Source organism: Mirounga angustirostris, unplaced genomic scaffold (assembly GCF_029215605.1).
Source record: "Mirounga angustirostris isolate CCGP_5_RB_7025 unplaced genomic scaffold, mMirAng1.0.hap1 SCAF_4, whole genome shotgun sequence".
NCBI lineage: Eukaryota > Metazoa > Chordata > Mammalia > Carnivora > Phocidae > Mirounga > Mirounga angustirostris.
In genome coordinates, this window is record NW_026991712.1 from 1,852,048 (window position 1) to 2,131,868 (window position 279,821).

Below are 279,821 nucleotides of genomic sequence, written 5' to 3' on the forward strand. Positions count from 1 at the left end.
CCAACACCATCACTGGTCACTGTCAGCACCCCCACCACAAGCACCAGCCCCGGGGGGTTGGGGGGACAACTTAAGTCAGCCTAGCACCCGGCTCACTGCTCATCTCAGCAGATGAAGCTCTGTCCAAACCAGACCCTCTTGCAAGGCCGGACTGGGGCTTAAAGCTCTAAGGGCGTCCTGAGACAGCCCGGCCAGTGGAGACAAAGACCATGAGACGGGGAGGGCCTTCCCCAGGACAACCTCCAGGCACCCTGAATGTTCCCTTCCCTCCTGAGGGACAGAGCCTTCTCCCCCAAGTCTCTGAACTGACAGAAGAGATGGAGGTGGTGCTGGGGTGGGGCTGCCTCCGAGGCCCCCCAGCTGCACCTGCCCACCCATCCCACCGCGGAGTCCACCACCGGGTCCTTCCCGCAGCTGCCTGGCCTTGCTGTTCTCCCGCACCAGCAGCCTGTGGCCACCAGGGGGCCTCTGATATTCGGCGGTGAGGCAGCGCCAGGGTGCGGGCTGCTCTGAGTCAGGATTTCAGCTGCTGCTTTCCCACCAGCCCTTCTCCCTGCTGCTGGGGGAGGGGGCAGCCACCCCCACTCCTCCGCTCTGGGTCGGGGTTGGGGTTCCCAGGGTGAGGCAGTGTCCCCTCGGATTGGGGCTTCTCAGCAGGGCCAGGCCTTCCCCCTCTATGTGGGGACTCCTTGCTTCCTTCCCCAACCTGCCCCTTTTAGAAAATTGACTCCTTGTCCCAGTTCCTGATCCAGAACCCAGATAGTTCCCCCACGTGGAGGCAGAGAGGACCCAGGCCCCCTCATGCTCCTCCCCAAGGAGGAAGAAGAGTCAGCTTGGCGCCTGAAGATCAGATGTGGGTAATTTCGCCTGTTGTCCCCCCTTCCACCCCCAGCTCTCAGCTGAATGGCCTGAAATAAAGAGACTCGCCTTTACCGGGCTGCAGCCTCAGTTTCCCTGTTAGTGCATGAGTATCTTGACTGAATGGTTTTGAAGGTTTCTTATGGCCCAAACACTCCCAGATTCTAGACCTCTGAACCCATGGCCACTTTTCCAGAGATTTGCTACCGATTTATATCCAGCAACGTCTCTACCTTGACCTTTGACCCTTACCACTCACACCCAAAACTGGAGGCCTGGCCACAGCTTGAAAAAACCCAGGATGGGCTCAGTATGGCAGGCTGAAATTGATGGTCCTCTGCTGGGCCAACCTTATCCAGTGGGAAACCAGGTTCTAGAACCTCCTCATACAGCCCTAGAGGGAGAATGACACTTGGCGCCTTAAGGCCCTATTCACGGTCATTAACCATCTCTGATCTCAGTCATTGAATCAGCTGTAACTTCTAAATGACTTTGAACTCATTGATCACTGACCCTGGTCACACACTGAACACTGACCAAAATCACATACTGAGCCCTGACCCTGTTCACACCTGAGCCCTGATCCTGGTCACACACTAAGCCCTGAACCTCCTCACACTCTGAGCCCTGACCCTGGTCACACCTGACCCCTGACCCTGGTCACACACTGAGCACTGATCCTGGTCACACACTGAACCCTGACCTTGATCACAAAGTGAGCCCTTCCTTGGTCACAAAGTGAGCCTTGATCTTGGTCACACTCTGAGCCCTGACCCTGATTATACTCTGGACCTTGACCCCAGTCACACTCTGAGCCCTGATCCTGGTCACACACTGAGCCCTGACCCCGGTCACACTGGACCCTGACCCTGGTGACACGCTGAGCCTGTTTCTGTGGCAAGCTCTTTGGTTGCTCGGCTGAGCATAAACTCTAAGGCATCCCTGAGGGACGGCAAACAGGAACGTTCCAGGTGCCAGGGAGACCCCAGGGCAGAGCAGCAGAAACACACCTTAAAGTCCTGTCTATTTCCAAGCATTTTCACACAGGACCGTCCCATTCTCAGAGTGAGAAGTGAGGGCTTGGTTAAGGGGGGTATTTGAGGTCATGTTGGGAGTTGGGGTGGTCTAGAACCAATGGTCTCCCCGCCCTGCCTTCAGGGACAGAGGTGCAGTGAGGGCACTTAGCATCAGGGAACCTTTCCCAGGGTCTTCAGAGGTCACTGGGTGCAGGGGAGGAGGGGACAGCGCAGGATTTCCAGCCCAGGGCATCCCGGGGTCCTCTCCAACTCTTCAGTGAACTTTGCAAGCCCGAGGCAGAAGGGTGAGGGGTGGGGGCTGAGTGTGGGGAGTAATTAGCTGATTCACACGCACGATAATTAATTGTGGATGCAACAAGCCGCAATTAGCCTCCTAGTCAGGACAGAGGGAGTCTGCAGAGCCATTCAGCAGAGATGAGGCCCCGCCCGGTGCCCTCGGGCACCCCCACCCCTTCCCACCTGCAGCTCAGCCCTCCATCCTTCCCGGAACAGCTGGGGGGAGAGGATGGTGAGGGAAGAGGCTCCCGGTTCCTCTGGGAAGCTCTCACCTCCCTGTCAGCAGGCAAGGCCCAGTCCAGGCACATGACAGGCACTGCTGGAGGCCCTCACTGGTCCCTCTGCCCCCAGGCCCCTCCTCCAGCCTGGGCCCGGAGGAGGACAGTGGGCAGACCCTCCACTAGGGAAAGACTCTGCATCGGGGCCAGCGCAGAGCTGGGGTGATGGGCAATCATCCCGCGGGGCCCGGGCCGATGTGCAGCCAGCTCAGATTCTGTGACGTTCCACGGTCTTCTGCACCCGCCCAGGCCAGGTCTGGACGCACAAGTGATTCGGGCTGGAGGCTCCCCCCAGGCAGGGCTCCCGGGCCTGAAGGTGCAGAGAGACCTGTCATACTCGGCGCAAGCAAACAGCCCCCCCACCGCCAACCGTGGTTCCAGGCCCTGCCACAGAGCGCGGGGCTGCTCAGCACCTCTCCCTTCCCCGCACTGGGGGCTCCGGGTGAGAGCGGGGCGTCCTCCAGGCCGGTTGACGCAGTCGCTGCGGCCAGACTCAACAGGGTTGTGTCCTGACTGCTCCGCTTTCTAGCTGTATGACCTCAGGCGAGTCACCTACCCCTCTGTGCCTGCTCCATCTGTGAACTGGGGATGATGATAGTGCCCACTCATGTGGTCTTTGTCAGGATTAAACCAGGAAATGGCTTCACCCAGCCTGATGCAGATGCATGTGCAGGGGAAGTGTGCAGGCCCCATTCTCATTTTCTTTGGTGCTGAACTTCCGGCCCCCCTCCTCCTCCCCTGCACTGACTCAGCCCAGCCCACAGGACGGAACCCCCTTCTTCCAGCCCCTCTGGGTCAGCAGGCATGACTGCTGCCCCCGGCATCATCCCGCTTCAGGCCACAGTGCCCTGCCTCGCCCTACTCCAGTCCCACAGAAGGAGTTTCCAGGGACCCATGTGTACACCCTCAGCAGAGCCCATGGCCCTGCGGGCCCGCGGACGTGCGTGCAGGCTGGCTGCGTGCTGGAACCCAGGCCGGCAGGGCGGGAACACAGGAGGGGGCGCTCCTCACAATCCTGGGGGCTGAGAGCCGCTGCCCCTTGGGAGTTCCTCATACACCTGACCTGAAGCCCTTGTCCGGGCCCTGTGTCTGACCATGTGTGTGAGGCCCCAGAGAAGGCCAGGCCTGCCTGACACAGCAGTCTTCACCTCACAGATTTGAGGGCTCACTTGGGCCTGCAAAGACTAAGGTCCCTTCAACCAGGCACCGTGCTTGCTCCCATGGATGGTGTCAAAGCCCTGGGGCCACCGGGGTATGGGCACTCACAGGGGAGACATGCTTCCTGAGAGTTGGCCCCACAGGCTGGGAGAGAGGCAACACACCGGGCAGAGGTGAGGAGAGAAGGGCTAGGGGCAATGGGGAAGTGGCCAGTCCACTTTGCTGAGCTCACCCGTGTGGCCACAGTTGCCCTTGTCTGGGCTGGGCAGCCTTATTTCTCTGTGTTCCACAGGAAAGGCTCAGAGAGGTGAAGGCTCCGGCCAAGGCCACACAGTGAGTCCCCATCAGCCTGGACCCAGGGCAGGCTGCAGGGGACTGAGGACACTCAGGACCAAGTGCTTTGCAGTGTGTCCGCACCCAGCCCCAGGGAAGCCTGTCCGGGCCGCAGACAAGGGGCCTGGCTGCGGGGACCCCGGCCTCTCCCCACACAAGGCCGGACGCCAGGTGCCCCCCTGGCCATGGTGCTGACGCTGAGTCCTCAGCCTTCTCCCGGAGCGGAGCGGGGCAGGGGGCCGTGGGCGTACCTCAGCCAGCCCAGTGGCCCTGCGCACTCCTTGCGCGCCCCTTGCCTGCCCCTGTCCTCCCTGGGGAGGAGGCAGCTGGGGAGTTTTAGGCTATTTTCAACCACTAGTTCTCACAACTCTCAGTGAGAGCCAGGCGCAAATGGCGGGTTTTCCTAACACCTCGGCGGGGGGCAAAGGAAATGCGGGTCAGGGAGAGGCGGGAGCACCAGCCACACGACCAGCCCCTGCGGCTGCCGCCTGCTGCACTGTGGGTCCCCTGGGGCAGGAGGCCAGCCGGGGAAGCCCTGGGACCCCTGAGGCCCCTGCGCATCGGGAAGCCTTGGCGTACATGCTGCTGCACCTGCTCGGAAGCTGTGCTCGAGGAAGGGACTGTCCCCTGCCCCCATCGGCCCTCGGGGCAGCGACCAGAGGCCACGAGGCATGGTGCCACTCCAAAGCTGGAAAAACTGCAGCTCAGAGAGCAGATGTGACTTGCCCGAGGTCACATGGCCAGGGGCGAGGACTGGCCCTACAGCCTTCACTCCGACCAACGTGGGCCTGGAGTCAAAGACTTGTTCTTTAAAGGGGGTCTTCGAGACTGACAGGTGGAAAGGGAAGGAGAGGGAGTGGCTCCGGGCCAGGAACCGCCCTGGACCCTTCCTGAGCACTGTTTCCAGTCCTCACGGCGTCCTGCCTGAGCCCTGGCCTGGTCCCGAGATGGCCCAGATCCCTCATCACAGACTGAGTCCTGGCCGTGGTCCTGTGCTGGCCCTGATTCCTGATCACAGACTGGGCCCTGACTCTGAGCACATACTGATCTCTTATCACTGGCTGAGCCCTGATCCTGGGCATACACTCTATACCGATCCATAATCACAGACTGAGTTCTGACCCTCTAACGTCCTGGTCACTTCCTGAGGATTAGCATCACCCACAGTCATGGGACCCATTTTCCTCAAGCCCCTCTTGTGCGACTGGGGCCCTGCCCACACCAGGCCCAACCCTTCCCCCCAGCCTTGGTTTCCCAAGCAGAGGCTGGGTGGACTTTAGGGCCTGAGCACACAGCTGTCCCTCCAGGCCTTCTCTCTGGGCTTAGCCAGCCCAGGGAATGCAGGATACCAAGCGAGCTCTGGGAAACATTCAGTGGTGGGAGATTAAGCATTTAATAAATAGTGCAGTGAAAATCAGAACAATCAGAGGGATCAGGGAGACAACAGGAGCAGAGGTTAAAGGTGGCCATGGAGGCTCTGCACTCCATCGGCCACACTCAGCATGCAGCAGGCTCTGAGCGGTGCGGACAGTGAGTGGGCCCCCTTGCTCCTCTTGGGGGCTGGCCAAGGTTTCCCTCACCTGCCCTTGGTGCCCCCCCAGCCTCCCCACTAAGATGGCATACTCCCACATATTCACAGCTCACAAGGACCCCAGACATGACCTGGGCCTCTGCGTGTATCCTCCCCATGCCTCAGCCCCAATGTCCCTTACCCATGGCCCTACTGGGCGGTCTCACTGTCTCCAGCTATCACTGGTGGTGCGTCTGATCTGAGCACCCCAGGACACAGTCCGGGCCAGGAGATGGGTGCACAGACATAATGATCCTAATTCCTGATTGCAAACTGAGCCCTGACTCTGAGCGCAAAGAACAGTAGATACATAACTCCACAGCAGGGTTTTTCAAAGGGTGGCCTTGGACACCTGGGGGTCCGTGGGGTTGACACCCTGGGGATGGGTCTTGAGTCCTCAGAGCCCAGAAGTCTGAAATCCACCTGGGGGATAATGGGGGCTGGGCCTAGTTCAGAAGCCTGACTCCCACTGTGTGCCCTGAGTCTCCCAGGCCATCTCCACCAGGCTGGAGGTCATCTCTCCCTGTCTGCCTTGTCCCAGCAGGGCCTCAGCCCAGGCAGTCCTGTGTGGCGGACGGGCCCTCTTGGGGTACTCACGACGCTGACGCTGACATGCCCCACTGTACGCAGGCAACACCCCCATAAGGTGCCCTCACTTTCCAGCGCCCCTCCCTGAGCTGTGGCACGTGACTGGCTCCAGCCAATGGAGTCCCGTCCATGGGGCTGGGCCCTTGGAGGCCCCCAACTTCTCCATACTTCCCCCTGCTTGATAAAGATGATGACCGGCAAGATCTGGGGCTGGCGGGCCACAGATGGAGGGGCCTGGGTGACTGCGTGATGGTGACTTTCCTGCCACCAATCTGTGGTGCCACTTGTCACAGCAGCCTGGGGCCACTCAGTGGACACAGAAGCCCGAGGAGGGGAAGGAGGCCCGGGGCAGGCGCACTGGGGAGCAGGCAGGAGGAGGAGCAAGGGTGCATGTGTGTGTGTGTGTGTGTGTGTGTGTGTGTACGTGAGCATGGGCCACAGGACTCGCAGGAGCCTCAGGGAGGGGACGGAGCCGATCCCCCCACCCCCCGCCATCCCCCCTCACCCGCACAGAGCAGACACTCGTCCCTAATGTCGGGTTCCAGCAAGGACACAGGCCCCGCTGGCTGCCTCAGGACAGTGGGCTCCTCCCAAGCAGATGAACATTGTTCAGAAGGAGAGTGAGGCAGGATCTGATGCAGATCCCACCACAGGTGCCTGTGGGATGGTTTCGCTCGCCCCCACACGGGACACTAGGGTTTCCAAGTCATTAGGATCTCTCTTGGCAGCCCAGCACATGGACAGCCCTGGCCCAGGGCTGCTGAGAGCCGCCTCCATGGGCCTCCCTCCCCCACAGGCAGAGTCCGGGCTCCTCCGTCTGGCTTGGGTTATCACCACGGGGACCAGGGGAGCCCTACCTGGGGCTCAGGCAACGGCGTGGGGCCAGCTTTGTCTTCTTTCCTCCCGTGCCAGTCACAGCGGGCAGGGCGCCGGAGTGGAGGTCAGGGCCTGGGCAGCAGGACTCGGGCATGGGGCCCCTGGCATCCATCTGTCTGCAGGATGAGCTCCCGGGGTACAGTCCACCCGCCCACCTGCAGGAGGCGCCCTCTGCCTTGGGGAGGGGCAAAGAACAATCGTGGGACCTGACCACGAGGGCCAGGCCCCTCCTCTCCTGGGCCTCAGTATTTCCGCAGGTTCAAGGAGAGTCGGATCAAGTATCAGGGCTGTTAAGGTGGACTCTGGCCCTCCCACCGCCTGCCCTCCACTGGCTGAGATCCTTCTGAAGGCAAGCATGACCCCCCAACTGTCATGGGCTTCAAAGCCTTAAGTGGCTCTCCATTTCCTGCCAAAGAAGCCCCAAACCAAGCCAGGTCCGAGGCCTAGCCTGGTCCCCCCAGCTGTCCCTCCTGCCTCATCCTGAGCATATCCCTGTCCACCCCTCCTGCCCTGCCCCTCCCTGTCTGAGCCAGGCTCTTCCTTGCTCTCCTAAGTCTCTTCCTGATATGTCCTCTATCTGGGACACCCTCTACCTTTGGACCATGTCACCCTCGGGGAGAACTCCCGCCTTTCCCAGAGTAAGGATGACTCGCTGCCTCAGCGTCCCCATGTCCCTCTGCATACTGAATCACTGTCATGGGGTGGGGGGACTGTGGGGCGGAACGCGGGGGTCACCTCTTGTTTGTCTCTGTCCCCGAAGCCCAGCTGCCCTTGAGGGAGACCGAATCCAGGGCCTGTGCACGTGCCCAGGGAGAGCTGGAGGAAGGGAGGAGAGGAGGGAGTGGCCTGGACACACAGGGGACAGATGCTGGCATGGGAGACAATGGGGGGAAGCCTGCGTCTCTGTAACAACACACGTTGCTGCTTTGTGGGGCCGAGACTTTGCAAGAACGGCAGCCAGAGAGTTCTCAGCGCAGTGCTGGTGTCTCTGAGCCTTCCCTCCTCCACCTCCCACAGCCTCGCCCCTCCCCCACATTCTGCACAGAGGCAGGAGGCAGCCCACCCCACACCAGGCTGGGGTCTCCAAAAGGAGCGGAGGCAGTTCTATGTTCATTTGTAAGTTGTTTGCATTCCAGTCAAAGGTGGAGGCAATCTTGCCCCTCCCGGGGTTGGTTTCTGGGACCGTGGCACTCCCAAGACCTGGCAGTGTGTGTTGCTGGGAGGGGGCTGAGGGGGGAGCATGACTGGGACTGGACTCTGCATGGTGATAATAATGCATCACATTTGCTCAGCACTTTGAAATTTACATGACACCGTCGAATATCTCCAATTATTTCACTGTCAAAACAACATTGAAAAGTAGAGAGGTCAGGGAGCATAATTTCCTTCTTAAAAGTGGGGAAACTGAGGCTCAGAGATAGCAAGTCATTGTGCAAGGTCACATGACAAGCGAGTAACCTGGTAAGGACCTGAGACCTGACAATCCTTGCTGCTCTTCTTCGCCACCTCCTGCCCCCACCTGACTTATATAGTCCTCTGCCCAGAACCTAATGAGGGAAGATGGTAGTGATGGAGATGGTTGATAATGGTGGTGGTGGAGCCGGTGGTGGTGGAGATGGTGGTGGTGATGATGATGGTGATTTTTGTGATGTTGAAGAGCATGGGTCTGTCTCATTTAGAAGACTCAAGGAGCCAAGAACAAGAGTTTGTGTGGCCCTCTCCTCAATGCTTCTGGAGCCAGTGGCTGGTTTATTTAATGCTTGTGTCCTTCGGCCTACGGTTAGTCTACTGTCTCCTTTTCAGTCTGCAGCTCTGGGCGAGGGGTCTCCCTCTCATTGCTGTCCCTACATCCTGTCCTCTGAGGCAGCCCCTTTCTGGTGTGCTGTCTGTCTCCCAGTACTCAGGTGTGTGGCCTGGGGCACCCTATTTCTGCATCTATCCCACACCTAGCTGAGGGTTGGGCTGAGGGGCTTCCTTACTTGGTCACTGTCTGATGAATGGAGGCTGAAATGAGTCCAGATGTGGAGATATGGTAAGGCAAGGGGAAGAGGTCCTTAGACTCCAAAGAACCCTCCATTGCTCTGCAGCCCTCTTCTTCCCCACCCCTGCCTACCCCCATGCCCCGGGGCCAGGCAGGCATCTACTGCTGTCCCCCCTATGCCCCCAAGCTAGCGCCTGGATCTGCAGGGCCCTCAGAGCTCTGTCTGTCCCATGTTCACTGCTGGCTTGTGACTCCCACGTGGTCTCGGTTCCAGGGTGTGCCTGCCTGTGTATACACACATGGGCACAGACACATACACATACCAAACCCACCAACATACACATAATCACACACACGCACACATGCACACAACTGGGCCCACAGGACCCAGAGCACACAGCCAGGCAGAGTGGAGCATCTGTTCTCCTGAACCCAGGATCCTGACCCCCCTGCTGTGCCCCACTTGGCCTTTAATGCCACCTAAGCTTCTGCAGGGACCCCAGATGGACATCACCCAACTGGTGCTTGTACGCTCTCAGCAGCCCACTCGCTTCTGTGCGAGGTGGTGCCGTGCCAACTGCGCAGCTCTGTGCATCCTTGTCCTCATTGTGTGCATCCTTACCCTCACTGTGTGCATCCTTACGCTCACTGTGTGCGTCCTTACGCTCACTCTGTGCGTCCTTACCCTCACTCTGTGCGTCCTTACGCTCACTGTGTGCGTCCTTACGCTCACTGTGTGCGTCCTTACCCTCACTCTGTGCGTCCTTACCCTCACTGCATGCATCCTTACCCTCACTCTGTACGTCATTACCCTCGCTCTGTGTGTCCTTATCCTCATGCTTGTGTCTTTGCCCTCACTGTGTGTGTCCTTACCCTCACTCTGTGCATCCTTTCCCTCACTGCTTGCGTCCTTATGCTCACTCTGGGTGTCCTTACGCTCACTGTGTGCATCCTTACGCTCACTGCATGCATCCTTACCCTCACTCTGTGAGTCCTCACCCTCACTGAGTGCGTCCTTATGCTCACTGCGTGCATCCTTACCCTCACTCTGTACGTCATTACCCTCGCTCTGTGTGTCCTTATCCTCATGCGTGTGTCCTTACCGTCACTGCGTGCATCCTTACCCTCACTGCGTGAGTCCTTACCCTCACTGTGTGTAACACCCCATCAGGGACAGGCCATAATTCCTTCATCCATTCTTCTGTCCTGACCCCATTCCCTGAGACCCAGGTGTCACCTACATTAGAGGAGGTGGTATCTCGGCCTAGAGCAATGACCAGCATGTGCAGGCAAGGTTCGCATGCTCTCTCCACATCAAGCCACACAGAACAACCTCCTGTGACCTCTTAGGTTGGTGGGGTGGCCCCTCTAGGGCGTGCACCTGGAAACAGAGGCACACAGGTCAAAGGGCAGGCACAGCTTAGTGTCCAATATGGTTGCTCCTCAGGGGTGTCGGCAGCTGCTATACTTGACCTTGTAGCTGGTCCAGCCTGGGTGGGGGGGCGAGGATGAGCATCCTGTGGTTTCCTGGTGTCCGTCCCCCTTCCTCAGATATTTCCATTGGCCTTGGAGCCTGAGGGGGAAGGGACAGGAGGCAGGTCAGCTGGGACAGGTCAGTGGAAAGAAGCCAGAGACGGGGTGGCAGCCACGCTGCCTAGAGCCACTGGAGTGGCAGAGAGGGCCGGGCCGCGGAGGCCGAGCGGCGGTCTGGGTGCAGCCTGGGTTCAGGTCTCCACCATGTGCACCAGTGGGAGCGGCAGCCAGGCCGTAGGAGACACCTGTAGTTTGGGGGCTTGTCTTCACTCCTGCTGTCTCCAGCCCTGAGCACATTGAGCCTTCCTGATGCCAGAACCCCATCCCCCAGCACACCTCATTTCTCAGTCCGTGGACTCCAAATCTCATCTCTGGCTGCCAGACACACTTGGGTCAGACTGAGTGGGTGGACGGACGGACAAGTGAATGAACAAAGCAGGTGGACTTCATTAAGAGGCAAGGTGCTCAATAACTCAGGGAAGTTCAAGTTGCACACAGTCCACAGGCTACAGGAGATCTTCAGGTGAGCGGAGGCCCAGCCAGGGGATGCAGAGTGGGGCTCTCACTTCTCTGTCCTCGCCAACACCCTTGCCCCCAAGGAGACCCGGTGACAGGCCAGGAGCAGCCCTCACCTCTCGACCCTGGCCTGCCTGCGGAGTGCATGGCCAGGGCCTGGAGCTCAGAGGGCAGGGGAGGAAGCAGATCCCAGTTCAGTTGCAAGGATGGCAATTTGGGGAGGGTCGGTGGTCTCCAAGGAGGTGACCGTGTCCTCTGGGTGGTCTGAGATGAGCCCAGCAGAAGGCATGAAGGGCTGGAAATCGGTACTGTGCAGCCCAGGAAGGGGCAACTGTCAGCTGCCTGGGGGCCCCATCCCTTCACCAGAGGGCAGGCCCTCCCTTCCTACCTGACTGGCCCTTGGAGAGAGGAAGGTGTGTGAGAACCAAGGCTCCGGCCGACTGTGGGGGTCCCAGCGCTCGGGGCCAGGAGCCTCCTGCGGGATTCCAGGGTGGTGTCAAGTGGGCTCTCTCCAGAAAAGGACGCTGCTGGGGCCGCGGCACTGCCCGCCCGCCCAGGCCTGCCTCCCGGGCTCTCCACCGCCTGGTGGCCCGGAGTGTGACTCAGCCGGAGCCGCGTGCCAGTGAGTGGCAGAACTTTGCCTGCCAGATTAAATTAGGCACCTCAAAATTAAAAATACATATTTATTTTAACCAGTCGGGGTGTTCGGAGAGACATGAAAGGGAGGGGAGATGAAATATTACAAATTAGATAATTAAGGCAGCAGAGAGGAGAGCGTGCCGGAATGGGAACCAGGAGGGTGAATCGCGAATTCCCCACGCCGTGCCAATTTAGAGGAGAAAAAAGAGTGAGACGCGGAGACAAAAAATAAATAAACAGGCAACAAAAACCAAAGCCAGCCAGCCGAGAGGGTTCCATTAGTGCTCGTTCAGGGCATTAGCGGAGGGAAGGGTGGCCAATGAGCGGGGCTGGGGGGCAATTGGCGGAACCGCACAGGGCTGGGCACCGTGGTGGGGGGGGGCGCGCAGCACTGGCCGGCCACAGGGTCAGGGTCACCTGGTGCCTGGCGCAGAGGGAGAGCCCACGTTGGTACCCGGAGGGCAAGGGGTGGGTGGCGGCCGGGCCACAGTACTGTCGTGGAGATACCTGGCAAAGGTCGGGCCGGCTGGAGAGACACTGATGGCCACCTGGTGCCCGTCTCCCTCGGGCCCTGATGTGTGATGTGACAGGCCTGAGGATGTCGGTGGTCGTGCTGGGGCCGGCAGGGGTGGAACGCCGGTCAGGACGAGGATGACACGGCATTAAGAAGACAGTGAAGGTGGTATTGGTGGGGAAGGTGGCATTTGGGGGCTGGGAGGATGCTGGTGTCAGGCCAGGGATGGGGGCGCCCGGGGCCTTCTGCCAGGTGGGGCAGGCTCAGACCCCACCTTGGCCCCTAAAAGTTGTGGGGCCTTGGGCCCATCACTTCTCTGCTCTGCTGTCTGTGATCCTTGAGGTCATCTCCTGCCAACAGAATATTCCCTGAGGGCCCAAGGTGGGCGGGAGCATGGCAGGTGGGGCAGTGTTGCTGGTGGGATTGAGGTGCCGGAGTTAATGAAGTGGGGAAGACTTCGGGTTGGGCTGGAGTCCCCACGGGGCCTGGCGTGAGGGGGTGTTCGTCCAGTGCCCACCCCAGCCAGGCCCATGGCCCAGAGTCCCACATCTTGGATGGGGTGCAGGGAGGGAAGGGGCCTGGGCCATGCCCCCCCAAGGGTGTCTATGGAGACATCTCACTGGGGGGGTGCACGTAAGGAGGTGATGGTCTTAGTGCACATCAAGCCCACCCACACCCCTAGATCACACACCATTATGCATTCCCACCCTGCTCAGAGTGGGACGGGCAGGCCATGTGGGTCACAAATGGGGCCATGGCTGTGGGACTTGTCCCTCCTGGGCTGACCTCCTTAGTGCCCATGGCCGCCGGCGCCCTACTGGCCCCATATTTGGATGGCGTGAACAGCTGTTCCCCAAACCCTGGGAAGGTGGGGGAGGCTGTTTCCCAACACATAAAAGGAGGAAAGACACAAGGACTTCTCCCCTCTCCCTCCCCCTCCCTGGCTCTGAACGGGGGTCACATGACAGACAAGGCCCTTGGAGCACATGGCTGAGGGCAAGGTGCTCGTCCTTAGCCACACAGCCCCTTGCAGCTTGCTCCCCCAGGGTCTGGGCCCATTGTGGCCAAGAGCAGAGTCTGGGTTTCCTGCAGGGGGCGGGGGGCTGGCTCGCGGCAACCCCCTACCTGGTTGCTCTTGTTGAGGTCCCCTGGGACTGCTCTCTCCCAGAGCCAAGATGGAGACGGGGCACCCACATCAGAGCATCTCTGGGGCTTTGCCATACCAACCTCTATACCCCCGGAGCCTCATCTTAGAAATCGAGGGGAGCAGGCGGTTCCCCAGCATCAGGCAGGGTGGGGCTGGGGCCCTCCTGATGGAAGGCGTCCTGATGTATCCACTAGCCTGTGTCCCCTCCTGCCTTCCTAAGAGTACTAGGAGGGAAGGGGACGCCCATTTTACAGATGAGCTGCATCTATCTATGGTTCTGGCCTGAGCTCGGACTGCACATGGAGCAGAGGAGTAGGGAGCTGGAGTCCCAGATTGCGGCCATTGGCCAGAGCTGCATCCAAATCGGGTGCGGTGGGGGCCAGCCGGTCAGGGCTGGGGTGCCCCTCAGGTCTGGCTGAGCCCTGGCTCACCCTGGGTCCTCACCCAAGTGCCTCCATCGCTGCTGAATCTGGAGGGAGAACAGATGAAGTAGGCTAGGCCTCTGTGTGCAACCCAGGTGTGCGTGCACATGTGTACCTGGGGACAATACACGTGCACACAGGAAGTGCACACAGACAGGTACATGCCACGTGCGCCACACCCGTGTGCATGTGTGTGCACCCCACACTCATGCTTAGGCATGGACATGTGTGTACGTGCACAGCACAAACATGCCTGGTTTGCACACATGGACATGTGTAAACACACGAGATACACACAAACCTCAGAGGCTGAGTGCACATGCACTTGTGTTTGTTATATGCGTGCAAGCACGCCTGACCCGTGCAGCTGGTGGAGGAGAATGGAGTGGCAAATCCCTCTGGCCTTGAAAAACCTGGGTGGTGTGAGAAACAAACCTCCAGATTGTATGAAGGTCATGCTGTGCTTTTCACAGTTCCAAGGAAGGTGTGAGGTGCTACCTGTGAATTTTAAATTGGGCCAAATGGAGACCGGCAAAGTGTCCTGGACTTGGCAGCCAGGGCTGTCCGGGTTCTTGGTCCTAAGACTGCCATGTCTGGGGGCCATGGCTCCTCCCTGTCTGTACAGGTGGTCAGCACCATGGCCAGCCCCTGTGCCCTAAACCTCACCCCACCATATGGGATGCTCTTCCCCCTCCCCTCCAGTGCTCCTCCTCCTACAGGAAGCCTTCTGTGCATTCCCCAGGCTCCTTTTCCTCCTCAGGACTCTCCTCACGCAGGAAGATTGAGCCATATGCCTCTCTCACAGCACACACCTCCCCCACAGGATCTTTTGGGAAGCTTCATTGGCCTGTGACAGAAAACTCATCTCCAGCTGGCTTGAACCATAAAGGGGCTGGATTGGCTCATGTAAATGAAAAGTCTGAATTTTATGGGTTTCAGGTCAAGTGTGATCAGGGCTCCAGCTTTTCACATATTCTGTTGGTCAGAACTTAGATCAAGCTGCAAGGCAGGCTGGGAAGGGGGTATTTATTTGGGCTACTTCTCACCCAGCAAGACACCCAGGCTTCCATTCCTGAGGAAGAAGGGGCACTAGGTAGTGGAGACTGGGTTACATGGTTAGAGACACCACCTCCTGGGAGTGCTGGGACATTCCGACACAGGGCCTGGCAGTCTGGGCTTCAGCCTGTGTCCAGGACTCCGTGCCTGTGAGCAAGTGGTGTGGCGCCTGGCTCCAGGAGCTGCAGGGGGGTGGTGACTCAGACACTGTGCTCCCCTTGGTCACCCACACGCTGGTGGGGAGACAAGCCTTAGACACAGGCAGGGGTATCAAGGGACACAGGAGATGGTCTGACAGATGCTGAGGAAGGGCTTCCTTGGCTGCTTTGGGCAGGGAGGAGGCAGGGCAGGCCAAGGCAGAGAGGACCCCCCGGGCTGGCGGTGGGACAGCCCACCCAGGGGCCAGACTACAGTGGCACCCCAGAGGTGGGTCATCCAGTGGGCTGCCCTGCTGCCCGGGGAGGGGAGGGGCAACTGCCCATGCCCACCTGGCATCAGTGAGTTGAACGCGGTGTGTGACCAGCAGAGCAGGCCGGGTCTCCCGGCCCCCCTGTCCAGCGAAGCCCTGGGGCCTCACCTGCCACCCCTGTCACCCGCTTCCTGCCCTCTTTGCCTCGTCCAGATCCTCAGAGCTGTGAGGGCCGTGCCCAAGCCAGAGCAGAGGGGCTGCAGGGGGGCAGGGGGGCAGTGGCCGACTCCCAGGCAGCCAGCCAGAAGGGAAGTGCCCGTTGTGGAGCTGGAATTGGTCCGTTCCAGAAATGCAAACCCTTTCGACAGCTGACTTTGAGTAAAGACCTGTTCAAAGAGGCAGGGAGGAGGGAGGGGTGTTTGCAGTCACACCCGCCCCAACCCCCGTCCCTGGCCACTGCCCCTGTGGCCTCTGTCCTAACAGTTGTGTCCTCCCGAGGACGTTCTGTGGGCGGAATCCTGTGCATGCCGTCCTCTGCGGCTGGCTTCTGCGACCTGAAATGTAACTGTGCTGTTGTGTGGACCAAAGCTTGTTCCCTTTTCCTCCTGGGCACCATTCCGGGGTGTGGACCTGTCCCTCGGGCCTCAGCATCATCCATGGAAGGACACTGGCTGGTTTTCAGGTTGGGGCGAGCACAGGCAAAGATGCCATGAATAGCTGCGGACAGGCTTGTTTCCCTCGGGTGAACGCCGAGGGTGGGCCCCCACTTGCCGGCAGGGCAATGGGCCCATGCACGTGGATTTGGACTTGGGCAGCAGCTCGAGCCTCGCTGCAGAGTGGCTGTCCGTGATGTGCTCCCACCAGCACGCGGGCTCCCAGTGCCCACTATCCCGCCCGCTCGGGGGCTGGCAAGTGCTTTCCAGCTCAGCTTTTCTACCGGAGTGAGGTGGGACCTCGTGAAGGTTTGCGTTTGTGGTTCCCAAGGACTAATGATGTTGAGAACCTGCTTACTTACCATCAGGTCCCTACTCGGTGAAGTGTCTGTTCAAGTGTTTCACCCGTTTGCTTAACCTCTTATGTCGGAGTAAAGAAAGGCACAGAAGTTCCCAGCCTGCCTGCCCCTGGGAGGTCTCTGTTCCTCCTCGGGTCCTGGAGGACGCTCCCGCTGGACCCGGGCCGCTGGGCTCTTGCCTTCCAGGGCCTTGAACACGCTGCTCCACAGTGCATGGTCTCCTCTGGGCTCCATGCTTTCCGACGACTGATTTTTCTCCTTATAAACAATGTGTGATGTTTCTCTGTCCACCGTCAAGGGCTAATTCTACACCTTCAGTTTCTAGCAGTTTGAATTTGATGTGCCCGGGAACGAATTTCTTGGTCTGCTGATCTTGACTCGGTAGGTGTATGCGTTTCACTAAGTGTGGGAAACTTACAGCCATTCTTTCTTCAGATAGTTTTCTGCACCATGCTCCTCCCCATCCCCCTCAGAGACCCTCGTCTCTGACCTTTATGTCCATGAAGAGTAGACCTGGTATTATCGCCATGGTCCCTTCACTCTCTCCTCCTGGTCATGTGGGACCCTTTCCAGGGATCTGTGTTCACGCCCGGCCCTTCTGTCCCCTCCGTGCAGCGCTTGGACTCACACATCCCGGAGTTTTATTTTATGTCTTTCGGTTCTTACGTTTCCTTCTGGTCCTGCTTTCTATCTGCTCTCCTGTTTTGCTGAGGCTTTCTGGATTTCTGTTTGTTTCAAGAGTGTTTGCTCTTACCTGTGGAAATCCTTTGTATAATAACTGCCTTCCGGTCTTCACTAGTCCTAACATCTGTGTTGTCTTCTGTTTGCTGTTTTGTGCCGTTCGGAGCGCGAATTGTGATTTTCCTGTTTCCTCGTTTGCCAAGTCGCTTGGATTGTATCCTGGAAATTCCAAATGCTGTTTTAGAAGGCTCTGGATCTGCTCTAAATCCTGGGAAGGTGCAGGTACTTTGATGTGAGGAGGCAGCCGAGTCAGGTGGGTCCAGGCGGCACGTTCCGGCCAGTCTCCGGGGGCCGTGATTCAGGCTCTCTGTGCGATTCCCATCTGTCCTGGGCGAGCCCCCGTGGCCACTCTGGGCTGGCCATGCCTGCCCTGCAGCTGATTTCTCACAGGGGTCATATGTGTTCAGCGTGGGTTTCGTCCTCGGCAATCAGAAACAAGCGTACAAGGTCACTTTCCCAAGCCCCTTCTCTGAGTTCTCCAGATACCTTCTCTTTCCTGGGACCCTCCGTTGGGTCTTCTGGCCAAAAGTGGGGTTTTCATTAGGACACCCTGCTGTGTGCCTCCCCCCGCTGCACCGACATCTGGGGCCACGTTGGCTGAGGACGGAGTGGAAGAGGAAAAGCGCGGGTCCATCTTGCTTTCTTGAGAACACAGTTCCTGATGGTGGAGGGAGTTTTGTCCTCTGGTGTTTGCAGTGGGTGCCTGTAGACCCACTGCTGCCGTGCCAGCCACCTCAAGGGTCACCTGGGGCCAGGGCCGGGGTAGCAGGGAAAAGGAAAATCAAGCGGGAATTTCTCCCACTCTCCGTGTTAGCAGTCCTCTCTGTTGTTTTTTGAGCTGGAACTAGACGGACTTTCTTTGAGCTCTCTGTGGGCACCAACACCCAGTCCAGACCTCAGGACACCAGATGGAAAATGGGGGGGAGCACCAGTGACCTGAGGGTGGCTTCGGATTCCAGCATCTTCCCCGATCATGGGCTGACGCTGAGTTTCCGGAGTCCTGGTGTGGCTGCCTCACGCACTCTGTCTGGGTTTTATCGCCACGCTCAGTGGGCGAGGGCAGTGGAGTCTCGCCTAGAACTCAACTCCCGGTACTTTTAACACAGACCTCCCCTTCCCTTGGTCTCAACCCTTACCTATTTCCAGATGGGAGGAGAAGGCAAAAGGGGGAGGGGGACCCCCAATTCACTGTCTGTCTTTGCAACAGCGAGGAGTCACAGACCCTCTTCTGGGACACTCAGGAGGGTCTAAGCTTGACCTTCAAGCCAAGGCATCACCCCACGTGCAGAAGGTCAGGGTGAAGTTAACCAGGCCCAGTGATAGGGCAGGCGATGGCTGGGCCTTCATACACCAAGGCCATCAGACCATGCAGCCTGAGCACAGCTCCCTGTCTCCTGAATTATTCCTGAATTCAGAGGGGGTAGGTGAGTACAAGCATCCTTGTCTGACCTTCTGAAAATTCTCTTGACTCTCCGATAAAATGAAATTTTCTCTCTCTGCACTGCTAAGACTAAACTTCCCTCCTTGATCCTTCAGAAAAACCTTTATCTTCTCCCTGGATGCCGGCCTGTGGTCCCTTAGATGTTTGTTCCAAAATTTCTCATCCTTTCCCGTCACCAAACGGATGGGAAAGCCAAGCATCTATAGACAAAGCACAGCATCCGCAGGACGGGGAGCGGATGAGATGATGGGGCCCCCGGTGGGGCTGGCTGGGATGGCCATTGCACAGTGATGCGGCAGTAGCAGATGGGACACGGGGTGGCACCACGGCGGGGAGGACAGTGACGATGGAGGTCTCGGTGACCCTGTGTTGGCGGCAGGATCGGCAGCTGGATGGCGAAGTGAAGCCAGTGTGACATGCGGACCCACCCAGCAGCGGGGATCCCCGTGGTCACCACAGGCCTCCTGGTGCACTAGCGCATCCTAACGCCCTGCCACGGCCAAGTCCGGTGTGGGGGAGCCGGCCGGGAGCCGAGCCTAACGCCCGCGGGGCTGCCGGTAACCAGCGGGCCTCCCAGGCCTCTGCACCCTGCGGGTCCTCCTCCCGCCCCTCCCACCCCTGCCAGTCCCCAGGTCACCCGGTGAGGTCCCTCCACAGTCTGCGGGGGGCGGGGGGGGCAGGACAGGAGACGACAGTGGGAGGCCGAGGTCCCAGCACTTGGGACCGTCCTGGGAAGCGGTGCTGTTTCTGACCGGCCTTTCAGAGAAGCCTCATGATTCACGCAGAGCCCAGGCAGGGGCCGCGCTGTGGCGGACAGCCTCAGGCACCCTGGCCCAGGGGTCTCACGGGACAGGGCTTGAACCCTGCAGGTGTCCAGGAGGCAGACAGGAAGGACGTGCCGCGACCCTCCCTGCAGAGGCCAGGGTTCCTCCTCGGCTGGGGACAGTTCTGGGGGGTCTGTGGGTGGTGGGCCTGCGTGTCCTCAGGGGCCTGGGGAGATGGCGTGGGAGGGCACGGCTGGTGCACTGACCTGGGCCCGGTTGCGGGGCAGGGGGAGGGAAGCTGCTGGGCTGGAGCGTCTCCAGGACCCGAAGCAGTGTGAGGAGGGGTCTGGGTACCAGCAAGGCCAGGGCCTCCATCCCCTCTGCCCTGTGAAAGGTGGGAGTGTACCCCTGTGTGGGGGTTTGTGGAGACCCAGCACACTGGAAAGGATAAATGAGGGGCAAGGGCTAAGGCCCCAGAAAGGCCAGGCTGCCCTGGGTCCTCGCAGGGAGTCCGGCAGCTGAGCCGTTTGAGGGGGAGAGGGGGAAGAGAGGTCAAGGAGGGTCACAGAAGGGCGCTAGACAACAGGGAGGGGACACCGGTCTAGGGGGCTGGGGGTGGGGAGGGCAGTTTGGAGGAGCTGCGGAAGCAAGGGCCCGGGTGGGGTGCAGGGTGGGCCCCTGGGTTGTGTTCCAGGAGGGGCACAGGGCTCCTTCCCTGCCTTCCCCTGGGTGCGCTTTGAATTTCAGGATAGAAGATGCAGAGTTTCAGGAGGGCCCCGCTCTTGACATGGAGCATTGCTGGGAAACAAGCTCCAGTCAGGACCCCAAGACTCTCCCAGGAGGTTTGGGGACAGGTCATGGGAGGGGGGCTTGGGAGGGTGGGGAGGCCCAGGACCCCGAGGACTCATCCTGCAGAGCCGTGGGCATTTCAAGAGAGGAAGGCTCCAGGCTGTTTCCCAGGCCCTGGGGAAGAGGGCAGCCCACCCCCAGGAGACCCTTCTGATGGCGTAAGGCGGCACTGAGGGCGGGGCCCAGGGTCCCGGGAATGGGTGGCGGGTGGTCTGCTCAGAACTCCCAGCCCCAAGATGGTGACCCGAAGAGGCCCCATGAAGCTCCGGGAAAGTGGGTGAGACGAGCCCCCTGGAGGAGGGGCAGGGCAGGGAGAGCAGAGGGTGGGTGACGGAGGTGTGCTGGGGAGGGCCAGGTGTGGCCAGCCCGCTACCCCCGGTAAGCACCGCACCGGGAGGGCTGCTGCCCGGTCACCCACTAACTCCCTCGCCTCCTTGACCCCGTTTTGGGTGGCCTGCCCCCTCTCCACCTCGCAGCCCATTCTCACCCCCGATGTGGCCAACACCGCTCAGGGCTGTGGGCACATCTCTGCGCGGCCGGTGGGGGCGGTCTGTGCTATCCTCAGCAGCCCTCCCACCCGGCGCCCGCTGCACCCGACAGTGGGAACGGGGAGGCCGGCAGAGGCTGTCGCCCCTCGGCTGCTCCAGTCCAAGTCCGGAACAATGCGGCAGGGGGACAGATGCGTCCCTCTACCATGGGGCTGTCGGCCACCTACCTTCTTGGAGCCTCAGTCTCCCCGTGTCTCATTCCCGCTTCTTGGACTGCAAGTTCCAGAAGACTCTGCCCAGGGGGCTGGGCCAAGGGACACCCGGAGACCCAAGGCAGAGACAGCAGTTGGCCCACAGGGGGCAGGGGGAGGGGGGCGAGCAGGGCTGAGGGAGGGTAACCAGGCCCAGCTGCAGGATCTGAGGAAGGGGCGTCTCGGGGTCAGCCGCTGGACACCCTGGTTTCTGCCAACAGAGTGATGTCTGTGTGCCAGCCGCTGCTGGGGGTAGATGGCAGGTGCGGTGCTGGGAGGGGCTTGCGTGGGAGTGAAGCGGACGAGAGCCCCCTCCATGGCCAGCTGACTTGCTGGTGGGGCCGGGCGCTCCCCAAATGATGCCCGGGCCTGGACCTGCTCCCCGGCCTCTGCACTCGCCCTCTGCCTGGAGCTGACCTGGCTTCCCCCGGGGTCCTGCTCCCCTTGCTGCTTGTGCAGAGACCCTCATGTGTGGGGCCCAGGTCAGCTGATGAGGGGGCCACCCCTGCCCCTTCCCAGGGACAGGGACCCCAGTACTGCTCCCTGGAGCCAGGGGTGGTGGGCTGTGATAGCTGGAAATGGCCTTCCAAAACACAGCAGCTAATTCCCCAAACTCCTTGTGGCTCGCATGGTCCTGAGCCGCGTCCCTTACTCACAATGCACCCGCAGCCCTGAAGTTCCTCCCCGACCTCCCACCTGCAAGGCGTCTCTTCCTTCACAGAGCACCTCCTAGCCAGGACAGGTGGGGTCCTAACTCAGCCAGTAAACCCCCATCAGTTCCTGGCAGGAGCCTGCTTCAGGCCTAGGGGGATCCAGGAGCTCATGTGGTACTCTATGCACCCCATCTTGCTCCTCAGCTCTCAGACAAGCTCCTGCCTGTGGCACAAAAAGAGGTGCCTTCAAAATGTGCATCTACTATGTAGCGGCCCCAGCAGAAGAGGCAGGAAAGGCTGGGAGGGCCCAAACGGGAGGGGGGAGCCTCCTGGATGGGGTCCTGGCACAATGGGGCCCACAGGAAAGAAGGATTCAGCCCAGACGCAGACCCTGAGACTGAGGCTTGCCTGCTGGAAATTTACTGGGGACAGCTGAAGGGAACGTCTGGTGTCAGGGTTGAGGGCGGCAAGGCTGAGCGGAGGGAGAGCCTGCACTGGGTGCCCTGTCCCGGAGGCCGCAGCCGCCCCACAGGAGCGGGATGGCCCTGAAGAGCTGTGCCAACCAGGGAGAAGGGTGTGGGCTTCTGCAGCACTCGTCAGCCAGTCCTGGGGTGTGGGCAAGCTAGCTGCTTTGAGTCGGATCCATCCCCCAGAGGGGGGCTGACCCTGGCATCTGGCCACACCTCAGCGGCAGGGAGCAGGCTGCACTTGCCTGAAGGGGAATCTGGGGCTGTCCATGGAAACCACTGCAAGCTCCGTGGCTGGGGAAGGGGATGGGCTTGACGGCAAAGCACCTGCTTCAGAGACTCCCCCACGCCCCCTGTGGCAAGGGGCTCACAGGTGAGGAGGCACGGCTCCAGTGGGAGGGTAAGAGGTAGCTGGGGAGGAAGCCGCTTCTTTGGAGGACATGGGTGGGGAGACCTTAGGCAGGGAGGGGCCACAGGGTTCCTGCCTCTGGGAAGCACAGCCTCAGCTGCTGGAGAAGCACTCAGGACAGCCTCCTGATGCAGAAGGATCCAGACCGCTGGACGCCTGATGGGCTAGGCTCCCAGACGGAACCTGAGCACTGGTTCGGCCTGGGATCAGAACTGTAGAAACCTCCTACCTCAGGACCAAGGCTGAAGCCAACCCTGGGCACAGTCTGACCCTGACACTGACCCGGCCACACTGTGAGCCCTGATCCTGGTCACACTCTGAGCCCTGACCCTGGTCACACGCTGAGCCCTGATCCTGGTCACAGACTGAGCCCTGACCCTGGTCACACTCTGAGCCCTGATCCTGGTCACACTCTGAGCCCTGACCCTGGTCACAGACTGAGCCCTGATCCTGGTCACAGACTGAGCCCTGACCCTGGTCACATGCTGAGCCCTGATCCTGGTCATACTCTGAGCCCTGATCCTGGTCACACTCTGAGCCCTGACCCTGGTCACAGACTGAGCCCTGATCCTGGTCACAGACTGAGCCCTGACCCTGGTCACACACTGAACCCCAATCTAGGTCACACACTGAACCCTGACCCTGGTCACACGCTGAGCCCTGACCCTGGTCACACGCTGAGCCCTGACCCTGGTCACACACTGAATCCGACCCTGGTCATATGCTGACCCAGACCCTGGTCCCAGGCTGAGGCCCTACCTCATTGGACATCCACTGATATAGGCTTTGGCCACAGGGAGGCCTGGGTAGGAGAAGCAGAGAGCAGTAGTGGTGGCAATTCTGCTTCCAGGTGGGCATGTGGATCCACTGACATCCACCGATAGGTCCAGATGTATCATCCTGGGCTCATGTGCCCCTGCCCCTGCCTGTCCCCTCCAGGCCCCGTCTCCAGGCAGGAGAGGCAGATTCCTCACTGCACTGCACTCCGCGGTGACTCCCGAGATCGCCCTCGCTTTATTTTTATCCCCATCAAGCCCTATAAATACAACAGTGATCACCATACATGGGCAATGCACCCAACACCACCCAACACCTCCCACCCCAGCACCGGCCCATGGTCACCAGAGGAGCCTGGTGAGCTGTGCACCCACATGGTCAGGGACCAGGGCGGAGGGACAGATGCATGAGGCTCTCGGGGACAGACCCATCTCCCCTCCCATCTTGGACAGCCTGGCACTCTGCTTTCTTGTCAGGTATGGTGCAAAGTACAAATAGCTGTTTGCCAAGCTCTGTATACTTTATGTCCACGTGGTCGGTCTCAGGTACCCATTTCCCCAGGAGGAACTGAGGCCCAGAGAGGTGGAGTGACTTGCTCAGAGTCACACAGCAAAGAAGACCAAGAGCCAGGTCTGAACCAGGACAAAGCTCCCGGTGCCCCTAAAAGCCACATCTCACGTGGAACAGCGTGGGGCCCAGAGGCTGAGGGGAGCTTGGACCCCGCAGCTGTGGTCATCACAGTTGCTGCTGGGTGTCCCTTGGAGCCTTGCCCACTTGGCCCCTCTGCCCGAAGTCCTTCCCACAGCCACCTTCCCTGCCATGGTGAGCCCCGTAAACACTTGTGGAAGGAATCACGGAACACTGGAATCTTCAAATTGGAGAATCACAGGGTCAGAAGGACTTCCTCCCGAGGCCTGCACCCTTGCATACCCAGGGCCCAGAGACCCCCCTGCACTTGCCTTGGGAACACATTCTTCCTTGACTGAGAGCAGGGGAGCCCCCCGCCAAGAGGCTGTGCTCTGCCCCGAATGTGACGCTGCACCCAAGTGAGGATCAGAGCTGAGATCAGAGGCCTCTTTCTCCAGATGGAAAAGGAACTTACAGATCTGGAAATGTCCATGTGGCTCCAGACACGGGGGCTGGACCTCAGGCCTCAGGCTCCTTCTCCCATGGCGCTCCCTGACCTCGCCTCCCTGACCAACACCCCTGCAGGGGCCTGGGGCCAGGCACAGAGGAGTCCCACCAGCCGGGCCCTTGCTGTTTGTTGTGGGAGCTGTGCTGGCCCCCACGCACCTGGTCTTTGTAAGGTTACCTGTGTGTTAGCCTCCTGCCGTGAAGAAAACCGAGGGAGACACTAGGGGGTCTGTCGCATGGTCGACAGCACGGTAACTCCTCCCGCAACTGGGTACTCCAACTCTTTCCTGCCGAGGGGCTCAGGGAGCCGCTCACCTCCGTCCAGCTTAGATCACCTTTTCCTCAGCTCCACGACCTCCAGGGGGCCAGAGACTCTGTCCATCCTGATGCCAGGCGCCTCCGAGCACTTAGGCTCCGTGAGGCTGGGGGGTGAAGGAGCGCGGGCCCGGCAGCCCCAGAGCAGAAGCCCTGCCTCAAGCCCCCTTGCCCACCTGATCTTCAGAGCCTGTAGCTTGGCCAAGGGGCAGGTATCTGAGGCAGAGAAGGGTCGGCTAGGGGCTCTGGCTCAGAGGGCGTTGATGGAGCATGGGGAGCAGGGAGGACCCAGGGGCGGGGGAGAGACACGGTGGCCCCCAGCCCTCAGGACCCGCTCCACCACCACAGCCAAGGAGGGCCAGGGGGCTGCACCCTTCCTCTGGGCCTCAGCTTCCCCTGGAATAGTCTGGACTGTCTCCCAGACCCGCACAGCTCAGCCACTCCCAGCGCATTCACTCAACAAACACAATGAACAGCAACCACGTGCCAGTTGCCGCCAACAAGTAGCTCCCGGTTTGGGGGGCAGATGGTGCCCTCAGTGCTGTGAACGAGGCACGTTGGAGGAGGCCGCACACCCAGGCCCAGGCTTAGGAAGGCTTCCTGGGGGAGGGGCAAGTGTGTGGGAAGGGCAGCCTCGAAGGATGGAGGACTTCACCTTCCAGGCAAAGGAGCCAGGCTGGGTAGAGACCAGGGGTGGAGGCCGAGGAGGGAGGGTGCAGCGGCGGGCATGGGGCAGCGTCTGGAAGGTTCTGGGGTGCCGGGATCCTGGTGGGATGGGTGGCCCAGGAGGGGCATCAGGCAGGCGGCTCCACACCCCCCGGAACAGACCAGGTGCATAAGCCGGGGAGAAGAGGAGCGCTGCTGGGCGGGGCCTGGAGCCAAGTGCTCCCCTCGCTGCCACCTCTGGACCCCATCAACAACCCCGGAGGAGGGGCTGACGGGTGCTTTCCGCCTACACGCAGCACTGTCGTGAGCTTCGGCAGCATGCTTGCAGGGAGGGAGCCCCTGGAAATACAAAGTGTTGTGATTTTGCAAAATGCTGTTCTCTGTGATTTTTACCTTTGCTCATTAGCATCTCATTACCATGGTTCCCTGCAGCCGCAGTGGGGGGAAGGGGGCTTGGGTTCCTGGGTGGGGTGGGGGTAGCATGCTGAAGTCAGTTCTTGCCTCTGTGAGTGTGAGAATGTGAGCGTGTGGGACTGCGTTTGTGCGTATGGGTGTCTGGAAGGGGGAAGGGAGGTGGGGGTTGGGCAAATCCCCGTATGCTATGTTTGACGTAGGAGTTTGGGCAGAAACTGACACAGGAGGTGGATGTGGCAACCTTCTTCAGCATCCATGTCAGGTTCATGCTGTTCCTGCCTGACAAACTCCTACTCATCCTTCAGCACCCAGCCCAAATGTCCCTTCTCTGGGAAACCTTTCTGAAACCCTGGTATTCAGATCATGCACTGTTTTCTCATACCTTCTAACAACAGACTCATGGCTCCGTACCTGATTCTTTGGCCCCGTCCGTCCCCTCTGCTCCTCTGACATCCTCTGCGGGCACTGCCCACATGCTCCTAGCAGCAGTACCAGGTGCCCACTGAGATATCAATGATAAATCAGACGCACCACGAGCTCACATGTGCCACAGGCTCCCAGTGGGCCAGGCCCTGGGCTGAGGGCCCCTAAAGGCGTTCCAGGCATGACCCACTCAAGCCTCTGTTACCTCCACAGAGCCAGACACATTATGGTCTGTGCCGCCCACACGCATGAGGAAGCTGAGGCTCAGGGCAGGTGTGTGACTTGTGGGGCCTCTTGGCAGGCACGTGGTAGAACCAGGGGTCAAGCTGCACACCCTGGGGAAGGTGCTACAGGGCTGACAGGAGGCTGGGGCTGCTGGTTGGCCGTGGCCAGGGGGCTGGCGGCTCAGCTGGAGGGATACGAGGGGCAGGGGAGGGAAGATGGATCCTGCCTGTCCCGACACAGACCCTCGTTATCGAAAGAATGATGTGCCGCATTTGCAGAGCACCTCGGAGGAAATCAGAGTGGGTTGCAGGCTGTAGCTAGGTGGATTTCAGTGTGAGGGTCCCCGGGCCTGTGCCCGCTGGGGGCCCGGGCTCCGCTCCTCACTCATGGGAAGTCTCCAGCCTTGCCTTTCCAGCCCCACCCTGAGACAATGCTCCGTGGGTGCCCCCCACAGGAGCCCAAAGCAGTCTGGGGTGGAGGGGGGCCCGCCTCTGCCCTTCACACCCCTGCCACCTACTTCTCTTGCCCCTGATTTTTAAGCCCTCACCCCCACTCTCCGTGATGAGGCGTCCTGTCCTTCTTGAGCCCCTGGGAAATGGTGCTGGCCTGATGCACTGTCCCCACACCCCCAGGTGCCGCCTGGAGCTCAAGAAGATGGAGGCCTGGGTCCTGCAGAGGGCGGCGCCTTTGCCTCTGTCCACTTCCTGTAACCCAAACTTCGTCCTCCCAAACTCAGTCACTTCCTAAGAAAGCCACCTGCCTGGTCCTCCCTCCTTTGGCCCCAGGGGCATCAGCGGGAGGCCTGGAGAGGCTGAGACCCTCTGCTGCGGGGCGGCTGGAAGGACAGCAGGGCGGGCTCAGGCAGCAGGAAGAGGTGCCTGACTCTGCTCATGGTCCTGTGTCTGGGGCCACCACGGGCCATTGTGGGACACTGCATTGCCAGGCAGGCCGGGCGCTGTGGCGCGTCCAGGGGGACAGAAATCAGCATCAGCGAGCATCGCAGCCACAGCCCTTCTTAGCTTACCTTCCCGCTCACTCGCTCTCACCGCGAGCTATCACTGGCCTCCCATGTGCCCAGCAAGGGTCCCCGGCTCACCACTCCGGGGTCTGCCACACAAACTGAGTGCCATTTGGGCTGGGTGCTGAAGGATGAGTAGGAGTTTGTCAGGCAGGAACAGCATGAACCTGATATGGATGCTGAAGAAGGTTGCCACATCCACCTCCTGTGTCAGTTTCTGCCCAAACTCCTACGTCAAACATAGCATACGGGGATTTGCCTCCTCGGCCCACGACCCCGTCCCGCAGAGAGCGCCTAGCGGCCCTGTGTGTGCCCTTCCGGACTGGCCAGGTTTCCCACCTGCGGGATGAGGAGCAGAACACGTGGTGGAGTGGAAGGGGTTCTGCCATCAGTGGTGGTGCAGAGGTCCAGCTGCTAGGTGAGCCCATTCTAGCTCACCTAGGTGGGCTAGGTGAGCCCGTCAGCGGTGCTGCTGATTAGGCCCAGGGGCCCAGAGGGCAGTTGGGAGCTTAACCTCCAGGAGGAAGACACTTCCTCGCTCCCCGAGCCACCGGCTGCAGGGGCCTGGGGACCCAGCTCTGGCCAAGAGGGTGGGGATCTAGGAGGTGTCCTTCAATGGGCAGGATTGGGGTCGGAGTGTGCCTGTAGCCTCCCCATGGTCCTGTTCTTCCAGCAGTCTGCACAGCAGACCTGATGGCCACACGGCCAAAGACCTAAATGGAGGAACACCTGGAGTAAAGGAATCTGGGGCCCTGGGGACTGTGAGGTCCCGTTTGCAGCCCTGCCACCTATCTGGCCTCAGAGGTGTAGTGTTAGAGGTAAATAAACACTGATCCCGTCTGAGCCAATGTTATTGGGGTTTTCTGTCCTTAGCAACCAAATCTAATTGTATGGTCTCCCCAGGGCTCAGTGTGTTGCCTGACAGTGGAAGCCAAGATTGTTGAATGAGTACATGATGGTGAACAGGGGAAGCTTTGGTGAGACAGGAGGGGGACACTGCCAGGGGGCCTGGGGGCGGGTGTGGAAGCCAGGCAGAACGGGCTCCTCGGGGCGTGGAGATGCCTCCTCCCTCAGGGTTGGGGATGAGCAGGCCCTTTCCCAGGAGGGGCGGCAAACACATCCCTCACTGAGGATGTGATTAGCAAAGACAACACTCAGGGATTTGCTTTTACTTTTTTTTTGCCACTGCTGCTTGGCGTCAAATACCTGGGAGGCTGTTACAAGTCTCACGATGGAGTTGATTCCCAAGGAGGCCCGTGCAGTGACAAGTCCGGTCTCCGAGGGTCGGCGGGACATGGCGCGGGCCGTGTGCGGGCCCATGCCAGCCCTGTCCCAGCAGGTGCCTGGGCACACCCACGCTCCCAGTTCGCCCAGTCCTCTACCCAGCTTGTGCCTGGGCCTGCCTCACCCGTGACACGGGGAGCACCATGTGAAAAGTGAGCCCTGCAGGTACAGCTCATGAGCTCACTCACACACTTGTCGCTGCTCCCTGAGGCCACGTCACGTGCCTCCATGTAAGCACAAATGTCCGGGCCTGCCCTCCAGAAGCCCCTCCTGGGCAGGACACACACTTGAAAGGGTGACGGGTCCATCCCGAGGTGCACAGAGGTGTATCTGCTGGGAATGGTGTCCGTAGTAGCAGGAAGGAGGCAGGGGCCTGTGACGTGACGGTGAGGCTGGGGTGCAGTTGGGGCAGAGGTTCCCCATCCTCAGCTTGGTCCCCAAGTGGCTGCTGTCCTCCAAACACTGCCCACATTCTGGAGAGAGGACAAGGACAAGGAGAGAGGACAGTCCCATCGGCTAGCCGGCCACATCCGTCCCTTCTGAAGGGACCCGAAGACTACGGTGCCTTCCATCCTCAGCTGTGGCCAGCAGTCACCTGCGGGGCCAGACCTGGCTTCCTTTGCCCTCCAGGTGTCCCAGGAGCAGGGTGAGAAGCCCTGTCCAAATCCCGGCTTCTGTGAAATGGGCACATGCCACTGGCCCCAAGGCCATGGTGACGATGAGTATGAACTGGGCACAGGCTGATCTGAGCAAACGCATGGTGGTCTGCTGGTGCTCCCTTTTCCTTCCCACCTGTGCGAGCGAGTGCACACACACACACACACACACTCCTACCACATGCGATCATCCCCATGCTCTCATCCGAGCACACACGCAAACACACCCTTGTGTTCACACACTTGTTCACACTCGTGTTGTGTCCACACCTTCGCCCAGTGTCCATGTGCACAGTGCCCACACATATACAGGACTTGTTCACACTCAGATCTTGTGCACACACATCTGTGCACAAACTTAAGACCTCAGAACGTCCTGAGCATCAGGAACAGGGCCTGTTCCCGAAGTGCACCTGACAGGAGGCTGCCCCTGCCCAGCCCCTCCGTGGAGATGCCCCTCCAGGCGCTGACCATCAGCAGGTGTTGGAAGGCTGCCTTTGACCCGGGGCCAAAGAAGTTGGTAAGGAGGACCCGTCCCTGGCGCAGGCCCCTCTCCTGCCCCCGCCGTGGCTCTTGGCTCACCTGTGGGGAAGCAGGCTCAGAGAGAGGGCATGCCGGCCCGAGGCCCCTCACCAGCGGTTCCCACCCCTGCAGGGGAGGCGGCGGGGAGCCCGACCCCAGCAAGGCCTCTGCAGGGGCAGGTGCTGCTCCCGGGCAGGGGCTCCACGGGGCTGCGGCCCCAGGCAAAGGCCTCGGAGGCCGGGCCCTGGGCACTTCTTGGTCCAGTTCACTCTCACGGTCACCCTCCGCCTCCTCCCCTCCCCCGCCAGCCTCGGATCCACGGATGCGGAGACTGAGGCTCGGGGGTGACAACGGGCCTGTCATCTCACAGGGCTGGGGAAGGGACCGCGCAGCCCCGGGGACCCTCGGGCGGCTCCTGACGACTGCGGCCCTCGACGCCCGTCGGGAAGACCAGCCTGAGAAGCTTTTGTGGCCCAGCCGGCCGCCGTCTCCGGCCGTTTCCGGCCGTCCCCGCGGGGCAGTCTGGGACTTGTAGTCCTCGGGCGCACGCCATGCACGGCACGGTGCGGCTCGGGTGGCCATTGGCTGGCGCGAGGCGCCGGACCGACGGACGGGCGAGGGACGGCCTCTTCGCCCGGCGCGGGAGGGGCCGTCACGTGACGTTTAGGTCTCGGCTCCGCCCCCTGCACCGCCCCTCCCGCCGAGAGCTCTCGGAGCGCGCCCGCGAGCCACCCCGGCCCAGGCAGGTGAGGCGGCGGGGTCGGGCCGGGCCGGGTCGGCGGGGCCAGGCGGGCCTGGCCGGGAGGTCGCGCGGCCCGAGGTCGGGGGGGGCGGGGGCCGGGTGGAGGGTACGGGGCGCGCGGGGGCGGGGCGGGGCAAGGGGTGGGGCCTCTGCGGGCGGGGCCGCCGCGAGGGGGCGGGACCTCCGGAGGGCGTGGCCGCAGTGGAAGGGGCGGGGCGGCCGGGCGGGCCGGGGGCGCCGCGGCTCCGCCCCCAGGGCGCCGGTGCGGGGAGACCCACCTGAGGGCGCATGCGCGCGGTCGCCCGGAGGCCTCGGGTCCCACTTGTGGGGCGCGCGGGGCGGCCGTCAGCCCCACGCCCTCGAGGCCGTCGCGTCCGGCCTTTCCGCCCTCCTCCACGTTCGGCTTCCGAGGCGCCTCCTCCCGGTGCCGAGCGCCGGGGGCCGCCCCGGTTCTGCGCTGGCCCCGTGGGACCCCGGCGGCCTCCTGCCCGGGGCTGGCGTCCCACGGCTCCCGGGCCCGGGGCTCCGGGTGCGCCGTCCGGCGTGGCGGCAGCAGCCACGCGTGGCTCAGGTATGGAACCCTGCCCCATCGCAGAAAGTTCTGGGCGCCGCTGCGCGGGGCGGGCCTGCTTCCGTCCCAGCTCCGCCGGCTCCCTGTCCCGCCCTGCCCGCTTGCAGCCCTTCTCCCAGGTCCTGCTGCAATGGCGGCTCACCTGTTGCGGGCACGTCCCGCCGGCGGGCCTCACGGTCCTCTCCCACCAGGGTTTCCGGCCCCGCCTCTGCTTGCCTCCCTTGCCAGCACCCCATTTTCTGTCACTGCCACGCGTTTGTTTGTTTTCTGGCTTGTGGGGGGGCCCCTGGGAGGCAGGGATGGGGGTTGCGCTTCACCGCACCCCGAGCAGGGACAGAGACTTGGGGCGAAGATACAGATGAAGCTGGTCCGTGTGGGAGTGCTGCAGCCCGTGGAAAGGGCACTCTCCAGGTTCAGCCTGTGGCCTGGTAGGTCCCCAGTAGAAATCTGCAGCAGATACCTGCCCCGGGCGATGCAGGTGCAGGACCCAAGTCGTGGTTGCAGGTGGCTGTGGAAGAGGGGCAAATCCAAGGATGCTTCCTGGAAGAGGTGGAGCTTTAGCTCCTCTGTTGGCCTGGCTGCCCCGACTGCGTCCAGGCAAGGTTCCTGTGCAGGGGAGGTGGGTGCCTCCACACAGGAGCTGCCATCTGGGGCTCACAGGCTCCTGAGCAGGCAGGCACCCTGGAGTCCCTTCCCCAGCTCCCTGCTGCCTTTAGGGTGAAGGTTGGGGTCTGGCTCCCGCATGTTCCTCCAGCCACATCTTCTATGACTTGCCTCACGCACCCCAGCCGTGTCGGAAGCTTTGTCTCCTGCCCATCCCATGTCTCTTTTCACCAGCGTGACAGCTAGCTCTTCTTTTTGGAACGTCCTTGTGTTCCTGATGTCTCCTTTGGAACCTCCCTGTCCCCTGCCTCCCTGGGTGAGGGTCACCCACACGCCCATGGCCCGTAGGCACCTGGTGCTTAGCCTGCCTTCGGTATTACCCTGAGGTGATCTGTGTCTGTGTTTATCCTGCACGTGACTGCACAGGGACCTCCGTCTCGGTCATCCTTGTATGTTGGGTGCCCAGCCCGGAGTCTGTTGTGGGCAGCCCGCAGATTTCGATGAGGGAGTGGACTGGCATTATAAAACAGCACGGAGAACATGGTGAGAAATGCAGTTGCGGCTGGGGGTCTGTTCAAGATGTGGGGAAGCTCGAGGCAGGGAGGTGGAACTTACCTTCCAGCTGGGGGAGGAGACTCCAACTGTGACCAAGCATGTCCCGAGCCTTTAATGACAGGGGCTAGATTCGTGCTACAGGTCCCAGAGAAGGGAGGTCTTCCTAGGATTTGGGATTTGAGCTGAGCCAGGCAGCAGGGCGAGGTTTGGTTGGTCAGAAAGGGTGGGTGGGCATCCTGGCGGTGGTGGCGCTCACCATCCCTGCCACACTCATGGGGCACTCTGGTGCCAGGCTCTGGTCCTCAGCACTTGAGGCTTGGGCTCAGCTCATCCTCACAGTGAGCCCGGGAGCTCAGCAGGTCAAGGCCCCCAGAACAGGTGAAGAACCGGGCAGAGAAAAGGGAACTTGCCCTGAGTCCCTTCACTGAGAAGTCCTGAGACTGCATCCGTTCAGCCCGGGACATGTGGTGGCTTCCGAGGCCTGGGCGTTTTGTTTCTCTGACTCCCGTGTGGACAGCTGGCCATGGCTTAGGTGTGTCTGTGGCTCCTGGGTTTGTTCCGACGGCGTTGTGTGCTCTGAGTGGAATTAGCCTGCAGGCCCAGGCCCGCTGTGATTTACTCTGTGAGAATCCGGTTCGTGGGATTCGTGACAGACCCACTGGTGCTCCGGACATGGGCCTCCTCTTGGATTCAGCATTCTCTGCTGTGGCGCCCCACACTGCCCGCTCCCGAATAGTCCCCGCGTCCGAGCCACGTCCTGTCCTGGGTGACAGGACCCTCTAGGGAGAGGAGCAAACAGACAGAAGGAACGAGGGCCGCAGCCCTGCGCGGTCAGCGTGGATCCTCGCTCGTGCTTCTGTGCCGTGAACACCTGGCTCCCATTTGGGTGCGTGAGGCGGGTGACGGAGCTGCCATTCCTGGTTCTAGGCGAGGAACGTGGGGCTCAGGGGGCTGCTCCCGCACCCGATCGGGGCCTTGGCAGAGGCTCTAGCCTCCGTGCACTGCCCGCCGGCCTGCCGCCTGCACCTGGGAGCTGCACCTCTGCTGCCCGCCTGTGGCCCAGGCCCGGAGCCAGTGGCTGCTGTGTGTTGAAGGAGTGAGGTTGGTGGTGACAGAGCTGAGCTGAACGTTCTTGTTGCGCCACGCTGCCTGTTGGCCCCGCCGTGGTGCCCGGAGAACCTCTCGCAGGAGGGGAGGTAGTTGCCTTGGCCCGCATCCTGGCGGAGAAGACAGGACTCGCCCGTGAGCCGGACCTGGTACCTTGCAGGTGCTTGAGCCCGCAGAGCCAATGGGGACGGTGATGCCCCCCGGGGGCCCTCGGTTCAGTGCACTCTCTGCCATCCGGGGCTGTCCTCAGAAGCCCGTTGCAGCTGCGGGATTGTCCCCGTCAGTCTGAAGCCTGGTGGGGACAGGTGTGAGGTAAAGCTGACTGCGCACTTGGCTTCAAACCCACAGCACGCTCGGGGGAGCCCTGCTCTGCTTAGGTCCGCCGCAGGCTTGGGGGAGCCCCGTGAGGACTCGGGCCGGTTCGTGGGCTGCCCATGTCTCTGTGCTGGGGCAGGTGCCGGACGCAGGGAGGTGGAACTGTGACTGGCAGCCCTGGGCACAGTGACTGGCAGGTGGAACTGTGGCTGGCAGCCCTGGGCACAGTGACTGGCAGGTGGAACTGTGACTGGCAGCCCTGGGCATAGTGACTGGCAGGTGGAACTGTGACTGGCAGCCCTGGGCACAGTGACTGGCAGGTGGAACTGTGACTGGCAGCCCTGGGCACAGTGACTGTGGCAGGGCCCTGCCACGGTCTCTGTGCCCAGGGCTGCCACATGGGATGGGCAACGCTCTGAAGGATTCTTGAAGGCCAGGTCTTGCCCACAGGTCAGGATGTGCGGTGAGCACAGGTGGGCTGCCCTGAAGGCTTTCCTGGCCTCGCCAGGGAGGCTCCTGTGCACACGTTAGGGAGTGAGGTCACAGGGAGGGGTCAGTGAGGGGTGTAGAGAGGGGCCCCCACGGTGCGTGTGACTGTGGGTGGGGCTGGAGGGTCCAGGTCTGTATCGGGGAAGGGGTCTTGGATGCTGGTGAGGCCTGAGCTGAGTCTTGAAAACCGAGCATCAGCCTGGTGGTGGATGTGAAGGAGGACGTTCCAGGCAGCAGGGGGCCCGAGGGAAGGCACGGCAGTGCGGGTCTCCCACAGGCCCGTGTGACTGGGGCCTGAGCTGCGGAGGCCCGGCGGGAGCCCTGCTGAGGATCGCTGGGGGAGATGGGCTGCAGGGGCGGGGCGGGGGTCCGGGGCAGATCACAGCCGGGGCCTGTGGTGGGAGGCTGCCGCGGGCAGTGGGAGGCCTGCACCCTCCCCCAGTCCACGGGGCCCAGGCCTGTCGGTCCCGTGGCTCGGGAGCCTGTGGCTGGGTCCGTGGTGGTGGCGGCACGCCACAGGGCCCCGCAGCAGAGTGATTGCTGGCCGGGGACCGCTGCGACTTTCCTCGCGGGACGGGGGCAGCAGGGTGCTCACTGCCCCGGCAGCACCGAGCTCCCGCTTGGGGAGAGAGCAGCCGTCCCCGAGGTGGACGTGGGAGAGCAGAGCCCGGTGGTCACGCTGACCCCACGAGTCCCCAGCCTGCAGCGCTGGCCCAACAAACCTTTATTGTTTTCTGTAACTGGATCCATGGGAAACGGTCTTATTTTCTGTGTCTGATTTCCCCTGGGAGGGGGACTGGGCCCAGCCCCGACGGAGTTAGCGTCCTGGTGCGGAAGCGGTGACGTCCTGCAGACACGCGGTGTCTTAGCTGTGGCATCCTGACTGATGTCCCTCATTAGCGTGTCGCCGAGCCTGCCCTTTCTGGTCCTGCAGCCACCCGGTGGGGTGGGCACCAGCGCCATCGCAGGGGCGGGCACGCAAGCCCAGGGCAGGAGGGAGGGCTGTGGGGGCCCGGGGGTGCCCGAGAGGCTGCCGTGGCCCCCTTCGGAGTGACCTTCGGGCTGGCTCCTGCTTTGGAGTGCCTGCTCTGCTGGATGGCCAGGGCGAGGTGTGGGCTGCTTTTGAGCAGGAACAGCGGAGAACTGACGTGGTCACCGCGGCAGTCAGCCCTGCTTGTTGACCGCTGGTGTCTGCTGGCCCCTGCTGGGTTCGTTATGTCCTCAGATCAGGAGACTCCCCAGGGCTGGGGGGCTTATTCAGAGGCACAGGCCCGTCAGTGACGGGTCAGGATTTGAACCCAGCCCTCGGGCTGCAGAGCCAGCTCACCCCGAGCTGGCCCGTCTGCCCCGCACTCCTGCCCTGCTGCTTCCCGGTGGAGGGGGGTGCAGGGGGACTGTTCGGGAGGCACTTCTGTCCTGAAGGATGCCCTGTGAGTTACAGGACCCCGTGAACGTTGCCGTGGTTGTATTAAGAAAGACTTAATCCTGGACTTCTCCCCCAGATCGAGCTGCCATCAGGCTCATTCCAGAGGAGAGCTTGGCAAAGGTCTGAGAGGTTTAGGGAATCCAGGTATCAAAGGGCAAAGTAGCACGTGGAGACCAGAGGCTGGGGTGGACCAGTGAGGCTGGATGGAAGGGGGTACAATGAGCTCACTGTTGGGCTGGTGGCTGGCTCTCCCTGACCTGTGACTCAGTCAGCGTTCTCAGGGCTTTGGGGGCCTGGTGCCAAGCTCGGGCATCTGCGTGTTCACATCTGTTCTTTTGTCACCTGAGCCAGACCCTGGGTGTGGGCTGAGGGGTGCACACGGAGCCTGAGCTGGCTAGGAAGCCGGACTTTGGGGGTGAAGAAGGTGAGGGAGGGGGGTGGGATGGCATCTGGGGAAGACAGGAGGGCGGGGGGTCAGGCACCCTGAGGGGCTGGGCAGAGCCAGCCACGAGGAGGGAGGGGTGCAACCCCCACTCTCTCCTGCCCCAGCTACCTTTGGCTGCCCTCCACTGGGATCCATAATCCATTCCAGCCCAGGATTTGGAAAGGGACATGTTTTTAAACCGGCAGCCCAGAATCAGTCTTCCCCCACGTTAAAATCACACGGCACAACAGCCTCCTTCCTGGGCTTGGCTGCCTGCTCCACACAGGCTTTTAGCAGTGGCACTAATGAGGAGCTGGCCTCGTTACTCAGGTCTGACCTCCCCCCCCGCTGCAGCACCCACAGCGAAGGTGCTGATGAGTGTGCCCAGAGTGTGGGTGGGGAGGGGAGAGTCCGGGTTGCACAGGGGAGTCCGGTCTTCTTCTTCCTGGTCCAGGGGCCAGAGAATCTTCGGTTGTAGGGGCGGGCATTCTCGCTGGTCTGCAGCCTCCAGCCGGGGCCTTCTTTATCCACTCTTAACGTCGTGGCTTTCCTTGCTGGGTACAGCGCTGTGTGGCCTCTTCTGCTGAAAACCCCTGAGGGCGCTGGTCCGTGCACGGGCGGGCCGCCTCCCTCCCTTGGCTCTTGCAGCTCCTCGCGGCTTGACCTGATCACCTTCCAGCCTCTGGTCAGCCTGCCAGGCCGACTTCTGGGCCTCCCGAGCCTGCCCTTGGGTGTCCGCTCCGCTGTCCGTCTGCCTGAAATGGCCGGTGCCAGCCCCACCTGGTGACCTCCTCCGCGTGTCGGAGGCTCGGCCGAGTGCTGCTCTGGAAGCCTGCTCCGTCTGTTGGCCTGCCTCTGCCTTGGCTTGAGGTCTTCGGGAGGGCAGGGCACAGGGTGGGTTGCAGACTCTCCAGTCCTGCCTGGCCAGTTCCTCTCTGCCTGTGGTGTTGGGCTCTCTGTGCTCTCCCCCAGGGTTACTGCGTCTTTTCTGTCTCTGTGGCCCCAGGATGGGAAGAGCACGTGATAGGCGCTCAGTGAACACTTGTGCAAGCAGGAGCTAGCGATTGGAAAGAGCTGTTTCTTAGCCAGCAGCACTGGTGGCAGGAAGCTGTGAGGGGCACCGAGAACGTGGGTGGGCCAGCCGTGAGCAGGTGCTTTACCGGAGCGATATCCGCTCCTCAGAGCAAAAGGAGACCCCCACTTGGAGCCGGGGCAGGGGGAAGGGTGACTCACAGCTGCTGGGTGGGGTCTTCCAGATCCTGCAGCTCACTGCTTCCTGGGGCACGGGTAGCCTGGCTGCCGGGAGCAGACGAGCACTTGGCAGGGGGGAGGTGTGTGGAGGCGTGTGGGGGGTACTGCGGTGCCCTGAGACCACATGGTGGTCTTGATGCCATGATCAGAGCAGGGCAGGGGGCGGATCCTTTCTCTTGGACTGCGAGACGTGACTCCATTTTCCCAAGGCCAGAAGTGAGCTCAGCAGGGCTGGGCGTAGAGCCCAGCGTGTCCAACCATGAAGTCCGGGCTCTGTCTTAGCGGTGCTGGCCTGTAGCACCCAGGAGCCTGGGTTGTGGAGAGCTGCTCACTGGGACGGGACGGGGGCTCTAGTCACCCCTGCCGTGTGCAGCCCCTTCCTTTACCCAGAACAGCTCCAATTTCATGTGTCCCCTGTACCTTGTGGAGTACATGTTTGAAGAAGGGATTCTGTAACGAGGCCTAGTTCTGAAACGGGTTCAGCCCTCCTGTTACACGTGGGCAAGCAGAGGCCAGAGCCGTCGGCCGCTGTGGGCTGCAGCCCTGCGTCCTTTGGTCTGACGGTACGTTGGGGCAGAACACCTGCTGCCTTTCCGGACCTCTGCCGTCCTGCCGGAGGGGACTGGAGGCCGTGGTAGGAGAGGGCCCCACAGACAGCATGCAGGGCTCTGTCTTTTGTGCCGGAGGGCCAGGTTGGCAGGAGTGAGGTCAGACGGCCAGATATAGGCACAGATGCGATTGGGTGGCTGGAGGTCCTGTTGGTACAGGCTAGATCTTGCTGTGGTAACAGGCGTCCCCCAAGTGTCAGTCGCCTGAAGCCAGAGAGATACGTGTCCATCAGGGATTGGCGGGACTGGCTCAGTACGGTCAGAGCCCCAGGCTGACGGGAGCATCCGCTGTTGGGAATGTGTGGTCTTCCTGCCAGAGGGAAAGAACTCTGGGTCTTGTCCTGGGAATGAAATGTTTGGCTCAGCAGGGAGCTGGGTTGCTTTTGTTCACAACTCATTGTCCAGAAGGAAGCCCATGGCTCCACCTCCAGGGGCCAGGGAGCTCCGTGTTGCCCTGCTTCCCGAGGGAGGGGACTGGAGATGGTGGCCCCTTTCCTGATGCTCACACCGCTGGGCCAGGCAACCTTGTGCCCCTGGAAGACCACTCTTCATCCCTGGGCTTCCTCCCTTTCCTCCTGGGACTCCCCTGTGCATGGAGAGATTAGCCCTGTGGTGGCCCACCTGCCTTCTGATCTCATGTTCCAGGAGGTAGGTGCTTGGCAGATCAGGTTGAGTATGGCCTCTGCTCTGTCCGCTGAGTGACCTTGGGCATGGAGACGGACAGCCTGATGTCATTTTTGTATTCTTCAATTTTTTATTTCACGACAATGGTACGTTCACAAGCAGTTGTAAGAAATGATTCTGGGCATCCCTGGGACCCTTCCCCAGTTTTCCCCGTGGTGACATGGGTGTCACACCCAGGATACGGGCGTGGGTGCAGTCCAAGTGGATTCCATCACTGAGGGGACCCCTCAACGCCCCCTGCCTGCTGTCCCCGCCCCTTAACTCCTGGGAACTGCTCGTCCGTCCTCCTTGCTCTAATGTCATTTAAAGAACGTTATATAAAAGGAATCCTATAGCGTGTCACGTCTGGGGACTGGTTTTGTCCTTTGGTGTGGTTCCCTGGCGATTTCTCAAGGTTGCTACACGTATCGGTAGCTTGTTGCTTTTTGTGACCGAGTCCTGTTCTGCGGCGTGGATGGACCGCAGTGGAGCTCTCCCGGTGTCCTTGCAGTGTAGTACTTTGAGTGGTCCGTGTAGGTCGACGGTAAAGCCACGTGGGGAGCATGCAGGTGAACGTAACGAGTCTCGCCTCGCAGCCGGCCCGGCCCCACCTCCGCAGGTGACGCTGGTCTCGCGGTCTTACACGCGCTGCCACGTACGCACGAGCGTGTGTCAGCCACACACAGATGCAGACGTTCGTGTTTTTCCTTTGTCTCGCGCAAGGCACGTGATGACAGATTTGTTCACCTTGGTCTTTATTTCTCCCCCTACTGAATAAAATGTCCTGGAAGCCTTTCTGTGTTGGTACGGAGAGCTTCTCTTTTTCTTTTTGACAGCCGCAGAATACTTCCAGCATGGAGGGGCTGGAACGAATTCAGCAGTCCTTTGCTGACGGCACCCGAGGTGATTTTCAGTCTTTGCCTGTTACGTAAGGAACAGCCTCGTTCCTGTGTCACTTTGTACACGTTTAAGTGGACGGTATGTGTGTAGGACGAGTGCTTTGACGTGCAGGTGCTGGCCCAGAGAGCCGCGCACCGCCGGACTGCCCCCCCAGTTGCTGTGCCGAGTGTTTGCGCCCCCACCCCCCAGGGGGGCCCTGCCTGCCGCGCCGGCAGCGATCAAGCTTCGATAGGGACACATCTGGATTCCCTTCAGTAGGAATGAGTTTGGTATCTTTTATATCAAAGAGCCATTTGTATTTTCTTTGTGGACTTTCTGTTCCTTTGCTCATTTTTTACAAACGGTGTTGTTGATCTTTTTCCTATGGATTATGGAAATTAGCTCTTTGAGTGTCAGGTGAATTAGGTCATGTGCCTTCTGCTTTGGTTATTGTTTGTGATTTGCCACGTAGAAGCTTTTATGTGGTTGCATTCATCAACTTTTCGATCATGGCCGTGGATTTTGAGGTAGCGTTAACAAGGGCTGCTTTTCTTCACGTTTAAAAAGGTCCCGCGTTTTCTTCTGGTGTTCACTGCTGTGCTTGCAGAGTTTTCAGTCATTTGTCCTTGATCGTGGTGTGCGGTGTGAGGTAGGGGTCTGGCTGACTCTTTCCCCACGTTTTACCAGTAGTCCCAGCCAAGTGCTGACATGATGAGTTTCTTCCTCATGGTTTTAGGTTCTAGCTGAGTTGTACTCTAAATTCCCATTTGTATTCAGATTTTTTTTAAATGTATTTTTTAACAATAAGACCACTCAGCATGAGGTCTACCGTCTTAAATTCAAGCCACGGCCTTGCTGACTGGAGGGGCGGTGCTGCATAGCACTTGTCTTGACTGTATTCGTCTTGCTTGACTGAAGCTTTGTGCCCGCTGATGAGCAGCTCCCCGTTTCTCCCTGCCTTAGCCTCTGCCAGCACGCCACTCTTGACTCTGGATTTGGCTATTTTGGATGTGCCATGTCAGTGGAATCATGCGGTGTGTGTCCTTCTATGACTGGCTTATTTCACTGAGCATATGTCCACAAGCTCATCCATGTTGGCGCATGTTGTGGGATTTTCTTCCTTTTAGAGGCTGAATAATACTCCAGGCCATGGAGGTGCCCCATTGTGTTCATCCATTTGTCTGATGATAGACATTTACATTGTTTCTGTATCTTGGCTCTCGTGACGGATGCTGCAGTGAACATAGGAATGCTCCTATCTCTTTGAGATCCTGATTTCAGTTCTTTTGGATAAATACTGAGAAGTGGAATTGCTGGATCATATGGTAGCTCTATTTTTAATTTTTTGGGGAACCTCCATACTGTTTTGCATAGTGGCCATGCCATTTTGCATTAACAGTGTGCAAAGGTTCTAATTTCTCTACATCCTTCCTAACACTTGTTAGCTTTCTTTTTTTTTTTTTTTTGATACTTGCCATGCAGACAGATGTGAGGTGATATCTCATATTGATTTTGATATGCATTTCCCTGATGATTAGTGATGTTGAACATTTTTTTCATATACTTATTGGCCGTTTGTATGTCTCTTGGAGAAATGTCTGTTCATGTCCTTAGCCCTTTTTGTAATTGTGTTACTATTTTTTACCCTTGCATTGTAGCAGTTCCTTGTAGGTTTTGGAGGTTGACTCCTTATCAGATCTATGGTTTGCATACATTTTCTCCTATTCCTCATGTGCCTTTTGCTCTAGCGCTTCTTTCCTTGGCTTTGCAGAGGTTTTTTTAGTTTGATGTTGTCCCACTTCTCTGTTTCTGTTTTTGTTGCCTTGTGCTCTAGGGAGTCATTGCCAAGACCGATGTCAGAGGCTTCTCCCTGAGGTTTTCTTCTAGGAGTTTTACAGTTTGGGTCTTGCAAAAGTTTGAATATTTAATTTTGAGGTGATTTTGTGCACAGTGTAAGATAGGCTCCAATTTCATTTTTTTCGTGCGCATCTTCATTTGTAAAAGAGACTTTTCTTTCCCCGTGTGTGTTCATAGCACCCTTGTTGAAGATCAGTTGACCGTAGATGTGTGGGTTTACTCCTGGGTTCTCTGTTCTCTTGTGTTGGTCTTCATGCCAGTACTATACTGTTTTAATTATGGTGGTTTTGTAGTATATTTTACAGTCAAGATATGTGATGCCTCCAACTTTTTTGTTCTTTTTTGAGATTGGCTGTATTTGTTTTCTATAGGTTGTTCCTCTTGTCTCTGTGAGCAGTTGTAGCCATTATTTTAATTATTAACCCCTTATACTATGTTTTAATATCTCAGAGAACTTACTGCTTGTTTTGTCGTAATTTTGGGGGGGGCTGTTCTAGATTGTTTATCTTTTTTTTTTATTTAAAAAAATTTTTTTTTATTATTTTTTAAAGATTTTATTTATTTATTTGACAGAGAGAGACACAGCGAGAGAGGGAACACAAGCAGGGGGAGTGGGAGAGGGAGAAGCAGGCTTCCCGCCGAGCAGGGAGCCCGATGTGGGACTCGATCCCAGGACCCTGGGATCATGACCTGAGCTGAAGGCAGTCACTTAACCAACTGAGCCACCCAGGCGCCCCTAGATTGTTTATCTTTTTATATGGACTTTGAATTAGCTTGTCTGTTCTTTACCCAATCCTTCGACCAAATACATATGCACACACCCAGAGCCCCCAAACCGGATTGGTTTTGGGTTGGAATTGTGTTAAAACTGTACATAACTAGGGATAAGTGACATCTTTGTGATCCAAGACTTCTGTTCATGGCGTGGTTTGTCTTCCCACTCAGTTTGGTCCCTTTTGCATTCTTCTCCAGTATCGGCATGCTTTCTTTGTTTTGCAGGAAGTCTAGGCTTTCTTACTGTTACTGTGAGGAGTCTTTCCTGTGCTCTGTCTCCGTGAGCACGTGTGGATGCTGTTGATTTCCGTGTAAGACTCTGTCCCCCGCTACCTTACTGAATTCTCTCGTTCACTTAGTTACTGTGGGTTCTTCGGTCTCTGGTGTTAGCAAGCAGTGACATTTAACCTTCCCTTCCAGTTTTTTTTTTTTTAAAGGTTTTATTCATTTATTTGAAGATAGAGTGAGTGAGAGAGAGAGCACACGAGCAGAGGGAGAGGGAGAAGCAGGCTTCCTGCTGAGCAGGGAGCCCGATGTGGGGCTTGATCCCAGGACCCTGGGATCATGACCTGAGCCCCAGGCAGATGCTTCACTGACTGAGCCACCCAGTCTCCCCCCCTTCCAGTTTTTATACTCCAGCTTCTGCCTATTACCCAGCTCTGGGGGCTAGGTCCTCCCGTGGAATGGGGACGAACCACGGTGTTAGTGGTGACTGTTGAGTGCTACTCTTGGCATTTTCTCATCAAGCAGGTATATCTTTTGGGCTGAGATAGATGTTTCATGTGCCAAGCAAGAACCTGTCCTTCCCTCTTTTGTTGAGTGTTTTATTTTTTTAAAGCAAAAATCACCGCTGGAATTAGTCAGTGCCCTTTTAAGAAATCATCTTTTGGGGGGCCCTGGGTGGCTCAGTCGGTTAAGTGTCCGACTCTTGATCTCAGCTCAGGTCTTGATCTTGGGGTTGTGAGTTGAAGCCCTGTATTGGGCTCCATATGGGCATGGGTCCTACTTAAAAAAGATCGTCTATGGGATGATCATAGGACTTTCTTCGGACACAAAAATATGCATGATGGAGTTGCTCGTGGTGAGACGTTCTTGGATTCCTTGAATGTACTTCACGTGGTCTGATATTCTCGTAAGGGGCCACTGGCCACTTGTTGCTCATGTTTAATTTAGCGCCTGTGTATTGCTCTTTGTAAGTGAAGTTGATCGGTGATTTTCTTTCTGGTGTCTGCTTTGTCCAGGGTTTGCTGTCAGTGCCGCAGTTGATTCATAAAGGTAACTTAGAAATCTTACGTGTTCTCAGGGGCACCTGGGTGGTGGGCAAGCGTCTGCCTTCAGCTCAGGTCGTGATCCCGGAGTCCCGGGATCGAGCCCCATGTCGGGCTCCCTGCTCAGCGGGGAACCTGCTTCTCCCTCTGACTCTCCCCCTGCTCATGCTCTCTCTCTCTCAAATAAATAAATAAAATCTTAAGAAAAAAAAATCTTATGTGTTCTAAGAACAGTTTCTTTCTTTTTTTTTTTTTTACTTGCAGAAACTCAGCAATGTTCTTTCTGTAGTTACTCAGTTTTGACATTCTTTGCACTGGTGGTTTTTTAAAAAGAACAGTAGAACAGCATTGAATTCCCTAGCCTTTAAAAGGCGGGTAGAGCTCCCCTGTGAAACTGTGGGGGCCTGGTGCTTTTTTGTTAGTTTGTTTTGTTTTTGTTTTGAGGAAGAGAGTTCTTTTTAAATTTTCTTTTTTGGGGTCAGTTTTATAAATTACATCTTCCTAGGAAAATGTCGGTCTTATCCAGGTTGTCACATTTATTCATGTAGACTAGAGTAAAATGGTCTCTTATGACTCTTGTAATTTGCTTGGTTTCTGTGGTTATTTTCTTCTTATTTGCTCGCTTTGTTGCTTGGTTGCATTAGCTAGGACAGTTGACCCTTGAACGAAATGGGGTCCAGGGATGCTGACACTCCGCACAGTTATTATTTTATTGTTTATGTTTGTCTTCAAAGGTTCAGCTTTTGGATGTTTTTATTAAATTAATTTTCCTGTTTTTCTACTTTTTTTTTTAAAAAGATTTTGTTTATTTGACAGAAAGAACACAAGTGGGGGGGAGGGGCAGGAAGAGAGGGAGAAGCAGGCTCCCTGCTGAGCAGGGAGCCTAACGTGGGACTCGAAACCAGGACCTGGAGATCATGACCTGAGCCGATGGTGGACGCCTAACTGACTGAGCCACCCAGGAGCCCCTGTTTTTCTGCTTTTCATTCATCACATTTTGCGTACAGTTAACTTCTTTTGCTTTTTCTCAGTTTATCCTTTTTCTTAGGTGTGTGATTAATTGTATGCTTGATTCATTTGTTCACATTCTTTTCCAAAAAGTGTTTAATTATTTAAGAGCTTTTTCTTACTTTTGGATTGGATATGTTTTCCATAACATTGCGGTCTGGAAGTTCTGTAATTTTGGTTTGTATTTTCATTTTTGGTCCAAGAGTTGTTTAGGAGCAAGTTTTAAAATTTCCAAGTGAAGTGTCTTTCGATGTATTGGTTTTGTTATTTTTCATTGCATTTTGAGCAGAGAATACTGACTCTTCTCTTTCTGGGTTTTATGTGGTTTTCCTTGTGGCCCTGATATGGAGCCAGCTTTCATCACTGTCTCACGGCTGCTTGAAGAGACCTGTTTCCTAACTCGGATGGACAGAGGTTGATGTGGGTATCAGTCTGTTGTACCACCTCAGTGGGGTCATCTGGGTCACGTGAGCCCTTGGTTTTTGTCCTTGTGCTCTGCTGTGGTGTCTGCCATTGGCATGTTTCTGTCTCTTTCTCCTTGCATCTCCTGTGAATGTTGGCTGCTCTGTGACCTGATGCAGAGCTGTTTAAACCTGTTTTATTTTTATTCTGAATCGTACCTGTTAGTATCATCAAGTGCTCTTCTTTGTCTCGTTTCTACGTTGTCTGCTTTAGGGTCATGACCTGTGGTGTTTTCTCTGGTTTGCACTTGCTTGGCATGCCTCTGCCCATCCTTTTATCCCTGACCCTTTTGAATGACCTCAGATGTGTCTCACCTGCCGCATGAAGTCAGATTTAGCTTTGTGATCCAATCTGAGAGTCTTTTTATTTTTAAAATTTCACTAGAGAAGTTAAAGTAATTTACAATAGTTGGCAGGTCAAATGTATTTGATTTTAGTTCTGTCGTGTGTGTGTGTGTGTTTAATATCTTTTAGTATCTGGTGTGTTTTCTTTTTCTCTCTCTTTTTTTAAAGTTTATATAGTTCTGACATTTAGGAGAGTCTGTATCTGTCTTCAGTGTTACCTTTGTCATGCTATCTCATGTAATGCCCTTAGCACTCCTTCTGTGGGGGTCACTTATAAGGACCCTCTGTGATAGGCAGAACATTATCTCCCCCTGCCCTCACCCCTCCCCCAACCCTTTGCCCCCGAGAGCCGCCCTCACCCCTGGAACCTGTGAGCGCGTTCTGGTACACGGCAGAAAGGGAATTTGCAGCTGTAATTAAGGCTGTGGTCCTTAAAAGAGCTTATCTTGGATTATCGGGGTGGAGGGGGCTCAAAGTGATTATTTGAGCCCTTTTTAAAAGCAGAGAACTTTCTCCAGCGAGACGTGAGAGAGATTCCAAGGGTGGGAAGGATTTGAGGTGCAGGGCCAGGTGCGAGGGCCAGAGAGGAGCCTCTGGCCCCGGGCTGACCAGCTGACCGCCAGTGCAGAAAGCATGACCTCAGCCCTCTGGCTGCAAGGACCTGGTTCAGCCGGGCTCCAGGATGACTCCCAGAGCCCCAGGCAGCCCAGCCCAACTCCTGAGTTGCAGAAACTGTGAGATGGCAGATCTGTGTGCTCTCGCTGCCAAATTTGTGGTCATCTGCTCCGCTGCAGGAAGAGACACATGCCCCTTCTGTGGGCTTGATGACCTTTCTGTGCTTTGTGTTCTTCCCCTCACTAGGTTGTAGTCAGTATAGTTCATTCCCTTTCTGCATGTTTCCCTTCGTACTGCTAATACTTGTGTTTTGTTAGGGAAATGCCGGCTGTAAATGACATGATTTGGCTGGGAGTTCTTACTGACCAGGTGATGGGCTGCTTGTTTCTCCTCTCCTCTCCTCTCCCTCCGTGTTTACTCGTCCAGTCGCTTCTCCAGAGTCAGGCATGTTATCTGCGTTCGGTCAGTCCAGCCCCACGTCTGTCTGTCTTGCACCCCCAGGGACATGTGCTAAGTGCTCCCCGCCCTCTAGATCACGTTCCCGTCACCTCGGACGCCTGCAGACGCTGTCTCAGAATGGCTGCTCAGCCGGGGCCTGCGTGTTCTGGGCGTGGGGGGCAAGGTGCCCGTTGAAGGAGTCCTTGACCATCGTTCCTGTGGGTCCTGTAGCGGCCCCTCCACTGTCTCCTGACTCGGGGTGTCGCTTTGCAGCGGCCCCAAGCCTGCTGGTTCGTGTCTCTTCTTCCCTCCGGGTGACATTGCTCCCGTTTCTGTCCTTTGTGATGCTTCTCTTTCCTTTGTTTTCTGAGTTGTGCCCGCTCAAGGTTCTCTCTCTGAGCGAGCTCTTGTAGCTCTGCTTCGACGACTTCCTGTGTAGTTGCTTGTTACTTCTGCGTTTCTGGGCAAACTGCTCTGGCTCTGCTTCATGTTGGGGTGTGGGTGTCCCTCACCTCTTGGAAGGTGTCACTGCTGTGTTCCGTGTCCCTCACCCGCACCCTTAATGTCTCTGGATCAGTGCTAGGCTATTCTTCTCTCAATGTTCTTTTTAAGAAACTTAAATCTTTTTTCTTATTGCAGTAAAATACACATAACATGAAGTTTACCATTATAGCCATTTTTTAAAAGATTTTATTTGTTTATTTGAGAGAGAGTGCATGTGTATGTGCTCGCGTGCTTGTGAGCAGGGGGAGGAGCAGAAGCGGCCGGAGAGGGCCAGGGAAAGAATGTGCCGCAGACTCTGCACTGAGCAAGGAGCCTGACCGGGCCGATCTCACAGCCCTGAGGTCATGACCTGACCTGAAACCAAGAGTCAGACGCTTAACCCTCTGAGCCACCCAGGTGCCCCGGTTTTTGTTTTTTTGTTTTTTTTAGGTAAACGGCACCCAACACGGGGCTCCCAAGTCATGACCCCGAGATCCAGCGTCACACGCTCTGCTGCCTGAGCCAGGCGTCCCCATTATAACCGTTTTTAAGTGTGTGGTTCTGGGCATTAAGCACATTCACATTGGGACACCATCACCATCATCCATCTCCAGAACTTTCTCATCTTCCCAAACTGACACTCTGTCCCCATTACACTCCCGCTCCCCGTGCCCCTCTCCCAGCCCCTGACCCCACCATCTGCTCTCTGTCTCAGACTCTGATGCCTCCAGGGACCTCACATGAGTGCAGTCGTATGGCACTGGTCCTTCTGTCTGGCTGTTTCCATTTCGCATAGTGTCTTCAAGGTTCGTCCGTGCTGTAGCAGGTGTCAGAATGTCCTTCCCGCCAGTGTAGATGGACCACATTTCACTTGTCCGTCCATCCGTCTGTCCGTCCACACTGGAGTCTCTCCCACCCGCTGCCGCCGTGAATGACGCTCTGTGAACATGGTCGTACCGACATCTCTTCCGTCCCCTCCTTCCATTCCTTTGGGTTTTTGCCCCGAAGTGGAGTTGCTGGATCATATGGAAATGCTGTTTTTACTTCTTTTGAGGACCCGCGCACTGTTGTCCACAGCGGCTGCACCCGTTCGCACCCCCCACCGGCAGCGCACGAGGGTTCCGGCTTCTCCACGTCCTCGCCAACACTCGTCGGTTTCTGGGGTTTTTGGCAGTAGCCGTCCTGCTGGGTGCGAGGTGGTGTCTTGGGGCTGTGGTCCGCATTTCCCTGACGACGGGTGATGTGCAGCGTGTGTTGGAGTGTCTGCTGGCCGTCGGAGGGAGTGGGCGAGGCCCTCTGCCCACACAGGATAGGACTGTTTGTTCTTCCTGTTGTCGGGTCTCAGGAGCTTTATGTTCCTGATGTTAATCCCTTATCAGATACACTTTGCAGACATCTGTTCTTGTTCTCTGGGCTGCCTTTTCATTCTGCTAATGGTGTGTCTGACACACAGAACTCTTTAATTTTGATGACGTCCGATCTATCTATGTTTTCTTTTCTTGCCTGTGGTTTTGGTGCCAGACCTGAACAACCACAGCGACATCCGGTGCCACGGAGCTGTTGCTCTGTGTTTGTCTCTGGAGTTTTACAGTTCCATCTCCTTCATTCAGGTCTTTGATCTCTTTTTGCATTGACTTTGTGTATGGTGTTAGGTAAGCGTCCACCTTCGTTTTTCTGCACGTGGATGTCCAGGGTCCCAGCACCATTTGTTGGAGAGACTGTCCTTTACCTGTTGAGTGGTCCTGGGGCCCTGGGTGGAATCATTCGACCGCACATGTGACGGTGTGTTTCTGGGCTCTCTGCTCTGCGCCACCGGTCTGTGTGTCTGTCTTTACACCAACACCACAATGTCTCGATGCTGTAGCTTTATAGCAAGTTTTAAAATCAGGAAGTGTGATACCTCCAGTTTTGTTCTTTTTCAGTATTATTTTGGCTACTGAGAATTTATTGTTCATTTTGGAATGAATTGTTTTTTTTCTGGATCAGCTCTTTGTAAGAGTTCTCCCTGCCCCCTTTTCAGGAGGCGGGGCATGGGGACCTAGAGGTGAACAGCCTTTGGGGGCTCCTTCCTCAGCTGCTGCCACAGAGGCAGATGGACGTCCGCAGGGGAGTCCGTCCCCGCGGGGGAGCCCATCCCGCAGGGGAGCCCATCGCCACGGGGGAGCCCGTCCCTGCGGGGGAGCCTGGCCCCGTGGGAGCCCGTCCCCGTGGGGGAGCCCGTCCCCGCGGGGGAGCCCATCCCGCAGGGGAGCCCATCGCCGTGGGGGAGCCCGTCCCTGCGGGGGAGCCCGTCCCCACGGGGGAGCCCATCCCGTGGGGGAGCCCATCCCGCAGGGGAGCCCATCCCACAGGGGAGCCCATCGCCGCGGGGGAGCCCGTCCCCGGGGGAGCCCATCCCCGCGGGGGAGCCCGTCCCGCGGGGGGGCCCGTCCCCGTGGGGGAGCCCGGCCCCGTGGGAGCCCATCCCTGTGGGAGCCCATCCCCGCGGGGGAGCCTGTCCCCACGGGGGAGCCCGTCCCACAGGGGAGCCCGTCCCGCAGGGGAGCCTGTCTGGGCAGCTCTCTGTCGTCCCAGCTTCTCCTCTGCTGCAGCCTGAGTGACCTCTCTGGGGGCCTCTGACCCCAGCCCTACTTGCCCAGCTCTGTTCTTGGTGATTCCGGGTCAGCCTGTAGTGCTCAGGGAACGTATGTGGCAGGTGCTCTCCAAGACCTCCCACCACAGCCATGAGCGTACCGTGTGTCCTCCTGCAAGGGCCATGCCCAGCTTCAGCTGCTCTCGGCAGCCTGTAGCTATGTTGTGGGGCTTGCAAATTGCATTCGTTTCCTGCTTTCTCTAAATACGATGTCTGAGCTTTTAAATTTTTGTTTGATTACTTTTGGGGGTTCATTCTCCTCATCATCTTAATGTGATTTCTAGAAGGAAGTAGGAAAAACTCGTATTCAGTAATCTAGAACTGTGAGAAGGGCAACAGGACAGTGTGGTCCCCATGCGTCTGGTACTGACACTTGCTGAGGACTCATGCACACCCCTGCTCCCAGGATGGCAGGCTCCCAGCCTTGCAGGGCTGAGCCCAGGCTGGGAGAGAGGATGGCCCAGCGGGCTGGTGTGGGCCTGTTGCATTCAGCACCATGGACAGCTCGAGAGTATCCCTGCAGGAGCCTCTGACCCCAGTGGGGCCTCCATCCTGGGCGGCCCGTCCTGCCCACAGGGATGCCTCCTCCCTGCAGACCCCAGGGGCGAGCGGCCGGAGGTGCAGGGCTGTCCTGGTGTCTGAGCCACTGGCCTGGCACTCATTACCAGCAGGTGGGGTGTGCAGTCAGGGGAGGGCTGTGGGGCGGGTGAGGGAAAGCTCTCCTTTCGCCAGGCGGCCCCTCTTAGGTGGGTCTGCATTTTCAGTGCTGTGGTGAAGAGTGTGGGCTTTGGGGGCCTGGCCCATGCCTGCTGCCTGCCCCTACCCCTCTGTGATTTAACTCTGCCATGGCTCCCCCCACCTTCCCTGAGACCTTGCTCCAGCTCTTGCCCCCTTCCCGTAGCGAGGGTCCTCTCCTCCTTAGTTGTAACCTGCTAAAGTTACTCCTGTTAAAACAACAAACAGGCTGCTCCCAGCCTCCCATCCCTGAGCACCACTGCACCCTGCTGTGAGGGACGAGGGGGTGCTCGTGGTCCGGGTGGTGGCCCTGCGGTGGCTGGCTCATGGAGGACAGGACGCTGCTGCTGGGGGTGATGGCAGGTGGCAGGGCCAGTGCCCGGGGAGGCTTCCTGGTGGTCGGACGCAGCAACCTTGGTAGGGTCATCCTGCTGTTGGTGCTGCTCCCAGCGGGGCAAAGACCCGGGGCAAAGCCGCACTCTGGACACGTACCTTGTTGATGGTGGTGTGATGGTGCCTACCGGGAGAAGCCGCCCAGGCCCATGTCTCCTCTGCTCTCCTGCATGGGGCTGAGTGCCCCCAGTGCCCCGTATCCTCCCTCCCCAAGGAAGAAGGTCCTCCGGGCGTGGGGTCATACAGGGTGTGCCGTCAGGATCACGGTTCAATGTGTGTGCCCTGCGACCAGGGTGGGGACTCAGCAGCGCCATCGGGGAGCCCCTCTGCGCCTGGCCACACACGAGGGGACCTGGGGCTCTGTGGTCTTGTGGAATGTTCTTACTGGTGCCCGTGGCCGTCCTTCCTCGCTGGCCTCCTGTGACTTGGGCTGTCTTCTTGCTCCTTTGCTGCCCCCGTCCTGGGAGAGGGCTCAGCGGATGGAGCAGGCCGCTGGGCAGTGGGCAGAGCCAGGCCTGGAAGCCTGGCCTCCTGTAGCCTTCCTGAAGGAGCGGAGGGAGGGGTGGGGCGGGGGCGGCACGGCAGGTGGAGAGAGAGAGGGGCGTGCGTGGCTGCTGTCCTGAGCGCCCCTTGGTGCTGTCAGCAGTCCTGTTTCTCCGTGGCCCGTTCTGGGCGCTGTTCCGTGAGGTGGCTGGGGTCCTGGCTGGCACCGGTGTGACGCGGAGGCCTGGTTGCCATGATGACATCCCGAGGCGTGCCATTGCAGCTTCCCCAGCTGGCCCTCCTCTGCCTCGGGCTCTGTGGTGCGCACGGGTGCGTGGGGCCGAGCATCTGGCCTGGGTGTGCATGGGGGGCGGAAGAAGTGGGTCGGGGATGGTGGCCTGAGAGTGGGTGTGGGCAGGAACTGGGGCTCTGTGACCCGGGGTCTCTGTGGCCAGATGCACTAAGCTTAGGGAGGTGAGGGTGTGTGCCCAGGTCACCTGTGGGAGGGGACTTGCCCCGGCCTGCAGCCAACTCTCCCCCTGAAGGAAACAAAATCAGCGGTCATGACTGACCCACACCTCTCTTGGTGTGCCCTCCCCCAGGCAGGGGTCTGGGTTCCCGCAGGCCTGAGGCGGGAGCATGCCTTGGGAAGAGGGTGCGCCGGTGTCTGTCTGTCTGTCTCCAACAGCCAGTCTCTGGCCACACGTGGGCGCCGTCTTGGCAGGCGGCTGGCCGGGGGACCCGCTTCTGCCCAGTCGCCTGGTGATCCTGGGCAAGTCTTACCGCCTGGCCTCCACAAACGGTCACATGTGCCCAGGACCTGGGAGACAGCTGTGCCTGTTTGTGGGAATGTCTGGGGAGGTCTTGTCCGGCCTGTCCCGTCCCAGCGGCTGTGTCTGTGGTGTTCCTGTGGGGAAACCACACGGAGGAGACGGAATGAAGCTCCTGCCCTCAGTCTCCCTCCCTGCCTGCCTGCGAGAGCCACCCCTGCCGCTCCAGACACCCTGACCTCCACCTCGGCTCCTCGGAGGGCATTGGGCCTCCAAAACGGAGGCTGCGTTGGGTTGGGAAGGAGAAGGCTCAGGGCCTGGGCACCCGGCTTTGGGAGTTAGTCACTCATCCGCAGACATTTACCGAGTGAGCCAGGGGCTGGTGGTGCGGAGGTGGCTGAGATGGCCCCGGCCTGGGGCCGCCCGTGGCTGCAGGGGCTGCCTGGGAGGGCAGTGCAGCTTGGTGAGCTACCTGGGGACAGAGAGGAGGCTCTTCAGATGCAGGGGAGGAGAGCCTGGAGCCCTCCCCTCATCTGAGCAGCTGGCCCTTGTCAGGTGTTTCGGGGGACTTCCACAGGCGTGGGTGGTCTAGGCTGGGTCTCTAGCCAGGGTCTTCTGGCCCCGGGGAGCCATAGCAGCCTGTAGCCCCAGGGTTGGCGGCGGAGGCCAGTCCGCTCCTGGAGGTGAGGCTGGGTGGGGACCCCGGGGTGGGGCGCCCCGCTGCTGACGCCTGTGGGGACCCCGGGGTGGGGAGCCCCGCTGCTGACGCCTGTGGGGACCCCGGGGTGGGGAGCCCCGCTGCTGACGCCTGTGGGGACCCCGGGGTGGGGAGCCCCGCTGCTGACGCCTGTGGGGACCCCGGGGTGGGGCGCCCTGCTGCTGACCTTGGTGTTGCTTCCCTTTGTCTGTGGCCCCTCTTCCATCTGGCCACAGTGCCCTGGGGGTGTCGAGAGGCCCTTGGGGGACAAGGGCATTCAGGGTTGAACGGGCCTGTGGCGCACTGGTCTATCCCTGAGAACCGAATTAGGAAACGCGGGGTTAGGGCTCACCGTGTGCCCCAGCCAGGCTCAAGTGGTGACTGACTCCGGGGTCAGCCGGGACGCCTCCTGGGCCAGGCTGTGGCTGGCTGGGGTGACGTGTCCCAGTGAGCTGGGTTGGCGCTTTAGTCTTCTCTCCCAAGAAGCAGAGCTGAACAAGGTGGGGTGGGCCCACTTGCAGAGGCTTGTGGGGCAGGAGCAGGGACCGGATGTGTCTGTCACCCGTGCGGACACGGGGCAGCTCCCAGGGCACAAGTGGGGCTGGGTGCAGTGTTGGAGTGCCAAGGGCCCGCCGGCCGCAGATGTCCCTGAGCGCTCGCTGCGTGCCTGCCGCTCCAGCCCGGGGGACACATGGGTGACTGAGGCGGGCAACACGCTGGCCCGGAGAGTGCTGCCTGCCGGCCTGCATGCACTGCCACCCCCACCCCGCGAGTCTGTCCCGTCTTCCCGATCATCGCACCCTCGTGCACAGCCCGTGTTTGCTTGGTGAAGTGAGGTATCCGGTTTATTTCTCTTGATTATTAGAAGTGACATGTCCCTGGCAGAGAACTTGGGAAGCCCGGGGGCTCACACTCCCGGGTGCTGGGTCCTGAGTGCAGTTCACCCGCCCATGGCCTCCTCTGCTCTGCCCGTCAGCCACAGTGCTTGGAGCGGTTTTGTGACCGCTTTGGCGTGTCCTTTATGCACCCTGCAGGCCACCCAGTTACTGTGTACGGGTCAGTGTTGGCGCACTCAGCCTTGTGCAGCTGTCACCTCGCGGTGGCTCCGGGACATCTTCATCACTCGGCTAGAACCCCGGCCCGCAGCAGTCTCCCCCTACTCCTACCTCTTATCCACCTGGCAGCCCCTACTTTGTGCCCTGTCCGCGTAGATACGTCTGTTCTGGACATTTTGTGCAAATGGAATCAGCTGCGCGTGGCCCTCCGTGGTGGCTCATCTGTCTGAGCGGCATTCACGGCCGGTCTCGGGGTGTCTCCCAGGGTGACACTCAGCAGGTTAATCTGTTCCCTCCAGTCTTTTGTCTGCACATGGGCAGAGTTTTGAGTGTGATGGAGCTAAGGTGCCCCGGCATGCACAGACCTCACGGGTTCAGTTTGGTGACTTTTGGTGGCCGTGTTCACCCGGGAAACCGCCACCGCCACCCACATTGAACATCGGGTCCCCCAGGAGGTCCCCGGTGCCCCTTCCAGCCACTGCACCCCCTTCTGAATCCCAGCACCAGATGTGAGTGTAGCCTGTTCTAGGATTTCATCTGTGTGGTGTCATACAATGCGAACTCTTTGTGGTCCGGCTTCCTGTGCATGACACGATGTCCCTGTGTGTGTCGCTGCAGGCCCAGCGGCCCTTCGGGGCATGGACGGGCCGGGGTTTGTCCCTTCTCCTGTTGGGGCGTGTTTGGGCTGTTTTCATGTTGGGAGGTGATGACCGGGTGCGGGGGTGTCTTTACGCAAAGCCGCGCAGTAGGTCTCCCTGGTGGCGGCTCCTGCAGGCGGGACCTGCGCTCTGCCCGCGCCTCGGGGTGACTCTCTGATGGGAGCACTTCCGGCCTCATTGTTCTCTTTAATGTTGTTTCTGAGTATTTCTCCCGCAGCTAAACATATACTTTTAACGCTATTAAAAGTCATGATGTAATATTCTGCCTTAGGTACCTAATGTGATACATGTAATTCTTCATCATCAGTTACTTCGGTTGTTTCTGGCCTTTGTTTTATATTTTGTAATGTTTCTGAGTATTTCCTGTCTGACTGGCTGGAGCACAAGCAGGGTGCGGGGTGCGGTCCTGCTGCCAGCCATCTGCAGTGGGCGTGTGCAGCTTGGTGCTGGGAGCGCTGCCCCGCATCCCCCGCTGCGCACGGGGCGCCCCCTGTGGTTGCTCACGGGGCGTTTCTCGTGCGGGCAGGCTGTGCACATTTCTTCCTTGCAGTATCTGCATCGTCCTTGCTTATTTACGTTACCTTTGAACGTGGTTAGACATCAGTTTGTGGAAGTGCTTTGTATACAGACGATAGCAGTCTTTGTCCTGTTTGTGGTGATTGTTTCTATGGTGTTGGTTGTCTTCTAATTCTGCTGTTGCATTTTCATTTACAGAAGTTTTTTTTTTTTTTAATTTAATATGCTGCCAAATGTATTTCCTTGTGTGTTTATGTGTAACATTGCTTTTGTATTTGGGAGATGTTTTCTTTCGGGTTGCTTTACTGTTTTATTTCTAATTTATTTTTAAAGTCTTCAGCCCTTTAGTCCATCTGGATTGTTTTTGTTTAGATGGTGAGCTGAGGAACTGGCATGGTGTTTTTTCAGCGGCTCATAGGTCTGTCTGAGCACTGGGTCCTGGAAGGCCGCGGGTGGGACAGGGTCAGGTTCTGGGAGGACAGGCTCCTTCCTTGGTGCCTGTGTGAGCTCAGTGAGTCTCCCTCCCCCCTCCATGCACCAGGTCCTTGCTGAGGGCCTGTGGCTTGGGCCAGACCCCTGCAGTGGCTGCGTGGTGAACTCACTGAAGTGCACTTCTCCTTGACCCCCGTCTTCGGCTGCACTCCTGCCCAGCCCAGGTCCTGACAGGGCGACCCAAAGCTGCTGCTTCCCAAAGGGAGGTGGGCTTTCTGCCGTGGTTGTCGGGGGTGGGTTTGTACAGTCTCCGTTTGCACCGGAAGCTCGTTGGCCCCATGGCTGTGGCCCTGGGGGTCCCTGCGTCTGGCAGGCCCCCTAGTCCTTGACTTGTCCCTTCACCCTGTACTTTCTCCAGGGCCAGCCTTGGGGTTCTCAGGGCTCCCTGTGCAGGAGAACAGGAGTTCCTTGTGGCCCCAGCGGTGAGCACGCCCTGATCTCTCTCCCACTCACTCTTGGGCGGCCCTGCTGGAGACCGAGTGTGCCCCACTGGGGGAGGAGTGGCTCTGTGGTGGCTCCAGGGCTGGTCAGAGGCAGACTGGGGACTCTGACTTGGTGGCACCTGCAGTCTCCTAACACCCTGTCCTATAAAGGGGAGCAGGTCACAAGCCTCCCGTTGGGGGGGGGTCCCTTCCTCCTCCCTTCCAGGTCCCTCCAGTTCAGCAGCTGGGAGACCGCCTGTGTCCTCCCGGGGCCCCTGGATGCGGAGTCCACTGTGGGTGCCCAGGAGCCCCAAGAGGTGTATTGCAGCATGTGGAACAGGGCCTGGTGCATGGTGGCCCTGGGCGTGTTGTCCGCTGACAGCGCCACTCTGGTGGGGGCCACACAGTACAGAGCCGTGGAGGCTTGGTGTTCCCGAATCCGGGCCTTGTCTTTCCACCCGGGCTGCTGCCTCCCTGGGGGAAGGGGGCCAGGAGCTCCCGGGTGTTGGGGCACCTGCCTGGTGTCTGTCCTGCATGTTCTGTCTGGCGTGGATTTGTGGGCTACAATCGGGTGGTGGTTGTGAGCAACAGACACCTTCCCAGCCCCCCCGAGGGCAGGGTGCTGAGGCCCTGACTGGTTCCCCTTGCCATCTGGCCTCCCCCTGCCCCACCCGTGCATCTTTCCCATTTCATAGTGTTTTCATTTGAAAGCATTCTTGAGGGACCTGCGGGTCATGGATTTCCCACTTCTGAAGTGATGTGCTTAGAAGCCGCGTCCCAGGTGAATGGGCAGTAGTAGTCTTTTAACATTTCCCTGGATTTGGAGCTAAAACCCCTCCTTTGCTGCACTCAGCGGCGTTCACTGCAGACTAGATTGGCTCTGTCTGGTGTTTCATCTTACCGGGTTTCATTCTGCTGCCTGTGTGCTAACTCCTCCCTTCCTCCCTGTCATCTGTCTCTGCCTGCTGGGGTCACAGCGCCTGCTGGGGTCACAGTGCCCGCTGGGCTCCAAGGGCCCTGGGCTCAGCCTGGGTTGTCCATCTCTGAAGGCCCGGCCGGTGGGGCCCGGGCGGGGTCCTTGGCCCTGCCCACCCCGACTCCGCCCTGGCCCCGCCCCTGCCCCCCTGCCCCGCCCATGCCCCCTCTGCCCCGCCCATGCCCTCCTCAGCCCCGCCCTCCTCAGCCCCACCCTTCTCGGCCCCCCATCTTGACTCTGACCTGGCTCCCCCTCCCAAGCCCCGCCCACCTGACCCCACCCGGGCCCCGCCCTTCTCACCCCAACACATCTGGGGGGCCCCCCACACCCTCCTTGGCCCCGCCCTCCTTGGCCCCCTCCCCCCTCGGCCCCACCCTCCTCGGCCCGCCCACCTCGACCCCGCCCCGCCCTCCCCATCCCCACCCTCTTCGGCCCCGCCTCTGGCCCTGCCCTCCTTGGCCCCCTCCCCCCTCGGCCCCACCCTCCTCGGCCCGCCCACCTCGACCCCGCCCCGCCCTCCCCATCCCCACCCTCTTCGGCCCCGCCTCTGGCCCTGCCCTCCTTGGCCCCCTCCCCCCTCGGCCCCACCCTCCTCGGCCCGCCCACCTCGACCCCGCCCCGCCCTCCTCGGCCCCGCCTCTGGCCCTGCCCTCCTTGGCCCCCTCCCCCCTCGGCCCCACCCTCCTTGGCCCGCCCACCTCGACCCCGCCCCGCCCTCCTCGGCCCCCTCCCCCCTCGGCCCCACCCTCCTCGGCCCGCCCACCTCGACCCCGCCCCGCCCTCCTCGGCCCCGCCTCTGGCCCTGCCCTCCTTGGCCCCCTCCCCCCCTCGGCCCCACCCTCCTCGGCCCGCCCACCTCGAACCCGCCCCGCCCTCCTCGGCCCCGCCTCTGGCCCTGCCCTCCTTGGCCCCCTCCCCCCCTCGGCCCCTCCCCCCTCGGCCCCACCCTCCTCGGCCCGCCCACCTCGACCCCGCCCCGCCCTCCCCATCCCCACCCTCTTCGGCCCCGCCTCTGGCCCTGCCCTCCTTGGTCCCCTCCCCCCTCGGCCCCACCCTCCTTGGCCCGCCCACCTCGACCCCGCCCCACCCTTCTCGGCCCCCTCCCCCCTCGGCCCCACCCTCCTCGGCCCGCCCACCTCGACCCCGCCCCGCCCTCCTCGGCCCCGCCTCTGGCCCTGCCCTCCTTGGCCCCCTCCCCCCCTCGGCCCCACCCTCCTCGGCCCGCCCACCTCGATCCCGCCCCGCCCTCCTCGGCCCCGCCTCTGGCCCTGCCCTCCTTGGCCCCCTCCCCCCCTCGGCCCCACCCTCCTCGGCCCGCCCACCTCGACCCCGCCCCGCCCTCCTCGGCCCCGTCTCTGGCCCTGCCCTCCTTGGCCCCCTCCCCCCCTCGGCCCCACTCTCGGCCGACCACCTCGACCCCGCCCCGCCCTCCTCGGCCCCGCCTCTGGCCCTGCCCTCCTTGGCCCCCTCCCCCCCTCGGCCCCACCCTCCTCGGCCCGCCCACCTCGATCCCGCCCCGCCCTCCTCGGCCCCGCCTCTGGCCCTGCCCTCCTTGGCCCCCTCCCCCCCTCGGCCCCTCCCCCCTCGGCCCCACCCTCCTCGGCCCGCCCACCTCGACCCCGCCCCGCCCTCCTCGGCCCCGTCTCTGGCCCTGCCCTCCTTGGCCCCCTCCCCCCCTCGGCCCCACTCTCGGCCGACCACCTCGACCCCGCCCCGCCCTCCTCGGCCCCGCCTCTGGCCCTGCCCTCCTTGGCCCCCTCCCCCCCTCGGCCCCACCCTCCTCGGCCCGCCCACCTCGATCCCGCCCCGCCCTCCTCGGCCCCGCCTCTGGCCCTGCCCTCCTTGGCCCCCTCCCCCCCTCGGCCCCACTCTCGGCCGACCACCTCGACCCCGCCCCGCCCTCCTCGGCCCCCTCCCCCCTCGGCCCCACCCTCCTCGGCCCGCCCACCTCGACCCCGCCCCGCCCTCCTCGGCCCCCTCCCCCCTCGGCCCCACCCTCCTCGGCCCGCCCACCTCGACCCCGCCCCGCCCTCCTCGGCCCCGCCTCTGGCCCTGCCCTCCTTGGCCCCCTCCCCCCTCGGCCCCACCCTCCTCGGCCCGCCCACCTCGATCCCGCCCCGCCCTCCTCGGCCCCGCCTCTGGCCCTGCCCTCCTTGGCCCCCTCCCCCCCTCGGCCCCTCCCCCCTCGGCCCCACCCTCCTCGGCCCGCCCACCTCGACCCCGCCCTGCCCTCCCCATCCCCACCCTCCTCGGCCCCGCCTCTGGCCCTGCCCTCCTTGGCCCCCTCCCCCCTCGGCCCCACCCTCCTTGGCCCGCCCACCTCGACCCCGCCCCGCCCTCCTCGGCCCCGCCTCTGGCCCTGCCCTCCTTGGCCCCCTCCCCCCCTCGGCCCCACCCTCCTCGGCCCGCCCACCTCGATCCCGCCCCGCCCTCCTCGGCCCCGCCTCTGGCCCTGCCCTCCTTGGCCCCCTCCCCCCCTCGGCCCCACTCTCGGCCGACCACCTCGACCCCGCCCCGCCCTCCTCGGCCCCGCCTCTGGCCCTGCCCTCCTTGGCCCCCTCCCCCCTCGGCCCCTCCCCCCTCGGCCCCACCCTCCTCGGCCCGCCCACCTCGACCCCGCCCCGCCCTCCTCGGCCCCGTCTCTGGCCCTGCCCTCCTTGGCCCCCTCCCCCCTCGGCCCCATCCTCCTCGGCCCGCCCACCTCGACCCCGCCCCGCCCTCCTCGGCCCCGTCTCTGGCCCTGCCCTCCTTGGCCCCCTCCCCCCTCGGCCCCACCCTCCTCGGCCCGCCCACCTCGACCCCGCCCTGCCCTCCTTGGCCCCCTCCCCCCTCGGCCCCACCCTCCTCGGCCGACCACCGCGACCCCGCCCCGCCCTCCTCGGCCCCGCCTCTGGCCCTGCCCTCCTCGGCCTCACCGCACCTTCCCTTGCCTGGCCGGCAGAAGGGGCTGGTGGTGTGGCGACCTCGCAGTGCACCCGGGCCAGCACTCCTCTGCTGCGTGGTGGTCTCGGGGTCTCCTGCTGTCGAAGTTCCCGCCTGTCACCAGCCCGGGCTCCTGCAGCAGGTCCTGGGGGCCCGTGGCTGAAGGACAGCCCTGGCAGGAGCTCTGAAGCCCGCCCTGGTCTCCTCCTGGAGGGCGGCGGTGACTGGCTTGTCTTCACGCTGTCCTGGTGTCTTGGGCCAGTTGGGGGTCGGGTGGGGTTTCGGGGGGAGTCCAGGTTGTCACTGCAATCCCCCTGCCTCCCTCCTGGGTGGGGTGTTTGCCCCACCTCCTATTTGTGTGAAGCCTGGCCGGGCCGGGCGTTGGGCTCCCAGGGCCCTTAAGTCGGGGTGCTGCCCTGTGACGGGGGCTGTGGCGGCCCGAGCAGCCCCCGTGGTCCCGGCTGGGTCTGGGCCTTGCGGCCACTTCAAAGACCAGAACATGCTCCTCCCAGGGAGCCAGTCCTGGGGGCCTGCCCTCCCCTCTCTTTTCTCCCCATGGTGCCGTGGCCAGGGGAAGGAGGGAAATGTCAGGAAGAAGGTGGGAGTCCGAGTGGCCAGGCGGCCTGAAGGAGCAGAGGAGGGGAGAAGAGCAGGGAGAAACCAGATGCAGGGGTGGGGGCTGAGCCCCGACAAGCCCACAAGACAAGCTGACTAGCCTTGGCGAGTGTCCCTGTGACAGCAGAGAGCGGGGAAGTGGCTGGAGTACTTACTCCAGTTAGAGGACGTTCTGAGGCCTTTGCAGGGAGCCCGTGTGGTCCCCGAGCATCCCTGGGGGGCTGGGCCGTGGGCAGCGCCTGCTCTCAGAGGCCCGGATGAGGAGAGGGTCGGGTGTCCGTCACGTGGGTGGTCTTTCCTTTTGCAGCGTTGGGATGTTGCATCCTGCCTAGGAGGCTTCCCTGCACACGGTTACAGGAGCCCAACTTTTAATTTCCTCAGACCCTTTGATCTTGGACCGAGAAGCCATGATCCATTTGGAACATGTTCTTTTATTGTGGTGGGCCTGGACCCCTTTGTCATCCGCCACGGCTGACCAGATGTCCCAGCACCGCTTGTTAGACGAGCCTGCTTTGATTTGAGTTGCCCCATTTATTACATCCTGGGGTCTGTTTTCAGACTTTCTCATTCCACTGGTTTATGTTTTCACGCACAGAGTTTTAGTTATAGAAGTTTTCTGGCGTTTACTGAGGTAGACTTTCCATGCCCTGAAGTTCGCCCTTTGGAAATGGACAGTTCGGCGGTTTTTGGTCTGTTCACAGTTGTGTGTCCACCATCACTCTCTAATTCCAGAAGATTTCTGTCAGCCTGAAAGAAACCGCACACCCCCGAGCGGTCTGTCTCCCCCTGAGCGGTCCGACTGCAGACCCCTCTGCCCCCAGCCTCTGGCAAGCACCTGTGTGCTTTCTGTTCGCATGGATTTGCTTCTTCTGGGCAGTCCTGCAAGGTGGACTCACACACGTGTAGTTTCTGTGTGGGATCCCTTTGGTCAGTGGGCTGTGCTCTGGACCCATGGTGTCGCAGCCCGCACCAGCGCTTCCTTCTCTGGGACATCGCAGGTCTGGGGAGAGGGGTCCTTCCAGGGGGTCTGTTTGCTCTTGTCCAGGATATCGTTTGTCCTGTGGCTTTCCCGTGGGAACTCCCCATCAGGCTGCTGAGCTCTGGAAGGAGGCTTGTTGGTGTTTTGGTCGGGGTGGAGAATGGACGTCTTCATGAGGTTGGGTGGTCCTGTCCGAGAGCCAGGCATGTCTTTCCGTGGGGGCAGATCTGCCTTTCTTCCCTGGAGCATTCTGAAGTTTCCCGTGAGCGATGCTTCCTGTGTCCGTTCACGTGCGTGGAAATGTGTTCCCAGGTGCTCAGACTTCGTTGTTGCCGTCGCAGACGGGGTTTCTCTGCCGGCCCGGCGTCTTGCTGGGCGTGTGCGTGCGCAGAGGCTGCTGCTCTCTGTACGTGAGCTTCTTTGCCCACACTCGAACTCGCGACTCGGGTTTGGCGAGTGTGCCGTTGTGCCCGTGACAAAGAGGGACCGTCGCTTCCAGCTGTCTGTCGTCTCGTGATGACCCCTGCTGTCCAGCTGCCCTGGCCGGTGCCCCCGGAGTGGAGTTGGGTGGTGCCGGGTGTGGAGGTGCCCATGCCCCCCCGGACCTTTTTGCTAACGGGTATTTACTTCGTCATTTCCAGAACGTTCTCCAGTGCTTGCGTCAGGAATGTGGTTGGCGTCTGTGGGGAGCTCGTAAGCCTTTCCCTTTGGTCCGTTAGGTGGTCTGGTCTGTTTGGCTAGTGGATTTCCTCATGTTGAATATGCTTTGCATTCCTGGGAAAATAAGCAACTGGGGTTCTGAATTTTGTTCTTTGGGATTCTATTTGGTGCTTTTGCATCAGGGCAAAAGTGGTTCGCCATTTGTGTTTGGACTGTGTTTATCAGGTTTTGGGACCGATTTTCTACACGCTTCATTAAAAAGCATCAGGAAGCCTCCCCTCATCGTCAGCCCCCTGGAATAATTGACGGAGCATTGGAAATGTGGCGGGATCCCCCGCACAGCCGTCTGGCCCTGGTGTCGTTGTGGGTGGCTTTACGATAACTGCTTCTATTTCTTCTCTCCAAACTCGTCTGTTCAGGCTGCCTCTGATGGGTCACTTTTCGGTAAACTTCACTTCCTAAGATATAGCCCCTTTCAACGGGGTTTTACAACTGATTTGCATAGAGATTTGCAAGTGGGGCCTTAGGCTCCCTCAACCTTTGTTCTGGTTCAGGGATGATTCTTCCCTTTGAATTTTCCATGTTGCACAGGCGTGCTTCCTCCCTCTTTTCCTGAGTGCGTTAGCTACCGGCTGTCTCCTTCGTTGGTATTATTTTAGAAAACGAGATCTTGCTTTATTAGGTCTGCTGTTTTTCTATCTTCCACCTCATTAATACTCTTTTATTTATATTGTTTCTTTTGTTCGGTTATCTTTGGTTTATTATATTGTTTTTCTTAAACGGCTTTTTTAAGCATAGGTGTATTAATTAAAGTATCTTGGGCTGTGAATGACAGGAAATGAAACTGAGCTCGCGGGAGGGGGGATCCGGGGATGAGGCGGGTCTCAGAGATGGCTGTGTTCCCGCACGGTCGCTTTGGCGTGGCCTCCCCAGCGTGAGAGCTGCTTTGGGCTCACAGGGGCTGTGGTCACAGACGGTGCGGCTGCGGCCGCTCCCAACCGAGGGCACGCAGGCGACGGCCACACAAGCAGTCATCGTTCCCGGCGCGCCGCCCTCTGCGCTCGGCGGGCGTTCGGTAAGCAGCTCTCAGAAGATGGGGCTATGTGCCCCTAAACCTTTCAGCTGAGGAATCAGTTTGCTTTCACCTTTTGTCACGAAACGTTTAGTGTTATGAAGTTCCTCTGATCACTGCTTTAAATGTATCTTATTGATGTTCTTATGCAGTGTTTTCACTGTTCGGGTTTTTTTTTAGAAATTTCTTAATTTTAGTTTTTTCTTTTTTCTTTTTTTCTCTAAGAGCGTTTAATAGATTCTGTTTAAAATGGGAGGGACTTCTTGGTTTTAGGAAGCACATAAAACATGTCCGTGCCAACGCCGGAGCCCACATCCCCGCAGTCTCGAGCGCCCGACCACAGACACGGGGCATCTTCGCTCACTTCCGTGCACCTCACTTTCTGTTCGTGATGCTTTCAGTTCTTGGTATACAGATCCTGTACCTTTCGTACAGATTTACTTCTAGGATTTAAAAAAATCTCCAGTGAGTTTTAATTTTATTTTTAACTTAATATTTTTGGACGTGATAATTCTAGATTTAAAGAAGAGTCACCAGATTAACAGACATCCTGCGTGCACCACAGCACCCTTCCCCGCAGTGGCTCTTCCTTCCGTGTGTCCACGTGTGCGTGCACACACACGTTTCCTTCTGGACGGCTTGACCGTGAGCCGCAGCTGCGATCCTCCCTCGTCCTTGGCTACATGGTGTCTTACACGTGCACGGTGTGGCGATCACAGTTGGGAAAGTCCCGCAGATGCGACACTCGTCTAAGGGTCGTGTTCATATTCACGGGGTAGAGCTTGTGAGCGGCTGTGTGGGGGCAAAGCTGGGCAGTCATGAACGTCACACACACACAGCCGTGTGCGCAGTGCTGTGTGCATGCACATGTCCGTGTCTGGACTATGAGAACGGAATTCACACAGGCGACTCCAAGCTCCCGCCGGGCAGAGGTGATGCCGGGGCGGGGGAGGGGCTCGTGGTCCGGCAGGGGGACCCGCGTGAGGTGGACCTGAGACTGGTGCCTGCTGCCGAGATTGCGCCGGGGAAGGGTGGGCGGGAGCAGCTGCCGCGACGGTGGGTTGGCGGGTCTGCTCCTAGATCCTGCCTGTGTCTGTGATTTGGAAGAAGTCACTTTCTCTCTGTGAGTTCAGTTTTCTCATCTTAAAAATCGGGGTTTGATTAGATCCGGGAGTCCCCGGCACAGGTGACTCCACTGCTCCCATGAACCCACGACCGCCGTCTGTCCTCCTCCGAGGCCCCCGCGACCACACACACGTCCCAGACGTCTTCCACGTGACAGTCCCGTCTTGCTGCCAGGTGTGAGCGGACTTGGTGCCGGATCTGTTGGGTAGCCTGGTCTTGCGATGTCGAGGCCTTCATCCAGGGTCTCTGGGCTGGTTTGGCTTTCGAGCACCCATGCGGGCACGTTGGTGTGGCTGAAGCATGTTGGTGGGCCCGTGGGCAGCAGCCCGTGGAGGGAAGAGTGGGTCCAGATGGCGACAGTCCCCCCTGACGGCTCTTGCAGGGGCTGACTCATGGTGTCCGCCTGGCCCTCCGATCATCAGGCAGCCTGGGCGGCTTAGCATCCACCTGGAGCAGTGTGGGTGGGACCGGGCATCTCTGTTGGCTCCAGCCTTGCCCTCCCTGGGGGCAGCGCCGTGGTCTCTAAGCAACACAGCCTGGGCCTCCTGGGCTTGGCAGCTGGGCCCCAGGTGGAGCAGCATGCAGGGTGGTGCGGGCTGCAGGTGTCCTCTCCGCGGGTTTCCTCGGTGGGACCTCGCGTGTGACCAGGTGAGCGGATGGTGGTTCTCAGCGGGGGGATCCGGGTGGTGGTGGTGGGGGGACAGCCAGCTTTCCTTCTGGAGCGCCGTGCTCTTTTCCGAGCCCGCCTCCCCCCGCCGACGCTCCGCACACGGAGGGTGTCGAGGAGCGCCAGGGCCTGTTTGCTGCTCTGTGTGTCACGCACTTTTCTGGGTATGGCCTGCGTCATGTCACACTGCTCCGAGCCTGCTCGGCTTGCTCTGGTTCAGGGGGTGGAGACAGAAAGGACAGAGAGCTGCAGAGCAGCAGAATAACCCCGTGATCGGGGCTGTGGCCTGGCAGCGTGGCCAGAGGAGGACGGGATGGAGGGTGGGTGGGGACCCCGTGAGGTCTTACCTTGAAAGCCGGATTAAGCAGGGTTGTGGCTGTGCAGGGCTGGGGAGGAAGGGCAGGGGAGGGAGAGCAGGGTGAGCCCCGGGGCTGGTGCGGGGCAGAGAGGAGGGGGGACTCGGGTGAAGGACAGCACCCCAGGCCAGAGCACAGGCCTGAGGGCCAGGTCCCCAGGGCTGCCGGCAGGACGAGGTCTGGGTGGGACTGAGGCAGGGTGCTCGGGATGGAGGTCCCCATGATGGTGCGTCATCCCTCCTCGTCTGTCCCCAGCTGGAGCACGAGGCCCCCGAGGGCAGATGGCACAGTGTGATGCTCATTTTGCTGTGTCCCCTTCACAGTGCAGGTCAGGTCCACTGAATGAAGACCCGAGATGAACCGGTTCATTCCTCCCTCTGATCCCCCGAGGGCTGGGCAGTGCCCGTGTTACAGATGTGGAAACGGACCCCATCTGGGAAGGACCTGTTTTCCATCTTTGGGGTCCCCTTCAGCTGGAGGGGAGCAGGGCCTGTTCTAGGGCACCCTAGTCTAGAAAATACTGTTCCATGTCTGCTTCTAGGAAGGTCAGCGTCGTCTCGGGAGTTCACTGCCCCTGAGAGCCCCAGGCTGATGGACGAAAGCTGCAGGCAGGGTTGTGTCCCACTTGGGAGCCCGTCCGGGGCAGAACCTGCCCTGTCTTAGCCCTGGCCCTGGCGCCCAGGTCATTGGACCCCAGCCTGGAGCTGTATCCGGGTGCTCCCTCCTGACCGGGGTCCAGAGGCGTCCCACTGTCAGTCTGTCCCTCCTCCTGGGCCTAGGGCCTTTGTCCTGGGGGCAGGGCTGCGTTGCTGGGGCGTTCCCTGGCACGTCCGCTTCCTCTGCTGCCCTCAGAGCAGGATTTGGGCAGTGCAGGGACGGATGGCTCCCTTTAGGCTGCTGGGGAGTGGGGAAGGGGAGGTGGCCGGGGAAGAGCCCGGCGCCAGCCCCGGGCCACAAGGCCGGAGGAGGCTGGCAGGCCTGGCTCAAGGAAGACGCTTGGTGGGAGGCTGCCTAGGGAGCTGACCTTGTTCCCGTGGCCTCCGTCCCACAGCTCTGAGGGCGTCCCGGGCCGTTCCTGGGCCCTGCAGCCCGTCAGCATCCACCCAGCCCTCCGGCCTGGCCCTGCTGCAGCTTCCGCCCACCCAGGCCACGGGGGGCTGCCACGGCCTTTGTGCAGCTGCGGGTGGGTGAGCAGGAGCAGCGTGGAGGAAGCTGCTGGCATGGCTGGGGCACAGGGCACCTGGGGGGCCTGGCTGTGTGCCCGCAGCCCCTCGCCGTCTGCCTGTGGGGGGGGGGGCGCTGCTGGGTTCCAGGCCCCCAGGGGCTCGGGCGCAGAGCAGCGGGCAGAGGGCAGGTGCTGGGGTTCCGTGTTTCTGGCCCTCAGGCTGGGCCTCTTTGTGGCTCTGGTACTGGGGCAGCCTCCACCTCCCGGTCTGCTGAGCAAACACCGGCAACATGTGCCCTGGGCACAGCAAAATGAGACTGCAAGTCAGACGAGGTGGCAGGCTGCGGGTCTTTTCTCTCTCCTGCCTCGGTAGACCCGCCGTTTGTTGCCCTTTGCTTGCTGGGACACAGCTGAGGGCAGGCCCCCCGGCCTGCTTCTGCCCCGCGGCCCCTCTGCCCCTTTTCTGCTGCCCTGCCTGCACTGGGTGCGTGGAGAGCTCTTGGGCTGGGAGAGTCCCAGCCTCTGTCACTTCCTCTAGTCGGCCCGGGCACTCTGTGTGCTCCCATCTTCCCAGAGCCGCCCCTGCGCCTCTCCCTTCAAGCCCAGTTGGCTTGGATCCCGCTGGGCTGCTTCCTCGGGGGGCTGCCAGGCCCGCCCAGTCTGGGGTCTAGCCGTGCCCCCCGGGTCCCTGCGCCCTCCTGGTGGAGCCCTCGTCACAGGACATTCTGGCTGGCTCCCAACCAACGTTCACGTCCCCGAGGCCGGGACCAGGCCCACCTTGTTCACATTGGATGCAGTGCCCAGTGCGCTGTGGGCCCCCAGGGTGTATCTGCGGAGGTGTGCCTAGGCCTCCCGGGTGCCTGCCTGGGCTCCTGGTAGCCCCCCAGGACAACACGGTGACTCTGGGGCCGCGTCCAGACATCTGAGGAGAGTGCTGGGTCCCTGCCCGGGTCGTCCGCTCAAGGCAGACACCCCCGCAGCCTGTCCACCCTACTCTTGTTTCCAGACTTCTCTTTCTGGATGATGATCTGATTGGAATCTTACAAGTGAAGCTTTGTATCTTAAGATGATACCTGTCTAAAGTTTGGAGAATGAATGAGCCCTACAAGGTTGTTTGAGACAGAAGAGTTGTCCCTTCTTCCTCTCCCCAGAGTTAGCTACTTCTGACCCTACAGATCTCTGGATAGCGGGTCTCTGCTCTCGATAATGTGCTCCGTCATGCTGCTGTGTGGTTTTCAACGGTTAGGCATGACTTATCGACTTGCAAGCTGATGGACGTGTGCTTTCAAGCCTGTGCTTGCACACACACCCGCTCGAGCACACAGGCACGAACATTCATGCAAACACGTGCTCGAGCACACACGAATACACGCACACACATGCTTGAACACGTGCACGCTTGAGCATACGTACATGCTGGAGTACACGTGCATGCTGGAACACGCACGTGCGCACTCTAGCACACATGAACACCCATGCACATACAGGTTTGAGCGTACATGCACGCACATGCACACACATGCACACATGCACACACGCGGTCCCTCCCTTCCCCAGTGCTGCTCTGGGCTGCATCCTACCGTGGGCAGGTAGATGAGGCCTTTCCTAAGCGCAGTTGCTGCTGGGGCTGAACCTCGAGGTGAACCGGGATCGGCCTCATTTCCTGCTCACCGTGTTTCCCTGGAGCCTGGTTGTGTCTAGATGCCACAGTCTTCCCTCTCTCCCCGAGGAAGTCTCTCTGGAACCTTCTGTTGCCCCGTCAGCTGGTTACCTTCCTGGCCCCAGCACAGCATCGGCCCCAGGCCTCCCTCCCTCCCCCTCCCCGCCCCCCGCCCCGGGATCCTTCACCTTGCTTCTGCCACAGGTGGTCGTGCCTGCCTCTTTTCCTACATTATCCCTGCCGGATGGGAAGGACAGGGAAGGGCCCGATCCCTGCCTGGAAGTGCCTTCTGTGCCGCTTGGGGCCACCGTGGTTTCGGGTTTTGTCTTTGTGGCCCGTGTGCCCCGCGTGCCCCACAGGGCAGGCCCCTCTGGCCATACTGCATGGCGCTCTGCTCAGTGGCCTCGAGTTCTGGGTCACTCATCCCCTTCCCTGGATGGCCTCTGTCCCCATGATTGCTGTCCCTCGGATGTGGGGGCACGGTTGGTCCTGGCTTCCGCACCTGTTCGTCTTTCCTTCGGCTTCCTCGGTGGCATCCCCCACGCCACCTGAGCACCCTTCCACTGAGCTCTGCACCTCTTGCCCGCCGTGTGTTCTCTGGGCGCCGACAGTGGCCTGTTGGGTGTTGGGGCAGGGCCTCCTGGCTCTGAGGATGGTGGCGAGGGGCCGGGTGACCTGGATTCACTCTCAGAGAGGCCGTGCAGTGAGATCACGGGCACTGCTCTGCCAGATCCCAAGCTCTTCTCTGCCGGCCGCCAGCTGCATGGCCTTGGGTGCCTTACTGCTCGTGCCTCAGTGTCCTCGTCTGCCACGTGAGGCAACAGTGGGGTCTCCTTCCAGGTCTTCGTGAGGACGGCGTGGAGCCTGTGTAAGGCGTGCAGGGAAGCGTGGGCGCGTGCCGGGGCTCTGGGTGCCCGCTGTGCACTTAACACTTCATGCTGTTCTTCCCGGTGCTGCTTCCTCCACGTTGTGTCCGCATGAGGCCTGGGCTCCGTCTTCCACATCCGACGTGTTCCCAGGTGCTGGTGAGCATGCAGGTGTCCCACTTCTGCGCAGAGACCTGCTCTCCTCCAGGCTGGCGGCACCCCTGCCTCCTCGCTCCTTACCAACTGTTTCTGCCCCTCCCCGGGCTGCCCATCTCCCCCGGGAGCGTCCAGAAAGCAAAGGGAGGTCCAGCGGCGGCCTGGGTGGGTGGTGGGGAATCAAGGCCTGGGACCCGTGGTAAGGAAAACCATGTGCTTTCCCCAGAGTCTGCAGACCCTGGGTCCCTGCCAGGGGTCCCTGGGGCCCCGCAGACAGCTCCCCTGTGTGGGACCCGATTCTGTCGTTCGCTTGGACCAGGGTCGCATCACAGCAGACTCTGGAAGCAGGTGTGGGAACCAGCGTGTCCCTTGAGCCGCCAAGAGTCCGTCGCTATGGCTCTTCTCGCTGAACTGTTTTGTTTGGGAAAACGCAGCTCTGTTTCATAAAGATATTTATTTAATAGGTAGCGGTTTTCCTGTTACTTTCTTAAAAACTTCGTTTTAATTTGTCATGCAGTAAATACTGGCGGATGTAATCCACATAAGCCAAGGCTTGTTGGGGTTCTGGGGAACTCCTAGCGGCAGAGGGGCTGGGCCGGCCCAGGCAGCGCCGGAGTGGAGCGTGGCCGGGCAGCCTGCTCTGCGGGCCCCCGCTGACCCCGGGAACGTGGGCCTGCTTCTCGCCACCCATGAGCTCACCTGGGTCACCATCCTGCCCTCTCACTTAGGCTTCTGCACGGCCGAGTCGAGCCGTGGCTGCGGAGTGCAGGGAGCCCAGCCCGGCCTGTTGGGAGCGCTGCGTGAGCCGTGCTGGCATCCCTAGCATGTGGCCGATCAGGCAGACGCTGGGCAAGTCTCTGCCTGCTCTCAGCGGCTCCTTTGCAGACACCCGAAAACCGATGACCCTGGAGGGCCCCAGGGGGCACTTGTCAGGCTGGCGAGGTCCCCACTGCCATCCTGGAGCCGTGGTTCCCCCGCGGAGCAGATCGGGCGGGCGGGATGCCGAGCTACTCCCGGCCAGTGTCATGCTCGGTGTTGAGACAGGTGGTGGTGTTCTGAGTGCCGCCGTCAGTGTGTGTCACCCGCTCTGCACGGCCTGCCTGGGGGCAGGTCCTCTCATTACCCTGGCTTTGCAGATGAGGCCGGTGAAGGTCAGTATCTCATCCAAGCTCCATTGGGACCAAGTGTCGAGGTGGTTTCAGCCCCGGCAGCCTGCCCCCAGCCCTCCTGCCATCTTGTGTGGCTCAGAAGGACTGAGCTGGAGCTAGAGAGGGGCAGGTGGCTCAAGCCCCTGGGGTTGCAGCTTGGCAGGGGTGGGCTCATGCAGGGGAGAGCACAGGGCACTGGGGCTCTGGTTGGGGCCACTGCAGTGTTTGAGGGGTTATTCCCAGTGCCTGTCCCAGAGGGTACCTTGAAGGGGCTCAGTGGGGCCACTGCCCTGGGGCTGGGAGGAACCCGGCTGAGCTGAGGTGTGGGCATGGGGCCGCCTGGGGTGAGGGTGAAGTGGAGCCAGGCTGGCGGGCGGGGTGGGCAGGGGCCCGAGTGCACCCCGAATCTGAGCACTAACTCCTCTCCTCCCTCCCGACCTGGTTTTTGTCTCCTCCAGCTCTGTGGGAAGGCAGTGGCCCTGGTGTCTGTAAGAAGATGTCCTACGGATCCATCGCTGGCAGTGGTGGCCCGGGGAGCCATGGCCCTTTTGGGGGACCCTCCAGGCAAGGCTATCAGCCCCTAGGTAATGACAGTGGCTCGCAGTGCTGGTGGGGTGGCGGGGCGTGGCCGTAGGTGGGTCTCTGCTGTCGTGATGGTAGCGGGGGTAGGTGGGTTCTGTGTGACCAGTGTTGCCTGCGGCCAGGGGTCAGCGACCCTGGCCTTCGCCGGGGCGGGGTGGTTGATGTTGGACGGGGTCAGCACCAAGGGAGACTTCACTGGGAGAGGCTGCCCTGCCGAGGGGGCTGACCTGATGTGTGCGGTCATTCTGGCGCCACACTGGCCCTCAGCAGGTGCACCGAGCTGGTCTGGAGGTGCCTGGGGGCTTGGCCCGTGGCAGAGCGGATGGATGGTCTGGCCTGGTCTTCCTGATGACAGTGCGGGGTAGGCGTTATTTTTGCAAATACAGAGGAGGAAACTGAGGCAGGGCGGGGTCGGGAATGCTGCGCAGCTGGTACAGGGCAGAGCAGGGATCCCCTTCAAGCACTTCTAAGTCGCCTCCCTTTCCCAGCCCTCGCCCTGAGGGCTGTGTTCCGGGCTTCCTTGCTGTTCGGTCGGGTCTTGCTGACGGGCTGTGTCCCCACACCGGACCTTGCTGGCTGTGCGTGTCTCAGAACTTTGTTTATGGAACCGTAGGATTTATCTTATCTGCCGTTTGCTGGTTTGGTTCCCGAGTCCCTGATGCTGCAGGTCTCTGTTCCCTTCTGTTTCCCTGCTCCGTGGCTGTGTGGCGCCCGTCCTGGTCCATGTGTGAGGGCCAGGGAGTGTGTCTGTCACCCAGCAGCACGGCGGGCTGTTGGCACTGTCTGGGCTGCCCTTGGTGCCCCGGCCTCGTCAGCTGAGTGGGGGCCGGTGGTGGATGGTGAGCGGTTGCAGTCTGAGGGCAGGCCTGGTCTCTGGGTTTTCATTTACATTTCTCTGGTGACCGATGGGATGGACCCATTTCTCCTCCCGCGGACTCTCTTTATTTTTTTCTAGGCTTTGCCATCTTCTTACTTGCAGGGTTTCCTTATGTATTCTGGAAGTGAAACCCTTGTCTTCTTGCCCTGTGCATCTTCGTCCAGTCGGGGCCTGCTTTTCGGTGTGGCACCTGCCTGCTGGGGAGCGCGCGTTCTTGGCGAGCTGAGTTCTCCATCGTGGCTCTCGCTTGAGCGCGCCAGTCCCTCCTGCCTGGTTTGCATTTCTGACTAGTGTGATGAATCCTATCATGAGATGATCCTGGCGCCACGTTTACTCTCCTCTGAAGCTGATATGACTGTTGTCCGTCTGTAAGTCTTCTGTCACCATTACCGGGGTTTGATCTTTGTTTATGGGGCAGGGCGCGGGGAGGGCTGAGAGCTGCCCTGTATTTCTCTCTCTGAACCACACGTTGTCCTGGGACTGTTTATTGAAAGTGCCGTCCCCTTCCTACAGACCCGCAGAACCAGAGTGCTGTGATAAGTGATGTTTCCGTGTAGCTTCTCTTGGTCAGTTTTTCCCTTCCTGTGCAAAATTCCGCCTTAATTTTCAGTTACCATTTTTGATGTTTTTCACGGTAAGTTGCTCTGCTTGCTTTGCCTCAGAAATGTCTTGGGTGTTCTTGGCCCTTTGTTCACAACACACCTTTTAGAATCCCCTTGTCAGGCTTGGAGTTTCGGCTGCAGGTTCATGCATCCGCTGCATGAATGTGGTGAGAACTGGCGTCTTTACCATTGGTGGGCTCCCAACCCGTGAGCACATGTGTCTTTCTGTTTCTCCGATCTTCTTTCATGTTTTTCAGTAAAGTTTTATAAGTTTCATTACCAAGATCTTACACATCTTTTATTAAGGTTGTTTTAACAAAAAAAACCCCACGTTTTTTGCTACTAGAAGAGATACCACTCTGAGTATTACACTTTCCAAATCTTTGTGGTGGGTACACGTAAGCAACAATGGGTTTTTTAAAAAAGGAAGAGTCCAGAGATTTTATTTAATTTTTAAATGCTTTATTTTTAAACTTCCTAAATACGAACAATTTTAAACACAGAAAAGTAGACACAATGACGTACTGAGCCCAGTGCTGCCCAGTCCACCTCCTCAGGAGTCCGCTGTGGCCGGCCCAGCCCCTTGTGACCTCGGGCTGCTGCTGTGTCATTTGGCGGTGAGTCCCAGACACAGCATGCCTCCCGCGTGGACACGTCCCCATACCTCTGCAAGGAGCGAATGTGCGCAACCAGAGAGCCTCTAGAGTGCCGGGTCAGGTGCCCCCTGGCACCTCTGATGCCGTGGGGGCTCCGCGCGCGTGCGTTGCCATTGATTGACAGGCCTTTCAAGTCTCTCTGAAGCTCGGGATTCTCCTCCATTGTTTGGTTTGTTTGTTTTTCTCTCGAAGTTTATTTCTGGAAGGAACCATGTTTTTCCTGGGAAGTGTGATTGATTTTTGTTCACTGACTTTATATTTTGCTAAACTCCTTCTATTGACTGTAATAATTGTGGAATCTTACGTTTTTTTGTTTGGATGGTATCATTTGTAAATAGCGACATTTTTTTTCTCTTTTTCCCTAATGCGTCCATTCTTCTTCTCACCTTCCTGAGCTGGTTGGAGCCTCTATGATGCTGGTTGACATGGTGCTTATATTCCGCGTGAATTTTTGGAAGAATAGGACTACACGTTCCTTAAGTGTGTCTGGGATTTTGCTATAAAACTGGGCTCGTGTTTCCTTCGTGGAGCGCTTTTTGACTAGCAGTTCACTTCTCCAGTTGCAAAAACTATCCAGGTTCTCTATTTCTTCTTGGGTCAGTTTTGCTCAATTGTGTTTTCTGAGACATATGTCTCCTTCACTTAAATGTTCGAATTTGTTGAAATAAAGTGTAGATGGTAGTTGCTGGTTGTCAATGGGGCAGCACTGTGGTGTGTTGGAGGGCCTGGTGGGGTCTGCCTGCCCTGCTCTGCCCCTGCCCAGCCATGGGCTGTCACGAAGGCTGAGGGCTGCTCAAGGTCTACCATTGTGGTGGCTGCTGTTTTATTAATGGTCACCATATCTGCATCACATCCTCTTTTTTATTTCTAATAGGGCTTAATTGTATTTCTCCTATTTTTTTTTTTTATAATCAGTATTGACTGAGGCTTGGCAATTTTGTAAGTCTCCCCGAAGAACTGATTTCTGACTTTCTTGATACCTTCTACTGTATGATTGATCTCCACTCATACTTTTTCATTTCTTCCTTCTCTATTGGAGTTGATGCTGTTTTATTTTTCTAACTCCTAAGTTGGATGTTTACGTCCTTCCTTTTTAGTTTTTATTCTTTTGTAGTAAAAACACTTGAGATTATCAGTGTCCAAATGGTCACTGCATTAGTTGAGTGACAGACATTCAGAAGAGAGCAGTGTTTTTATTTTTTTATTATTTTTATTTTTAATTTTTTTAAAGATCCACTTATTTATTAGAGAGAGCGAGAATGAGCGAGAGAGAGCACATGAGAGGGGGGAGGGTTAGAGGGAGAAGCAGGCTCCTCGGTGAGCTGGGAGCCCGATGCGGGACTCAATCCAGGGACTCCAGGATCATGACCTGAGCCGAAGGCAGTCTGAGCCAACTGAGCCACCCAGGCGCCCGAGAGCAGTGTTTTTAAAGTAAAATTCAGTTGTGTTTTCTTTTTTTATTTTTTTTAAAGATTTTATTTATTTATTTGAGAGAGAGAATGAGAGAGAGAGAGCATGAGAGGGAAGAGGGTCAGAGGGAGAAGCAGACTCCCTGCCGAGCAGGGAGCCTGATGCGGGACTCGATCCAGGGACTCCAGGATCATGACCTGAGCCGAAGGCAGTCACTTAACCAACTGAGCCACCCAGGCGCCCCAATTCAGTTGTGTTTTCTTATTTCCATTTTGATTTCTTATTTGACTCAGGAATTATTTTTATTTTTAATTTTTAATTTTTTAATGATTTTTTCCCTTCAGGATTTATTTAGAACCGTAGTTCATGGTTTCCAAATATATGTATTTTTTTTTAGTTCTCTTAAAACTGATATCTAGTTAATTGCATTTTTGTCGGGAAAGGACCTACATTGTCCTGATTTGCTGACCGTTGTTGAGGCCTGGTGCTGCTGGTTCCTCACTCTTTCCTCTGCGGGGTGATGCGGGAAGGCTCCCGGGGAGGGGCTGCCCCCTGGGCGGGACTTTGGAGCCGGGCGGGGACCCCCATCTGTGCAGGAGAGGCCACCACCACCTGGGACCTGCTGTGCCCCGAGCACTGTGGGGTTCATGCACCCTGTAGGTAATTATGCGGAGCTTAGGGTGATCTCTTTGTGGTAGAATTGCAGCAAAAACACAGCAAAAAGCCAACTGGCAGGTTATTAATACATAAAGAACTCACATAAATCAAAGGAAAACCTAAAAATCTTCTACAAAGGGACCAGCCCTGTGAAGAGGTAGGAAATGCGGCTGAGTCTCACCACCACCCCGAGAGACAGACTTGAAGGGGGCAGAGTGCCCACACTGCTGGGCCACGGCGGAGCTGGCTCGCTCCGGAGGCGAGGGCGCGGCTGCTCCCGGACCCCGCCGCCTTTTCACTCCTGGCCCGGCCCTGCCTCTTCCTGGACTGCTAGGACGGCATCGAGATGCGGGCAGGGGCACTGGCTGTGGCATGGTCGTGGACGGAGAATGCAGGAGTGCCGTCACCACCTCGCTGAGGGAGGCGGCTGAGATGTGGGCATCAGCTTGAGTTGTCGAAGGTCGCTGGGGGGCCTCCGCACGTGTCCGGATGTGGTGACAGGTGTGCTGAATGAAGTAAAGCAAAGTCGTGTCCAGAGTCTTCTAATTGTGCCAGACCCCCAACCCCGTGGTCACAGCGTTCACCTCCAGGTGCTGTAATTGCAAACGATCTTTATCATTTCTTTGTATTTGTCTGCATTTGAACTTTTCCCTGTAACTGTGTATATTTTAAATCAGAAAATTGTCTCAGGCCCCCCTGAAAGTTCAAGGGTCGTGTGATTCTGGAGGGTGAACCAGACCGGCCCCTCCACAGGCGTCTGGACCACGTGGAGTAACCAGGAGGAGGTGGGCAGGGCCTGGACTTCCATGACCAGGTGCCAGCATGGGGAGGGCATCAGGTGGTGATGTGGGCGGTGACATGGGCTGCCAGCTGGGCCCCTGGCCTCCCTGCTCCCATGGGGGGGTTCTGGGGGCTCTGAAGCAGATGGTGACCCCATTCGCCAGGTACCTGGATCGCTGTGCCTCTTCCTTACACTGGTCTGGGCAAGTGGCCGCAGGGGAGCCTGGCGCAGCTGTCTGCGGGAGGACGTGTCCCACGGGCTCCCCACCAGCCCTTCCGGAAGACGGAAGGGGAAAGGATTTGCCCTGTGGGGAGATGGTCCCTGTCCTGGAGGCTCATGGTCAGACCCTCAGACCCACAGAGATGCCTGGACTTGGGGACTCGGCCCTGGCCTCTCTCTCACGTGCTGTGACTGTCCAGGGCCGTGTCTGCCTCCCTGGACACCTAGGAGTGTTCTCGTAGTCTGATTTGGAAACCCACTTTGCTGCAGTTGTCTGCAGCGTGGGAACCTCCATCTCCGAATAAGCCAGCCAGCTGCCCTGCCCTTCCTTCTCCATCCTTCCTGGACGGGGGAGGATCTGGGAGTGAGGGGGATGGAGCCTCCCACCGAGTCCGGCTGGGAGCCCCGTGGGCCGCCTGTGTGCTTCAGGTCCTTGCTGCCTGGAGGCGGAGGATGGCCGAGGGGTCCAAAGGGGATTGCTTGGGCCAGTCCTTCTGTCCAGTCATGCTGGGCTATAGTGTCCCCCCACAGAGGGACGAGAGCATAAGCTGGACAGGTGTCCTTGGCTCTCCCTTCTCTGGGCAGATGCGAGTCCAAGGCCTTTTCCGAGAAGGAGCCACCCTTTCAGGAGCTCGGTGCCGGGACTGGCCCTGGACAGGCCGTGTCCCCTGGGTTTCAGGGCGGCTATGGGCGTGCTCAGACGGGTCAGCCATCGCCTCCTAGAGCTCGCTCCGTGGAAGCTGCCCTTCCAGAGAGCTCCAGAGCGAACAAGGTCACACAGATGGCCCAGGGCCATGGACTGAAAGGCACATCTTTCAGAGATGGCAAGATGTTTTTACGAGATGTGTCTTAGGGTTGACGAATTCTGGCAAAACGTGTCTAGGACGTGTTTTTGAATAAATGAGAATGATGAGAAAATGAAGTGTCCAGAGGTCCAACCCCGTGCGGGGCCAGTTCGGGGCTGGGTATGGGGAGGAGGCCACACGGGTGCCCAGCACCACTGCTCCTCAGCCCTGCAGCCGAGTGTCAGGAAGGGTGGGTTTTACTTATGTTTTCACTCCCAGTATGCCACGGAACGACATTTTTATAAACAGAATGATGCCATGCTGGGGTGCTGTGGTGATTTCGAATTGTCGTCAACATCCCAAAGTCCTTACTCTCCATTTTTGTTCATCATCTGTCGCAGACAGCTAACATCCATCGAAGGCCTGGCCTGGTCTGTGGGCCACACCTGAAGCCCTGCTCTAGGGGATTTCATCTTTGGGGTCACCTTTTAGAATAATCATGGCTTAAAGAAAGGTCTGGAACGTTTAAAGTTCTGAACTCGGTGCTGGTCTTCATCCCAAGCGGCTATTGCACAGGATGTGTCAGTCTGGGAGGGCTTCTTGGACGAGGTGGGCCCGAGTGGAGCTGCTTGGTGTGGATGCTTGGAGGGCTGAGGGCACCTGCTGTCCCGTGTGGGGCCTTGCTCTGCCATCTGCACCCTGCGCTGCTCTGTGGGCAGGCTGGGTGTAACTGTGATGTTCCTTGCTGTCTGTAGAATGCGCTGAATGTCGGACCGAGTACGGAACCCGCCATTTCCCCTGCCTGTCGCCAGAGAGCAGCCCGCAGGACCCCTGTGTGGGCCAGGACGGGGAAGGTGATCTGGGGTCGGCAGGCATGCCCAGAGGCCCGAGGGCCAGGAAGCGAGGTACTTCCGCTTGGGTGCTGGATCTGGGGGGACCTGGGAAAGGCCACCCCGAGATGCCAAGTGCTGAGGAGGGAGGGCCAGCAGGCGGGAGCCCAGGCGTGCTGAGCTGGGGGCAAGCTGCAGCACGGATTCTGGCCTGCACCCTCCCCCCCACTGCCTTCCCCTTCCCTGAGGACGGCAGATGGCAGGGCTGGACCAGTGGCAGGAGGCTGTTGTGTGATGACCAGTGCTTGTCAGGGCCCCGTGGGATCCAGGGAGGAGGCTCAGCCTGTGGGACGAGTTCCCGTGGCCCCTTTGCTCCAGAGCCTGGCTTCTCCTTGTAGCGGGAGCGGGTCCCTGGTGTGTGCATTAGTGTGGGGAGGGCATGTGGGCCTCTGTAGAGGCAGCCTTCCAGTTGACAGGGACCTGGGAGGGCACAGGCGGGGCTGCTGACCTCTGAGTGCTCCCCAGGCTCACACATCCTTCTGCCCTCAGGGGCTCTCAGTGTCGGGGGCTCACTCTCTCCTCGCGTCTGGGAACCCATGGCCTCATGGGGGAGCTGCCTCTTCTGCCCTTACAGGTGGTCCCCCTGCCTCCGGCAGGCACAGGCTGACTGCTGACAAAGCTCCCATGTGGGCAGAGGCCTGAAGACTTGGCACTGTGTGCCTGCCCAGCCCAGGGACCCCTGTGAGCGGAGGAGCAGGAGGCTGTGGGGGCACAGAGGGGCAGAGGATGGAGGCTACGGGCCCGGCCACCTGCCTGCCCTCCTGCTCCTGTCCTCCACGTGCGCTTGGCTGGGCGGGAAGGCTGAGGGCGCCTGTCAGGCAGTCCCAGGGCTAGGACTCGGACCCGGGCCTCTGGATGCCTCGCAGGGAGGGGGCAGTAGCTGGGAGCGGGCAGCGGTGTCCTGAAGCCGAAGCCAGAGACGAGGCCAGCGCCACAGCCACCACCCCCACCGGCCCAGGCCTTCAACACCCACCTTTTGGTGCCTTTCCAGGGCCAGGGGTCACTCCTGAAGGCAGTGGGGCGCCGGGGCCCACCTCGCTGCCCGCTGCTGGCCCGAGGAAGGACTGCGCCCGTGGGGCCCGTGGCCGGCTGGCGGGGCCCAGTGCCACGCGGGCCAAGAAGAGGAAGCCCAACTTCTGCCCACAGGAGACGGAGGTCCTGGTGTCCAAGGTCAGCAAGCACCACCAGCTGCTGTTCGGCCCGGGGCTGCTGAAGGCCGAGCCGGCCCGCAGGTACTGTGTGTGGAGCTGCATCCTGCAGGCCGTGAACGCCCTGGGCTACTGCCGCCGCGACATCGTGGACCTCAAGCACAAGTGGCGGGACCTGCGTGCCGTCGTGCGGCGCAAACTGGGTGACCTGCAGCGTGTGGCCCACGGCCCCGGCGGGCCCCAGGCCCTGGCCCTCACGCCCGTGGAGCAGGCGGTGGCCAAGACCTTCTCCTGCCAGGCCCTGTCCCCCGAGGGCTTCGGCCCGGAGCCGCTCCCAGGTGAGTCCCTTGGCCCAGCTGACGAGCGGGCAGGAAGCAGAGACCCACCGCGGCCGGGCTGCTCCTCAGCCCTCGGCCCCAGGGGCCTCCCGCCATGCCCCCTCCTTGTCCCCGCCGCCAGGGTTGGGGCCGTTTCTGTTCCTTCGCGCACACGCTGGTGTGGCCACGCGGGGACAGCTTTCTAAATATCACAGCCCTGCAGCTGCACTTGCCTCCCCTCTGCTTTGCCCCTGCCCTCTCGCCCCCGGCTGCGGAACGGGGAGCTGGGCGCACACAGACGCGGCTCTCCTCTGAGGGACGTCTGCTTCCTGCCTCTGGACCATGACCTACGGGAAGAAACGCGTTTTCCTGTGCGGTCCCACAGACACACTCACACCTGTTGACACGAGGTTTTCAAGACCATGGTTACTCCATGTTGTCCTCTACGCCCCGACGTTTCTCTCTTTTGCTCTGCCCCATCCCGTACCCCTACCCTGTCCGCTGAGTGAAGCCCACCTGCTGATTTTCTAGTTTTACTACCGGGCCTGCAAAGCTGCGGTTGGGAGCACCGGGCTCTGTGGCTGGCTTAACATCCAGAACAGGCCTCAGTAAGGGCTGGGCTGGCCCTGCGGCGTCCGGTGGACAGCTTGGTGGGACAGCTTGGTGGGGGAGAGGGTCACCCGGAGCCCAAGTGGTCCTTCCGCAGCTGTTTTCCAGGGGAGTGTTGCTCTGCGGGGCGTGACTTCCCCCTCATCCGGTGCAGCGGGTCAGGGGGCTCGATGGAGGTCAGCCCAATGTCTGGGAGCTCTGCTGGGAGCTCAGCGGGGCGGGTCCCAGACAGGTGCCCGTTGTATGGATATGCGCAGCCCCGCTGGGGCACACAGGGTGCAGAGCTGCCTGGGAGCTGGAGGAGGATGGAGGCTGAGCCCAAATACTGGCAGTTAGGACGGGGGAAGGAGGCGTGGGGTGGGGGTGTGCGGATGGGTACTGGAGGTAGGTTCTGGGGACCATTTCTCAGTCCTTACCTAGTCTTCGACTTTGGGCCAGAAAATACAGAGTGTCAGAAACAAAGCAGAGGCAAACACGTGTTTTCCTAGAGACCGGCACAGGTTGGTCTCATCTCTGGTGCCAGCCGCGCGCACGACTTGGTGATGTGGTCTCCCCAGTGATGGGCACCGCTGCCCTGGTGACCTTGTGACCTGGTGCTGGCTGGGGCCCCGAGCAGTGGGATCCCTGAGGCTGAGGGCCTCCTGCTCTGTAAGGGGGGCATGCAAGCCCCTGTGGGTTGCTGTGCGCAGTGGGAGAACTGGCCGTGCCATGCCCAGCGCGTGCTTCGCAAAGCTCTGCCTCCCTTGTTTGGCCCATGTTCTTCCCGGACAGACCCTAACGCACGCTCGCCTCCCTCCTGCACGCCCAGAGTGCCGCCCCACACCCCGACCTCAAGGCCGCCGCCTCCCGCACAGCTGTCTGCCTCCCTGGCCCAGCGCACAACCCTGCTGTGGCCCCGGCCCCAGACCCCGCTCTGCCTCGCGGGTGTCCACTCGTCCCCGCATGGGTGCTGGTGCGTTTGGCGAAGGATGCGCCCTCACCAGCTGGGGACCGGCCGCACACATTCCTCAGCCCTGCCCTCTGGCTTTCCAGCGCTCTCACCTGGGGGCGCTCATTTCCTTGGAGCGGACGTGAAGGGGGATTGTGGCGGCCTCGCAGCTCTGCTCCCTGCAGGCCCAGGCGGCCCCCAGCTCCTGGCTTTCACGGCTTTGTGATTGTTTCCAGACGCTTCCTGTCCCCGAGGCCCTGGAAGGTGAGCCTTCCCTTGCAGAGTGACCTGCCCCAGACTGGAGTTCTGGGGAGTTGTTGAGCACCATGGGACGGTCCGTCGTGTGGCCCAGGCGTGGGTGCTGTCGCTCCTCAGTCGGGGTGCCCCGCAGCCTGCCGGCACTTGGATCTGGTCGCAGAGCCTTTCTTTCCCAGAGCACTTTGCAGGACTGTTGCTGTCGATCACGGGGAAAAGGGGAAGTCCTGCCACGGGGACGCTCCGTGCCTTGTCTGTGCAGACATTACCAGTCCATCGCAGCACGACGAGCCACTCCATGGCCTGAAGCAGCCTCAGCCTCTTCGGGCTGCCACCCTGGGGAGGGTGCCTTCATGGGGCAGGCTCCTGGCTGGCTGCCCTCCCCCCGCCACAGTGAGGTCATCCCACTGGCATGCGGCACTGCCCCGTCTCCCCCTGTACCCAGCCCTCCCTGGCTCCTCCTCTAGTGCCCTAGGCATGGGCCCGGGGCCGGGAGCCTGCATGCAGGCCAGATGCCCCCCCAGCCCCACCCCTCCTCTTGCTCTGTGCTCTGGGCGCCCCCAGTGGCCATGCTGCTCGGGAAGGAGGAGCCCCCGATGCTGCAGGGCCTTTATCCCCTTGCTGTTAGGCTCCTTCCTCTGCCTCATGCTCATGTGGTTCCGGGTCCCCTGACGCCCCTGGGCCTGCCTCCGTGCACTCGGTGTGGGGGCAGAGATCCTACCCGTGTCCCGTGTCACCTGGGTGAGGGCACCTAGGAAGGCCCACAGAGCACATCCGGGGACACCTGAGCTTCATAACTCAGGTCTGCTCTCAGAGTGGCTGAATTCTGAGTGTTCGCTCCAGGCCGCGGAGGTGGCCCGGGGCTGACGGTGGGGACCCCCTGCAATCCTGCTCCTGCCACGCTCCAGGATTTCGGATTTGTCCGTTTCTCCTGGCAGGTGCAGCAAGCGTGGCTCTCTATATTTTGGAGCTCTGGTATGTGTGCGAGGCTTAGAAGGGGGATTGGTTCCCCCAGCCGGAAGGGAGCAGGGCCCTCTGGGGTGGGAGGCAGGCTGTGAGGGGGCCGCGGGGGGGCGGGCCAGGGAGCTTTGTCCTGTCCTTCGCCGCTGGCCCCGTTGGGCATGCTTGGACCTGCCCTTGCTGGGGGTCGCTCAGGGTGGGGGGTGCACACTTCCACGTCCTGTCTGTGGATGTGGCCAGTGTCGTCCAGGGAAGGGGCTGCTGCTGTCATCCCTGGCCTCCTTGGGGCCCTGGGTCTGTGCAGGTGCTGTGCCTGTGGACCCCCAGCAGCCTGTGAGATGGTGCTGTCACCCCCTCCCCCCAGCAATGCGAGCGCACCGGGGCACTGGGTTTTGCCCAGGCCTGTCTGCTTTGCGGCCGAGAGGCCCTCTGACTTCCCTTGCTCGTCCTGCGTCCGGGGCGCCATATCACCACTCGGCCTCCTCCTGCGCTGCGTGAGTCGACACCCCAGTCCTTCCACCAGCCGTCTGTTGCAGCTGGGAGTCATGTGGTGGGGCAGAGCCCGGCAGAGCCCGCTGTCCCCCTGTCTGCCTGGCCCATGTGGCAGGGCAGCTGGGGACGACGTCCGGTTCCATGGGGGTCTCTGTGCTCCTGCCGCATTACTGGTGGGGCTGCTGCCTCTGGGCCGTGGGGAAATGAGGGGCAGGTGGCTGGAGCTGGGCCCCTTGGCGGACGGAAGGCGTTGCCAAGTGTGCGTCGGAAGCCTCGGGTCCCCTTCCTGCAGCGGGCAGATAATGCCGCGCACCTGCACAGAGATGCCGGGGGGGCCAGTAACTGTGATCTGGTGGCTCGAGAGCGTCCCATTGTCTCTGCTCACAGCAGGAGCAGAGGGCGGGGAGGAGGAGTCCCAGAGAAAAGCCCGATGAGTTCTGCCGGTTTTACTTTTTTATTTTATCCACGCCTCGTGTGGTCATGTGGGGCCTGGGAGCGATACAGTGCGTCCATGTGCAGTTTGGTGACGTGTGCCCAGCAGCTTCCCCGTGGCGGAGTTTAGCGAGGGGGCATCACGACTCATGCTGTGCACCGGCCCAGGGCAGCCACTAGCTTGCTTTGTGCCGCTGTAGGGTGGGCTTCTGTGGACTCGCGGGCACGTGGACTCCCGTGTCAGGGGTCTGGTGGCTTGTCCTCCCATTGCTCAGGAGTGGGCATCTCACAGTTTATGTCTCGTCCGCCCTGATGGACGGTTGTGTGGTTGCCAGCTTTTGGCTGAGTGAAGGCACCGCGAACCTTTGTGCATTCTCACTCTCTTGGGGGCTTGGAGAGACATTTAACTTGCTCCGAAACTTTTCCAAACTAGTTTCCAAAGTTGCTGTCCCACTGGGTTCGCACAGCAGCGCGCGGGCTTGAGCATGCTGTGCATGCCGTCACCATGTGCCCCGAGGCTGTGTGGGCGGATGTCGTTGCAGCATGTCCTCTGCTGTGGTCGGCTTTCCCACCGGGCTGGAGGCCGGCCCGCACTGCTCGTGCCCGTCCCGGCGTCTGGGTTCCGGGGCCGTCGGGTAGCCATGGTGCAGACCTTCTGTCAGGTTCTGCACTGTCTTGTTTTTTCTTGATGGGGTCTTTTTGAAGCTTTTTACGTTTTGATGTTATCAGTGTTTTGGGGTTTCTGCTCTTTGTATCCCATCTAAAAAGTTCTTGCCTACTACAAAGTCCCAGAATTATTGTTTTTTAAAGTTTTTTTTAAAAGATTTTATTTATTTATTCAACAGAAAGAGAGGCAGCGAGAGAGGGAACACAAGCAGGGGGAATGGGAGAGGGAGAAGCAGGCTTCCCATGGAGCCGGGTGCCCGATGCGGGGATCGATCCCAGGACCCTGGGATCATGACCTGAGTCGAAGGCAGACGCTTAATGACTGAGCCACCCAGGCGCCCCTTTAAATTTTTTTAAGATTTTATTTTTTCATTGTTTTTTGAAGTTTTTTTTGAGAGAGAGAGCAGGAACAGGGAGAGGGCAGAGGGAGAGGGAGAAGCAGACTCCCCGCAGAGCAGGGAGCCTGATGTGGGACTCTATCTGAGGACACTGAGATCATGACCTGAGCCGAAGGCAGACTCTTTACTAAGCCACCCAGGCGCCCTTGTTTTTTGAAGTTTTATAGTTTTAGCTTTTGCGTTGAAGTGTCTGATACATGGGCAATTGATTTTTGAGTCTTGTGAGTTTGGGGTTGGGGATCAGTGGATATCCGGTTGTTCATCACCGTTGGTTGAAAAGACCGAATCACCTTGATGCTTCTTTGTAAAGCCACCAGGAGGTCGACTTGTTCCTGATGATCTGGGTCTCTGCTTAACGCAACACCAAGCCGCCTTGACTATAAAGTAACTATAGTCTTGAAGCGGGTTGGGAATTGTTTTCTCCTCCTCTGTTTTCTGAGAAAATTTGTGTAGAATTGATACTATTCTTCCCTTAAATATTTGGCAGAATTCACCAGGGAAGCCTCTGAACTGGCATTCATTGTGGAAGGCTTGAAACTATACTTCCTTCCATGTTACAGTGTCACGGGTCACAGTGTTACAACATTATGTGCACGTGTTACAGTGTTGCATGTTACATGTTAACATGTTACAGTGCCACCCAGGCTTCTGCTGCTTCTCATATGACCTCCGATCATTTGTGTTTTCAAGGAACTTACGCATTTCATCAAAATTGTGGCATTTGCTGCTGGGCTGTTGTCTGCAATATTCCCTTAGTATTGTTTGAATGCCAGTGTGGTCGGCAGTGAGCCTGCCTCTCTCGTTTCTGCCATTGCTAATTGTGTTTTCTCTATTTCGTACTTGACTGGTCTGACTGCAAGTCTACCAATTTTATTGATTGTTTCAAAGAACCAGATTTTGATTTCATTAGTCTTCTCTATCCAATGTCAAGTTAATTGATTTTTGCTCATCTTTATTATTTCCTTCCTTTTCCTCACTCTGGGGTTAATTTGCTTCTGTTAGATCATTGATTTGAGACCTTTCTTCTTCCCTAATGTAAGTGTTTATTGCTATAAATTTTCCTCTGTGCATTGCTCTACTTGAACAATTTTGTATATATTGTGTTTTCATTCATTCATTGAAAAATATTTTCTAATTTCCTTTGTCATTTTTTCTTTAATGGTTATTTAGAAATATATTGTTTAAATTTTCAAATAATTCTTTTTGTTTCCAGATATCTTTCTTTTACTAACTTCTAGTTTAATTTTGTTGTGATCATAGAATCTTTTGTATAATTTCAGCTGTTATAAACACATTGGGACTTGCTGTATTCTCTGAAATACATTGTATCCTCGTGTGTGTACCATGTGCGTTTGTTGGGTGGCATGTCCTATAAACGTCACTCAGGTCAAGTTGATCGATGGTGTTGTTCAAGTCTTGGTATCCTCACTGATTTTCTCTGCTGCTCTGTTTACTGCTGGGAGGGGGTGTTGATGACTCTCACTATAACTGGATTTGTTTGTTTCTCCTTTCAGTTCCATCAGTTTCTGCTTCAGACATTTTCAAGCTGTGGTATTAGGAGCATGCACGTTTAGGACTGTTTTGTCATCTTCATTAGTTGACCCCTTTGTTGCTGCAAAAACGTTCCTATTATCTCTACTTACATGCGTGGTTCTGAGTTCTCTAATGTTAGCATAGCCGCTCCAGCTTTCTTAGGATTACTGCCCTAGGCAATGTGTTTTCCAGTCCTTTTACTTCCAAGTTATGTCTGGTTTTACATATAACATGCTTTTCCCGTACTCAGTGTATATGGAGTTTCCTTTTGGCCCTCTCTCACCATCCCTGCCTTGACTGGAACGGCCACAGTGGTGCTGTCCACGGGAGCTTTGGTGATGACAGGTCCCGTCCTCTGCACCGTGGCAGCCGCCAGCTGCACGTGGATCGCGCTGGCGCCTCACTCGGGTTTGGGCCATTTGTCATTGGCACAAATGCCGGTGTGCTCGGGGTTAAATCTCCCATCTTCATGTTCGCAGTCTGTATCTCCCTTTCTTTCTTTTCCTTTCTTTCTTCCTTTGTGTTTTTGGAGGAATTGAATGTTGTTTATTATTCCATTTTGCCCCCACTCGTGGCTCATCAGCGATACCTGCTCATTTTGTGTTTTAGCGGCTGCTTTGGAGTCTCTGGTGTCCACCTGAGCTCCTGATGGCGTGCCCTCGGGTCCTGCTCAGGCACTCGGCGTGTGACGTGGGAGCCTCACACGGCCTACTCCCGCTTCCCTTCGGGACGGTGTGTTATTGCTAGCGGGCCTCTTATGGCTTTCACTTTATTTATTTATTTAAAGATTTTATTTATTTTTGACAGAGAGTGCACAAGGGGGAAGAAGCAGGCAGAGGGAGAGGGAGAAGCAGGCTCCCTGCAGAGCATGGAGCCCGACACAGGACTCGATCCCAGAACCCTGGGATCATGACCTGAGCCGAAGGCAGACGCTTAATGACTGAGCCACCCAGGCGCCCCGTGGCTTTCACTTTAATAATCAGTGTTCTCTGAGATAAATTTAAAATGAGACAAGGTGTCTGTTTTATTTGCCTTGACGCCTGCCCTCCCTCACTCTGGCTTCTCATGCAGATCCACATTTCCTTTTATTGTTTCTTTTGACCTGACCGATTTCTTGTAACGCTTCCTGGGCTGCACATCTGGCTGGGACAGAGTCTCTCAGCTTTTTTGTCTAAAATAAATCCTTACTTTTCTTCTGTTTTTGAAATACATTTCTGCTGGGTATGGAATTCTGGTTGAAAGATTTTTTCCCCTTCTTTTGGCACTTTGCTGCTGTTGCTGCGGCGTCTTTGGGCGAAGCGTCCCCTGTATTGCGTTCTGTGGTGCTGTGGTGCTCCTCTGTCCCCTTCGGAAGTGTCCTCTTCCCCGCAGGCTTCCTGCAGTTTTGACTACTGTGCCTTGGGGTCTGAATTTTTGGTATTTACTCTGTTTGGGACTTTATGAAATTCTCCATGAAACTCTCAGTTTTTAATTGTGTAAAATTTGGATACTTTTGGTCCTTATTTCTTGAACTTCTCCTTGTTTGTGGCCCGTCTGTGGCTCCCCTTCCCCTGCCGGGCTGCTGGGTATCACCCTGAGGTCCCTATGGCTTGGCCACCGTGCTCTCCTCGAATCCACTCCCCTGTGCCCTGCAGCATCACATCTGCTGCTGACCCCAAGCAGGGGGGCCCTTCACAAGGGCCTCTGTGGCTTTTCCACATCTTTGGTCTCTCCTTGCTGGGTAGACGTGCCCCTTCATGTCCCTCAGCGCTGTTGTAACGTTGATGAATGCTCTTCTCCACTAAGTCCTCTCTCTCGTTTCTGGGTCTGATTTTATGTTGGCTGATTTTTCTCATGGTTAGGGGTCACGTACGTGTTCCTGCTTCTTCTTATGTCCGGTAAGTTTTAATTGTGAATTTTGGGTGCTTTTGTGCTGGGTTTGGTTGTTTTACTTGAGGAGGATTAGACTTTGTTCCAGGGGCAGTGAACTTACTTGTGGGTCACTGTGATCTCTTAGGGCTTGTGATAAACATCTTTTAGGGCACTTCTGAAGTAGCTGCCACCATGACACTCCCCGCCCTCCGGAGGCACGGCCTGTGCTGTCACTGCTGGACGCCGCGGGTGCTCAGAGCTCCTCCCCTTCTCCTGCCCCTGACTCACACCGACCCTGCTGGGTGAGGAGGTGCCTGCAGCTCCCTCGTGACCCCTGTGCCCTAAGCCGAGGGGCGTCTTTTTCCGTGCAGGCACAGACATGGGTTTGGCTGGAGACCAGGGGACGGGACAGGCTCCTGGAGCCCCTTCTGCCTCATCGTCTCCCCTCTGTCTCCTGCCCCCAGGGCAGCTGCTGGACCTGCCAGGCCCTGGGGTCCGCCTCCGGACCCAGTGACGCCAGCCCCGCTCCGGCCCGCCCTCGCTGCTCCACGGTCTGGCCTCGCTCCTGGGAAACAGCCGGGGTGATGCTTTCCCAGGGCTGTGACAGTTTGTCCGGGATCAGAACATCATTTTCCATCTTTCATGCAGTTTTAGCCGTTTTCAGGGGACAGTAATCCTGGGCCCTGTTCCCTTACGACAGAAGCTGAAGTACTATCAGGCACCCTGCATTGTGATTCTAGGAGAAGTTGGCTTATTTTTTTTTGGTCTTAATTTCTGTAGTCCATTGGCCAGCACATACCTCTGACCTGAGAGTTGCCCCACATGGCCCATAGCTGACCCGCTGCTGACCACAGTGACCTTCTTGCGTCTTCCCTTGCCTGTTTCTCCTGTGTGTCTCCCGTGCTGGTGGCTGGCCCCCTCCCACCCCAGTCGTGCCCACTGGACATCTGGGCCTAAGGGATATGATGTCCTCCCTCTCCCTCCGCTCCTGCAAGTTCAGCCTCCCACAGCCCTGCCACCTCTTCCCCAAGGCTCTGACCTCATCGTCCTGCCCTGCCCGCCTGGATTCTGGCCCTGAGTGGGTCCCCTGGGCTGCGTGCAGAGGCCCTGCTAATGTTGTGCATGCGGTCACCGTCTCACTGCCTGCCCTGTCTGACAGCGGGCCACTTGGATGTGAGGTCTGGGCGCACAGTCCCAGGGAGCCCGACCCCCCCAGCGGCCCCAGCAGCGTGTTTGTGGACGTGGGCATCTGTCAAGTTTCCGGCCCCTCCTCTGTCCTGCTGCATTCCTGTGGTAGTAAAGAGGGGTTAAGCCTCAGACTCCTCCTGCCGCCACCAGGGCTCCCCCAGCTGTGGCTCCGTCCCCTCGCGGGTGCCCCTGGTCGGAGGTTGCACCCCATGGCATCCCAGCGGGGAAGGGGGTGAGGCCGTCCCGGGCCAGCAGCTTCCTTGTAAGAACACGAGGGGAAACTGCACTTGGACGCCCTAACTCCAGGTGAGAATCGGGTCCCGCGGGCCCTCTGGCTGCAGGGGAGTGTCTGAGCTGCGTGGCCAGGTACGAGGAATGAGGAGACACCGGATCCTAGGGGACAGGCCTCAGCCGGCATTGCTGGGCATCGTCGCCGCTGAGGTGGGAGCCCCCACGGCCTCCCCCAGACTTCCATGGGGGCGGAAGGCTGTGTGGGTGGTGGCCTTGCCGTCCTTGCTGCTGGGCTGGGACATTTGCACCCCCCACGCCCCGTGGGTCTGCAGTATGGCTGACAGCCCCTGCCCCGGGTTCCATGCCCGCCCACAGCATATTGGGGGTGCACCAGACGCCCCGGGGCTGGTGGCGGTGGCGTCGTAGACGGCTGCACCTGCTGCTGTGACCGGGCTGGGGGCCGCTGTGCTGGGGGGCCTCCCAGGCTGCTCTCAGGCACCTGCCCCCCGCACTGCAGCCAGTAAGGGGCCTGCTCCCCGAGGGCCCTGCACGGCCTGGCGCTTGGAGCAGGGGCTGGAGAGCTGCATCTGCGTCTCCCCCGCTGAGACCATCAGCCGCCCTGCCCTGCGGGGTGGAGCTCTCCACCTTTGTAAAGGCTGCCATCCCCGCCCCACCTCTGCCCTTTCCTGGGCCACTTTCTCCACCTCTCTGAGCTCAGCTGCTTCAGCCCTGGATCCGAGACAGAATGTCTCAAAGCCAGTAAGCCGGTGTCCTCTGGAAAGATGCACACCCCACGGGGTCAGGAGTACACAGGGTCCTGGGAGGGGGGGGGGGGACCCAGGAGGGCTGGCCGGCAGGGAGAGCCTGTGGGCGGGCTTCCAGAGATGTCCAGAGAAAGACAGCTTTGAGAAGGGAGGATGGGCGGCAACTTCCCCAATGTAACCGGCTTCTAGAATCATCTACACGTAGACTTGGAGGATAAGATTCCTGGAGCCATGTACTTCCTCTTCTCATTTCATACTGAGGCCAGGGGCCAGGAGTACGTAGAAAACTACCCCCAGCCTCCCCATTGCGTAGGTGAGGCTGTGAGGCTGCACAGCCGGGGGTGGGGGCCCAGAGGCCGTGGCTCCCACTCTGGTCCAGGCCGCTGCCCCCTCCGACCCCGACCCTTGTCATCATGGACAAATCCCTGTCGATTGCCTGGAGACCTGCCCAGCTCTGGCCCATCCAGGCTAGGGCGCCTGCTTTCCCGGAGGCCGGGGTGGGCCGTGTAGACACGCATGTGAGTCCTTCCTCTTTGTGGCTCTGTCACGTGAAGGGTCCTGTGTATTCTGTTGGTGGCCAGTGGCACCCTTTCCGGGTTTTGGTATGAAGCCACTGTGAGCGTCTTGCGCCAGCTTTTTGTGGGCCTCTTTGTGTTTCTCTGCGTGGATACCCAGGGTGGGCAGAGCCATGGGAAGGGCAGGGCCGCGTCCTTTAAGGGAGGCAGACCTTGCTGTTGTGGCCTTCCCGTCCCTCCAGGACTTGGGGGTGTCCACACAATGTTCAGTAGAGTTTTTTAAGTTGAGTTAAAATTCACACAGTGTAAAATTCGCCGTGTTCACCATCTTAAAATGTACACTTCAGTGGTTTTTAATATCTGCAACGGTGTGTGCAGCCGTCACCACGAATGACCCGGAACCTTGTGTTATCCCCAAAGAAACCGCACAGTCCCCTGGCCCAGCCCCTGGCCACCGTGGATCTGCTTTCTATCCCTGTGGATCTGGGCACTTCTTGTCCGTGGAACCACATGGCGCGAGGCCCGTGCCCGCCTCCTTCGCCGGCACGTTTTAGAGGTTTAGCTGTGTGGTGTGTCATTGGGGCACGGACCCTGCTTTAGCACAGGTTGCTGGCTGTTGGGTCCTTCCTGTCCTGTGACTCGTAAGTCTGCAGTGACCACACGTGCATGTGTGCAGGCGCTCACGTGGGACCGGGTTCTTGTTTCTCCCGAGTGCACCGGCGTGGGGGTGCTGGGGCCTTTCTGAGGGGCTGCCCCCTGCTTTCCTCCCTTTCCTATGGCTCTGCGTGCCCCGGGGTGGGCTTGGCGTTCCATCCCTGACGCTCTGGGTGACCCCAGGCTGGGAGGGTGTGACTGCCCAGAGCATGCAGCTCCATGAACGTGTGTGCTCCCCTCTGCTGTCTTCCAGCCACCCAGGTGGACCCAGCTGACCTCCAGGAGCTGTTCCAGCAGACGTCGGCCAGCATCTTCCGAATCAACTCCAATGGTGAGTCTGTGCCAGGCCTGGTCTCACCTCCCCCGACCTGGCCATCTTGGGCCACTGAGCACGTCACAGGAGGTCGAGGTGACATGGGGTGGTGGGCGTGCCCGTGGCCATCCTCTTACTCAGCCACCCTGCAGCCCAGGAGAGCACTGTGGTCTCAGGGCAGGGCGGCGGTGGCCCGTGTGTCCACCGCTCCCTGCAATCTGGACAAGTGCCCCCCCAGGAAGGGGTGCCTCAGAGGCTCCTTCTGACTGGCCGCATGGGCCGCCTCATAGGTCACTGGGATCAGGAGTGAGAGCCCTGTCTCACCCCATCCTTAGCTCCTGTAGATCGGGGGGATGGGGGGTGGCTCGCCATACCCTGTGGGCCAGGGTCGGTGTTTGCCCCTGAGCCCTGAGCTCTGCCAGGTCAGCAGGAGAGTGCTGACCAGGAGAGGAGAAAAAGCCGCCTCTCTAGACCTAGGGTGCCTGTGGGCCTGTGCCTGAAGGGCTGGGGAGAGGGCTGTGCCTGGGACACTCTGCTGGGGGCATGGCTGGCCGATGTGGGGCTGGGGCTGGGCTGTGGCAGCAGCTGTCCTGGCCCTGGCTGCTCACGGTCACTGTGGTCTCCTTGGCCTCAGCCCCCATGTCCTTGGGCTTCTTACCCTGCCTCTGCTGGGGGTGGGGAATGTGCCCTGGAGTCTGGGGATCAGCCGGTGGGGGTCCTTCTGCTCCTGATGCCCGTCCCTTCTCTTGGCAGTGACCTCCTTGGAGCAGAGCCTCCAGGCCCTGGGGACGCCGAATGACATGCAGGAGCTGAGGGAGAGCCTGTGAGTGTGTGATCGTGTACATGCCCGTGGGTGTGCACAGGCGTGCCCTGCACCCACTTGTGTGCCTGCCTGTCACATACCAGCCCCACACCTGCCAGGACCACATGCACGCCCCACACACCTGAGGGCCAGCCGAGCTCGTGCTCGCAGCCTGAGGCTGAGCTCACACCCAGCGTGTCCCTCCATGGGGCACACCCATGCACGCCGGTGTCTGCTCAGGTGGCAGACATGCGTCTGCTTGCGTGCTTTTTGGCCCAAATGTGTGTGTCACGCACCAGAGCTCATTGACAGGGCCTGCGCACGTGTGAACGCACCTGTGGACACACCAGGTGACAAGGTGCACCGTGTGCAGAGGCAGCTTGCAGGTGGTGGACACACAGGCTGGGTTGGAGCGGGGCTTTGTGGTTTTGGTTCTGCCCCTGTGGGGGTCCTGTTGGGCTTTCCTTTTCCTAGGATGAGGCTGTGCTCCTCACAGAAAGGCTTCTCAGGAGCTGGGTCTATGGGGAGCGAGAAAGGCGATTTCTGCAGGGGGGGCTAGCCTGGCTGGCATGGGGCAGGGGGCAGCTCTGTTTACGCCCTGCTACCCAGGGCCTGGTGACACTTCATGAGAAAGCTGGGCGATCCCAGCATGGCCCGGGTGGGGAGCACCGAGGGGGAGCCTGAGACCTGCATTTACACCCTCGTTCCCTTTGCCACCTCCTTTCCAGGGGACCCTGGGTTGTTTGAGCCTGAGCCTCCTGCCTGGGAAGGATGATGGTGTGGGGCGGTAGACCAAATGTGTTCTGAGGGGTGTGGGCTGTGGCCAAGACCACATGTCTCTTCTTGGCATTGATGTCTGTTGGAGAGGCCACAGCCCCTTTCCATCTATTTATCCATCACCCTGTCCATCTGTGTGTCCATCCAGCCACCCACCCGTGCATTCATTCCCTTACCCGTATGCCCACCCACCTGTCCATCTATCCACCTGGACATCCATCTACCCATCCACCCATCTACCCACCCACCTACCTACCCGTCTCCCTGTCCAGCCACCACCTACCCACCCATCTACCCACCTACCTACCTACCCGTCTCCCTGTCCAGCCACCACCTACCCACCCATCTACCCACCCACCTACCTACCCGTCTCCCTGTCCAGCCACCACCTACCCACCCATCTATCCATCCACCCACCCATGCATTGGTTCACCCATCCATCTCACCCACTACCTGTCCATCCATCTTTCCTCCTGTCCATCCGTGCAAGCTAGCTGGGACCACTTCTGCTGAGTTTGGGGGTCCAGAACTTAAGGCAACTGAGGATCCTTTGCAGGTTTTATGTACCATTCTGTTTTTAATTATTTTTATTTATTTTTTTAAAATAACATATTGTTTTCTGATTGTGAAAGTAGCATATGTTCATTATAGGAAATGGGGCCACACAGGATGTCTGAGGAGCCACTGTTAACGTTTCGGTACTTCCTGCCAGCCTCTTGTCAAGTCCTTACGCGTTTTGCAGAATTGGATTTCAGTGAATAATGTTCCGGATCCCGCTTTTTACCGTTAGGAATCTGGGGTGTGTGTGCCCTCATTACACACTAGAAACACGCTCTTCAGAGCTGCGGAGGACACTGTTGAACCTGGGTGATTAGCGGGAACAGTGCTGTGGTGGATCCTTCTATTCGTGCCTGTTTCCAGGTTGGGTCCCTGGAGCGGTGTCCCCCAGGTTGAGTGGCTGGCATTCTCAGGGCCCTGGCCCCTGAGTGTGTTTCCAGGGCTGCCTTGCCCAGCTGGCTGGAGGCTGGGGTCACTGGTGTGGGCCTGGAGAGGAGAGCCAGCTCCTGCACCTTCCTGCCCGACGCCGGGCCTGCCCGTGTGATGGAGTGTGGCTGGGACCACTGCCCCCGTTCCTGCCCCATCGACCTCAGCTTTCAGATCCAGCAGCTCTGGCTTTGGCACCTTCCTGTCCCCCCCCAACCAGAACCCCGTTCCCACCAGAGCCCCTCTGCGGGGTAGCTCCTCATTAGGCTGCAGGCCTCGGGCCTTCCAGGACCCCTTTCATGGTGGAATTTGTGCATATCATGGATTGTTAGCATTTTTAAATGACTGAGGCTAGCATAAGCTGCCAACTCTGGGTTTTCTCCACGTTGACAGTCAGTGGCTTTTTTATTTTGTCAAGGAAGGACTAAAAAAGGTTCACTACAATCCATTATTGCCCTAACTTTGCAGAAGACAAGGCATTTCGGTATGACAGAAGCGGGTGGGCTCTGATTTCGGGAGAGAGGACATTCCTTCAAGGTGAATACATCTAGCGGCCTAAGATCCTCACAGAGTTGAGCCTGATCGTCTCGCCTTGCGCCAGATACGTGTGGGCTTTGTTTGGCATTTGTGTCAGGACTCTGAGGGGACCCCGCCTTGGGCACCGTCATGGGCTCCCCAGTTGGCTGAGGTGGTCAGGTTGGAGAACTCTCTCCCCTGTGGAGTGAAGCTCAGTGGCCGCGGGACCTTGTCTACCTGTCTGTCTCTTGGGGGTGTCACCCTGGCTGCTGTGGAATGGAGGGATGGGTGTTCCAGAAGCCCTGTGTGAGCAGTGTGCCTGTGGCCAGGGGCCTGTCCCCTCAGCCTCATGAACACGCTGTGGGACAGGCCTGGCTCCGGTTTGTAGGGCCCCGGGCACAGCATCAGGGTGGTGGGGCTCGGCCCACACCTGGCTGCTGCTGGGCTGTGCACACAGCGGGCAGAGAGGCTCCTTCTGGGCTGGACGTGGACGGCTCCCCAGCTCTGGTGCTCCGGTGCTCCCAGCTCCTCCGAGCGGGCATGGGGCTGGACCGCGCTGCCTGCCTCTCACAACAGGCTGGAGTCCCGTGGTGGTCGAAGTGCAGACAAGCTCTCCCCTGTCTGTCTGCCACACTGGCATCTGTGAGGGGCCCTGTGGGCTTCGGCCTCACTAAAGCATAGGGAGGGCCTGCACGGGGCCTGGGAGACGCCAGGAGAGTGGTCATGGGGGTCCTGGAGGCTGCAGTGGGCTGGGTGCCCCGAACCAGGACTGGCGGACCTTGGGGGCAGAAAGCAGAGGCGGGCGGGTGGCCCTGCCCGGGTGTGTGGGGTGCATGCCAACCCCTCACCTCTCACTTTTCCACCTTCACACGGGCATCTCTTCCCCAGTGCCACCTCCCTCAGGGGCTGCTCCTCAGCTCCCTCCCCCAGAAACACCTCGACTGCCTGCCGTATCCTGTGCCCGGGGTGATAGCCCCAGGGGCAATGCTTGGGTACATGTCTGGAGGCTCATGAAGCAGGGCACCCCGAGGGATGCATGGGCCATCCTGCTGTCCAGCATGGCCTGCCTTTTCTACTCCAGAGCCCCCCCTTAGTGTGCCCCCCCACGCCCCACGGTGGCCTCCCCCCACCCCCCACCGCACTCCCTGGCACCCCACCGTGTCTGTAGCCTGGTGCCCTGGCCAGCTCAGCCCTGGAACCATGCGCTGACAGGCTGCAGCAGTGGGGCATGGCGGGGGGGCGGGGGGCAGCCTGTCCCCTCCTGGCTGTGTGACATGCAGAGTGACGCGGCTGTCCCTGTCTTTGACGTGAGGACCCAGACCCTCCCAGCGGTGTCCTGTGGGAAGGTGGCAGTGAGGGCGTCTGTGCCTGGTGCTGGGCTCAGCCCCGCAGAGGTCCAGTCAGACCTGACTGCAGTGGGAGGACGGCCAGAGCAGGGGTGCGGGTGGAGGGAGCCGTGGGGGACGGAGAATGGCCTCAGAGGGTAGCATTGCTTCCTGCAGGGTCTGGCGGCTGCCTGGGCCCCCAGCTCAGGAGCTCTGCTGCGGTCCCCAGAGCCCCGAGCCCCCCTGCCCTGTGTTGCTGGAGGGTGGCCTGGCTGGGGCGGGGGGTGGGGAGCGGAGCTCTGCCTGGAGGCCTGTGTGGGGACGCTTGCTGATCACCGGGTGTGTGGGGCGGCTCCTGCCTGGAGGCTGGACTGGACGGGGCAGGTGTGCCTGGGGGAGGGAAGGGGAGGAGGGTGGGTGGTCTGGAGCCCTGACCCATCCTCAGGGGGCCATGGCAGTGCCTCCTCCTCCTAGTGACCGGCCTCACCCACCTGCCTCACAGGGGTGCGGGTCCTCATTTGACGATGGAGGCCAGGTACCTGGCAGGCTGCCCCTGCCCCCATGCGGTGCTGAGGGCCTGGTCCTGTCCCTGGACCTGGTCTGCGGGTTGCTCCTGCTGTCGGCACTCCTGTTCTCCATTCTCACCCAACCCGACGGCACCCCTCCCTCTCCCTGGTTTGCAACGCGGGGGTGAGTCTGTGTTCACGAAGGGGGCTTCCAGCCTGGAGAGGGGAGGTGATCACCTAGTGTCCCACTCCTAGTGTGGGACAGAGGGGACGGTCTCCCTGGGATGTTCTGACCGTTGCAGGTTTGTGGGGGCTGCTGCATGCGTGTCCTCTCACTTGACCCTGTGCAGGTCGAGGTGGCCCCACGTGGGGTCCCACGTGGGGGTGTGTGTGAGAGGTGTCTGCTCAGGGTCTGCCCGATGCCGCCCGGGGGTTAGGGCTGAGGCCCGGGGTGGGGGGGCAGGGTGGAGGCCCCGGTGGGCGGTTGTGGGGGCAGGGCAGAGGCCCTGGTGGCGGGATAGGGCCCTGGGGTGCCCCTGGCTCCGAGTGGGCAGCACCTTCCTCCCCTCAGCAGGATTTGTGTCCGGATCGGCTCCGAGGCGATCAGGGAGGCCTGGATCACACTAATCCAGCACTGCACGGGGCTGGGGTCTTGGAGGGGCTCAGTGCTGACAGCCCAGGGCTGCTGTGGAGGCACCGGGCAGGCTCTGTCTTCCTCCTCCCAGAGCTCAGACCAGCCGGATCTGGTGCCACATGAGCTTCTCATTCCAGCCCGGTCACGCGTGCACGTGGCTGCAGAGACGGAGCCAGGATTTGCTTAAGAACCGGGGTTGGGGGGACACACTTCCAGCCCGCTCTGTCCTCTGCTGTCAGAAGTTGTCCGCGGTGGCATTGGCCCCCATCATCTGGGCTGACCTGAGATCTGCCGCTGACTCCTCGGAGCCGCCTCGGGGCCCGGGGCCTCCCCGACTCCGTCAGAAAGCTGAGGCGGGGGAGGGAGGACTTTGCCGGGCTGCACACAACTGCTCCCGGGAAGTTGGGGTGCCGGCACCTGTCACCTTAACCTGGGGATGCTGTCAGGACTCGGGCGTGATGCTCAGCTCCGTCTCTAGGGGAAGCCTGACAGCAGCCCTGGGGCCAGACGCGAGGCCTGGAGGCCAGTGGGACTGAAACCTCAGAGCTGGTGAGCCAGATTGGCAGGTGCTGTGAGGAGGCTTGTGTTGGCTCCAGGATATCTGGGACTCAGCTGAGAACACTCAGAGCTGGGGTGCCTCCGCAGCTGGGGCTGGAACATCTAGAAGCTTCTTCACCACTCGCGGTCAGCAGGCAGATGCAGAACTGAGCTGGCATGTCCCCCGCAGCATCCGCATGCGGGCTCCCTGTGGCACGGCAGCCTCACGGGGGCTGAACTTCCTCGGCTCAGGGCTCTGGCGCAGATGCTCTAGCGAAGAAGGTGTGATTGAGCCTGTCCCGATTCAAGGAGAAGGGACCCAGCCCCACCTCTCAGTGGGGGCGGTTAGAAGCTTTTGCAGCCAGTCTTCAAACTGCTGCAAACTCCAAAGCAGCAGTGGGCATGTTGGAGGAGCCCCGAAACGGGGGTCTGCCCAGGGGGGTCAGTGAGGTGGGCACAGGCCAGACCACGTGGGCCTTGTAGGCCTGGCACATGGCTTGGGCTTTATATGCACAGCAGTGGGAAGCCAGTGGAAGGTTCTAGAATGCAGTGGCATGATGGATGGACGTGAAGGCAAGTTGGAGGAGGAGGAGGTCACTGTGGGTGGAGGGAACTGCCGGAGAGGCAGGGAGGATTGCTGTGTAGGGCCTGGACAGCCGCCCCCTCGGTCTGGTGGGTCAGGGGCTGAGCTCCTGCCTGACTGGTAACCCCCCCCTCTGACCCCAGGCAGCTGGGACCCTTGAGCATCCCCAGTGGCCACACTGCTGTGCTGGGGGATAGCCTCGCCTGTGGGACTGGATAAGGGCAGGCCCGGGTGCTTGCCTAAGGGGCTTGGGACCGGTGAGCACATGTTGGGCACATGCTGGGCCCACAGAGCATGGGCAGTTTCCTCCTGGTTTCCCAGAACCACCTCAAGGCCTCAATGGCTGAGTAGTATTCCACTGTTGGACGTCCCTCCAAATCCATAGGTCAGAACTAACCCAGGGGGACGGGGCTAGGAGCGGGGCCTCAGGAAGGGGAGTAGGTCCTGCGGGGGCAGCCATCACAAATGGGACGAGCGCCCATGTAAAAGGACCCCAGAGAGCCCCCTGGCCCCTTCCACCCTTTGAGGATGCTGCAAGGAGGTGCCATCTGTGAACCGGAAGGCGGTCCTCGTCGGACACAAAAGCTGCCAGCGTCCCGATCCTGGACTTCCAGACTCCAGCCATGAGGGGACTCGTCCGCTGTCTCTAAGGCGTCCTGTCGTGGTGTTTGTTAGAGCAGCCTGAGCATGCTGACATACCGCTCATCAGCTGACAGGCTGGGGACTGTTTCCTCTGGGTTGTTATGAGGAAAGCTGCTGTGGGCTCGTGTGTGGACGAGCGTTTTCTGTTCGCTCAAGGGGGCACCCAGGCGTGGCATTGCTGGGCTTGGCTGTGTTTAACGCTGGGGCGCTGCCAGACTTTTCCACGGTGGCTGCGCCGTTACCTTCCCACCAGCAGTGCACGAGGCTTCCGACTCCTCCACGTCCTCGCCGACACTTGTTACCCGTCTGTGACTGTGGCCATCTGGTGGGGACGAGGCGCTGTCTCACTAGGATGCTGATTTGTATTTCCTGATAACGACGTTGAGTGAGCATCTTTTCACGGACATGTTGACCGTTTGTATGTCTTTGAAGATGTGTCTGTTCAGGTCCTTTTCCCATTTTTGAATTGGGTTCTTTGGTCTTTTTATTGTTGAGATACTCTCTCCTTCTAGAAGCTTCTAGCCTGTGCATCCCTTGCTCTCCTGGGCTTTTGCCTTCCCTGGTGTGGATCATGCGTCATTCTCCTTTGCTGGCTCCTCCTCCTTGTTCCAGCCTCTTTCCTTCTCTTGCTTCCTTCCCATGTTGGGGGGACACACATCTGTGGCGTTCCCGTGGCACGCTGTCCCCTGAAGAGACGTAGCTGGTGGCCGTGGGCGCCCCTCACCTTCACCCGCCCTGGCTCTCCTGCCCAAACGTGTCTCCTCCCTGCTCTGCTCCTCCAGAGCTCCTGGGCCTGAGCCTCCAGGCCCTCCTTTGACCGCTGATTGCCCGCCCTGGCCACGCTTCGTGTGCGACGCTGCCCCTCACTTAGCCTCCTGACCCCTGCCTCCCTGTGCAGCTCGGCCGGATGGCGCCCCTTCTTCCGCAGACTTGCCTGGGCACCAGAGGCTGGGGGGTGCCTGGGTCTTGCTGGCTGCCTGCCGTGTGTCCCGCCTGAGCCCTTGAGCTCCCCTGAGCCCCTGGGAATGTAGCATGGGGCAGGAGTCCAGGCTAGTTTTTTTGTTTTTATCATGATTATCCAGTTATTCCCCACTATTTGTTGAAAGGATTGTCCTTTCCCTGTTGTGAGTACCTTGGCACCAAGGTAACCAAAAATTACTTTATCATGTATGTGTGGCTGCATTTTGGGTTATTCTGTTTCATTGGTTTGTACGTCTGTCTTTTTGACAGCACCGTGTTGTCTTAATCACTAAGTTTTAGAGTAAGTCCTGACATCCGTCCTGGACGCCTACAGCTTTTTGTGAAATTCTTTTGGATACTTCCAGTGCTTTGTATTTCCATATCAATTTTAGAATAGCTTGTCAATTTCTGCTATTTTCTTATCCTGCTTTAATTTTACTTGAGATTGCATTGACTCTGTAGACCAACTTAAGGAGAATTGACCTCTTAACAATCTTGAGTTTTCCAACCTGTGAAGATGGTCAGGATTTCTCTGATGTAAGTGTTCTTCCATTTTCTCCGGCAGTTCCTTTTAAGGTTAATGTGCAGGTTTTGTGTGTATTTTATTCAATTTATCGTTAATAATTTCGTGTTTTTTAATACTATTCTATAAATTATTATTGTTTAAATTTCACTTTGTGGTTGTTGGTTACAAGTGTACAGAAATACGCCTGATTTTGTGTGTTGCCTTGTGTCCTGGGACTTCAGCCGAACAAGTTCTCTTCTTTGTTCTGGTTGTCCTAGAGTTTTTATAACGAATATGTGTCAAATTTTATCAAATACTTTTTGTAATTTATATAATTTACGGAGATGGTTTTCTCCTTTTAAAATTTATTCTGTTACTATGAGCATTTCATTCATGGTTTTTTGAGTGTTAGGTCAACCCTGTGCTCCTGGGATGGAATCCTCTTGGTCATGATCTATTATTCCTTTCATGGGGGGCCGAGGGGGCGCCCATCGGTCAGGGCCAGGCAGCCAGGGCCACAAGGATGTCTGGAGATCGCCCGTCCCCATGGTGCTCGTTTTAATAAAGAGCCTCATAGAGAGAGGGGCACACACCATAAACAGGAGGAGACTGGCAGAAAATGAAACACGAGGAAGGAGGGCTGCAGCCACGGTGAGGGCAGCTGTGGAAGGAGGAGCGGGGCTCACCTGCTCACAGCAGAGAAGACAGAAAACCAGCATTCACAGGCCACCTAAGAAGCCAGCAAGCCAGTCACGAGGGAAGGAGAGAGCGAGCGTACAGGTAGAATAAAGTTCATTCATTCATAAAGCATGAACCAGTAACAAAGAAATAGGAATAAGAGAGACCAGGACTCCAGATCCAACACGAAAAGGCTGATTAGGAAATACTGTGAATCTCTTATGACAATAAACTGATACTTCATAACTAAGATGAACCAGAAAAATTTCTCAGAAGGTATAAATTCTCAAAACTGACTCAAGAAGAAAGGGAAAACCTAAATAGCTCTCTATCGGAGGATTTACGTGTGTCCTTAAAAACATTCCCACAAACACCCAGGATCGGAGGTCGCAGTGACACCACACCCTCCCCAGAATGCGGAGCGCTCAGAGCACCTGAGCACAGACTAGAAGAAAACGTACTGCACGTCCCTGTACACACAGTAGCAGAGATCCTTAAAGAGACGTTGGAACGCAGGCTCTCCCAGTCGTGGAAGGGACTGTCTCCGCGCCGCTTCTGTGTTCTAGCCGGGGGGCACAGCGGGGCGGGAGTGCGAGCTCTTTGTGACATCAGGGCAGAAGTGGAGGGGGCGGTGGGAGCAGGGACGGGGTGGGGGGCAAGCTTGCCCCCCCAGGGGAGGTGGCCTCCATGAGCCGGAGGCATTTGTCCCGCTGCCCCCCTCCGTCCAGTGTCCTCTTGTCTGGGCGGCTGTTGCTGGTCACAAGCCCTGGGCATGGCTGCCTGTACCCGTTGTCCATCAGGGTGGCTGCAGAGGTGGTAGGGGGTGCAGGCAGCGAGGCAGGGGTCTGTCCAGCACGGTGAGAGCGGGGACGAGGTGACAGGAGCGGGGACTGTGCTTCCACGGATAACATGCGGCCGTGCCTGAGAGCTCTGGGGTTTGGAGGGCGTGGCTGAACTCCCGGGACGGGACGTTCCAGCTGCAGGCTGCTGGTGAGATGCAGTGCTGGGCACGAGGGGGCACGTGGGAGCAGTGGGCGAGAGGTGGCCCGAGTCTGGGTCAGTGCCCGAGGGTCGCCCTGCTCTCAAGAATGAGAGGAGAGAGGCTTTGGGAAGGGCGGCCCTGGGGCTTTGGCTGGAAGGACTAGAGGGATGGAGTTGCCGTGGGTGAGCCTGCGGAGGGGCGGGTGGTTTGGGCACGTGGAGTTTGAGATGCCACTGCACGTCCAGGTGGAGGTGCTTAGCGGGCTGTTGGTGGGGCCAGGCCTGAGTTCAGGCCCAGGTGTAGACGGGTGTGGGGGACGGTGGCACACAGGTGACTGAAGGCCACGAGGCTAAAGGAGAGCACCCAGGAGGTGAGCACGGGGAGCGAAGAGGGTGGTCCAGGGTCTGAGCTCCAGGTGCAGACACGAGGTCAGGGAGGTGAGGAGCCAGCGAAGCCCCTTGAGCAGCATGGCCCCAAGCTGGGGGGGGGGGTGCCAGGAGGGCAAACTGTGGGCCATGGGGTGGGAGGGAGCGTGGGGACCATGGGAGGAGGTGCAGTAAGGAGAGTGGGGGGCTCAGTGGTGCGCAACGGTTGAGTGAATCCGAGGGGAAAACGTGTTCTGCGGTTTCCCGTAATTTGTTGGTGGCCTGGTGGAAAGGGTGCTCATGCTGCGGTCCTCAGATGGCACCCTCCCAGGCTGGCCTGGGGGCTCCTTCCCATCCCCCCCACCCCGCCCCCGGCTCTATGCTGCACCATCTGTGTGGCCTAAGGGCGGGTGTCAGGGACCCGGGCGCAGGTCAGACGGTGCCCCCACCCCTGCCACGCGGGGTCTTGCAGGGAGCAAAGGGGGCGTCATGCTGCAACTCAGAGGGTCAGGAGGGCTCCTCTCTGGTGCATGTGCCCGCAGAAGGCCCGAGGGCAGGGTTTGCCCCCGGTGTCACTCTGTTCAGGGGGGCCGTGATCATCCCGAAGCGGGTGAGGAGCTGGTCTTTTCAGTCCCTTCGCGGTCACACTCAGAGCCACAAACCACAGTCCGGGGCCCGGCCCCCAGTGTTCTCGAGTCTGGAGGTGGGAGAGTCACCCCGGCCCACAGCGACTGTGGTGCCAGGGGTGTCTGCGGCCACGCCGCTCCCCCAGCTTCCCGACCTCGCTGACCCCCGGACTCTGGGCCCAGGCTACTGCCCAGACGCAGCTTGTGTGCGGGGCATGCAGGGGCCGTGCGGGGAGGGGCTCCTGACCGTGGCAGCTCGGGAGTTACGTGCGCTGTGGGCCGTCCGCCCCAGTCCAGACTCACCCCTGTCGCTCTCTCCCTCCTCCCTCACCCCTGTCCCTGCCTTCTCCATCTGTGGGTGTGTCCGTCCGTCCCTCTGGGCCCTCATCCCCTCCCGTGGCTGCTCTCTTGTGCCTCTGGTCTTCCTACTGGTTCTCCCGCTCCTGTTGACTTGTGCCGCTGCGACCCCGACCCCTGCTCCTGCTCTTGTCCGGTTGCCTTTCTGCCACCCTGGCCCCTCCCTCCGTCCCCTCCCCGTCCCCTCTCTCTTCCCTGGCCGCTGCAGGCACACGGTGCAGCAGGAGACCAACAAGACCATCGCGGCCAGCACCAGTGCCCTGAGGCAGATGTCGGCGCTCCTGCGGGGCTGCTCCCGGGTATGTGGCCCTGGCGGCCGGGGGGGCGGAGTGGGGGGAAGGCCTGGGGCTGGGGGGCCCCTGGGGAGATTGGTGGGCCCAGGATGCCTGCGCTGGCCTGGGCTTGGCCGGTGCGCCACCTGGGCCGGAGCTCGATGTGCTCGCTGGGCGCCTGCCGTATGCCCAGCGCTGCTGTGGAGGCCCCGAGTCCTAGCCGGATTGTCTGGACAGAGACGCCTGACACCCCGCCCCCGCCGCCACCTCCCGTCACCCACCCTCCACCCCTCACCACCGCGTCCTCACCCACGCCAGTGCCCATCGTCAGAGCACACACGTAGTCACGGGGTCACAATTGCCACCATCCTTGCAGCCATAGCCCCCTTCACAGCCCTGACCCTCATCACATCACCTGTGCCCTTCCCCATGCAGCCCCTCCCCCGTCCCCTTCACCCCTGGCCGCTTACTTCTCTCCACCCCCTTTTACTAGCTCAGCACATCCCCATCTTTGTTATCCACGCCCTCTCCCATTCCCAAAGGCTGGGGCGTGTGGTCACAAAGCCTTAATTACTCTTAAACCCTTGGCCGTCCTGGGAGAGGGGCCGTGTTCATGAGTAAAGCTCATCACACGCTGCCCAGGGCGCCTGCCCACTACACCGGCAGACCTGGGTGCCTGTCTGGCCCGGGATGTGGCAGTGTGGCCTCTGCAGACAGAGGCTGGACCGTGCTGGGGAGGGTTCCCGTGACAGGCCCGGGGAGCTGACTCTGCCACCACCCGGTGACCGCGGCGGTCCACCGGGCGAGAGCCGGTGCAGACGCCACGTGCCGTGTGGCCCTGTGCATGTGCTCGCGTCGGGTGCGTCTGCCCGTCCTGCCTGTTGCTGTCCTCAGCCCCTTTATCTGGAGGGACGCCGAGGCCTGGAGACTGTCCCGCACAAAGCATCTCAGCCAGGGAGGAGTCTCGGCTAGATTGCCCCTCTGGTTTTTCTGGGCCCACGGTCCATGTGGTCACTGTGTGCACCACGAGGGCCGAGACTCCGAGCTTGAGTTCCTTGGGGGGTGGAGGGATCGCCTTTAGCCTAATGTGTCCTTCCATTTGTCCACCCACCCATGTAGCCACCCGTCTGTCCATCCATCCACCCATCTAAGAACCCAACACACACTGATTGAACACCTACTGTGTGTGAGGTGCTGAGAGAAGGCCACAGATGAGGCTCTCGCCGTTCCGTGGTCAGACAGCCTGGCTGGGAGGTGCTGGAATTGCTCCCTGCTGCCTCGGAGAAAAGGCTGTGCCCGTCACACGGGGCTGATGCTGGATCACCCAGCCCAGAGAGCGCTGAAGAGTCCCTGGGCTCTCGGCTCTGTCCCGGCACACACATAGAGTGCCCCTCACAAGAGCCTCCCCCGGACACTAAAACAGGCTCCTCAGACCCGCAGTCACATGGGGACCACACCGAGTCCCTCTGAAAAGTGCCCATCGGAAAGCTGGGGCCCCTGAACTGTGGCCAGCCTGCTCTTCTGCAGGGGCTCACATGAGCTGCATGGCGGCGGCAGAGGGGCGGGCACCAAGCTCGGGGCTGAGTTCCAGTTGGAGGTGGAGAGAGGCCCCCCGGCAGGGGTGGACACTCTGTGACTTGAGATGTAGGGTCTGCCTCTCCTGGGAGATGATGGGGGCAGGAGGGTCCAGGAGTCCACGTCGTGGTTCTGGTGCAGGGCACAGGGCATCGGTGTGGCTTTGTGCCGGTGTGGCCTGGAGAGACGTGAGCGTCGGGTCCTGGCGGCCGGGCGGTGCTCACGCAAACCTGAGCAGGCAGTGCCGGGTTTCGGGGCTGGCTGGTCTGTCCCCTTGCTCGGCAGTATGTCTTGAGCACCGGCTGTGTGCCAGGCATCATCCGGGGCACTGGGGTGCTGGAGTGTTGGCCCCCCGTCAATGTTGGCAAACAAGACGTGAAGGATGGAGGCCGTGCGCACTGCCGAGCGCCTGGTGGTGGGAGGGAGGTTTGATGAGTGCAGTTCTGACCCTGGGGGTGAGACCCAGCCTGGCGTGTGATTGGCCGCAGGTCCCTGGAGTCAGCGGCCAGGCTTCATGGCCTGCCTCCACCCCTGTGTGGCCATGAACCCACTTAGAACTCAGGCTGAGGCCTCCTGAGCCGTCAGGTAGAAGTCGTAACACTTCTCGTTGTGGGGACCAGACAGGTGCATCGTGGAGCAGCGCCTCGCTCCGTGGCCAGGGCTGAAGATGCGGGATCTGCTGGGGGTGGCGTCTACATGGGTGCTGGCCTGTGATGGCTGGGGCACAGTAGACAGGGATGAGCCCAGTCCAACAGCAGCGCGGTGGTGACAGCGTGAGGCTGCGGATGGGGGGCCGATCGTGGGGAACTGCAGCGCCCAGGGATGGAGGAGGCCGCGGGCGGGACGAGGCCTCAGCCGTCCTTATAGCTCACCTTCTCCCTTTGTAGCAGGAGTGTGTTCAGCTGGACCGCCTGAAAACTCAGCTCTCGGATGCCATTCAGCGCTACGGCGTGGTGCAGAAGGTGAGGCTCCCCAGGGAGGCCTGGCGGGCTGCGTGGGGTGGGCCTCGGGCCCTGCAGCTCCCCTTCTGGCAGTCTTGTCCCTGGGTTGGCCTGGTGGGGTCCCGTGCCCTAGAGCAGACGGAGGGCCAGGCCTGTAGACAGCCGACAATTGCCAGGAGCCGTGACCGCAACATGGGTAGTGAGGGATGTTTACCTGCGGGTGCTGCCTGGGAGGCACCTGGCAGGTGGGAAGAACGGGCATTCCTGTTCTGACAGGTGAGGACACTGAGACCCAGGGCTTACGTGTGGGGGAGGGGGCCATCCACCAGATTGTTGGCAGAGCCCGGCCTGGCACCCAGCCCGGCACCCAGCTTTCCCGAGGCCCAGGATAGCTGCGTCCTGTCACAGAGCTGAAGGTGGGCTCTGCTGTCAGGTCTTGTCCACTACCTTGTGCTTATCTGACCGTTTCTTCTCTCTTCCCCACCTTTTCTGTTCTTCCTGTTTTTCTCCATTCTTTAACAGAAAATTGCAGAGAAGTCCAGAGCCCTGCTTCCCACGGCACAGCGGGGTGGCAAACAGCAGGTGGGTGCCGAGTGATTCCTGTGGTCTGTGAGCGTTAGGTGACGGCCCAGCATCCAGTGCCCTTTGTGCTTGGGGAGAAGTGGGAAGCACTGGGCAGAGGCCCCATCCGAGGGGGCCTGACTTGGCGAAGAACCTTTTAAAAACCAGCATTTTGACCTTAGTTCCCTGGCACAGGCCGGAGACAGTCCTGAGTACAGACAGTTCTGCGTGCTGCGCGGGACTGACTTGGACCCGACCGGCCCTCTGGGGAGCAGAAACTGATAGAAATGGGAGGCGCCAGTGCGCCTGGAGTCGTGGATGAACAGGGGAGAGAGTGGTCAGAAACAGCGCTTGACGGTGTAATGGCTGAGATTTTTCCAAGGCTCTCCAAGTATTTCAAGCCACAGCTTAAAGAACCTCTGTGATAAACAGGATTAACTTACCAGTACTCATATCATAATAAAAATTTGAAAACCAAAGACAAAAAAATCCTAAAAGCAGACTAAAGCCCGAGAAGAGAAGTCACGGCATTTTTCAAGGAGTGACAAGACTTACAGCTGACGCCTGAGGTGGGTCCATGGAAGCCGGACAACAACGCGGAGCCGTCTTTAAAGTGCTGAGAGAAAGTGGTTGCTCACGTGGAATTCCATGCCTGCTGAAAATATTTTTAAGAAATGAGGGTAGAATGAAAACATTTTTGGAGAAGCACAAACAGAGGGAACTTGCCATCGACAGAACTCTGACAGGACCACAGGGAAGTGGTCCTGGGCAGATGGGTGCCAGCGGGAGGGGCCGCGCGTCCTGGAAGCGCTGATGTGTGGACACATCTGAGCTAACGTTGGCTGTTGAACAATGGTCCCTCCTTGGACGCGGAGCAACTCCCAGGAGCCTGACTGGCAGGCAGCACAGGAAGAGGGATGAGCCGTGTGGACGCTGCATGTCTGTAGCCTCCGAGAAGCGACAGGAGCTGTGGCCTACGGCAGCTTGCGGTGAGCCAGTGCGTCCCGCCTTATGCAGGGGACACTGACGGACAACACGAGAATATCAGTTACACGGTAAGTTGTTATAACCAGGAAATAATAAAACATACTTGACTAATTTAAAAGAAAGCCAAAAAAAGAAAAAAGAAAATAGGAAGGAAAACAGGAAACAAGTTGTAAGATGGTAGGTTTATACCAGGTTTGTGTATAACTCCATCAGAATGACCTGACCCCTCCGATGAAAAGGCCCAGATTGTCAGACTTGGTTAACTATAAATCCAGAAACGTGTTGAGAGTTAGAGAATGGACAGAGATATGTGTGAAGCCACCGCGCAAGGAAGACCGGCGCCCCGTGCCCGGGTCAGAGTGAGCGAGTCCGTGCGGAGCGGCGGCCCTGCCTCACAGGACAGCGTGGTGATTCACGTACAAGATGCGGTTCTGCCTCTGTGCCTGATAACATAGCCTCAAAATACGCAGGACAAAACCGACAGTGATAAAAGGAAAAATGGTAAATCCACAGTCACAGGTGGAGATTATAGCACACCTGTCGAGACGACTAATGAAGGAAACAGGAAAGTTTGGGGAGGGTCTGAGAGACTCTGTCAGTGCGATTAATGAACATGGTCTTGCCAAATGGTCGTTCGCGACACGGTAACCAGCTGCCGGAGAGCGAGCGGGAGAGTGTGCGTTCCTGCCGGTGTGCAGCGCGTGCTGGACTCTCCAGCCAGTCTCCGCAGGTTCCAGAGGGATGACGCGACCTGAAGTACGTTCTCGGATCAGCGCAATTAAACTCACATTTGATACCAAAAAGGCAATTTCCAGGCTTGGGAATGAAAATAATACAATTTGAAGGAACCCATAAATCAGAGAAGAAAGCAGAGTAGAAATTGGAAACGGTCGTGAAGTGAACAACGGAGAGAATGCAACAAATCCAAACTTGGGATGCAGCTGAAGCAGTGCTCCGAATGCTTCCCTCAGAAAGAAGAAAGTGTGAAAGTCACAGAGCTCATTCTCAATCTCATGAAGCTGGAAAGCAACACCAAATTAAATTCTAAGAAAATAGATAGGAAAAAGCAGAAATCAATGAAATATAAAGTAGATGCATATTGGACAAGTCCAACAAAGCCAAAACATTTTTTTAGAAAGATTAATAATAAATCCCACATGATTAGTCACGATACATAGAGAACAGATTACTAGTATCGGGAATGACAATGAGCATATTATGGATGCTACATATTAGGAAAAATAGAAGTTTGAAGATACTATGATACAACTTTACATCAATAAATTTGACAGGTGAAATAGAAAATTTTTTTTTTTTAGAAAAAAATGTAAGTTACCAAGACATACAGGAAGTCTGGAAAGCCCAGTATTTATTACAGACATGAAATCAATAATTAAATAATTTCCGTTGTTAAAATCCCACCAAAAAAAACTCTAGACCTAGATGACTTTACTGGTGAATTCTTCCAGATATTTGAGGAATAAGTGTTACTAGTTTATACAGACTCTTAAATAAAACACAAAAAGAGGGAACACATGTCACCTTGCTTTACGAGGCCAGCAAACCGTGATTCCAAGTTCCTATGAGGGTGTCACAAAAAGGAAACTAACATGTTCTCTCGTGAGCATAGGGACAAAAACCCTAACCGCATCACTAAAAGGCTAGATCTAGTAGTACGTAAAAAGGTAATACATCGTTACAAAGTGGGGCTTATTCTGGGGGTACGGAGTTGGTTTACGTTTGGAAATAGCCCATGTAAGCCGCCGTGTTCATAAAGTAAGAGAACCTACTGGGTTGTCCCACTAGGGAGAGGAGAGCACCGCCGAGGCTGGGGACCAGCACCCTCAGCAGGCTGGTGGATACGAGTGCCTTTAACCTGAGGTGGGCGTCTTCAGAAGCCCTACAGTTGGAAGCTTCCTCCTGAGACCCGGGACGAGACGCGGGTCTAGCACCGTTCTCTTCCCCACCGCCCTGGAGGGCGTGTGCAGTGCCCTGAGACACGACACAGAAGTGAGAGGCCTATGGAGGCCTGGGGAGGAAGAAGCCCCATCAGAGACCGCATGACTGCATTACTGGAAGATGTGGATGAGTCTGCAGTGAACTTAGAGCTAACAAGCGGTGGCAACAGGGTCAGTATACAAGGAAGCACTGGGTGCAGAAGACAGTGTGCAACGAAACTTAGAAAGTGACCCCGTTTGGAATGGCATCGGGACTAGGAAGAAGCCTTCGAACAGCTATTCGAGCAAGGGTGCTGCCATTGCACTAGGGAGTGGAGGGTCTGTTCAGGGCTTGATGCCGGGTTGGCCAGGGTTTGAGCTGGGAAAAAGGATCCTGTTGAGCAAATGACAAGTCCAAGGCCAGACACCCCTAGCTTTGCATCTCGGTGTTGGAGTAGCCAGGGAAACCGTGCACTCAGTCCCTGTGAAGAGAAGAGCCAGCAAGATCCGCTCCCGCGGTGGGCATGGTCCCCTGTGGCCAGTGGGTCCCTCCTGGCGGTTGATGCAGGGCCATTGGCTTGCACGCCTCCCCCGTCCTAGAGCAGAAGGACCCTGTCCCCTCCGCGCAGGGGACAGACACAGCAGTGGGCTTGGCCAGGTGCCATGGGATGCACGTGCTTTCGCCGAACAAAGAAGTCTGCATCGAGTCTGAAACAGGGAAAGACGTTGTCTTACGAGCCAGCAAGCCTGGCACGGCTGTGAAGGCTCTGTCTCTTGGTGAGAAAGTGCTCCAGGCCGTGGTCCATTCTTATGTGGCTGAGAGGGGCCAGGAGGGCACATGCACAAGACTGCCATGGCCAGCAGGTCCTTTACCGCAACCCGCCCCCCACGTGCAAGAAGCACTTCGGCTGGAACATGGACCTACAGGTGAAAGATAAGGCAATGAAGCTTCTAGAAGATACCATAGGAGTCTGTCTTCACATCTTTATGGTGAGCAGACATTTCTTACACAGATGAAAACGTACCAAGTATAAAGCAGATCAACTTGACTTCCTTAAATTAACACACCCTTAAGGGAGTGAAAATCAGTGTGAAAGAAGGTGTTCATGTACGCATGTCTGGAAAGGACTGATGTCCGTAATATGTGAAGATCTCTAAGAAATCAATAAGAGGCAGACAACTCATTTCAAAACCATGAAAGGGCAAGAGCCTTAGGCACGTCACAAAAGGGGACGTCCGCATGGCCGGCAAGCGCACGAACGTGTGCTCAGCAGGCGTCATCCGAAGCAGGCCAAAGGAGCCCATGGGGCTCGGTCACTGCCCGCCCCCTCGCACCCACCGGAATACTCCGTGCAGTCAGCCTCCAGGGTGCCGGGAGGCTGTGGGGCAGCCAGAAGTCTATGCCGATGGGAGCTGGCGGACGCCACCCTCTGGGCCCTGAAACACTTCCTGGATTCATGTGTTCTCTTTCCTGCGACCTTGCAGTCCCTCCCCAAGCGCATGGCCGGTGGGGATGCACATGTGCATTCACCTGAAGTCGCCAGCAGGCCCACCGTGTGATCTCAGACAGAGTGTTGAGCCAAAGAAGCCTGAAACCAGAGAGGAGGGAGGGCAAATCCCAGCCAAAGTAATGGGCAGGGTTAGAAGCCAGACAGTATTTCCCTTGGTTGGGGGCAGCATGATGGCTGGGGGGCTGCAGGGGCGCATCTGGGGTCCTGGTGATGTTCCATGTCCTGCCTGAAGTCTTCTCTTGGTAAGAATTCAGACCTGTGCACTTCTGATTTCTGGACCGAAGATGTGTTGTGTTTCAGCCACATTTTTTAAGAAGGAAGAGGATGGTCAGCAGTGTTTCTGAGAATTATGGAAGAGGAGGGTATTTCCAGGAATTCTGCAAACTGTGAACAGTAAGATGACGTGTCATCCTGTTCCACACAGGGGTGGTTGTGACACTGATCTCGCAGACTTCGGAGCTGCTGTCTGCAGGCTGGCGGTCCTGGCGGCGGGTGGGGCGCCCACCGCCCACCTTCTCCCACCGGAGCCGAGTGCCGGCCGTGGCCATGAGCAGGTCAGCCCTCCAGGCCGGTCCATGGTCAGTCTCAGACCCGGTCAGGCCCAGCCAGGGGGCAGCGCCGTGTGTGTCTGGGCTGGCTCCTGCCCCTCAGTGGGGACGGTCTGCGTCATGCGCTGCCATCGGCCGGCTCAGCGTAGGTTTCTGCCAGAGCTCCGTGTGTTTGCGGCCATGGTGGGAAAGACATGCTTCATCTTCCTGTGTTCGCTGGGACTCCTGTCGTACTTCCCCGCCGGGCACAGGGTGGGGTGCCCCTGGCCTCTGGGCCCCAGTGCTGTTATTTCACGTGGGTGTCGGGGGACAGATCACTCTAGTCATGCTACTTCTGATATTCTGGGCTTTGACGAGTCTCCAGAAACTTCCACCAGCCAACAAACAGCGTCATTCATTATTTGGAGAGATTGATGACCAGCCTTGGGCTGCTCCACAGAAGCAGTTTTCCCAAGCCCATGACCGGCTCGCGCCCTGACCCCTGCCCTCCCACCAGGGTCATGGACGTTCCTGCGCGGAGCCCGGGGTCGGAGTGCGCGAGAAAGCGGCCTGTTTCCCAGAGCCCCTGAGAGCCCAGGGGGCCCGCTGCGCACCCTCCCTGCCTCAGCTCTTCTCACGGGAAACTGCTCTCAGCCCCGCGGTCCGGCAGTCGCGCTGGTTGGTGGGTTTCTTCTGTACAGAGTGGGACCCAAACCGCGGCCTTGGAGGGAGGAGAAAGCCGGCTTTGTTGGCCGCCTCTTGTGCTGGAGAGCTGCCACACGGCTGCCCCCCCTCCCCGGCCCAGCGCCTTGCCAGCAAACCTTAATCCCAAACTGGGCCTTTGTGCGGAGAATAAAGGGGCGCTTTCCGATCCTGCCAGGAGACCAGGTGTCCAAGCCGTGTCCTGCTGCCCTAGCTTGTTGCGTGCCCCCCGGGGGGCGGGCTGGCCGTACCTGTGTAGTGTGCAGGCACCTTTTGCTCCCAGCTGTCAGGCTACTGCCACGGGCCCCAGAGTCCAGGGCAGGTAACGTGTAGTGTCCTGGGCATGTCTGTCACCCCGTGTCTGAGCACTTCTGCCTGCTGGTCTGTAGGCGTTGTGGTGGTTTTTCCAGTTCCTTCTCTCAGGGCTCGTGCTTGCGGTGAGCCTTCCTGCATTTCTGTCCCCAGGTGCACAGACAGGGGGCCCTCAGGGATTGTCAGGTGTACCCGGGAAGCTTCCCGAGCGCCATGCCAGGGCAGTGTCCCTGGTGGAGCGGGTGGCTGTGTGGCCTGGCGTGGGACGGGCCCCTGGGGGCGGGCGCCTGCACCAGGGGCAGCACGGCCCCTCACAGCTCCCCCCCTGCTTCCGCCGGCATGTCATCTGGATGTGCACCTGCTGATGCAGCGAGGTGTTTCGTTCTGCTCGCTCCCTTCCCGGACTCTGGGGCGGGGGTCTCAGTGCCATGCCGAGGGTGGACGGGGCTGGGGGAAGCCAGGGAACTTGCCAGGCTGGCAGCCAGTGAGGGTTGGGCCCTGGGCCTTGCGTCTGGGCCCAGGTGTGAGTGCTTAGTGAGGAGACCCCCGCTCGGTCCCTTTTGGTGGGAGCGAGGGTGCCCGGCAGTGCCCGAAAGGGATGCGGGAGAGGTCAGACCAGCGGCGCAGCTGTGTGGTGAGCACCTGGGGATGTGGGGCCCTTGTCCATTCTGCAGATGAGGACACTGAGGCCCAGAGAGTGCGGTGCTGGGCCAGAAGCTGTGCTCGCTCCATGGCAGCCCCTCCCGCTGCCGCCTTCCAGCACCACTCACTTCCTCCCGCCCACGCCGGGAAGGGGAGGTGGTAATTGCCACCTTGGACCAGTAGCGCTCGTCAACACATTTTTTAGGTCTTTTATTTTATGTTCATGTATCCACGTCTTTATTTCTGTAAAGGCCTCTGCTGACTCTGGGGAAATGGGGGAAGAGCTTCCTCCCGTGGTAGCGTGGTGTGGGGGCAGAACGTCGGCTTTGGAGGAGAACTGGGTTAGTGGGGGCCTCACCACTCCCCCTGGTGGGCCCGCACCGTCGACCTCTTTGCCTGAGCATGAGCATACCCACTTTACAGGTCGTGAGCCACGCTGCAGAGAAAGAGCACCTGGCCTCCACCTTGTCTCTGCCGTGGCTCACAATGGTGGCCGTCCCGTGGCCACCAGGGCCTTCTGCAGGCCTTTGTCAAAACTGCTGAAATTGTTGTTTGGGTGATTTGTTGGTTTCTGTGTCCACCAAGTCCATCGGGACATGGGGCTCTTACCGTCTGCCCACTGTACCCCCCGGGCCTGCACGGGGTGGGCCAGCATGGGCCCAGAGAGTGTGCGGGAAAGGTGGTGCTCTCCCCACAGCTGAGGCCCTCTGAAGGCTGCCCGTGGGGGCCATACTGGGCCGTGGCATGGCCGGCACCCTGCCCTGTGGCCCCAAGTGGCACAGGAGGGTGGGAAGGTGGGCTTGTCGTGAAGGGAAAGGAGAGAAGAGGCAGGTGGTAGCCTCTGAAGCCTCCTTCTGGGCTGCCCAGCGGGGAGTGTGCTGGACATGGAGGGAGGTCCCGTGAGAGATGGCCAGCCCTGCATTTCAGTCCCAGCCCGTTGCCCAGACACGCGGAGGGGGTTCGACCAGGGTTCGAGCATTGGGTGATTGGGGGTGGCGGCTGCACCCTGCCGTCTGTTCTCGTACCGGCACGACCTCTGGGCAGGAGGAGGGTGCTGTGGTCAGAGTCAGCACCTGAGGCCGGACTGAGGGCAGGAGAGGAGCCGAGGACGCCCGGGTGCAGCTTGGGGGACGGAGTCAGCTGGGGAGGAAGCTGCTCCAGCCAGGGGCTCAGGCCGGCCCCTCCCTCAGCCCTGGTCTCGGCATGTGGTCCTCTTCGCTTCTCACCCTGGAACTCCTCTGTGTCAGAATTGGAGCCTGGAGTCCCAGCTTCACATCCTGCCTGTTGTGGATTCCTTGGCCTCTTGGCCTCAGTGTCCTCATTGGTAAAATGGGCACAGTGCTCCTTTGCAGGGTGTTCGGGGTTGTTGGAGATAGCTGGCTGGAAGGAGCTTTGACATACTGGGAGGTGAGGAGCATGGGGTCGCCAGGTGGCTCTGCCCATCCTCCAGTGGCCCTTTGAGTCCCTTCTCTTACACACACACTCACCCGTGTACACACGTGTATGTACGCACCCCCACACACCCCAGCCCTGACGTGAAGCGCAGCTCGGCTGACTTGGGGGTGGGAGGGTGGGGAGCGGGCTGTGAGCTGGGGCCTGGCTTTCTGATGGGGGGAGGGGCTGAGGCGGGCACATCGTCGTCTTTGCTGTTGCGTGTTTTCCGTGTGAAGCCAGGACTCCACGGTGGGACCCATTCCCACCTCCTGCACTCCCTCACCCCTGGGGGTGCGCAGAGTGGAGACAGCCCCCCACAGGCACCCCTGCGCGTCTGCTCACTTGTACTCAGAGTCCCATCAGTGAGCAAATCGTTAATTGAAGGGAAAAGCCGCATTTTACTGAATTCCAAAATTTGGTAAATTAAAGCAATCAATACAGAATGAGATGACAAAGAGCTCTCTGGCTCCCCTTTCCTGGGACCCAGTGTCCACGAGGCCATGTGCAGGACCCGCCGCCCCTGGTGGTGTGCGCGCCCTGCTGTGTAGGAGGCCACGCCTCCGTTTCCGCAGCCCCTGCCTGGCGGCTGGACCCTGACTGTGACCTGTGGCTGCCCCCAGAATGGACTTCCAGTGGCTCACAGCCCTGTGAGAAACGGCAGTTTGTGTCCACGTGCGAAGGGCCGTTTCTCGGGTTATCACCAAGAGCTGGGAATGCGAGGAGTCTGTGCTCCAGCAGGGCTGTGGGGTGGGGGGCTGCCGAGTGTGCCCTGAAGCCAGGCCTGGGATGGCCTGAGGTGGGCTCTGGGTGTCTGCCGGACCCTGATCCCTGCAGCAGCTCTGCATGGCCGGCCGGAGGCCTCGTGGCTGCAGCACCCGTCAGGGCTGCAGAACCCAGGCTGTGGGTCCTCTCCCTTCCAAGAGCATGGGCTGGGGGGCCTACAGACCCCTGGAGGCCCCTGGTGCCCAGAGCCGAGCCTTAGCCCGACGGGGAGCTGCCTGCCATGAGCGCGGGGAGCAGCGGTGGCCTGGGCCGGGTGGCAGCTGGGCGCACCTGCACTAAGTGGTCTGTGTCTGTTGTCAGCAGAGTCCCCGGGCGCCTTTTGCTGAGCTGCCTGATGATGAAAAGATCTTTAATGGGGGTGACAGCATGTGGCAGGGCCAGGAGCAGGCGCTGCTTCCGGAGATCACAGAGGAGGACCTGGAGGCCATCCGGCTGCGTGAGGAGGCCATCCTGCAGATTGAGGTGAGGACCTGGCCTGGTGAGTGTGTGTGGGGGGGTGATTGTGCGAGTGACGGCACCGCTGGCCTCTTGTCCCTGGGTACTGGGAGTGTGCTGAGAAAGCAGCGGGATGCTGGCTCTGCCAGCAGTGGGCCCTGAGCCCCCCTGAGCCCCCTGAGCCCCCGCGAGCCGCCGCACGTACCTGTGGGCGCATTCTCTTCCCCCCGGGCCTCCATCTCCTCATCTGCCTGGGAAGTTGGAGCTCCTTCCAGGGGCTGGGTTTCTGGACACATGTCCTCTGAAAGCAGCTTCTTCTAGAAAAACAGGAACCTGGGCAAGTTGGTAAACTGAGTCCCTGGTGCAGGACCTGTTGCCGTGTTTGCTGTCCCTGGAAGGAGGTGGATGCCCTGCCAGGGAGGCGGGTTCAGCCTTACTTCTGGGGCCCCCTCCCCACTTCGGCCACTGCCTCCGTGAAGCCCCCGCCCCTTCACACTGTCCTGCTCCTCGAAGGGGAAGGTGACGGGCTGCTCCCCTCTGCTGGGACATCCAGAGTAGGACGAAACGCACGCACGCACGCCTACGGCCCTCTCTGTTACAGCAAGACCAGCTTTCCACCAGAAGCTGAGAAAGGGATCCAAGCATGGTTGCCCCTGAAGACATGGGGTATTGGGGTCCCGAGAGGCAGGGAGATCTGCCTCTTGGGCTCAAGAACTGAGGTCCCTGTAGGAAGGGCCCCTCTGGCACACCACCCGCGTGTGGGTGGTGGGGAGAAGGGCAGAGGTTGGGAAGCCGGGCGGTGGGGGGTGCTGTGCTCGAGGATGGGGCCTTGTCCTGGCACCAGGTGGGATCCACCTCTGAAGGTGAAGCTGCAGGATGGGGTTCCGAGGAGCCCCTTGTGTGAGTGCGGTTCCTCCCACATCGGGCAGGCCAGGCCTGGGCCCTGCTCTGGTTCTCCGTGTGGTGTCTAGGCAGAGGGTGGGCTTTACCAGGGGTGATTGGCCCCATCAGCCGAGAGGGAGGGGCCTGGGGCCCTGGCCCACCTAGGACCTGGGGTAGTGTGGGACCCGCCTGGATCCAGCCGGTCTGTTCTCGGCCCTCAGAGCCTAGTGGGGGTCAGCCGGGCACCACTGTGGCCAGCCTCACGGGGAGCTGATGTCCTCATGTGCAGCACGAGGGTGATGTGGACCTGCGGTCGGGCTTGCCCGTGGGTCTGTCCCCAGTTGTGCAGCTGGCCCCGGTGACAGAGCTGCTCAGTGTGAATGGGGGGGGTGGGCAGAGGCTGGAGTCCCGGGGACAGGTGGGCTGCCCCAGGCCCCCACAGGGCCGGCCTGCAGCCCAGCTGCTCAGGGGGCTCGGGGGCTGCCCAGAGCTACAGGGGACAGGGGACAGCGGTGTGGGCAGGTGTGGGCAGCAGCCTCAGGACATGCGTGGGCGGCTCTCGCTGCCGCCACCTGCAGTTTCCCTGTGGAACGGAGCTTCTTAGCACCCCCAGTCTGCCCCCCACATTCTCCCCTTTGTCCCTCCCGACCTCTGGCGGCTAGCCTGTTACTGTCTGTCTGTCCACCAGTTCCGGGGCCCCCCATCACGTGTCAGGCCCAATCCCCAGGGCCCTGCGTAGCTGGTCTGACGGAAGTGGTTGAATGCACTGTACGACGGGCTAGTGCCCCCACCACGGCAATAGAGGCCTGGGGCCTGCACCCCTGTCTGCGCTGCCCTCCTTGCGGACACTGAGGACCCCCACGGGCAGCCTCTCATCCTCGCGTGGCTCCCACGGGGGGAGTTGCTCATGGCCAGCAGGGTCGTCAGCTCACTGTCCAGGTGGGTCTCTGCCTGCCCAGCCCTGGGCCCACTTTTTGGCAGCGTGGCTGTCCAGGGGTGGGATGGGGGCCTGAGCCCCACAGATGCTGACCCCCATGCGGGGTGCTGTGCCCAAACCTCTGGCCCTCAGAGCCGCAGGCGCTGTCCTTCCGCCCCTTGCTTCCATCCTGCTGGGCTGCTTCTGCTCCTCCTGCAGACCTGCTTGGCTTTGGGGACGGGTGGCCCCACCCTGCTCGGCCCCACCCAGGCCTGCTCGGCCCACCGCCGCCCCACCCAGCTCCACGTGCCCCGCCCTTCTCAGCCTTGCCCTTCAGCTCTGCCGGGGCCCACACAGCTCCACCTTGTCCAGCTCCACCCCACCAGCTCAGCCCAGCTCCTCCCCACTCAGCCCTGCCCTGCCTGCTCAGTCCTACCCTACCTAGCCCCACTCTGCCCTTCCGCCCTCCTGTGCCCCACCCAGCTCAGCTCCCCTCCGCCCTGCTCCTCCCTGCTCTGCCCTGCAGGCCAGGGCCGCTCACAGATAGCCTTATCAGCACAGCCGCTCCAGGCCTAGACTCTGGGGTCCTCCTCCTGACTTCCGGCCTCCTGCGCCCCGACGATGCTCCACCCTCCCATCACCGAGTACTAGCGGTGGGCCTGGGGCAGTGCTGGCCCGCTCCCATCAGGGCTGCCCACACGTGTGGAGTGTGGGAAGGAGGGCCGCAGGGCCATGCGGTGCGGCTGGCCTGACACCCCTGCCCCAGACAGGCTCCCACATAACCTGCAGGCCGGGCTGGTGGCCTCGCGAAGCACGAGGGCCTCTTCTTTGTTTCCGTGGGAAGACTAGAGAGGGAAAGCACTGTGTGCAGGTGGAGCTCTGGGGACACCCGGCCACGGAGGGCTGTGCCTGGCTGCTTTGGTAGCTGCTCACCGCCCCGGGGAGGGCCATGCTCGGCCTGTGGGCTCTGCACAGCCCCTGCCAGTGGGACGTGCACCTGCGGAGGGGGCCAGGCCAGGCACGCTGGTCCCAGGCACAGGCTGTCAGGACACCGTCACCCCCTTCCTGATGGAGAGGCCACACTGCTGGGGCCCATGTGGCCTGAGCCCTCGCTCTTCCTGGGCAAGGTGCATCCAGAGGGCCCGGCCAGGGTGAACAGCATGCATGCAGGAGCCAGAGGATGGGCCCCTCCGACAGGGAGCGGAGGAAGCGTGAGTTATGGCCCCCTTCCACCAAGCTAGCTCTTGGCCTCTCTGGGCTCCTTCTCCTTGCCTCTGATTTGGAGGCAGCTGACACTGACCACCTGACACTGGTCCTCGGTGGGCCATGACCTGGGTGACCCCACACCTCCCAGGGCCCCCAGGGGCTGGGTGTGGATGGCTGGCAGCCTCCTGGCCTGCAGCCCTGTCTATAAAGCGGGAAGGGCCGTTTCTGTCCTGCTGGGAGCTAGGACTCTAACTGGGCGTGGGCGGGAGGAAGCCCGACGGCTGAGGCACCCGCTTGAGCTGCGTCCAGGTGTGGGCTGGCAGGTGGCCGGGCGGTGGGCAGCTCTGTCCCCAGGCCTGTGTGCTGTCCCTCGGTGGTCTGTCTGTCCACCACAGCTGTGCCTGCACGGCCGACCAGCCTCTCCTTCTCTGTGGCCTCGCCCCTGCCTCCCGGGAGTCTGGCCTGCGGGGCGCAGTCCCCACTTCACATTCCCACCGGTCGTGTACCCTCGTCCTGTGCCCGCCACAGCGGAGCACGCACAGCAAGGCCATGGCCAGTCTGGGCAGAGCCAGCCCTCCGGGCCGCAGCCTCTCACGTCCCTTCCGGCCTCAGATCCCCTCTCTGAGCCCATTTCCTAGTCCTGTGGGGCTGTCAGAAATGGGGACCCTCAGGTAGTGGGCTGTGGGAAGCTGCCCCTGGAGCTCTCAGCTGAGTCCCCTGTCCTGGAGGTGCCCACCTCCCAGAGGAGTGGAAGGTATGTGTCTAGGGCCTCATGCTCCAAGGTGCGGGCAAGGAGACCCCTCACTTCTTTCTCCTGGGAATGAGGCTGCCCCAGGAAGGTGGCTTGTCCGTTGTCCTCACAGCTGCGGCCAAGACCGCCCGTGGTCCAGTGTGGCCTGTCACCACCTGGGCAGCCAGCCGGTTCCAGCAGGAAGGGCAGTTCTCACTGCGGAGTCTGGAGGGGCCGCTGTGGATGCAGCGGGAGCTTCCTTGTCCCTTGTGGGGAGGGGCTAGCTGGCTTCGGGCAGCTCGTGATTGCAGAGGGGAAGTGGAGGTCTGGCCCAGGGTCCCAGCCCCAGCCATGCCACTGCCTGGCCGTGGGAACCCCGAGGGGTTCCTTCTGGAAGCTTCAGTCTGTTTATCTGTAAGGCAGGACCATGTTGAAAGGGTTGAGGGAACACGAAAATCTTTGTCAGCCTGCAGGTGACGGTATGCTGCAGAGATGGACTGCCTGGCAGGGGCCTCACCTGGGCAGAGCCAGACCTGGTGGGTGTGGGTGGGGCAGGGCATAGCTCACAGCAGCCCCCGCAGCCCCTGCCTCACCCCTCCCTGGGGGCTCCTCGAGGCCCATGCCCCAGTTCACAGCCCCAGTTCACACCTTGCCAGGCCCGGTGTGGGCTACTGCTGACTAGGGGTTCACCCCAGCGGGAGACCCTGCTGTCACCAGGGCGCTGAGGTCGGCCGAGAGCCCGGGTGCCAACACAGTAACGGCGAGGGACCCTTCCCAGGGCCGGTCTTCTCTCGGGGAAGGAAGACTCTCCTGTCTCCCGGTGCTAGGCTCTTCCCAGCTTCTTCACGTGGAGGATCCAGCGTGCTTTTGTGACGCAGCCTTGGAAGCCCCGCGGCCTCGCCTCGGCCCCGTTGGTTAAGGCAGTCACGGAGGTGGAGGCGTGCCGGGCTGCCTTGTTAGGAATAGCACAGCCGGTGTGTTGGGGTGGTTCCCAGGCCCCCCGGCACCATTCCGTGGGGCACACGCTTCCCTCGGTCCCTTTCCGCCAGGTGTCCTGGTTCTTTGAACACGCTGGTGCCTTCCTGCCTGGACCCTCTTCCTCCAGACGCTCGAGCAACTGCCTTCCGCTTTGTACCTTCAGGTCTTGACGCAGGTGTTGCCCGTCTAAAATTCCAGTTTCTCCTCTGCGTTGTCGAACATACCGTGTCATGGATGATCTTGTGATTTTTCTTTTCGCGAGAACGGAGCCCACGGAGGCAGGGACTCTTGTCTGTTGTGGTCGTTGCGGTGTTCCTACACCACAGAGGACACACGACACGATCTGGACGATCGATGACTGTCGTTTGCACAAACACATGGCTGGATGGAAGGATGAGGGACGGGTGGTTGGGAGACGGATGGAGGGGAGGACAGATGAGTGGATGGATGGGGGACGGAGGGATGCATGGTGCGTAGGTGGATGCGCGGGGGCCGGCCGGCCAGCCGGATGGGTGGTGGGTGGAGGGATGAATAAGTTTTACGTGCGGGGACTCTATAGCAGATCTGTGACTTAATCAGAGAGCTCTGTTGCCTGTATTTATATGCATCGTTTTATCAGCCCTCACAAAAGCTCTGCGAGAGTGAGCACTCCTGTGTTCCAATTTTATCCGAGACGATGCGGAGGCTCAGAGAAGCCACGCCACTTGGCCCAGCCGTGCAGCTCGTGTGTGGCAGAGCGGGGACGTGAGTCCAGGCTGCCTGACTCAGGAACTGGGCTCTGCCGGCGGGCGACAGTGTCTGACCCCTGCCTCTCCGTCAGCCTCTCCCCCCGGGGGGTGGAGGTGGGGGAAGGGTGCAAGCGGTCACCAGGTATGCAGAGTCCAGGAGCTGGGCGTGGAAGGAGCTGGCCCGCGGGGCCCAGCTCTGCCTACCCTCGGCCCTTTACCGAGTCCTGCTTGAGGCTGGCTCTTCCTGCCTGGAGGGCGGGCCAGTGCCTTGCCTGCCCGGGGCCGGGGAGGTTGAATGAGACGGACACGTGCTTCTAGCCATTGCCAGCAGGTAGCAGGCTTGCCAGGCACTGGTCTGGCTGACAGAGCTGGGGCCCGAGTCGTGTGTCCACTCCCAGCCCGGGCAGCCCACCTCACCTGATCTCCCCTGGGAGGGTGGCGCTCCGTGCTCCGGTCCGGAGTGGGGGTCGCTTGACCCAGCGCATTAGGTGCTTGGCAGGCCCAGGAGGGAGGAGGCTGGGGATGAGGAGGGGCAGGAGGGGCCTCCAGGCCAGGCAGAGCCCCCGGGGCCCAGCTACCCTCCCTGAGGCCGGCGCCGTGCAGCCAGAATGCGGGCGGTGGGGGTTGATGTGGCCGATGACGATAAATAAGTGAATAAATCCGTGAAATTTGGCGTTCCATTAACTGGAACAGTCGTGTTACGGGTGGATGGTTGCCAAGATCCTAATTATAAGAAGAGCTTGTGTAATAGAAAAAGTGCCATGGTGTTTTCTTTCTTTTCGGTCCTGGAAGTGAAGGGAACACACAGGTGCATGCGCGCACACACACGCATACCCATCGGGGTGTTACTGTGTCCCGTGTAAGGTTGTTACTCCGTGGTGCCCGTCGAGGAGAACGAAGATTCTGTGAGAGCTTTTAACGATTGCTAGTTTTAGAAGCCATCAGGAAAATAATTGCATGATTTAAACATTTATTTACTAAGTGAAGGTGTTTTGAGTCTCTCTCTGCCGCCCACTCTCCCGCTTTCCGGTACCACAGCTGGTGCTGCCTGCCATCCCTGGAGGGTGCCGTCTTGGGGCAGCTCTGGGGGGCTTCTGGGCACCCAGTGCAGGCCCACCTTCCTTCAGGCCCGTGACCAGCCTGGCTCCGAGCCCTCCCCTCCAGGACCAAGGACCGGGCTTCTGCCGGAACGTGGCTCCCACCCAGGCTCCTGGTGGGCCCCACGTCTCTGGTGTATCCCCCAGGCGTGCCCGGGAGTTGGGCCCCACCTGCCTTTGGCATCCTCCTCCCGGAGCCGAGGCATGCCCAGGTGTCCAGGCACAGTGACTAGAGGGACACTGTCCCTGCCAGTGGCCTGCACCGAGATGTTCCCGTTTTGCATGCTGCCTGCTGCTGAGGCTGTCCGTCCACACCTCTTCTCTTGGGCCCTCCCTCTCCTGGCAAAATGGCAGCTCTGTCCCCAGAGCCGGCCTAGTCTCGTTGCCCCATCCATTCTGCAGACGGCCATTGGATGCTGGGGTGAATGAGACACAAACCCCTCACCCCCAGGAGGTCCCAGGGCCTGGGAGCTGTCTTGCCCGAGAGCCAGGCACAGCGGGGTGAAGACCTGTCCAAGGAGCACCACCTCCCTGCTCCTCCCTGGCACAGAGGGCCAGGGCTGTGGGCAGGGACTTGCGGGAGGCTACTGCCTGGGGGTCTGGACGGGGTCTGCAGCCCCAAGCTCACCAGCCCCTCCCCGTAGTCTGCTTCCCTCCCGAGGGTGGTCCCTCACGTGTGCCCCCTTGTGGCATCCCTGTCCTCCCGCCCACAGTCTTGCAGCCCTCGGACCTGGCAGAGACCAGCTGAAGCATGCGGGGCCTTGGGACACCCTCTCATCCTTCGTTCCTCCCCAACACGGCTTAACTGTTTAGAGCAAGGAGAGTCTTTATTCAAAATGATGGGGGATGTCTTACAAAACGGAGAATGCTGGGAAGGTAGGGTGTGCAAGCACCCCAAGAGCTGGGAAACAGGGGTCCTCTTGCATAGGGGTGAGGGCTGGGTGACAGCTCTCTGGGTCAGGGGGTGTCCAGGCCTGGGGAGGAGAGGAACTGAGCTCCAAGTGGTTTACCAGGCCTTTCGTCCTGACAGGTCAGGGGGATGAGCATTCTGCTCACCTTGTAGGAGGCACAGAGCGGGAGTGAGGGGCTCTTGTCCTGGGTAAACAACGGGGTGCCCTTGCGTCCATCACACATGGGGGAAGAGTCCCATGGAGAGGGGGTTCTCTGCAGAAAGCATTTTCCAGAACACCAAAGGGGGGGGATGGTTCTTAGTTTTGAAACTGTTTCCAGGGGTCCAGCCTGAGCTTCTGTTGAAGACAAATGGCGTTTATGTGTCGCTGACTGAGAGGGTCATGGGTCATGGATCTTGGGGGTGAAGCAGGGCCTCAGGGCGGTCTGCTGGGGACTCCTGCAGCATCAATCAGCCCGGAGGCTGGCAAAGATCAGGGGTCTGCGCGTCGGGCATTTTGAAAAGAGGGAGGCCTGGAATAAAGAAGGGTGTGTGTGACAGGTGACCTGGACCGCCAGGAGCCCAGGGAGTGGGAAGCTCCCGGTGCGCAGCCCTGAGATGTGGGTGCCCCTGAAGCATGGTCCAGGGTGGGTCACCCTGCGTAAGCCTCCCTTCCTCTGCAGTGCTGCTTCCGGCGCACTGAGGGCTCTGGGAGTCGGAGCCCAAGTGGACGTCTGCGCATCTCCGCTCACGCCAGCCGGCCAGGTGGTTCCCACTCTAGGGGGCCTGCCGGGCCAGCCGGGTGTGGACAGGAAGTCCGGGGCGCGGCCCACCTGGCTCCATCTGTCCCACTCTGGGCAGGGCCCCATGTGTGGGCTGTCACCGGCTCCTGGCGGTGTTTTGAGGACTGCTTCCTGCAGAAACCTCCTGCCGGGGTGGGGGTGGGGGGGTGGGGGGTGGGGGTCAGGCCCTGGCGGGGAATGTTTGTAAAGCCGGCTGGCAGCAATGGCACCATGTATTGGCAGCAAGCTGGAAAACTGCCTTGGCCGCTGCATCTTTCAGGGAGGCCTCCCCAAAGTCCAGAACGTGAGCCAGACTGGGGACACCGTGTTCTGTCCTGGCTGTCCCAGGTCATTGGGGTCAGTGCTATGCCAGACCGGGATGAGCCAGCTCAGCCGCCACGGAGTATGGTGGCTGCCCCTCCGCTGGCAGGTGGCCTGAGAGTCCCAGGCCCCTGGGAGGGTACTGGGCTCGGGTCCCCTGCTCCACAACACCCCTCCTTGCCCGGTCCTTTGCTGAGTGTGGCTGTGCCCCTAGGCCAGCCGTGGCCCCCAGCCGCCCTGCCCGTGGGAAGAGACAGAGTGCATGCCCATGAGTCCTGCCGGTGTGGGCAGCTGTGCCGGGTGACCCCCCATGTACTGACGCCCGGGTGTCGTGACTGCCGGGGTGCCCTGCAGTGGTGAGGCCTGGCTGGGTAGTGACCCGGGGTAGGCCAGCCCAAACTCGGCTGTGATTGCTGGCTCCAGCATTGGTCAGTCACATACCCTTGGGAGAGACCCTTAACCTCTCGGTGACTTGGTTTCCCTGTCTGCAAAGTGGGGGTACTGGTAGGTGTGCTCACATATAGCATGGGGAGACTGAGTCACCTTAGAAAGGCTCCTAAGAGTCCCAGAGTCCAGGTGCACCCAGGACCAGGCTCAGGGCCCCCAGATGAGCCTCCTGTGAGAGGCCTCGGTGACCAAGCTGGAGGTTGGGCATGGCTGTCCCCTGCCCAGCCTCTGACAGGGTTGGAGCAGAAACCTGGAAATCTGGGCAGGGAGGTAGTGTGACTGAGGCTCTGCTGAGCCTGCAGCCTTTATCTCGTGACCTTGACATCTCAACTTTAGGGTGGAGCCTAGGCTTGGCCTCCCCAGCCGGTGGCCTCACCCGGAAGCTGTGGTGACGGGGATCCCAGAAATGGGCCCAGGCCCAGGGCCACCCAGCACCCACCCATCTGCTGCCGTCCTCCAGAAACGAGACCCACAGGCTGGCCTGTGGGCCGCCACCTTCCCAGCCACGGGCCCTGTTTCTGCAGAGTGGCCGTCTGCCCTGCACCGTGGTTAAGCCCATAATTGAATTGCAACTGATAGTACACGTAGGTTTAAGATCATGCTAATTGCTTCGTTTCCCAGAACACTCCTAAAAAGAAAATGAATTTCCGTGTAATATTTTGCAGTGGGTGAAATGACCCTTGTGGAAATCGATCCAGGTTCCAGAATGAGCTGCAGAGCGGGAGGGCCTGGGGTGGGGTTCACACCCCCGCCCCTCCACACCCTCCCTCACTGGCATGAAGGAATCAACCCACGTGCCAGGCACCCAGGGAGGAAGCTTTGGTTTTGCTCATGTGATAGATGAGGAAATCTGTCCCCAAGGTGAATGGTCTTGCCCAGGGTCACCTGGCTGGCCAGTGGAGGAGCTGTCTCCTGCAAAGTGGCATTAAAGAAAAGGGTGGCCTTGGAGCCAGTGGGCACAGGTGTCAGTCCCACCCTCCCTCTCTGGGAGGCCTTGGGGGTCATGGACCCCCTCGAGTGTCCACAACCTTTACTGTCAGGTGGGTGTTGTGACCTGGCCTCAGGGCTGCTGCCAAGTATGACGGTGCTGTGTGACGTGCCCCCAGCATTGCTCCAGGCGTGTGGCCTGTGAAGAATATGGCCACGTCCCTCACAAGCATCACTGCTGCTTTGCTGGCAAATGGAGATAAGACATTTGAACAACATGGAGGATGCAAGATATGCTTAAATGGGATACCCCAAATTCTCTTGGTCCAAATATCTATTCCTTACCCTGTTCACTAGCTTCATGAAGCCACTCAGTCTTTCCATGGCAGTGGGACTGGCATCCATCCACCATCTACCCATCTACCCATCCATCCATCCATCCATCCACCCACCCACCCACCCACCCACCCGTTCACTCATCCATCCACTATTTATCTATCTATCCACCATTCACCACCTATCCATTATCTATCCATCCACCATCCATCCATCCATCCATGTATCTACCCATCTACCCATCCATCCATCCATTCATCCACCCACCCACCCATCCATCCACCCGTCCACCATCCATCCATCCACCATCTATCCACCCATCTATCCATCCATTCATCTTCCTGTCCATCCATCCACCCGACCATCCATCAATTCATCCACCTGTCCACCCATCTACCATCCATCCACCCATCCACCATATATCCACCCATCCATCCATTCACCCATCCACTGTCCTTTCATCTACCTATCCATTCATCCATTCATCTACCTATACATCCACCCCTCATCCCGTCCACCATCTACCCATCCACCCATCCACCCACCCACCATCCGTCCAACCATCTGTCCATCCACCCCACTCCCTCAGGATTTATTGAGCAGCACCTGTGTGCTAGCTTGTGCCAGGAGCTGGGTGTACAGAGAGGGAAAGATACCACCTTTCAGTCAAGGAGCCCCAAAGCAAGTATGGGGAATGAGGTGTCTACAGGACCAACAGGCCTGTGGGAGGTGCAGACAGTGTTGGCAACACTGCCCTGCATTTGATTGTGGCCCTCCAGGGCTAGCCTTGGGTCCCCTGTACCCAGTGAGGATGCTTACAGCCCTGGGCTACCCAGGGAGCTTGGGGTTTGGCCTTGGGATCAGGTAAGAATGTTCAGATCCCAGCCCTGTCTCTGACTTGGTGGGGGCATGACCCAGGCTTGTTCCTGGTTCTTGGCTTTCACTTAGCACTCCCTGATGGCTGTGCCCTTGACCACCGCACCTAATGGCCATCTTCTTGTTTCCACAGAGTGACTTGTTGGATGTCAATCAGATCATCAAGGACTTGGCCTCCATGGTGTCAGAGCAAGGGGATGCCATCGGTGGGTATCTGTGCTACCCTCTGAACCACCTGCCCCACAACCACATGCCCTTTCCCCCAGGTGTAGGCAGGGCTGCCTCCTAGATGAACGAGAGCCAGGGTGGTTCTGGAGGTCTGAGCCTCTGCTGCCCCTCCACTCTATGTCCCCAGGTCTCCCCAGCCCCTCAGGAAGGCCAGAGTTGGGAAAGCTCATGCAAGAGGGTGGCCCACCCATTCTGCTCATTGAAGAGTCTGGGCCTCCATGCCTCCCACCCTGGGCCTTCGTCCCATCAGAGGACTCCCCAGGGTGAGGACAAACTGTCCTGGGTGGGGGAGGGGTCAAGGCTGCAGTGGGTGCCCCAGCAGAGAGGGCTGGACATGTGGAGCCCAGAGCCACCTGGAGCGGTTCCCTGTCCCTGGTTTCTGTGTTCCCTCCACGTGAGACCTCAGCCCCACCCAGCCTGGTCTCTCCACCTCAGGTGGCCACATGGTTCTTCTGCTGCTGTCCCGAGGGCCTGGGAGCCCTGAGTGGGCGGTGTAGGAACCATGGTTCTCTGGTGCAGAAGCGTGGGGCTGACTCCTGGCACCAGAGCCACTGGCCAGCACAGTTAGCTCCCAGCCAGCCTCTGCCCCCCTCCCCGTTCCAAGGTTCTGAGGTCCGTGTGTGTCCTGCTCCCCACGGGGCAGCCTGGCTGTCCCCCTGGCTGTGTTGCACCCCCAGGAGAGGAAGGGACCCCGGGGCTGCTGTCCAGCACACTCGCCTTTCGCCCTCTCTCAGAGCCTGGGCTGCGTGCAGGGCTGTGCTCAGAGGCTGTGCAGTGGGCTGCCCCAGCATGCCTCGCGCTGGTCTCCACAGGCCCCTGCCTGCCTGGGCTGCACGTCCTCCTGCCCCGCGCCCCTGTCGGCCTCAGCATGGCTGCCGCAGCCATTCCCACCTCTGGCTGGCTGTCTCCGGCCGGGGTGTGCAGAGTGTTTTGTCCACTCCAGATGTCACCCAGATGGTCACTCAGTCCCAGTGACAGACTGATGGGGAGGGGCCATCTCCAGGTGCAGGGGGAAGAGGGGCAGGCAAGGGCTGACTCGTGGCCACCGTGGTCAGGGCATGGGGACCCTGGGGCACCCGGAGTGGGACACCTGGGGCCGAGAGCAGCTGAGACCGCAGGGCCCCACGGTGTGCCGCTGTGGGTGATCCAACCGTGATGGATGATGGGCAGGGGCCCGTGTGCCCCTCTGCGGGGACCATGGAGGCTGTGAGCCTGGCGGTGCTCGGCTGGGCCCGGCCCGGCCCAGCCCGTCTGCTCCCCAGCTGGCCGCGGGCCTCTGCCTGCTCCCTCAGCCTCTGGTGCCTTTCCAGGGTCCGGCAGCAGCAACACGTCCCGGCAGAGCTCCAGCCCAGAGCCAGCCGTGGCGGCCCTGCTGCCCGGGCTGGGCTGTGCGCCCCTGCGGCGGGGCCTCCACTCCCGCACCAAGACGCGCAAGCCCAACTTCAGCCCCCAGGAGACGGAGGTGCTGGTGCAGAGGGTGGCACGCCACCACCCGCTGCTGTTCGGGGCGCTGCGGGGCACGCCCTCCCGGAAACACCGCGTGTGGAGCAAGATCCTGCAGGCGGTGAATGCGCTGGGCTACTGCCGGAGGGACCTGGGCGACCTCAAGCACAAGTGGAGGGACCTGCGAGGGGCGGTGCGCAAGAAACTGGCGGAGCGCCCGCGGGCCCCCGGCCTCATCCTTACCCCTGTCGAGCGCATGGTGGCCGAGACCTTCTCAGCCCCAGCCCCCCTAGGCGAGGGCCAGGCCGCCGAGCCCCTGCCAAGTAAGTGAGCCCCCTAGGCCTGCCTCTGTGCTGGGGTTCCAGTGAAGGGCCCCAGGGAGCAGGACCCTCGGGGAGGGCTGGGGGCCTGTGGGTCTGACCAACACCCACGTGTAGATGGGAAACGGAGCCTGGGGTCCGCGAGGGGCCCACCCACCGAGGCAACAGAGGAGCTGGGGCTCAGAGTCAGTCTCATCCTGGCCCCAAGCTGGGAGCCCTTCTGGGGGTCCCCCCACAATGACGTAGCACAGCCAAGGGCCTCCAGAGGCTGAGGGGGCAGAGGACAAGGGGCCATGCTCCCCTCCCTGTCCCCACCTGGTGCCACTCTCCTGGTGTGGGGGAGGGGGACCACCCTGACCCCTTCCTGTGCTCTCGTTATGGGGGCCCTTTTCCCTGGGGTCACTCAGCCCCCAGAGTAGACCAGGGCAGTGTCCAGCGGTTCTCAGCTTCCCAGGGCACACTGACCCCCCACTCTGAGCCCATGCGCCCACCTATAGGCCTCCTTATCTGGAAGTTTCTGTGTCTGGTGAGGAAGGCATGGGGTGCTTGGTGGGGTCTTCCCGCTGCACACAGCCACCTCTGGCCTCCAGGGTGGTGCTGGCCTGGACTCCTGGTGCCACCTCCTTCTGCACCTCCTCCTGCCGCTCCTCTTCCTCAAGACACCTCTGAATGTCCTGGTCAGTCTGCCGCAGCGGCCGCACCCTTCCTCTCGGCCAACATGGACTCTTTGCTTCCTGAGGAGCTGCTGGAAGCCCCTTGGGGATGAAGCCTGGAGCAGGACCAGCTCTCTCTCGAAGGCCACAGCGTGGACCACAGGACCCAGCCTGCACACAGGTGCCCCAGCGGATGGCTACAGCACAGCGTCTAGTGGGCCCAGCGGAAGATGTGTGCAGACGCGCCGTTCCCTGGGGGCTGGCCTTGGTCATGGGCCTGGGAGACGGTGCAGGACAGGGCCAGCCTGGCAGGCCAGGGGAGGCCGCCACAGTCTCCTACAGGCAGGGCCAGACCCCGTTTTGGGGCGCTGCAGGGCTGACACCCCCACCAGGCCCACCCCACGAGTCCCTAGCCCTGGAGCCGGGCAGGAATTTGGTGGCTGTGTTGCTCCTGAAGGTCACTGGTGCTTGGCTTATGGAGGGGTCTAGTCCAGCACAGACGTCCCTGCCTGCCCTGCTGGGCCAGGCACCCTCTTCCCTAGACCCTGCAGCCCCTGGGCTTGCCTCCGTCAAGGCAGCCAACTGACTGGTTCCTTAGTGCTGTGAGCTCCTCCTGGGAGTGTCCGTCCCGGGACTGTGCTGATTGTCACTGAGTGACGAGTGAGAGGGAGTGGCCTGGGGCCGGACCTGCCTGACAGGGCTGAGCTATGGGTCAGGGAGGCGGCTACAAAACCTGATTCGGGGTGGGGAGTGGGGGGTGGGTGGCAGAGACTACTGCCCCAGGTCCCACCAGTTCCTCCGTCCCGGTCAACGCTCGCCTGGCGCCTGGGCAGGGTCAGGCCTGCAGGGGCCTCTCCCGGCCACAGGGGCTGAGGATGGCCAGTTGGTAGAGTTTGGGGCCTCCATGGGGGGCTGAGTAGGCAGTTCTCTGGCTGTGCCTTGAGGTGCACCCCCCTGCTGCCTGTGAGTGTTTGGGGAGTGGTGCTGAAGGGGGTTCTCTTCGGCCCCCCAAGGCCTGGCCCGGAGTCTGGGTGCCCCATAGTCGCTGGAGCAGAGGCCCTGCAGGACAAGCTCCCGCTGAGCAGCCCCTGTGCGGGGCCTGGGGGTGAGTGGAGGGCACCTGCAGATTTGCCCCTGACCAACTCGGGGTCTTCGAGACGAAGCAGAGGTGGTTCAGGGCCTACGAAGCATCGGGGTGTGCAGGCCGGGTGGTGGGTTGCCGCCTGCCCGCCGGGCAGCCCCTCGGGGAGGGAGCTGGGTCTGGGGGGCAGGTCTGCTTGTACCGTGGCCCAAGGCAGAATTGGGTCTGATCTGGGGGGCGCTCTGCAGGCCGAGCATGTTCATTCTTGGTCTGAGGTGGCCTTCGGCTGTGGGATCGCTTGCGTCGCCAGGGCCTGTGCTCGGTGCAGGCCAGACTCGGGCTTTGTCAGAGCCTGAGAGCAGAGTGCCGGCAAAGCCCGGGCTCTGTGCGGTTGCTGGACGGAGGCAGGACCCAGCTAGGAGCGTGGCCCCCAGCGCCCGGCACTGGCCCAGACCCTGCCATCTTCCCACGCGTGGGAGCCGCTGCTCCTGCCCTGTGCGTCCGCTCTTCCCTCCGCGGGAGCAGGGTGGGGCTGCTGCCGCCCACGGCCTGGGGGTGCGACGTGGCTCCCTGGCACCTGAGCAGGGACCTGGGTGGACACTGGGGGGTCAGCGCTGCACATGGGGGAGAAGCAGGGGTGCCCCAGCTTGAGAAGGGGTGAAGCCCTCCTTCCTCTGCTTCCAGTGGGGCTCCGCATGGAGGGGCTGGGCTTTGGGTGCGGGGGAGGGAGCCCCAGAGAAGACAGCCCCTCAGAGCAATCCGCTGGGCAGGGGGCACGCCGTGCGCCGGTGGTGCCTGCGTTCATCTGGGCCTTCTCTGCCGCGGGCCTTGGGCCTGCCGCTCCGCTCCGCTCCGGGGCACCCCGGCGTCTCGTGCTCCAGGGGAGATGAAGGCTTTGAATTGAACTATTTCTGCCTCCGAAGTCCTGTGAGTTTGGGGTCCTGTCTCCTTGCGCTTGAAGCAGGAGCTGTGTGTTCGCAGTAGCTGGCAGTATCGGCCGCTGGCCGTCGGGGAGAGCGCCTCTTGCTGTGGCCACAGGCTTGCTCCATCTAGCGCTACCAGGATCCCTGGCGGTAGAAGAGGACACAGTGTAGACGTGTGCTTCACCTGGATTCAAACCCAGTTCCTACTGCGGGTGAAGGTCACAGTCTTAACTCACCATCGCTCTGTGTGTCCCGCAGCCTAGCCTTGAGTTCTGAGTGGGTCTGGCACGTTTTCACAAGGCGGCCTTTTTACTGCCGGCATCGTGGAGTGGAATGCTCTGGTTTCCTGGGGATGCTCTGGGCCTCATGAGGGTGGCCCAGCTGTGCTGCTGGTGGCACTGGTCAGGGCTCCGTTGACACCCCCACCAGGCCCGTGCCTGAGACCCCACATGGAAGCCTGAGCCGGTCGGCCACTGTCTGGAGACCACGGGCCAGCGTGCGCTGCCGCCCAACCACAGCCCCAGGCAGGATGGTCCTTCTAGTGGCTCCATGGGACCTGCAGAGACGGCCTCTGTCCCTTTCTTCGAGGCAGGGGCCATGGTCAGGAGCAGGAGGACTGCCCAAGGGTGCAGAGAGGTAACAGGGCCAGGCCTCTTTCCGGGCTGGCCTCGGCCCTTTCCTGAGTGGGCTGTCCTTGCCCCCAGGGGCACCTCCTGATGGCTCGGTGACCAGGGCCCACGCCAGCCACGTGGCCCAGCGCCCCATCCCTGCAGCCTCTGCCTCTCTGGAGGCTGGACTCCTCACCTGGCTTCCAGTGAAGCCAGCATGGGGTCTTAGTGACCACTGGGGGGGCAGCGGCCATCTACCCCCACACCTCTGGGCCTGGGCTCCCCGGGGCTCGCCCTTGGGGTATCCTCAGGGTCACACTCTGTAATGCCTTCTGTTGTCTTGATTTGCAGATAGTATTGAAGCCAGCCTTGAGGCTGCGTCCTCGCACACAGAGGCGGCCAGCGAGCTCCTGGCTGGAGCCAGCCGGCACCAAGTAAGTCAGTATGAGGGGACAGCACGGCTGGCCCGCGGCCCCCCCGTCCTGTCTCCCTGGGAGGCCTAGGCCCTGCCCAGTACTTGGGGAGGGGCCCGCCCACAGGATTTTCTCTGAGTCGAGGGGAACTGGTGCAGGGGAGGGGAGAGAGAGGACTGCGGGGTCTGCACCCAGGGTGCTGTGCACCGCCACCTGCTGTCTGCACCCCTGCTGAGGCTGGAGGGCACGGAACGGGTCATGAGTGTGAGCAGGACCACGTGGGGCATCTCACTGCCGTGGTTGCCCGGGAGCGCATTCACCAGCCTGCCTTTCCAGAAAGCTCTGTGGCTTCTCTTTTGCCCGGAAGGGCAAGCTGGGTCTGGTGGTGTTGTCCCCTTCCTCTGACCCTCCTACTCCTGCATCAGCTGCCCAAGCACCTGTGTGGCTCAGGGCTGCCTCTGGCCTGGCTCTGGTCTGGAGGCTGGGGTGGGCCCTTCCTCTTGGAACCATCGGAACTTGGCTTGGGACAAGTTGGCTGGCTCAGGGAGTGAGAGCAGATATCAGGCCTTTATTTGCTTGTGATGGGGCTTAGAGCAGCCCTGGGAACTGACGGCTGGGCCTCCGTGCTAACCCGCCGCCACCGCCGCCACGTGAGCACCTGATCAGGCCAGCTCCAGCTGGGAGGGAGGGCTGGGCAGCCATCCTCCACTCACTCCTCACTCACTCACCAGCCCTCTGCTCCGTGCCGGGCTCTGACACACAGAGATGGACACTGTAGAGCCTGTCTCTCCATGAGTGGGCATCCCAGGGGGAGGGTGGGATGGACGGTCCGGTCCAGTGAGAGGTGGGGCAGGGAGAGTTTCCTGGGAGAGCGCAGGCTCTGTCTTGAAGGCCAGGTAGTAGTTGTCCTGGTGGAAAGGACAGCGTGCTCAGAGGCCGAAGGAGGAACCACCCAGGCAAGGTCAGGAGTGTGAGCACTGTGTGGGGGCTGCGGTGGGCAGGAGCAGGGCAGAGCGTTCCAGGGGATGATGCCCTCATTCCCTGGGGTCCCTGGGAAGTCAAAGCTGTGTTGGCTTTCCCTCTTCTCCATCAACGGCCCTCAGTATGAAAAGTCGGGGTGACGGAGGGTCAGCTGCACATGAGAATGGGCGAATGCTGCACCGGGAGAAGAAACAGGCTGTGCCAAGGTCTCGTCTGCAGGATGGGAGCAGAGGCAGGCTGACGTCTGTTCGGTGCTCACTGCCTGGCCCATGGCCCCTGCCACCTTACAGCACACTGAGGGCAGCTAGGCCCTCCACCTGGGACCTCTCCACCAAGCTTGGTCCTCCCGGAGTGGAAGGTACAGTTTGCAAATGACAAGCAAGACAGACTTGCCCGAAGCTCAGGGCCGGGCCTCTCTGATGGGAACTCTTCCAAGTGGCGGGGCCTGCCGGTCGCCCTCACCAACAGCTGCGTCTTGAGAGGGAAGCAACAAGTCCGCAGGGCGGCTGCCTCCATGAATATCCAGGGCCACCAGGTCGGAAGGATCGGTAGATGCCAGGAGCACAGAAGGAAGATGTGACAGTGAGGAAGAGGAGCAGCAGCAGGAGGAGGTGGAGGCTGCATGGGTGGCCACCTGTGTCCATGGACACCTCATCAGGCTCAGACCCCTTCCCCTGTCCCATTCCCAGGGAGCTCATTGGACCCTGCCCACTATCACTACCCCATTTCCATTGCAAAGCAGTAACTCCTGTGCCATAGGTGAGGTGAGCGAGGCTCAGACCCAGGAGGTAAGCCCACAGTTGCTGCCACATAGGAATGTCCTCCCACTCCTCTCCACTAGCATGTTGGGACGTGTCCAGCAAGACAGGACATGGCACAGCCCCATGTTTCGGGTCCAGTTTTTCCCTGGGAAGTTGGCCAGTGTACCCCCCACACCCTGACAGGAGGAAGGGTTAGACATCCCTACAGCCAGACACTGGGGATTGGAAGTCCAGAGGAGAGAAGGGTTTCCCAAAACTGCATGGCTGTCAAGAGGCAGAGCTGGTTTTGGACCCTAGGCTCTAGGATTTCATGTCCAGGGCTTTTCCTGCTGCCTTGGGGAAACTCTGGTACACTCTCTCAGCCTCCTAGAACATCCACTTGCTGGAGGAGTGGACCCAGAGATCCATGGATAGGTGCCTGGATGGATGGAAGGATGGATGAATGGGTGGGTGGGTAGAGGTGAGGGCAAATGGATGGGTGGATGGAGGATGGACAGATGGGTGGGTGGATGGAGGATGGATGGATGGGTGGACAGAGGCGTAGATAAATGGTTGGGTGGATGGAGGGTGGACGGATGGGTGGATGGGTGGAGGATGGGTGGATGGATGGATGAATGGGTAGATAAGAGTCATAGGTAAATAGATGAGTGGATGGAGGATGGATGGATGGATGGATGGATGGATGGATGGGTGAGTGGACAGAGGTGTGGATGGATGGGTGGACAGAGGCATACGTAAATGGTTGGGTGGATGGAGGGTGGATGGATGGGTGGACAGAAGTGGATGGATGGGTGGACAGAGCCATAGCTAAATGGCTGGGTGGATGGAAGATGGATGATGGATGGATGGGTAGACAGAAGTGTGGGTGAATAGATGGGTGGATGGAGGATGGATGGATGATGGGTGGGTGGATGGAGGATGGACAGATGGATGGGTGGGTGGATGGATAGAAGATAGATGGGTGGATGGAGGACAGATCATGAATGGGTGGGTGGATGGAGGATGGATGGATGATGGATGGATGGGTGGACAGAGGCGTGGGTAAATGGGTAGATGGAGGATGAATGGATGATGGATGGATGGGTTGATAGAGCCATGGATAAAGGGGTAGACAGATGGAGGATGGATGGATGAATGGTTGGGTGGATGGAGGATGGATGGATGGAGGTATGAGTAAATGGATGGATGGATGGATGGGTGGACAGAGGCGTCAGTAAATGGGTGGATGTAGGATGAATGGATGATGGATGGATGGTGGACAGAGCCATGGATAAAGGTGTAGGTGGATGGAGGATGGATAGGTGGATGGAGGATGGATGGATGGATGGATGGATGGATGGAGGTGTGAGTAAATGGATGGTTGGGTGGGTGGACAGAGGCATGGGTAGATGGATGGGTGGATGGATGATGGATGGATGGATGGGTGGACAGAGGCATGGGTAAATGGATGGGTGGCTGGAAGATGGATGGGTGGATGGAGGATGGGTGGATGGAGGTATGAGTAAATGAATGGATGGATGGGTGGACAGAGGCGTGGGTAAATGGGTGGATGAAGGATGGATGGACAGAGCCATGGATAAAGGGGTAGGTGGATGGAAGATGGATGATGGCTGGCTGGATGAATGGATGGGTGGATGGAGGATGGATGGATGGATATGTGAGTAAATGGATGGGTGGGTAGACAGAGGTGTGGGTAAATGGATGGGTGGATGGGTGATGGATGGATGGTGGGTGGACAAAGGCGTGGGTAAATGGATGGGTGGATGGAGGATGGATGGGTGGATGGAGGATAGATGGACAGAGGCATGAGTAAATGGATGGATGGATGGATGATGGATGGGTGGACAGAGACATGGATGGATGGATGGATGGATGGGTAGACAAGAGACATAGGTAAATAGATGGGTGGATGGATGGATGATGGATGGATGGGTAGACAGAGATGTGGGTAAAGGAGTAGGTGGATGATGGCTGGGTGGGTGGGTGGATTAGGGATGGAGGGATGGTGGGTGGCTGGATGGGTGGGCAGAGGTGTGGGTAAATGGATGGGTGGGTGGAGGATGGATGAGGATGTATGGATGGATAGACAAAGGCATAAGTAAATGGGTAGGTGGATAGATGATGGATGGGTGGGTGGATGGATGGATGGAAGATGGGGGATGGATGATGAATGGATGGATGGATGATGGATGGATGGTTGGACAGAGCCATGGGTAAAGGGGTAGGTGGATGATGGCTGGATGGGTGGATGGATGGATGGACGATGGATGGATGGATGGACAGAGGCATGAGTAAATGGACTGATGGATGGGTGGACAGAGTTGTGGGTAAATGGATGGATGATGGATAGATGGGGGGTGGATGGGGGGGTGGATGGATGGGTGGACAGAGGCGTGGGTAAATGGGTGGGTGGATGGGGGATGGATGATGGATGGATGGGTGAATGGATAGATGAGTATAAGGAAGGAGGATGAAAGGAAAAGGATGGAGGATGGATGAAGAAATTGATGGGCAGATGAGTGGGTGGTATTGTGGATGAACAGATAGACAGGATGGTGGATAGACAGGGGCCAGCTGGATGGATGTGTGGACGAATGGCAACATGGAGGCTGGGCACCGAGGCTTTGCAGTTCCCAGGCTGAGGTTTGGACCTCAGTGTTACTGGAGGAAGACTCAACTTGTGAGTCCTCCTATTTTCCTCGTGTGAGTGCTGCTGCCCACCACAGAAGGGCATTGGGAGACCTAAGTAGCTCCGTGTGCAGAGGGCCTCCCCATCCATCACCTCTCTGCCCCTCCAAAGTATTGCCCCAGTCGTGGCTGCTGGAGGCTGACATTTCCTGTCTCCCTCCACCAGCGGACGAGGAGGATGAGACCCCCAGCTGCCTCTGGCTACCCCTGCGGACCCTGGAAGGGCCGAGCCTGCCTGAACCTGACCCCTTGGACCTACGAGGAACTATCCCTGCGCCTACCTCCTCGCCCTCCCCACCGGCCTCCCCAGCCTCCCTAGCCTCGGTGCCTCCTGCGGCTGCGTTCCCAGGGCCTCTTGGGCCCTCCCCACCCTCCACTGCACCACCCCCACCCCCTGGGAGGCCCGCGGGGGAGGCCTCCGAGTTTGAGCAGCGGTTGCTGGACTCCCATCGGCGACAGGGTGCCCTGCTCTCCCACTGGTCCCAGCAGCAGAGCGCACTGATGGCCCAGCAGAACCTGCTGCTGCAGAGGCTGGTGGAGCAGAGCCAGCGGCTGGCCGACGGCGTGGAGGCCCTCAACCGGACCCTCGAGAAGCTGGTGGAGGCCTGCCCAGGGCGGGGATCCTCGCCCCCTGTTGTGGATGGCACCCCTGCTGGCGGAGCGGCCTGTGGGCCCACCAGAGGCTCCCAGATCAGCCCCCAGGGCCCCCACCCAGGCCTGGAGGTCTTCTCAGGGATGATCCTGAAGGTGGAGGAGGAGGTCTAGGGTCTGGCCCCCAGAGGACTGCACACAGCAGGGACTCCAGCCCTTCTGGGAGGTGGGCTGGGCGACAGCCGGGCAGAGTTGGGGCCTCGACGGAGCCATCGAGGACAAAGGACACCCTCATAGGCATTGTCTGTGGGGCTCAGTGACATGCAGGGAAAGGCTCTGGGGCCGGTCTGTGGGTCCTGGGCAGAAGTTACTCAGGGACGTTGTGGCTGGAGGAGGCGGACGGGCGCTGGCTGAGCCCAGCCTCCGCTCCCCATTCCGTGCTCTCACCGGCTGCACTGAGTGCCTTGGAGGCCAGCCCGCCGGCACCTCCCTGTGGCTGTATGCCTGGGGTGCCCCCTGGAAGCCTGCTCCTCCTGGATGTGTGGGGTCTGCGGGCTGGGCTCCGGCACTTTCCTCGATTCTGCCAAGGGCACCACATCTCGTGGGCCTGCAGTCATTTCTCCCAGTTTAGATCTGTGGTGTGATAGACACATGGACGCGTATGTGTGACTTGGTACTGTATGGGGGGATGCCATTTTGTACCTCCTGATTTTCTTGCAAAAAAATTATTTTTCTTATATAAGCATAAAATAATGAAAAAGTCAGGAACCGTAATGATGATGCTTGCCAACAAACGAGATAGAGTCCAGTCCTGTTCTCGCAGATGGGCTGTGCCTCTGTGCTCAGCCCCGGCAGGGAGCCCCGAGCACTTGCTGGGTTTTCAGATCTGCTCCCTCTGCGACCTCCTGTGCCCCTCGTGGGGTCCCTCAGGGAGCTGGTGTTCCCCCCACCAGCCGTCACACAGCGGCAGCCACACAGCTCGGGAGGCTGTTGGGGGCCAGCAGGAGAGGACAGAGCTCCCGAACCCCAGGGCCTCGCCGGTCCTGGGCCTTGTGCCCTCTGCCCGTCTCCCCTTGACCTTCTTCTGACCGCTGTGGATAAAAGCCTTCTCCAGAAGCAGGAGCCCGAAGTATTGGTGTGGGCGGGACGGTGTGCTGGTTCCCGGGCCCCAGGGAAGCCCAGCACTGAAGAGAGCCAAGACCAGTGTCTCAGGCACATGGGGTGGGACCCTCCTCTGGTTTTCCGGGTTCACCATGGACCAGCAGCGTGTCAGTAACTTTGTCTATGGAAGAGAGCCTAAACTCTTCAGCCATTCACCCAGCTGCTCCCTGCGACCTGGACCCGCCACCCTCCCAGCCTCCTCTCCCTCTGTGGGGAAAACGGTGCCATTTGCTCTCCATGGCAGCCTTACTCACATGGCTCTGCCCTGGAAAGCCTTCCTTCTACTCTAGAACCTCAGTTCCATCTCCATGCCAACTCTCAGCCTCATTAATCTTCATTCGGGTGGAAGGGATGGACTCTTCTTGTCCACTCAAAGATGCCCACTAGGTTGGCATTCACCTCCCTACTGGCTACGAACACTGCTTCCTCGCAATACAGTCTGATGCCTTCTCCAGTCTCAGACTGAGCCCTGAGCCAGTTACTCGCTGAGCCCTGAGCCTGGTCACACTCTGGGCCCTGAGCCTAGTCACGTGCTGAGCCCTGACCCTGGTCACATGCTGAGCCCTGACCCTGGTCATACTCTGAGCCCTGAGCCCAGTCACATGCTGAGCCCTGACCCTGGTCATACTCTGAGCCCTGAGCCCAGTCACATGCTGAGCCCTGACCTTGGTTACACGCTGAGCCCCGATCCCTAGTCACACTGAGCCCTGACCCTGGCCACGATCCTGGTCAGACTCCAGACCCTGAGCCTGGTCACACACTAGGCCCTGATATCAGTCACACTCTGAGCCCTGATCCCAGTCACACTCTGAGCCTTCATCCTAGTTATACTCTGGGCCCTGATCCTGGTTACCCTGAGCCCTGACCCCGGTTATATTCATTCTCATGGGTGCTGGAAGCATGTGTCCAATTTCCTCTTTTTGGGAGCTACAGATACGGCAAACGTGGCTCTGTGCTGACTGGCATTTGGCCAGCAGGCTATGAAAGCAGAAACAACCCAGGGGTGGGTGCCCCCAGGTCAGCCTTGCTGTTCTAGCCAGAGGCAGGCTCCAGCTCTGTGTCTGACTTCCTGGCTACCTCACCCCAGAGGGACAAGCCATGGATGGCTGTCACGTAGCCCCTGCATGCAACTGACCTTTGGCCCTGGCTCCATACTAAGTGCTAAAGATGCATAAGTGACCAAGGCAGACCAGAAGCCTTTCCTCCCAGAGCTCATGGTCAGCTGTAGAAAACAATACTAAGCAAGTAAATACATATTGGGTAAATGTTTTCTGTGTATAAGTTAAAACTAGATTTGGCTGTATCTTACAGAAAACCCAGATGGCATGTTTTGGGGAAAACAGGCGTGATGACTTTTACTTAGAAGCTGTCTGTGCTTGGTGATCCCCACGTGGCCTGCGGACCCTGCTCCATCGTGTGCTCGTGGTCCAGGATGGCTGCAGGACTCCCACCACTGCACTCACGTTCCAAGTGGCAGGAGGGAGAGGAGGGATTAAGAAAGCATGTCTACTCCCTTTAAGGATGCCTCTGCTTGCATCTCATCCCGTTGGCTGGCAGTTGAAAAGGGCGGCCGGCAGCCCAGCATGGGCGGGACCTAGTGCCCCGGAAGGCAGGGGGTGGCCATGCTACTGAAGGCCTGTGGGCAGAGGCCCTAGAGACGACATGGCAGATGTCAGTGAGGCCCAGAGAGCAGGTGGGAGGAGAGGGCGGGCAGAGAATCAGGGCTCAGCTTGGGGAAAAGCAGCTTCCACCCCTGCTGCAGTCTTAAGAGTCAGGGCCTGAGAGGTGGTGCCTCCAGGTCTGTCTGCCTCCGAGGCCCCGGGGCCCCCTTTGGCCTCTGTGGCTGGAGCCCTGTGCTGCAGACAGCCTGGGGAGGAGCACGATGGGGACAGTGGGTGCCTGTCAGCAGGCCATGGGTTGGGGTGCACAAGGAGGCCAGACAGCACCTCAGGGAGAACAGAGCCCCTGGCTGGCCTTGGGGGTGGGGGTGCTCATGCATGGAGGGGAACCCAGGTGGTTCTGGGGTGCTGTCCTCACACCTGGGTCTCTGGAAGCTCCTCTTGGGGATGCACCAGGGGAGCCTGAAGAGCCTCTAGGAAGGGTGCTGTGGTCTTGGGTTAAACAGGAGCCAGTCAGAGTGTCCTAGGAAGGAAAGTCTTGGAGAGCGTGTGAAGGAGGCAGCAAGAGGACGGCCACCCCTCCCAGATGGGACTGCAGCGGGGGTCAGCCCTGGCCGCCAGCCTCAGAGCCTGTCCTGCTTGGACACTCTCCCCGGCAGCACAGCCTCTGAAGGGACGCAAGCAGGTGGGGGGTGAGCCAGGATTGGGGTCCCGTACCAGGTGCCCGTGGGCCCAGCAGTGGGGGTGCCCCGGAGCAAGTGTGTAAGTGAGCTGTCCAGCACGGGGGTGACCGGGGCTGTGGGGCCCGAGGAGGGAAGGGGTGTAGAGGGGGACAGGGCTCTGAGGACCCTCCGTGGGAGGAGGGGGACGGGGCAGCGAGAGAAGGCAGGAGCAGTCCCGTGGAGGAGGAGAGCCCATGAAGGCTGCAGTGACAGATGCCAGGGGAGGGTTCCAAAAGGGCCCGGTGGGGCAGAGAAGAAACGGTCCGGACGTGGGGCATCTAGAAGGTGTCGGTGGCTGTGACGGGAGATGGTCTGTGGCTTGCCTGCAGGGCCTCCGGTGGTGTGTCCAGAGGCTGGAGGGCAGGGGGCTGGAAGACGCTGCAGATCACCTCAGTGCTCCCCTGAGAATCAAACCTGAGAATCCGGGGTGCACTCGGGTGCAGGGGTGACACCTGAGGCAGGCCTGGAGCCCATCTCAGGACTGCAGGCTCTCGCCCTGTCCCCTCGTGGCGCTGCCTTACCAGGCGAGGGAGACTTGTGCATCTCACCCTGGAGCAGCTGTGGGACATGCATCGGCTCTCGGGCTACAGAACAGTGTAACCTGGAAACCCACCCTTTAAAGTGCTTTGCTGCCTCACAAAGCAGCAGAGGAACTGGTCTTGTTCCCTACCCACCATCACCTCCCCCGCTGCCCGAGGGGGAAGCAAGTTCAGGGCTGATCTGAGATCCCAGACCTGCAAAGGCCCTTCACGGAGCGAAGGGGCCAGTCGGGCCTTTGGGTGGCCCACAGAATGAGGGGCCCATGTGCCCCCACGGTCGGAGACCATGCGGTATGTCACGGGGCCACGGAATGGAAAGCCGAGGAAGCAGGAGCAGTTGCAGAGATAACAAAACAGGCCCCGTTATGGGTCCAACTGTGTCCCCAAACCGACGCGCTGAGTCCTCACCCCAGGGCCTCAGAGGGTGACTGTGCTTGGAGATGGGTCTTTGCGGAGGTGATTAGGACAAAGGAGGTCACTGGGGACCCCGATCCACCGGTGTCCTTACGAGGGGAGAGCAGGACGCAGACACGCACCGGGGGATGACCACATGAGGACACGGGCAGGGGACGGTCATCCGCACGCCAGCAGAGGGGCCTCGGGCACCAGCCCTGCCCACGCCTGGGTCCCGGACTCGGACTCGCAGCCGCCAGAGCCGGGAGGAAAGCCATTTCTGCAGTCTCGGGCGCCCGACCTGTGTTCGCTGAGGCGCTGAGCTGGCTGACCCAGGCCCTGGAGGAATGCGGCTACTGGAATTCGTCAGACTTAGGACATGGATAGTTCCTAAGAAATACTTTAAAATAAGATGAAGTCACAACAATGAACAATAAGAGGAGACTATCAAAAGTGACCAAGTGTGTCTGAAAAAGACCACCTCTAACTTGTAGAAATGAAGAGCTCCGTGGACGGCCACGAGCCTGGGCATCTGGTGGCAGAGGAAGTGACGAACGGCGAGCGGAGGGACGCCCGGAGCGGCTGCTGCGTCGCAGAGCGCCGAGCCGGCGGAGCCCGGCGGAGATGAAGAGGCAGAGCGCGGCCGCTGGGACCCAGAGGCCGGAGTCTGACGCAGGCCAGGCAGGGGCAGGGGGTGCAGGGACACTGCGCAGTAGAAATGCGACAGCTGCTCTCCCGGCCACGTGGGGAGAAGCCACAGAGTGCCACGGGAGGGGATCTTGTCCTCGTGGAAAGGAGGAGCGCAACAAGTGTACTTGCCGCCCGAGTCACGCAACAACGAGGGAAACCGCAACGCGGTGAGACCGTGTCCGTAAAGTGTTCCGAAAATAACCGTGAGCATAGAGTCACGGTTCCACAAAACATCAAGGACAAAGACAAATGCAGGCACTTCCACATCAGCGAGAACCCGGTGGGCTCACCAGGAGGAGGCGCTCCCTAGCAGACCGTCTGAAGGACGGACGGCAGGACAGAGGAGGCGACGCTGGAAGGATGGGGGGGCAAGAAATTGGTAAGTGTGGAGGCAGATCCAACAAATGACTATGTGGAATAATGAAGTGATTTTGTAATAAAGTAATAATTATGACTATAGTGTCTAATTTGTGGGGTGAAATCTTTGGAAAGCACAGACCGACAACCAGACAGGGATAGTATATTAGTTGGGAAGAGTTGCTAAAATAATCTCATATTGTTCGTAGGGAAGTTAAATATGGATTAATTTTAGCTTCTGTTAATATTTATACACGGTAAAAACTCAAGGGCTCCTTCATCAAAATTAAAAACTTATGCTCTGCAAAAGGCCCTGAGAAGACATTGGGAAGACAAGTTATTCACGGACAGAAACAGAGGACTTGTATCCTGTATATGTAAAGAGTTCTCTAAATTCAAAAGTAAGAAAACAAACAATTCAGTGAGAAAATGGGCAAAAGATTTGAGCATTTACCAAAGAAGATTTACGATGGCCCCATGAGCATCTGAAAAGATGTTCAGCACCACTAACTGTTAGAGAAATGCAAAGTAAAACTAATGAGGTCCTGCTGCACACCTGCCCCAGAGGCAGAGGGGGAGACGCAGGGACGTGGGGAGCCTGGGCTGTCCGGGCACTGCCCGTGGGACGGCCGCTCTGGAAGCCGGTTCGGTGGTGTCTTAAACATACTGCCCAACAACTGTGCTCCTGGGTGTTTATCCTAGAGAATTAAAAAGCCACGTTCACACAAAAACCCGTGACCGGGTGTCCACAGCATCTATGTTCCTAAGAGTCTCAGACTGGAAACACCATGGAAGCGAAGCGTCTCTGCGCATGCGGTACAGCGCTCGGGCTCTGAGCGGACTGGCCAGGCTCGGGGTCACCCACCGTGTGAGTCCCCACGTAGAACGTGGTCAGAGCGGTGGCTCTGTGGCCATGGTGGAGGGACGGGGGCCTTGGTGGCCAGGGCACGGCTGCAGGGGGGCCACGGGGCCGTGGTGTGTGGCCAGATCATAGGACCAGTGAAAAGCGCAGTGAGATCTGAGGCAGGGGTCACCTCTGAATCAGGAGTGTTAGGGGATCGAACTTCCAAACCAGTAAAAATCGAATGAGAACACAATTAAACAAACACAAATTCTTATTAAACAAAAAGGGAAAAGAAAAAAAAAAGAAAACTCACGTGGAAGGAGAAGCAAATGGAAAACGGGAAATCATGCCCAGTTGACACACCTCTGCACGTGGGTTCGGAGCCCGTCCGATGCAAGGATGGTCCGATCGCAGGAGGACAGGGACCAGGTGAAGATCCCCGCGCGCCCACACAAACCCTGCAGCTGGCAGACGTGGCTTCAGGCAGAACGGACGTTAGGACACATATATTCGTAAACATGAGTGAAGTAAGACAATTAAATGTGATGAAGAGAATTATTCTGTGACAGGTTCCACTCATCAGGAAAATGAGGACCCTGCATACACCTGGATTTGCCCGATAAGATCCCTCCGCCAGGGGGCGCCCAGCGCCGTGGGTGGTGCTCTGCAGGGGGCTCAGGGCTTAGTGAAGAGAGGGTGCAGGGCTTCGCCAACTCACAGGAGCCGGACCAGCAGGGAGCAGTTCGTTGTCCTCAGGTGCGCCCGGGACATGCACGCTGTCTGATGTCAGGAGTCAGCAAACTTCAGAGCCTCAGTAATGCATAACACACGGCGATTTTTGGAAAATGCAGTTAGAGAAATGCAATTGTTGGTGTAAGTAGTAAAAGAAAAATAAGTTTTTTGTATGTTTGGAAATCTAAAAAGGCTTCTAAATAACTCAGAGGTCAAAGAAGAAACCATTAATGGGTGTGCAAATTGCTGCATGTGTGAAAAGACACAAGTGAATAATAATACCGCACGGCGTATGGAACTGGGCGGGGGGCCTTCGGAGGGCAGCCGTGGCCTTAGGCCTCTGCCGCAAATGAGGCAGGCAGGAAGTTGCTGCAGGAAGGTATGAGGCAGAGATGAGTGCCAGCACGGACCCCGGGAAGCCGGGAGGGAGGACAGTGGAGACGGGCGCACATCGAGTGGGTCACAACAGTCTCCCGAAGCCAGAAGCTGGTTCTTCGGAAAGACCAGGAAAGTAGACAAGCCAGGAGGGGAGGAGCCGAAATTCCAAAATAAGAGAATTCCATGAATGATTTGATGACAACACAGTAGAAAACAGGTTCCTGGAGAAGTACGCAGAGGGACAGCCACGCGGCCTCTTACGTGTCCCCCCGCCGACCTTCAAGGAAGAGGTCCGGCCTCTACAGACTCTTCTAGAGAGCAGAAAAAGAGGGGAGTTCCCAAATTCCTGATCCTCAGAGACGGCCATGTGGCCGAGGAGCACGCGGACGCGGTAATCCCGGGTGCAGCGTCTGCGCCGCGGGACCTGCCTTTGCGGAGCTTGTACGGGACGACACGCGTGTGCATGCACGGGGCTGTTCACCGCGAGGACCTGGCCGATAAAATCACAGTGTTGTGGAACGCTGACCCGTCCGGTGGCCCTCGCCCCACGAGCCCTGCGGCCAGCCGGCCGACCAGCACGGTGCGCTCCATCAGTGCGGCCTTCTCCGTCCTGCCCCTCCCGCCCGCCCTCCTCCTGTCCTCTGCTTCCTGTGGCAGAGGGGATTCCCCTGATCCGTCCCCCCTGCGGCTGACACCCCCGTGGGGACTTGTCTTCTGGGGCGCTCTCTCTCCCAAGTGGGATGCAAGCTCCATGAGGCAGAGCTCTGGCTGCGTCCCTGCCTGGCGCCTAGGACAGAGCCCAGCATGCAGTAGGTGCTCAGTAAAAGCCCTCCCGGGCTTCTGTCCAGGAACTGGGGGGCGGGGGGGGACTTTGCAGGCACCCCTGCAGGCAAGGCTAGGGCCGGTCCTTTGTGCAGGTGACGTTAGGAGATGTACAACTAAGGTCTCGGTTGGGGCCGGGCCTGTGGTCAGAGGGCAGCCTGAGGAGCTTGGGTTCTGAGCTAATCCACATCCAGCAAAGGGCAGGCCTAGCTAAGAACCCCGCTGGTCACCCTGGCCCGGCCCCTGGCTGATGCACCTGCAGGGAGGACAGGGGACCCTGCCCAGAGAGGGCTGAGGGCCCGGCCCACCCAGCCCCAGCTGGCTCTGCTGCCCCTTAATTTTTCCCTCCTCCCTCCCTCCCCTCCCCTCATTGCTGCCTTCCTCCTCTCTCTTCCCTACTCCTCCTCTTTTCCTTCAGAAGTCAGTGGAGCTTCCCAGGTGCTCAGGCTCTGGGCTAGTTTTCCCATGACTGTGACTTGACCTTTTCCATTTTCTTCTCTGTAAAATTAGGGGTTTGGATCTGGTCAGAATCTAATACTTTTGCTGGGTGCCCGCCAGCCGTCAGGGTCCAGGTTCAAGCTGTCCAGGCCTGAGGAGGCAGTTATCCCTGGGCCCTCGTGGGGGGAGAGTCAACCGGCCTGCCTCTGCCACCCCCATGACCCAGCCCCAGGGTGCCCCAGGGGAGGATGTGGAGGCTCTCTTCCTGGCATTCTCCGGGACAGGGTGTTTAACCACGGCAGCCCAGAGGGCCTGTTGGAGCCTGCTGCGGCGGGGAGGGGAGTGTTGGGGGCAGGGAGGGGAGGCTGCCTTTTAATTTGGAGGCTGAGCAGGTTAAATAAGCAGCAATCGGATTTCACTGAGGCCTGAGTGTGTGTGATGTCACCTGGGTGCAGAGAACATGGGACAATCTCATTTTCGTGATCAGATTGTTATAGATTCTCTCCTCCATCTGCTGAGAAGTGTAAATGCGAATTGTGTTCTGGGTGCCGTGGGGGACAGCTGGTGGGGATGTGGGGGGTGGGGAGGGGTGACCCTGCGTGCACTTGGGCCTCAGGCCCGGGGCCCCAGAGTCTTGCCCTTTCCCGTCCACAGCGGCTCCACGCAGCATTGCCGGCCCCACCAGCCCTGCTCTGAATGAGTGCTGGGCAGGAAAATAACCCTGGGCAGAGGTTTAAATCAATCTGCCCAGTGTTTAATAAATACCCCACACATAGCCCCTGCGGGCTAGAGCCGCCGACCTCCTCCTGCCTGACGGCGGGCGCTGCCTGCGAGAGCGTGGCAGGGGGAGCCCGGCGAGGGCTGGGGGATGTTTTCCTCTCTGCATCAGTGGGAAGCAGTCGGACAATGTCCCTCTTCCATTCCTGGAGCCCCCTCGTCGGATGTGCCCCAACAAGCCCCTGCACGCCACTCAGCCCCCCACCTACCTGCCCCACAGTATCCTTGGCTACTTGGAGCAGCTTGAGGCCTGAGTTCATTACGACTTTGGGGGTGGCCCCGCTCATCTGAGCCTGCGTGCTGCATCCAGGACTTCAGGGACCTGGGGTGACACACCTGGTCTCTGGGCTGGCAGTGGCAGCATCCTCAGTTCGGGACCTGGGGAGCCTGTAGGCACACAGGAAGGTGTGTGCGGGCCCTGGGGCCAGGCTCCAGGCCGCTGCGGTGAGCTCCTGCAGGGGGCTGTCCCCAAGGCTGATGGAGGAAAGGCATTTCTGTGTGGCCCTCCGGCCCCCCCCGGCAGAGGCCGCATCACCCTTTCTTGATCCATGAAGAAGTCCTGCTCAGATGGAGAACAGGGCTGGTCCTTGGGAATGGCTGTGGAGCCCGGAGTGCTGCCCCCTCCCCGTGGTCTTGCTGTGCTCTTCCAGCAAATGGGCGCTCACCTGGGGCTCTGGGAGGGCCAGCAGGGTGCTGGCAAACGGGCTGTGGGAGGGGCGGCTTGGGGCAGCCGGCCAGCCTGGCCACCGTGTTCCTGTTTTATGGGCCAAGGTCAGGGGGTGCCCTTGAGGCCCAGAAGAAACCGCCAGAGAGGGTGGCTGATTAAATGCCAGCACTGTGAGCCAGACAAGGATAGAGGATAAATCAGCATGGTTTAGATTGACTTGGAAAATCCTCCCAAAGGAGGGCAACGGAATTAAGGGATGTAGGGAGCTGGGCACGGGGGCAGAAGGAAGGCAGTGTGCCCGGGGCTCGACCTCCAGCCTCTGAGCTGTCCACCCACCCCACCATGAAGGGAGGGAAGAGCGTGGCCGCGTCTCACAATCCACCCAGACAGACCCTTGTCCAGAGTGGATCTCCAGAGAGACCCAGGCCCTGTTCCCAAGTGCCTCTGGAAACTCACTCGGGGGGGCAGCCTCCAGGGCCCCTTCTAGCCCAGCTTCTTCCCAGCCCAACAGCCTCGAGTCCCAGATTGAGTTTTGGAGAGCTGTACCAGCAGGGAAGCTGCCCAGCATTCCTGAGCCCTGGCCAAAGGGCAGGCAGATGGGAGGGATGGGGCTGGAAGACGGTGGCTGGAGGAGGGAGGAGACCCCCAGAGGCTCTTCAGCCGGGCAGGAGGCGGCCGGCCTGTCCCTGGAAGCAGCACCTGGCATCCTGCCCAGCCCAGGTGTTTAGATGCATTAGGCCTGCTGTCAAGGAAGCCGTAGGCTCACAAACGGCTGCCCATGCAAGGTGGTCCCTCTCAGCCTCTCCCCTGCAGGGGAACTCAGCCTCCCACCCTGCCCCAGTCCAACTTTGCGTGCTTCCTCTGGGAGGGCCGTGGGAGGAGACCTTGCTCCTCTAGAGAGAGGAGGTTCCCTGTCTAAGATCACCCCTGAGTGGGGAATTGCCTCCTTTAGAGGGGTGATGAGGGGACATAACCCCACAGCAGGGTGATTGGGGGTGGTGCACGTGTGGGAAGGTCCCATTCAAGACAGAAACAATGCAGTTTTTAAGTGATGGGGAATCTGGGCTTATTTTCAGCAGCTGTATGCAAATTACATGCAAATGAACCTATTTTCCTTCCAGTACCTGTGGCCCAGAGCAACCATGTTCTAGAGGCCCAGAGTTAGCCCAACATCTTATCTCATTCACAGCAAGAATCCCCTTCTCCAGAAACTGTACTGCGTAGGGGCAGCCACTGCTATTTATTTAACAGATGAGGATGGTCCCTTGGGTCAGACAGTTCTAATTCCAACCCTGTGAATGACTACTTGTGTGTGACCTTGAGCACATTGCTTAAGCTCTCTGCTCATATTCCTCCTTTTCTGTAAAATACATATCAGTAATGTGAAGCACATAGCACAGTGACTTGTGATGATTGTGGCAATGATGATTATGATGGTGATGGTGATGGTGGTGAGGATGGTGATGATGGTGGTGATGGTGATGGTGATGGTGGTGGTGATGGTGGTGGTGGTGATGGTGATGGTGATGATGGTGGTGATGGTGGTGGTGATGGTCTTGGTGATGATGGTGGTGATGGTGATGGTGATGGTGGTGGTGATGGTCTTGGTGATGATGGTGATGATGGTGATGGTGGTGGTGGTGATGGTCTTGGTGATGGTGGTGATGATAGTGATGGTGATGATAGTGATGATGGTGGTGATGGTGGTGGTGATGGTGATGATGGTGGTGATGGTGGTGATGATGGTGGTGATGGTGGTGATGGTGGTGGTGATAGTGGTGGTGATGATGATGGTGATGATGGTCTTGGTGATGATGGTGGTGATGGTGGTGGTGATGGTGGTGGTGATGGTCTTGGTGATGATGGTGATGGTGGTGATAATGGTAGTGATGGTGATGATGGTGGTGGTGATGGTGATGATGATCTTGGTGATGATGATGGTGCTGGTGGTGATGGTGGTGATGGTGGTGATAATGAGTCTTCTATACCAGGCATGGTACAAAGCACTGGAAAAATGGGAGAAAAGTTATCTTTGTCTTTGAGATGCTCACATCTTATTCAGAGGCCTCCCTGGTGTGAGGCCATTGTCCCAACCTGTGTCCCTGTCCCTACCCTCCAAGCACTGGAGACCTTGGTCCCTAAGAGCTCCATTATTCACCCTCCCTCTACTGTCACCTCTCCTGTCAGTGGGGACAGTGGCTGCCTTTTCCAGAGCCCCTGCCATGTCAAGAAGGCCACCCCAGGCAGGTGGGCAACACAGGGGAGGCTGAGACGTGGTCCTGGCTCTGGAAGTGCCACCATTCTTGGCCACATGGCCTAGCATGCAGGACCAGACTCCATCCTGCTCTCCACTTGGGCTGCAGCTCTGCTGGGTCTGTGCCTTCCTCTGAACGTCAGAGCCCCCACCCCACTGTCTCCATGTTAGGGTCCTGCCTCCCAGCTGGCCTCCAGCTCCTCTAGGGAAGGCACAGTCCTGCCCCTACCAGCCATTCTGGGGGTCAGCACAGGGCTGAGTGCAGAGTGAGAGTGGAGGACGTGCCAGAGGGCCTTGCTTGGTCTTCTCAGAGCTTCCCATGGGGCAGTGCCGGCGATGGAGAACATGGGGCACTGAGCTACAGTACTGGGAGCTCCTGGAGTGTGGCGCAGTCCCTTCCCCCACTCTTGGGCCAACATGCCCTCCACGATGGGTTGTAGTCTACCCGTTTTGTAGATGTGGGACTGAAACTCGAGAAAGGCTTGCATTTGCTTTAAATCATGCACCTGGCAAGTGGAGGAGCAGAATCTGAACCAGGTGTCTGAAGGCCAGGCTCTCCCGGATCCCTCAGAGCCTCCGAGGGAGCCAGGCAGGAGACGACAGGCGCTCTACCAGCAGCTGGGAAGAGCCCGAGAAGACGGCCAGGGAGAAGCGGTGCAGACAGCCCCATGGGGCCGCCCCACGCCCACCTGCCGTGCACAGATGGGGATTCTGAGCTTTCTGGAAGCTCAGGGAATAGTCTGATCGTCTCCTCGAGCTGGTAAAGGCAGGCTGGAGAGCGGGGCTGGGCTTGACAGGGCACGGCAGCTTCCTTTGGGACCGATGGGGGCTGGCTGGTCAGCTAGGCTTGCGGGGGGGATGGAAGAGAGGGGAGGACCTGTGTGCCAGGCTGCGTAGTGGAGTGCCGGGGAAGCCAGCACCGCCGAGCCTGGAGCAGGGTGAGTCCAGCTGGCTGAGCCCTGCTGTCTGCGGACGACACAGGTTGGGTTTCATTGAAACACCTCAGCGCTGCCAGGCCTACTACGGGACCAGGGCCCACGGCTCTGCCGCTCTTTCTGCCAAGAAAGGAGGGAAAAGAGACACAGAATTGTCTTGCTCGCTCAGCAAAAAGCCAGGAATATCTGCATGAAATCATTCCTGTCTTCTGGAAAAGGCTGGGCTCTTCCTGGAGCAGCCCTAGGTCTGAAGGGGGCTGGAGGTGGCAGGAACGAGGAGCCGTCCACGTCCTGGCCTCCCACCCGCCCCGCTGTGAATGTGACGGCTGCGTCCTCACTGCGTCCCCGAGCCGGGTCACACCCAGGCTGGGCGGCTGCCCGTTTGTGCAGCTTCAGAGCCCCTCCTGCGACTGAGACTGCTCCTCCCTACCAGCCATGCCTGCCCAGTCCAGCTCCCTAAAATGCCACCCGCCCTGGGGAGAGCTGCATCTGGTCTGACGCCAGTTGGTGTGAGCCACTGAATGCTGTCCTTCTGCGGGGTGGGGCTCGTGTGCAGCTCTGCACATCCTCGTAGTCCTCGTACCTGGGCAGGACCTGATGGAGAGCAAGCCTGTCCCCATGTCGCTCAGCTGAGCCTCACACCTGTCCTAGGTGGGAAGCAGGGCAGGAAGCAATGTGCCCATCCTGCAGATAAAGCAGCCGAGGAGCAGGGAGGTTAGGAGACACTCCCAGGGCAAGGCGGAGCCAGGGTGGGGACTCGGTGCCAAGGCCCCCCCAGGCCAGCCTCCAAACCATTGCATTCAGGAGTGGCGAGGGCAGTGACAGCCATCAGGAAACCAGGGCGCCCCAGTGTCCCCGAGAGCTCACGGCCAGGGTAGAAGCAAGGCTTGGAAATGGCCTCGCCTGAGTCCTGGCTGAGTTAGTTACTTGCTGCAAGACTTAGTTTGATGAAACTAAGTCCCGTCTCTGAGCCGTCCTTCCTCATCTGGAAATACCTCCCTCCCGGGCTTGGGGGCTGTGAAGTGACACTGAGCAGGTAGCTGCCGGTCGGGAGCCCGGGGTGGGGCAGGATGCCAGCCCCACGTACAGCTGAGGAGAAGAGGCCCAGAAAGGCACAGCCACTTGGCCTGGGTCACACAGCCAGTTGGTGGCACAGCCTGGCCCTTCCTCCCACCTGCTCCGATGCATTATTAATCTGGCCCTCCTTAGGAAGATGTATCAGGTGTCTGTTTACCCCTTGACAGCAGGAAGGGAGAACAACCAACTTAAACCAAATAAACCGCCCAGACGTCAAACAAGCTTTCTCTCAAAGTGCGTGCTCTGCAGCTAGAACGCGGTGCCTGGCCCGCCGAGGAGCTACGGAGGATGTGACCTGCTCCCCGGATGAGCCACGGGCGCGTCTCCAGGGCGGGAGCTCTCCCGGGCCTGCTGGATGCTCTCAGAAAGCAGGGGCGCAGCATCGCCGCTGGGATGGACAGCTGCGTGCCTCGCCCTAAGTGGACGGACCGTGGCTGCCTGGAGCTGCTTGTGGGCCCGTTCGTGGGGTGCGCAGGGGCGTGGACCGGGTGGGCACGTGAGCGGGAGAACGTGTGCTGTGCTGCCTCCGTGTCCCTCAGAGTCAGGGAGAACCAGCTCTTCTTGAATGGTTGTGGCTTTTCAGGGGTTTGGTGTCTCCGTTCAGCCCCAGCTGGTGGAACCCCAGCTGCAAGAGAAGCCCCAGGAGTGGGTGTCGTGGATGAGGTCCCTGAAAACAAGGGGGTCAGACCTGCCCGAAGGCAGGGGGTGGGAAGCCTGGATCTGATGACAGTGACTTGGGCTCGATCCCCCATCCCTCATCTTCTGTGTGTTTGCGGGCCTCAGTATTCCCATCCTGGAAATGGGCTCTGGTCCACAGAAGGCGTTTCAGGACAGAGGTGAGGTGGGGCCACTGAGTCATCCTCCAGGGTCCCTGTGGCCTCCTTGGCCAGGCGCGGACCCTGGGCCTGGGGGAGCAGCAGTTCACCCTCGGCGCTCTGCGAGGGGCACCAGCAGGAAGGACCGTGAGTGAGGCTGTTGGTGTGGGGCTCTGCCCCTTCCCGAGTGACCCCCTGCCCATCGTGAGGTCGGGAGCGCCCGGTGGCCGGTCTGGCTCTGCCCACCTCACGTCTGTGAGCTCCTGGACTGCATTGACTGTTCTCCACCCCTGCTACTTAGCTGCTTCTGGACCCCAACAAGGGCTCATTAACGGTGCTGTCAACAAGACAGATGAAAAGGTTCTCCAGGAAAAACAAAAGCCCAGGGATGCCTGCGATCCCAGGACTGTTAGACCACCCCACGTGCTTCGCCGGAGAGAGCTGCCCCCGGCTCGCCGATGAGGCCTGGACTGATGGCTGCTCTCCTTTCCTGTGGCCCGGCCGTGGGCTGCCCTCTTGGGGAGGGGCCTGGGATCTGGGATCAGCACAGATTGCACCTTGGCAGCCACCGCTCGGCACCTAGCCCCCTGGGGGCTTTACCTTGCTTCTGCTCTGGGGGGAGCGGGGCACAGCACCTGGTGTTAGCCTGGTGAGGAGCTCCCCCGTGCCCCCTAATTTGCATCTCCCTTTAAAATGCTCTGTCCACTGGAGCTGGTGAGGACCAATGTGAAAATCCGAGGGGGTTGCTGGGCTGTGAGCCTGAGTGGTTCCTCGTGGATTCTGGGAGCGCAGGGCCCGCCAGCATTTGTGACTAGCGCACCCTCCCCCCACGCCGAGCCGCCGGCCTCGGCACCTGTGGTCCCTGCGGACCAGAGCCTTGCTGTCCGCTCTGAAGAGGGGAGCAGGAAGCCCGAGAAGCCCACACAGCGGGGCGGTGGCAGAACGTGTGTTAATTGGAGCTCGACCCCCGCCTCCCTGCATCCGCCTGTCAGGCTTGTGGCTGTAGTAACAAGGACCTCAAGGCTCGTGGCTGGGTGTGTGTTCCGTGTCCACAGCGGAATAGCAGGGGATTTGCTCCTGCGCTCTGACTCTGGGACCAGACTGGCGGGGCAGCACCCCCCAACCCCGCCAGGCTCCGGGCAGAGGGAGCAGGGCGGCGGACGAACCTCACGCAGGCTTTGCGAGCGTCTGCATGGAAGCAGTGAGTGTCTCCTGCTCTCGTGCCCTGACTGAAGCGATCCAGAGCCGGCCCTGCCGTGGCGGGGGGGGGGGGGGGGGGGGGGAGCAGGAGGGCAGCGGGCGTCCTGAACACCGTGCAACATCCACATCTCCACCGTCGCCCCCTAGCTCCACCGTGACCCCTCCATCCACCCCTGGCTTTCACCGTCCCCTCTTTTCCTGGCCTCTGCCAGACCCTGCCCGCCCTGGGGGTCTGGGAACTTGCCAGTCCGCGCCTCCATTCCCTGGACTCGGTTCTGGGGGAGGGGCAGCCTGCCACTGAGATGGGGAGGGGCCGCAGTCCCGTCCCGTCCTCCCAGCTGACCTCGGTGACCTTCCAGGTTTGGACACCTCTTCCGGGCCTGCTCTCCCAGCTCTCCCCGGCGGTTCAGTCCCACCCCGACAGGGCCTCAGCCCACTGCCCCCAATCCTAGATGTCCAGGATTTTCTTTCACATCTGGGCTGCCTTCTCCAATGACCTCCTTGTATCCCCCTGCCCTGGGGAGGTGTCAGCTGCGTCCCCCATCTTCATCCCACTGTCAGGCCTCAGCTTCCATCTCAGGCCCCTGGATGAGTCCCCACCTCCTGCCCCCCCTCCTTCCAGCCCCTTGGGCGCCCAGGCTCGGGCTTTGTGGATGCACTGGGTCCAGGACTGGTGTCCGTGCTGGGCAAGGCAGCTTCTGCCTTGTGTGGACACTATCTCACTGAATCCTCGGGGAGTCCGGGGATGGCCCAGTCTGTGGGTGAAGACAGGGCCAACACTCAGCATGGCTAAGGGGCTTTCTCCAAATTACACTTGATTGGAACCCTTCTGCTGGAGCCTAGGCCGAGGGCTTGGTCCGGCCTTCCTCCTCTGGCAGAAGCCAGGACTGTGCCCAGAGGCATCTGGGGGAGGTGGAGGGGAGGAGACAGCCTGCTGGGCATGTGCTGGGCAGAGGTTTGGAAGCTGGCCCTTGGTTCCTGCTCTGGGGGCAGGCTGGGGCTGGGGCAGGGGGATCCAGCTGCTGGAGCATCTTTGGTTTGGCTCAAGAGAAAGGGGACCGCAGGCCATCCGCACAGCACGAAGTTTGTGAGGGCCTCTGGTGGGGAGGACAGCCCTGCTGTCTTTGGGGGTCCACCTTGGTGGGGAGTGTGGGCTGTGGGGGAGGGAGGCCGGCCCTCTGCAGCGCTGGCCAGCGAGCATGGGCCTCACGTGGCCTTGGCAAGCAGATGTGCCTTCTGGGACCTTTATGGGATGGGTCTTTGGAACCTGAGGGTTGGGGAATCTCATGCTGGGATGTCAGGATCTTAACATTGGGCTGGGAGGTGACATCATCGGATGACGAGAATCGTGAATTTAGTGCGTTAGAATCTCGGAGCAGGGGACTTTAGAATCACGTTCACACAGGGAAGGTTGCCGTGATGGCCTAAGCCACGTATGGATGAAACCCTCGCAGTTGTTAGTGTCATTTTTATGGTCTTTTTGCAGAATGCTATGTGATAGACAGTGTACATGTTACAGGTTTGCCGTGGACGGTGTGACATGATGAGCCTGCGTCCTGCATCCCCTAACCGGACACCCCACTTCATCCCTGCGCATCTGTGGGAGCTCGGCCCCATCCTGCCCTCCACTCTCACCCCCACAAGCTCTCCCTAAAGTCCGTGTTTGTGATTCCCTGGCTTTTACCTACTTTAAACTAGTTTTGTGTTATTTTAAACAGACAGTGTTGGTAAAAGGTGTTGATGGCCGAACAATGGATTGTCTAGTTTTGCCTATTTTTAGCTGCATAAAAATGAGGCCATTTGTATTCTTCCAAGACTTTGCCTTTTTCATTCAGCCTCGTTTCCAAGACTTGTCCACGTGCTTGTGCATAGCTGTGCCGTGTAGTTCTCATGGGTGCATCGAGCTGCCTAGAGCGACGAGATCAAAGCGTTATTTCTCTCTTCTCCCAGCGGGACGCAGCGCGTTTCCAGCTCTTTGGTCAAGCGCACAGCCCTGCTCTGAGACTGTGTCTGCCTCGTGGGGGGAGCTCGGACCAGGGTCGCGGGCGTCCCGGGTGTCCCAGGCTTGGGGAGCGGTTTTCCACGTGGCTGCCGGCCGTCACAGGTTCCACACTGCCTATCTGCTATTTGACATTGTCAGATTCTTTAATTTTTGCCAATGTGGTGGGTGTAAAATAGTATCTAATTGTGGTCTTCATTTGCATTTCCCTGATTACTAACGAGGCTGGAATTTTTCATATGTTTATGTTTGTGTTTCCTTTGCTGTGAAAAGTCTGTTCATGCCTTTTGCCCATTTTAAAAATTGGATTGTTTGTTTTTTCCCTTCCTAATGCTTTCTGGAATGTATACACACACACATATGGGCGAGTGTGTGCTCTGCATAGACCCTAGTGCTTTGCGGGTCTGTACCGAATACCACCTCCCGGCTGTGGCTTTTCCTTGCCTGTCCCTGTGGGGCCTCTCGATGATTCCCGGGCGTCATGTGCACTCGTGGGCTCCCTGCATCCCAAGTCTGAAGATACTCTCGTCGTTGGCCGCTCACATTCCTCCTCACGGTACTCACGCAGTGGCCCCGCACTGCATGTGAGACACCCTCCCGTGTCCCCCCACCCTCCGCGGGTGTCCCGTGTCCCCGTCGGGCTCCGCGCGCCGCTCTCTCTGGCCCCCCTGCCTCTGCGGTCTGCTGGCCTCGCCTCGCCCGCACGTTCCTTCTCGGCCCTTCGCTCTCCCACGCGTCCTAGGATCCTCCCGTCGGGTTCTGTCAGGAAGCCGGCTGGCAGTTTTACTGGGCTCAACCCGACTCGAGATCATTTGGGAGGAGCTGATCTTTGCGACGCCGGGTCTTCCCGTCTGCGAACGGCGCGTCGCTCTCCATGTCTCTACCTTCTTTAATGCTGTTAGATATATCTGAACAATGATTTCCTCCATGTGTAGCTTTCCTATCTTTTCAGGGGTTTGTTCCTAAACGTGTGGTTTTGTCTGTTTCTGTGAATGACGCGTGCACACGCGTGTGTGATCCCGTGAACGGAATGTGTGTCCTCCCAACGCTAGGGTCTCGGCGTTTGCAGGGCTCCGTTCAGCCTTCGGCTTTCCTTCAGTTGTGTGTCCATCTGGTGCATCCTTATGACGCCGGCTTCCCGTGGGCGCTGCGGGCGCGCAGCCCTGGTGGTGTTGGCGGGGTGGGGGGGTGGCGGGGTTGTGACAGGCCCCGTCAGGAAAGAGTGCGCATTTACTGTCTATCCTCCTCTCAGACCGAGGACGTTGGCAAAGGGCTTGAGAAGGGTTTGGGGTGGTTTATGTTAAATCCTGGACGGGCGTTCCATGTCCTCAAACATGCTCTTGCTCCGGTGAGACGGTTCTTCGCGTCCTTGTTCGCTCCCTGAGCATGAGCGTGGTGATGGAGGCTCACGGATTTCTGGACCGGACCATCCTGCGTCTCTGGGGCAGAATCAACATGGCCGGGGCAAATAGCTGTAACAATAATCCACTGTCGAGGGAGAATGTAATGTGGTCATGATTTAAGGATTTGTGTCCCTACATTGGCCTCCGCATGTCCCTGCTGTCCCCGATCTTGTCCGATTTTGTATCAACTTTACATCAGCCTCACGTGGTGAGTCAGGGGCCGTCCTCTGTTCTTCTCTGTTAGACGCTCCACGGTCACAGCCCCTCGAAGCCACGCGGGTTCTCTCTTGTTCTGAGTCTGCTCTCTTGTTACCTGCACAACCTCGGCTCTGTCCCTACTCTGCACCTGCTCGTGCCCAGCCTTGCTTGTCCACGGACGCCTCGCCCTCATCAGTCTCCCTAGAGTTCGTCTGGGTCACTCGTGTCTGCTGCCTCCGTGTTCTGCTTCGTGCCGATTCCAGCTAGTGGGCCATGTTTTCTCTTTATTGCCCCTCCTCTCCCCTCCCTCCAGTGCTTCCTGCACCCCTTCTTCTTGCTTCCACGGCCCCGACGCTCCCGCCCCTCTCCTTCTATCACCCCGTCTGCAGGCTGCGCACCCTGCGCCCCGCACGTGGGACACCCTATATTGCTCAGCTTAACGCTTGCATGCGCGTGGTGTTTGCTTTGACCCATGAGTTATTAAGAAGCGAATTGTGAAACGTCTAGTTGCCGGGGCATTTTACATGCGCTCTTTTTACATGACCTTCCAAGGATTGCATTTTGTTCAGAGAATTTCTTTTATGTGATGCTGGTTCTTTGAAATTTGTGAAGACTCGCCTTACGGCTTAGAGAATCCCACTTGCATGAGTGCCCCTCGTGTGCATGAGGAGAGGGGCTCGTTACCTTGCGAGCACAGATCCTCCATGCCTGTGCCCTCCATGGTCCACCTGACCTGTCACAAGCTGAATCACAAGCTGAACGCTTGTACGGGGTGTGGGATTTGGGCAGTCCTCCCCGTGGCTCTCTGAAGGCTGGTTTTCTGTATTCTACGGCTGGAATTTTTAGGCTGCGTATGAGGTAGGACTGCTGTCTCATCTCAGTGAAGTGGAGCTTTCGGCCTACGAAGCGACCTTTCTGTTCCACGTGGCATCCGTGGCTGTGTGTGGCAGCTTCCTCGGGATTCGTGTCTTCACAGGGCTTTCTGTTCTCTCATCATCGGTATTTCTGTGCCTCCAGGCTTCCGACACTTCTGTTGCGGCTGGATTTAAGAACTGTGCTGTGACCCTCTCTTTCTGCCGCTGGGCTCGGTCTGTTGTTGATGTATCAGCACGCGTTTCTCCCAGCGTCGTTTGATTTGTATTTATCTTTGTTTGTGAAAGCTTCTTTTTTAGAACTGGAGTTTTTAACTTTTCTATTTTGAAAAACAATTCTGACGTACATCAACATTGCAGGAAAGGATGCAGAGTCACCGCATGCTTCCGGCCACACTCCCCGGTCGTCGCTGCTCCTTTACTGCCTGGGGATCCGCCACTTGGCGCCTGTCACGCCTTAACCCTCGGCGCGGCACTCGGCCGTCAGCGGCCGCCGCAAACCCACCCTCATCGAGCGTTACTGGCTGAGCCCAGACCCCGTTCAGGTGGTGCTGAGATCCCAGCAGTCTGTAAAAGTCCAGGATCTAATCCCTCATCGAATCTAATCACACCTCATTGTCACGGTTCTATAATCAGTTGCATGTTTTAAAATTAGTTCATTTCTTTTCTTTTCTTTTTTAAATTTTTTGTATCTGCTTTATTTCAGTTTTTCATTTGTTTTCCTTGAGCTTTTGCCAGGTGTCCACTCGGTCCCTGTGACCGAGTCTGAAGTTAGGCCGAGGCCCCTTCCTGAGCAAGGCTCGCGCCTGGGTAGCCTTGAGCCCTGGCGCCTCCCTCCCGCCGAGCGAGCGCGTCTGCCTCCCTGGGTTCCGCTGTCTTCTTGCCCCTGCGCCCCGGGCCCTGGTGCTCGCATGGCCGGTGCCCCTCAGGGCTTCACAGCTGGGGGTCGTGTGGGTGCTCACTGGACGCTCCTTTATCTCACGTCTTGGGCGATTTTCTCTTCCTTCCCGGCATCGCTCCTTCTGCCTTTTGTGCTTTTTAGACCGGTGGACTCCTGTCCTCGTGAGTTCCACCGGTGGCGGCCGTCATTCCTTACACGCTGCCTCTGGCCCTCCCGGGGCGCTGACCACACCCGTGTCAGACCTCCCCGGCCACCCCATGACCTTGGCCCTGGCTCTTTGGTTTCCAGCCCGTCTGTCTTGTAGAGTTCCACTGAACCTACTTGGGTCCGTCTTCACCTTACAGTGGGTGAAATCTGCCTCACCCCCCCGTCAGCTAAGTCTTCAAAAATTACGGTTTTCATTTCTAAAGTTTATTTCTTTTTTAGATGTGTCTGTTCATTGTTAACGGCCTCTTGTTGCCTATCTACGGCCATATCCTTCATTCTCCCGACTTTTGGTCCATCTGTTCTTATGTTTACGTTCTTTGGTTATCTGACCTCTTCTCGCTGTGCTGGTTTGATGATGTTTGATGATGCATCCATGGCTCGGCTTTACCTGGAATTGGGAAACTCTCTTCCAGAGAGCGTTGAATTTGGCTCTCCCAGCTTCCGGGGCCATGGCCGTGGGTGAGCTGGCTTCGGGGTCTGGCTTCCCAGCCTCTGCAGGAGGTGGAGCTCACTGTCCAGGCGGCTGTGGCCTCAGGGTCCCCCCTGCCCAGTGAGCTGCCCGACTGCCGGCTCCAGCCCAGCTCGCTCCCCGGAGTGTCCGGCCAGCTCTCCGGGCTTGGCTTCTGAAGCAGGGGCGTCCCTGGGGACCATGCCCCCTCGAACGGGACTAGCCACACCCGGGAGAGTGCTCCTTGCAGGGTCTGGAGCGGCAGGGCTCCCAGGAGCACCGGGTCGGGGTGGCCGCCGAGCTTGAGCCAGTGGGATCCCTGGCACTGGACGGGTGCGCTGGCGCGGCCCCGCCCGAGCCAGCAATCCGGGGGTGGGAACAGCTGTGGAAGCCTGCAGGCACACCTCCCAGGAGGGGGCACAAGGGGTGACATGGTGTTTCGGAATGTTAGGTGTGTCACGTCTCTGCAATAGACTCTGGCCGTTCACATGGGGTCTGGATCTTTCTACCTGAAACCAAAGGAAACTATGTCAAATGGTGTCATTCTAATGAGAAGCACGCCTGGGGTGGGGGGGTGGCATTCTTTGGGGTTGGGAGCCTCCTGCTAGCTGCTGCCTTATGTGAGGGACTGCGGGGTGGGGCCCGAGTGCGGACAGGACAGGAGAACCCCCCCCGGCCGCGGCTCCTCTCGTCCCCTGTGGCCTCTCATCTGGGGCAATGAGGATGATGGCGGCAGGCTCTGCAAAAGCCAGACACTTGTCATTTCTTTCTTTTCTTTAAAGATTTTATTTATTTATTTGAGAGAGAGAATGAGATAGAGAGAGCGGAGGCTCAGAGGGAGAAGCAGACTCCCGCTGAGCAGGGAGCCCGATGTGGGACTCGATCCCGGGACTCCAGGATCATGACCTGAGCCGAAGGCAGTTGCTTAACCAACTGAGTCACCCAGGTGCCCAAGACACTTGTCATTTCTGCACAGGGGCCCGGTCCCAGGCTCTGAGCTCAGCACGCACGCGGGTGACCTCGGGAAGGTGGGTGATCGGCCCCTCTAGAAGGGGACACGGAGGCACAGACAAGCTGAGGAGGGGGCTGGCTCCTCCCAGGGCTGACCCTGGACCACACTGTTCTGCAGGAAAGGGATCCGCTCTGGTCGGAGATGGGGCAGAGGTGTGGCCGCTGACCGCTGCGGCTGGAATGCCGAAGAGGTTCAGCCCGACCTTGACCTCGGAGCTCTGGTCAGTCCACACTCTCCCCTTCCACCTGCCCTCATCCCCAGGACCTCCCCTGGGAGCCTTCCCCAGACCTGCGCCTCTCCTCCCATCCCCAGGCCCCGCTGGTGCCTGGCGAATCTGCATCTTCTTGCACCAACTTGCATGGGGTCTGCAGGAGGCGGGAGGCATGTGGGGGCGATCCTGGGGGTGGAGGTGGGCGCTGCAGGCAGGGCAGGGCTGTGTCCCACTGAGGGCTCTGCTGGAGAGCGGGGTTCTGGGGAGCGCTGGCAGCATGGTGGGCGGGGCAGCAGGTGGGACCGTCCCTCTGTCCTCTGTAGCCCAGCTGGATGGCGCCTCAGCGCAGAGCTCAGCTAGTGGAGAGAAAGGGGGTGGGAGGCAGTGGGAGAGGGGCTGCTGGTGATGGAGCACTTCCCACGCAGCCTGGAAGGGGCAGGGGTAATGGAGGCAGGAGTTCCGGGGCCCACCTCCTCCTAGAGAAGGGGCGGGGGCATGCAGGAGCACTAATGCTGTGAGTGGGGTTCCTCTAGAGCCCCATCATTAGGGGAGGTGGCTGGGCTCCCTCCACGGGCCGGGGCTCACGGCCGCCCTGAGCAAGAACGCGCAGACCCAGGCCCGTGGCGCAGCACGGGAGGCAAGGGCAAGAGACAGCTGATCGTCTTAGACCTGCCTGCACCCCAACTCTGACACTTGCCCGAGGAAGACACGGTGAGCACTGCCCGCTACCCGCGGGCGGTATCGTCGCAAGCACGCCGCCCAGAGAGAGGTGCCCGCTCAACCAAGATGCAGCGTTTCCTCCCGCTCTCACGCGGGGTCGCACGGGGGGCTCCCCAGGACACCAGGGCAGCAGTATCGGGGCCCGATCCCCTGGAGTTTGGGGCACAGTTTCTTAGCAAGAAGGAGAGTGTGCGTGCTCACAGCACGAAGTCAGCAGGGCCCACAGGCGTCACCTCCGTCGAGTCCACGAGACCCATCTGGGACCGTGTTTTGTAGGTAAGGAGACCGAGGCTCCGGGGGTGCGGTACCCGCTCGCGCGGCGGGGCAGAGTCGGGGGACGTGCATATGCCGTGGGAGCTGCCTTCACGCCAGGCCCTGTAGATGGAGTAGATCGTGTGATGCCGAGGATTCCTTATAGGGTGATGTTTACCAGGGCAACCACCCAAAATATGAGCCCCTCTCTGAGCCAGCCAGTGTCCCGCCCTCACAGAGCTGACGCTGTAGTCGGGAGGACCACATGAACAGGAGTACTGGAGACACCCAGCACCACACACGGATAACCGAGTGGGGAGAGACGAGGCGGGGGAGGGTATGGCCAGTGGGCATGAAGAGGGACGCGCCCCCTGAGGACGGTCAGCAAGATTCTTGCTGACAAATGAGTGAAGACCTGCAGGAGGTGGGGGTGGGCAAGGCCTGTATCTGGGGATGAGCACCCCAGATGCTGTGAACAGTACATGCAAAGGTCCTGAGGCCCCGAGGCCTCACTCCCGCTCTCCATCGCTCAGACCACGCCAGCGCTGCCCCCTCATTCCAGGGACGCCCAGATGCCCTGTGCCTCAGGGCCTTTGCATGTGCTGCCCTCCTGCCTGGACTGTTCTCCCAAATCTGCTTGCTTCCTCCCTCTGTGCCTTCAGGTCTGGACGGAAAAGTCAGCTTTGTGTGACGACTTTGCCGGCCGACTCTGACCCCTGCTTCTTTTTCTCCTACTCTCTATCACCCCCCTGTACCCTGTGGATTTTCCCTGCTTCTCACCTGGCTCCTCCTACTGGAGTGTGGCCTCCACACTGACTGTCCGCACTAGGACAGTGTCTGGTGCACGCAGGCGATGAATGCGTCTTTGTTACTAATTCCAGGAAATGAGGGAGGAGCTTGGGGCAATCAGGTGTCAGTGTGGCTCTGCCCAGAGCGGGGGGAGTCTGGGGCTCTCTGGGAGGAGCGGTGGACCATCTGGGGACACGGGGGACACCTGTGTGGAGGCCGGGGGCTGGGGAGCTGGATGTCTGTGGGCCTTCATTTGTTCCCATGGCTGTCCTGGAGCCTCCAGCAGGAGGGGGCCTGGGGACTGAGTCACAGAGATGGGATGGGGGGGTAATTGGTGGGGTTTCCGTGCCTGACACATTCAGAGGTTGCCTGGCGCAGGCTGCCCAGGGAGACGCAGTGCAGACACGAGGGAATGGGGTCCAGGCGGGGCCCGGGGGGCTGGTCCCCTCCATGACCTCCTGGGGGCACGAGTCCCGGCCCCGGACACCCCCCGCCCCACTCTCCCAGGGCAGCTGGGAAGAGCAGGAGTGGGCTCTTAAAAGCCTTCCCTGCTCAGATTTTGTCTTCATTACAGAAGCTCCTTGTAGCCAAAACACAAAAACAAAAATCAAACAAGATGTAAGCTCCCCATAATCCCACCTCCGGAGAAACACGGTGCTGATAACGTAACAATGGTGATGTGTCTCCGGGGAACGGATCATCCTGTGTGCGTGTGCACGTGCGCGTGTGGCCATGGCCCGGACGGCTTCCTGGGGGCCTGTCTTGCACTCACCCTCCCACTCACGTGTCTCCCCACAGCACACTCAGCCGACCCCCTGCTGACTCTGCCGAGGCTCGCCGTGTGACTGGGCCTGCATGTACTTGCGCAGCGCCCGGTCAGTGGCCTTCGGAAGCCTGGCTGTGCGTGCCTGTCCCCCTCGTAGCCCCCAAGTGGCAAGGCTGGGCCGCGGGAGTCCGTTTGGAGCCTTCTACCTGATGTTGCGCCCCCCCCCGACCCGGGGGAGGTCCCATCGGTGGACCTCCCCCCATGTGCCCGGAGGTGCTGGGTCCAGACTGAGCCAGTGGGTGGTCAGGGTTGCTCTGGTGTGAAAACATGGGCTGGATTTCGTTCACCAGCAAGACCTGCTGGAGCGACCGACCCTGGTAGGGCACCTGCTTTGGGTCTGGCATGTGGCACGTGCTCTGCCCAGCCCCTCCGGGCACCCCTCAGAGGCATGCTGGTCTCATCCCTGCACGCATGCGTGAGAGTGGTCCCCTAGCCTGCTTTCTGCAGCCAGTGAGTGAGGACTGCAGTGCGTGGAGTCTGGCTCCCTGGCCCACCTCTGTCCCCACCAGTGACACTGCCTGGCATGAGTGAGCCCTACCCACCAGAAGTCAGGGGCTCAGAGGGGAGCTGCGACAAGCCCACCTGTCCTGATCCCAGAGGGCAGCAGCATGGGGTGGGGATCTATACCCTGAGGCACAGGACACGCCTGACCAGAAGGAGACCCAGAAGGAGAAGGGGACTAGGATGGTTCAGACAGCAGGAGTAGCATGTGCAAAGGCCCCGGGGCCAGGGCTGGGGGCCATATTTAAGGAAGAGGAGGCAGTCTGGTGAGGCCTTGCATGAGGCTGGGAGAGGCAGGTGTGCAGGTGCTCGGGGGTCTCAGTGGTCAGCTGTCAAAGCCACCAGCTCTCCGTGACTCCGCATGCCCTGTCTCTGGGTGGTTGCCCCGGAGCCCCGCCCCCCGCCTCGGAGCCCCGTCCTGGGGCAGGTGCCCTCAAGCCCTGTCCTCAGGACACAGAATCCGTAAATCAAGTCATGATTCTGTAATTTTCCCCCAGCAGAATGTGCCCATTTCAATAATTACAGCATTTGTGATCCACTTAGAAAACATGGTATTTTTAACGTGAACACTTAAGAAACAATCCGTTCCACACCCATCTATCCAAATGGCTCCGATTTTGAATAATTCTTTTGAAATGGAGTCTAAATATATACAAATAGATGTTTCTGAAATGTCATGTATTCTGAATACATTTGCATGGGAAGCGGCTTCTGAGGAGTGGGGTGGGGGCTGGGCAGCCTTGGGTGGGGGGTGCAGAATGAGGGTGCCGGTGGGTCAGAGGGAAGGGGCTGAAGGGGCAGAGGGACCGAGATCCGGCTGGGAGAGGGCACAGAGATGCATGGCCCAGGGGGCACAGAGGCTGGCCCAGGAGTCCCGCGTGCAGGTGCCCGCCCAGCCCCCTGGCCAGAACCCCTGGGCATCCTCGTGGGACCAGGACCAGTGCCCAAGGCCCTGTGTGCCAGCAGGGGTCCCTGCATGGGGGCGGGGGCTGCCCTTGGGCCCACCGAGTCCGAAGCCAGCACCTGATGCCCAAATGCCCGTCACCCCCTCACCCCTGCCAACCCCTCCCTCCTTTCCCTTTGCTCACTTCTCCCCGATGAGTCCCTGGCTGCTGGAGACGGGGTTCCAGGCCCCCCCCCCCGAGCCCTTCTGGACCACCATAACATGGGACAGCAGAGCCCAGCGGGTGAGGGCCTGCCTCGGGTCAGGCACACAGAGGCCTCCAGCTGCCCTGGCCCCCAAGGAGGCTCCAGCTTCGGTGAGCGCCCGCTGTATGCAGGCGCTGCTGGCCTGGGACTCCTGGCCCTGCAGCTTGAGGCCGAGGGGACAGGTGTGCAGAGAAATGCACTGTCTGGGTCCAGGCGGATATCCACCTTCAGAGAAGCCATGCTGGGCTGTGACACCCCCAACTGTCGCATGAGGACACTGAGGCTCAGAAAGGGGGGGGTGACTGCCCGAGCTTCGAGTGGCAGGCATGGAGTGAAGAGCCAGCAAGCTACGGCTCCACCCAGGCCCTGTCCCCGGGAGGGAGAGGAGGCGCAGGCCCTGGTGCCCGGGCCCAGGAGGGAGGCCCGATGCCACACTTGGTGGCAGCTCCGTGGGCGAGTCCCTCAGTCCCTCAGTGGGTGTCTGGGCGAGCGAGCCAGAGTGTGCCGCGTGCACTGCGGGCCGTGGTTGTCGCTGCCTGCCGGAGCCATGACCTTTCTGGCCCCCAGGCCCTGCTCCTGGTGCTGGCCGGGCAGCTGGGAAGTGGGCAGAGCAGCAGGCCTGTCCCAGCCTTCCCGCCCATGCCACCCTGGGCCCGCACGCCCCACACTCCCGCCTGGCTGGTCCTGGGCGGACAGCACGCTCAGGCGGGGCTCTGGGACATGGCTCCTGTCCTGGTGCAGCTACTCCGTCAGCGCCTGGGCCAGCACCAACCTTGTGTGCGGCAGCCAGGTGCAGAGGGCGGGGCCTGAGGCCTTGGGGGCGGGGCCTGAGGCCTTGGGGGCGGGGCCTGGGGGCCTCGGGGCGGGGCGTGGGCGGAGCCTGGAGGCCTCAAGGCGGGGCCTGAGGGCTTGGGGACGCGGCCTGGAGGGCCTGGGGGACCTGCCTCCCTGGCTGCCCTCCGCTGCCCAGGCCTTCCCCCTCCAGACTGCCCCGGGGGCATCTTTGTCTCTGAGGATAGTGTTAGTTGTCATGAGTTTCCTTCTGTTGCTGCACCGACTGGTTCTTTGAATTTCTTTTCGTTCACTTTGTTTTCTGTCCTTTGTGACGAAGGTGCTACCCACTGTGTGGGGTCCCCGCGTTGTGCTGTATCGAAGGCTGGGCGCTACAATGCTGCTTGGAAGGGGGTATGCGCATGTTGGGGGCGTCCCCAAGGGTGAGCCCATGTGACCTTCACTGGTGCCCCCAGCGGCAGGGGGTGCGTGGTGTCTCCCCGGGGCCGGCCTGTCCGTCTTGGAAGAGAGCTCTCCCAGGTTCTGGGCCTGCTGTGGGGCGCCCTACTACCGGCCCCCTGCCCCTGCTCTGACTCCAGCTTCGGCTCCTTCCGTGGGGCCTGGAGTCCCAGAGAATGCAGGGGTGGGGGTGGGAGGAGCCAGGGCCTCACTTCTCACCTGACCAGCACCTCTGCAGGCCCTGCGGCCACCCCTCCACTCTGCTCAGCCAGGCCCACCTGCCCCACCTGCAGGCCGGCCGCCTCACACGCCCTGTGCTGGGGGCACACCCTCTACCCTCCTTTTAGTGGAAGGGGGAGCAGGCGGGGGGGGCACCTGTGTGCGTGCCCCCTGGACCAATGGCCCGGCAGCCGTCCTTCTCCAGGGTGGACATAGAGCCTGTGGCGGCCTGAGGGTGGTGGCGGGACCCACGGTGGGCACCGCTGCTTCCCTCCCCTTGGTCCTCTCGTTTCCAGGAAGCCTTGCCCGGCTCGGGGCAGCGGGGGCCCCCAGTGTCCTAGTGGGAGGGAGGGGCTGAGCTGGCAGCAACAGCAGCCGCTTTGGGGCAGAAGGAAGCATGGGCTGGGGGCAGGCTTCCTGGAGGAGGCGGCAGTGCCGGAGCTGGGGTTTGAGAGCGAGCGGGAGTTCTCTGAGTGGAGGGCACAGTGGGCAGAAGGAGGAGCACGCGCTGAGCAAGCCCCCTTCCCAGACGGAAACTGTACCCGACCGCAGAGCCCAGCAGGCCTGGGAGGGGCCGTGGCCTCTCGGAGTAGCCGGAAGCCAGCGGGCCTGGGACGGAGAGGGGCAGCTCTTCCGCAGCCAGTGGATTACTTCGGCGGTCACTGCCCAGGCGGCGGCTGACCCGCACAGCGGACACTAACGGGCCCCAGTCCAGAGCGTAATTCTTGTTAATTGGTCCCCTGCCGTCAGCCCCATCAGCTCGTTCCATGCGTGGTTGTCATTTAAGAGTGATTAATCGCAGCGGCTCTTTGGAGGGGCTGCCGTCCCCAGAGCACCCAGAGCGTCGGAGAGCCAGGTCGAGGCAGGCCGGAGACCCTACCTGGGTGGGAGGTGGGGCTGGGGTCCCTGCCCTTTCCTTCCTGCCTGGTCCCTGGGCAGCTTTGTCCCAACGCACACCGGGGCTGGGAGGGCGGCTGCTATTGCCCAGCCTCGGTGTTTGCATGTCTGAAACGGGCTGTCCTGAGGGTCGCGGTCAGCGCCCGTGTAGTGCCCAGCACCATCCCTGGCAGGACCGAGGCAGGCAGCCATCAGGACGGGGCTACTCTGTCTTGGGAACCCGGCCATTGGAGGTCTCATGACAGCTGCATGGGAACGGGACCTGGGTAGAGGGCTGGGGGACTCCAGCCTCATTCCCAGAGAGTGACCTGTGGCCCCTTGCTGCGGGGCCTCAGCACCTCTGGTCCTGGAGGCCTTGGAGAAGCCACTGCCCCCATCGTGGGGTGTGACAGCCACAGCTGAGCAGCCCCCCTCACAGGTCTGCAGACAGCAGCTTTTGGGCCTCGTCATCCTGTACCCAGACCCTGGGAGAGCAGGTGCAGGGCCCACAGACGTCCAGGGCAGTGCGGGCTTTGGGGCAGGCCGGGTGGAGGCGGACGGGACAGCTATGCTCTGGCAAAGGGTGCCCAGGGCTGGGCTGGACGAGGCCGAGAATCACCTCAACCCCTGAGCTCTCCATCAGGAGGCCACTCTCCAGGGCCAGCAAGGAGATGGACCCGGGCCGGGATCTGTTAATCACCACAGACGGGGCGGCCGCAACCACCACTGTTTACTGTCCCACCGTCTGGAGGCCAGAAGCCCAAGGTCAAGGTGCTGGCAGGACTGGCTCTTTCTGAGGGCTGTGAGGGAGCACCTGTTCCTCTCCTTGGCTAGTGGACAGACAGCCATCCCCATGTCCACACGGCCTTCTCCCTGCATACCTGCGTCCACATTTCCCGTCTTCTAAGGACACCAGTCATGGTGGATTAGCACCCACCCGTATGAGCTCACCAACACCAGCACCTCCGTAAAGGTCCCGTCCTGGGGTGTTGGGGGCCAGGACCTCAGCGTATGAATTTGGGGACACAGTTCAGCCCATGCCACCACATTTCCCAGGTCGGTGCTGTGGCCTCCCTGTTGGCATCCGTCTGACCACTGGGAAAGGGCGGTGCCCACCGTGTGGGTCATGAGGGCTTGATGTGGATGAGGCCGCCTCCCCAGTGTGGGTTGTGGGGGGCTGTTCTGAGGCCCCAACCATCCAGACCCCTGCCTGGGTCCTGGGGACCTCCTGCCTTTCAAAATGGCCCCATTCCATTGCTCTTAGTGCCTTGTGTGGCCTTTGCAGGCCCCTCTCCCTTCTCAGAGGCAGTGATGCTCAATGGGGAAACCGTCTCGCCTCCTTAAGGAAGTCTGTCCATGCTTTACCAGAAGGTCTCTGGGGAACCGAGAGGTCAGCTCCTCAGGTGACCCTTGTCCCGCCCTCTGCCCCTCGTCCTGCTGCTGGATGCTGAACTGAGTGAGGTCTGCTTCTCCTGGACAGTCGGCCCCTGGCCCCCGGCAGGAGCTGGAGTCTCTGCATGTGGCTCCCTCCCTGCTGGGGAGGCAGCAGGTGCTGGGGGGCTGGAGCAGAGGTGGCTGGGGGTGGGGCCCTGCCTTGTGCCAGGAGGGGACCAGGGGCTGGATCCACAGAGCTCCCCATCAAAGGGCTGCCTCCGCTTCCACCATATGTCCTCGCCTGCGCATCTGGCAGCCCACCCGCCTCTTGCTCTTGAAGTCAGTGGAGAGACCCAGTGGTGGTTTGCCGCTGGGGTAGAGAGGGGCAGGCTTGGTGGAGGCTGAGTGCCGGTTTGTCTCCCCCATTCCTCTCCAGGTAATCTCTCCTGCTCTCTTGGGATCATTCTCCACTCTAGCCTGGTCCCTGCTGCTGCTCCTGGGGCTCCCAGCTTGCCCACCTCTCCTCCCCTCCTGTATGAGGTGGAGGGATAGAGGGTAGATGTGGAGGGACAGGCCTGAGCGCAGATCGCATCCAAGGGGGCATTTGGCTACCATCCAGGAAGGCTGATCTGAGCCCAGGCAGGGGAAGCATGGACACTACTCTGTCAGATGGTGAACACAAGACCAGTGCAATGTCCCCTTGGCTGGGCTATGCCTGGGCCGCACAGATGGGATGGCCAGGCCCCAGAGCCTCAGGGAGGCCAGCGACATGCCCCAGGTCACGCAGTCGGGCTGTGATGTGCGACCTGCTGGACCCAAGCTGCTGTGCTCCGTACAGCACGTGACCTCCCTCGGAGGCACCAGATCCATGCAGGTGGCTTGTGACGAAGCGTGTAACTGATTCCATGCATAAGCTTCCTTTAGGGGACCGGATGTGTGCAGAGGGTCAGACCTACCTCAGAGCACATCTGTGATGTCAGAACTTCTGTGGGGGGCATGGGGTTGTTAAGAGCTGGCTGTGTCGCTGGGCGTCAGGGTCGAATTCTGACCCCACAGCTCACAAGCTGGTGGCTTTGGGCAGGTTACTTCCCCTCTCTGAGCCCTCTGCAGACCATGGTCTTGACAGGACCCGCCCCGCAGCTCTGGGTGAGGGTAGCGTGAGCAAAGGCTCAGGAAAGGGCGGCTGTCCTGCTGATGAGGTCAGTGCTTCTGTGTCTGCACCAAGGACGGACACCTGGGTCCTCGGCTCAGGCACCAGGACCCAGGTGCTGTCCTGGGTGCTGAACTGCTCCTTGGCTCAGATGCCTTTTCCCTGCTAGGAGGGTTGTGGGTTTCTGCTGCCCTCCCACTCCCAGCTGTGAGCAATTGGAGGTCTGTTTCTCATTCACTCTGGGCCAGCTGGCCTGTGACCCATGACTACAGCTGGGGGCAGGGAGACCTGAGCCTGGAAGCAGGGCTGTTCAGATGGTGGCTGATATTCAGGCTGGTGTGTGGGTCCCTTCCAAAGTGGAATGACACTGAGGCAGCTTGAGTGAGCTGAACACCCATCCAACGCACAGCAGATCCCCCATGCCACCCTATAGCGGGACTGGAGCCTCACTCAAAACGTCATTGTGGACACCCCCCTCACCAAAGCCCAAGTTCAGTCCCACCCACTTCAGGAGGCTCCCTGACTCCCCCCCTTTCCCCACCGATCCCTTCTGCCTCTCTTGGCTGAGTTTCTATGCCTCACTCTGTCCCACCCCCTGTAATGACTTTGAGAAAGTAGATGGACAGAGGATGGGTGGATGGGTGTATGTGCCTGTGGATGGAGAGCTGGGTGGGTGGATGGATGGATGGATGGATGGATGGATGGAAGGATGGATGGGTGGATGGATGGAAGGATGGATGGATGGATGGATGGATGGATGGATGGATGGATGGATGGAAAGTTGGGTAGATGGATGGCTGGATGGATGGAAGAATGGATGGATGGATGGATGGATGGAAAGTTGGGTAGATGGATGGCTGGATGGATGGAAGAATGGGCAGATGGGTGGCTGGGTGGGTGGGTGGATAGAGAGTTGGGTAGATGGCTGGCTGGATGGAAGGATGGATGAATGGGTGGATGGATGGAAGGATGGATGGATGGAAGGATGGATGGATGGAAGGATGGATGAATGGATGGGTGGATGGATAGATGGTTGGATGGAAGGGTGGAAGGATGGATGGATGGGTGGATGGATGGGTAGATGGATAGATAGGTGGAATAATGGGTGGATAAAAGAATGGATAGCCCTAACATCCACCTTATGGCCCAGATGGGCAACCTGGGGAACTCGTCCTTGACTTCCCTATTTCACTTCCATTGTGTATTCAGTCACAAGCAGGTTCTGAGGATTCCTCTCCTGGCCTTGCCTCTGTCGCCTCTGATCCCCCCTTTTCTGCTCCAGACTCCTTCCTGTCCATTGATCAGCCTTCTTCCTGATCAGTCTCCCTGTTTCTTCTCCCCTTTCCTACCAACCCCCATTTGCTTTCCAAGTGGCCTCTTCACTACACTCTCTCCCTGCTTAAAACTCCTCACTGTCTTCTGTGCTGACTGTGGGGTGCTGCTCAAACCCCTGTACCATCCACATCCCATCCTGCCTGTCTCCCCTGCTTCCCTACCCCCACTCCTCTCTGGCCACTTGGTGACTGACCATATTATTTTAAGCTCCCATTTTGTCCTAGGTTCTCCCTTGGTCTCCTGCCTCCCACCTCCTGACCTGCCTGGGGAGTCCCCACCTCGCCCCCCCCCCAGGACCCAGATGAAACATCCTTTCTTCCAGAAGCCTCCCAACCCCCACCCACCCATGAATCCCAGCACAGATCTGTGTGTCTTCCTCTCCATGAGGTCTTTGATGGTGGAGCCCAGAACTTGTTAAATTACTAATAACCACAACCAGGGGTGCTTGGGTGGCTCAGTTGGTTGCGTGTTTGACTCTTGATTTTGGCTCAGGTCATGATCTCAGGATCATGGGATCGAGCCCCCGCATTGGCTCTGTGCTTGATGGGGAGTGTGCTTGAGATTCTCTCCCTCTCCCTTCCCCCCACTAGTGCACTCTCTATTTCTCTCGCTAGCTCTCTCTAAAATAAATACATAGTACTAAAAAATAATAATAACAACACTATATGGAACAAGAAGAAGACTATCTGGAGAGGACCATGGGTCTGGTGTTTGCCGGACCCCAGGCTATGTACTTTTCATGCATCATCTTAAGTAAGGCTTTCAAATGTGGCCCTGAAGTCAGTGGCATCATCCTGTGCTTACAGAAGAATCCAAGGTGCTAAAGGGGGGCACTTGGGCATCACACCCAGGCCTGACTACCTCTGCAGCTGAGGCAGTCCTGCTGGCTCTCCTGCCTCCTGCCCTTGGGGGGTCAGGGCCAGCCCAGAGCAGCTGTTGAATGAGCACACGTGTCAGCTCAGGGCAGAGCCCCTGGCAAGGGATGGGTTCTGCCTGGGCCCACAGCCCCAAGCCAGCAGGCACCATGTGCCCCCAGGATGGGAGGCTGGGATTCCGGTCACCATGACAACTGTTCTGTCTCTCTCTCTCAGCTCCAGAGACGCAAGATCAAGTGCTACTTCCTGTCGGCTGGAGTCACCGTCCTGCTGGTCATCATCCTCATCACCGCCACCTCTATCCGAAAGTAATGCCGCCAATGGTGAGTGCCCCAACTGCCCCGCGCCATCTGTCCCTCCACCCTTCTGCTCATCTGTCTGTCCCTACGTGGTCTGCTGTGTCAAGCACGGGGTCAGCCCTGGCGGCCCAGCAGGGCACGTGGCAGGTGGGGGCCGTCTTTCTGGAGCCCCCAGCTGAGGGCAGGCCAACTCGAAGCTCCCCTTCCTGCAGGCGCTGACTTCCAACAGGTCCTGACTGGCCGTTCACGTGTTGGGTGGTGCAGCCGGCAGGTGCTGGGGCCCAAGGCGGGGAGCCAGGCCACTGGTGGGGTTGTTGGACGGGCAGAGTAGGTGCTGGGCCCCTCCCGGGCCGGGCGCTGGGTGGGAGCTGGGGCGGACGGGGACTGACCCAGAGCATGGGAAGCACCTACAGAGGCGTGCGGGGTGGGCGTCTGGGGTCTCTACGCTGTGCAACAAAGTGGCCTAAAACTCAGTAGCTGAGAACAGCAATCAACATTTATTACCTCGCAGTTTCTGTGAGTCAGGAATTCAGAAGGGGCTTAGCTGGTAGGTTTGCTCAGTGTCTCTTGTGAGGGTGCAGGTAGATATGGGCTGGGGCTGCACGACCCGAGGGCCCGACGGGGGCAGGAGGATCCAGCTCGAATGTGGCTCCCCCCACGTGAGGCCCGCAGGGTGACGGGTCCCCGAGAGCCAGGCAGCTGCCACACCCGGTCACTATGCAGCGTCTCTCCGGGCCAGCTGCAATGGCGTGAGGGGCCACCTCACAGGGCATGACTCCAAGGAGGGATGGCCACGGGGCCCCCGGAGGCTGGCTTCCACATCCAGAGCGCTGCAGGGGCTACACAAGGATGCTTCTGGCTGCAGGAGGGGGTGCACGTGTGAGGGCTGTGGCAGGAAGTGGCCTATGTGTCCTTTGGACACCCTGGGGTCCAGCACCTGGGCCCAGCACTGGGACACTGTGGGGGCTGGGGGAGGGGCTCGGGGAGGGGCAGGCAGGCCCTGCTGAGCTCCACAGCTGCCCCCTGGTGTCCCCCCCAGTCACTGTCATACACGGTCCCCCCCCACAGCTGTGACAGCGTTTGTGGCGGGCAGCAGATGAGCGGGGGCTGCAGGAAGCTCCATGGACAGTCACCTCGGTCCGGGGCCCTCAGGCTTCTGCGTCCAGATTTTAAGTGCCTGCTCTCTCATCAAGAGCCACCCCAACAAGGCTGGGATGCAAAGTGGGAGGCGGGGAGCCCTGGCCGTCCCGAGGCCTGTCCTTGGTGGGTAGCTTCTCATTGGGTCCACTGTCCCTAAGGCTGGGCTGGGATGTCACCAGGAGAACAAGGAGCCAGCTCCTGGTCTGCACAGAGCATCGGAGGGAGTGGGGAGTGGGGAAGGGAGACGTGTTTGTGGTCGACCAGCTATGTGTGCACACTGCATATCCATCATCTTGACTGGTCCTCCCAGCACCCCCAGGGGGACAGGTCCCAACCTGGCTGAACCCTGGGGCCAGGAGGGCTCAGAAGGTCTTGACTTTCCCTGGGAACACACCGTGAGCCAACCGCCCCTGGTATCCTCCTACTTGGCGTCTCCACTGCACTGCCCCAGAAGGTCTGCTGTTCACAGTAAGCGGGACACATGGAAGCCCCAAGTGGCCTGGCTTCACTGGGGTCGGTGCAGGTTTGCTGCTAAAGTTTTGGACCTGCAGAGAGAACTCCTGGTGCTTGGAGCTTCTTGGGTTTGGGGACTGTGGGCGGGGCCTGCTCTCCAGGTGAGGTCAGTGGGGGTCCCAGGCAGCCTCCCTGCCCGGCCCCTGTGGCTGCCCTGATGGGGACGGACTATCATCCTCCGGGGCACTTGGGGAGTCATTGCTTCCTGCCCCCCGACCCAGGTGGTCCCCAGCTGGGGCTCAGGAGCATGAGCCTGTCCCCCGCCCCCTCCTGCTAGGGTCCACAGCTGGTGCCCCTCCACCGGAGGAGGGACTCAGTGGGAGGGGCCGGAGGGCACCCTGGGTGTGGGGGCCTGGGGGGAGCAGGGAGCATCTGCCCCTGGAGAGGGAATGGGGCCCTGCTGACACCTGGATTTCAGACTGGCCTCCACACTATGGGAGAGTCTTTCCTGTTGTTTTAAGTCACTCCATTTGTGGTCATGTTGACCCAGCCCCAGGACAGAGCTACATTTGCCAGGCACCCGAGGCAGGCATGTTACATGGGGTGTCCGTGTCTCGGCTGGTGGGATGTGCGCCATCAGCACCGTGGCCCCATTCTGCAGGGGAGACTGGCCCGTGCTTAGGGCTTGCCCTCGGTCACACACATTCTGGGCGCTTCCCATGCTGAGGTCAGATTTAGGGATGGAAGAGGCCTGGCAGGGGCCCGGGAGCATCGTGATATCTTGAAGCCATGACCCACGTCTGCACGGGAGGTGGGTCTGCAGGGGTGACTCAGATGGGCCTAGGAAGAAGGTCAGCTTGGGCGCCTAGCAGATGGATCCCCAGTGATCTGGAGAGAGGGGAGGGGCTGTAATGGCTGGACCCTCCCCTTGTTCCTCCCCTGGGGCCTGGGGCTCTAATTCCTCCAGCATACCCTCTCTCCTCCTTCAGATTTCCTCCTCCCTCCCCTTCCAGGCTGGGGAGCAGTCAAGGCCACCCAGCGGCTCTGCGCCCTGGAGCCCTTCCCCGTGCCAGAGGAAGCTAAGGGAAGTTGTGGGTCAGGGGTCTGGGGCCACGCAGGAACACATCATCTCTGGCACACGAGCCAGGCCAGAAGAGAGGCCCAGCAGCCCAGACGCTGTCTGCCCGCAGTCGGCCCCGGGGGCAGGGTCTTGTGGGTGGCAGGGTCTTGTGGGGGGGCTGCCCTCGCTCAGGCCCCAGAGAAATGGGGCTGGGGTGGCTGCCCTCTTTCCCTCTCCCTGGAGCTGCTCTGAGGACAAAGGCAGCTAAATATAAACAGCACTTTGAGGAAGGAAAAGGCTTGATTCAAATGCAGGGGGATTATTTCCGCAGAGAAAAGCAGCCTCTGAGGGAGGAGCTCGGCTCCCTGTTCCCTGACTTGGAAGAAGCCCGACAGCCCGACAGCCCATGCACGTGCTCATTTCTGGGTGTAGGGTGAGACATGCCCTCTGGTAGCTCTGAGGGGGCAAAGGAGCCCCCCATGTCACACCCGCCGTCTGGGTCATCCCCCGTGCACCCTTGCCTGCTCCCATGGCTGTGACCACCCCCATGGGCTAGGCTATTCCCCATTTACAGAGGGCTGGTGAGTCTGCCTCCCCGCTGGTCAGGCTGGGGTGCTTGCTCAGGTGGAGCAGCTGCTGCCACCAAGCAGGTGCCTCCAAGAAGACCAGTGCGGGGACTCTCCAAAGTGCCTGTGGCCAGCCTCACTCCCCACAGGGTTCCTGGACTCAGTTTACAGCAAGCGTGAAGGCTAGTCTGGGACTGAGTCAAGGCCCATAATATGACCGGGATCAGGGCTCAGGGTGTGACCAGGGTCAGGGCTCAGTGTGTGACCAGGATCAGGGCTCAGGGTGTGACCAAGATCAGGGTTCAGGGTGTGACCGGGATCAGGGCTCAGAGTGTGACCGGGCTCAGGGCTCAGGGTGTGACTGGGATCAGGGCTCAGGGTGTGACCAGGTTCAGGGTTCAGGGTGTGACTGGGCTCAGGGCTCAGACTGTGACCGGGCTCAGGGTTCAGGGTGTGACCGGGATCAGGGCTCAGGGTGTGACCGGGATCAGGGTTCAGAGTGTGACCGGGATCAGGGCTGAGAGTGTGACCAGGGTCAAGGCTCAGTGTGTGACCAGGATCAGGGCTGAGAGTGTGACCAGGGTCAGGGCTGAGTGTGACCAGGATCAGGGCTCAGTGTGTGACCAGGATCACAGATCAGAGTGTGAATGGGATCAGGGTTCAGGGTGTGACCGGGATCAGGGCTCAGTGTGTGACCAGGATCAGGGCTCAGTATGTGACCAAGGTCAGGGCTCAGAGTGTGACCAGGGTCAGTGCTCGGAGTGTGAGCAGTGTGTATTCAGTCTGTGGTCAGGATTGGGTTTCCTGAGCCCTGGCTGGCACATGGGACTATAGGGTGGGACAAGCCAGCTCGCCCACCCTGCTTACGCCCACCCCAGCCTCAACCCTGACCTCTGTAGGAGCCCCTTCCCCACCTAGGAAAGTGCAGCTCTTTGCGAAAGCATGTGCAGGCCTGGTCATTTGGTGAGGAGACCTCTCCCTGTAGATGAAGGTCGGGGTCAGCTCAGCATGTGGGGCCCAGAAGAGGAACTTGAGGTAATTCTGGGTCTCCAGCACTGAGGTGTCTGGAGATGGACACAGAGCTCCTCCCCTGCAGCCCAGCTGGGACTCCTGGGGGCAGAGGGCCCAGGCTGCAGGTGAGCCCAGTGCCCCTCGTTCCCGGGTTGCAGTCGGCATGCACCGCTGTCCAGGTCCTGGCCGAGGAACCTTGTAGAAGCAGGGGAGTCCTTGGGATCTGGGGGTGTCCCCTCCCCACCATCCTCCTGAGCGCTCACGACCTCAGTGTCTGGGCCCAGGACCACTTTCCATGTCGGACTTGGGTCGCTGTGGACTGTTCGTGGGTCCCTGCGGGATGTGAGCCATCTGCGGTCACCAGCCATGCGCAGGATACGAAACAGGCATGGGAGGGGGAAGGGCGGAGGCCCCTGGAGCGCTAGTGGGTGCCTGTCCTGGGTCCCAGGCTCCTGCTGGAGTCACAGGCTGGGCTGCAAGAGACAGAAGATTACAGTATCTAGGCAACAATCAATGAAGTATTTTTCATGCGCATAAAAAACGTAAGGGGCTAAATGGAGGCTTATAGCAAACCATGTTCTTAATGTTTTCTGAAAACCGTGAAGTATCGAGCTGAAGGCATTGATTTCCATTTGGGAAGCCTGGGTGGGAGGTTGCATGCACGCTTCTCTGCAGTGCACACCCATGTGCTTTTTCACGTGTGTCTCTGCGTGTCTGTAGGTGTGTCTCTGTGCATGTGTCTGCGTGTGCACGTGTGTGTGTGTCTGTGTGTGGTCAGGAAAGACTGTTGACTGCCCGCCCCCCCTCCCACAGGCTGTAACCGGAATAAGGGACCTGAGTGTGTCACCCTGGGAGGGGGCGTCTCCATGTGTGTCCCCCGCCCGTCAGGCGCTGGGTAGGAGCCTTGCCTGGGGGTCACCTCACTGCATCTTCTCCACAGCCCTGTGAAGGAGATGTGCATGTGTCCCCATTTTTCAGATGGATAAACTGACAGGCAGACCGAAGAAGTGGGCACCATGGGGGGTAATCCCTCTGCAGCTGGGGCTGTGCCCTGATGCCGTGGAGCCAGGTCTGCGGGTGTTCCAGGTGGCTCCGGATGGGTCAGGGGGGCCCGTTATCGGGGCGCCGTCATTCACGGTGGCAAAGTTTGGGGGAGCCGGTCAAAGGCTTGAGGGTCCCTCCCCTGGGATCTGGTGACTTTGGGCAGCCCTGCTTCCCTGCTCTAGCCTGCGAGCATGTCTGCCGAGGTTGGTGCAGGCCTGGGATGCTGGAGCCTTCTTTGGGTCCGGGGCTCCTTAGAGGCTGACTTAGGGAAGTCTGTCCTCTGGGGCCCAGGTCCTGCCTCCAGAGCTCCTGCTGGGCACCTGGCCGGGGTGGGGGGGCTCCTCTCGATGATGCTGGCTGTTTCGCTGTCCCCATGAGCACTACCACAGTTGTGTTCCTGTTACCACGCACCTGCTCTGGTTGATGGAGATGAGACACAGCTGGCCTTTTCATGCCGACGTTCCCATGTGGCCCTCCAGCCAGCAGGGCTGTATCTTGTCCTCCCTGCTGCCTGTCCCACGGGCCCAGCTCCGATCCGGCTAGAGGTCGGTGATGTGTCCACGTGATTGAGCAAATGTGGTACCCCAGCCCCTCCCTGTCAGCCAGCTGCAGGTGCAGTCAGATCCAGCACCGCCCTGAGCAGCTCACAGCCTCGGGGAGAGGGAGGCCCTTGAGGTGCTGAACGGCCAGGAGCAGAGTGGAAGCTGTTAGAGGGGCAGCTCTGCCCGGAAGGCTTCCTGGAGGAGGTGGCTCTTGAAAGCTGAGTGTTGAGAGGTGGGTATAGGCTCCTCTGTCAGACAAGGAGGAGGGCACTGCAGGCCCAGGGCACAGCCCAGGCAAAGGTGTGGAGGCATGGTGGGTGGAGCCCTGGGGCAAGACTGGCTGGGGTGGGAGTGTGTAGGGTCTTGAGTAGGAGAGGAGGGGCAGGCGAAGGGGCCGGGAGGCTGGAGGCTTCCTGGGGCACTTGTCTGGAGCAGTCCTTTCCTAGTGGGCCTGAGGGAGCCATAACCAGGTTCCAGACCCCCTTCCTCTGCATGGGGTTGCCCCACCCCTTGCTTGCACTGCCTCAGCGGCTGGGCAGATGGCCCCATGAGAAGGGCAGCACTGAGCCAGCCATTGGAAATGGCTCTCTGCCAGGAAAAGGGTGGAAAAAATAAAAGCATGAAAATGCTGGTGGCCAGCACAGAAGGCAGCATGTGTGTGAGTTGTGCAGGCGGCGTTGATGGACATGATGGAGTTTGCCAGCCAGCATAGAGAGCGGGTGTCGCATCTTACCCGTCCCAGCCCCGTGATGCCTGGGTGGGACTGGGCAGGGCGGCCGGACGGTGGCACACAGCTGGGACCCCACTGCTGGTGGGCAGCTGCAGGGCAGGAGGGCGCTGGGGCGGGTGGGCGGGGCGGAGCTGGTGGGTGGGGGCGGGGATTGTGGGCGGAGCTGGGGCTGGTGGGCGGGGCGGGGATTGGGGCGGAGCTGGTGCTGGTGGACGGGACTGGGCTGGTGGGCGGGGCTGGAGTCAAAGGACCTGCCCGAAACCCTCCTTGTGGCCTTGGGTAGGTCGTGCATGGAGTCCCCGTTTCCTCCGTGGGCTCGGGACGCTAAGACCTTGCTGGGGTGCAGTGAGGCCATGCGTGCCCTTGGTGTGGCAGGTGGTGCACAGAGTTCGTGTGTTTCCTCCCTCCCCCGACCGGTCTCGGTCTTGGTCTTCGTCCTTCTTCTCTGTATAGATGACCCTACCCTTCTCCTGCAAAGTGTCCCCAGACTGGCTCTGGGCTGCCCGCACCATGGATCCCTCCAGAGGCAGAGGTTTGAGTTCTCCTGCTGATCCCTGACACCCAGGCCTGGATAACATCCCCCACATTTGAGCCTCCAGGCCTTTGTCCCTGTCACAGGGAGGGATGCATGAGGCCTGCGGGCCACTCTGGCCCCACTCCTGGAGAGAGGGTCAACCCTGTCCCTGGAGCAGCCCCTGCCCCTGCCATCTCTTTGCTCCACTTCCCTCCATCCCCCAGTTCCCATTGGCCTCAGATTTGGTGCCTACGACTCCCGGCTCTGGGCCCGTGCCCGTCCAAGTGGGCCACACGGTCCTCGCAGTGACCACAATCTCTACAAACACACAGCAGCCTATGGACTATACCAGGGCACCGGGCCCTCAGTGACCAGGAGGACGGGAGCCGGGGCCTTGCCACGATGGATGTTGGCTGAGGCTCTGAGGGCAGAGGCTCATCCCGCGCAGGAAGAAGGTTCGAGCCAGGCCTGACCCCCAAGCCCACCTCGGTCTTGGGGAGGGTTCAGGGTCAGGCCTCCCCGCCACGCCGGCATCACAGTGGCCCTCACCAGGGGCAGGACGCATGGGCTTGCCCACCCCAGGACTCTCGCTCTTCTTCAGGGGACACGTGACAGAAGAGGCGTGAGGGAAGAGTCCTGGGGCTTCACTGGGGAAGTGTGAGCCTCCTGCCCCTGCTAGGACATGAGGACACGCCGCTCGAGGGGAGACCTTGTCTGTGATGGTGGGACCGCTTGAGTCGAGCCCTGCTGTTTCCAGCCACTGAACTTTGCCGAGCGTGGGCGTCAGCTCTGTCAATAGGACAGTCCCTCCTTTAGAGCAAGGCTGTGAGGACGTGGGGAGGGCCTGACGACTCTCCTCCTCCCCCTCTTCCTCATCCGACTTCTCTAGGCTGTGGCCTCCAGAACAAAGCAGAAGGAGATGGGGTTCGACCTTCAAGGCCCCTTTAGAAGCAGGGGTTCTGCCCACCAAAGGGAGGACACGTGGAAGGGAGCATCCTCAGCCAATGCTAACAGAGAAAGGAGCATTTTCTGAAGAGAAGGACCCTGGAGTGGGACCCAGGAGGAACCCCCTGGGGCAAAGTCCGCCAAGTCAGGTGCATGTGGCAAGGCCCTCCCCTTCAGCTGTCTCCCCGCTCAAAGCAAGCAGTTTTGCTTCTGGGTGCTTCTCAGTAATTGCAATAATAAATTGAATAATCAAGCTAAATCCACAGAAGAGAATTAAATATTAATTTCTAATAAGCTATTCAGAGAGTCACCGGCAAGGACCAGCAGAATACATATGGCCTGTGTGTCCCCCTGCCAGGCCCCCAGACCCTTCCCCGCCAGGGCAGGACTGACCCGCACCAGCCTCAGTCCGGGAGGGTGATGGCGTGCCAGCCCTGGGAGGTGTTGCCGGGCCCTGGTCACTCTGTCAGGAGGCCAGCAGGCCCACGAGGCTGGCATCAGGCACATCAACAGGAATAGGTGCCTGTGGGATCCGGCTTCCATCTTCCCGGCAGCGGGGGTCCCCATCATCGTGGGAGGGTAGCCAGCACCATTTGGAGGAGTGGTTAGCGGATGAGAAAATGACGCATCTGAAGGACATTGAGAGTAATCTGAGAGGTGGGGACAGTCCCCCTCAGGATCCCAGGGTCTGTGTGGCACCTGTTCTCCAAGAAGCCTCTCAGTCACCTCCATGCAGCCAGGGATGCTAATGGGGGGACTGGCCCCAGTCAGTCAAAGACAGTGCCCCAGGGTGGACACTGAGTATGACCTGGTCATGTGCTGAGCCCTGACCTTGGTCACACACTGAGCCCTGATCCCCAGTCACATGCTGAGCCCTGATCCCGGTCTCACACTGAGCCCTGATCCCGGTCTCACACTGAGCCCTGATCACAGTCACACTCTGAGTCCTGACCCCGGTCACACTCTGAGTCCTGATCCTGGTCACACCCTGAGCCCTGACCTTGGTCACACGCTGGGCCCTGATCCTGGTGACGCTCTGAGTCCTGACCCTGGTCACACTCTGAGTCCTGATACTGGTCACACCTTGAGCCCTTATCCTGCTCACATGATAAAGCTGATCCTGAACCTGATCCTCCTTTTAAGAGATGAGAAAACATAGGCCATGAAAATTACGTTTGGCTGCAGCAAAAAGTTGATAATGGTGGAGAAGGTAGGCAGGCCAGGGTCACATTTTAGGGGGTGGTTAATGCAGGTTAAGGGCCTAGTCTCAGTCCAGTGTCAGCGAGGCAGTGGGGGAGTTTGGAGCCTGGCATGGCCATGGCTGGGGTGGGCTGTGTGGATGTGCTGGCCCCGTGACCGCAGCCCCTGCGGAGAGACTGGGACTGAGGCGGGGGGTCTGGTTGGAAGAGGAGGTGCCATGTGCCTAGGGCAGGGCAAGTTGAGGGGCAGGCACAGAGTGGGTGGGTCCCCAGCCTGGCCTGCGTGGGGCGGGTACAGCCTGTGCTGGAGCCAGGCTCTGCATTCCTGGGGCTCGGTGAGGGCGCCCTGGTCCTGTGTGTGTGGTGGGGGTTGCAGAACAGCCGTGGGTGCCGAGAGGTGCCAGGCAGAGCCCAGCCCATGGACACCCCTGCCGCAGATGCCAGACTTAGCAAAATGAAAATAGAGCCCCGGTAATGGTGAATTTCCAACAAAGAACGAATGATCTAGTGTGAGAATGTCCCTTGCGGTATTTGGGACAGTCTTACACTGAAACGGTCCTTCCCTGCTTCTGAGATTGAAGTTGGCATCCTGTGTTTTGCCTGCGGACACCGTGGGGCCGCCCGCCCCCTCCTGGGGCTCTCCTGGCAGCTGGTGTCCCAGGTACCGGGCCGCTTGAGAAGTCAGATGCCCGTCCAGCTGGACTGGGTTTTAACAGGAGCCCAAGGCTTGAGCTGGGAGGCCAGGGAGCAGGGATGAGTTGCAGGGAAGAGGCGTGGTAGGGGTGGGGGTCTTTCTGAGCCTAACCTCCTCCCCTCCCACTTCCTCTTCCCCCGGAGCATCCAAGCAGGTCAGAGCTTGGGGTGAGCTGGGTCCCAGCTCCCCCCCCCCACCAAAGGCTGGGTCCCCACCCCACAGGGCTCTTCTTAGGGACAAATGAGACAATTCAGGTGGAACCTCTGGTGTGTGCCAGGTGCTCAGTTTTGCTCAGAAAATGCAGGCAAGTGCTCTCTGTTGTACTCCCTGGGCTCAGGGGCACTGACCCTGGGCCTCGCCCGGGCCTGTAGCGGAGGTGGGGGCCTACAGGTCAGAACCCAGGGGCCAGCACCGGCAGGGAGGGCAAAGGGGCTGTGGCCCTGCGTGCGTTCTGTGCCCTGGCAGAGACCACCGTAAGGCAGATCTATAGGACCACAGCCAGGGGGCCCGGCTGAGTCAGGAGCTGGGCCTGGGAGTCCAGCCCCTGGTTCCACGGGCCCTGGGGGCAAAACACACATTCCCTTTTCTTGCAGACTTTCCAGTGCCTCCCCTCCTAAACCCTCCTGAATGCTTGGGGTCAGGGGAGGAGGGGACTCCCGCTGTCGGGGATGAGGGCTGGGGAGTGGCCTGGCTCTGCACAGGAAGCATTTGGGGATGGGAGAGGCTCCCCACTGCCCCCAGGGGAAGAAGAGGGGCAGCCTGCAGGACAGTGCTGGCCCCCACCTTGCAGAGCAACCTCGGGCGACCCCGAACTGCTGAGTCCTCGCTAGCCCAGGGCAGATGGGGATTGGGGTGCATACCCCTCAGGCATCTTCCATCCATCCACAGGCCCGGGGATTGAAGGCATCTCATGGGAACTGGGAAGAGCGGCCTCTGCCCTCTGGTTACCCTCTGCTGGGGAGGCCAGTATGGGCCTCACGGGTGGGCAGGGAGGTGCCCAGTGCGAGGGGGTGTGGTCGAGAGAGGGGCTGGGCTCAGTGCCCAAGGGCAGAGGGGGCGGGAGGACAATGGCAGAGGTCTGGTTGTCAGAGGATGGGAGGGCCAGAGAGATGCTTGGACCCTGCCACCCACTGTCCCTGCCCCTGGTCAGCCACTAGGGGGTGGGGCTGGGGACACACTGCCCTGGGGACCAGGAGGCTGGGTCTGGACGCACCCGGGGGCCTACAAGAGCTGGGGAGAGGGTGGGTCCCCCTACTTGCCCTCCCTGAGACCCCTGCCCTGCACGAGGCCACTCAGCTGCAGATGTCCCCACCCCCAGAGGCAGGTGGAAAGCTGGGCTAGCTCTGCACAGGACTCCAGGACCGGCTGCCCCGCGTGTCCCAGCCGACACCTGCCGCCCAGACCTCCAGAAGGGCTGTGAGCCACAAAGCCAGCTTGAGGGGTGCCTCCTGGGTGTTCCTCAGTTTACCATCGAGAAAACCCAGCTCTGGAGGGCGTGGCCTGCACCTGGCTCTCAGGATGGGGCCTGCCTGTTGGGGGCCTCTTGTGGTAGGGCTCGGGTTGGGGGATGCCAGGTGGGGCCAGTGAGGCCGGGGCTGGGAGGAGAACAGTTCTCAGGGGGGTGGTGCAGCCTCAGAGAGGGGCCCCGGTGGGCTTACAGGCAGGCCTTCGGTGGGCATGGGGCAGTGTGCCCGAGTTCCCCTCCAGAGGCACAGGATCGCTGCTCCCCTCAGGCTTGCCCTTCCCCTCTCAGGGACTGGGGGTCCCCCGTGGGCATGGGAATGATTTCCCCCAGCAGGTGAGAGGACAACAGACAGAGGCGCCTGGAAGGGGGCTGCATTCCCCTCTGGGGCCTCCCGTCTGCTGCTGGGCCCTGGAGCCCAGGCTGGGGTAGGGGTGCTGGTGGGAGGACAGGGGAGAGAGGCCACAGTGCCCTGGTGACCTCCACCTACCCAGGTGGTGTCCAGGAGGAAGTCCTCTGCAGGGGCCTGGCCAGTGACCACCATGGAGGGGCCGTGGCCCTTTGTCCTGGTGGCAGCAGTCCCAGGCCCTGTGTGTGCCTTCACCGCAGCACCTGCGGACCCCCACCCTGTTCCTCCAGCTGGGCGTGGGCCGTGCAGGGGAGCAGGGCCTGTGTGCTTCCTGGCCTCGGGGCTGTGGGTGGGGCTGGTTGTGATTTTCAGCAGGGTGCTCAGGGACCCTCATGGAGAGGGTGACGTTTGAAGAGCTGACCTGTATCCCAGGGAAAAGCATTCCAGATAGAAGGAACAGCATGTGAACAGCATGAGGGGGGACGACCGCAGGCAGAGCTCCAGCAGAGAGCCCAGTCTGTGGGCTGGGGCACAAGCTGAGGGCCGCAAGTCCCAAGGACCTCAGCCAGAAAGTGGCCAGGAAGGCCCCTGAGCGGCTCTGCTGGGGAGGGGACCACCTCAGAGGAGCCGAGGAGAAACAGCACAGGGGGCAGGAGGAGGCTGTGCCCAGTGGGGCGTGGCCAGGAGCGGATCGTGGACGTGCTGAGGGTGGAGCCCACCGGGGTCCTCATGGGACGGAGCCTTAGGTGGGGGGGAGCCTCTCTGCTTTGGCTCCTGTGGTCTGGCCAGAACTTAGCCACGCCCAGGGCAGGCCGCTTGGGGAGGGGGCAGCCGGGAAGGGGCCGGTGGACCAGACTCACACCTGCTTGCCAGGACTCTCATCCGTCCTCCCCGAAATCTCTGTGCTGTCAGCCAGTCCTTCCGAGGCCTGGCGCCTCTGGACCCTCCGGACCCTGGCCTGGCCTCCCCAGCCCTTAGGAGTCCCGCAGAGGGGCGTGGAGCTGGTATTTCACGGGAGAATCCCGGAAAGGCTGTGTTTAGCCTGATGCTGGGACCCAGGCAGGCGGCTGGGGTCACTGTCTGCGGCGGCCGAGCAGAAGCCCACCTAACGCTCCATGCTGTCCACGTCCTGGTGGCCTTCCTGTGTTACGGAGCTCATCATCCGGGGAGACTGTGCCGGGGGCCTGGGGCCTGGGGCCTCCAGGCCCCCTCCCTGGCCCGGTGGCGGCCCTGGAGAAATGGGCAGGGAGATGGGATTGTCACTGAGTCCTGTGGGGTGTCCTCCCTCCTCCCCTTTGTGCCCCACGAAGAGCAGCAACGTGGGGGACTCAGGCAGGACTGGGGGCGAGGACGGGCCAGGCAGGGAGGGAGGGCAGCCCGACCAGGGCCAGAAGAGCCCACGTTGGCACCTGTGGTCCCGCGCAGCCGCTGGTCTCTTGGGACTTGTTTTCTCATCTGTGAGCGGGAGACCTGTCATCCGGGCCCACCTCCCGGGCAAACCTCAAGCTGGCAGGTGGAGAGGGTAGCAAGGCAGGGCCCCACTCCGACTTTGTGGGACAGCTGTCAGCTCCCCAAGGAAGGGGGGCATGGTGGAGAGAGCCAGGTGGGAGCCAGAGCCACCCGCTCCACGCTGCCGCAGCCACGCCTCCTCCCTATGCGCGGCTGGGAGCTGATGGAGCCTGTTGTTTTGCAGGTTGATGCCGCCACCTGGCCTGCATGGACCCAGGAGAGTTTCCCACCGGCCTGCCTCCCACCAGGGTGCTGACCCCGCCACCGTGACACCGACCTCTGGCTGGGCCTGCCCTAATAAACTCCCCACTTGGCTGGCCACAGCGCTGGTCTCCATCCGTTGGGTGGGAGGCATCTTTCCTGCTCTGGGACCCCTGGAGATGGAGCCTGAGCTGTAGTGGGTGGGAGAGGCCACAGCAGGGGTGTGTGTGTGTGTGTGTGTGCATGCGTGTCATGAGTGTGAGTGTGCATGTGTCATGAGTGTGAGTGTGGGGGTGCATGTATGTCATGAGTGAGGGTGCATGCGTGTCATGCGTGTGTGAGTGTGCATGCGTGTCATGAGTGTGTGCATGCGTGTCATGAGTGTGCGAGTGTGCATGCGTGTCATGAGTGTGTGTGCATGTGTGTCATGAGTGTGTGTGAGTGTGCATGTGTGTCATGAGTGTGTGTGAGTGTGCGTGCGTGTCACGAGTGTGAGTGTGTGCATGCGTGTCATGAGTGTGAGTGTGGGGGTGCATGCGTGTCATGAGTGTGCGAGTGTGCATGCGTGTCATGAGTGTGAGTGTGCGTGCGTGTCATGAGTGTGAGTGTGGGGGTGCATGCGTGTCATGAGTGTGCGAGTGTGCATGCATGTCATGAGTGTGTGTGAGTGTGCATGCATGTCATGAGTGAGTGTGCGTGCGTGTCACGAGTGTGAGTGTGCGTGCGTGTCATGAGTGTGAGTGTGGGGGTGCATGCATGTCATGAGTGTGTGTGCATGTGTGTCGTGTGTGTGTGTGTGCATGCATGCATGAGTGTGTGTGCGACGTGGCGTGGTGACATGGGTGTGAAACACGGATGGGGTGGTCCAGGGCCTCTCTCTCTGGTGCTGCCCCTCCCGAGGGGCTCCCCCAGTTGGAGCCTGGCCCTCCCACCACAGCAGGCCCTGGGCCTTCCTCCCTGAGGACCCAGCACAAGCCCTCCCAGGACCTCTGTGTCCCCACTCTGGAAACAGTGGTTGGGGGGCGGGGTTGGATGCAGCTCTGAGGCCCCCGTTGCTCCCGGAGATAGAAGCCTCTGGGTCTCCTGGCACCCAGCTGAGGGATGGGGCATGGAGAGGGGGTCACGGAGTGGGGCTGGCACCCCTACATAGGAGGGCCGTGGCCTGGCCCCTGTGGGCGGGAGAGGGCAAGAGGCAGCTCCTCTCATGGTGGGGAGTGGGTGCCAGGCGGGTGGGGGGCCAGGCCGAGGCCCCCAGGGCACAGCACTGGGGGAGCAGCACCCTTCCAGGCCCCTGTAGGACCCCACGGGGTGTGGCTGCCCCCAGATGCCCAGGGAGGGTGAGCTCGCCTGGGAGGGGCATTCTAGAAAGGCCTGCAGGACGCCCCTGCCTGCTCAGGTGGGCTGGAGCAGAGGGCCCACCCCTCCCCGCCCCTCCCCCCCCCCCCAACCCCAGTCCTCTGGGAGGAGGGTCCGAAGCCTTCTGGATCCAGGCCACTTTGTTCCAAAGACCGCTTCGGGGTTTTTAAAGATTCTGTGAAGCTCTGCATTTCTCAGCTCTTCCTCCTCCAGGGGCTGAGAAACACCACTGCGGTGTGGGCGGCGGCAGTGGGGACGGGGGGAGTGGACAGAGCCCCCCCAAGGCAGCACTGCAGCCGCCTCCTCCCCCTTGCCGCAGTGGCCCCCGGCTGCTGGGCTGGGGGAGTCCGGAGGAGGTGTCAGGAGCAAATTGAGTTTGCCACCTCCAGCTCCAGGTGTGAGGCGCTTGGGTTTGGGGGCAGCCGCGAGGCGCGGGGCCAGGGCTTAGCGCCTGCGTCTCAGCCCCCAGGCCCACAGCTGCTGGCTGGGCCCTGGGGGCGGGGAAAGCCCGGGTTTGGGCTGGAGGGACCAGCAGATCCTGGTCCCAGCTAGGAAACGCAAGTGGGGGGCGGCACCCCCTCAGGGGCTGCAAGCTGAGGTTGCTGGGCGGGGGGTTGGCTCCAGCTTCAGGGTGAGAGCAGGCTTGCTTGCAGGGAGGGGGGGAGTGAGCCTGGCTGCTGGGAGGAGACAGGCTGGGCCTCCCTCTTGGCTGCCTGACCTTGGAGAATGGGGGTGGAGGGCGGGCCAGCGCTGCGGTGGGGTCCCAGGCTCCCCCTGCAGCCCAGTCAGCACTTCTGGGTGGCCCTGGCGGGAGCAGGTGTTCTGAGGTGAGGAGTTCAGGCGGGCGGGCCGAGGGCAGCACGGGCCGGGAAGAGGGCACCTGGGACGCTGCTGATGGAGGCCAAGAGCAGCGCTGGCCATGCGGGCAGAGCCGGCAGCCTGGAGGAGCCTGGAGCCGGGGCCTGGAGCCGAGCGAGGCCGCCCGCAGATGCGCCCCCTAAACCCGCCCGTCCCTCCTCCCCCGGAAGGCCCCCAGAGGGAAGGTGTCAGCAGAGCCAGGGCTAGAATCCTTCTCATTCCCAGGCCCACACGATCTGTGGGAGCCCTGTGGTGGGTGGGATTGTCGCACTTCCCTTGGAGAGGGGAGCATGGGGCTGGGGCTGGGAGAGAACGCGGCTTCTGCACACAGCCGATGGACCCCAGGTGTTGGGATCCTATCTCAAGATCCCCCCAGCTGTCCCTCTCCCATTTCTCATCAGCCCACACGCCCCTGGCTGCCCCGGCCACCCCTCGGTCCTCATCCTGCCCACTCGCAGCTCCTCCCCCTCGGGGCCTCTGGCTCCTCCATGAAGTGGGGCAGTTAGCGGCTCCGTGGCAGGGGGTGCGAGGCAGGCCTGCTGAGTGTGGAGCGCCCGGCTCAGACTCCGTCCCACCTGGCTGGGCCTGGCACCCTCGTCGCCTCGGGAGCCCATGAGGACCCTGCCGTGGGGACCCTCTGCCCAGTGGCTGGCCCCGGGCGCTTTGGGCCCCAGCTGAGCCAGCCTCTGAGGGGCCTCAGGGGAGGGGTCCCTTCAGCTCAGGCTGCATACGGTGAAAGATACACAGTCCCACTACCCTTTCCACTTCGGATACAACTCAGGCCAACAAGCAAACAAACTGACACCGGAGAGCAAGAGCGCCGGTCTCTCCCGCGGGGGATGTGCTCCTTGGCAGGTGATCAGGGTGTTCCCTAGTGCTGAGGCCAGGCCACCACCACACTCCGCGGTTCGTGGGCTGAGAGCCAACTAGCCCCCTATGGGCTATGGGGTGCTGGGGGGGCACAGAGGGGGCTCACGGGGCCGTGGGTGCTGGGGGGCCCGGGGAGGGGCTCACGGGGCCGTGGGTGCTGGGGGGCCCGGGGAGGGGCTCACGAGGAAGGGAAACAGTCAGTACATATTACAACGCTCATGGCCAGGTGCCAAGCATCCCCCGCCTGCCTGAGTCAAACAGGGACCGAATCTGCAGGTGGGCAGGCCCCGTGGGACCTGGGCTGGGTCCCCTGAAGCCTGGCTCAGTCGCATGCCTGCTGGTCGGTGCTGGCCATCGTGGGACACCTTCACGGGGGCTCCTCCCGCGGTCCGGGCTTCCTCACGGCATGGCAGCCATCCCGGGCAAGCGTCCCTGGGAGCGCCCCGAGGGAGAAGAGGGCAGAAACCGCATCCTTCTCTGAGACCCCGCCTCCGAAATCGTGTGGCATCCCCTCCACAGCACTCCTGCGATTGTCCAGGTCTGGTGGGAGGGGCAAGGTGACCATTTTGGGACCATACAACCTGCCCCAACTCCCCTTCATTTCGGTCTCGGCCGGCTGGAAGTTCTTCCTCCAGGGTATGACTCCAGCCTTCATTCTGAGGGTCTCAGGGTGTGGGTGTCCTCCACTGGACCACTCGAACACGCCCTGCACCGGGACTGGCTCTAGGCTCCCTCCACCCTCACCTTGCCCTTGGTGGTCAGGGCCGGTCCCCGGCCATGATCACATGCCCTCGGTGGCACCGGACATGTGGCCGTCTTGGCCCCATGGCAGCAGAACCAGCGTCACGGCCGTCAGTGGGAAGAGTCCTCCCTTGGGCACGGACAGGGGCAGGCCCTGGGCGGAGGGGGTAAGGTTGGGGGCACCACCTCCCCGTGCTCCGACGGCGGGAGGAGCTCCGGTGCACACACTTCCTGCAGGCTGGCATGGGCTGCTGATGCGCTGTGGTTCCTGCTGGGCCTCTGCCATGCTCACGGCTGGCTGCAGCAGGTGATGGGGAGACCAGCGGGTCCCGAGAGCGTCAGGCATTGCTTTGCTTTTCTTGGCTTTGAAAAGGGTTTCTTGGTTGGAAGCTAAGAAAGGCTCTAGAGTCTGGGGCGCAGAAGTTCTTACAGAGGAGAAGTGGCCCCTTGCCCTCAATAGCTCAGAAAACATCCATCAGTCTCTTATCTGTTCAAGCATCTGTCCATCCATCTGCCTGTCTACTCACCCACCCAACCATCCACCCGCCCACCCACCTATCCATCCATCCTACTCTCCATCCATCTATCCGTACCCCATCCGTCCCTGCGCCCCCCACCATCCACCCACCCATCCACCTGCCATCCATCCATCCATCCCACTCCTCATCTATCTATCCATACCCCATCTGTCCCTGCATCTCCCCACCGTCCACCCACCATCCATCCATCCACCCACCCACCCACCCGCCATCCATCCATCCCACTCCTCATCCATCTATCCATACCCCATCTGTCCCTGCGTCTCCCCACCGTTCACCCACCATCCAACCATCCACCCACCCACCTACCTATCCATCCATCCCACTCCCCATCCATATACCCGTACCCCATCCATCCCTGCGCCCCCCACCATCCACCCCCCCATCCACCCACCATCCATCCATCCTCTCGACAGCTGCTCGTTGTCCCACCTGGGCTTGTCTCAAGCAGTAAACCAGGACCCCTGCCTGCTCCTGTGGGGTGGCAGATCCATACTTGTAAACAGAGAAGCCAGAACTCGTGGGAGGTGCAGTGGAAATGCATGGGGCAGGGGTGTCACGGAGCAGGTAGCCATGCGCTTTGGCTGGGGTCTCCGATGGCACCCAGGGGAAGTGACCCGCGAGCCCCAGGCAGAACAGGAACGCAGGACCTCTTTCTGGCCGAGTCACCGGCTCAGCCTGGCAGCCCCAGAGCCAACTTTGGGCCTGGAGTTTTCAGTCTCCCTTTAATCACATCCCTGCTCCCTTCCCCTGTGAGTTTCCAATTTAAATACCCAAATTGTTTACTCGCTGAAATCAATTGACAAGGGACCAACTTGTATTTGCGATTCAATTGACTATGATACACTGTATTACAATTACAGCTTGAATGGATTTCTTTTTAATTTATTTTTCTTTTAACGTTCTCCTCCATCAGTAATTCCGAGACTAATTGTCCTCGAGATCATCCTCATCAACTGAAGAAGGGTAATGAATTGCTGCAGTTCACAGAGGCTGTGCCGGGAGCTACCGGGCTCCCCTTCCCTTTGTCCTCCCTTTCGGACTGCCCTCGTGCCTTGTGGTCCAAGTCCACAGGAAACCTGTCTCCCCAGCAGGCTCCACCATCGCCCTCCGACCCTGCCGGTGGGGGCTAGGCTGCCAGGGGAGGCGGGAACCCTGCCCTGCTGGGTGCCGGGTGCCGGGTGCCGCTCCAGAGTCCCTACCTGGGAAGGAGGCGGGCGCGAGGCCATTTCCAGCTCTGCGGGCTCTGCTTCTGCTGGGCACCCCTGAACAGAGCTCTTCTCCTCTCTGGGCCTCAGTTTCTGCATCTGCAAGGGGGCCCGAGGTCTTGGGGGCCTGCACCTGTGATAGTCTATGAGTAGGGCCGCACGCGGTGCTGGACTGGCCTTCTGTGTCCCCCACCCATGTGGTCGTGCCCGGGGAGCCCTGCCTGCTCCAACGTAGCCGCCTGAGAGGCTTCCGCTGCTCATCACCTTCCCACTACCCCCTCCTGCAGGACTGTCCACTCTGGGGTCCAGGCCTGGGGGCTGACTGTGCCAGGGCGCAGGTGGGCATCATCACCAGCCCTGCTTTCCAGATGGGACACAGAGGGGCAGAGGGTCCGGACAGGGTGTGAGCTTGCCCAGCGCCGGTGGCTGGGAGGCCCTGGAGCCGAGGTTGGGGCCCAGAGTGGGGTGGCCGTGCAGACGGATCTCCAGCCGAGCCCCCGCGCCCTCTCCCAGCGTGTCCTGTGGGAGGGATGGGGAGCCTCGCACCCAGACAGCCAGGGGGTGAGCCTGCAGGCTGGCCACCAGGGAACGAGAGGGCCTGACCCCACGGCCACTTCCCTAAATGTGACGCAAAAACTGTTCTCTGGGTGTGTGCACGCGTGTGACAAGGGCCATTCTCGAAGCCTGCAGGAATGGCCTCCTGGCTCCATCCTGGCCCATCCTGGGAGACGGGGCCTCAGTCACTCACTTGTGCTGTGGGGTGGGGAGGAGGGACGTCCCTGTGGTCTGACCCTTACACACATGTGGGGCGAGGGGCTGCTTCCCTTCCTGTGGCAGATGAGGACCAAGAGCCGGGGCAGCGGCCGAGCCGGCCCAGAGTCTTGTCTCTGTCCCTCCCGTCCAGTGCTCCCCCCATCCTGGCTCGTCCTGGGAGAGGAACAGTTTCCGGGGGGCTCTGAGCAGATTTGTTTGGCGGCCCCAGGAATAGATGGATCCATAAATTAGGTACCTGTGGAAGCACAGCCCGAGAACTCCATCCTGCCTTGCCTCTGCCTGAAAAATTCTTGCACGATGGGGATTTTTTTGCTATTTTGGGATATAGATCTTTGTAGCAGCCAAGATGCTATCATCATTGTGTGTGCCAGGTCTGTGAAAAGGAGAATCAATAACGGGGGTGTGAGGATAGGGAGGGGCCCGAGAGGGAGCCCCATGCTGAGCCTGGCACTGGGAGGTCGGGCCCACGTGCTTCCAGAAGGATCTGGGGGAGGGGAGGGTGTCCACCTGCTTCCTCTGGCCTCACGGACCTGCTGCAGGTGAGGTCGGTGGGGACTCTGGTGCCCCCGGGCTGGGGGTGGGGCTGCAACCAAGCTTGGGGCAGGCCCCAGGCCATTGGCAAAGATGCCAGCCAGGGGATGCAGTGTCCCGTCCGCCCTTGACCCTTGCCCTGGTGCCCTGCTGTGGGCAGGGGCCAGGTTTGTCTCTGGGGGGGCGGGAGCCTGGCCCCAGGGCCCTGACCCTGGGCTCACAGCCAGCTCTGCCATTTTCTTAGCACTGCAACCTTGGGGAAGCTGGTGTTTCAACTTCAGGTTCCTTATCCATAAAATGGGAAAATAATGGCTTTCCCTAGGAGTTTTGAGCCAACAGCATTAGATGGTTTAGGTCCGTACTCGATGAGCACAGCACCCACAGCCCTTACCTGCCAGCCCTGCCCACCTGCCCTCAGGCCTGGGGGCCTAGCCTCTGGAGCCCTTCCAAGTGAGGGTCAGAGCAGAATGGCAGGGACGCCAGGGGACCCAAGTGACCTGCCTTTTGACCCACCCTGACTCTGCAAGTCCTCCTTGATTGAGATCACACTTCATTCCTGGATGCTGCAGCCAGGAGGCATCTTCCCTGCGCTTCTGCCCCGCTCGGGGAGGGGTGGAGCGGCTCCCGAGCCCGCTGCCATGCAGTGAGATGCCACGGAGGCCGAATTCAATTATGCACCAGGTGTTATATATGTGGTGCCCCACGAATGCACCGATCCCTCAGGGTGACAGATCGGTGATGAATCAGGCAACAGACCAGCTTGTAAATGAAATATATGAGATCGTGCAGGCAGCCTGGCTGGGGGTGGGCTTGAGGGGAATGGGGCAGAGGCGCGAGCCAGGGAGGACGTCTTTCAGGCAGGGTGGCCGGGACATGGGCCGTTCGCCCACCGTGGTCGCTGGTGCCGGACGGCACGTGGGCCCGGGGAGCTGGAGAAACCCCACCTGACGAGAGCTGCCTGTTCCAGGGACTTGCCCAGGGCTGACCTGGGTCCTCTGCAATGACCCTCACACCTAGGAACCCAACAGCATCATCATCCCACGCTGTGGGGGAAGCAGGCTCAGGGAGGTTAAGTGACGTGCCCTGTGTCACACAGAGCAGGGACAGACCAGGCTTCCAAACCAGACAGACTGTGCACTTTCATTCCCTCTCAGCTTTTCGGAACTAGGGTCAGGGGCAGCAGAGTGAGGGCCCATGGAGGGACTGGGCCCAGCCTCAGGGCTTGGCCTGAATGACCTTGGCTTGTACACACTTCCGACTAGGACAGGGACCCCACACTGAGGGTCAGGGAGGAGACATCCGGGAGCAGGACTTTGCTGTGCTTGAGGGCCTCAAACAGGGGTAACGATGAAACACTGGGTCAGAACAGGCCGTCTGGGCATGGGAGGTGAAGGGGCACTGTGTGCCAATGTGGGTGATTATAGCTGTTTAGGAGCTGTCTCTCCCTGCCACCCTTCCCCCCAACCAGTCAAACCCACTGAGGGCAGGGAGCCTGCTTGGGATGTACAGAGCCAGCCAGGGTCCAGCACACAGGGTGCTCAGGGAGGGGTTGAGAGAATGGATGGGTGGTGTCAGGGAGATTCTCCATCCCTGGGATCAGGACACACAGGTTTCAGGGTGTGACCAGGGTCAGGGCCCAGCATGTGACCAGGATCAGGGCTCAGATTGTGACCAGGGTCAGGGCTCAGAGTGTGATCAGGGTCAGGGCTCAGAGTGTGACCGGGGTCAGAGCTCAGAGTGTGACCAAGGTCAGGGCTCAGAGGGTGACCAGGATCAGGGCGCAGCGTGTGACAAAGATCAGGGCTCAGGGTATGACCAGGGGCAGGGCCCGGGCTGTGACCAGGATCAAGGCTCAGTGTGTGACCAGGATCAGGGCTCAGAGTGTGACCAGGGTCAGGGCCCAGAGTGTGACTGGGATCAGAGCTCAGAGAGTACCCAGGGTCAGGGATCAGTGTGTGACCAGGATCAGGGCTCAGCGTGTGACCAGGGTCAGGGCTCAGCATGTGACAAAGATCAGGGCTCAGAGTGTGACCAGGGTCAGAGCTCAGAGTGTGTCCAGGATCAGGGCCCAGCATGTGACCAGGATCAGGGCTCAGAGTGTGACCAGGGTCAGAGCTCAGAGTGTGTCCAGGATCAGGGCCCAGCATGTGACCAGGATCAGGGCTCAGAGTGTGACCAGGGTCAGAGCTCAGAGTGTGTCCAGGATCAGGGCCCAGCATGTGACCAGGATCAGGGCTCAGAGTATGACCAGGGTCAGGGCTCAGAGTGTGACCAGGGGCAGGGCTCAGATGTGTGACCAGGATCAGGGCACAGGATGTGACTAGGATCAGGATTCAGTGTGTGACCAGGGTCAGGACTCAGAGTGTGACCAGGATCAGGGCTCAGAGTGTGACCAGGGTCAGGGCCCAGTGTGTGACCGTGGTCAGGGCCCTGTGTGTGACTGGGGTCATGACTCAAGAGTGTGACCAGGGGCAGGACTCAGATGTGTGACCAGGATCAGGGCTCAGGATGTGACTAGGGTTACGGCTCAGTGTGTGACCAGGATCAGAGCTCAGAGTGTGACCAGGGTCAGGGTTCAGAGTGTGACCAGGATCAGGGCGAAGCATGTGAGAAAGATTAGGGCTCAGGGTGTGACCAGGGTCAGGGCCCAGGCTGTGACCAGGTTCAGGGTTCAGTGTGTGACCTAGATCAAGGCTCAGCGTGTGACCAGGGTCAGGGCTCAGGGTGTGACAGGGGTCAGAGCTCAGAGTGTGACCGGTGTCAGGGATCAGAGTGTGACCAGCGTCAGGGCCTAGTGTGTGAATGGGGTCAGAGCTCAGAGTATGACCAGGGGCAGGACTCAGAGTGTGACCAGGGGCAGGGCTCAGATGTGTGACCAAGATCAGGGCTCAGGATGTGACTAGGGTCAGGACTCAGAGTGTGACCAGGGTCAGGACCCAGAGTGTGACCAGGGGCCGGGCTCAGAGTGTGACCAGGGTCAGGGCCCAGTGTGTGACTGGGGTCAGGGCTCAGCGTGGGATTGGGGACAGGGGTCAGAGTGAGACCAGGGTTCAGAACACAGCACGGAGATGTCCCGCCTCGTGAGATGAAATTGCTAAAGTCCTTGGGCCCTTTGCTCTGTTAGTCAAATATTTGACCAAGAAACCCGAGAAATGCACAGAAACTCCTGGACCTGCCCAGGCCCTCTGAGAGGGGCGCCCTGCAGCCCACCGGTCGTGCTGAGGGTCTCTGGCTCTGAGAGAGGCCCGTGCACATGTGTAATGAGTGCTCTGGGGGTGGGGGCCAGGGAGGGGCCCGTTTATCGCCATTCGCGCCTCTCCTCAGAGCTCCCCCAGCTTCTCAGTAATCTTTATGGGGTTCAATTACTGTATCTTCAATTGATATGAGTGATCTCAATGGTTCTTAATGTTCCGTATTAAATCTCCCGTGTAAAATATCTTTCGTGTTCAGCATAAAACACCCAGCCATTGCTGATAACGTGGCCACCGAGGCCTTGACAGGAGCCCTGGGCCCCGTTCAGCGTGGGGGGGAGCGTCCGGCCCCTGGGCCCGTGTCCGCGGGGCAGGCGTGCTCCCCCGACCCTGGGGCAGCAGAATTGGATGGTGAGAAGTCAAATTTTAAGAAGAGGAGTCGAGTGTTGCGGCGGGAGTGAGCACCCTGCTGGTTAGCGTTCTCGGTCCCCACAGCCCCTGGGCCCCCCACCTGGTGCAGGCCTGCAGCAGCCCGTGCCTGCCACCCGGTTCCAGGGCTCAGAGCCCGGCGTGAGGGGGGCGCCGGAATCCCCGGTTGGCAGGAGCTGCGCCTCGCCTGTCCTGGCTCTGGACGCACCTCACGCTGACACCCAGACTGCCCTGCTGGTGGGGAGGGACGCCCTTCTTCAGTGAGGGGGGCCCCAGGGCTTCCTGGCATGCCTCCCCCGATGCGGGGTGCGGGGCCCAGAGCAGCCTCCCTCCTGAAATCCTGTGGCCTCCAGGCGACCTCGAGGACCTCACCTGGGCCTCTGGGCTGTGGCCTTGATGTGGCTCCCCATGTGCCCCACTCGGTCACCAAGGGTTCTTCCATGGCCCCTGCTGTCCTGGCCATGGCCACGCACACACACTGTTCCTTTGGTGTGCGAGGCTCTCACACCCAGTTTCTACAGGCAAACTCCTGTTCATGCTTCAAGACACAGGGCTGACATTTCCTCCTCCAGGAAGCCTCCCCTGATCGCATCCATCCCACCCCCCCCGTGGACTCCCTGTGAGCTCCTGCCCTTGCCCATGGCCGGTTCCCCTGCCCAGAGCAGCCGTCCCAGCTTTCCTAGGGGGGCTTTCCCCCGCTGGGCTGGGTGCTGCACACGTAAGGCGTCGCGCCTCACGCGTGACTGATGCCTCCTTCGTGGAACCCTCTCAGGGTTTATTGAATCTGGAAGGGAAGCAGAGAGAGAGGGAAGGAGCTGTGTACATGGTGCAGATCAGTTGTTCTGACAACTTGATTAAATAACAGGGTGGTTCGGTCCCCTTGTAAAGTAAGGCTCCAGGGGAGCAGGCAGGGGACGGGCCCGGAAACGTGGCAGGAGGAGTCTGGCCTCTTCCAGAATCACCCCGGGGGCCCCCTCACGCTGTGGAGAGTGTGGGTTCCCATCCAGGCCTCCTGCATAGCAGCTGCCTGCAGGCAAACGCCCCGTCCCCAGAGGCCTGGCGCCTCCCTCCCTCCCTTCAGCTGGAGTCACCGAGGGCACCAGGAAGCCGTGGGAATGGGGCCAGAGGCAGCGGGGAGAGGGAGAGCAGGGCCGAAGCAGGGGAGGGGGAGCGGCAGCCATGGAGGGGTCACCCCTCGCCCGGAAGCAGCCAGTGCTCGCGGCTGGGAGCCCTAGACTCCGCTGGATGTGGAGCTGGCCACACGGCCCTTCTGTGCCTCCCCTTCCATGGTCCTGCCCCGGGATGACAACAGTGAACGTGGTGCTCGGGGTCATGAGCCTGACGGTGCCCCTCTTGCCCTCCATCCCACCTGCCACCCAGGGAAAGTGAGGCTCAGAGACACGTGGCATCTGGGCCTGAGTCCACTGCGCGGGCCCCTTGTATTGGGCACCTGGCAACACAGAGCGACGCCCTCACCTCGTGGAGTTGCCTGAGGGTGAAATGAGCACAAGCAGGGAAAGTTCTAGATCAGATAGTCCGGCCTGTGGGGAGCCTGCCTCAATGGCAAGGTTTGCACATGGTGCCTAACTTTCGTACTGATCCTCAGCCCAAGCATGAGTCGTCACAGACAGTGGCCCAGAGCAGTTATGACGTGTGTCCAGGGCCACACGTCTCATGAGAGGCAGAGCCCGGGCCCCAGCCCCCCTCCATGGCAGAGGCCCCCACGACAGTCTGCAGCACCCCACCCCGGGGCCCCGAGGCGTCCTGCGGGCTGCGGAATGCACTCTTGTCCTTTGCGGAGCATCACTGGCTCCCTGCTCCAGCCGCGCCATCCATCATGGCACTTGGGCTTCTGGTGCTGGTCCCGGGGCAGGAGAGGCAGGGACAAACCAATGGGGCGTCACGGGCTGCAGCAACATTCCCGGCTAAGTTGTCCATAAACCAGAAATAATTGATCTTCTACAGGCTGGCAAGACAGCCGGCAGAATACAACGACATTTATGGCTCTTCTGCTTAATAATCCTTCCCTCTCCGGAGGAGCCGCAGGGGCCTGGGCGCTGGCTTGCTTTTCCAGACCAGCGGAGTCCCAGGGGCCGGGGTGGGGGGGTGGCGGTTACCCCTGCCTTGGGGAGCCCCGAGTCGGGGGAGACTGAGGCAGGCATCCCCTCGCTGGTGTCTGCGGGGTTGCTGGGCTCACAGGCGGCACTCACCCTGTCAACGGACGGTGCTGCCAGATCCCACTGAGTCACAGCTTCCCAAAAAAACCAGGACGCAATCATGGCTAATGAAGGTGATGTTCTTGTTTTCCTGACACACAGGGAGCTCCTGCGTGAGAGTGGATTCGGGCTGTGGTTTGCGGAGACCAGCGAGGGCATCTTCGGGGTGTCCAGATGGCGAGCCGGCCCCTGCTGGAGCCCCCCCATGGTAGGGCAGCCCCCAGTGCCCCTGCCCCATTCTTGGATCCATTCTTCAGAGAGGTGCCTCTGGATGCAGACTTGCTGGACCTCGCTTCTGCACCCACACACTCCAACACAGAACCCCGTTCCTCAGTCTGGAAAGGGGGTTCCTGCCCGTGTGGCGCCGGGTGCTCCGTTACTGCGGCAGTTACTGTCCTCACAACCCCTGCCGTGTTCTCGTGCACCCACAACACGCCCAACCCCCGCCGGCTCCCCGGGCCACCCCCACACCGGGCAGCGAGGTCAGGTCGGTCTTCCGGCTGGTGTGGGGGCCCTGGCTGGGCAGCCCTGGTGCAGGCCAGGGGGGACGGTGCTGGACACGGAACGGCCAGTTCGGTACCCAGATGACCTTGGGTTTCTTGTAGGCGGCAGGGTGTGGCGTGTCCTCAGCCATGTTCCACGCCCCCCATCCCTGCCTCCAGCCCTCCAGCCCACCCATATCAGAGGCCCCACCCTTCCCCTTACCTGCCCTGGTCCCCGAGCTGTCACACTGGTGCCCAGTCCTGCTGCTGGCCCTGCCCACCTGCTGACCGTTCCCACCTTGGCCCCCACCCTACTCCTGGCCTGGGTTCCCTGGAGGCGCCTGACTGGTCCTGCTTCCACCCTGGCCTCTGCCATCCACGCTGGGCCCTGCATACAGAGGAGCCTCTACTGCATCCACCCTGTGCCCACGAGGGGCTGGGATTGGTCACCCAGAGGACCCAGAGCACTGCGGATTGGTGGCTTCGGTCACACACACCGAGTCCACGCACTCTGGAGGCTGGCCATCTGGCGTCAAGGTCAGGCGTCCCTCTGTGAGTGTCTGGGTCCTAATCTCTTCTTATGAGGACGCCAGGCAGATGGGATCAGGCCGCCCCGGGGCCTCTTCACAGCATCGCACCTCTGTAAGGCCCCGTCTCCAGATGCAGCCACATTCTGAGCTCCTGGGCGTGAGGATGGCAACGTCTGCATTTTGCGGGGGACACAGCCCATACAGAGCCACTCTGCACTTAGAACCCACCCCACTGCCTCCACCCGCCGAGGCCCTGATCTGCCCATGGCCTCTGATCTAGCTCCCCTGGGGTACCCCCAAGGATGGGCGGCTCACCGCTGGGCACATTCCCCGGGATTAGCGGTGGGGCTGTGCTGGGGGCAGGGAACAGAGCAGCTATCCGAGGGCCTGGGTTTAAATCCTGGCGGTGACCCTGGGCACGGCTCTGTCGCCTCCCTGGGTCTCCCCGTTGGCAGCACCGGCCCTGCCGAGAGTCCCATACTCTATTAGCCCCTAATACCGTCCATGCGCCTAGCTAGCACATATCGCTGCCACCATTTACACCACAGATGCCACGTGGCGGCCTCCCTGGATGGGTGCAAGTTCTCCTTCCTGCTCCTCCTTCAGACCCCCAGCCAGAGCTGAGGAGCCCGACCCCGAGCTTTGCGCCAAGAGTTCTGGGTCCATCATTAAGTCACTCAACAAACCTGCCATGGCCCATCTTCTCTGAGGCAGGCCCTGTGTGGGAGCAGGGATCTCCTGGGAAATCAGACACAACCCCCAGGAAGGATCCACGGGGGTGGGGTGCAGGGATGGCCTTCAGGGCAGGATTGGGGAGGGTGTGGGACAAGGAACTCCCCAAGGGGAGGGGGTTCCAGGTGGAGAAACTGAGTAGAGGCCCAGAATGTGCCCTGCCCCCTGGCTCCTTCAGAGCCCAGCTGTCCCAAGCCTGTGATCAGGCAGCAAGGCCCGCAGGACCCGGGCACGTGGGGGGGCTGGCCCTGCCCCCCGTGCCAGTCGGCGCCTGTGGAAGGGAGGTGGCCCTCCCGGGCCATCTGTCCACCCCACGCTCGCTTCTGAGAGGCGTCCTTCCCCTCCTGTCCCCACTCCAGCCAAGGGTCCGGGGCTCTGGCTTGCCCGCTGGGCTGACCTCCCACCTCTGAGCCCGGACACGTGGAGCATCCCCAACGGACAGGTTGGCAGTGAAGCAAAGGCCTGAAGACGTAGTTAAACAAATCCTTGCAGAAAGCACACGCCTCCCACGCCGCTCCCTCCCTCTGGCCTTCTCTAAATAGACCAAAACATGGTAATTTTATGAACAAATCAAGCCATGCATTATACATTTTTATGTTCTTAAGCTAACAAAGTGACTTTGAATCTATAAAAAGCACCAAAAATAAGTATTCCATTTATTTTTGCCTCCTGAATGGCCTCATGCATTGCCCTCCTCCTTTCAGTCCCGGTGGGCTCAGACCTGCCCTCGCCCGACGGGACCAGGGGCCAGCTGGATCTCGCAAGAGCGGCCAGGTGAGGCTGCCCCTCCCAGCCCTCTGTAGCCTCTGAGGCCCCCTCTGGCGCTCCTGCTGGGGAGAGTCCACAGCCTCGTGCCCAAGGCCCACGGAGACCCAGCCACCTTCAGCTTCCCCATCCCTGACTCCCCATGTGAGTCTTGCCTATCCCTCTCCCCTCCCCCAACGTTCCACACCTCTGCCTCGCTGCTCAAAGTGCTCCTCACTTGCACTCTGACCAGATGGTGAACTCCTACACATCCATCAAAACCCAGCTCGAATGCCCATCCTCTGTGAACTCTCTTGCCAGAGTACTGACAAGTGCCCGGCATTAGCCACATGTTTGCCCCTTCTCAAAGTCAAAAGCGCAGCTGGATTGCCAGACCCGTAGGTGCTCAGAGCTGGGAAGAGGTGCAGAGGGGCTGGGGAAGAGAGGAGAGGGGGTCAGCGTGAGCAGATGTGGAAGGAGACCCCCAGGTGTGAGGCACTGCCCTGGTTCAGGGTGGTTGAAGTGTCCACGCAGGGCTGGGATCCTGGCCCTGTCAGCAAAGGTGAGCCCACTGAGGCCTGCTGAGGGCATTCTGCCACCAGGAGCAGGTCACATCCTCGGCCTCCAAGGACCCCCTGATGCTGACCTGCAGCCCTGCCCTGCCATCCTCCCAGTTCTCGGGGCTGCCCTGGTTTGGGGGGGTGCGGCTAATGCCAGCTGCCCCCTGCTGAGTTTGTGGCCTTGGGCAGGAGCCCGGCCTCCGAGTGCACACGGGTGGGGAAGCTGCAGAGTGGCCGTGGGGCTCGGGCTGTGTGCCAGGCCCTGCTCCAGGTGGCCACCAGCCCCGTCGCAGGACCCGCGGCGCTTGGATCCCTATGTTTCCTGCGTGCAAAGTGAAGATGTGAGCTGGCGGGGTCACGAGGTGCGGCCAACCCTGGCAGCCGCGAGTCTGGGGCATAGATTGTCCCTTTGACCTCCGGGTGGGGAAGCCTTCTGGCTAAGGGTGGATCTGACAGAGTCCAGAGAGGAGGCCAGGTGGATCCAGGCTGCGTGTGGGGTGAGCTGTGGGTCAGGAGGCTGCCAGTGTGGCTGATGGCATGAGCGGCCCCCAGCGCCCTCCCCACCCGGCGCCCGGTGCAGGCCTGCGGGCGGGGCCGCTCAGGGCGGGAGGGAGAAGGGGGGCCGGCTCTCTGCTCAGACCACGCCCCTTAGCGTGACCCCCGGGGCCTGTGTGTGTGTGTGCATGTGTGCACGTGTTTGCACACACGTGTGAGGCTGTGTGGGTGGGCACACACACGTGCACGCGTGTGAGTGGGGGTGTGTACGTGTGAATACAGTTCCCTGCATAGCGTGAGCGTGTGGTTCACTGTCCCCGCACCCCCATCGCCTGGGCCAGCACCCGCCTCCACCCCTGGCTGCCGTCCCAGGGCCCACGGGAGAGCATCCAGCTTCCTCTGCGGCCTCCCTGGCCACGGTGGTCCCTCTGGGAGGTGGGGTGGATCTGCAGCTTGACCCCACACATCAGCCGCTCCCGGAGCAAGGTTGGGGCCTCCGTGGGGCCCCGACTCTTGCCTCCTGCTTCCTGGGGGCCCCGTCTGGGGAGAGGAGGTCAGAGTGTGGGGTTCAGGCTGGGGGGAGCCAGCAGGGCCCACGCCACCCCACCCTGCTCTGTGTGCCTTGCGAGCCAGTAAACCCCTTCGGGCCTCACTCAGTTGGGGCTGAGTTCTGTAGCCTACCCCAGGAACCCCATGCAGGCCACGCTCCTGTCGACCCTGCTCGGGCTCACGGGCGGCCCCCCAGCAGGACCTGGCCATTCGGCCTGTTACAGCACTCCCCCCGGCCCTCCCTGGGCTCCTTCCTGGAAGAACACATTTCATCTCACACAGGTCTGCGCACATCTTGGCCATCCTTCCGGTCTGGCTGGGGTGCCGCCTTCCCAGGCACCTGGCCCCGATTCCCTCGCCCCAGACGGCGACTCCCTGTCCCCCGGCCAGGCCTGCCCTCTGCCTTCCTCTTCTCTCCCCCGTGGCCCCCGCAGACCCTCCGGCTGGCCCTGAGCAGCCCCTCAGGGGAAGCAGCTGATTCTGGAGCTGGGCTGCATGTCCTCAAGCTGGCTTGCCTCACGGTCTGACCCCCTGACCTGATGGTCACTACGGGCTTAGAACATGGATGCTGCAGGCCCCGGGCCCCCTCGGCTCCCCGCCCAGCCTCCTTTTGAAAGAGGAATGCCTGTGGACTTGCTCTGTTTGGGACTGGGAGGAGCCTCATTTACCGGCAGGCAGGCTTGCATGCGGGGGCAGGGGCGTGTGGCCGTGGATGCTCTTCTCCGCCCTTGTCCTCCTGGGCGCCTGGCCTCTCATCAGGCAGCCACGGTTTGTCCAGATCCCACACGCTGGGCTGGGGCGTCCGAGAGCCCAGCCACACGTCCTGAGCAGGGGGTCCAGGCACAAGCCTGACCAAGCACAAGTTAGCCCTTTGCTGTCTTTGTCTTTCTAGGGGCACCTCCCCTCAGTGAGCCCCGCGGGGCGGCTGGGGCTGGGGCACGGCTGGGTGTTCCCAGGTCCTTTGCCCAAACACTGGCCAGCACGCCACCCGGCCGTCTCTTCTAACAGCAAATCGGCCCGGAACTGTTGTTGAATGAGGGGCTGAGTGTTGCACTGAGTCAGTGGTGTCGTGAATGGAGCGGGGGAGGACAGGGGAGTCGCCTCCAGCCGCTGCCCCCCCCCCCCCGCCCCGGGGTTGGTCCTGGCCTTGCTTCCGCTTGGCTGGCTGGCTCTGCTCCAGGCCTCCTGTCCTTCCTGGAGATGCCCCTGGGAGGAGACGGAGGTGCCCCCTGCTGTCTCTGGCTCCTGGGCCTCCATCCCAACTTGGTAGGATTTTCTCCATAACTGATATTACTTGCTAGCTGGAAATCGCTTCTCCCCGCCATGTGCACGCAGAGGCGCTGGTAACCAAGTCGCTCCCATTCCCCAACAGACCCCCAACTGCCCCAGTGAAATGCACCCCAAGTCAGCCCTGAGGAAGGAAGAGCAGGAAGGAAAGGAGCCCAGGAGGCCAGGCTAGACAGCAGCTGTGAGCGGGGGAGCCCAAGCTGGGGAAGGACCTACTAGGGTCCAACACAACGTGGGCCTTGGTGGGTCCCACGTGTCCTCAGGGGCCCTGTAGGCTCGAACCCCAGTGCAGTCGGTGCGAGAGCCCCAGCGCAACCCCCATCAGATGTTCGAACCCTTCTCCTGAGTCAGGCCCAAGAATGCAGTCAAGCTGTTTAAACTCTCCCGATGATGGGGAGCCCCGGGCCCCCCAGAGCCTGTGGTGTTGATCCTGTGGTCCCAACCCCGTCCCCGCTGCTCATGTGGGGACTCTGCCCTCCCTAGAACAGCAGGACCACTGGGGCTCCCCTGCCCCTCCCAGCAGTCCCCTGGGAGCCTAGAAGGTAAAGGGCCAGATGGTCCCTGGACATCTGCCTCTGCCTCATGCACACGGGAGGCAGAAGAGCCCAGCTCCTTCCCTTGTGAAGGGCTGTGGGTACCCCCTAATCCCACCAGCTTGCTCTTCTTGAGTGTCCTGTGTGCTGGCCCAGGCTGGCCCTGCTCCCCCAGGGACAAGGCTTTGCTAGTCTGTGTGGTTCTGGGCCCTGCAGGAGCCCCATCACTCGGGAGCCTTGTCCCCACAGACCTACAGAATCAGAATCCGAGTAGTCACAGGGTCCCCTGGATCAAGGGCACACTGGCTTTTGAGAAGCTCCTCACCTTCTAGGGGCTTACAGCACTGTTAGTGAACAGTCAAAATTTTGGGGTGCAGAGAACTCCAGAAGCTCCTCACCCTGTACCCCAGGTGAAACTGTTCCACGCCTCTCTGGAAAATGTCATGGTGATGGGCTCATCTGCGCCTGAGGGAAGGTGAACCCTGAACCTTGCGTGGGCCAGGCCTCCAGGCACTGGGGAGCCCAGGTGGGGTTTTGTGCCCTGCAGACCTGGCTGGGGGGAGGCTCCCCTTTTGCCCTGGCCCTTCCCAGGCCTTCTTGATACTTCTCCACACCTCAGGCTCCTTTCCTCTGCTAGGATCCTGGGTACCAGCACCCTCGCCCATCTGCACAGCTGGGATCCACCCCTGTCCAAGGTAAGCGTAGGAGACCATCACCTCTTCTTACCCCTGCCTCACAGAGCCCACACAGGTGAGATCACACACAGAGGCAGATGGTGACAGGATGGGAGCTCAGGAAGGGGCCTGGGGAATTTGATGGGGAATTTGATAGGAGAGACAGACCAATGACCTTGCTTAGGTGGGTAGGCTCATACTTCCACCTGCCTCCTGAGGTCCGCCCTGGGGAGGAGGCAGTCACAGAAGAAGCCCTTGGTGGGGAGAGGGTGGGGTGGGCTCTAGAAGGCCTGAGGGAGCTTTTAGAGAGGCTAGGGCACATGGGGAGGGCAGGAGGGCGGGGGATAGACGCCCTTTAGCCTGATCGTGACTCCTAGCTCTTAGGTTTAGGGAAAAGTGGGGAAGGGCGCTAAGTTAGAGAAAGAGCAGCTTTGAGTCAGGAAAACCTTGCTCGGCCATTTACTGGCAATGGGCTTGAGCCTTGGTCCCCTAGCTCCCAGCTCCCAGGAGCCCCCTTTTTTATCTGTAAAATGGGCTCCTTGGGCATTGTTTGCCTCAGGAAAGTGGGGAGGTGGGAGTGTGGGCAGCTGTAGGCTCTGGTGACATAGCCCCCCTGCTCTTTCCTCTCCAGAGGGGAAAGCAGGTGGGGAGGCAGGGAAGCCCTCTGCTTGGAGTAGCAATGGCATTTCCCATTTGTTCATTCATGTGATCATTTATTCACTCATTAATTAATTTATTCAAAAATCTTTATTGAACATCTCCTGTCTGCAGTGTCCTAGGTCCTGGGGATGTTCTCCCTACTGGGAGAAGAAAGAAGCTGGTTACAAACAAGCCATCAGAGTACGCCAACGCAGGCTGGTGACGGCTGGTGGGAGCAGCGATGCCATCCGCAGTCTGTGATGTGAGCGCGCTTGAGCTGAGTCCTGAATCCAGGCCTACGGGGGTCTGATGGGCCAGGCAGCAGCAGGTTGGTGGGGGCTCTGTCAGGACCCATTGGGGTGATGATGATGATGGTGGTGATGATGATGGTGATGGTGGTGATGATGGTGATGATGATGGTGGTGATGGTGGTGATGGTGGTGATGATTGTGGTGATGGTGGTGATGGTGGTGGTGGTGATGGTCTTGGTGATGATGGTGGTGATGGTGATGGTGGTGATGATGATGTTGGTGATGATAGTGGTGATGATGATGGTGATGGTGATGATGATGATGGTGATGGTGGTGATGATGATTGTGGTGATATTGGTGATGGTGGTGATGATGATGGTGATAGTGGTGATGGTGATGGTGGTGATGGTAGTGATGGTGGGGTTGGTGGGGATGGTGGAGGTGATGGTGGTGATGGTGGTGACGATGGTGGTGATGGTGGTGATGGTGGTGATGATGGTGGTGATGATGACGGTGATGATGATGGTGGTGATGATGATGGTGATGATGATGATGGTGATGATGATGGTGGTGATGATGACGGTGATGATGGTGATGGTGATGGCTATTGTCCTTAAATAAATGATGGCTCAAACACTGCTATTTATTAACTCATCTAATTCTCACCACGAGATAGATGCTATTGTCTACCTGTATTTCAGATAAAGAGATTGAGGTCTGGAAAGGCACAGTCACTTGCTCAAGATCCCCTGGCTCTTAGGGTGTTGGAGGCAGAACGAACCCAGCGAACCTGACCTTGGAGTGCTTGCCTCTAACCAAAACTCTGCTGAAACACAGCAGACTCGCTTGCCTACCACGCTTGCCTTCCCGCTGAAGCGACCCCAGCAGTCTGCCCATGCTGCCCTCATCGTTCCTGGGAATGGCTGGATTAATCTTTGTCAAGTTTGCACTTTCCCCCAAAGTTTGCATTAACCTCAACATTAATTTGCTGATCAAGAGCCTGCAGTAGGTCATACAACGTGAGCACCTGTGATATTCTAATGCATTTCCAAGGAAATTATCATAATGTGCTAAATGGGAGATTTAAAGGTTACTTGTTCCCCTGCAATCTATGAACTGTTTTATGAAAAAGTCATAACTGAAATAATTGAAGTGTCAGAAAGGGAAAAAAAAGGATAAGAAACCCAATCAACAATTCCCTTATCACTTACCCATCATCCTGATTTTATTTGGTATTTTGGCAACCCACCAATTCTAGAGTCTTGCTCTGGGCAGAGGGAAAGAGAAGGAGGGGGAGAATCACAGAATCACAAATGTCACAGCTCGGGGTGGGGGGCTCAGTTATCTGTGCTGTCTCTGATTTTATCCAGGTAGTGGGTTGCACATCCCCAGAGGGATTCAAGCATTCCGTGGGTAGCCTTCTGAACTAGGTGCTGTTGAGGGGATCCGTGCATTCTATGGTTTGTGACCCGTGGAGTCCCAAGGTTCCTTCCAACCTGAGCTTCTCGGATTTTCAAAGCAAAGCAACTCCTCCCTGGCCCTAATGCAGAGTCACAGCTGGAGCCCAGACATTGGAATGTCTAGTCCTGGCTTTTTCTGGACCGAGTTCAGGGGACAGAAGCTGGGAAGAGTGTTTGGGCCTCAGGGTCAGGTATGGTGGGATGGGGATAGACTGGAGACCAGTCCTGATTCCTAGGTTAGTGTGTCTGTGTGTGTTTAAGAGCTTTGAAGAGTTCTCTCTGCATTCATGGAGATGAAGGAACATTAAGTGGTGTCAAAGCCAGAAATGATATCTGGCCAGGAGCCCAGACTCTATCAACAGCCTGGCTTGGCCAGTGGGCAGGGGGAGGCTGCAGGAGAACCAGGCCTGGGCAGGGCCCATCTGGCCTGAGGCTCGCTTTCAGGTTACAGGGCGGTATGGACGGTAGCCACAGCAGGGTGTGATATTAGCTGCCTCTGGCAGTCCCTACTGAATTCCCAACTTTTTCCCACCAGTGCTCGACATTCCACGGCTCGCGGGCAGCAAGCATTGCCCCGTGCAGCTGTGTCTGGGGGCTCTTCTCTCCTCGGGGTGCAGAACGGCTGAGGACCCGGTTAACGTGCCGTCTGTTACTGGTCCTGACACTCTGCCTTGCTAGCCACTCCCAGTGCCCCTGGCCCTGCTGGTCGTCAGACCTCATGCTGCAGAGCAAGCTGCATGAAGAATCCAGCAGCGATGGGTGTTCTCCCAACTCAGCCGTGTCAGGCGGGAGAGCACGGGCAGTTCATAAAGCTGTGGGCGCTAAGGCTCTGTCAAAACAAGACAGCGGGCCCCCAGATGGAGTCACTTAGGCTGAGCCCCACGTCACCAAGCCGGGGCTGACTTCATACAGGTTCCCAGGAGTGGAGGCTTAGACCAGACAGTCAGGAATCTTCTGGTCAGCAAGCGTCAGGACAGACAACCCCTGAAGGAAAGAAAGTTTGCAATGATCGATCTGTTTTTTCACCTCCTATGCCTTCCTGCTCCCCCTTAGTTCTGTCTGCGAAGTCCTTCAGAGCCCCATTCTACCTGCTGGATTGGATGCTGTCCGATCGAACAGATTTTTGCACAAATAAACTTTTAAAATGTGTAATAGCCCTCACTTTACCTTTTCAGAGTGGTCAGAGGCTGGGATTCACACTGTGGAGGTTCTGAGTCTGAGCCCGGGCTTGTCCTGGGAAGAGCAGGGGTCTGGAGCCTAGAGCTCTGGGTTTAGATTCTGCTTCTGCCTCTTGCTGTGTGTCTCTAGCAAGTGACTTAACTTCCCCAGACTGTCCTCTTCTCATTCGCTTGGAGTATGTAATACCCAAGTATAGTTTCACTGAGTACTATGTTAGAGCAATACCTAAGTATAGTTCCTGTGAGGGAGAGAAGAAAATGAGTAAGAGAAAATCCCTGGGGATGTCACAGCGAGGCCAGGACAGGAGAGCTCATTTGTAGGGCTGCATTGGGAAGGGGGCAGCGAGCCTCCATCCCGGGAGGGTCTGGCCAGGATCCAGGGGCGGAGGGTGCAGAGTCTGAGCCAGGCTGGGTGCCTGGGCAGGGTCTGGGAGTTGGGAGGCCCCTTCTCCCAGCCCCTCCCCCAGCCCACTCCTGAATCTGAATTTGAATCTGGCCACGGCTTGGGGCCTGAGCTGAGTCAACATTTGGGGTGTCAGTCCCCCCGATTCTGAAATGAGGCAGGGTATTGGTTATCAGTTGCTGTGTGATGACAGCCCACGTGGGCCAGAATTCCAGGCGTGGCCTCACTGGAGCCCCTCAGGAGGTTGCTGTCGGCTGTGGTCCAGGGCTGTGGTCTCATCCGAGGGGGACCTGGGTGGGGTGGTCAGCATCCAAGCTCCCTTGTGTGGTCGTCAGCAGGCCTCTGTCCCTTGTCCCACAGCCTGACAGGGAGAGAGCACACGCAGAAACCAGTCTCCAAAGTGAGGTCTCATGGCTTCTGCCCATTCTATTGCCTTGAATTGAGTCATGAGACATGCCGTTGGGCCACACTGAGGGGAGGGAATGACACAGGGGCACAAGTCAGGAGGCGAGTCACTGAGGGGGTCTCAGAGGTGGCCCACCAGGGTGGGGGAACCCGCCTCCCATGCCAGCCCCAGCGATTAGGAAACTAGGCGCTCGGCGGGAGCGAGAGAAGCCCTGCCCATGGCACAGCTTAATTCTTGGGGGTGATGCCTCCCACGCCCAGGCTCTCCCTGGCCTTCGCGGACCGTGGCACGAAGGAGACGTGGCCCCTGGCCTAGGGGATCCCATGGTTCAACACAGCGTGGCGGGTGCTTGGATGGGGGGGCGGGGAGAGGAGGAGAGCATAACGCGGGGACGCAGTGCGCGTGGGCGCATGTGCTCACGGTCTCCGGGTGCCCGGGGAGGCCGCTCTGCTGTCAGCGCCCCGCTGCTGTGTCCAGACTCGATCGGCGATTAACCCCACGCTCGGAGCCACTGAGCCGTGAATCGCGCGCAGCGAGAGTGTGTGCAGCCTTTAAATAAGCCTTATATAACAAGGACGCAGAACAGCTGACTCTCCGCACACAGACCTCTTTTAAAATAGATTGCTTGTCTTTATATAGCTGGTGCTTCTTTCTTCTGGCTCTGCGTCTTACAGAGGCGCTGATGTAGGTCAGATATTGCTTGGTGAGAACTAATTAATCTATAATTGTATCAAAGGGAGGGGAAAAACAACAAGGAAGCACGCAGCGTGCTCAGCAGGGCCTGGGAACCAGCATTCCAGAAAGGACTTTGGGAAGGACCCACTCCTCCTCAGACTGGCCCAGTCCTCGGCTCCTGCCCCGGCTAGTGGGGAGCACCCAGGCTTGGGGTCTAGCCCGAGCTCTTGTCTTACCTCCCAAGGGTGGTCTCCCCTGGATCAGCTGTGACCAGAGGCCTGGGCTCCTCCTGCAGCACCGGGTCCCTGTTCCCACAGCCTTGGGTGCCACCCCGGCTCTGCCCCTCCTCCCTCTCAGCCCCAAGTCCACCCTGGCTCCCTAGGGTCCATGTCCAGCCAGGCCTCTCTCCAGGACTGTCCTTCCAGAGACTCAGGGGCCTGGGGGCCGACTGGACTCCCCCTGCATCTGGTTTGGAGATAGACCCTGTGGGTTGAGTTGTGTCTTCAGAGGAGACCCAGAGGTGGTCCCTGCTCCCCTGCCTGTGCCTTCCCCGTCCACACCGTCCACGCCGTCCACGCCGTCCACGCCATCCACATTGCCGTCAGCACCTGCGTAGCCTCCTGGCTCCCCATCCAGTCTGTTGCCAACAGAGCCCCGAGGCATCTGGTCAGCACAGACATCAGATCATGTCCTTCCATCCAAAGTTCCCCAGCGGCCCCCAAGGTCCCGGCAGCGCCCTGTGAAGCCCGACAAGCCAGCCCGGGCCCCTCTCCCAGGCCCCCACTGTCCCACCACACGCTGGGCTCTGGCACTTGCTCAGGGAGGGGACAGCGGGCTGTGGACCGAGAGGCATGGCCCCTTCCTTGCTAAATGCCCCAGCTCAGCCACACTTGGCCCTGAAGACCCCTCCCCACTCCCACCAGAGTCACTCTCCTGGAAAAGTTTTGACAGTATTTTGATGGTCACTGGTGGAGCTCTGAGGACGTTCCCCGGGAATGCCGGTCAGAGAGGCCCCAGAACCAGTTACTGCCCAAAGCACACGTGGGTCCAGGCTGGACACGGAGGCCCGGGGTGACAGTAGGGCTGTTCACGTGACCCAGGTCAGTGGCTCAGGTGGCCCCTGGGATCCACCTGGTGCTGCAGGTGCTGGGAGCTTGAACCAAACACAGTGCTGGCATCCGAAAGGGGGCCCGGGCTGGCTTGTGGGGCAGTCCCTGGTGACTTTCCAGCAGTGCCCAGGCTGTGGGCCGCAGGTCTGTGGTCCAGCCAGGGCACTGTGGTGGCCTCAGGCCCTGACCCCGAGGGAAGGGCAGAAGCTCGTGGAGCCTGCACCAGCTCTCTGTCAAAATCCCGGACAAGGGCAGGAGGGCCGCCCAGAGCGCCTTCCCTGGCTGCGTCCTGCTCTTCCCAGGGCCGTGACCCTGAGAGAAGCCCCACTTCTGCAGATTCATAACTATCAGAAGAGACACGATGTCACTGTGGTAGCAAGGCCCTGCTGGCCGGGAGAACCCCTCCCTGGGGGTCTCTGGCACCCAGAGCATCACTGTTAGATGCAGCTGTTTGTTGGGGGGGGGGCGGTTCCTGAAGGCCCTCCAGGCGTGGGGCTTCTCCGATCCCGGGGGGGCTGGCCTGAGACCACACGGTGGGGTGGGCCAGGGGGTGTGGGCCCCGTGGGTCCTGTCCCGTCCTTGCACCGGGGACACAGAGCCTCAGCCTCTCAGGGGGGCGTCAGGGGAGCTGGCGTCTCCTGCTCTGGGGAGGGCGGTTGGGTGCGGGGGCTGATTGGATTCTGCTTGTTTGGATCCCGCACAGCGCACTCCTGTCACAACAACAGGCCCCGCAGGAATCAGGACAAGCAAAGTTCCTCAGCTGTGTGCCCTTGGCCACCCAGCCCCTCGGAGCCTGTTTCCCTCGTGGGGAATGGGGCTATTCGTCCACCTCCTGGGCTGGTGGGCTGAGTGAGACCCAGCCGGGTGCCCCACGCCCCAGCTTGCCCTGTCCCTGCCAGCCCCTCTCCTGCCCCCCGGGGAGGGGCGGCCCCTCCTGCCTCCTCCGGGTTGTTCTCCTGCCACACAAGGAGCCTGCAGCCTCCCGCGGGCTCCCTCCCTGATGCTTTATTCTGTTCACTGTTGTGCAAATGTCAAGGAAGAATTTAAATGAGGGGAAAGTCTCAAAGGTTGTGTTTCTGGTAGTATTTCAGAACACTTGTAATTCGGGGCACAGTGAAGGCCTGTCGTGTGCTTTGGAGGCAAAGGCACAGCAAGATGGAGCCCATGCCTTGGGCGTGCGCCCCGTGTCGTGGGGACCGAGGGACGGTGACAGGCTGCGCCTCCCGTGCCTGCTGGGTCCCTCCCGGTCGCCAGCGGTCATGGCTGGTGGTCTGCGGCTCTGGACACGGGAATGAGGTCTGACTGAGGCAGCTGGCCCCCCTGGCTTGGCCCACACGGTCACCTGGGGCCTCTCCTGTCCCTGCCCCTCGCTAACCCCTCCAGGTGGGTCTCTTTAACCGTCCTGCCGGGGGGACATCTGTGCTTAGGTCCCGCTGGTCGTGGCTCCTGCTGTCCCAGCCTCGGGGCACTGCACCCCCAGACTTCACTGAGAGCCCCCTTTGTTTGAGGCTGGTGGGGTCTTCAGTGTCCTGATCCTCCCCCGGCCCCCGGTGCTGAGACCAGCTAGAGAAAAGCCTGGGTCCTGAGTGCTGGGGTGGGAGGCTGGGAACCGGGTGTGGACGCTTGTGTAGTCTCTACCACCCCCAGCTCCGTCTGGTGTGTGTGACCTCATGAATCCTTATAGTCCCATGAGGAGGCCCTGACAGTCATCCTTACCTCACAGGTGAGAAAACTGAGCCCCAGAGGCCTAAGGGACTGGTTGAAGGCCACATGAGAGGTCAGGCAGGACAGGTGATCACAGTGGAGCAGAGGGGAGGGGCCTGGCAGGCTACCTGGAGGAGGTGACCTGGGAGTAGAATCCTGGAAAATGGTGCGTGGTGAGATGCGTGGAAAGCGCTTGTGCACTGGAGGGAACAGGGGACCAGGAGGAAGGCAGAGAGCCCATGTGTGGCAGGACTGGCCCAAACCTCTGCAGTGGGAAGCATTATGGGAACCCCAACTGTCCAACTCCAAAGTGTCTGGGGCCAGCTGTTCCTCCCAAAGGAAGAAATGGAGGCTCTGAGGGGGGCAGGGATTTGTCCAGGTCAGGGGGGATCTGACCCCATTGCTGGGCTCACAGTTTAAGGCTCTGTCTATGGGAGTAAACCTAGCTCAGCATGAAGCCCGCCACAGCCGAGGCCTAGGCCCAGTTAGGGAGAGCCAGAGCGCCCGCCCGCGAGGGGAGGGAGCGGCGTGCGTGCAATCAGTCACTTTTGCATTAGTATTCCTGCGCTTTGTCGAGGACTGGAAGCAGGTTAGTTCCAGACTGCGGTGCTGGTGCACTTCATAGACGCTGCGAGCCCACGGAGGAGGCTGGAGCCCAGCACAGGGGACAGGACGAAGTACCCAGAGGAGAAGAGAGAGGGTGGGATACCCCGACCTCCTCAGCCTCGGCCTTCTGTTGGGCTGGGCCGTGGCCTGGGGGCTGGGAAGTTTCCCCCGTATGCAGCTGGAGCTCCTGGACTGGGGAATGTTCCCAGGCTTCTCTGCAGTTACAAGGGGTAGCTTAGGGGTTCTGAGAGGCTGTCCAGGGGTGGGAGCTGGTCATCCTGGCCCGAGAATCTTGCCAGGCGTGTGTGGCAGGGCATTCGTGGTCTCCTACCGGCCAGTGAGGTGAATGCTGTGACCCCGATTTACAGGTGACCCAGAGCCGGGACGACTTCAGGGAGGGCACTGGTGAGTGGCGGGGAGTGGGCTTGGCTGGCTTGGCACAGCCTGGAGTGGGTGGCCACCTGTCCCACCTGGCCGTGTGACCTTGGGCACGTCCCTCAGCCTCTCTGAGTCTGTTTGTTTGTAAAAAGTGGATGAGGCCTCCCTGGCTGATGAAGAGCAAACTGGGGGCCTTCCTATGTCGCCGGGCCCAGAACAGACTCAACACGTTCATACCTCTGCCTGCCTGTCCCACGTCCCCACGGCTTGGGGACCAGATCACTACTTGGGTGGAGTTTGGATCCGGCCATATCAGGGATCCCTCTCTGTTCCAAGGGCCTACGCTTCTGGTCAGTATGCAAAAAGTTAGGACAAACCCATGAGTAAGTAACCCCACCCTGACCACTGCCCTTGGCGTGGGGGTGGGGGTTCTCCCGTCACTGTGCGCGCACCTGTGTGGGGGGCGGGTGGACATGCAGCACCTAGCTGTCCAGCCCAGCCCAGCCGGCTTCCCGCACCTGGTGACCGCCGGCATCCACTGGGGCTGCTTCCCTCCCCTTCCAATGGTCACCAGGGGACTCTGCCCACAGGGGTGTCCGGAACTGAGTAGTGTCCCCCCCAATTCATGGTGGGGTCCTAACTCCCAGTACCTCAGAGTATGGCTGTATTTGGAACAGGGTCGTTACAGGAGTAATTAGTTAAGATGAGGTCACACTGGAGCAGGGTGGGCCACAATCCCATATGACTGGTGTCCTTATTAAAAGGGACATTCAGATAGACATGCTCATAGGGAGGATGCCGTATGAGCACGAAGAGATGGGGCAGGGAGGCTTCTATAAGGCAAGGGACACCAAGGATGGGGCGCCGCGGGAGGCGGGGAGGCGCCCCTCACAGCGTGTCCCTCAAAGCCTCAGAAGGAACCAGCCCTGCCGACACCTGGTCTGGGACTGCTGGCCTCCATGGTCGAGACAGTAACTGTCTCCTGTTTAAGCTGCCAGGCCTGTGAAGCTTTGTTACAGGGTCCCAGGGGCGCGACACAGTGAGGAAGCCAGTGAGCTGGCCCCGGACCCCGGCGGGGAAGGACTCCTGGGGGGGAAGCCTTGGTGGCAGGCTGGCATCCAGAAACCCACACTCCCAGCGGGGAGCTCCTTAATTTGTTCCTGATGTGGGACCAGTCCTCGGCAGCAGAGGTAAATCGAGGCAGCATTCGTGGTCGCCCGGGGTGAGGGGCAGCCCCCGGGACAGTCCAGCCGCTCTCGCAATGGCATACTGTGAGCCCGGACTCCAGCCCCCCACCCCCTGATCTCCCCTCTGTCTTGGGTTTGTGCGCAGCCCCTGCCCCGCGGGCCTGCAGACCCCACCTCTGGGTTGTCTGTGCTTTCATGTTCTCCGACCCTTTAGTCTAAGGGCTCATTTAATTCATCCCATTCCAGAACAGCGGACGAGGTCCGCGTGGCCCTCCCCGGGCCGGCTGCCGGGGCCCGATTTCCTGTCCTGCCACCTCCGTCAGCAGAGCTCAGTCTGAGGGCCCGTGTGAACTTCCTTGTTACCAGGAATTCGTTTGTAGACAGCAGAAGAAGAGCGTCTTTGTCTTCTTCCCAGACTCATTATGCCCCATAGAAATTCTGCTCAGGGATCTGGGCAGCGTCCCCACTGCATGCTTATCCATCGGTGCACTCACGTCGCAATTATTAATTCTTTTATAAATAACTTGATCTTCATCACAGCCGCAGATTATTTATGATAACGGTTACATTATTTAGATGTCAACGGCTCTGTGTTAATTGCAGTGGCCGGCGGGGGCTGTCAGGTCCACGAGCCTCGACTTCTGTCTGGGTTCAAGGTGGTGGCGGCCTCCTGAGGCCCTTCCTCCCCCTGCCTGCCCCCGTGCTCCCGCCCCGTCCCCCACTTCTGGGTGGGCCAGCAGGCACCATGCATCAGAGGAGTGTCTGCTGTGTGGGGACCGGGGAGTGGGGACAGCGCTGAGATTCCTCGGAGGCAGGACCTTGCCCCTTGGGTTTGCAGAAGCGGAGTGTCCTCTTGCTTTGAGGACGGCCGTCTGTGGGCGCGCAGGTGCTCGGCCTCCGGGTTGGCTGTGTGTCCACCAAGGCCTATGGGGGGGACATCTCACTGGACTGGTCCCCAGCTCCATCCCCTTGTGTCCACGCCACCCTCCCCAACCAGTCACTGAAACTACACTGTCTAGGGGGCCTGCCACACGTGTCTACTGAAATGGAAATGAATTCATTTTAAAATTAAATAGAAAGGGGGATGGGGGACAGGCGAGGCCAGTGTCCTGGCTCCACCCTTCCCACTGCCAGCCTGCCTGACCGTGCTTCTTCTTCTCCTTCACGCCTCTACTGTCGGCCACAGGCTCGGCCCCCGCGTCAGTCAGCTCGGCTGCTGGGTGCCTCGAACCGCAGAAACTACGGTCTCAGGGCTCTGGAGTCCGGGACCCCGAGGTCAGGGTGTGGGAGGGCTGGTTCCTCTGAGCCTCCCTCCTGGGCATGTGGACACATCTCCACCCCGTGTCCTCACACGGGCGTCCCTCTGGGCGTGCCTGTGTCTTGGTCCCCCTTCATGAGGACGGGGCCCCTGGGGACCCCCTTCGCCTTCATCGCCTCGCAAAGCCCCATCTCCAGACACGGTCACCCCCACCCGACGTGTTGGACTGACTAGCGGGATTTCGGAGACGTGGTGGGGACACAGGTAACGCACTGCAGAGCCACCGCTGTTCTCCAGTGGGAGAGGCTGCGGGAGGCAGGAACAGTGGGCAAGCTTCAGAGGGAAGACAGGAGGGCGAGTCCCAGCAGCCTGGAGCCTCGCGGGATGGAGACCGCAGCCGCTCAGCCTCCAGCTCCGGATTTCTCCTGCAAAGCAGGCTGTTTGACCAACTGGTTTCGGCGACACAGTGGACGACACCCTGGAGGGCGGCCGGGGCCCTCCTGCTTGGCTTCCTTGGCGCCTGCCTCCCCTGGCTCACTCCATCATGCGCTGAGTCTCTGGGCGGCGCGCGGGCCGTCCTGGGAGCAGGGACCCCGGCGGGCAAGACGGTCGGGGTCTTGCCTCTAGGGCTTTATGGTCAGCAGAAGAGACACGTGGGTGAATGCTGGTGGGGGAGGTGGCTAGTGTCCCGGCAGCCCGGCAGCCCCTGTCCTCATGGCAGCGGGGGCACGAAACAGGAGAGGGGCTTCCCGAGGTCGCGACCTTTATGCCTGAGACGGGCCCTCATGGGGGACAAGGAGGAGGGCAGGCCGGCCCTCCAGGGCTTCTCTGGCAGCCCAGCAGGGGGGTGTGGGGGGGCCGCCCCGCCCCCTGCAGAGGCCTTCAGAAGAATTTGCATACATTTCTGAGGGTGCGTGGTTGTTTCAGGAGACACTTCGAATCATAAATATATTCACCCTCCCAGCCTCTTATTGAAGAATTCCATAAATATCCCACCTGACATCTCCCAGCTGGCTTTGTCCTCACACCCCCCTTCTCCGTCAGCAGCCTCCCTTCTGGGTGGTGCTGATGGCTTGCCAACCTCTCATGGCCCCCGGAAACACCCGAGGCACGAGATGGGGAACGGAGACGTCTTGGGGTCCCCGTGATGGCCCCTGTTCCGAGCCCCTGCGGGCCGTTCCCAAGCAGGGCTGTGAGGGAGAGCACAGCTCATCCTAGCCCGTGCTGTCCCCCCTCCCGGTGCTCCAGAGAGGGGAAGGGGGTGCATGGGCTCAGGACTTGGGGCATGCCCACAGGGGCTGCAGCCACCAGGGAGGGTTTGGGGAAGAGGCTGCTTGCGCCACTCCCTAGCTCCGGTGCCCCCCATGGCTCCCTACTGCCGATAGGCGAGGTCTGTACTCCCTGCGCAGCACCCAAGAACTTCAGCACCGGCTCCTCTCTGCCCTCTCTGCCCTGCCTTGCCCCTGGCCTTGCCCCTGGCCTTGCCTTATCTGATGCCCTTCCATTCTCCCCTCGAGCGTATGGTGTGGGTGCTGCCATCCCCATTCCACACAGGAGGAAACTGAGGCTCAGAGAGCTCACATGGCTGGCAGAGGGCAGGGCTGAGGGTGCATCTTGAGTCCGGAGTCTATGCAGTTAAGCGTCTCATGTGCATCTGTCAAGATTCTGGGCCGGCCCAGCCCAGGCTCTGCACATGGTAGGTGCTCAGATAACATGTATTAATGCGTGTACTTGCCACATGCGGTGGTCAAAGGGCTCGTGGCTAGCAGGCGTCCGCCAGTGTGGACAGGGCCATGGGTCTGGACCCCTCCTTGTGGCCTACGTTCTCCCTGGAGACCCACCCCTGTGTTCTCCTTTCCCATCCCTGGCTTGGATGTACCTTCACTGTTCAATTATCTGTTCATTCATCCCGCAAGCATCTGCTGGGCTTTGCTCTGGGCACACGTGGAATGGGAGGGGAGGGTACTGGACCCAACAGGGAGGCCAGGCCCAGACTCCGCCTTAGCAGGGGAGGCAGACACAGGCCCGGACAATGGCAAGGATGGAGGCTTGAGCTGTGGACAGAGGAGGCTGGGAAGAGGCCAGGCCGGCCCCTGCGGCCCACACCTGCTTCAGGGACTCGCCGGGATGTGGGGCATGATGGTCCACTGAAGGCACAGCTTCATTATCATTCGGTCGGATTCCGCTCACGTCACTGGAAGGCGGGATGTGAGCCCCTGGACTCTCAGAACCAGGGCGGTACATTGGCTGACCACGAGATTGTGTGCTGCAGAGGCTGCAGGCCGGACGTGGGGGGCCCAGCCTACTGTGCCAGGGGCCTTCCAGACAGGCTCGGCCAGTGGGCCACGGTCCGGGAGGCCTGGTGCTGGTGTCTCTTCCTGCCACTGGGAAGCCCCAGATGACTCAGGACAGAGGTGAGGTCACCTCCTCCCCGGGTCAGCTGGAAGTTGTCCTTGTCTGTTGACCCCAGACGCTCACTGGGTTTTCCTTGCAATTTCTGTGGGTGAATCTATAGGTCACAGGCCTGACGGGCTGAGCCTCTCTCTCCTTAAAACAAAATACACATGACCTAAATTTACCTTATTAAGCATCTTTAAGTGGGCCGTTCAGCGGTATTCACTCACTCACACTGCCGTGCAGCCATGCCCGTAGCTCTTCCTGTCTTCCCAAACCAACAGTGTCCCCATTAAACAGCACCTCCAGGCCCCAGCCCCCGGCCCCTCCATCACAGGCCGACTCCAGGTGATTCGCATGCGTGGAATCCTGCAGGATCTGTCCTTTTGTGGCTGGCTCATTTCACGCAATGTCATGTCCTCCAGGTTCATCCACAAGGTAGCAGGTATCCACATTTCCCTCCTTTTCAAGCTAAACAAGAATACACCTTCCTGTGGATGGACCACGTTTTGTGTATCCACTCGTGGACACTTGTTCTGCTTCCACTTTTTGGCTCCTGGGAATCACTCTGCTGTGAAGATGGGCATGTCCTTGCTGTGCTTTCTCTCGGGTTCGTTCTCAGAAGGGCAATCGTGGGATCAGGAGGTGATTCTGCGGTTAGCTTTTTGAGTTAACTGCAGACTGGTTTCCGAGCGGCTGCTCCACGTTACAATCCCAGCAGCGCACGCGGCCCATTTCTGCACATTCTCACCAGCACCTGTGGTTCTCCTCCGGCGGCAGCCATCATCCTGGGTGTTAGGCATGTCTCACGGTGGCTTGGTTTGTGTCCCCGACGGTGAGCGGCGTGGAGCGCCTGGCCCCGTGCTCAGCGGCCACTGTGCGTCTTCTTGGGAGAGCTGTCAGCTCTCCCCGGGTTTGCGTTGTGTGTCTGTCGCTGTCGTATGGGTTGATGTCGGGGGCGCCGTCTGCAGAGGTGGGCCAGGACAGGGGGACGGACACTGGGCACCTCGTGCCCGGCGGTGGTGGGCGTGCTGGGCGTGGGGTGATGGTGGGCTGTGGGTGAGATCGCTGGTGGTGGGGAAGGTGACAAGGTGACAGCAATGTGGTTGCATGCCCCCAACCTGCTGAGCAGAATGGATGCTGACCGACCCCCGGTTTCACAGAAGCCATGTTGGGGTGTGGGTGGGTGGGGGGTTAGGGGCCCAGCAGCTGTCGCCGCGTGGGAAGAACGGGGTGGCAGGCAGGACGTGGAGAGGGAGGTTCACAGAGCCATGGGTTTGAGGAGCTGATCCCTCTGGCTTTGGACGGAGTTATGCGCTATCCTATCAAGTGTGGTTTCTGACCGAGGCTGAGACCAAAGGTGACATCGACCCACCAGTGCTTGACATTAACGAACAATCCGGCAGCTGGTGGGGAGGAGGCAGCTGGGGAAAAGCCAATCGGACAGGAGAAGGGAGCTCTGGGAGGATCTACCCCCTGCAGGGGCGGCCGGTAGACAGACCCTGTGTCCCTGGGCCATCTGGACACAGCACAGTGGGTCCAGGGCCAGGGTCCCCCTGGGGAAGGCGAGTCCCTGGGGTGGGCCTCCTGTGTCTGCTCCTTTCTCCCAGGGTCCTGATGGGGGGACAGAGGACCTGTGCATGCAGCTGGGCCCAGAGGAGGGAGGCACCGGTCTCCCTCAGGAGCACACGGTCTGAGGGGGAGACAGACCTGAGGGGGAGACAGACAGAGGCCCCCAGGTATCCTTGAGAATTTCCCAAGCCCTGCACAGGCCTGACCCAGAGTGGGGGCTCCTGGAGTGATGTTGGAGCCAGATCAGCCTGGGGTGGGAGCTGTCCCGCACCTGTCAGCCGGGACCCTCCTCTGTGGAGCACCTTCCCTGAGGGGGCTGCTCATCCAAACCCACTCCTTCCTCAATGGAAGCCTCCTCCTGATGTCCCCAGCTAGCTGCCTTCCCAGCCCCAGTCATGTGGGCCCAGGTTCCTGTCCCCGAATCCCAGCTCCAGGCAGCTCCCGGGTCTGCTCCCACCTCCTGGCACGTGGCTTGGCCTGCAGGGTTCTGGGGAGCCCAGAGGCACCCAGGGTCTGCTGGAACGAGTCTGTCAGGACCCTCAGGTCTTGGATGCCAGGTAGGGCCAGGGGTAGTGGTGAAGGAGGGGCTGCCCCTGCTGGCTAGACACCAGCCTTGGGGGACAAAGAAGGAGCAAGAGGTGCAGGCAGGCCAAGAGGGGCCGAGAGAGAGGGAGAGAGAGACGCCAGGTGGGGGCAGGCCCTCAACTCCGGCTGGCTGGGCACTGGGGAGAGGGGAGGACGGCCGTTGCCCGACAGATGGCTCACCCCCAGCCCTGACCCCACCAGCTTGCAATTCCCTAGAGCGTGCATCTGCCCCCACCGTGCGCCCAGGCTGGGGCTGCCAGAGGCACAGCCAGGAGCCAGTTCTGGTCACGTCTCCTTCTCCTGCTCTGAGACAGAGTCTGGGGAGGGGGCAGCTCCTTTGGCCAGAGTGATGGGGCCCAAGGGGGTGGTGGCCCAAACCCCGTCCCTGCGTCAGGCTGCCCAGCCCGTTCTCCCTGCACTCCGGGAGCCACACGCTGTCGGGGGTTCCATCAGCACGCGGTATAAGATCATGATTTTCCCAGAGTCGAAGGCGTGCCTCACTTTTCTCTGGCAGTTACAAACACAAACAGTGCAGCCACTTAATAAAGCAGGAGGGAGCGATGGCCGCCATCGATCAGAGGGCTCGGGGCTGCACTCAGCAAAGAAAGTCAATTTTCCCCTTCAGTTCAGTTCAACAAACATTTATTGAGCGTCTACTACGGGCCAGGCCTGTGCTGGGTGGGAAGCCGAACTCTTCCTCCCTGCCCCTCCCTGGCCCAGTCCATCCATCAAGGACGCCTGAGCTGGGGTTCCGCGGACTTCATCTCCCGAGTCCTCCCACCCATCCCCTGAGGCCCAGGGAGTTGACGGGATTGGCCCAGGCCCAGCCAGCGAGGAAGATTCGCCCCACACACTAAGGCAGTTTGTGCCGAGCATGGTGTTCCGCTGGGGAGTCACCCCTGGTTGAGGGAGGTCTGGTTGGGGTGGGCTCAGCAGGGGCTGGGAGCCAGGACACCTGAATCCTGGGGTCCACGGGGCAGGGGACCGCGGCCTCTCCAGGGCCTTGTTTTTCTCCACAGTAATGACAACAGCTGACATTCTGAGCTCCGAGGGAGCCAGGCTGTGTGGGGGGGGCTGGGCTGCAATGCGGGCCCGGCTATTTCCTCATGTTATGGGGGGAAGGGGCGGTCCGGGCCCCCCCAGCTCACTTGGCCAGGAAGGGTAGGCTGAGAGTGCTCAGCGGCTGTGGCTCACCCACCAGGCCAGGCTGCCTCTGGGGAACCCGGTGTCTGTAGGACCCTGTTCAAGCTGGGGAGAGGCAGGTGGTGGCAGGGTCTGCTTCCCCTCGTTTGCTGCCCCTGTACCAGGGTCAACCCCCCCGGCTCTCAGCCTTGCTCCATCAGTCTGGCTCTGCAAGGATGACGTCACCAACCCCAGGGCCTTCTGTCTGCCCCTCTGGGAACACAAGGAGTGTGGTGTCCAGAAAGAAAGCAATTCATCCCTAGGGACGGGTATGGGTACCAAGTCCTGGCTGGGGGCTGGGAGGGGGGGTGGAAGCTCCTTCGGGTCACCCGTCTCCCCAGCTTGGAGAAGATTCTCCCACAGTTGGAGTGGGGATTCAGAAGTGACCCTATACGTACAGCCCTGCCTCCTAGAGCACACCCCCCTCCACCATCTGAGAGACCCTGGAGCTCCACTAAGGGAACTTCAGGGTGAGAGCCTCATGGGTCAGCCCAGGGCCAGTTAGTGGTAGTCTTAGGAGAAGGCATGTTCTCCTCATCATCCCCTGCACTGGATATTGACCTACCCACTCATCATCCATTGTTGCTCCATCCATCCATCCATCCATCCATCCATCCATCCGTTGCCTATTCATCCATTCCTCACCCATCATCCCCATCCATCCATCCATTCACCTATCCATCCATCCATCCCCCATCCATCCATTCGCTTCTATGCATCCATCTGCCTCCATTCATCCCCCATCCATCCATCCATCCATCCATCCATCCATCCAACCACCCATCCATCCATCCATTGCCTATTCATCCATTCCTCACCCACCATCCCCCATCCATCCGTCCATCCATCCATCCACCCACTGATCCATCCTCCATCCATCATCTATCCATCCATTCACCTCCATCCATCCATCTGCCTCCATTCATCCCCCATCCTTCCATTCACCCATCCTTCTATCCATAATGGTGACAGTGACCAGTGACCTGGCTCTGAGTCCATACTGGAGACCAAGATATTACCAGGGCTGTTGTGGGCAAAAGGCTGTTGTGAGACCAGTGGGTGGACAACTGATGACACATGAGGGTGTGGGTGACATAAGAGGGCTGAGTAACAGGTTGGTGAGGTGTCGATGCCTGGGTGCAGGCTTGCTGCTGCCACATGTCTCCCCACCCAGCCTTCCTGCAGACCCATGTGGCAAGTGTCACTTCTCCTTCTGTGGAGGTGAAGTCCTTGAGGCTCAGAGGGGACAGGATGCACCAGTTGGGGGTGGGAGCAATGGGAGCCCACACAGGTGTGTGAGTCAGAGGAGGAAAGCTCCAGTCCCTGTGTCTGGCATGGCCTCCCCATGCCCCAGCCTTGCTTTGGCCATCACACCCTCTGGACACCCTGCTCTTGGGGCCATGAGAGACGTGCTTGAGCTCCACTGTGCATATTAGCCACTGGGCAACCCTGGGCCGGTAGCTTGCCCTCTCTGGTTCTCTACCACTTCCCTGTGACTAGGCATAATAACGCCTGCATCACGGGGTCCCGTAAGGGTCACTTCTGCCCTCGGCAAGTGGAAGAGCTCAGCTAGCAGCAGAAAAGCAATGTGAGTGCCTTGGTATTTCCCTGACATCTCTTATTACATCTTAAAAATCCATTCTGTGTTCATAATATAGCCATGTTTGTTCCAATCTAAACATAATGTTCTGAGTCACTTACCAGTGAAATTACTTCGTTTTCTAGCTTCAAATCTTCAAACAATCTCGGTGCCCCAGGAAGACGAGCTAAGCCTCCGGCGGCCTTGCACAGCCGGGTGAGGCTCAGGGCCCAGGCACGCTGAGCTGGGGCAGGCGGCCCAGTGGTTAGAGCGAGCGCGGCCGCTGAAGGCAGACCGTGGGCTTGGACGCGGACTCTGCCTGCTTCTCTGAACGTTGACCTGGAATCGCTGGCCCTCCCCGAGTCTGCGAAGTGGGCGAGGCACTGGGATCGGCCCCACGGGCCGCTGTGGGGGCTGGAGAGGCAACGGACGGAAGGGCCAGGTACACACAAATGCCAAGTCAGTGCTATCTCGTGGAGAGTGGGCGTCTTGCTGCTCTGTGCCTCAGTTTCCTCATTTGGCATATGGCGAAGAGCCTGAGCCACGTGGAACTGTCATGCGTGTGCTTGTGCAGGGGCCCCAGGTGCAGCCCTGCTGAGCAGGCGGGGGTCTGAGCACGTGCCCCAGAGGTCATGACCCCCACCCTCCCTGACCTGGAGGTGGCTGGCTGGTCGCTGCCTGGGCGGCTGTGCCCCTGCCCGGCGCACGGCCGTCACTGCCTGCTTGCAGACCACTGCCCCGAGCCTGGGGCCGGCCCGTGGATCGTGCACCTGCGTCCCCACACGTGCTGCAGGTGGACCCAGCTCCCCGGGGCTCGCCCCAAATCAGGGCCCTGGGGCTGGGTGGGGGGGAACATGGAAGAGGCAGAGGCCACCCCCCTTGGCCACACTCAGGGTGAAAACAATGACAGAACACAGGCGCATAGAGGAGACAGCCATGGGGTGGAGGGCCTGTTCCGGGACGTGGGGGCTCCGCTGCCTCAGGGGAATGCCCGGGATGGCAGCAGGGTGGTTCGGGTTGATTTAAGGTGTCGGCGTGTTTGAAGCCCGAGAGCAGCACCTTCATCACGTTGCATCCTGAAATTGAAGACGAAGGGCCTTCCGTTATTCATAGATCACAGCCTTCCCGAGAGAGCGCCTCGCCCACAGTCAGCAGCTGCCCGGGACTCTGGGCTCAGGCTGGTCCGAGGGGCGACTACATGTCTCATGGCTGCCGTGGGCATTTTTGTGCCCTCCGAGCCCCCAGGAAGCTGGGAGGCGAGGCCGTGGTGCCCAACCCCCTGCGTGGGCCCCTTCCTGGACTCAGGCCCAAGAGTGGATCTGAGTCCCATCTGCGGGTCTGAGGCAGAGCTAGCCAACTCAGAATGGGTCTGGGGGACCCAGGTCCCTTCCCCAGGTGGTATCCAAGACCCCATCTGGCTCAATTGCCTTCACCCACACCCCAGAAGTGCTGTGTGGGTGGCCTGGTCATTGCCACTTGGTGACCGGCCCCCCACCTTATCTAGGGCACAGTGACTTCGAGGATGCCCAGAGCTGCCCCATCAGCGCCACCCCTTCAGTCAGCAGCATCACCTCCATGGCCTTCGCTGCCCAGACATGGCCACCCTCCACGGTGGCAGGAAATACAACCCCAACCCCCACCACGTGGGCACCTGGCCAGACCTGGTGGTCTGGGGGTGTCGGGAAGGGGTGCGGCCAGAGCCAGAGAATAAGGTGGCCCTGGTGCAGAGCCTGCAAAGGGTTTTCAGCAGATGTGGAAAGAGATGGCCTTGGCCTGGGTGAGACGAACCGGCTGGAGGAAGGGCTGCAGATAGAATACAGGGTGTCCCGTTACACTGGAATTTCAGGTGAACAGGCAATAACCTCTTAGTACAAGTATTGCCGAAATATCAGAGGGGACATAGCTTTACTAATAAAACAAATTCATGGTCTGAAATTTAATTTAACCAGGCAGTGTCTACTTGTCCTTGGCGGGGGCGGGATGTACTAGAAGTTCTGGCAATGAGTCACCGGCAAGAAGTGAGGGTGGCCTGGACCTGAGAGTAGGGGTGGCCGCGGTGACAGGCTTCACGCCAGCCGGGCATCACCAGGATGGCCTGCCCTGACTACAGGCCTGGGGGAGCCAGCCTGCCCCAGGCCCAGCCAGGCTTGGGAAGGGGCCAGTTGCAAGGCGGCGTGGCCTCTCCGAGCATGCAGGATGGCGGGATGGGGTGGGGGGGCCGCACTGAGACCCCGGTCCACGTGAGATCCACATACAGCTCCGTGTCTGGTGGTTGCGAGCCCCTGGGCAGGTGTCTGGACAAACAGGTAGTCTAACTGCCCCAGCAGCTCTGTCCTGGGCGCAGTGGGTGGGAGGTGTCCCTGGAGGTGGTCGTGGGACACCAGCCCACAGGGCCCACAGCCACGCCGGCGTGGACGGCTCTGCTCACAGCGCTGACTTCCCCTAGCTGGTGGGTGCTGAGTGCTTCTGGGAACCAAGCTGGGGACTCCCGATTCACTGGGGCACCAGGGCACCCCGTCCCAGCCCACCTACCCTGGAGGGGGCTTCCAAAGTCCTAGAGTGAACGGGGTGGGTGCTGTCCCCGCCACCTTCCAGCCGCTAGGGGGTTTGCCCAGCACCTGCAGGAGGCGGGTCCGAGGACATCCAGGGGGTCCCTCCTCGCTGACCTGGAGACCCCAGAGCAAGAAGGGTCCTGCGGGAATTACTGCAGCAAAGGACAGGCAATTGTCCTGAAAAGAAGAGAGGGCAGGCGTCTGAAACCCGTCCTGTGGATTCTGGCTCTGAAGCTCAAAGGGGGGACTAGGAGGGTGACCAAGGTGGGGGCAGCCCCACGGGACGCTGCTATCACACACGGGGTGAGCCGGCGCTCCAGGTCCAGGGCGGAGGGGTGGGGGGCCGCTGTTCCTGCACTGAGACTCCCGGACGGTCTCTGGGGGCCCTGCGAAGAGAAGGAAGAGAAGGGCGATCAGAGCGTGAGGGAGGGAACCGTGCCTGAGCCGACCGGCGCCCTGAACATGCGTCTCCTCGGGCACCGGCTGGCAGGGGAGGAATGTGTTCTGGCCACGAACAACCCCTCTGCGGGGTGGGGGGCACTAGTGAACAAGCAGGAGCTTGTCCCCAGGCTGCTCCGCAGCTCGAGGGGCTCAGGGAGTGACACAGAGCGGACGCCACGCCATCAGGACGTGGCAGGTCTGGAGTGGACGCTGAGCGACGTGGCCGTTCACGGGTTTGGAAGACCGCTGTGTTCCCAACCCCGTGGCCATTAGGGCGCTGTCCTGCCCTCGGCTCCACTGGAATGGAGTCGCTGAAGCGAATGGGAGAGGAGGTGGGGTCTTCAAGGCCCCGGGGTCTCCGAGTTCTGAGAGTGTCACTGCAGGGAAGGACCCGTGAGCGGACCTGGGACCCTCGGCAGGAGCGCATCCCTGTCCTCACCTCCGACGAAGCCCCTGACTGACCTGGATGTGTGTGCGTGGGGAAGGCCGGACCCTCTCACGGGGCACCCCGCGTCCGAGGTCACCCTGCAACCGGACATGTCAATCCTTTCTGGCAAAGGTTCTTTCTCGGGAAGGATTCATCAAGGGTTTAATCAAATATAAGTGCAACCTTTTTTTTTTTAAGACAAAGCTATGTCTAGAAAAAAGCCCCATTATCTTCGGGGGTTGGGATGGTGGGTGATCCCCTCCCTCTTTCTACTTATTGGTATTTGATTTTTTTTTTAAAGATTTTATTTATTTATTTAACAGAGAGGAAGTGAGGGAGATAGAGAGAGAGAGCACGAGCAGGGGGAGGGGCAGAGGGAGAAGCAGGCTCCCCGCTGAGCAGGGAGCCCGACGTGGGGCTCGATCCCAGGACCCTGGGATCATGACCTGAGCCGAAGGCAGACGCTCAACGACTGAGCCACCCAGGCGCCCCTTGGTATTTGATTTTTGTTGTTGTTGCAAATAAATATGTGTTACTTCTTGTGGGAAAATGCTTGAGACAAAAGAACATTGCTCATTTATTTGTCCTTAATGTATTATTTCATCAGACATTTAGTGCCCTTTTCCCTCCTTGTAAACCGTGGGATATAGAACAGTGCAGAATACTCCTGGCGTGTTCAGTCGAGTACAGTGCAGCAGGGGGGCTCCTGGAAGGCCCACGGGGAGCACCTGCCTGAGCTCCGGCTCTGCTCCAGCAGGGCTCTTGGCCTCTGAGCCTCCTGAGCCCGAGCCCGGCTGCCAGCGAGGGGACAGCTTGGGGACACTGGAGGCGGTGGGAAGGTGTGGTTCCTGCTTCCCCCAGCCCCTGCTCCCTGAGTCCAGCAGGTGCCTGCGGTGGCCCCCTGGACTTACCAAACTCGAGAATAGTCCCCTGGAGAAGCCGAGGGAGGGCTGGGGGGAGGCCGGGGGGAGGGCCCCATGGGGCAGGGTGACCTGGGGCCTGCTGCTCACCGTCACACCGTGTCACCTGTTGGCAGCTAGCTGTGGGTTGGGCGCTGGGCAGACAGTGGGCAAGAGGTGGCCCTGCCCTTGAGGGTGTTGACACCTGCCCAGTCGACGGGAGGCTCAGGCACCTGCTGGGGCTGCCACAGGCCCCTGCGGCTCTCACCCCTCCCCGCCCAGGGCTCCGTTAAGCTGCTGAAGCCCCGGGGCCCGCACACCCACCGGAGCCGGCTGTCCACCTGTCCCGACCTGCAGGTGCCCCGTGTGGCCTGTAGCTCGTATTTGTGAAGCTCAGAGGTTTGGAGAGACTCTCTCGGCTGCCCACAGCCATGAAGCCCCCCGGCCTCTGTGCACTCCGCCGTCTCTCTGCTCTGAATGGCGGCGAGGCAGCGCCCGGTGCCTGCAGCATCCACATCCCCGTGGCTCCTGCATGGCTCATGTGGCCCGGGCCGCCGTGGCCAGCTGTCCCTCCCTGCAGCCGAGGAACCCACGGTCAGGCCTCCTGGGCTACGCGCGTCTGACGCCTTAACGGCATGGATTAAAGCTGGAACAAAATACAGAAACAGGGAAGGAGAATGAAGATGCAACTTGCTCGATGCACATGGCCACCGCGGGTTCAGAACAACATCATTTGCTGGTGAACGGGAGGGCCCAGACGGCGTGGCGGCCTCACGCACCTGCCCGCTGGACATCAGAGAGCCTGAAACCCAGCTCGCGCACCCAAGTGCCGGCAAGACGGGGCTTAGGAGTTGAGCAGGCTGGGGCAGGCGCGGGCCTCGGGGCGCTGTGGGCCGCGGGGGCTGCTCATCTCGGGCCCCACGGCAGCCCCGCGTGCCTCCCCAGGCTGGCCGGCGGCCCCGTCTGTCGCAAGCACCCCTCGCATTCTGTGCCGTGGACGAGAGGCTTGCTTGTCAGCCAAGATCTGCAAACGTCTCCTAAACCAACTCCGGGGAATTCCTGGACAGGCAGAGGCAGACATGCTGAAGTAGGAAAGGCACCCCGAGAGCCCCAGCCCTGGGTTTCACCCTGTGGGTCCACATGCCAACCACAGGCCGCCAGCGGCTCTGGGGCACTGGGTGGGGCGCAGGTGGGAGGCAGGCGGGGGGCAGTCCACCCTGCAGCCCTCGCCGCCCTGACCCTCCTTTGCCAAGGCTGCGGGGGCCGCCCCGGGCAGAGTATCGGAGGGCAGGGAGCCCGGGCTGCCAGGACTAGTGGGGAGGCCTCTCTGCCACTCCCTCCTGCGGGCCGGCCTCACCCCGTCCCCGTTGCTTCTCTAGCGCCTCCTGGAGCCGCAACCATGGAGGCCGCCTCCTGGTCTCTTCCCCTTGTGAACCAGGCTCAGTGCACCCCTGCCCGCGGAGCTGCTGGGTCCTTAGTTTCGGGCTCCCGGCCTTCACCGTCGTCCTGTTTCGCAGGAGCTGTCCCCGCCCAGGGGACGTGCCAAGCTCGGGGCCACCCTCACCTGGTTGATCTCCCCTAGTGTCCTCAACAGTCGGGCACGCCACATCTTCATCCCCATCTACAAATGGGGAAACAGGCTCACGCAGGCCCAAGGTCACATGGCATTCAAACCGTGGAGCTGCGGAGTTCTTGCTCTTGACCGTGGACGCAAAAAGTTGCTGTCAGAGAGACAGGCTCAGAGAGGCTCCTTGGCTCACACAGCACTCTGGAGCCAGAGTCAGACCCCTTGGCCCCCGCTCTGTGGGTGTCCCCAGCTCTCTGAGGGCAGACGCAAGAGGTGCCTGGCTGTCAGCAGACACACAACGTATGTGGGCCGTGTGGCAGGCAGGAGGAGGGAGCCAGGCTGTGCCTCTGGAATCCTAGAGTTCTGCTCCGGAACAACCCTTACAAGGGTCAGGTCTAGCCTTCCTGGCCCCCGCTGGGCTACCTTGGGTAAGTTCCTCTCCCTTTCTGGGCCTTGGTGGCTCCACGTGGAAATGGAGGCAGCCTCCTGCTGGGGACATTAGCCTTCAGGCCCAGGGCCAGGGAGGAGGCATTGCTCACAGTCTGTGGCCAGGTTGGGAGACAGGTCTTGGCAGAGGAGGGTGGGGTTTTCCCCTGGGCAGTGGCCCTTCCCACTGTGCTCCCCAGCCTTGGAGAAGGGCCTTGCTGTGGAGGAAAAGCAGGCAGGGGGCAAAGGTCCCCCAGGCTGGGCCCGAATGTCACGATGGCATTGACAAGCTGTTTCCTCCCTGTACTAAGGACCAGGCATCTGCTGGGTCCCATCTACCCGCTCATCAGTGCCATGAGTTAGAGGCGAGGCCTAATTCGGCCCAAGGATAGAGCAGCGAAAGGGAGGTGGGGGCAGCATGGGCTCCCAGCTGTCAGTAGGTGAAGAGAGGCCTCGGGGGAGGGGGCATCTGCGATGGGCCTGGACTGGCCCAGAGGGTCTCAGGAGGTAAGATGGGTGTACAGCACCTTGTCACCTGGGGTAAATCAGGGAGGGGTTCCATTGCAGACAGTCTTCAGGTGCAGGAAGTAAACAAGGGGCAGGACAGAAGGCAGGTTATGGTAAGGACTGAGGGGCCTGAAAGGCAAAGGGACAGCAGTGGGGCAACGGAGTTAGTGTGCAGCCTCAGCGTGGATGGTAGATGAAGAGGAGACTGAGATCAGAAGGTCAACATAGACCCTGGCACAGTGATTCTGGGCAGTCTGAAAGGGGCTGGACTGGACAGCACTGATTCACTGATCTGCTCATCATCCATCCATCCATCCACCACCCATCCACCATCCATCCATTGATCCATCGATCCATCGATCCATCGATCCATCAACATCCATCTACCATCCACCATCCATCCATCCACCATTCATCCACCATCCATCCATTCACTATACACCATCCATCCATCCACCCATCCACCATCCATCTACCATCCATCCATCAACATCCATCTACCATTCACCATCCATCTATCCATCCATCCATCCACCTTCCATCTATCCACTATCCATACGTCCACCCCCCACCATCAATTCACTTATCCACCCACTCCTCATCCTGTCATTCATCAATTATTTTTTGAATGTCTACTGTGTGCTGGACACCTTTCTGACCTAGGATGGGATGGGGAGATGGAGAGGGAGGACAATTTACCAAGGAAATAAGACATGGTATCTATTTTTGAAAACAATCATACTTTTGTAAAGAGCCCATCTTTCTTGAATGAAAAGCCCATAGTCTTGAAAGGAGGTAGGTGGCCAGTGTGAACAATGCTCTCACAGTCAATCCATACTGAGGAAGCTATTTTCTGGACCTCCCTCAGGATCCACCTCCGTCCTCCTCTAGCCGCTCATTCTCTCACCCCAACGGCAGCCCCTCCAACTGGAAGCTGTATTTGACTTCCTTCCTAAAGCTCAAACTTATGGCTACATTTCCCCTTCCCTGAGGGCCATTTATATTCATTTTCTTTGACATTATAATCACTGTTATCACTCATAAGAATAAATCAGCAACTGGCTGTCTTTGGCCCAGCCTTGAGACCCCCATGCCCCTGTGGGGGCACGTCGGCCTGACACTGCACCCTCCTTCCAGCTGGTGGCAGCTTGGCTCAGCGGAACCCACTCCTGCCAACCCCAACCCAGCCTGCTGGCGCTCAGTCCTGCTGGGCCGGCCCCGTCCGGCAAGGACCGTGGGCAGCGCGGCTTTAAGCTCGGCGCTCCTGTGGCTGCACCAGCCCGGCTGCCTGCGAGCTCATCCCGAGCCCTCCTTGTTTGGGGCTCGGGGCCGAGCGGGGGGGCCACCCTGTTGCCCAGGGCCCTGTTGTGGAGAGGACAGGTGGATTGAGGGCCACCCCCGACCTGGGGCTGGCGACGACAGGGAGAGTACGTTCCTCTGCAGGGAGGTGGCTGCTCGGGTCGCCCGCATGTCTGGCGGACACGCCGCGGTGCCCAGGGTGCTGGGGGCGTCCGAGGGAGGCCAGCAGGGACGGCGCCCCAGGCTTGGTCTCTGTCCCCAAGTGCTCTGTCCCTCTCTGACCCTAGTTTGAGCTGGAGGTGGCAGGCCTGGAGGAGCCCGGGCCGGCACCCCTTTCCTGCTGCCAGCACTGTTTCCGTGCCCCGAGGATCAATTAAACCGAAAGGCCCCGCACCTCTGAGGAGTTAAAGTGCTTTTAAGAGGCGATTATGCAGAATTGTGTCATTACTGCTTCCTGAGTGCTCTGCTCTTGCCCTGACCTGATGAAATTATTTCTCTTCTCCTGATCAGGGAGAGGGGCTGTCCCTCCCCAGTACTCAGGCGCTGCAGCCCCAGCCTTCTGCTCTGGGGCCAGTGCACCCCCAGACGCCCAGGAGAGGGGCTGCCGAGCCAGCCGCCAGGAGATCCCCCCGGGGCAGACTGCCCTCTCCCCAGTTGTCAGGGCGGTGGAAGCCCCCAGCCAGGCTCACCCAGTGCTAGGCTCACTCACTGGCGTCTTGATCCGTTATTCACTCAGCAAACATTGTGCAGCAACTCCTCCTGGCCCATGCTGTTTGGGCACTGCAGGTACGCAGAGGGGCCGTCTGTCCGTCCATCCTCGCCACTGGTGCAGGCCTGCAGGGCCCGGGGGAGTTGCGGGAGGTGGGGCGGGATCCACGAGGCTCAGACGCCCACCCTGGCTGCTTTCTGCTTCGGGGTGCGGGGGTCGCCTCTCAGGGGCCTCTCACAGGGGCTGCCCTGGTCGCCCCGAGAGTAGGAGGCGTCTCCGCAGTGGTGGCCCTGACCGCCTGACTTCAGAGTGAGCCCCGCCTGTCAGGCTGTGAAGGCTCAGCAAACCCGAGGCTCTGATAGCAGCGAGGAGCCAGGCGCGGGCCGGTGGCTGGAACCTGCTTCTCCAGCCTCTCCAGGGGCGGGAAGGGGGCCCTGCTCAGCCCGAGCCGCTTTCTTCGCTGGCTTCTCCCCTCCCCGCCCACCTCCCCCATGCCTCGGCCCGCAGCCCCACAGGCTCCCCTCCTGTCCTGCCATCCCCACCCGGCGCTCCACCCTCGCCAAACAGAGCTGAGAGCCCACCGGGCCCCGGGCCCCCGCCCCCTGCCGTGTCTGAGGTGACAGTCACTGGGCCTGCAGCCGGCTCCGGGCTGCTCCTTCTCTCGTAACCCCCACCCGCCCCTCTGGCCGCTGCCGGAGCCGCACCTGCTCCCCTCGCTGCCCTCGGCCTGGCCCAGCCACGGTCTCCGCTCCCGGCTTACCACCACGGCCTCTCGCCGGGAGCCGTGTCCACCTTGCGCTGGACTCTTCTCAAGGAGCCAGGCCTGTTGAAACAGTCAGACCCGTCCCCCTGCCCAGGACCCACCCTCTCTGGGTCTGAGGCCACCTTGTTTGAGCCCAGGACCCCCTTGCGCTCTGCTCCAGCCCAGCCGTCCTCCTGGCCGCCGTGGGAACAGGCCGGGCATGACCCCGCCTGGGCCGTGGACGGCGCTTCTGCCTGCCCCCCACCCAGGGTCATCCGCACCCACCAGCCTGCCCGCTGCCTCTCACCCTGAGTTTCTGACAGAGCTTCCCCAAATGAGCATTATTTTCCCTCCAGCTTTGGGCAGGCTTGCTGGCTTCATGAGTCAGGTGTGGCCCCACGGGCCAGGCGGGGTGGCGGGGAGACTGCAGGGAAGGCCCCCCTCCCTCTGGCAGCCCCGGGCTGTGGGTGCGCGACCCTCTAAGTGTTAGGCTGAGGCAGTTGGCACAGAGTCCTCGGGACCTCACACTAATAAGTCCCAGGAGCCTCCCAGGGAACCCCTGGGGGCCCGGAAGCTGTGGAATCTCCCGGAACAGAGCAGGGGCTGACTGGCTGGGTGCCCACACCTGCAGATACTGGGGCCCCCACCGGACACACAGCTCTGTGGGGGCAGCTTGAGGGCCCAGAGGAGCATGCCGAAAGGGAAGATGCATGCCACTGTCCTCACACCATGAAGGGCATTCCTAGGACACGGGGGCCGGGAGGTGGGGGACAAGGCATGCCGGCTACAGTCTAATTCAGGAAAGAGCTTCTGGCTTGTCGAGCCTGTTCCAGAAAGGAACAGTCCGTGTTGCAGTGGGCGCCATTCTCAGAGGTGAGTAGATTCTGGGTGGCCCCATGTGGGGGGCAAGGGGCAGGGATTCCCACAGCGGTGGTGGAAGAGACGAGATCCCTGGGGTTGGCGCTGGTTATGATCCTGAGACATCACCGCTCAGGTCTAAGGCTCTGGAGGTGGGAGCTTCCCGGCACTGGTGGGGCTGAGGGCCAGGAAGAGGCAAACTGGCCATGGGACTGAGGGGTGGGGAGACGTTGAGGTGCCCAGCTAGCTTCCCGTCCCGGTGCCCCCAGAGTGATGGGAAGTTCTCGTGCCCATGGGGGTCAGGGTCTCTGCCTGGGAGTGGGCTGGCTACTGAACTCCTTCAAGCAGTAAAATAGACATTTTGGGCTCCAAGGCCTCACTCTTGGGGGTGCCCCGTCCAACAGGAGAGACAAGGTCCCATTTGGGGGGGACACTGCATGCCGATGAGGGACATATAGCTTCTGCCTTTGGGATTCCCTGGGGAAAGCTTCACTCCTCCCATAGGTGGCTTCGGTTCGATGGGGGACCTCTGAGTCAGGCTGCCAGATTAGAATGACCGGGAAGTGTGAATTTCAGAATGAATAATTCTTATCATCCGCATGTCCTACCCACCATCATCCCACCTGGGCCATTGTTTATCTTACTCAAGTCTACCTGGGCGTCTTCTACTTTACCTGGCAGGCCTGCCCTGTGGAAGCTGGGTTGGTGAGGCAGGTGGGACCACAGGCGGCGCTGCGGGAACCTGCCATGCCCTGAAGCACGCACGGAGGGCTGGCGATCCCAGCAGGCCTCCAAGTCCGGCATCAGACCAGAAGGAGAAGCTCCGAGCACCGTCTCAGTCCCTGCGTCCCCTCTGACCCCCTCGTGGCCCGTTACCTGCCCGCTGGGGGCTGTCAGGGGTCAGTGGCCTACAAGATGGAGTTGGGCCCCCGACGGATTCTTGATGCCCTCTCCCAGAGTCGAGGGGCTTGTTCAAGTACGTCTCGCTGGCCCAGCCGGGAGCGCCAGGGCTCGCCACACCGACGCCTTCCTCTCGCGGCCCCTGTAGGAACGCCCACGCCGACCGCATCTGTGCGCTGGGCCCCTCCGTGTGCAGACCGTCCCGGGCGCTCAGGCGTACAGCCGTGCTCTGCTCGGGGATGTTTCCACTTTACCGATGGCCATGTGACTTTCCCCGAATCCCACAGCAGGACAGGGGCAGAGCTGCGCAGACCTCCAACCCCCACCTCTGCGCTCTTGCCCCTGGACCACACACCTCTCGCGGGAGCAGGTTCGAGCAGGTTCCATCTCCGCTCGGGCCCGCCCCGCAGCGCCACCTCCGCCAGGAAGCCCGCTCGGACTCTGCATGGCTTTTCTGAGTCCCGTGGTACCTGAGGGAGTATTTACATCCTGACTCCACCGCAGGGGCTGCTAATCCTGGGAGCAGGGAGCAGGTTTTCTCCTGTGCTAGCTATTCCCAGGTAGCCGGTGATGACGGGGCTCATGGAATGCTCGGAATACTCCCGCTCGGCTCCACAGCTGACGCATGCCCGGACCGCTGCCAGGCCGGCCCTGAGCCTGGGGTGCGGCCACAATCTTCTGAGCATCCTCAGCCCTGGCGGGCAGGCTCAGGGGCAGTGTTGGGCCGATGAGGGTCCTCTGGACGCAGAGCGGTTCTTGTCAGTGGCGTGGGTGCTGCGGGTTGGGGCCAGAGGAGGGGAGGGTGAGGCAGGCCCCCCAACAGGCTCTGCAGCCCTCAGCCTCACTCACGTTCAGGGCCCTGTGAGGGGCCTCATGGCCCGTTGGGTGTGGGGGACCAGGCTCCAAAGGTGCAGGGACTTCCCTGGGGTTGCTGCTGGCGCTGGGGGTGGGGCCCCAGGGCGCGGTCCTGTTTCCACGGGTCTCCAGGGCCTGTGCCTTTCCGGCTGCCTGCACGGCGCGTCTATGTGTGGCACACCCTCCGATCTTCTTGTGGAAGTTTGTGGGGCTATTCTGCACTGTCCCCTGCCTGCCTGCCTGTGACAGTAAACACTGTTTGGATCCAAAGCAAATTGGCTCTAATTAACCAGATTACAGCTTGAAGGAACCAGTGGAAACGACGGTTCTTCCCGAGAGGGTGGGGATGGGGCCTAATTAGTGTGGCAGCCAGGCAGACACCCTGTCTGCTTCCTCGCACGGTCCTCCTGCGGGGAGCACTCCCAAACCGGAGACCCATCTTCGTAAAGTGCTCGGCTGGGCCTGGGGCAGGCTGTCGGGGGTGTAGTGCTCCAGGGTCTCAAGGAGGAGAGGACAGAGCCTGTTCACTGTGGTCATGCTTTGGGATGGATGGAGACAGTGTGTCCATCACAATAGAGGCCATCAATGTCACCCTGACAGCTGTCATAAGTACCAGCAACCCTGGGAGCTACACAATTGCTGTTGTCACCACCTCCACCATCACCATGGACACCACCGTCACCATCACCATCACCATGGACACCACCACCACCTCCACCACCACCATGGACACCACCGTCACCATCACCATCACCATGGACACCACCACCACCTCCACCATCACCATGGACACCACCACCACCTCCACCATCACCATGGACACCACCGTCACCATCACCATCACCATGGACACCACCACCACCTCCACCACCACCATGGACACCACCGTCACCATCACCATCACCATGGACACCACCACCACCTCCACCATCACCATGGACACCACCGTCACCATCACCATCACCATGGACACCACCACCACCTCCACCACCACCATGGACACCACCGTCACCATCACCATCACCATGGACACCACCACCACCTCCACCATCACCATGGACACCACCGTCACCATCACCATCACCATGGACAACACCACCACCTCCACCATCACCATGGGCACCACCGTCACCATCACCATCACCATGGACACCAGCACCACCTACACCATCACCATGGACACCACCACCACCTCCACCGTCACCATGGGCACCACCTACACCATCACCATGGGTACCACCTCCACCATCACCTCCACCATCACCATGGACACCACTGTCACCATCACCATCACCATGGACACCACCACCACCTCCACCATCACCATGGACACCACCGTCACCATCACCATCACCATGGACAACACCACCACCTCCACCATCACCATGGACGACACTACCATCATTGTGGTTACCCCACCATCACCATGGGTGCCATCACCACCATCACCTCCACCATCACCATGGACACCACCAGCACAACCTCCACCATCACCATGGGCACCACCTACACCATCACCTCCACCATTACCATGGACATCACCACCATCTCCACCATCACCATGGGCACCACCACCCCTGGACTGGATATTCTCCATCTGGTCCTCCACATCTGCTCTCCTCTGATCTGTGTCTTGGGAGGCTAAACTTTATGGAATGTGGCAGTGAGCTACTTCTCTCCCATTCTGGTAGGTTCTGTCCGTGGGATGGGGAGGGATGGGGGAGAAGGAAGGGTGAAAGAGGGACACTCCAAGAGAAGTCAGAACTGAAAGGAGCCATGAGTGTGAGCAGGTGGAAAGGAAGGAGAAGGCTCAGATTTCATTTGGAAGCTTGGGGTAGTTGTAGGTTCACATGCAGTGTAAGATACAAGGCAGATGCTCTGAACACCCCTCACTCAGCCTCTGCACGGCTGACATCCTACAAAACGAGGACACAATAGCCCGGCCAGGAAGAGGACATGATGGGGCTTCATTTAGGATTTTGTCCTTACGGCAGCATCAGGGCAGACTCTGGGGACAGAGGACAACTGGGGGTGGGTGGAGGGTTCCTCCCCTCTCAGACCCCCATCTGCCCCTGCAGCCTCCTGGAGGGGAGGTCCGGCTGTTGAGGTGGGTGATTCTCCTGCCTGTCCTGGAGGTCAGAAGGGAGATGCCCTGCCTGGAGACTATACTTCTGTCCCCAGGGCCTCACCATTGTCTTTCTCCCTGTAGCTTGGGCCACTCCAAGTTGGTTGATAGGGCTAGTTCAGGAGACTGAGTCAATTCTGCCTTCTTCCTCTGAGTACCCAGCTCAGGAAAGCAAGGAGTGCCAATGCTGGAATATTTAGGATGTTAACATCTGCTTTGGGCTCAACGTGGGTGCACTGGAGTCCACTGGATGCCGTTTGGATAGGGACAACGGGAGGATGGGTGCATATGCTCATGGCCCCCAGGATGGGCTGTGCATGGGAAGGCCGGCCCATCAGGTGCCTCTGGGACTGGCACACTCCTCCCCACACCCGTCCCATGCAGACGGACCCCCGGCTACATGTGAGTTCTAGACAAACAATGAATACGTTTCCAGTTTGAGTATATCCCATGTGAAGCTTGCTAAATCTGGCCATCCTTCTAAGTCACCTGACTCAGGATGGTAGGAGGGCGGCTCTGGCTGTGGCTGTTGGCCCTGTGGACTCCTGGTCTGGCCTCAGCGCGGGCAGATGGAGGATTATCAGCAGGTGGAGGGCCCTGGAGACCCAGGCAGCCACGGTGGGCAGCACCTGGCCAGGGCTTTCTCCCTCCCGGCGCTCCCGGCCCCAGTCTGAACACTCACCCTGCTCATAGCAACATGCTTCATAGACCTTGGTGAAGGAGGGATGGACCCTGGCCTGGCCACACCCTGCCTGCCCTAGGCAGAGGGCTGATCTACTCCCTTTGATCTCCACACCTCAGCCAGGTGGACCCCCTCACCCAGGAGGAATGGGAGCTTCAGAGAGGCTGACACGGAGCCCCAGAGGGCCAGCCGCGTGTCCGTGGCCCCAGGCCCACCTCCCATCAGCCTGGAGAAGTGCCTCCAGGAGTCCTGGGGGTGCTCACTTGATGCCTGGGTGTGTTCCCAGCACCGTATGGCACCAGGCTCGTTGTGCAGAATGAAACACGGACATTAACAAAACCAGGAACAAAAGCATCTCCCCTGTTGGTTTAGGGCATTGAATTTAAAAGCGCTTCCACTGTATCAGCACATTTGATCTGGAGAGGCCTCCAATCTCCAGCTCCCTGGCAGAGGGCAGGGTGGGGGCACTGCCGAGGGAGGGCGGCCAGGGCCAGGCTGCGATGGGGCATATGGTCATATCGCCCGTAGGCCACTGACTCCCTAGTTATGACCCGCGGCGGCCGCCACCACAGTCATCCCCATTGTGCAGCCCAGGAGTCCCAGGTGAGGGGAGGTGGTTGTTTCCAGGAGGGTCGCCCGGTGTGGGGCAGAGCTGGGTGCCCTCGGCTCTCCCGGACAGCAGCATGCATGCCCCACAATTCCTCGGGTACTTACAGCCGCGGGGCCATCTCCATCCCCCCAGACGCCCCCACGGCGGCCAGCCTGCCCCTCTCTTTCTCCCGTGCCACTGCCCTCTGGGGCCTCGCACACCCGAACTGCTTCCTTTTCCAGGTGATGGGGATCACATCTCCCCTGTAAGGGTTCTTGCCTGGTTCCCCGATGTCCCCCTTGGAAGGGTGGCCCCGAGGCGGCTCGGGGAGCAGGTGGGCATCGAGTGGCCTGGCAGGAGGGCAGGGCTCGCATTGTTGGCGTGAATCCGCTCTGTCACTCAGTACGTGACCTTGGGCAAGTCCCTTAACCCACCTGAGCCTCCGTTATTTTGCCTGTAAAATGGGGGCACAGGCTGGGTGGGTCTTAAATGAGAGAATATTTGTGAGAACAGCCAGCTCACGTGGGCATTCAAGGAGTAACGGCCCCTCGTGCCTCTCGCTCTGTGTGTTCCGGAAGCAGGGAGCCTCATGGAGTGGACGGGCCACAGGGGGAGGTGGCCTGGCAGCACTGGGCGCCGGAGGCCAGCCTTGGGGACGCGGGCCCCGTGGGGCGTGCGCGGCTCGCTCTGCCTCTCTGTCTCCAGGCTCCACCCAAAGTGCCCCACAACGTGTGTGGGTTTTCTCTCTATTATTTCCTCGAGGAGACCACTTATTATGAGTCTGAACACCCTGCGATAACAGCACCCAGGCTTGTTTCATTTCGGCCCCAATAACGCATAAGCATTTTAAATCTTCTTGGCTATGCATGAGCATGTCCTAGAGAAGCAAAGACTAAACATGACTGGGGGCTAAGCTGCCCGCTTAACACTGCACCAGAGAATTTAAAATCACTTTTGCAGCCCGGAGCTATCCCTCCACCTGCGTGTCCTCGGCAAGGGCAGCCCGCGCCTGGTTTCCAGCGCCCGAGGGACAGGCCAGCGGCCCAGCGGTCCTCACCGCCCGCAGCCAGCCCCCCAGGCCCTGGGTCTCTTCATACTTCTCTTCCTCTGTCCGTGTTCTGTTGTCCACTGTGCGGGACGAAACAGCCCAGACAGACCTGTGAGCAGGGTGTGAGGTGCGTGCAGATCTGCGGGCGGCCGCTTGTCTGTCTTGTGTCTGCTGTGGGCATTAGACGCACCCCTGTCCGCCCAGGCCCTCGTCCCTCCCTCCCTGTGCTCAGGCGACAGAATCAAACTCTTTCAGGGAAGGCTTGTGTCTGCGCCTTCAGAAAGTATCCCGGGTGATTCACTTGGCGCGGGGGATCCTGACCCAGGTGGGCTTGGGAAGGCCCGGTGAGGAGCAAAGGTGAGAATCGGGGTCCCTGAGTGCAGGGACGCAGGGCTCCACAGACCTGAACTGAGGAATCGGATGCCTCCTGGGACGTCGGACCGAGCCTGGCAGGACCGCGGGGTCCGGGGTCATCCCGCCCCACCCAGAGTGGAGGCAGGTCCACAGCTCGGCTCCAGATGGGCCGCCCACTCTGACTAGCAGGCTCATTCTGGAAGGTGAAGACAGAAGGCACACAGGCCGGCTCCGGGCAGGCGGCAGTCCCTGAGCACCGCCTTGGAGCGCAAGCGTCCTCCTGAGCCAGGCGCCATCTGGCAACAGCAGCAGCTCCTCATCGGCCGGTTACCCGCTTCCCCTTTGCTGCGCCCGAGCTGCCGAGGGGTCAGAGCTGAGCCAGGCGGTGAGGTGGGCTCACAGCATGGACAGCCAACCACTTAGCTTGGCAGGGGAGGTGGGCTGCAGGGGGAGCCTAGGAGTGCCCTGGTGCCGTGTTGGTGTTGGGGGGGTCTCGGCCAGCCCGCCTCACCAGCCCCACCCCACCGAGGACCCGCTTTGCCCATCGCTGCACCCCTCCCTTGCTGGGGCCTGCAGTGCGTTGAACAGTGCCCCTAAAATTCATGTCTGCTCAGAACCTCAGGATACGAACTTACTTGGAATTAGGGCCTTAATTCCAGGTGTGATTAAGGTCAAGAGCTCGAGACGGACCATGCTGGCGTAGGGTGAGAGATGGCTCAGGAGCAGACTCAGAGACGTGGGGAGAAAGGGCCGCGTGAACACAGAGGTGGAGGTCGCCTTGGCATGGCCACAAGAAGGGACCCCGTCACGGGCTGCCGGCACCACCAGAGCTGGAAGAGGGCCATGGCACACACTCTCCCCTGGAGCCTCCAGGAGGAACCCGGACGCGTGGTCTCTCACTCCAGCCCCAGAGCTGGGAGACGACGCCTTTCTGTGGTTTGAGCCACCGGGCACTTCGCTCTGGGCAGCTGCGCGGGAACAGAGGGCCTCCTCCTATGCTCTGGTCTGGCTGACTCCGCTCGGGAAGGCCCGGGGACCCATGCTCCGGCCCCTCCCCAGCTGGTGCCCTGGGTGGCGCCCCTGTCCCTCCACATCCTGGGTCCTGGAGTCAGTGAGTGGTGGGGTGCTGTTTCCTCTGGCCACAGCACAAAGACCGAGACCCTGGCCAGCCTCCCAGGACCGCGGCTGGGCCGTTCGGTTTTGAGGGGACAACTGGTGACATGGCCCAGGGCAAGCTTTGCCTTGGGGGTGGAGGAACGATAAAGGGCTGTTGCAGGCCCAGGGCGGGGTGACGTAGAGGTGCAGGCACCTCATGAAGGAGGTGAGCCCCCCAAACTTCGGAAGGGTCTGATGGGCAGAGAAGGGAGCAAGGTGGATTCGGGAACTGAGGTGTGAGCTCTCTGTGATCTATTCCTTCGCCCACTCATTCATCCCACGGCCAGCAGATCGGCCCGTCGTGCCCCGTTCCAGATGCTGAAGATCTGTTCGGAGCAGGAAAAGCAGGGCCTGCCCCCAGGTTTATCTCCTAGAGGAACCAATGGCTGTGATGATGGGTGTCAGGCCGCCTGGCAGAAGGGCGTCCATAGACTCAGTGGCTGGGACTGCTTCTTGAGGAGGGGACATTTGGGCTGAGTCCCGAGTGAAGTGAAGAGACAGCCATGCAAAGATGTGCAGAAAAAGAATCTGAGAAGCAGGAACAGCAGAGCAAATGTCCTGGGGCAGGAGTACCCATGCTGTTTGTTCAGGGGGCAGAGTGAAGGCCAGTGGGACACAAGGTAAAAATAGCTGGTATGTGGGGGTGCTGGGCCCGGCCAAGTCCTGGGCGTGGGGACAGCTGGTGACTGACGGCCTGGGGCCAACAGCGCCTGGTGAGGTGGGATGACTAGGAGGCCACGGTCCCTTCCGGTCCAGGCAGGGATGTGCAGCCCATTATGGGAACTGAGGGACAACTGGGCCAGGCAAGAAAGGCTTCAGGGGAGGTGCCATTGAGGCTGGGACGCCTCGGCAGGTGGGTTCTGGTCAGACGGTCAGCTGGGCAGGCCCCCGGCCGGCTGGCTGCAGTTTTGGGGAAGGCAATCCGTCCCGTAGCTGCTTCTGGAGGGAGCGGCAGGAGGAGGGAGGCGGCCCAGGGAGATGAGGCCAGAGTGGGAGGCCAGCAGCTTGGCGAAGCAAGCCCCTGCCGCAGGTGGCTGTGCCTGGAGGGTGACACGTCCTCCAGGGGGCAGGGAGCAGGCCCTGAGCAATGGTGGGGACCGTGGGGACTGTGGCTGGGGAGGGGCGGGGATTCCCCCGGGGAAGTCTTGACACGCAGGCTGCCTCTCCCAGACCGGGGGGCCAGGTACCATGAAGGTGCGGCCACTCCTGTCCCGGGCTTCGGAAGGGCCCCTGGGGTGCCCCGCGGAGAGCACCCCACACCCGTGTTCACACATGTGTTCACATGCATGCACGTCCATGCTAGGGTGTATCTGCTATTATTGTTGAAAATTCCACAGTCCACGCATCCTGCGAAGTTCCAGCCCTAACAACCAGATATTGTTCATTATGCAGAACCATAAGCAGTTTGCATGCAAGCCCAGAGCCGCGGGCCACCCTGAGCCCCATTCTGTTGTCCGCAGGGCACCCCCGGGTCACCCTGGCCCCCCTCAGTTCCAGTAAACCCAGCAAGGACTGCTAAGTACCTGGGGGTGCAGCCTCCCCTCTGAGAGTAGGAGGGTGCCTGCCCCCTGAGAGCTGGTCGTCCAGCAGCAGAGCAAGGGCGGGGCCCTTCTGGGCCATCAGGATAGCCCCCCACCACGCCGGGCCTCCTCCGGGCTCCTGAAGAGGCTGGGCTGCAGGGCTCCCATGCTTCTGTTTCCTCTGTCCAAATGCTCTGGGCTTGGGTGCTGCAGGTTGACTCCTTGACCCCTGCCTCCCTGGCCGGATGCCTCCTTGTGCCGAGCAGATGTGAAGTTGCCCTCACCCCTGCTGCGCCCCTGTCCCTGCCCGGCCTGCCGTCCACACCGCACGCAGTGATCTCATTTCCCGACCACCTCCCTCCCCCACAATGTGGGCTCATGGAAGCGGGCGTTTTGTCTGCTGTGCGGACGGCACATGGGAGCTGGTCCATGGAGACAAACTGGATCACACGAAGGTCTGCTGAGTCCCGCTTGGTGACAGAGTTTGAAGAGAGTGGTCCCAGCTGCTTTGTGCGAGACAGCTGCCCCGTTGCTCAGGCCCCAGGCAGGGGAGGGGAGAGAGGGGGTGAACAGGCTGGGTGTGGGGGGCCGAGGAGACATGCTTGGTGTCCCCTGCACCCTCTGAGGGGAGGCTCAGAGCCATGCCTGCTCGAGCGCCCATCCTCCAGGTGGCAGAAGAGACACCAATGTTCTAGAAGATTCTGGCATGTGGGATCACTGCTCGTGGTGCCATGCCATGTGCAGGGCCTCTGACCAGCTTAAACTCTCCTAGGAATGTGTCAGGCACCAGGTAATCAGGTAATGTTCCCGTTTACCCGGGAGCCCCGGTGGATGAACACCTCTGCAGCCATGGGCTCCCGGAGCCCCAGCTGCTCCCGGAGGGGCTGAGGCCAGGGGCAGCGACACGTGGGGTGGAGGAGCTCTGGGGGTCGGGTGCCACCCCCAGGAGGGGAGGGTGCGTCAACAGTGCCTGCTGCTCAGTCTGACGGAGGAGACACGATCTCTGTCCTTGCCCAGCAGCTGGGCCGATGGTGGACACGTCTCGAGAGAGCTTTGGGGAGGGATACAGTCCTCCTTCCCGGGCACTGGAGGGGAGACCCCTTCTCCCTGAGTGAATCCTTCGCCCGAGGGGTGTGGCCCATGTTGTGCACATTGCACTCTTGCGTCTGGTCAGGGGTCCATTCTGCAGATGGGACACTGAGGCTCAGAGTTGCTTATGCTTTTCCCAAAGGTGGGGAACAGGGCTTCAAACTGGGCCCCGTGTAAGCTGTACAAGGATATCCACCTGCAGGTGGGGTCCTGGGTGCCTCTTGGGTCTCCCCCTGGGCGGGCCTGCACAGAGGGACCCCCACCCCCAGAGCACCTGGTTTATGTACTGGGCTTTTCTGTTGCTGTAACAAAGACTGAAATCATGCAGTGCGGAGCCTGGGCTGGGGGGGTGGGAAGCTGGGTCACAGCACAGGAAATGTGGGTGTGCACGTGCCTGCCCCCGCAGTGGGGGGCAGGTTCACCCAAGGCCTGGCATGAGAGTGGTTGTCCTTCCTAGAGTCGTGGCTAGGACACCTCTGCGGGGCTGCACCCAGGTGGCAGGGTGGGGCGGAGGGGCTCGTGCCTGGGGTCCTGTCTCCCCCATTGGATGTCAGCACATAAGGACTGGGATTTCTGTTGTTTTAGCCCAAGAGCCTAGAAGAGGGCTCAACGATGCAGAACTCTCCAGGCAAGGGTTGGGGTGGGCAGAGCATCTCCTTGCGCTGTCCTGGGGAGGACTTTCCTGAGTTCCTAGAGTGCAAGGTCAGCAGTGAAGCTCTGAGGCAACACCACCCCGCCCCCCGCTGGGCTGGTTATAAGTAGGTAGCTGCCAAGTCGCTGTCCCACTCAAGAAACTTCCATGGCTCCTCTGGACCCACAGAGTGAAGCCAACATGTCCTTCAAAGCTCAAGAACGTCTCCAGGCACTAGTCCCTCCCAACCCCACCTGAGGCCCCACCTCTCCAGGTGCCCCCACTTGTGATGCTCCTCATAGCCTGTATGCCCAGGCCTGCCAAGCTGGCTGTGCCCTCAAAGGTGTGGCCACGGACACCTTTGCAAATACTGCTCCCCATCCCTCTGCTACCTCCTGTCCCATGTCTCCTTTCAAGGCTCAGTTTAAGCTCTGTCTTCTGGAGGATGGTCCCAGGACCTCAGCCTTCTGTGGGGCTGGCCCCTCTCAGATGCTCCTGCACCATGCAGGGAACCCTGGGGACATGGGGATGGACCTGATCTCGTTCCCGACTCCAGGAGCTCCTAACCCTATGGGCTCAATTCGGCCCGGGTGTCATCTGACCTCGTCTTCACATGGAACCTCAGCCCGGCCTGCAGGGGGTATTCTATGAGTCCACACTCCACACATGAGGGAGGGAGGGCTCCGCGAGATGCAGCAGCTGGCTGAAGGTGCCCAGCTCTGGCTATCCCTACCTGTCCACGGCTGCTCGTGAGGGCTCACTCTGCCAGACACTGAGCTTGCAAGGGCCGTGCTGCTTTCAAACCCCAGTTGCCATGGGTGATACATTTGGCTGTCCCAGCTGCCACAGAGGGAGAATTACCTCTCCAACATTGAGTAACTTATGTGATATGTCAACACGCCACCTAGGAGAATAGAGAAACACCAGCAACGCCACTTTAATTACTCTTCTCAGATGAGGTAATGATCATTAATGTGCACTGGATCTCATTAATTAGCTCTCTGACTTTAATTAACTTCTTGCCTATTTCACCTGACATAATATATTATCACAAATGTCAACTTTGCAGAATGTTTCCTTCTTGGAACAAAATAGGAAGCATCACACAAATGTTGCAATTTTGATACCATATAGGACAGAAGTCCTTGGTGGGGGTGGATGGGCCACCAAAGGGAGACAAAAGTGTCTAGATGGAATACAGAGTTTTCTAAACATCTACTAAAAATTCATAATCATAATCAAGTTTGTTTCTAATCACACTACCATGACTCTTTATATCCTTCAAACACACTGCTGATGATAAACACAACAAGAGAACACCTGAAAACAGCGATGGAGTTTTTTGGGAAAAAGGAAGTCCCTTTATTTCCACCATCGTGGTTTCTAGGTTCCATTAAAGCATGCCAGATGTGTGAGATGAAAGTGGAGGACCACTGACTTAAGAGGGCTTCCTTTGTTTTTTAACTTATTTGAACAACAAATACCCTATTGTTAATGGAACCTAGAGAGAAATGTAGAGAATAGATTCATAGTCCTGAGAACTCAATGCTTTCTCCTTTACTATCATCATCACCAGCATCACTAATATTACAACCGCCATCATTACCACCATCCCCACCATCCCCACCATCACCACCACCATCACCACCATCACCATCACCTCCACCACCACCACCATCACCATCACCTCCACCACCATCACCATCACCTCCACCACCATCACCACCACCATCACCACCATCACCACCATCACCACCACCATCACCACCATCACCACCACCATTACCATCACCACCACCATCCCCACCATCACCACCATCACCACCATCACCATCACCTCCACCACCATCACCACCATCACCATCATCACCACCATCACCACCATCACCACCACCATCCCCACCATCATCACCATCACCACCATCCCCACCATCACCACCATCACCATCACCATCACCTCCACCACCATCACCACCATCATCACCACCTCCACCACCATCACCACCATCATCACCACCATCACCACCATCACCACCATCACCACCACCATCACCACCATCACCACCACCATTACCATCACCACCACCATCCCCACCATCCCCACCATCACCACCATCACCATCACCTCCACCACCATCACCACCATCACCACCATCATCACCACCATCACCACCATCACCACCATTCCCACCATCACCACCATCACCACCATCCCCACCATCACCACCACCATCCCCACCATCACCACCATCACCATCACCATCACCAAGACCATCACCTCCACTACCATCCCCACCATCCCCACCATCCCCACCATCACCACCATCACCACCATCATCACCATCCCCACCATCACCACAATCGCCATCACCATCACCATCACCATCACCAAGACCATCACCTCCACCACCATCCCCACCATCACCACCACCATCCCCACCATCCCCACCATCACCACCACCATTACCATCCCCACCATCACCACGATCACCATCACCATCACCATCACCTCCACCACCACCATCACCACCATCACCACCACCATCCCCACCATCACCACCATCATCACCATCATCACCACCATCCCCACCATCACCACGATCACCATCACCATCACCACCATCACCACCACCATCCCCACCATCACCACGATCACCATCACCATCACCAAGACCATCACCTCCACCACCATCCCCACCATCACCACCATTACCATCACCACCACCATCCCCACCATCACCACCATCACCACCATCACCATCACCATCACCATCACCTCCACCACCATCCGCACCATCACCACCATCCCCACCACCACCAGCAGCATCCCCAGCAGTATTGCCACATGCTCCAACACCTTCCTTACACATCACCACTGCTATTCATGATATAATAGGTGTCAACCTCATCCTCACATTACCACCATCTCAGAGAGGCCAGCTCTCACCACCATCCCTGGGACCAACACCGCCAGCATCGCCAGGACCATTGCCACCCGCTTCACCTCCATTCGTCCTCACTTTCTGCATTGCATTTCTGCTCCATCATCACTGTTGTCATGGTCATGACTGCCCACGTCCTCAGCACATCACCGCCATCTCAGGATGACTCAGAAGGCTCTGCAGCACTAGGTTTGAGAAGGGAGAGCTCATCATCATAATGGCAGCTGGGGACGCCCAGAGTCCCCAGGTTCATCACCACTGCTCCATCCCCACAGCCAACATGTCCTCCTGGTGTTTTATGACCACTGCTCTGTTACTCCCATCTCCTCAGCTCCACCATCATCGCCAGGACCATTATCACCCTCCCCGAGCCAGCCTATCTCTGTCCCACCTTCTGTGTTCTGCAGCCACACGCCAAGACCTTGGTCACCACGGGAATGACTGAGGACGGTATCCCCTGCGAGCACAGACCAGATTTCCTCCTGTGTCTCTCACGTCCTCCACACAAGTTCTGGTGCCGTCAGACAGGAATCAAATACGAGACTGTGCACCGAAGTGGGGCCTGCTGTGTCTGACACAGTCAGCAATGCGATTCTCTTAGCCAGGCCCCGGGGGGAGTGGTGCCGGCTCCCGGCAATGAAGTCATCCCTTGTGGGGTGGGGTGGCAAAGTGAGTAAGTCCTGGCCGCCTGCAGCTGGGACACGGTGATCAGTCCCGCCGAGTGCAGGGTTTGACTTGATTTCATACTTCGGTGGGCATCGAGATGAAGCATGAGCGCTCATCCTGGGCCTTTGTCAGGCTAAGCCCCAGCACCGTCACCCTTAAGTCCCCTCTGCAGGGGACTCCTGACTGTTTAGATGCAAATGGGCCTCCTTCTCTGCAACACCTGCACTGTGTGCACACGCCACACATTCTACACTCACACCCACGCACCCCACAGAATGCACACATCACCCACGCACCCCACAGCGCAAAAGGCACACGCACATCACGTACACGCCACACGCACGTGCCCACCTCGTGTCACTCCAGCACGCACACGCCACACATGTGCAAACATGCCCCCAGTGCAAGGCCATGCCACACGCACCCACAGCAATGCCCTCACGCGCCCGGAAGCGCGGCAAGGAGAGCGCGGGGAGGCGTCACGCGGATGTGGGCACAGTAGCCAGGCAAACTGACCTGCTGGGTGCATTTGGGCAAAAATCCCTTTTTTGGACCTCAGGTTCCTTGTTTGTCTACCTTCTTGAAGATGTTTGTTAAGGGCCTACTGTGTGCCAGCAGTTGGGGGGTGGGCTGGGTGAGGGCCCCCCTCCAGCGTGCAGGTCAGCTGCCAGGGGCAGGGTGGTGTCGGCCTGGCCTGGTGTGGCCGTGACATGGGTGCATCTGGGCTGGGGCAGCAGGGCGGGAGCTGAGGCGGGCCTGGGCGTCAGGAGGGGGGCACCACGATTCCTGCTGGGGGTGGCAGGGGCTCCCGGGCACCCGGAGAGCAGAGGTCCCTGCCCACGCACAGCCTCAAGGGCCTCCCGGTTCGGAGGAGGGAATGTTCCTGGAGCCAAGCGGACGTGGGTGCGCCCTGGCTGGGTGGTTAGTGGCGGCAGGCCAGCTTCTTGTCCCGAGTCCTCCTGCTGGCCCCGTGTCCCAGCAGCACATCCACACCAGCAGTGCCTCCCGCTGGCGACGACGGTGATCTCCATGAGTTGTTGATGTCGGCTTGACCACCCAGTGGCTTTGGCCTGTGGGACGTCAGCAGACAAGATGTGCAGCTTTCAGTCTTCTCATGGTTGGGCTTGGCCTTTGTGCTTGTCATCGGCCACGAGGAGAGTGGTGCTGGTGGCCGCGAGACCCCGGAGGAGCAACGCGCGGAGCAGACCCGAACTCATGGGGGCCTGAGCAGCACCCCACGCCACCCCGCACGTCTGAGAGGGAGAAAGAGGCGCGTTGGCCGTAGGACACTGCACTGGGAGCTTGCAAAGCATCATCATGGCAGAAACTACTACACAGGTTTTCGTGCCTTACCGAGCGCGATTTCCCTCTTCCTAAGGAGATGACAGGATAACCTATAGTGTCGGGGGGAAATGCAGTTCTCTCTGAGCCTAACACACAGTAGCAACTCAACACCCATTGGTGTTCTTGGCCAACCGCTCCCCGTCTCCGGCTGCTGCCATGATGGCTAGCTCCCCTCACGCCTTAGAGCTGACGAAGGTCCCCTCCATCTGGTTCCGCGGTAGCGTCACAGCGCTGCCAGGGGCAGTGACTACCGCTGAGGACGCCGGGGCCCAGAGGGGCAGTGAGGGCAGCAGGTGCCTTGTGGCGCCTCTCCTCGGTGTCCAGGCCCACGATAGACCGAAGCAGGTGCCGGCTCTGACAGCCGCCGCTTCTCTCTCTCTGGCTGCAACAAATGAAGACGCGTGGGGCCGGACGGCTGAACGTACACCAGGGAGAGGTGCTCCAGGTGAAATTCTCTAAGGGCTCAGGGCCACACCGAGTCTCATCCCAGGGGCCTCCTGCCTGGCAGGTGGACCTTGCAGACCCTCGGCTCAGCCCAGGGAAGCAGCTTGGAAGAGGACCACCTGTGTGGCGTCCCGTGAAGGGGGCCAGGCGGGGGGGGGGGGGGGAGGTCTGCTGAGATGGGAGCTGTGAGACTGCTCCGTAGGCCTCCGAGCCTCCACCTCCGCGGTCCCCGCTGCCGCCAGCCCTCTCCGCCTCCGCAGGTCAATTCAATCCAGCCACGGGTTGAGTAAATCAGGGTCTTGTCAGGCTGATGGACGAGCCGGATGGACTGGAGCCTCACACAGAAAGCACAGCTTGCTAAGTGTCTGTCACCACCTTGGTGTGAGAGCTGGGTCCTGTGGGCTTCTCATTTCCTTTGTGGCCTTTACCATCCACTCGAGGCATGCCGGCCACTGTGCGAGGGACAGACGGGGTCCCTGCCTACCCGGAGCTCAATGTCTGGTGGGGGACACTCAACAAAAAATCCTAGCAAGTGGCCATAAGAGAGAGTGACGTCACAAAGCCGGTACAAAGGGGATACTGAGGGTGGCGGGAGCGGACTGCAGGTCAGCTCAACGAGCCGTGGTTACTGAGTGTCCACTGAGTGTCATCGTGAGCTGGCCATGGCAGGGTTCACAGATGAGTAACACCTGGGGCTTGTCCTGCCCAAGCCCACGGGTTGAGGGGAGCAGATGTGGTATGCATTCTCACACATGCAGTCCGCTCGGGCTCCCCCAAGCGTGTAGTGTTACGGGGATGGGACAGGGTTACCTTGCCTCACCTGAGACTCGCTAACTGGGCTGGGGAGGGTGTCCTAGCAAAGTGCCCGCTCAAGCAGAGGTGGGAGGAAACAAGGCTAGATGCTCTGGGCTCAGGGACCCCTCGGACCCCTCCCACCTGTAAAATTACTGTGGGTTTGGTCACCTGCAAGGCCCCATTTGTCCCCAGAACCTGACCCCACGATGTGGGGTGAAGTGGGCGGTAAGCACCAGCCACATGGCAGCCAGTCCCCGGGACCCCAAGCGTCTGCATTTGGCAGTGGGTGCTGTTCCCATGCTCACAAGAGCTCACTGGGGGTTGAGGACTGGATGTTTTAGGTGTGGATGGGGACCCCACAAATGCCCAGGTCCTTTAAACAGGACCAGGGTCATGAAGCCAGCCCTCCTTCCATGACAAGTGACTGTGGCCGAGACGATGAGCATGAACCACAGTCCTCAACGAGAATAACTTGGGTCTGGACGGAGACCCTCGCATGAGTAGAAGCTTCCAGCACTGGGCGGAGGGGAGGGCGCCTGCCTCAGGGGCCAGCTGCCGGGCGGGGTGCAGGGGTGAAGCAGGCAGGACCTGCTCTGTGAGTCCTGTGCATGCCCTTTGTCTGCGCATCTGACCTTGGGAGTCTCTGGATCCCCCCAGTGACTTGGGGGAGTCTTCATGGCCGGGGCCAAATTCTCTGCCTCCTTTTGTAGATAAAGTTATACTGGGGCATGGCGTGCTTATCTGTTTGCATGTCACCCATGAGAGCTCTGGGGCTGCAACAGCGGAATTGAACAGTTGTGATGAAGACTGGCTTGAGGAACTGGAAGCATTTACCGTGTGGCCCCTTACAGCAAACGTGGGCCAGGCCCTGCGCGCTGGGGACATGGGCTTGTGGGGATGCTCAGGCTCCACACCGGCAAGTGGGGGAGGAGGGGCAAGAGGGTCAGCGGCCTGGGGAGGGGGCTGAGGGAGAGCGCGTGGAGGGACACAGGGAGGGCAAGGTGGGAATGAGTTTCCTCACGGGCACTGGGGAGCCTCTGACGGTGTGGAAGTGAGAGTGGCTGTCTCTTGCTTGGGCTCCTCCCCAGTGCTGAGCGAGCCCTGTCCTCTGCACTGTCAGCCTGCATCATCTGGTCCTGACGCATGATCCCAGGTGGGGGCTTCACCCGGGGGCCCTGGGCAGACACACCCTGACGATGTCTTACTCCGTCACTTGGAGGGGAGGGCTTGCCCTGTATCTGAGGCTCCCAGGGGGCGCCGAAGACTCAGGGTTGGTGGACACACTGCCCCCTGAGACGACGTGGGTCCTGGCAGGTCTTGGAGCATGCTGGCGGTCTGAGATCCCTGCAGACTGGGAGAACAGAGGCGACAGATAAAGTCAGAGGCAGGGAAGTGGCTCCTAAATACTAAATAATTTCTGTTGGCATAAATCTTTCAGAATGGGAGATGGAGCAGGAACCTTCTGAAAGGAAGGACAATGCTTCAGCCGCTCCTCTGACTTCTCCCGGCTGTGCCCAGTGGCTGGGGGAGGCAGGTGGGGCAGGGACAGGCTCCTTCTCCCCCAGGTCCGGCTGCGGTGCTCATGTGGACCCTTGGGCGCACGGTCTGGCTGCCCCCTCGAGGCCCCCTGTGCCCCCAGTGCCCCCTGTGCTGGCCCCGGGGCCGGCTCCTTCCTTGGGCCCAGCCTGGGTCCCCTTGGCCCAGAGGCAGGGAGAGGTGCGGTGAGAAGAGCACAGGGGTGCAGAGGGCCTGCCCCGGTCTGCCCAGAGTCTCGTCTATACACGGTGGTAACGACCGTGCCGGCTTCCGTGGCTGATGTGGGGCGCACCACCCTGCCTGGTATGGAGCAGCCAGTTCTCGGGGGCCAGGGGGCTGCATGTGCACCGGGGGTGCCCAGCTGTGTGGGCACTGAGGCCAGACCCTGTAACCTGGCCGTCCGCCCTGAAGGTGAAGAGAGAGCCCGAGTCGCTCTCTGGGCACCTCCCCTACCTCCCGACTGTCTTTTCCTTAGGGGGTGGGGAGGGTGGGGGTGGCCACTCCTGCCTTTGTGTCAGCAGCTGACCGATGACAGGGACGCCCCAGCCCCTCAGCCACCAGGGCTCCAGCTCCATGTGGCGGGTGAGGGGAGGGCATTCTTAAGCCAGCTCAGGACGGCTCATGTGGCAGAGCTGTAAGGCAGTGTCAGACAATGAGAGGCCAGCTCATCTTACCGAGGGAGTCCGGGAAGTTCTCCTGGAGGACGTGGCACTGACATGGGGCACTGACCTAGGGGTTGAACCCTGGTGGGGAAAACTGGTGGGAGAAAGGGCATCGTAGACAAAAGACCTAGTGTGGCAGTAGAGGGGAGAGGAGGGGCAACCCATGTTCGGGACAGCAAGGGGTCCAGTTTGACTGTGGGACATGGAGTAGAGTTGTAATCAGAGGTGAGGTCAGACAGGAGGGCTTGGGCTCAGAGAGCTTTACATGGAGGCACAGAGTCTCCCATTATCTACCTGATCAAGTCGTGCTCAGTGGGCAGAGCAACTTCTCGGTCTTTTTATTCCCAGCACTTAGAACAGTATTGGGCCTACCAGCAGCTCAGTTAGTATTAATTTAATGGGATGGAAGGATGGGTGGTTGGATGAGTGGATGGGTCATGAGTGGGTGGATGGATGAGTGGGTGGTTGGGTGGATGAATGAGTGGGTGGGTGGATGGATGGGTGAGTGGGTGGGTGGGAGATGGACGGACGATGAAAGATAGATGAATGGATAGATAGGTGGGTGGGTAGATGTGTGGGAGATGGATGATGGGTGAGTGGGAGATGGATGGGTGAAGGATAGATGAGTGTGTGGATGGATAGGTGGGTGGGTGGATGGATAGGTGGGTGGATGGATGGATGGGTGGGTGGATGGGTGGGTGGTGTTGCATGGACGGGTGAACTGGCTGATGATGAGTGACAGATGAATATATTAATGATGATTGGCTGAATGGATGGACGGATGTAAGTTGTGGGTCCTGTAACTCCTAAAGTCCTCAAAACAGAGGAAGGTGTTTCTTTCCAGGCTGCCACTTCCTGGAGATAATCACATCCTTCTCCATAAGGAGTGTTGGTGACTCCAGATGTGGGTTTGAATCCTAGCTGCACCCCTTTGAACCAGGCGACCACCTCCCTCCTTTGCAGGGATGGTCTAGGCTCCAGCCTCCCCCTTTCCAAGCTCAACCTGGGGCCTGCCTGTGTGCAGACACACACCACATTGTAACACCGTGCTCAGCCAGCCAGTCGGAGTGTTGGGCAAGGTCACTGACCACTCAGCCCCGAAGAGAGGAACTGCAGGGCCATGGAGCTGGATGGGGCATCTGCATGTCCTGGGCCGGGTCCTCGAGTGCCAGAAGAGGAGCAGCTGAGGGGCCCAGACCCCATGATTCAGCAGCCTCCAAGTTCCCACCGGCCCACCTCGGGGCTACCCCGAGCTTCCCACCACCACAGCCTCCTGGTGAGTGGGCTGGTGGGCCTGCAGCAAAGCACGAGGCCCCCTGCTTGGCCCCCACCCTGCGGTCCCCAGAGTCTTCATCCTGAGGAGTGGCAGACCTCTCCCAAAGGCCCAGGCCACCCCTCCAGGCCTCCTTGGAGACCTCCCAGGTCCTGCTGACATCCCCGGGCAGAGGAGGCCCAGCCCAGACTGCCCGACCCTACCAGACTCCCGGGATTCAGGCGTAGGAAGGGGTAGAAGAGCTGTAACACCAGAAAGGGACCCGGCCCAGGCAGGCCCCGAGCCCCACACATGGGGCCCTTCTCCCCAGAGGGCGTTCTGGTGACCTGTACTGAACGTGTCTTCTCTGTGGGGTGGGGGGGCTCATGCTCCCCCTGGAGGCTAGAGGGGCCTGACCTCTGGCATGCAGACCTGGATGACCGGCCCCCAGAGCAGCCCTGCTCAGGCTCCGTCACGCTGTTGGCTTAGGGTGGGGGAGGCCCTCTCAACACCTAAAACTGGCGCTGTGTCCCGGGGTGGGCGTCCTGATGAGTCCACGGTACAGAGAAGCCTTGGTTAGCATTCAGTGGGAATGTGTAAAGTGGGTGAGTGTGCACACGTGTGAATGAGTGTGCACGTGCAGGTGAGTGCGCAGAGTGAACACACGCACACCTATGAGCACACGCGCCGGTGTGGGTGTGCAAAACGAGCGTGCACGGGTGTGAGTGGCTGAGGTGGGTGTGTGGGCGTGTAAAGGAAGTGTGCACGTGCGTAGGGGTGCAAAACGGGCATGCACCTGTGAGGTGAGCGTGGGTGTGTTAAAGTGAGTGTGCTCACGTGTGAGCAAGTGTGGGCGTGTGGGTGGGTGTGAGTGTGGGAGTGTGCCTCGTTTCCAGGGGCTGCTCGCTCCCATGAGCCGCTACAGGGAGCACTGGGGCTGGGCTGTTCTGGGACTGGTGGGAGGCAGGTGGTGGCCCTTGGCCTCCAGGGAGGCCAGCCTCCTGTCCAGCCGGTGCCTGCCTGGCCTCAGCCTCCCGTCTCTGAAATTCCTGTCCAGCCTCCGCCTCTGCTCTCCCGCTCTTCCCGCCGACAAGGGTGAGGAGAGGAGGCATTGGCTGTGAGCTGGTCGGACCACGTGAATGTTTGATTTGCATGGGGCTGCAGCGTAATGGTGTTAATGGAAGTTTGGTGGAATTGGTAGCAGCTAGCAGTGGAAGGGAGCGTGCCCGGGATTGGGGCAGTGGTGCGTTTAGCCTCTGTGTGCCACGGCCCAGATGCCTGAGGGGTGCGGATGGCTGTGCTCGGTTGCTGGGAAAAGAGCAAACCCAGCTTTCCCTGAGCTGCTGGCCGGGAGGGGCACCGATGCCCAGCGTGGTCTGCCCCAGGGGGCCCTCCCACTGCCTCCCTGGGCTGCGTGTGCGGCTGTCGGGGCTCACCAGGTCCACCCCTGCCTCCGCCCCTGCCCGCCACCCCCGCCCAGCGGTGTGGCTCCTGCCGGCTGTGCCCGCAGCCGCCGTGCTGCCCACCCCTCGGGCCCTCTCGCTGGATGGCTCAGGCGGCTGGTGGATGGGCCCTGGGGCCCACTGACTGATGGTGGCTGGCTGGCTGCAGCGCCATGTTCAGAAAGACTGAGGCTGAGTCTGGGCTCATCTGCGGGGCTCCATGTGCAATGTCGGCAGGGGAGGCAGGAGGCGGGGCTCCGTCCCTTCCTTTCCTCCACCTTCCCCAGGATTGTGGGGCTCTTTGGAGGTGGCCCTGAGCCAGCAGGCACTTCTCTTTGCAGAAGGCACCCTGAGAAAAGAGAAGCAGTGCAGGGCTCCCCACGTGACCACGAGGTTACAGGCAGGTGGGCAGGACCGGCCCTGGTGGGAGGCGGGTGGTGGCCCACTCGCTTGTGACTTCAGACCCTTCCCTCTGGGTCTCTGGCCCAAGCCCTCAATTAAAACATTCCTACACTCAGGGGCCCTGAGTGGTCCTGCCCTGTTTTTTGTCCTCAGGTCAGATTCCTGCATCATAGTATTATGGTCCGGTCCCTTATGTGTCTGTCCTGTCTGTGGGTATGACCCTCAGGGAACGTGGGCAGCGAGCAGGCCACGGGAGAAGGTGCCAACGGGCCCCCTCTGCCCAGTGGGGGGACGTGGGTGCCTGGGGGTCTCCAATCATGGGCTGACTTGTGTTGCCCAGAAATATTTGTTGAGGACCTGTGAATGTGACTATCTTTGGAAATAGTGTCTTTGGAATCCAGGAAAGACAAGGTCATCCTGGGGCAGGGTGGGCCCTAATGCCACGAGGGGGTCCTGGTAGAAGGTGAGGTTTGGTCCCACACCCAGGGAGAGCGCCACAGGAAGGAGGGGCTGGGGTTGGGGGACGGCCTGCATGCCCAGGAGCACCAGGGATGGCCTGTAGCCGCCAGAGGCCGCGGGAGAGACCTGGGACAGATCTTGCCCTGGAGCCCCCAGAAGGAACCAGCCCCACCAACACCCTGACTGCAGACTTCTGGCTCCAGGTTGGGAGGAGATACGTTTCTGTTGTTTTAAGCCCCCCAGGTTGTGGTGCTCCGATGGCAGCCTGGGAGCCTCGCACATTCCCTACGGCGTGGCGACCCCACCCCAGCTCTGCCGTAGAGGCGTGGGGCCAGTGCCATCCCGGCCTTGCCCATCCCCTGGCCACCTTGACCAGCGGGACCACCGCCACCAGTGGCAGGCCCCTCTCGGGCACGGTGGCTGCGCAGTGCTTTGTTTCCCGGGCTAGGGGCTTCTCGAATCTCACGTCATCCCCACGGCAGTGTCTGGGGAAGGCACAATGACGTCCGTCTCCCGCCAGCATCCTGCCACGGAGAGGTGCCGCTGGGCTCGGTCTGAATGGTAGTGCAGAAGCCACCCTGGGCAGGAAGACCACGTGTGCAGCCTGGGTGCGGGCTGCCCGTGGAGAGCTGGTGTCCACTGTCCTTTGTTCTCGGGGGAGGATGTGACAGCTGGATCAGCCGTCCACCGGGCTGCTTTTGCCGTCACTCGCTCTGTGGCTTTATTTCGCCGGGAAGAGGGAGAAAGAGGTGGGAGGTAACCACCTGGGAGAGCGGCTGTATTGATATACTCGGTCTCGGGGAGAGAGGGGGAAAAGGGCAAACACTTGATAAAAGTATGATTGAAGATTAATCGTTGTCTGGTGACGAGTCACAAAGAAACGGGCCGTAAAGAGATTACCGTCTGCAGGGCCGCTCCTGGTGGCAGGCCGCGGAGAAGCTGGGGTGGCGCGGGCGCCGCGGGGCCTGGGGGACTGGGGCTCCCCGGGACGGGACGCGGCCGCCGCACAGCCCCAGGCGGGAGGCGATTTCAGGAGCCGCGGCCGGGGACTTGGAAGAGTCCCAGCTCGGGGAGGGCGCATGGAAATTGCCTTGGAAGTATTCATTTATTTATACTCTGCCATGTTCCAGAAAGGATTTAAAAAGGCTTAGAAATTGCTTTGTATAAGATGCTCCTGGTAATCCTCCTGGCGCTTCCCCAGGCGGGAGCAGCAGGCTCCCCAGCATCCGTGTCGGTGGGGGACCCAGAGCCGGGACAGAGCCAGGCCCACGGCGACAAGAGGGAACCTGGCTCCCTGAGGCGAAGTGACTGCCCAATGCCACGTGATAATTGGGTGGAAAAGCCAGCACTGAAATTCACTCAGTCACTCACTCACTCAGTCATTCACTCACTCAGTTACTCTCTCACTCACTTACTCAGCACTCAGTCACTCTGTCACTCAGTCACTCAGTCACTCACTCAGTCACTCACTCAGTCATTCACTCAGTCACTCACTCACTCCCTCACTCACTTACTCAGCACTCAGTCACTCTGTCACCCACTCACTCAGTCACTCACTCAGTCACTCACTCACTCTCTCACTCACTCACTCAGCACTCAGTCACTCTCTCACTCACTCAGTCATTCACTCACTCACTCACTCCCTCATTCAGTCACTCACTCATTCACTCACTCACTTACTCAGTCACTCTGTCACTCACCCACTCAGTCATTCACTCACTCACTCACTCACTCACTCACTCAGTCATTCGAATCCCACATCTTATGTGAACTTGTGTTCGTCAGAAGGTAAGAAGACCAGTTACAAACTGGCAGAAGGTATGTGGTGTGAGCACAGACGAAAGGTCAGCATCTGGAGCGCATGAACTGTCCAGCTGAAGGATGAGAGCCAGCAGCCGGAGGGCAGAGACGAGACTCACTCTCCTGCTCCCGGGACGGACAGACCGACAGGAGGAGCTGCTCCCATCTCTGGCGGAGTCGGGGAACAGAGTATGGGGGACGAAAGAGGTCAATGTGGCTGCTGCAGGGGCCCCACATGCCTGGGGGTGATGAGGGTGCATACCTTCTGCAGATAACAGACTGACTGCGAGAGCATATTCGTTCCCTAGGGCGGTCATAACAAAGAGTGTCTAGCCCACGGCTCGGCTCGAGATCATAAAAGCTCCTTCCCACATGCACCCACCGTCTGGAGGCCAGACTCTGAGATCCGGGCAGGGCAGGACCACGCTGCTTCTGAAGGCTTTGGGAATGGGGAGGGGGAGTCCTTCCTGCATCTTCCCCTTGTCCTCACAGGGACCCCCATGTCTGTGTTGTCCTTTCACCCATGTCTTAAGCTTGGCTTGGATTTAGGGCCCACGCTAAATTATCTTGTACTGAGATCTTTAACTTAATTACACCTAAAATCACTCTTCTTCCAAATAAGGTCCCACCCATAGTCTCCGGGGTTCAGGTCATGAGCATATCTTTTGGGGGCCCCTACTCAACCTGCTGCTGTAATTCGCTAGGAGAGTGGAAAGCGGGCTGGGAACAGACTGCCAGGGTTAATCTGGGGTCCTTTATGCCAGAACCACCCTGAAATGCGGGTGGGTGGGTACGTGTCCCAAAGTGCCCTTGCCCGTGGGGCCCCTGGGGGTGCAACAGGATGATGTCCTTCTCCTGCGGGGCTCATGGCCAAATCCCTGAGTCCAGACCAGCCGCCCGGCAGGAGGGGAGCTGGGGCTGGAAGCCAGGCGTGTTGGGCTCCCTGTGCCCAGACTTTCTACTCTAGCAGGTGCCTCTGCTGAGGGGGGGCAGCTCTCCGTCAGCACGGGGGGTGTGCAACGTGTGTGTGCGTGCACGCACATGTGTGCCGTGGGACATGGGCGGGGACACATTAGGATTCTCGGCACCACGAAGGAGGCCCTCCCTGGAGGCACGAGGTTCCCTGGCAGAAGTGGAGAAGCTGAGGCGCTGAGTGTGGCCCGGGCCCCGCTGTGGCCTCCGGACCCCAGGCAGCACGTGCCACAGCGCTGCCCCCTTCTCCTTAGCCTCCCCATTTATTCTCCTTTGTTCTACTTTATGTATCTTCATAAGCCGCCTTAAATCCTTTTTGAACAAGGCAGGGCATAAATAGATAAATAAATAAAAACCCCATGCTTCCAATTTTAAAACATCTTTCCCAGGGCCCCACTCATTCCGGGAGAGATCCATTTATAACCTCTGACAACTCCCCGTCCAGGCCCCAGGCTCTTCTGGGCTCAGAAAAATGAGCTGGTTCAGAAGCCATTCAGGGGCCTGCTAACATTTACAAAGGCTCTGCCAGGTCCCTTCCCAACACAGCACTGGGCTGTCCTGCACGAGGAGGGCCGGGGGCCGGGGCCTGGGGGGCTGGAGGGCCCAGGGGGTCGGGGTTGGGGGGCCGGGGGCCCGGGGGTCCCGGGGCTGCGGCCCCGGGGTCCAGGGGCTGGGGGCCCAGGGGGCCGGGGCTGGAGGGCCAGGGGCTGGGGGTCAGGGGGCCGGGGGTCTAGGGGCCGGGGGACCTGGGTGCTCCCCAGGCAACCACCACTGCTGGCCCACCTGCCCTGCCTGAGCCGAAGGACGTGGAGCTTGGCAGTTGTCACAGCTCCAGGGCCCATCAGAGACTCCAGGCACCTATCAGGCTCCCAGCAGACAGCCAGTGTTTATTGAGTACCTACTATGTGCGGCACACAGACCGCATCTGGGAAGATATGCATTTTAACTGCATGCCTTCCAGCAGCCACTTGCCCTCAGGCTCCCCCAGGTCCAAGTCCGTCAGAACAGGGGCTCAGTTTTGCCGGCCGGCTCCCGGTGCAGACATACCAGTGAGTGCTTGCTGATTGGTGGATGGACGGATGGATGGATGGCAGATGGACGGATGGAGAAGCCGACAGTCACACTGCCGAGCAGAGGCTGGTCTAGGGGAGTGAGCTTGCTTCCTCGTCGAATAGACCAGGGTCTGTGTGTGCGGGGCTGGGTGGGGTCCGGGGAGGCAGCGAGGACTGTTGGATGCCATCCGATGGGATCCTTGCCCACATGTGGTGCTGTTCTTGGTGCCCAGACATAAGTCAACAGCCAGCTCCTTTCACGAAAAGAGCACAAGTGTGAGTGTGTGAGTGTGAGGTTGAGTGTGTTCACTGAAGGTGGGAGCGCGAGCCGTCTCAGTCTGCCACAACTAGAAGCATTTATTTTGGTCTGCTCCCCTCCTGGCCCATCCCTGGTTTGGCGGATCCTATTTCAGAGGTGCCAGGGGCTCTGAGATCATCACGGTGCCCAAGGCCCTTGCTGTGATGAGCAGCGGCCCTTCAGAGCGGGCACGCCCGCCCCCCTCCCCCTGCTCCCCTGGCCTGAGGGTTCACAGTCTGGTCAGAAGTAGGACACTCCTGCTTTGGGTGAGTGATGGAGTGAAGACATCAGGGACAAGGGAGCAGCCAAGCTTGGCGACCATATGTCAGGTGCAGCCACGCAATTTATTTCAGGGGACGGGACGCCCACACTTTAGGTGTGTGGGCCTCTATTTCGTGGGCCAGAACCATGTCATGGCTGGACACACACATGGCTGTGCTTGGCTGAAGGTGCTGGGGATGGAGGGGCTGGATGCTTGGATACACAAAGCCAGAACTAGAGCTCAGGGAATGAGATGGATGAGTGGGTTGTGGACGCATGTGGGGTTTGGTCAGTTGGGCCTCCATGACCTTGGCAGGAGACCCACGGGGTTGTAGAAAGAACACAGGGTGTGGGGTCTGCCCGGGCTCTGGTCCCTGCTGTGTCTGGCTCTGTGGCCCACACAATTTATCAGCGTCTCTGACCCTCACTGTGTCCTCTCTTGTGAGAATGACCCCTGTCTTACCTACCGGATGCCACTGCTCTGAGGACTGAGCCTTTAAGCATCAGAAGCACCAAGGGCTTTAGAAACCGAGTGCTTAACATGGGGTCAGATTCTCCAAAATATGTCTAATCATTTCTTATGCAAGATGAGGAATAATGGATGTCCATTCAGAGCCCACCTGCATTCGTGGTATTAGCACACGAACTAGGCTCATGAGGAGCTCGGGTCTGGGTGAGGGGGGCCCTGCTAGTTACGAGGTGGACAGGTCTTGAAGTGCCTGTGGACCCCGCTCTCCTCACCTGAAGCAGGGGCTTCAGCTCTGGGGCCGTGAGCTTCCGGCCCATCAACCTTGCGTGGGTCAGGGAGTCGGGCTTCGGCTCGTGGGGACAGGACCCCTTCGCAGCCTCACTTCCAATTCCCCCCATGCTCACCTCCCCTGGGGGCCCACACAGCTAGATCCCACTGTCTCACCGGGACAAACAGGAGGGCAGAGCTACTTGGAGGGCAGGCCTGAGGGTGACAGACACGCAGGCAGGGGCGCGGGATCCAAGAGGCGTGTGAAAGTTACCACCGCAGACGGGGTTCTGCCCGGCTTACTGCCGCCCGGGCACAACCCACAGGCTGTGGAGAAAGGCGCAGGAGCTCCGACCCGGTGTGTGGGGTGGAAACAAAGGCATGGGCTGGCGGGAGGCTAGGCTGAGTCCAGGCAGGGCCACTCACTAACGGCACAGACTTGGAGAACGTTCTGGACTCTCTGAGCCTGTATTTCTTTCTCTCTAAAATGGGATAGTGGGATGAATTGTGTCCCCCCAAAACATGTCCAGGTCCAGGCTCCCCGAGGGCCCGGCACACAGTCAGCACCCAGCGCACAGTCAGCACCCTGTGCACAGTCAGCACCCAGTGCACAGTCAGCACTCTGCACACAGTCGGCACCCTGCGCATAGTCAGCACCCAGTGCACAGTCAGCACCCTGCGCACAGTCAGCACCCAGCACACAGTCAGCACCCTGCGCACAGTCAGCACCCAGCACACAGTCAGCACCCCGTTTACAGTCAACACCCAGTCCACACACTCTCGTGCAGTCGCAGTAGTCCCCACAGCTTTCGGACTGTGTGTCATTGTCCGCAAGGCCACGGACGCTCTGGGGGAGGGGTGCTCCCAGCCCCTGTCCAGCAGGCAGTATTCAGGAGGACAAGAGGGGTCCGAGGCAGGCCGCAGCCTCCCTCTCTCCCTGCTTCGTGCCTCTTACTGGAAACATGGTCTTTCCATCCCTCACAAGCCTGCTCTGGGTCCAAGGTCACAGCAGGCGCTGTGGGCACTCAGTCTGTGGGGGACACAGAAATGAGAGCAGGTGGCCTTTCCCTGAGGTGCCAGGTGCAGCCGGCAACACCTGTGAAGTATCGTGCATGGCGTGGCCCCAGCTCAGCCTGGCCGTGTGCCCCTTCCCGGCACCGCTCCAGCCCCTGCTTCCGCCACCACATCCCCTGCCTCACCCTGTGCAGACTTGGGTGATGTTGGGTACAGCCCCCAACCCTTGGCCACTGTTCTGGGCCATGCTGGGCGTTGCGGCTGGGGTCAGGGCCCCTGGGCTCCCTGCATGCATCCCCAGGAGCACCCTCTCTCCCGCTGGGAGGCCTACAGGTCCAAGGACCTCCCCGGGTTCTCCGGGGGCCACCATTGGCCCCCGGCGGAGAGACACTGGCTCTGCAGTGATTTGCCCGCTTGCAACACTGACGACTGGAGCGGGTCCCCTGAGGGCCCCGGCCAGCGTTTCAACACGGGGACGGTGACAAGTGCGCAGGGGGCGGAGGACACCGCACTGGGGTCTGGAGAGACTTTCCGCACATTCCCCATTGTGTCCTGGACAGTTTTTCCTGACTTTTCCTTCACTGCCTCCTGATTTTTAGTTCTGTCGGCGCATCTGGGGCGGTTCTGTCTCCCCTGACCTGATGCCGCTCTCATCACGACCCAGGGACAGGCGCACAGCTGGAAGAGCAAGTCTGAGGAGGGTGACCCGAGTGCTGGAGGCCGCGGTGCCGCGCGGTGTCCATCCTGTGTGCAGCGGGGGTGGGGCAGCAGAAGGGACCCCTCCAGTCCATACCCTGGATGGTGGGGTGACGCTTTCCTAATCACTGCGAGAGTCCCCTGAAATTCCCACGTGCCGCAGACTTGGCGTCCTTCCCCTGCCTTTCGGGAAGGGGTTGGGGGGGCACTGGGAGTTTCTTGCCCTTCTCTACCTGCTGGGTGAGGGCGGGGATTTGGGAAAACTGCCTCGAGGGAGGTCTCAGCTCCCACTCCCTCAGCAGAAGGTGAGGTTTGCTCCGGCTGCTCAGGTTAAATTACCATATTAATTATTCAAGAGACTTAATGCGATCAAACCAGAATCTGTGTACCGGATCCAAGGGGGAAACAGAAACAAAATCGATGGGTCTGAAAGACTTGGCAGCTAATAAATAATTGACTCCCCTCCCCTTGAAGTTTAACTGGGAAAGAACAAACACTTTGCACAATATGCAGACCAGACAGAATGGCAGACAGACAGACAGAAGGTAGACAGACAGGTAGACGGCAGACAGGCAGACAGGTACAGCGGGGGAGGGGCGGCAGAAATGGAGAGGACCGGGGACCACGTGCAGCTGTGTCTCTGGGTCCCGAGCCAGGAGTCCGAGTGAGCACAGTGTCTGTCTGCGTGACCCTGGGGGTGCGGGGACCCTGCGGTGTGCCAGGACGGGCTCAGGGCCATCTATTTATATCCAGATCAATTCTAAGTTGGTCATAGGACTCTGCCTAATCGAATGTGGTGTCCTTTGTAGGCCGAGATGAAACACCTGACCCCCATCCCCGGGGGGGCCCAGGCCCTTCTCCTCAAGGCCAAGTTGCTGACAGAACGCAGCCAATGTCCCCGTGTGCTCCGTCCGGGGTGGGCTTGTCAGGCCTTCTCTATGGCTCTCTGACAGCCTGACACACTGTGCCCAGAGCCCCGGGCTGGCCCTGTGACATCCAGCCGGTCACTGTACTTGTCGAGAAGCCTGGGTGTCCTTGATGGAAAGTGGGGGCCCTGACGCTCCTGGTGCGTCCGTGGCTGGGAAGGGAGGAGGTGGTGGGACACGTGGGACCCCTGGAGGGCGGGCAGGGGGGCCGATCCAGCCTGTCCAGAGGCTGCCTCGGGAACGTGGCTCGGGCCGGGGCCAGGCTGGCCTTGCCCTGGCTTGCAGGGGAGACTCCAGGTGCCTCTCAGGGACACTCGCTCCCAGTCCGTCAGCGCGGGAGGCACCGGGATCACCTCTGGGCCTCACTCTGGTCTATTTGCCGCTGCTCCTGTCTGGCTGGCAGGGCCGTGCTTGGGGGCCTGAGGCACGTCCCTCCTTCTTTGTCAAAACTTCCGGAGCGTGTGCCCAGCACCAAGCTAACCAGTGTGTGTGGGGAGACCGTGAAACCAGTCCCCCACCTCCGAGACCCCTCGGGTGGGTGTTACGGGACCGCCCTGGACCAGGGCTGTGGACGGGTGGCCTTTACAGCTCGGGGCATCCCCACGCTGGGCTGCAGAGGTCGAGGCCCCTCTGTGCCCCAGGGTCCCCCTCCTCTTGCTCCCCTGTTTCTTCCCCTCTCTCCACCTGCCGAACCCCTGTGCCCCCTGAGGGCACAGCCTCAGACGGGGGTCTGCAGCCTCTAGAGCTGCTGAGGGCGTGACTCAGCCCCCGGCAGTCCTGGGTTCGAGTCCTGCATCTGCCATGGGGGGCCTCTTGCCTTACCTTCTAGTCCTGAACCCTCGTCTGTGAGGTGGGTCCTAACGTGCTGGCCTCCCATGGCTGTCGGGGGATGGAGTGTCGTCATCCAATAACGGTAGCTGCCGGGAGACCCCAGGGCCTTGGCCCGGCTTACACGGGGGAGCTGCCGGCCGGGCCCGCACGTCCGCCGTAGTCTCACAAACGCAGGCGGATAATGAATCCGTGCACACTCAGGCTGGAGAGCTTGTGTGTGCACTGTGTCAGCACCTGCAGTGTGTGCCTCAAGCCACGGTGGGGTCTGCATGCAACCTGCGTCGCGAGGGGCTGAGGGAGCCCGGGGCCCAGGCCCGCCTGAGCACGAGGTCGCGGGATGGCGGGAGTTTCCAAAGCAGACTTCCCCTCCCTGCCCGGGCGCAGATGCCGTGGGGTCACGGGCACCCCCTCACCCGCGGGGATGCTGGGGGGCATTAAGTGCAGGCCGTGGAGCTGGGGCGTGAACCCCTCTGCTCTGACCCTGGAAGCAGGCTCCGGGGGTGGGCCTGGCCCAGGACGGGCACCCGTGGGGTGAGTGGGAGGGACGCCTGGTGGGGGGACAGAGCCTGGGGCCCGGCCACTGGGAGCTGCATTCCTCCCATTCCAGGTTACACAAGGCTGGCCTTGGACTGAACAGAAGCCCGCAGAGCTCAGCGCTCAGCGGCAGCCGAGGTAACGTCTAGTTTTATTTCCATTGTAATGAGAAACAACTGATTACGCTTTCACGCATTGGTTCTCCTCCTGCCCAGCTCCGAGCTTTAGACGACGCCTCTCCTCACCGGTGCCCGCGGGGCTTGCCGAAGACGACCCCCTCGGACCCCTCAGCCCCTCCCCCCACAGCCCCTCCCACCGTGCAGCAGCAATGACACTGGCGGGCAGCAGAGGGCGCTGGGAGCATGCAGAGGCCGGGAGGAAGCAGGAAGCAGTAGGGTGGGGAGTTTGCACTGTGTGGCCCTTCCAAGATGAACTGTGGTTCCCCATCCTCTCGTACCTCACTGAGTTCCTGGAAAACATGCCACAGGGACCACGTGAAAAAGTACATGCTGCTTCTGAGGAGTACTTACCCTGAATGCCCTGACTTCTGTGGCCTTGGTCGGTCCGACCTAGAAGGAAACCTGCTGACCCCACTTTTTCTATTTCTCCCCAGCACCAGCTCATATAGCCAGTAAAAGCCACCCTCGTGGCTTTACACCCATTCACCAAAACCTGTCCCCTCTCCTTCTGGGCGTGTGACTAGTCGGCCTCCGCCAGCCCGCCTTGCTGTCAGGGGTGGCCAGGGGACTGCGTTCTGAGCAGTGGAGTGAGAGAGGGGCATGTGCATCCTGTGGGGTCAGGCAGTGCCCTCCTCCAGCCGGTGCAGTCATGGATGAGTAGATCGCGGAGCCGCGAGACGGGAGGCTCCTGGGGTTGTCCCGCGTCCCTGCAGGGGCTGCCTGCCAAGCTAGGCTCCATGCCTTATGTGACAGTTGACTTCCCAGCGGGGTGGAGCCGTGACACACGTGGGTCTGTCTGTTCCCTGGGTCCCTGTGGGTCCACGGCACTATGTGAGACACAGGGAGCGGTGCCGGGCGAAAGCCGTGGCAAGGGAGAGCGGAATCTGCCCCATGGAGGTTAGCGCAAGGGAGACGGACCGTCAGCAGTCACCCCCGACAAGTCACCTCCCTGAAGCCCACCATAGGTGTTGGGGGGCTGAGGCCCCGGGTGGTCGGGAAGGGCCTCGGCGGGGTCTGAGGACAGAGAGGATCAGGCACCTGGGGCGGGGGAGCAGTGCTCCAGCAGAAGGAATCACACACACAGTGGCCTGGAGGCGGGCAGGAGGGAAGTGGGCAGGGGAGAGGCAGAAGGAGCGAGGCGGGCTCACGGGCCAGAGAGGAGGCCAGCGTGGCCACAACCAGAGGGACTGCGGGGGAGACGGGTCAGGGCCGGCCCCGGTGGGCCCTCCCCTCCGCCCGCCCACTGTCCCTCCGTGGGTGCTGAGCTCTGAGCCCCTCCCACGAGAGTCGGTGGTCGCGTGGGTGCGGGGAGAGCCGGCCGTGGGCAGCAGGGACGGGCAGGCGCTCTGCTGGGCCTGAGGCTGTCTCTGTCCTCACATCTCCCGTCGCCGGAGCAAGCCGTCCGCTGTGGCCCAGACGGGCCCACCCTGCCCTGGGCCGATGTCGGGCACGCAGTCTGAACCCAGCTTTGCCTCGGGCTTGCCTCCTGAAGGGAGGGGCTCTACGTCTTTGTGAGCCCACCTGGGCCTCCCCTCCTTCCACCGGGCGCTGCAGCGCTGCGGGTGGGGTCCCACGGAGCGTGTCTGGGAAGCGCGTGACACAAAGCGGGGAGCCCCCACCCTTCTTCCTGCGGCTCCTGGGAGGGGTCTGGCTTCAGTGGCGTGTGCTCTTGCCTGAAGCAGTGGGCTGAGGACAACCGATGACTCCGGTAATTGCATCCCTCCCAGCCCCTGGCAGTGATGAATGGGCCAGGAATCTGCGGCATCACGGGAATCGATACTGTAATATCTTTATCCTGGTGAGGGGATAAGGTGAGGAGATGGGGACACGCCCGTCTGGCTCTCCCTCCAAATCTGGGGGAGGCCATAGCTCCCGGGGACCGTGGGGCGATGAGGAACTTCCGGGGGACTGATGATGTTGGGGCGCGGGGACTCTGGTGTCCAGTCCCCTCCCAGGATGAGTGACCTCCGCGTGTCACTCGCGGTCCCTGGGCCCTGGTGCTCTGAGGGACGGTGTGAAGAGCTCTGTGAAGTGCCAAGTGACATGCTCATGTCACGCTATGGGGACAGCACAGAGCTTATGGCGGGAGGCCCTGAGGCCGCATCCCTGGGAGGGGTTAGTTCTGCAGCATCCGGAGGTCTGCACACAGCGTGACGAGACCCCCAGCCTCTGACCGGTCCTGCTCTGTGATTCCCAAGAGGTGAAGTTATGGACTCAAGGTCACCCCTTAAGTTGGGGCGAATCGTTTTCCAGAGCGCTGCCCACGAGGGCAAGGGGGTCCGGTGACAGTCCCGGGGCGAGGGGGGTGGCCCCTTAGGGGGCCTGGAACAGCCTCCTGCGAGACAAGCAGCCATCCGTCCCCTCCCGGTTTTGTTTCTTCTGAGAGCACCGTTGGTGAGAAATGGGCTTACTGCCGTCGCTCTGAGGCTGAGATAAATGACACTATTTCCTGGCTCGTATCGTGAGCGATGTTTTCTTCTTTAAAAGAGAAACATCACTGTCTCCTCCTGTTTGCTCAGCTGTGAGGGTTACTCATTTGTTCAGATAAGTCCTCTGACATCAGCTGTCTCGAGCCCTGCCAGCCAACGGAGGGATCCGGGGCCCCCGTCCATCTGCCGGCCGTCCTCCACACAGGGGGGCAGGGACGTTCTATGGGGGCAGACACAGCCCCTGGCCTCGGGGCATCGTTCGGTCTGATGGGGCAGACAGCTCCTGCTAAGCTGATCAGATGGAGGAGACACAGCCCCTGATCTGCCGGTCAGATATGGGAGACGTGCTCTCAATCCCATGTGGTCTCCTGGTGGGAGGACGAAGGCAAAGAAGGCCAGACTCTTTCCCCCGGGAGCCCCTGGTCTCCAGGGAAACCACAGGCTTCACAGGGATGGGAGACACAGGATCCCTGCCCTCCAGGCATCCTGTGGTCTGAGGGGAAGTCAGCACCTGTCCACGGAAGGCTGAGGGACCACGTCAAGGCAGTGGAATCCCTGCTCCAGAGACAACCAGCCTATGCCCAGGATGAGGGGGTGGCTGCCTGATTTGGTTTTATTGACTCTGAAGGAGGAAGAGGCACTTAGCCAACTGGTTGAAGGGGAGAATTGCGGAGATTCAGCCAGATGTTCCCAGCCCCACTCCCACTGAGCCACACACGCGGCAGGTACCTGGACGGTGGGCTCGGCGTCCTTCCAGTTCCTACCTGGGCTCTGGCTGGCTGGGCTCCGGCGGGAGCTGGGGCTGAAGGGGGACCAACGTCATGGCTTCAGCGAGACTTCAGGCCCAACCTGCATGGGCTTGCCCAGGGCATCCCAGAACCAGAAGCCCCTCACCAGTCCCTCCAGAGACCCCAGAAGACCCGTCCCTGGAGAGCACGGATGTCCCTCCAGGACGCGGGCCTGAGCCATGGCCTCCCGGTCATGAGGCCCTGGGCTCTGACAGGCTTTGGGTAGGCCCCATCGGAACCTCTGGGGTTCCTGGACCATCAAGGGCGGGAGGGGTGCAGAAAGCTGGGGCCAAGGTCAGCCCCTCCACAAAAGACTGCCCACTGAGTTCTTGGCAGGGGTGGGGGAGTGAAACCATCCACAGCCTTGTCTCCTGGCCCTGTTGTAGCCTTTCTCGGGTCTAGAGCGACGATGGGCCCGGATCAGGGCGGGCGGCTGTCTACCGGAGGTTGTGGGGCATCCAGCGTGGGGACCTCCTGCCGAGAAGCACCTCCTGGTTGTCCCCCTGCCGGTCACTAGCTGCGCGTCACGGGAGCACAAGGTCATCGGGCCAAAAACCCTGGTCTGCTTTCTCGCACCCTGCGCAGACCCTTACACAGTGTCCTGAGCCCTGCAGTGCCCGTCACCACCTAAGTGGGGAGAGATGACTCCGACCTCTCCCGGGCCTCGGACTCAGTTCACTGCCCAGCCCAGGGGAGGGGAGTGGAGAGGAGCAAAAGCAAGAAATCAACCCAGGTGTTGTCCATGATCTAGTTCTGTCTGTAAGCCTCCGGTCCCTGCGTGTATGGTGACCTCGTCCCAGCGGGGTCTGCAGTCCTCTGGAGGCTGCAGCGAGCAGCCGACGGTAGGCTTCAGCAAACACATCAACGCCGGGCAGAGTTGCAAGAGCCAGCCTCAAGTATCCAAATGCTCCCTTTTTGGCCCAAACTCATGTTCAATAAACTGCTAGACACCGTCCCCAGTAACTCGAGCCGACGTCGATCCCTCCCCTGAGTGCCCGCAGTGTCTCTCTGTCCGTAGTGCGTGCACGGGTCTGGCATTTTTCATGTTTATTTTGCTTCCTGATTTCCCGAGTGTTCATCTTTTACAGGATCGATGTCTGGTTCACCTCCTAGCCTCCATCACCCAGCACGGAGCCCTGGCCTTTGGGACGGTTATTGAGTGAGCGATGGCTCGCGTGGCTTCTACTCCTAGTCCTGGGGCCAGAGGGCAGCGTCTTGGGGCCTCATAGCTGCAAACTCTCCGACTTGCCCTCCCGACCACACTCAGAGACCAAGCAGACTCCACTCCCAGGTCACATGTGGGCACAGAGAAGTTACAGAACCTGCCCAAGGTCGCACAACCCAGACAGTTTTTTCCCAGGAAAAAGGTGCTTACTGAAAGGAAACACGCCGAACTTAACCAAAGCAACTGGTTTAGTAAGCTTGGGTGCACCGAGCAGGAGAAAAAAGTCGGACCTCTTTTCCTTAGGGTAATAGAATCTCAGAAATATGGGGCACAAGAGATCATCTGGTCCAGAATGATTTTGTAAATGAGCAAAGGTCTTACGTGTATGAGGGCTGAGGCTCTGTGCCACACTTGGCCTCATGCAGATCAGGTTATGAGCAGGACTGGGAACTTCTCCACCTGTCACCTGGGATCTGCAGGGCCCTGGCCTCCACCTGTCACCTGGGATCTGCAGGGCCCTGGCCTTCTCCACCTGTCACCTGGGATCTGCAGGGCCCTGGCCTTCTCCACCTGTCACCTAAGGACCCGCAGGGCTGTGACACACAGTTGCTTTGGGAACCAGAAGAGTCTGAGAATGTACATGCCAAGCCTGGGCCAAATGTGGGCCCCAGGGTGCTCGTGTTTATAAAATGAGGTGGCTGCACAAGGTGATGGACCACATTTGCAGAGCTGGGCTGGATTTCTACAATTCAGTGGAAAAAATGTGATCAGCCCTTGTGTTTGTTGGGTCATGGGTTCCTCGGTATGTGGTGGAGAACCCGAATTTCGGTGCCTGGGGCTTTGCGGAAAGCCTTGCTCTGTCTCACGACACCGCCCTTCTCATCTGCCCCGTGTCTGCTAATTCACAATCTTCACAGCACCCCGGTGACCCACACAGGGCCATGGGTTTATCCTCAGGGACCAGGGGAGGAAGTGGACGTCCAGGGGCTCTGACCTGCCCAAGGTCAAGCCGCGGAGCCTGGGCTCCCCGACAGCGCGGGGTCCCTGTGTCTCACACAGCCTGGGAAAGCCCTTTGCAAAATCTGTTGACTGTTGACTCAAAGCATGGACCTTGCTCCTCTGACCGGGGGACTTGTTCTCGTGGTGCAGCCTGGAGCTTGGACCCGGAGCTCAGCAGTGATGCCTGCAGGTGCTGTCCCTCCCCTGCCGCCCAGCTTGGATACAGGCTCCTTGGCTTCTTGGCTGCTCCCCGGGAGGCGGTCCTGTGGCCCAGCCAGTGAGGGCAAGGCGTGCGGACAAGGGACGCGGAGGCCCCCCCCGCAGCTCTGCCCTCCTGGCTGGTTGCTGGCAGGTCACAGACCACTTGTGCGGGGAGGACGAGGTGAACTTGGCTTCCTGGCCTCTGGCGGGGAAATCAATACCATCCTGCAACGCTTAGATCTCATGCCCCAGGGACATCTTTCTTATCCCATCTGTGGGATTAATTGCAGCCAACCCTGTCCTCTGTCACAGAACACAGATACTGGCCCAGAGGATGTGTCTGTGAGTGAGGGAGGGAGTGGATCAATACGAGATTCATGACAGGCCCGGCCTAGGAGGGGGGCCTGATGCCGCCTGACAGAGGGTCCGGGTCTTGCCACGCTCCAGGCGTGTTCGCACCTCCTGCTCGGACAGTATCTTCTTGGGGTGTTAGCCCCTGGTCCTCCGAGCAGGGCACTTGGGCCAGGTCCTGGCTCTGCCACCGGCCAGGCTGTGGCCTCGTCAGGTCTCCCCTTCTTAGAGACACAGGGCCTTCATCAGAAAGGATGGTGGGTTCCCCAAAACCACTTCTTGGTCTTTTGCAATTCTGGAAACTCCCCAGCCTATGCACTGGCCAGGTCACCGACGGGACCCGAGTCCTTTGAAGGGCCTGTGTCCTAACATGGGTGGTCTTCCTGCTGCGGTGTCGCATGGCGTTCTGATGACGGGCTGTATGAGCTTGGAAGGGGCCGGTCTCGCTGCGGCCACACCGCACAGAGGGTTGTGCACTGGGAGCCAAGATCAGTACGTGGCACACGTGTCTCCTTGGGACCAGGGCCGGGCCAGACGGGGGACTTGGGGCTCCGTGCCCTTCAGGGTGCTCTGGGCCTCCCCTGCGGGGAGGTGGGGGTCACACCTGTGTGCAGGGCAGCAGGCGGAGGACCCCAGCATTTGATTCATGGAGGACTGTGGCTTTGCAGTGTGGTGTTATGTGTTGGAAGGTCCTATTCCCAGGTGATCACTCCATCATCTGTGGTCCTGTGCTGTTCCTTGGCCCAAGTCCGGGTGGAGAGCGGGGAGGCTCTGGGCTCATCCTGGACCAACACTTTTTCCTAGAGGCAGACCTGGCTCTGTGCTGCTTGGACACAAGGCTGGTCACCAGGGGACATGCTGTGGACCCCGCGGAGCACAGAGCAGCTCCCTTCCCGGGACAGGCCAGGGTCAGTGCTCAGGGCTGGGTGCGCTGGATTTCTCTTCCCCCCATGGTGCTTTATTCCGTTCAGCATGCGTGGTGGGGATGCTCCTGGGTTTAAGGCAGGCCAATGGCTGTGCTTCCTTCTCGCACTTGAGGGAGTGTTCTGCATTCACTCATTCATGCACCGTGCACCTACGGAGCGCTCCCTGCGTGCGGAGACTTGGGTGCAGACTCCCTGGCTTGACCTCTGCTCCGCTCCCTCCCCGGGGATGGTGGCAGTTCCAGGAGAAAGGTTTAGGATCTGCCTCTGGCTTGTTTGTTGTCCAGACAAGGACATTGATGGGAGCTGCAGCGTTCTCCCAGAACGCGGGCGGATGGCAGCCGCGATTCTGCCTCCTTTCTGTCCACACCGCCAGCTGCCGGGGAGGGGGCAGCTGTTCCTGCAGCTGAGACCCTGCCTGGTGACAGGCACCCAGCAAGGCCTGCACCTGGGCAAGCTGCGTCCGGGTCAGTTCTGGTCTGGCGCTCTTCATGGCTTCTGGGCCACCAGCATGTCTAAGCGTGAGACCCCCTTGGTCTCCCTCAGCAGCGGTCACTGAGGTGCACAGACGGGCTGGCCAGCACTGCCTGGGGCTGAGCCCACTTAGAGCCAGGCTTCATGGCCCCTGCGTCAGCCCCTAGCATTGCTCAGCGTCTGTCAGGGTGGGCGCTCGGATGCTCTCGACTCCAGACCCCGGAACTCATTCACCCAGGGGCCACCAGACACTGGCCCTGCACTGGGCCCTGAGCTAGCCCCTGGGGACAGGGAGGGGACCAGGCCTGCCTGTGGACCACTGGGTGTCCACAGGGCACAACCAGCAAGGGGAGGGTGTGGGAGATGGAGGGGGGCAGGGGGCGGGAGAGAGCGTCTCAGTGTCACTGGAGGTGAGGGGGCTTGGAGAGCACCAGGCACTTGGGAAATGTCCAGGGATTTCCAGGGTTCTTGTTTAAAGGCCCCGGCACATCGTCCCGGAACAGACGCTTGCTCAGTTGTCCAGTGTGGGGGCCGCGTGCCGACGCTCAGCGCTCAGAGCCTGCTTGGGCTCATGGAGACCTGACTGGGCCTGCGGCGTCCTCAGGGTCTCCATCTGCACAATGGGGCCATGGGGAGCCCCTGCCTCCAGGGACGCTGCATGGGTTCGGCAGGTGGGGCAGCATCAGGCAGACCTCAAGGAACGCACCGTCTCACTGAAGTCTTCTTTCTGTACCCTCGGTTTTCCCGCAGTAAGCGTCCGCCAGCTGCCGGGCCCCTGGCCGGGGGTGACCGTGGGAGGATCTGGTTACTGGCGGCCGGTGGAGCTGGGGCCGCGTGGACCCAGCCCACTGGTCTGCCAGAGCCGCCACCGAACCCCACGGGCGCCAGCTCTGGAGTAGAAGCTTGTCCGTGTGCCGTGCCCTCAGCTCCGTGGACGCGCTACCAGGGTGTCCACTCGACCTCCGGGAAAGGCTTTGGAAGGTGGAGATGGCAGGTGAGTGTTGGCGGCCCAGGCGACGCTGCTGGTAGATGGGCTTCCCCCAGATGAGGGGGTGCCACACGGTGCTGGCCCGGGGCAAAGAGCCACCAACCCGGAGTCAGAGACGGGAGCTCTCCCAGCCCACCGGCCCCGGGAAGTGCCCCCGCCACTCCAGGAAGAAGCTTCCTTCCCACTTGCCCCCAGCACCTGGCCGCAGGGCGGGGGGCTCACCACGCAGCAGGTGGCGGGCCTGGCTGCCTCCCTTGTCACCCGCTAGCTCTCGGGCAGCACGGGCCGCACGCCGGCGTCTTCGGGGGGTGGGCAGTGGGGCATGAACGGGGCCCGTCCCGGTGAGCGGCTGGGGGCCCACAGCCCCCGGTTTGCTCTGGAGTGAGCCACGTGCCTGTTTTGTCTCTGACTTTGACGGGAGCCCCGCCAGGCCGTGGGGCCGCTGCCCCTGGATTACAGACCCCGGGGGCTCCTTTCAGAGCTGGGGGACGTTTCTTGGAGGGGGCGCTGACGCGGGTTCAAATCCCAGCCCTGTCACCCGGGCCAGGTGGTCTGGGCCAGGCACCACCGCTGTCACCAGCCTCGGCCGCCTCACCCAGGACATGGGGTCAACATCCCGCGGCGGGTGGCAGCTCCGTGTGCGAGTCCTGCCCTTCGTGCCAAAGCTTCCCCACAGTTGGGGGGACAGTTGAACGTGCATTTGGACTTGGGGGGACATGCTCCAAAGAACAAGTGTGCCCTGGATTCTCACGGAAGCAGAGCGGCTACAGCGGGGCTGCGGCTCAGGTCCGTGCAGAGGTCCTGCCGTGGGAGCTCCCTGCCGGTCCCCCGGCGCGGAGCCCCGCGAGTGTCCCCTCCCCACTGGGAAGCATGGGCCAGCATGCGTGTTCCCGGAGATGCCTGCTCGCCTGGAACCCCGGCAGGGGGCCGTCCGGACATGCTGTGACTTGTCAGCCTCCTTTTTAAGCCGTGTGCTTGGAGTGCGCATCATGTTCCGGGCGAGGCAGGAAGACCGCCGGGCACCAGAGGGCCCACGGGGCTGGGACCCCCTGGCTCCGAGTCTCTCCTGAGGTTGGCGCTGTGCCCGGCCCCCCGCGGCCCGCCAGCATGCCCGCACGCCTCTCACTGTCCTCCCTGCTGCACTGGGAGCGACGGTGGCTCCTCCTTCTCAGCAGGGGCCAGGCCCCTCGTCCTCACCTCTGGTTGACAATGACCAAGGGGATGATGGACTCAGATAAGCACTTCCCCCTGCCCTGCTCTCGAAATCTTCCAGAGCCTTCTCGCGGGGCTGGGCACGCGGCCAGGCACCCAGTTCACCATCGGACTCAAACCGGCAGCGACCTTCTAAAGAGGGTGCAGCTATGATCCCGCGGGGCTGTAAGGTGACCTGCCCGAGGTCACATGGCTGGCGCGTGGCAGAGACTGAGCTTGAGCCCACGCCAGCCAGCCCCGAGCTGCCCTGCCCTGGGAGCCCGGGAGCTGGTGGGAACCCCAGACCCGGGGTCACGGGGAGGATGAGCTGTGTGTCGCCTCCACCCCCCACCCCCGGCCCCTGACCGGTCAGCCTGCATTCGGCATTTTCAAGCTTTGAGAAGGGGGATAGGCTGGCTGTTCTGTATTCACATGGCTGTGGGATCAAAAACACACCCAAATTCCTGCGAACGCGGGACCCATGAGCTCTGAATTCTCAGAAAGCCCACCAGCAGCCTCACGTCAGCTCCAGGCAGATTTGTGCCCACACGAGTTGATCTTTAGAGTTTGCCTTCTGGAGACGTGGGGAGGGGCTCAGTCCACTTGACAGGTAGCAGAGGGGATGGCGTTTGGGACGTGGGTCCCGGGGCCCAGGCTGTGGCAGGGGGATGGGACGCTCCGTTTTCACTGTGGACTTTTGTATCTTCTGAATTTTGTACCAAGTGCATTTTAACTATTAATAACAACTAAAATATTAAAAATTCACCAGGATGATGCCTGCAGCTGGCCCCCCTGGCTTTGCCAGACACTGGGGCCTCGTCTGCTGGCTGTCAGCTGTGTCCCTGTGCAGCGGTCAGGGGGCTGTGGGGCCCAGCACCGCCCTTCCCAGCCTTGTCACTCTGGGCAAAGTCACCTCTTCTCCCCGTGCCCCAGTATCCACTGGGGACGATGGGCGCAGGTGTGTGAGCACCCAGAACGGGCGGGTATGACATGGGCCACAGCTCTGGCCCTGCTCGGGACAGCCAGGCTGGGATCTGATTCCGGAGCCTCCTGATGCCCTGCATCTTGGGGCATTTCTGACTTCACCTGTGGCGTGTGGGCAGGTGGATCTTGCAGGTTGATTTCTTCTCCGACGTCCCCTGGCCTCACAGACATGCCCCACAACGCAGCCGGAAGTCCCCCTGCCTGGGCCCCCCAGCAGGGCCCCCAAGCTGGGGGGATGCTGATGGCTAGAGTGCCATCAAGTTACACGTCTCAGGGAACGGCTTCCGGTTATTCCTGAATCATTAAGTGTCACTTAATTATTAAAAAAGTAAACAGCCCTGCACCGTGTGATTATATAGATCCTTGAAGACTGTAAATATCGCTAAAGAACCAATTAGCGCCTCATTAACTGCATTGCTTACAGGGCAGAGGTTGTGCGGGGCAGGGCCCTCCTCCCCACCTGCCCTCAGCTGGTGCTTTCCTCCTGGCTAGTCCTCCCTGCCTGCGCTCCCTATCCTGGCTCCCCGCTCCCCTCCCGCCCAGCTTTACTGGGGCATAACTGACAAATACAAACATTATATATTTAAGGTGTACAACATGGAGGTTTGGTACATGCATATATTGTGAGATAATCCCATGATCCCACCAATGGACATGTCTGTCCCTCCGTGGAGGGACCCGTCTCTTCCCTTCCTCTGTGTCTGTGGCGAGAACACTTAGGGTCTGCCTTGTCCCCGTGTCCCAGCATCCCGCACAGTCCCATTTGCTGCGGTCCCCACGTGGCACGCAAGGGGACCAGAATCTGGCACGCACAGAATCTGTGCCCTTAACCAGCGCCTCCCGGTCACTGTGGCCCCTTCCCCGCGGCCGGCCCTGCTGCTGGGGCTCATCTGTCTTTGGCCCCCCAGGGAAGTGAGATCTGCGGTGTGTGTCTCTGACTCACTCTGCTTTACGTAATGTCCTGCAGGCCCATCCGCGCTGTCGCAAATGGCAGGCTTTTCTTCCTTTTTAAGGATGAACAATGCTCCTTTGTGTGTGTACACGCCCCGTTTTCCTCGCATGTCCGTCCGTCCGTCCGTCCGTGCACACTCAGGTTCCTCATCTTGGCTTGTGAACGACACCACAGTGAACATCCCCGTCTTGCTCTGCCTCTCCTTTCCTCCTCCCACCTCCCTCTTCCCCCTGCAGCAGTACCTTCTGTCTCTCCTTCCCTCTGTCCTTCCCCCTTCTCTGTCTGTCTGTCTGTCTGCCTCCCCCAGCCCCAGACGTCTGTGTGGCCGTGAAGCGTGTGTGTCATGGCGCTTGCTTTGGTCGAGTCCCCCGGAGTCCAGGCCCAGCAGGGACAGAGCACAGTCACCCCGGAAGGATCTCAGGCGCTGGTGGAGGCTCTGGAGGCTTAACTTGAGGCATCGTGGCGTCTTCTCGGGCAGAGGGATGGGTCAGCTACAGCCCTTCCGCCAATCCTGGGTCTCCTGCTTGGGAAGTCAAGTTTGTCGAGGTATAATTTACAGACCATAAAAGGCACCATTTCAAGCGGCAGTTTGATGAGTTTTGACGCATACATAACGTAACCACCAGCACAATGAAGATACAGCACATCCTGTCACCCCAAAGCCCGCTGGGGCTGGGGTCATTCTCTCCCCAGCCAGCCCTCAGCTGCGCTGACCTGCCGTCCCCACTGTAGGGTGGACCCGCGTGCACCATGCGTGCCGCAGTGTATGTGTGACCTCGGGATGCTCCCGTGGCCTCGCGTGTCCCAGGGGTTAGGCTCTGCAGGGTTCTGTTGTCTGACATGCTGCAGTTTGTCCATCCATCCTGTGGATGGGCTTTTGGGTGGTTTCCATTGTTAACCCTGCTCTGCTGGGCTGGAGGCTGAGATGGGGACCAGGGGCCCAGGCTGGGTGACGGACCTGCTCACGGACACGCAGGCAGGAAGTGGCCCCGCCTGTGGGCTCAGGGCTCCATGTTCCCTGAATCAGCCCAGGGTCCCGTGGGGTCACAGCTCAGCACCAGCGTGGACACGCTGGCCAGCTTCTGGTGTCTTGCAAGTCTTCAGGGGTGGACGACTCAGGCCATATGGGTGATGGGCGGGTGGGTTTCCAGGTGGGAAAAGGCACCCTATGCATTTCTAGCCCACGCGATCGTCCCTACTTGTATGCACGCGCATGCACACGTGATACCCACATTGCACATACAAGCTCTCCAGGGGCCTGGAGATGCTCCGCCTGGTGCTCCTCACTTTGGTTATGGTTTGGAGTAAAACCATTTCTCTGGCAAGCAGCCTGGAGCTACAGCCTACCAAGCCCCGACCTGGGCACTGCCAGCCTTCTGCAGGCCTGAGGGGGGGGGTTTAAATTAAAGTCCTGTGTAGACAAGGGCTTGCCCTGGAGTGTCAGCTGTGGGGCCCAGCTGGCGGGCAGGCTGTGGCCTGGAGGGTCAGCCATGTGCCCTCTGGGTGCACGAGTGTTGAGCATTCTGTGCGGTGTGGGGCTTGGAGGTCTGCTGGGCACCCATCACGGGGAGGTCCTGGGGGCAGTCGCTGTGGCCTGCTGGGCGGCAGGTGGGCGGACAGCACTGGAGGAGCTCCAGGGCTTCAGTGCAGAGAGAAAAGGATAAGCCACCAAATGAGGCTCTTCACCAAAATTAAAAGCACAGAGGAGAATCACAATGTACATTTTGCCAAAACATAATAGAACAACAACAAAAAAATCCACCTTAAGCCCATTGGATGATGGCCCATGTGTGGGAGGGGACAAACTGGAGCCAAAGCAAAATAGAGCCAGGGAGAGAAGGCCTTGCCTGGACCTTCGCTGAGGATGGGTGGTCACGGGGGACTCTGTGCCCGGCTGGAGGTGGAGGGAATGTGCAGGAGGGGATGGGGGGCTAACGGTGGTCTCAGTGCCCTTCTGGGGGCAGAGGGAGGTGCACAGGAGGGGATGGGGTTGGAGGGCTCACAGGGGTCTATGAGCCCGGCTGGGGGTGGACAGAGGTGTGCAGGAGGGGATGGGGGGGCTCACAGGGGTCTCAGTGCCCATCTGGGGGGTGGACGGAGGTGTGCAGGAAGGGATGGGGGGCTCACAGGGGTCTCAGTGCCTGGCTGAGGATGGAGGCAGGTGCGCAGGAGAGGACGGGGCCGTGCTGGGACATGGAGGCACAGGACTGGTGGCCTGCCTGCCGGCGTCGCTCACCTGTCTTGGCTGCTCAGGACAGGACCAGCCCTTCGGTTGGTGGTGGATGGTCCTCTCTGGAGGCCAGGAACTGTGGGCTTTGTCCTGACTGGCTCATTCTTTCACTCTGCCACGTTCTGTACAAACGCCAGACGTGTACGGATCTGAGTCCGGTCTGTTGTGTGCTGTGTCCAGGGATGCAGAAGCACCCTCCTGCCCCTCAGGGGAGTTCAAGGGAGGCGCCTGAGCAGGTAGGGGGGCTGCCTGGAGGAGG

The 279,821-nt window shown here is 60.2% G+C and overlaps 1 protein-coding gene across 9 annotated transcripts; it reads left to right on the forward strand.

Annotated features, from left to right (window-relative positions):
- Positions 1-30,308: 30,308 nt before the first annotated feature.
- TSNARE1 (t-SNARE domain containing 1) lies at positions 30,309-185,544 on the forward strand. Of its 9 annotated transcripts, none has more exons than XM_064587804.1 (16): positions 30,309-30,446; positions 70,262-70,387; positions 77,128-77,277; positions 78,254-78,748; positions 90,457-90,534; positions 91,270-91,339; positions 102,504-102,594; positions 105,030-105,104; positions 105,606-105,665; positions 114,780-114,941; positions 126,163-126,235; positions 127,568-128,023; positions 128,760-128,854; positions 131,637-131,719; positions 132,802-133,037; positions 136,295-137,483. In XM_064587804.1, exons 2-16 carry the CDS (start codon positions 70,300-70,302, stop codon positions 136,891-136,893), a joined length of 2,811 nt encoding a protein of 936 aa, XP_064443874.1. In that variant the 5' UTR covers positions 30,309-30,446; positions 70,262-70,299; the 3' UTR covers positions 136,894-137,483. The 9 variants fall into 9 exon arrangements, with proteins under 9 accessions (XP_064443874.1, XP_064443871.1, XP_064443873.1 ...); XM_064587801.1 differs by lacking the exon at positions 30,309-30,446 and adding an exon at positions 30,673-31,013 and having other exon boundaries at positions 105,033-105,104; XM_064587799.1 differs by lacking the exon at positions 30,309-30,446 and adding an exon at positions 30,674-31,013.
- Positions 185,545-279,821: the final 94,277 nt, after the last annotated feature.

Excerpts from the sequence above, each read along its gene's own strand:
- TSNARE1 (XM_064587799.1), top strand. The coding sequence starts at position 30,731 with ATGCGCGCGGTCGCCCGGAGGCCTCGGGTCCCACTTGTGGGGCGCGCG. Across the intron at positions 91,340-102,503 it reads CAGGAGCTGAGGGAGAGCCT|GCACACGGTGCAGCAGGAGA; the intron begins GTGAGTGTGTGA and ends TGGCCGCTGCAG. Across the intron at positions 114,942-126,162 it reads AGGCCATCCTGCAGATTGAG|AGTGACTTGTTGGATGTCAA; the intron begins GTGAGGACCTGG and ends TTGTTTCCACAG.